This window comes from Chiroxiphia lanceolata, chromosome 10, assembly GCF_009829145.1.
Source record: "Chiroxiphia lanceolata isolate bChiLan1 chromosome 10, bChiLan1.pri, whole genome shotgun sequence".
In the NCBI taxonomy this organism is placed as follows: Eukaryota; Metazoa; Chordata; class Aves; order Passeriformes; family Pipridae; genus Chiroxiphia; species Chiroxiphia lanceolata.
In genome coordinates, this window is record NC_045646.1 from 2,469,056 (window position 1) to 2,757,413 (window position 288,358).

A 288,358-nucleotide genomic window follows, 5' to 3' on the forward strand; every position below is an offset into this window, starting at 1 on the left:
TCCTTTTCAGATGGGTTTGGGACAGACTTCTATTAAACAGCTTCAGTTTTTGAGCTGACATGGACCTTCCTGATTTTTTTCCCTCTCCACTAACCCAAGTCCTCTCCAAGTGCAGCTGCCTCAGCAGAGCCACCAGATCTCTAAAACTAAACTGTACTAACCCAAAACACAGAGATATTTTGTTCTGTCTCCTCTGAGTTAATTACAAGCTCTCACAGCTGCTTCTTTAATTTTTAAAGCTATTCTTTTCCCTCCCTGAGGTATTTGTTGCACTCAGGGAGGGTTTTTTAGAAACTACTTTTGTTTCTCGAGGCAAGCTGTGAATTATTAAGTGCTTTGCCCTTCCTGCACCAGTGGACCTTCCTTTGACGTGGTTAAGCACCTGAGAGGGGAGCCCTGGGGCTTTCCTCACTGTGGGCAAGAAAATGTGCTTTATTTCTTCAGGTAAAAAAAACAAAAAAAAAAGCCCAAAGCACTGCCTTTGAAATGTGTTCAGTGAGGGAAGTGTGTGAGGTTAGTGCAGCCCCGGGGCCACAGCGATGTTTGCTCCACCAGCTGCACGAGTTTGACATTGTGGGCTTTGGAAACAAAAAGCTGCTGCCAACAGAAGCCTGCAAAGCTCTGCTCAGTGGGCAGCTCCAGCAAGATCTCTGAGATACTGGGAACTTGAGGAATTAATGCAGCCCAATCACCACATCACCACAGAGTCTGAAGTGCTGGTGTTGTTCAGCAAAGAACAACTTGATTTTCAGCTAAGAAAGGGTTGGGAGAACATTTTTAAGGGATGGGATTTGCCCCTTCTGCTCAGATTTGCTGTGGGGACTCTTGCAGGTCCAGGGTGGGTTGTGCTTACTTTTGGTGGGATCCAGGAAGCCTTTGGAGAACAAAAGTGTGTGTGCAGGTAGTTGTGGAGCCAGTTGCTGTTGACAAAATTAAGTGCCAGGTCTTTAATCGTAATCTTTAATCCCAAATCCAACTTCAGGTTAATTATTTAGAGCTGCTGGAAGCTTGAAATGAGGTACATGTTCAGGAAAAGACTTGAATGAAACCCAGGATGTGTGTTTAAATTCCTTATTAAGTGTTTGCTCTTCAGGAATGTTCTGCACATTTGGGGTTGTGTTTTTACTGACTTGAAAGGAGAGAAACAAGAGGAAATTTAAGGCATTATTAAAGAGGAATTTTTTCCTCATCAAGTGGTAGTTGAACTAAACAGAACTTGGCCAAAATTTGCAAAGAAAAATGTTAAATACAGTTATTCTATGTATTTTTGAAAGCATTCCTTGGTGATGGGGTGGGTGGTTTGGCTTTTGGGGTTATTTGTGTGGGTTTGGTTTTGTTTGGGGTTTCTTTTGTACATTTGAATAAACAGTGGAGGGTTTTTAGGCATGAACTGTTTTAGGGTCATTTGAAAGAGTCGCCTGCCAGTCCCTGAAGCATTTCTCCCACAGCCAATAATACATGGAAACTGCAATCCAGAAACTTGATTTAAAACCTGTGACACTTGGTGATTTCCCCCCAAGAATGACCTGAAAAGCAAACAACTAAACCCCCACTGTAGATGGATGGTGGAGAGGTTGAAATACTCCTTCCACACCCATCAAACCCCAAAACTCTGCTCTGTGTGCTGTGAAAAATAATAAATTTAGGGTTGATTTCTTTTTATTTTTTTGAAGTGGTGCATCCTACAGCTACCAGGATACTTATGGTCATCTTGCATTTATTTTTTTACTCCACATTTATCCAGAACACTGTAAATAGAGTTGAGATTTCATCCCAAACTGACTGTGAGTGTAGTAGCATATTTTAACAAATGAAGTCTCTTCTAATTGTCTAGCAGAACTATGATTTTTTTTTTTTTTTTTTAATATTTGGTAACTTTTCTGTAGATTTCTCTCTTTTTATTTGCTGTTGCCACTGTGGAAAAAATCCCCAGGGAATTTATTAAACCGAGTTTGGCCAGGGATGTCACCTCTTGCAGGATGAGTTTTGTTGTGTCGTGTGAAAACAGGGTTAGTTTGACAGTGGAAAAATGGAGATAACCATGATTTAAAGAACTGGGAGAATTCATGGCAGGAGTGGGGATCTGTCCTTGCTGGGAGCACTTGATCATGGGTATTGATTCAGCCCATCAAAAGGGGTTGTAGGAGATGGAATTGATGCTCTGACCTTCAGACAGCTCTGAGCTGGAATGGAAAAACACGGCACAGGTACTTACAGATGGCTCCACTTATCACCTACTCCAAGGAAAAGCAGGATGGATGTAGGAATCCCAGCAGCCTGCAGGGTGAGGTGGAGGCAGCAGGGACCTTCCAGAGGCAAAAACAAGTGGAAATATCTGTTCTGTAGGCACTGCTGCAGATAAAGTATCAGTCATAAAACTCCTCGGGTAGAAGAATTGGAACTGCCAGAAAGCAAACAGCTCGTCCCTGCTTCCCTCTGCAGCTCCATTGTGGGTTTATTTTCATTATAAATGCAAGGTATTGTTAGTTTGATTTTCATTTAGGCAGATTCCAGGGCTGGGAATTGTATAGTCACTTGTAGGTGGGTGAGGTGCTTGGGAACGTGGTGTTGGGATGGGAGTTTCTACCTATTGCAAGGGTTGAGGATATAATTAAATATAATTAAAGGAGCAGAGCAATGGAAAACACAGCGGGGAGAGGGATAATAATCACTGTGAAGGCAAAAGAAGGAGCAGAGGACTCTTACTTCCTACTAGGAAATTTCTGTTGGTGAACATTTTAGCAGGATGACCCAAAGGAGGAGGAGGAGGAGAGGACTGTAAAAGGCCTTCATCTTTAGCTGAGTTATAACTGCAGCATGAAAATATACCATATAAACAAGCCAACAGGAATTGTAAATTCATATCATTGTGTCAGTTTTCTATGTGACACCCTGATATGTTGCATTTGATGAGAATTTAGGCTGGCCCTGTGTGTTTGAGGATGGCCAGGCTGGAAATGACTTGCACTGCACCACCTTTGTGTTTGATTAAAAACTCTTATTCTTTGCTGGCACTCTGGTCATGAAAACTGAACAAATCTTTCCAAAGAGGCTGTAGGAATTATGGGTTATTTCCAGAACTGTTTTTCTACCTTTAAACCAGACTCACTGTGTCATTAGTTCAGGTGCAGACTGGGGGAACTGTGTCTTCATAAAGTCACAGAGTGGTTTGGGTTGAAAGAGAACTTAAAACTCATCTAATTCCATCCTCCTGCCATGGGCAGGGACACTTTCCACAATTCCAGGTTGCTCCAAGCCCTGTCCAGCCCGGCCTTAGACACTTCCAGGGACCGAGGGGCAGCCGCAGCTTCTCTGGGCAACCTGTTTTTGTTAGTGTGGTATGGAAAAAAACCCCAAACTATATTTTGAGGTGGGAAAAGAGGCAACTGTGAGATTGGAGGTTTTGGTTCAAATGCCTGGGAGATTCCATGTGTTTTAGTAAAATTCAGTGACTCTGGGACACGAATCCATTCACACACAGAACTTTAAGTGGTGTAAAGAGCACGTGAAGTGCTGATCCATGGCTTGCACTGGTGAGATGGGAACACCCACGAGGGTGGTGTGAGATGTATCTGTGACACAAGAGCTACAAATCCTAAAACACACCCCAGGAATTGTGTTTGTTTGTCCTGTAGGAAGGAGTGCACAGACATGTGAAAACAGGGAGGGTGAGAATGTGGAATATTTTCTTGTAGCCTGCAAATCCTCTGTGTAACTACACAGAGGTATTTTGTGGTATTTTTCTGTAAGTATCTCAAAAAACCCAAATGCCCCCTTCCCTCCCAAAAGGCACTACCAAACAAGCCACCACCAAACCACTCACCTTCTTTGGGAGCAAAAATGCAAATCCAGTCTCCTGGCAAGTGGCACATCAATTATTTACCCTGACAAACTAATGGGAACAGAGAAAGGTACAACCTCATTACCAACTTTAATCTTCTGGCACTTTTTGGATGCACTACAAGTGATTCTATCAGTCTGGAAACAAAGGGATTATTTTGGGGCCAATTATTGAAGCTCAAATGCTCCAGACATATGAAGAAGGGTGATGTACAAACCCACAGGGTGGATGGGGTTGTGTTGGCAACGTGTAATTTGTTTCTTTAATGAGATTATTTGTCCTGTGAGCCCTCAGAGCCTTCTGCCAGCTGCATGTGTCTGTCTGTGCTGACTCATCTGGCACAAAAACCACTTTAGGTGACCGTTCCTGGGATTTTACTTTCATTATTGGGCTCCTTCCATCCCAGTGATGCTGTGGAAAACAGGGTGCAGTGGATTCCTCCACAGTTGTAATTTCCAACCAGCCTTAAAAAAAAATCCTGCTTGGGGCTTTTTCCCTGATGTTTCCCTGGAAGTCCTGGAGCAATGCAACTATGATTGATTAGAAGAGGCAACAGGCATTTCAAGAAGTGATATTGCTGCTTTCTTTGTGCATAAAACAGATTTAAAAATCAGCAAACACTCATGGGAAACCTATAAGTAAAGTGTCATTTATCCCAGCAATGGAATCATGTAAACTGTGGTGAATAGATGAGTGAATTTGAGGAATTTATCCTCTTTTGGGGGGTGTATTTTTAAAAAGCTAAACAGAACCCTGGGGCTTGGGGGTCTTCTGTCTCATCTGAGCTGGAGAGCAGCTCAAAGGGATGTTGTGCTGGCAAAATGCTCAGCTGTAGTGGGTCCAACTGATCAAATTAGATGAAAAGGCATCTTCAGTGCCCATACTCTGTCTCCTGATGCCACCCCCTTGTGGGACAGTGTTTTTTTGCCCCTCTGCCCACAGCCCTGCCCTTGCTGGGGGATACCTGGTGGCACAGGTTGGATATTTTATGTTCTTCAAGCACCATTTTATCCCACACGAGTCCTGTGATACCAAATGGCTGCAATTTTGACTCTCTTAAGAGGTAGTAGGAACAATTCCTGGTTTAATTATTTATTAATTGACTTTTAAACAGGATTTGGCCACATGCCTCTGAATTATTTGGGGAAAAATATTCAGCTCAAGGTGTTCCATTGTAGTGATTAGTCTATAAAGGCCTTGCCTCCTTGGTCTGGCATTTTTGTTTTCTTCTAATTACTGGATGTAATCATGCCAACAGAATTTAGCTAAATTCCTGGGGACTTGATAAAAAAGGAAAACATGGCCTTTCCCTACATGAAATGCTTGGCTGAGCTGAAAAGGGACCATTTGTGGTTTGGTCAGAGTGGTTTTGGTGTCTCCAGGAAAGGAGATGGGATGTTTTTGTGCAGCTGACTGGGGAGTCCAGCTGGTCAGTGGGATTGGATTTAGAGGGAACAGAAGAGTTGTACAAGAAAAAAACTGGTTAAAACATAGGAAATAAAGAAAGCAGTGTGACTATTTTCCCTGTCAGAGAACATCTTATAATATTTCTGAGCATCTTATAAATATTTTCTGCTCTGCACTCTTTCCCTAGCAGTTGAGTCAATAAGGGGAGTTGTTTGCATCAGTTACAGGAGATTTTTGGGGAGCATCTTTTCAGTTTGGGACATATTTATCCTTTCTCTTACCCTTATCTATTTTTCCTTGTGCATTGCTAAAATAAACAGTTCTTGTGTGTGTGTGTGTGTGTGTGTGTGTATTAAATTCTTCCAGTGAATGATCATTCTTGCTGAAGAAGGGGTGGCAGTGGCTGGGAGGACAGCTGGGGCATGTCAGATGTGGCAGTAATGAATAAGGAACATTCCACTACAAAGAAATAACTTCCTTCTTTTCCTTAACATCAAGAATATGTCCATGCTTAATTTTTTTTTCCCCTGGGTTGTTGAAACTGCTTTCAAACTAATTGGATGGGGTGTGAACGAACAGCCGGCCAATATACAGTCCTGAGGTAGAGCAATTTTTTTTTTTTTCTTGGCAAAGCAAATTTTACTGAATAAACATTAATTTTCTACTTGAAAAGGCTGGTCCTGAAGGTTTTGTGGGGTTTTAAGAAATCCTGAAACAGTCACTTCAGTGGTACCAGCATATTAATCACATAACATACCCAATTGTGCAACAGCATTGATGGGGAAATCCAGTATAAATGCAGGGATTTTATATTTGCTCAAGTTTTTTTTACCAGCAGGAGGTAGGGTTGTGATCTTGTCCATGCTGCTGTCCAAAACACGGGCATCTTGTGATTGGAAGGGTCTGGTTTTATTTACAATAGTTTTACTATTTATTATATATATTTATTTATTATATATATTAATATTATTTACAATTTTCACATCCCTGGAAGTGCCCAAGTCCAGCTTGGATGGGTCTTGGAACAACCTGGACTAGTGGAAGGTGGTTTGGAATGAGATGCTCTTTAAGGTCCCTTCCAACCCAAGCCATTCTGTGATTCCATGAATTCAGCCAAAAGGCAGAAATCTCCTTGCTGGGATGCTGTGTGGGGTGGAAGCCGTGGCAGCAGCACCAGCTGGTACCACTGCAGGGTGGGCAGAACTCCTCCAGCACAGCACTGAGGGGTGTTAAGGGTATAACAGAGCAGCTTGTGTTCCAACAACCTTCCTTGGCATGTCCAGAGCCCCCATGACAGACAACTAAACCTGAGCTGTGCCCTCCTTGCAAAGAGAGGCAGTTCAGGGAGGAGGAACTGGCTGTGACCATCTCACACTGCAGCTGCTCCTCAGGTTTTAGATTTCTCCCCTGTCTGGCCTTTGCTTTTCTACCCTCAGCGTTAAACTGAGCCAGATCTGCAAAGCCACTGTGAGCCCACAGAGACCCAGCACTGGCTGAGGGTGTTTGCTCTAGGACTGCTTCAAAGTGTCTGCTCTTAAAACCCTGAGCCAAGTTAAGATCCTTAAAGAGCTTGTTAAGACTTTGGTTCTCAGAGACTCTGCAGTGAAGAGTGACAGTCCCTCTGATGGCTGAGCAGTCAATAATGAGTGTGGCTCAGACCTGCCTGAGGGAGGTGAAGCAGCCCAGAGTGTTTTGGTCTTGCTGCAGTAGCAGAACCAAGCACAGGGAGTCCCATCCTACAGTCCCTCTGTGCCTTGGGAAGTTTGGGGGCTGCAGCATCCCAGGGGAAAGCAGGACATGGTTGTGCTTTATTTGGCACATGTCATGCCTGAACTGGTATCATAAAATGGTTTGGGTTGGAAGGAACCTTAAAAGATTACCTTGTTCCACCCTCTGCCTTGGGCAGGGACACCTTCCACTATCCCACGTTGCTCCAACTTGGTTTTGGACACTTCCAGGGATGGGGTAGCCACAGCTTCTCTGGGCAACCTGTGCCAGGGTCTCACCACCCTCACAGGCAGAAATTCCTTCCCAATATCCCATCTAAACCTGCCCTCTGGCAGCTTGAATCCGTTCCCCCTTTCCCTATCAGTACCAGAGTCCTGTGTCCAATTTTGATCATCCTCTATTCAAGAGAGTGGAAAAAGTTAATAGGGTTAAGCAGATAATTTGGGGATTTGATAACTTGACACATGAGGAAAGGTTTAAGGAGTTGGCTCAATAAATTTACTCTTCTAGTACCAAAAACCTGAGTGTGGGGAAAATGGAGTCAATTCCTTTGTAAGGATGGAGGATCAGAGGCAGCAAGTAAAGTTGTTTCAAAGAAAAATCTGTGTGGTTAGAAGAGGAATGAAAGAAAGGAAAAAGAGAAGGAAAGAAATATTAAACATTGGAATAAATTATCCAGAGAAGTGTAGGACTGTCCTTTGTTGGGAGTGTTCAAGACTTGGCTGGACATGGACCTGGATGGCAAAGTGATGTCCTTCAGTTCAGTGTCTCCTGCAGCCCCAAAATTCTTTACTCTGGGGCCACACAGAGGAATGAATATTTTGCAGCTTTTCTCTCCTGCTCCCCCTGTTCACAGTCAAAAGTTGTTACAAGCCTCAGGGTAAAAGCAGTTCAGGTTGGTTGCATTAAAATGTTTAAGAAATTTTAAAAGGGCTCAGTTTTCTCCAAACAGACACCCTCAGGCTTCTGCTTGAGAAGTTGGAGGCAAGAATCCTGTTTCAAAGCTGCTCCAGCTGCACCACAGTTGTACCATCACAAAATGATTCTGCTTGTGCAGGGCTGGTGCCTGGGGTGGATTGGAGCAGTTGAGAACCCCCAGCCTTTGTGTCTGTTTGATTTGGATCAGGCAAAGTAAAAAGAATTTTTTTGGAGGGTGTATGTGTGAGGCTGCCGTGTCTGGCAACACAAGATTTGGTGTTAATCGAGGTATTTTGCTTCCCCTGCTTTTGGTAGGAATAGAAATGCTGTTTTCAGTCTTGTTGGAGTTGAAATCCCCTTGTTGGTTATTTCTCCCCCCCCCCCCAAATGACATGGGTAATCAGTGCTGTGCCTTTGAATTACTCTGGAATTAAGTTTTGAGTGGAACAGCATGGGAGCTATTTCATTATCTCGGAATTTATTCCAGAATTAGGAAACAACGTTTTCAAATTTCATTTTCTTGTGTAGCTCCTTGAGACAGCACTTGTGTGTGACAGGCTGAGATACAGCAGGAGCTGTTTTAATATATTAATTGGAGGCAGCAGGCATTGAAAGGTTCTGCATTTGGCCGTGAACACACAGATATTTGCATACCTCAACCAGAACAAATGGATGTCAGTGCTCAGCCCTGGACTTTCAAAGGAGCTCAGGAAGTTGTTTTTCTCTTTGAACATCCTAAGCTTCAGAGGAAATATCCCCCCTTTTTTTCTTTTTTTTTTCTTTGCAGTGACTCTGTAGTTTCATAACCATCAAGAGGAAATATTGATGGTGTAGTAACTCAAGTTCAGTGGCTGTCTGTCCTTCTCCAGCCCAGCTCTGTGGAGTTATCTCAAAGTTACTCCCAGTGGAGTTATCTTCAGGATCCTTCTCTGCAGTTGCGCCCTAAATTTGTCAATTATTAAGTCATATTTCTGAAATTCTGTCCTCTCTAAACAAATGATCAACATCTTATCTGCAATCTTGGCTGTTGTGACTTCATTCAGTGGCCCATCCTTTATCTTCTGAACTTCCTTCCAGTCCTCTCTGAAGCTGCCGAGGTCATTGCTGTTGTCTCTGGCACTGACAGCCCCATCAATTTTGTATCCCTTCACTGGTTCCCTTTCTTCCTCCTGCAGAAAGATAAACCTTTATTTTTATTTCTGAAGGCTTTGTTTTCTCTCTGCTGTCAACTCTTGTCACGTTGTCCTCGTGCTGTTGGCTCCAAGTGCTTTAGTTTTCTCTTAGATTTTCTAATCCACAGCACAGGCTCTTGTGTTTATCACTCCCTAATTCCAAGCACAAGACTTCCTGTCATCACCTCTTCCCTGTTCTGCAGGGGCCAAAACTTGCTTACAGAATTAGGAAAATGCAGTGTTTGAGGCTGACCAGGTTGATTCAGTTCTCACCTTTCCAGCTGAGGAATTACAGATTCCACTCTTCCTCTTCTCTGGCACACTAAGGACATGCCATCCTCTGCAAGAGCATGGAAAATGCCAAAGAAAACTAGGGAGTCTTGCCCTTGTTTGTGAGAAAAAGTCCTGCTTTTTCCTACATCCTCCCTCCTTCCTTTGGCACTGCAGAAAGCTGGACAATCAAACCACTCTCTTCACTGAACTTGGATTATGTGAAGTTAAGTTTGATCTTCCTGTCACTAATTTTCTGCTGGCTTTGTTGTAGCATTTTTGTGCTGAATCCTTTGTTCCTGAGGAGTTTGCCGTTGTGCAATTAAGTTTCATCAACTTCTAATCTCCCTCATTCCAAAAAAGCCATTTATTCCAATCAGCCATCAGTTTTATCTGCTACTTGAGAATGATCCCAGCTCTTGTGACTGATACAGAGCTGGAAAACTTAAGCCTTGCACGGAGCTGAACCTTTTTTTGGGAGGTGAGAGCTGCTCTTTGTGACTCACTCCCTCTGGGCACAACATAAACCTCTCCATGGGGGACAATCCACCTCTTATTTTTACTGTTCACACTAAAGACACCTCTTGCTCTCTCCAGCACTTCTTGATAACCTGGGGAACATATTTAGTCAACGTGTGCTGGCTTTGAACCAAATCCCAATTTTTTAAAGCCCTTCCAAGGACAATCAGTTGTTTGCAGCAGGTGGGTAACATCTGAGGGCTTGTCCAAATAACCATCTGGCTTGTCCAAATAACCACCCAACTTTGGAAAACTAGCCTGGCATGAAATGAGATGGAGTCATTGCAAGATAATTAACATCCCTTGAATATTTGACTGTGTAAAGGTGCATTTGATCCCATTCCTACAAAGACCTGAGCATAATATGGTAATCAGAGCCTTCTGAGATGCATTGTTGTTATGGGCAAACTTCTTTTGAATTCAGCATGGTAATAATTCGCTTCCTTTGATCAGAAGAAATGTCAATTATATTCATATTTGAGCTTGGAGATCACATAAACAAGCCCAGTCCTCTGACTAGTGCATGGTTAATACAAAAAAGTAATTAAAGTACTTCAATAGCATTTATCAAAAAGCATATGTAGAGACTAACAACAAAGGACAGAATCCTACCCAGCTTCTCATTATTCTCTGGGTTAATAAAAGATATTTTTACATCAGCTTGAGGGTCCTGCACATACTCAAAACACTTTCTTCCCTGGCATTGTCAGATGTTCTTACTTTTCTACCTTCTCTAAGAGGAGAAAAGCACCTCTGTAGAATTTTAGTGGGAACAAAGCCAGTCAAATACCCAGGAATCTTTAGAGGGGCTCCATGTGATGATATCAGGGTGAATTATCTTCCTACTCAATAACTGGATTGTTGACCTTTACCTACTATAAAATTGAATATAAAATAGCAATTATGTGTCACTTATGTCCTGTAACTTCCCAAAAGAAGAGCCCAGTAGGAGGATGTAGGAATGTTCTTGGCCTATGTGCAGAAGGTGGGAATTCTGTGATGCTGTTTTAGGGAAACTGAGTTATGTGTGTCTCTAAAGATTGTTCTTTCATCAGCTAATTAAAAAAAACCAGCCTAATTCAGGGCAAAGATTTTATATCTGTCCAGAGTGGTATGAAATCAGAATCAAGAGCTTGTTGCAACCACCTACTGAAGGATGGAAAGCAGATAGTTTGGGATTGTTTTTTGGCTGGAATCTTGATCCCCAGCTCCATTTGGCCAATGCTCCCCAGCTCATGGTGGGATTCTTGGGGCTGTCCTGTGCAGAGCCAGGAGCTGGACTTGGATGATCCTTGGTGGTCCCTTCCAGCTCAGGATATTCCTGTGACTCCTTTAAATCAGTGTCCATGTCACAGTAGTGGAAATGAGCTTCTTGGCCACAGAAGCTGCTGCAGGAACAAGGGGGGCAGGAAATGATGCTGAGTTGGTGCTAAATATGTGTAAATCAATCATAATGTAGTGACTACACTGTGTAAATTCCTAAGGAAAGCCTTTCCTAAAAAGTAGTAATTTAAATACTGGTAGTCAACAACTTTTGGGACAAGTCTGCAATTCAGAAGATGGACAAACACTGATTAAAATCTTGTCTCTCATCAAAGCCGAATGGCAAGAAAACAGGGGAAATATTCACTCTTCTCCCTTGCAAAGCATCCAATGTGTGTTCCAGGTCAGTGATGCACTTTGCTAAACAACTTCTCAAGGCACAGCAACATGTAGAGTTTCTTTGAGATGCCTTATTAAGCATTGAATATTATTTATTTATGCAAGTACATGGACAAGAACTGGTTAACTGGCTCTGGTGGGAAGGATCCATGAGGAGAAAACAGGACTCTTGTTATTCCAAGGCAATTGTTTCAGTGCTGTGCAACACAGGGTTTGCACAGAGCAAATATCTCAGAGCAGACACTGCTTTGTGTCACTGGCCAAAATTTTCATGGTCTGCTTCAACAGACAGAGTTGCAGAATAAACAAGATTATTTTTTTTTATGTGTGACTGCAGCAAATACTTGTTGACAGCAACTGCTGTATTTCTGTCAGAAGTCCTGCCAGCTTTAATTAACTCAGGTTTACTTCGAAACACAACGAGTTTAGGAACTTGTTTGCAAATCTATTTGCATTGTAATGCACAAATCAGAACATGGTTGTCCTCATGTCTTCCTGACTGCAGAACCTGTTGTCTGGCTCTCCAGAGGTGGATTTGAACCTTGGCCATCTCTGCTCCATTTAACTCCTGCTTTTCCAGCCCAGGTTTGGGGACCCTCACTGCTTTTGGATAGCTGGGGAGAGGGGGGTGGCTGCCAGGCTGCCTGTGCCTGTCACACTGAACAGCCAGCAAGTCCTCAGATGTTTCTTTTCATGTGTTTTTGTATCATATTTGATAGTTTTTCCACTTCACCTTCTGTCTGTGAGCACTTGGTGTTTAATTCAAGGACTGGGCTTGAAGCTCCTTCAGGCAGAAGTTGCTCTGCCCGTGGCTGTGCAGGGCTCAGAGCAGGGAGATGTATCCTGGGGAGGGTGTTTTGGGTGTGTGAACTCTGCTGTAATCACACAAGAGTTGTATAAACACACATTGCAGGTCCTCCATGAAGCTCCAGAAAAAAATTCCCCCAGTATTTCACTATTTATCACTTTATCTGCAGACCTGGGAGGTCTGACTTCTCCAGGGATGCTGCTGCTGTACCTCCTTCTGCTTAAGCTTCTGCTCACTTAAAATTTCAGCAGCTTGCTGAGAGTTAAGTTCTGGGTTAATGAAACAGAGCAAAGCACGTTGGCACTGACAGCACAACTGGCCAAAATGACAGTTCCCACTCTGGCAGGGACAGAGATTGATGCTTTTGTGCTACAGATGAAAAAAGCTGTAGCAGTGCTGGAGAGAGAAGGGGAAACAGGGATAATGGAAATAGAGGATAAGTGCTGCTACGAAGTTCATTAGTTGATTGTGTTAAATTGGTTTGGACATGATTTGCTTTTGTTTCAGGGGAAGGGAAAAAGCAAAGTGCTTCACACCACTGCCACAAAATGCATTGTGTGGTTTATTGTAGTAAAATGGGTTTCTAACGTTGATATATTTTAACTCATCCCTTCAGCTTTCAGTACTGCATTTATTACTGAAAACTATAATTATTTTTATGAAAATGTTTTCATAACAACAGGCCAGCCTCTAATAAAGCAACAAAAAACCCATCCTGTGCTGCCAACCCCCTTCCATTGGCATAGAGTGCTGTGTTTGCTTGTCCTCACATCATGGAAAAAAGGAGGTTTTTACCTCGTACCCTTTTAATAAAGTCTTTATCCCTCTGCTGACCTGCTGGTGCCATCTTCCCACCCCTGGGGAGAGCAGGGCTGCCTGGTGCAGTGGGAGGTGTGCTGGGAGGAGGAGAATTGTGGCTGGAATAGCTCTGGAAAGGTGACCTTCAGCCTCAGGTTTGGTGCAGAGCTCTCCTTCATTTCTTCTGCTGCTCCAAGCTGGCTTGGGTCAAGTGAACCACTTAACCAGTGGAGACCCTCACTGCTGAGAGCCTCTGCAGCCCCAGGACTTGTCCTGCTGGGGTAAGAAAAGCTCTCAGAACATGGTTGCTCTGTGTGGAGGGAAATAGAGACCTCAGTGATTTTAAAAACAAACATATAGCAGAATAGCCACCTCCTCGTGCTCTTATTTCAAATATAACTCAGGTCTCCTCTCGTGTCACGAATGTTTTGAGTTCCTGCCAGCTATCAAATACTAATATTATTTGGTATAATGGGGCCCTCTGTGCTCCTCTGAAGGACCAAGAGAACTGTAATCAGTGCCTGAGGGGTTTGAAAATTTCAAGTGTTTTTGCTCCATAGTTCTGTGAGGTTTCCTTTGACAGCAGCCCTGCCCCAGGGGAGCCTCCCCTCCTCTCCATGAGCAGGCACAGCAACTCCTCCTGACACTGATGGGGGCTGTGCCTGCGTGAGGACCCCGTCACAGATCCCATACAACAAAGCTCAGCCTCAAAAATATGAAATGCAGTGGGGAAAAAAATGATAAAATCATAAAAGGCCTGACTCTGATTTTGCCCAACATCTGTTTTAAGGTGATGAATAATCCCAGTTTCCCACAGATTCACTCTGTGAATTGTTTCTTGGGTTTCTTGCTCTTCCCTGTGCTCAGTCTGCTCATTCTGAGCTCAAAGGCTGAGTGGGTCCTTCAGGTTCATCACCTAAACATGTACTGAGGGCAGGCTGCTGTCACCTCCAGAGCTTTGCTGTCCACTCCTGCTGGGGCTCCATCCATCAAGGGAACAGGTTGGAGCAAGACACAGGAGCTGTCTGAGCTGCCAACCCCGAATAAATCACAGCTCCGAACGGCACCAGCTTCTCACTCCCGTTTTTTCTGCCTCATCACTGTCTCAGAGCTTGCCATCCATTGCTGTGGCACTGGGAAAGCTTGGATTTAGTGCCAGAGAGGCTGGAAATGGCAGTGACTGCAGGATCTGGGAGGGAGTGTCTTGTGTCACTCAGCCATCCCTGGGCTGGGTGGTCTTGCAGGGTATCGTCAGGAATTCAGGGCTGGGAGATGCTGAGCCACAGGCACTTGGAAAAAAATGGTAGTGTTGATTTTATTTATTTTTATTAACTTCTTCCAAGGTAGAAAACAGCCTCTACTTCACTGTGTATGATCCCCACCTTCAGAAGTACATGGATGCTGTCCTTCTCCCTGAATGAGGAATGCCAGTGCATTATACACACAGATGTATAATCAAGGAACACTGATTAATGTGTTTATGAAAAGTACTAAAACCATGAATAAGATGAAAAACAAGCCAATTTTGTTGGCAACTCTTTTGCAGTTATTGGACATCAGAAAGTCAATGGTACAAGACTTCTAGAAAGCAAAAGCAAGGATGGAAGAGAAACCCTTCCCTTTCTTCTTTTTTTTTTTTTTTATTAGAAGGAACAGAAAAAAACTCCCCTTATCTGGGTTATGAAAATATGCTGTGTATGATGAACCATGACCAATCCCTCCTGAACAACATTAAGGAAAGGTACCAGTGCATTTCAGGTTTAATTTTTCTGGTTTGAAGAGTGTGTGGATCTTTCTTGAAGCTGTTTTGCTTCAGGGAACACTCAGTGACTCTGGACAGGATGGAATGAAATGATGAATAGTTGTGTAAACGTCCCTGATGGTGCTGCACAAACATACAAACACTCCTGGATTGCCTGGATTAGGGATAAACAAGAGCTCCTTGGAGCTGGAACTTGGGAAAGGCAGGATGTGGAAAGCCAAAGTTAATTGCTAATAATTTATTTTCAAAAACACTTTGAGTTTCTAGCCTTGACTTCTACACCTAACTTAGAAACAAACCTGCTTTGATCCTTTTTCATGTCTTGATTTGCTTTATAGGGGTTCATGTCTTTGCTTGCTTTATAGGGGCTCATGTCGCTCATTCACTTTTACACCACTAAAAGGCAAACTCATGTTTAATAGGATCCCTTTAATTTCCTTCTTTTTTATTTTTCCTTTTTAATAGCACACCTTGGGACACCTCTTTGCCACAAAACCTTAATTTTACTCACGTTCTGATGGCAGCCTTCATATTATTCAAGCCATCTTGGTGGAATAAAAAATGGAAATTGAGATTTGCCTGTAATGGAGAGCCATTACGTGGAGGCTGTTGGAGATATAAACATGCCAGGCTTTCACTCCCCAGTTTCTAAAGCAAGACTTCCAGGTGTGTCAGGATTACACATGGAGTATTAGGAGCTTTAATATCTTTCTGCTGTCAAGATGGGAAGCCACAGTAATGTAGAGGCATTTGATGCAATGCACTGTTCCTAATAGAGGTCGTTATAATGCATGTTTTGAAAGTGGTGTTATTGATGAGCTGCCTCTCCCCAGAACCCAGATTGCCTTTCCAGTGAGCTTTCTGCTCATAAGTTGTTTTCTCAGTGGGAAATAAATTGTTTTCACTGTGGGAAGTGTTGGTTGTTTACTAATAAGTTGTTTTCTCGGTGGGAATAGATTTTGGGATGTTAAGGCAGAAGATGGTGCTTTTCTTTGTGTTGGTGAAGGAAGTGCAATATGCCTGAAGTCCTTGAGTTATTGGGGCTATTTAAACAAGATTTATGATGTCCTGTGTCAGTCTTGCACCTCACATGCTTTTAAGAGGACACAGGGAACAGGGTCTTAACAGCCACTCTGACCTGAGTGCTGGTCAAGCAGGTCATGGTGTGGGAGGATGGATTTCACTTGAACTTGTGCTCACCTGCATCTTTTGCAGGGAAATAACTTATTTGTAGGTGACACATGTTCTTGAGCTGACATACACAGGGAGTGGAGTGAGTGGAATAAAAGATCTCATGGAAGCAATTTGGAAACTTGTTCCTCTCCAATGGGTGAAGGGAACAGGTGGTAGCAGCGATGAGGAAAAAAATAAAAGGAAAATATTGATATGAGTGATCTCAGTAAATTCATATAAGGGAGATGTGAGGAGATCATGAGTTGGGAGTGAGCAAGACAAAGCCTAGAAATAAAGAAGGTGAGGTCATAGGTAATTCATGAGCACAAAAAGGATGTGGGGGTTAAAAAACCAGTTTAAGGAGTGATAATAGTAATCAGGGAGAATTTCTTCATGGATGGGGTGGTCAGGCATTGGCAGGGGCTGCTCAGGGAGTGGTGGAGTCCCCATCCCTGGAGGTGTCCAAGGAATGACTGGACAGGGCACTCAGTGCTCTGGGCTGGGGGACAAGGTGGAGGTTGGACCAGAGTTGGACTCAGTCTTGGAGACTTTTTCCAGCCTTAATGATTCTGTGAATCTGTGATTCTAGGCCCGGCAATAACACTGAATACTTATGGGAGATACAGGTATTGGTTTATCAGGGAAACAAATCACTACTCTTATTTCAGTAATTATTTCATTTATTTAAGAAAAATTTGGTCTTTTCTAACCTCAATGGTTCTGTGATATTAATGAAGTCAAAAAGACACAGAAATCCTCATTGTAGAAGCAACAGCTTTTAAACTTTTCCTCTCTTCCTTTTGTTGAATAAATCAAGCTTGAAGGAATAAACCCATAATCCAAGCAGCAAATCAGTGGAGAAAATAACTCACAGCTTTGCAGATTGTCACCAAGAGCACTTGGTGGTGGCAGCCACAGGTCAGGGAAGGCTGAATACATCAAACCTCAGACAGTGTCTGCAGACACAGGAGTGTAGCACCTAAAAACAGAAATGCCATGCAGGTCATGCTGGCTCTCACCACTTTGGGGTTATAAATCATGGCTTTAGTGAAAAGGTGACAGACACCAGCAAATGAAATCCTGCTACAGTTAGAAATTGAAGAATCTAATTTCAGCTCTTATTAAAAAGGTGAAATTTATAGTTCTGGTGGAAAAAAACCCCACACTTTTGAACAGTTTATGAATCATATATTGGGCCTGCAAAGGGAGTTTTGAGAGATAACAGTGCTAGGGAGGGGCTGTGAAGGAGCTGGAAGGAGGAATTGCTGGGGCTGGGGGCAGTCTGGCTGGTTACTTCTACACATTCCTGAAGCTGGATCCAGAAAGATCACATTGCAGAGCTTTTATTAAATTTGGGCAGACTAATCACCTCCAAGAAAGCAGATTTTTTTGCCTAACAGAACCTTATAAAAATAATTCCCTTTAATGATGAACTAATGGTCATTCCAGGAGCTGGAGAAAAACAAACATGAAGTTCTGCCAGGGTTTCTCACAAACTCCAGCCACAGCTTTGCCTTGTGCAGTTCTGTGCAGAATAAACCAGGATAGGCATCTGCACTCCTTGCCTTCCACAAATTCCCCCTATTCCTCATTTCTCCTGGCCCAGGGGTGTGATCTTCCTATCATCTTCAGGTCCCACCTGGCTGAGTAGAAACCAGACCTCTCCCTGTTTGTCTGTGAAGAGGAGGTGGGGGTCATTTCAAGCTGATGAGCAGGTCAACTCCTTCATAAAATTTAATTTCAAAAACATCCCCCCTCTCTCTGGGCATTAACTCCTTGCAATTCTGTGTTGGGCAGGATGATGTGCAGCATCCTGGAGACACTTTGGGCTTGGAGAGAAGGTGGGAAGTGACTGTTTTGATGTCCTCTGGAGCAGCAGGTTGCTCTGATGTTCCTGCAAGCGATGCCCCAAATTTGGAGCCTTCTGCTTCCCTCAGGTTTGTCACTTAATGTCTTATTAAAGAAACCACAGGATTTTAGTCATACTGGTGTAAATCCAAGGTCATTCCCACTAAGTTTTTTGCCCTGATGTAATAAATGGAGACTGCAGGCCTCGTCCAAGATCCTATTCCATCCAGGGAATGCGTTTTTCTTACTTGGGCCGGGGTTGCATCATGTTATCTAAAACGAAAAAAATGAAGTTCTAACCCTATTTGGGGTGTTTTGGTAGTTGGAATGTGAATGTGATTCATCTGCAAATCCTGTAACCTCCCTCTTAGGACAGAACCACTACCTGGTGAAAATTCCTGCTTCTGGAGGATTATTGCTCTTATTCTTGACCACCTGCTACTTGCTAAACAAAACTCATCCCCATGGATTAGTTTGGAGAAAAGGAGTCTCAAGAGGGACCTTTTCCCTCTCTACAACTCCCACATGTCCTTTAAATCCTTCCAGAGATGTTGGGCAAGGAGGCACTTTAGAGGAAAAGAATATTTAAAAGCACTGAGCAGGAATGCAGATTGCTGTTCTTAAGAGGAAGAAAAGTTCATGATCTTCGTGTGGCAAAATGGAATTTAAACTTGGATAACTGTTTTCCAAATGGAGCCACAAAAAAAAAAGTCTCTCAGCCACAAAGGAGACATTTTAGTTCACCTTTTGTTTTTGCAAATATTGAGACAAACACCTTAAGATAGAAAATGGTCCTGAATGCTGTAGACTGGCTATGTGAAATATGTGTATTTAGAAAACACATTTCTAATAGATTAATATATAGGATTTATAGGTACTCAGCAGCTGAATTAAAATGGAATCGTATTTTATTTTTTAAAATAGACCTGCAGAAAAACTTACTGGGAGCTCAAAAAAGATTTAATCCTTTGAATTTCCTGTATAATGCCCCAGTTTCTCTGGATGTTGCTATCTTTAATAGAAACTTTAGAAACTTCTCCATTACCTTGAGATAAATTGTATGTATTGAAGTAAAAAGAATGTAAAAGCACAAAGTGGAATCTAAAAACAGGTAGATAACTCTTTTTACTGACTTTTTAGATTACTTTTGGCTTGTTTCTACCAAGTTTTTATCAAGTGTATTCCTTTTCTTAGGTCGTTTTCCTGTAGTAGAGCGCTGAAAATATATATATTCCCATTCCAATTATCAGTTTAGCTGGGAATATATGAAAGGCACAGCAGTGAGGGGTGTTTGGTGAAGAGCACAACTGGGTTTTTGGAGGAGGAAGGTGCCTGCAGGGGAACTGCAAGAGCATTTCTGCACAGCCAGGCTGAGCTCCCTGAGCATGGACACCCAGGACCTCATTCCACCCCTTGGCAAAGAGCTTTCCAAGTGTTCCAGCTCTATTTTACAGCAACTCAGTGTTCTGCTCTGTTTTCTTGATGTCCCAAATTGGTCCTACAGGGTCAGGGGGTTGTTCTCAGTTCTGGCTGGAAAGGGTGGTGCTGGTGGGACCTGCTTTCCAAGGATATTGGGGAAAAAAAGAAGGAAGAAGGGAATGAAGGAAGAAAGAGAAGTGAGGGAAGTGAGGAAGAGAGAAAGATAGGAAGGAAGGGAAGGAAGGAGAGTGTTTATCTGATATACAGGAATGTCCTATAATGGTGATTTCAGTATCCTTTTTTCTTGGCAGTCTTCTCCAATGTTAATAACTTTTCCTTTACTGCTTCTTTCTTTAAATGTCCATTGGTGAACTTGGAGATATCTATATAGATCTACACATCTTTATATATATATATATGTACATATATGTATGTGTATATACATATATATGTAGATATATAGATATATAAAATATAGTATCCTGTAAAAATATAAAATCCTGTAAAATGTAGTCCTGTGTGGAGAACAGTTTGTTCTCTCCATCCTTGCACTTCTTTGCCTGTTTGGGAACTGCTGTGTTTCCATTCAGTTCCCTGAAGCCAAGAACCATGGAATTATAGAATTGTTTAGGCTGGAAAAACCCTCTAAGATCAAGTCCAACCACTAACCCAGCAGTGCCAAGCCCACCCTAAACCATGTCCCCAAGTGCCACTGCTGGTTCCATCTCTCTGATTGGGTTTCTTATATTTGGGAGCTTTTCTCAGGACCTTCTCCATCCATTCCATGCCTTCAACAAAGTGTCCAAAAGGGATCACAACGTTCCAGGTGATGCCTCCTCAAGGACACAGAGAGGGAATATCTTCATTTCTCGTTCCATTTTACTCCTCCTTGTTTTGACATCAGTTTAGATTTGCGTGATAAAGACCTGCCACCACCTAAAGTTACCAAACTGGGGCAGGAGGGAGGAGTTCACGTTGGGATTTGTCTATCAGCAGAAAGGAAAAAAGCTAAAAATGGGAATTTTGTGGTGTTGGAACAGAGGAACAGATGCATGGCTGCCAAGGTTTCAATTAGGTCAAGTTCAAGGGAAACCTAATTAACATGAATTACAGCAGCTGAGACTGGTGGTGATGATGTATTAACAGAAATGATGATTTTTATATTAAAAAAGGTAATTATCTGTTACTGCAAACCAGTGGAGGAGACACATCAGAGCTGTCAGAGGGCATTTGGTGTGTTTTACCATGGAACTCATATTGTTAAATTGAATTATAATCACATTATCAGTGATGGGGAGACTGAGGACTCAGGAGGAGATCGCTCCAGAAACAAGGAGCAGGGTGTCACTCATGCTACTTTGGGCAGTGACTGCACAGGGAACGTGACAATTCCTATTTAGGAGCCTTCCAAAGAATTTATCAGGTTTTCTTGGGCTTTATTTTGTGGGTATAACTTGGAAAAATAATCCGAGTGGATTTTTTTTTTTTTTTCAAACTGTTTTTTTTAACTGCACACCGAATCGTGGGCAACCAGACACTCGGAATTGAAGTGGTCTTAAACAGCCTCAGAAATTAATTAAGCAAAACTGAAATAAGGCAGTGCTAATTCTGGATGTCTGAGAAGCCTCAGAGTCCTTAAGGCACTTTTAACTAATCCCCTTTCACTTTGTAATTGCAGTTAATTTGGATTATATCTCAGTGTCCCTCTGCTGACAAACCCTGATATCAAAGCCCATGTTCAAATGTGCTTTTTGAGAAGGATAAAGCAGAATATTTTTGTGTATTTCAATGCCACTTCAGAGCACTGAGGGGTTTGCTCTGCTTTCCCTATTTCTGGAATTGTGACCAGACAAATAACTTGGTTTTTTTGGACACGTAATTTTCTTTTAATTGCTATCAAAGTATTTCTAATGAATTGTTTCTGAGGAGCCGATCTGGAAAAATTGCTTTTTCCGTGGAACAAGCCTTACCTTTGGCAGGTGATATTCCAAATGTTATTTTATCTTTTGATTGTTTTGAGGAATTACTGTTTTCTTATAAATAATCTCCTCTATGGCAACAATTTCCTCGTGACTTTTTGAGCTTCCCAGCTTTGAAGCCCCACGTAGGGATCGTGGCCCTGCTGGGTTCTGTGACAAAACACGGTCTTATAGGTGTGATCTCCCCCCTTTATATTTCCAGTGAGATGGTCAAGGTGATGGAATTAGCTCAGGAATGTCTGTAATGGCTCATCAGGGATCTAAAGACCTTTGAGTTTAAAGATTTTTTTTCAGTTCATTAAGAAATCAAAGGAAGTAAAAGTTAACTACAGAGTAATCAGTGACTTCTGAAGACAATTTGCCATCAAATGAAGTCTGATATTGAGAGGGAAGGACTCTCACACTTGAACTCCCATAAAAGCACATTTGAGGGATGTTTTTCCTCCCACAGTGAACAGCACATGGTTGGGTTTAGTCTGAGATGTTTCCACCCCATAATATCAGCTGGGTGCCCTGGGTGACCTTTCCAGTCATATTCCCACTGGATCTGTGGGGATAAATCAGGGAACTGCTTTTTTCCCCGTGCTGAGTTTGATGTGGGAGGGAGACAAGGGAGTTCAAAGGTATCAAATGGCTCCCTTGGAAGTGAGTGGGTTGGGCTGGCTCTAATTCCTTTGAAATTCCAGCTTATTCTCTTCCAGGGAAGACTTTGGAGCAAGACAAAGGTGCTCTGTTTTCCGGCACGAGAAAAGAGACATTTTAGGGTCATATATTTTTGTAGCCCATGATAAATTTGGTCACAAGTTCTGGATGAAGTTTGACTTCACCATGGTTCTGTTTGTTCTTTTTAGGTGTGGGAATTCTGGCAATTTTCCTATGTTTCTTCTGGACTAACAGGACATCAGTGTCTTGGAGTAAATTTAACTTTTTAGATATTTACACTTGTATTTATCTCCTGAGTAGCTGAGTTGTCACTGCATGAACAAAATTAAATGTAAAATAAAATAAGTGCCACTGTTTAATGACATGAAATAAACTCAACTGTGGCTCAAGAATTTCTTTCTCTATTAATATAGAGATTTAATTTAGTTCTAATTTAATCAAGAGATTGAATTAAAATTCCCTCTTAATTCTGATTCCTGCTTTAATTTTCCAAGACATTTCCTGGTTAGAGTGAGACACGTGGAGGGAAATTAAATCAAGAAAAAACTATTGATATTTATAGGGTTTTAATGGGATTTTTGTCCCTTATTTTTGTCTGTTTCCTGAAGTTATCAAAAACATCTACAGTGGCATTGTGATAAGTTTGGCAATGACTGCTTTGAAGTAATTATTTATTTATAAGTTACATTTACATTTTTAATTCCCTAAAGTATTTGTATATACTTTGGTTTTACACCCTGTGAGGGGGGTGAGGCCCTAGCACAGGTTGCCCAGAGAAGCTGTGGATTCCCCATCCCTGGAAGTGCCCAAGGCCAAGTTGTCTCAAAGATATTCCACAGGGAAATAAGACCAAAAAAAAAGAACTTTGAGGAATAATGAGATAAGACAGACATACAAATATATATACATGTATAAAGCTACAGATGCATATTAGGTTTCTGCCCTCAGAAACCCAACCCAGGAGCAATCTGTATTTTAAACCTGGCAGTAAAACTCTAAAAAACACTAAGAAAATGTAAGATAATTAATCAGAAATTATTATTTAATCTCTCTGGTAAATCTATGGAGTAGAGTATCAAGATTACTGGAAAAGTTAATGTAATTCCAAGTTTTTTTACACCAATTTCTGTGCCCCTGGTTCCTCAAACTGCAGAGAAAACACCTCTCCTGAACTTGTCCCTTACCTCCAAAACATTAAGGAAGTTTGATCTGTATAAAGAAAACATTACAAAATTTGATTCAGGGATGTTATTACATTCTTAATTATTAGATGTAGTTTGTGGAGGAAATGTGGGGAGGAACCCACCGGGATTTAGTGGTTACCCCTCCATTAATTATTGCCATTTTTCCTGATATATTACTGGAATTTCCTTCTCAGCTCTATTTTCTCTTCTAGATATTTTTTCCACATAATAAACTTCATTAGTGAGCAGGATTTAGCCTGAGCTTTATGTAGCTCATCCAAACTGAAGCACATCATCCAACAGCCTCTAAAAATGCTGGAATGGGACATTTCCAGAGTCCCGAGGAACACTGAGCTCCTGATTGTAGAGATATTTTTATGAGTGAGCAGAAAATGTTCCTGGAGAGATCATTTACAGGGAGGCTGCTCTGATGGAGTTATTTGCTGCTTCTTTGTGGCTTTTTTTGGTTGTTTTCTCTGAGGGAAATCATAATAAAAGATGAGCCTGAAAATAGGCGCCGTGTCTGGGGGTTATGGATGTGTTACCATAAATAGTTGGGGCTTCTGGGGCTCTTGGATGTCACCAAGAAATTAATCTTGTGATAATTACTCTGAAGAAACTGGAACAACAGCTTTGTCGTTGTTTTTTTTTTTTTTTTTTTTTTATCTATAAGCAATTTGAATGATAATATAATAATTGGACATTATGAAAACTGTTCAGCGTCTTCCATAAGTGGATAAGTTTTATGAGTGGAACAGTGATGTAAGCTTAAAGTTGATGTGATCCCAACAGCTTTTCCCTGGGTGTGGGTTCTCCTGTGGCTCTGCCACCAGGAATGTCAGAAATTGCAGGGTTTTTATCATAATTCAAGCACCAGCCTCGTCTCCCTGAGACAAAAATATTTTGGGTTGCTTTTGGAGAGAAATGGAGAGAGCATGACTTTTTTCCTATATAAATAGATAAACTCTCTCTCTAGATTTATAAAATATATATAAATATATATAAACTCTCTATAAACTCTACCCCATTTTACCAATAGAACTGCACCCCAAGGCCCCAAGTTCTCCTATAAATATTTCCTTAGTAAATGGTTTTAGCAGGATACTCTTTTTCTCTGTAGTCTTGTGTATCTCATGTGGGGTTTTTTTACACCAAAATAATTATTAAAGGATGAAGAAATTTTTCTTAGTGAAAAAAACCCCAAACAAACCAATAACCCCAGATCCCATTTAGATCCATATTCTCACTAACTTTAATAATATTTTTGAACTTAAATTCCCTCTTTGACTTCCCCTGCGTGGTCCTCTCAAAAGCTCGACTTCAAATCGAGCTTTTTGCATTGGTGCTTTTTATCTGGCTCAATTATAATTAATCAAAATGATAACTTTTAAGAAACTGGACAACAGAACACCAAACAGAATGCCATTGTTATTTTAAACACATTTTTCATTTCCTCTGTCTTGTTTTCCATTTTGATCAAGTCACCTTGAGGGGAAAAAAAGCAATAAGGTCTGACCTGAATTTTCTAGGACTAAGGAAGGGTTTAAAATGCACACAAAAATTATTAATATTTGCTGTTAGAAGGAAGATAGTTCTGAACTCCAGGGAAGTTCCTCCACTAATAAAGTGGGAAGAAGTTGTTTTCCTGCTTAGCTTTGCTCTGGAGTGATGCTGAAAAGGAAGAAGAGGTGCCTTGTTAATATTCTGTAATTATTTTATAGTTCTTCAAGGATCTGGAGGGGTTTGGGGTCATCAGTGCCACAGGGATGTTGAACAGTTATAAAAAAATCTGGATAAGAATGGACTGGATGGAAACAAAACCATCTTGTAGATGCTTTGAACACCTTCCCACGTTTTGAATTCCAAAGGTCCCTCCAGAAGGTGCCCATTAAACATTTGGGGGCCTCCCAGGGTCAGCAGTCCCTGGTTTGACACCAGGGAAACTCTTAATCCATTTACCTGCCTTATGTACATATAGATTTTATGTGCATATAGATCCAAGTAGAGCAAAGGCTTCTGTATAAAGCTTAAAAATGACTTTTCTAACACCTTCATGGCTATTAAAATAAGAGTATTTGAGTCCAATCCTATCTATAGACAAGTTATTAATAGGTTCCAGCAAGAAAATGATTTGTCACTGGCAATTATTAAAAAACTTTCCTGTTAAATCCGAGTTCTAACCTTTTGCTTAAAACCAGAGAGGGGTGAATGATTATTTTATGTTTCATCTGGGTCATTTTCAGGCATGAATAAAACATTTGCCTTGCACAAATCCTTCATCTCCATGAAACCTTTATTGAAGGGTTGCAGAAATGACCAGCAAAGGTGAAAGATGTTCATGCAGATTTTCTTGGTGACGGAGAAGCTTTTTAGAAACGAGGGTGGAAAAGCAAAATAGGAGAAGAAATACAAGTGTAGGGGAACAAAATGGAGTGTTTGGCTCAAATGGCAAAAAATTAGTCAGGTTCTGAAGGCTTATTTTCAGCAAAATATGTTCTCTTGGATATTAAGAGTGTCCTCATGAGGGATTCCTGCTGTGTCCAACATCAGTCACGGGTCAATCTTCTTGTTGGATTGAATGGCTCTGGGAAAAGGTGATTTAGAGTCTACACTGATTGTTACTGTATCACGTATGAGGGTGCACAGAAATGGGTAAAGCTTTATTGTCCATAGCTCACTTGAAAATTGGTATTGTATTAAATCACATCCCTCAGTCATAAATCAGAGATGGAGATCCAGTGGCTTTATTTGTGGCTGTGCTCATCCCTCCTGCTTGGTTAGTGCTGCTTCAAATTCACCTGTGGGTGCTGGGAAAGGAAATCCCAAAAGCATCAGGATCATTAGGAGCTGATATGAGCAGTATTTTGGGGTAGCTGCTACAAAGAGTTGTGAGTGGGCTCTGGCTCGACAGAAATCACAGAGGAGTAATTTTTGCTCAGAAAATCTAAAGGTTATCTCTGGGCACTCGGTTTCCTTGTTCTGCTGGGCATTTGGGGGGGAGGAATAAATCAGACAGTTAAATTTGTAATGTGACATAAAACCCCCATCCTTGTATTTAATCCAACAGTATTAATGTTGTGAGGGATGGTTTCCGTTGGCTCAGATAAAAGTAGTGAGAATATGTCACCCAATTGCTGAGTTTTAAGGAGAAGTAAATCTGTCACAGACTGGTTTGGGTTTGAAGGGACCCTAAAATCCATCTAATTCCACCCCCTTGGGCAGGGACAGCTCCCAGTATCCCAGGTTGCTCCAAGCCCTGTCCAACCTGGCCTTGGACACTTCCAGGGCTGGGGCAGCCACAGCTAATCTGGGCAACCTGTGCCAGGGCCTCCCCACCCTCCCAGCCAAGAATTCCTTCCCAATATCCCATGTAACCCTGCTCTCTGGCAGTGGGAAGCCATTCCCCCTTGTCCTATCACTCCATGCCCTTTTAAAAAACCCCTTCCAGCCTTCTTGTAGATCCTCTATATGTTGTTCTGTCTAATTTTTAATGCTTTTAGGCAGAAACAAACTAAGAAAAATAACTCTATGAAAGAAAATTTCATTTGTTTTCCCTTCACAGTTTATATCCCTGAAATATCTGTTTTAAAATGAAGCGGTTTCCTTCTTAGATGTCCATGTACTACTTCTTGTGGTTTCCTTGTAGCACAGTTTTTGGTAGCACTAAAAGGAGGTACTGCATGTAAAAATGGGGTTCCACACTTCACTGCAACAGCTATTCTTAGGGTCCACAAAGAAACAGCCAAAAAACCAATCCTGCTATCATATTTGAGTTATATTTTTTCCATGTATTGTTGTTTCATTTGGGCTTTAGAGGATTAATTTATTGAGTCTGAGTCTCAACAGAAATGCTGATTTTTTTATTTATTTATTTATTTTTAAATTACCTTAAGTCAGTCAGGAATAATGAATTTGAGAGTCCAGCTCTTCCTTCTCCTTTTTTTATTTTTTTTTTTATTTTTTTTTTTGTGTGAAAGTTTTCCCTGCTTTTCAACGTGTTTTCTGTCCTTATAAGAATATTGGAGTTCTACATAATGTCTGGAGATTCAGAAAGTCTTAATCCAGTTTGATTGGGTTTGGCTTCACACATTTGGCTACGTTATGGTTTTAAAATAGGTATCTAAAGGTCTGTTTAATGAAAGTTTGGGGCTAGGTGGAACTATATATATATATATATATTTTTGGGGGAACATAGAAAAATATCTGAGGGATTTCTGGTATGAAAAGGGTTTTGGTGATGCTCAGGTTTTGCACAGGGTGACTCTTGGATCCCTGGAGGTCGCTGAGATCCCAAGGCAGGGCATTATTTGGGAACCAGATTGCCAGAGGAGGAGTGGGAATGAGCTGAATTGGGAACCAGCCATGGGCAGCAACCTCTGGTTTTGATTTTCCCTGGGGTTTTTTAGCCATTCCTTCAGTAACTTTAGCACTTAAAACAATCTGTGGTGGCTGTTTGCTTTCAACAGGTGAATTTCTGTTTGTATTTGTGAATTTTCATACAAATATGTGTTTGTAGTGTTGACAGATGTCTGGGATATTGGGATCTGCTGGCCATCCTTAGGTGTTCTGTGATGTGTTAGCATGGCTCAGCAGGCAAAATAAATCAGTTTTACAGCCACAGTCTCAAATCTAAATTCAAACCTCTCATTCCAACGCCGTGTTTTTGACACTCCCGTTATTTCTTATGTCACCCGGTACATTTTGGGTAATTGCTGTGCGTTTATATCCTGGCATTGCTCGGGAAAACCCGGGAAGCCGGAGTCCGCAGCAGCCAATTAACACCACTTAGCAGCTGTTAAAAGGGATAATTGCCTGATGTTAACATCACCTAACGTTATTTTTAATGCTAATTATGCCCAATTTACCCTCCCTAAACTCTCCCTGCTCCAGATACGTTTCTAAAGGCGCTCACAGCAATATTTGTATTCGTGCCGGCTGCCTCTGTGGAGGATTTTGTGACTGCGCTGGTAAATCAGAGCTGAATATTCCTTGCTGGGGGATCATCTCGGAGTGCACGACAGGGATCCTTTCTGAATGTAGATGTGGTGATGTCCCCTGTGGAGTTCACTGCAGGGTTGGAAAGGGAGAAGGAAACAATCCACAAAAAAAATCCACATCTTCAATGTGGAATTCTAAATCTTTTGTTAAGATGTTTTCCTAAAAAAAAAAAAAAAAAAAAAATGGTTGCAACAGAGTAATTCTCACCTCTTTTAATGGACTTTATCCTGCAAGCCCATAGTCCTGTTCACACAAACATTTTTGATTTCACTGTGAGTTCACAACGTGGAGAATTTATTAGATTACATCATTTTTTCTTTAAAATCCAGCCTCTTGATGATTTTTGTGAATTCCAAAAGGTGTTGTTCTAAAGAAACATTTTGGGTCTATTTCCTCCATGGCCTCCTGCTAACAGCAGTCTAAACTTTCCCAATTTATATAAATTCAGCTTCTCTGTAGCTTTATAAACCGAAGAAAGCGGTATAAATTACCCCGTTAGAAAAGGTCTTATTGAATGTTAACATTTTACATCCAGCACCAAATTGAAAGAATTGCCTGAAAGGCAAATGCCTGAAACAAATGATGGCCGTTGAAAAGAGAATTCAGAGTTTCCAATAAAAATAGACCATTCCTCAGAAGCTGGGGTGGATGAATGGCTGGGAAATGGGGATTTATGAGCTCGGGTAGGTGATGATGATGAAAGATATCTGTGAGAATAATTGGTCTCGTTTTGGGAAAATAAGGCAGTGCATTAAAACTGCTGCACACAATGATCACAGGAATACTAATTTAGCTGTTAAATTCTTCTGATTTTTCAGCATTCCCAAACCCAGTCTAAATTCCAGCCAAGAGGGGATAATTCAGGTCACCCAGAGTGTTTTGTTTGCACATTCATGGGAAGATACTCATGGATGGGAGATTCCAAGTGCAGGCAGGGAGAGATCAGCAGTTGGGGCGGAGTGTTTACTATTGATTTTTGGGGTGAAAACACATGGAAAAGGGAGTCTGCCTTCCCAAAAAAGTGCTTAACCAAAACCACAGCCCTTCAACAGCTCCATGGGCAGAATGAAGTGTGTTAATTGAGGCAGGAAAACAGCCCTGGAGTCACTAGTTAGGCCACAGGGAAATAAAACGTTTTCCTTTGTGCCTTTAGAGATGTAAAAACAACTCAGAGAGGTGCGAATAAAATATCAGTGCTTTGTTTTTAGGGTAGAAATAGGTAAAAACTAAGAATTGCTAACTAATGTGGAAAATAGAAGCTGAAGTGGAAATGCTTCCCTGGCACAAATGTATTTTCTGTGGGTTTGACAGAGACAGGAAAATACTTTTTGTCTCTTCAATCATGCCATTGCATGCTTAAATAAATCATCTAAATATGCAATTAGCCAGGTAGACAATTAATCAAAACATTGGGAGATGAATTGAGTATCATTATGTAATTGCATTAATAAGTTAGTGCCTCGACAATCTTTTATTGAAAGAAATATTATTTTTTTTCAATACCGGTTTCAAAATGAGAAATTATCTGATACCTGGAGTTGTTTCTGAAAATGTTTTAAGTATGGGAATGCTGAAGCCTTTTGGTGTTGCACCTCCTGCAGGAATAAAGGAATATAAACCTTATAGAACCAGACTCCCAGATCTTCTAGTACAGAAAAATGTATGTGGGGAAAGTCTGAGTGAGAACACAGTAGATGGAGGCCAAAATGTTGCACAATTTTCTACATATTTAATGTGATAAATTAATACAATAATTTAATACTTTAATAAAATATCTCAAAATAGATAATATTCCCCTCCCCAACCAGGTCAGGAAGTCTCAGGGCCCAGGACTTTTCATCCTGGAAATGCAGAGGTGCAAACCTCCCTGACACTGGTTTATGAATCTTTGTGCCTTTTTATTTTGCCCAAACAAAAGGGGGTTTTTTTGCCCTTCCACTTTTCAAACCCTGCTGTGGTTGGACGAGTGATCTTTGTCATCCTTGGTGCCAGGGAGAAAATCCACTGTGGGTAAAAGAAATATTAAGTGAAGTGTGGCTTTGCTAGATATAATTTTAACAAGCACAACATCTTGCAGTTTGGTGGCTTCTGAAGATTCTTTGTCATCCTCGAAGCATCACTTTCAATATATGGCAGCATTTCATTTTGATATTCATATTTTCAGAACCCAGTCTCAGTTTATACTTTCCCCTCTTCCCCTCCCCTTGCTAAAATTGAGTGCTGGGAGGATTTCCCAGGGCCTTCTGTTTATGAAATGCAGTGCAAATCTGAATCTTTCATCAAAAATAAGATTGAGTTTTGCCTTATCCTTCTTTCCCCTCCTGCTGGTGGATTTTGCAGGAGAGCCTATTTCTTTCCCAGGTAAAACCAGTACAGAAATTGGAACATTTTTATTTTTAGAGGGAATCCAGATTAACTCCCCTGTAATGCCTTCTCATATCTGTAATGTAAAAAGTGAACTAGGGTGGAATTGAATTTTAGTTTTGCAGTAAACAGCACCATAAAATATATATGAAATGGAGAGGGGTAGAGTGCCTGCATGAAAATACCCATATGTGTGTGTAATGGTCTGAGTAATGTATATATAAAGATACATAACTCTGACAAAATTTTCCCAAACTTGAACAAAAATCACTTCCAAGTAGAGCTGTGTGAGGGGCAATGTCTGCAGACCAAGAGGATTAACCAAAGGAAACTTTGGGATAATGTTGTTGCAGTTGTATAATATCCTTAGAAATGGTGGATTTGAAAATGACTCATGAAGGAATAAAAGTTTTTTAGGTAATGAGGCTTGTTATCCAAATGAAAACATCCCATAAGATCAAAATTTACCATCCTGCTTGTGGCAGCATCTGTTTTTCTTGTGTTACTTAATCAAAGGGTGACATCTCTGGCAGAAAACTGGAGGAGTTTGTTACCCAGCAAGAAAAACCCGACCTGAATTCAGCTCACATTCCGAAATGTAGTTGCTTGAAGGGCCCTGCTCTACTCCAAAGGCCCTCCCTGCTTCCCAAAAAGCCAGTGGCAACTCCATTTGTCATGGAAGCAAATGGGCAGAGTGTTGAACTCTCTGACAGGAGCAGAGGGAAGGAACAGGATGATGGATGGGGGTTGGTCCTCAACTCAGTGAGCAACAGGGTTCTGCCACGTGCTCAGGGCTTGGAACAGCAGTGCCTCCAGCTCCTTGGAGCCCCATTCCCAGAGAAAACCTGCAGATATTCCATCCTGAGGCCATCAGCTGAGTTAACTGAAGGCAAAGCTTTCCTGTAAGGAAATAAGTTCAATGTGGCAAATGCTGATGTTGTGTCTTTTCCTTATCTGATTTTCTTTGGGCTAAAAGAGGGATGTTGTAGGCACTGTTTTCAGATCTGAGCTGGTTGATGTAACTTCTCAGTATCTTCAGGCTGTGGAGTCCTATTCCCTCCCTGACAGTGGGGGAAGTCACCTGATGGACGCAGGGACACTTTTCAATCTCTCGCTTAAGAGTCTGGGTATATAAGCAAATATAACATCCCAAAGTCATTTAATAAGGTCACAATAACAAGTTATGTGGCAGGAAGATTTTTTTTTTCCAACACAAAAAGATGTTTAAAGCAAATACTGACTGGAATTTTTGTAGGATCATAGAATTTCCTGAGCTGCCAGGGACCCACCAGGATCATGGAGTCCAACTCCTGGCTCTGCATAGGATACCCCAAGAATGATACCTTGTGCCTGGAGCATTGTCCAAACCCATCTTAAGGTGTTTAAACCAGCCCCCAATGTTTTAATTTGTGTTTTTCCCCTCCAAAAGTGTTGGAGAGAGGGGTAGGCACTGCAGAAGAATGTGGGGGAACACTGTTCCCTCAGGCTCTTTTCCAAAACTGCACTTCCCACCATTAGTAGGAACACAGTTCCTTGCAGAACTGGGTGGGAAATAAATTGGTTTTTTGTCTGGCTTTCTCAAAATTACTTTCCCAAGCTGAGCTTAATGATCCAGTGCCCACTGGAGCTGGGAAAAGGCAGGAAACAGCGTGGAGGGACCACCTGGCAGCCGAGTGTGCCTGTGAGCCCTGCTCTGCTTCAGCCCAAGTTGGAGCCAAAGAATCAAAATTAATTTTATTACTATTAATATGAACTCAGAGCAACCAAACTGTGATAAAACCTGGTATAACAGATCTGAGCAGTGAGCTCCCCGAAATCTGGGCTGTAACAGCTCTCAGGAAGACATAAATCCAAGGGTGCCAAGCACAGACTGACACATGATGCTGCTCAGGACAGTTGCTGTGATTTTCCAACCTTGAAATTCCAAAGGATGGAGAGGGAAAGCCCAGTTCAATGCTACAAACTCCAGAGAGTTGGCCTTGTGTGTTCTGATGGCTGGCAGTGCTATGTTTTGTTGGAATTGCTTAAAATAGGGGAGCTGATGGAAGTGATTTCTTTGAGAGACTCGAAATGCTGTAAAGCCACAGCACTTTGATTCTTTGCCAAAGAGCAGCTGCAAGTTATGAGTGTTATTGGTAAAAATAACAGGAGAAAATGATGTTTTAGGTTGTGGCCTCATTTGTACCCTCATGTATCAAACAAGGTATTTTCCTTTGGGTAGAAAAACACTGGTTTCAGTGGAGAAAATCTTCAGAAGCTGTGCCTGACACAGCCTTCATTAAATGCTGTCTGTGGACTGATAACCTGGGGGATGCAACCTGTATTTTATATTTCTGATAATACTAGAATATGAATATTAAACATACTCTATACTCTGCCCTTTGCCTTGACAGCTGTCTTGCCCGGTATTAAATTAATTACTAAATGTCTTTCCCGTCTGACAGTTGGGAATTTTAGGCTTCAGAGGTAAATAAGGTTTGAAGCAATTCAGTAATAGGCTTACAAGGCTGAGAGGCAACAGAGCTGAAAAGTGAAAAATCAAGAGGCTGGGCCATTAATACCTCCTTGAAAAGTTAATCAGTTCATGACAACAACCTGGAATCTAAATAGAGGGGGGTTGTATTGGGTCCAAACTTTGCACCACACCATGGGGTATGCAAAATTTATAAATTTATATGGTGTGTGTGAAACATCTGGGGTTAAAGACCCTGGTAGTAAAGATATGATGTGATCTGAGCTGTTCCTAACTCAGAGGAGGTGGTGGAGTTACAGGTGTAGGTAAATAGGCATCTGGAATCATTTAGGTTGTCCAAAATAATCTAGGCTGGTGTGCCTAACAGCACTTCCAGGATTCCTGCTGCCTCCTGGAGTGGGACCTTGCACCCTGTTGAAATTAGGATAGAACCAGGCACCAAACAATGGAATAAATTTGTTCCTAAATCTCATTTTTACCTCTGGTACTGCCTAGGAACAAACTTGGCTTTTTAAGGTTTCGCTTCATGTTTTGCCACTTGTCTTGCACTGCCTTTAACATCCTTCAGCTGATCAAAGCAGCTTTTGGAAGAGGTGAGAAGCTTCAGTGAAACAGATCTCTTGGTGTGTTGTAGCACAGTCTGTGTGCTGGTCCTGCTCAGTTCCCACTGAACAAATATGAGGAGGAATTTTGTCACTGACCTCAGGAGAAATTGGTTTGTGGGTTCTTTACCACAGATCAACCCTTCCCTGCCTTGGTTACACACCCGAGTTCTTCCTACGGTTTCCTCTTCCTCAATATTTTTGTCACCTCCCTGATGTCTCCTTTTTGTATTTTTCCATCATTTTCATGCATTCCCCATCCCCACCAAGGATTATATCCTTCTGGAAAGAAATTTCCTGTCCTATATGTGATGTGCAATAAATACAATTTTTTGCTTGGACTGGAATTTCAAATGGATCTGGATGTGATTTGACAACCCTTTTGTGTTCAAAATTTTGACTTGAATGGGCAGATATTTCCTGGAAAACCTGAAGTGAATCATGTACTGTGGCAGGGACAGTCTTTTCCTGTCCTACCCTTTTCCTGATGGGACAAGTGGGACTGAACTGTAGCAGGTGGGACCTGTTTGTCAATCATGTGGTGACAGCTGGACATAAACAGAAACCTGTGTCTTGGTTCTTTGCCCAAACCTGAAAACTCCAATCTTTGTCTTAAGAAAAGCAGATAGACAGATGTAAAACCTTTATAGGTGTCTTTAAAGTGTCAGGAAACTTTTACAAGTGTTTGATGAAAAAGTAGCAACCAGCTGTTGTACTGATGCAGGTAAATCATGCAGATAAATGATAATTCCCCCATCCATAAATTAATAAGTGATGTTTCCCCCTCTGTGTCAAGCTTTGATTGGGTAGCTAAGGCTTAGAAATCAAAACTGGTTTATACTGTTGTCAATTATCGTAATAGACCTTTGTCTTTTGCCTCTTCACAGATCAGTAGCAATTTATCATCCGTTTAATTGCATAGAAATATTCTGTTCAGTGTTGAGTTAACCAGGGAAGTGGATTTTTCCCTTTGATCCTGAGGATATGAGCTGCAGTGGGGAATTTCCACTGCCTTCTCCATCCCCATCCCTAATGACTCAGTAGCTTTAAATGAGCGCTGCTTAAACAAAAGAGAAATTAAGTCAGAAAGAGCACGTAAGGATGATTCACGATTCAAATTCAAAACTGCCAACTCATTTTTTAGTGATATCAAACCAAAATGCATTCGTGTCTTTTTCGGCTTGAAACACTTGCCTTGTGAATAATTCCCTCCTTACAGCTTTGCAATTTCCAGGGCAGGTTTCCCTGGAGGGAAAGCTCCGTGTTCTGGGGTTTTTCTAATTAAAGGTTACCAAAAGCTCGTTAAAAAGTTCACAGGCGAGTGACAGAAGGGCAAGGAAGCAGCTTTTCTGGGAAGAAGAATAGGGAGTGAGAACTGGGCTGGGATTCTGTAGAGAAAATGGAGGCCAGGTCTTGGTGATACCAGTTTGAGATAATGTCTGGGAGCTGAAGGACTGAGGGAAGCAGTGGGAGACCTTGTTGTCTGTAGAAACATCTGGATGCTTTCTCCCACTCCCAAGGGTGCTGAGTGAGCTCTGGGAGTGCTTCCTCCATGGCTACAAACCCCCATCTGCCCTGGAGTAGCCACCTCCCTTCTCCCAGCCTCCTCAGACATATTTAGGGCAACTATTTGGTTTTTTTAGAGCTGTTTCTCCATATCTGAATTTATTGTAGGTTCATCGATAAATTATATTGTGTCAATGCAACCATTCCTGAAAATCCTGTTACTGTCCTTTCCAAATGCTGCAGTTGGAATTCCTGTGATGTGTCCCTGCTACAGGGTGTGGATGTGTTCTGAGCCTCCTCTCTTCAGATAATATTTTATAGATGATTGAATTCTGGTAGCATTTTCCATACTACATTTTTCCAAGGAAATCAAAGCCAACAGCAGCCTGTGTGGAAGCACGGCTGCAACTGCTGGAAAAGTTCTCTCGTTGAGCTGAAGCTGGAAGTGCAAAGGGTGGCCATCTGCCAGCTCATAAACACAAGAGGGGTCAGATAAATGAAAACCCTCCCTGAAGTAGCAGAGGATGTGGAACTACAGCTCCAGGCAGATCCAGGGGGCAAATCAGGGAATCTGCAGGGAAGATGGAGAGGAGCTGAGCACCTCCCACCACTGTGCTTTGCAGGTGTTGTGTAATGGAAGTGAACTTCTTCCCATCAGGCTGATCTGCTGGAATTTTAAGACAGGAAAAGACTCCTTGGAGAATGGGAAAGGAGTCACAGATGCAAAGTGCTTTAATGTGAGCAAATTAAAGTCAGTCCAGTACAACATTAACCTGCCAGCATGGCCTAATTCTACAGTTTATGTTACAGGAAATAGAAATGAGAGAAATTTGGTTTCCTACCTGGGTGTAATATTTTTAATGGTCAGTTTATTCAGTAGCAGACAGACAGGCAGGGTTTGCTTCTACCTCTAAGTTAGTGTAGGACTGCAGCCTCGGTTAACACCAAAAAGAGCTTTATTTATTTGGATGGTTAGAATGAGCTGGGAAGGGAACAGAGCTGGGGAAGGGGCTGGAGCAGCAGGAGCAGCTGAGGGAGCTGGGGAGGCTCAGCCTGGAGAAAAGGAGGCTCAGGGGGGACCTTCTGGCTCTGCAACCCCCTGACAGGAGGGGGGAGCCGGGGGGGGTCGGGCTCTGCTCCCAGGGAACAAGGGACAGGAGGAGAGGGAATGGCCTCCAACTGTGCCAGGGGAGGGTCAGGTTGGATATGAGGAGGAATTTCTTCACTGGAAGAGTGGTCAGGGTTGTAATGGGCTTCCCAGGGCAGTGGTGGAATCACCATTCCTGGAGGTGTTCATAAAACCAGTAGATGAGGCACTTCATGCTATGGTTTAGTGGGCAGGGTGGGATTTGGTCAAAGGTTGGACTTGATGACCTTGGAGGTCTTTCCCAACTTCAGTGGTTCTGTGATTCTGTGCTGTCTGGGGGTGAGGACCCTCCAGACAGACCATGGGCTTTGCTGCCTCATTACAATTCGCTCCAAGTTCTGTTCAAAGGGAATATTTACTTCAGGAAGAGACACTTCATCCTTTCCTTTCACAATGATAGAAACCATGTGCATATCTGATGAAATATGAAAGGTCCTATATCTTATTCATGGCTGCTGAAAGTTCCTCAGCAGCAGCCTTCAAATCCACCTCTGCAAGTCCCCAACTCTACAATTTATGTGACAAGTAATGACATGCAAACATCTTTTGAAAGTTAAGTATTTGTGTTAATTATTAAAGAGAGACATTTGAAGTGACAGACTGAATGAATACTCTCCAGAAAGCCACCAGACATCTGCTGATGAAAAAGAGATGTAGGGAAGCTCCTTGAAATACTTGTCTAGAGAAGTTAGAATTTAGTTCCTATGTGTTGCCTCTTTAAATATATTGGACTCTGATGTCTGATGAAAGCTGATGTTATTTTTTTAAACCGAATTTGTGGCTTCTTGCAGAAGATTCCATCTGTAATAGCAGCCTGTCTGTGGATATTTGTTTCTGTTTCATGTTTTTCCTGGTGTTTTTCCCCTGCTGGAATGGACTGACTGGGTTCTGCTGACAGAGGGTGTGTGGAAACGAAATTAGTAGAAAATCAACATCAAGACACAAACCATGCTTGTGGTTTGGGTTTACTTTGGGTTTAGGGTGAAGCAGCTGCTTGTCATTAGTGCTTTGGGGACAGGAGGCCTCTTGAGAGCCCTGGGTGCAAAGGGACCTTAAAGCCCATCTCATTCCGACCCCTGCCATGGGCAGGGACACCTTCCATCATCCCAGGTTGCTCCAACCTGGCCTTGGATGTTTCCAGGGATGGGTCAACCACAACTTCTCTGGGCAACTTGTGCCAGGGCTTCCCCACCCTCCCCAGGGAACAATTCCCTCCTAACATTTAACCCAGATCTCTCTTCATTTAGTTTAAGAATGTTCCCCTTTGTCCTGTCACAGTCTTCCAGTGGAGACACTGGGGTGGGGTTGGGAACAAGGATGGGGACACTGGGATTGGGTTGGGATAGGGTGTGGGGACACTTGGGAGGGGGTTGGAGACACTGGGAGGGGGTTAGGGACACCAGGATGGGGTTGAGGATAGGGTTGGGGACATGGGGGCAGAGGCTGGGGACACTGAGAGGGTTGAAGACACAGAGATGGGGATTGGGAACTGGGCTGGGGACACTGGAATTGGGTGGGAACAGGGTTGGGGACAAGGATTGGGGACACTGGGAGGAGGCTGGGGATAGGGTTAGTCCTTGTATTTAGTAGCTCCATTACTGAACAGTTCAAGTCTTTGACCTTCCATTAATTTTGTGTCTTAATCATTAATTGTTAAAACCTGCCCTTGTTTTGTGACCAGACGGTGACTAAAACTCACAAAATCATGGAATGTTTTGGGCTGGAAAGGACCTTAAAGATCACCTTGTTCCACCTGCCATGGACAGGGACACCTTCCACTAGCCCAGGTTGCTCCAAGCCCTGTCCCATCCAATTTTCACATCAATCTCAATTATTCCAAACCCACTGAGTTACTGAAATCCAACCAAGAGGATTTGTCTTTCCTTCACTCAAAGAAAACCTTTCCTACAGCTTTGTCTGACACTGTAAAAATGCTTCTCAGTGCTGTGTTGGGTTTCAATAAGGAATGAAGCTCCAATTGTCTGTGAGTAGCTGATATATCAATTTAAATATATTTGACCATTAATTAAGTCTCTTTCTTTTTTGCATGCAAATAGATTTCTCTCCAGGGAATTAATTACAGAACAAATCTCAGGCTAATCTATCTTTGCAGTCCAATATAACATTAAGCTATAAAAAACCACTTTCAAAATGTAGCTTTTTACCATTTAATGAATTGCTATCAAATTTTTCTAAACAATTTGGATAATGCAGTTAAACCAAAGAATCAGACTAGAACTGACTCAAACACACCAGTGACATTGGTCGATATCATTGCATGAACATTTGAAATAACCATCAATGGACTTGGTCTCATGGTGTTTTAACTGACATTCTGAAATTTGGATTTGATTTGGATTTTTTTTTTAATTATTGAACATAACAGTAATTTTTTTATGAAAACAAGTGAAGCCACAAGATCACGAGTATTTTGGTTTTTTTTCTACCTTATCCATCTTTTATAAAACTAAATTTCCCCATAATCCTCTTAATCAGACTGACTGAGATTATTTCTCCCAATGTGAGTATCCTTTCTCTTAGGAATATCTCATCTCCTGGAATGGAGACTGATATGTTCTGCATCTTTGATCCTGCAAAACCTTATCCATGGACTTATATTTAGTAATGTCAGTAACAGTCACTCCTGTTGAGACTTTACCACGGTGACTCATCCAGCTTCCTTTAAAGACATGGAAAAGTGTTTGGGTGTCCCAGACTGATACCAAAACCTCCTCATTTTTGGCAACAACCTCATTTATGCTTTGGAAAAAGAAATTAATTGAGGTAAGTGTGTATTTTTTAATTTATGTCGAAATACAATGGTGCTATTTAATAGTGATTAAAACTATTGGCCTGAAGAACTCAGTGGTGCCATTTCCATGTTCTCCTCCTCACAAATCCAAAGGACAAGGGGTAGTGTTGGAGTTCTTTTTCTGGAGAAGTGACAGAATGTAGCACTGAGTGTAACTACAGTCTCTTTAATATTTTGGATGTACCCAAGTTCATCTGAAAATCTCCATTTTTTTTCCCCCGTTTGATTTATTTTTGCTCCGAGCATTGACCTTTAGGCAACTTGATTAAGTGGAATCACTTTCCATTTGATCCTGCTCTTTAACAGCTTTTTGTTTCCCCTGCCTTTTCCTCCCCAGGAAAGGTTAAGCAGAGGTGACCTCAATCACATTTTCCTTATTCTCCACTTCACTGTCTTCTGGCATCTCTCTCCTCCAAGGGAGAATTTATCATTGCTCATCTCATTTAGTTTGTGTAATAACACAAAACCTGCTCTTACATTTTATTCTCTTTAACTTGCCAAACTCCAGTAAAGCCATGTCCTTGTTCACGATCATCATCCTGAAAAAATGGGTGGGGAAAAAAAAAAGGGTAACTATAGGATCTGTTTGTGAATGAAGGGTTAAAACAGTCTTGCAGCACATTTCATGGCAATTCAGGAGACATTTTTTTTTTTGTGACAAGCTCCTTTTATGTGGTGTTTTATGGAGTTACTTCCATTCATCTCCTTAGTTATTAATTTTTATTTATTATTTGCCTGGAGAAGAGAAAGTTGAGTGGAGAGCAGCCTTCCAGTATCTGAAGGGGCTACAGGGAAGCTGGAGGGGGACTGTTCATCAGGAACTATGATGACAGGAAAAAGGGGAACAGATCCCAGCTGAAAGAAGGGAAATTTAAGTTAGATCTGTGGATGGAATTGTTGAGGCCCTGGCACAGGTTACCCAGAGAAACTCTGGTTGTCCCATCCCTGGGAGTGTCCAAGGCCAGGTTGGAACAACCTGGAATTAGTGGAAAGGGTCTTTGCCCACGGCAGGATGGTGGAACTAAACAGATGATCTTTAAAGTCCCTTCCAACCCAAACCATTCAGTGATTCTGTGTTTCAAATAAATGAGTTAATAACCACAGCACAGCCATGGTCAGTTTGCTTTTAGCTGTGTTGGCTGTTGCTGTATTGAGGAAGCACAGAAAGGGATTGTTTCAACAGCTAAAAACTTTCAGAATTGTTACTTGTACCTTGAGGGTAGTTTTCTTTTTTGGAGCAGTTCAAAAGTAAAAGCCCAGTAAAGATCTTGCACTTATTTATACTGAGGGGCAAAACTACCCTGAGCCTCCTTCATGGTGAAACCAGAGGGGCCAGCACATGTTCTGCATTCACCTTGGGACAATGTACTTGAAGCACCTTGAGGTAGAAGGGAGAGAAAACAACAGAACTAAAAACCTACAGTTTTTTTAGCCTTGAAGACAGGCAGGCTCATAGAGCAGCAGGAATTGGAGAGCTGTAATAAAACTGGAACTTTTTATTAGTTATCAAGAGAAGTGAAAAAGGCCAAGAGAGGACAGAGCCCTGGTGAGAGAAAACCAGCTTTGCTGGGGGATGTTTGGGGTGTTGTAAGCCCAGGAAAATGTGGAGAGGCACCTAAAATGTGACACAATGTCGTGGTTGGGGTGGTAAACAGAAAATAGTAAAATTAAAAGTATGGGTGTGTATGGAAAAATATATAGAGACAAATGTATGCACGTGCAAAGATTTATTTGCCCAAAAGGGGTATGAGTGGAGATGAGACTGTTTTGGGTGTTGGTCAGCAAATATAAACAGAGTGAAAACTTGGGTTTGGGCTTTGCAGATGCAGGAGAAAAGTGTAAGAGCAGCTCAGGCTACAAGTTAACAGGCTGGTTTGCTCTCTGAGTTTTCAGCTCTCGAACCAGCTTGAAAATATTATTATATATAATGATATTAAAATATTATAGCTGTAGCTTCTGAGAAAACACATGAAAAGGCCTTTTTGCAAACATGAACCATGGACAATTATTGACAAACATAGAATCAGGGAGTTGTTCAGGTTGGAAAGGACCTCTGAGATCATCGAGTTCAACCACGAACTCAACACTGACCAGGCCACCATGAACCCACATCCCCAAGTGTCACATCCACATGTTTTTTTGAGCACTTCCAGGGATGGTGATTCCACTAGGATAGGTTATTCCAATGCCTGACCACCCTTTCAGTGAAGAAATATTCCTTAAAATCCAACCTAAACCTCTCCTGGCACAACTAGAGGCCATTTTTATTTTCCAATCCCTCGTTACCCAGGAGGAAAGACTGGTTTGTGACACTCAAACACACAATTTTTTTCAGTGGTTTGAAAAGTTCATTTTCTTTCCCCTTTTTCCCTCCTTCCAAGTAAATGTTGGCCTGGTGGTGTGTGGCCTGCTGGAGGAGGAAGGATTGAAGAGGACTCTTGCTGTTAAACAGAGCAGCCCAGCAGAGAGGAGAGGGATGGGCTGATATTCCAGGAGCAGCAGTAGGAAAATTATGTTCATCAGCTAATCAGGGCCCTGTATCCCATGGTTAGGAAAAAAAAATCGATTAGGGAAGTTTAAAAATGAAAAAAAACCCCACTAAATCTAAAGGATATTTCCTCCCTAGTACTGGAGGTGCAGAGCTGCCACTAAAGCCTGATTGGAAAAGAAATTATGTTTGTGTTTTTAAATAGAATAATGAATATTTACCCTTCTGAAAATGTGGAATTTGGGAGTCTAAATAAAACTAAGAATTGGTTGGGAAGTGCAACTTTAAGCAGGGCTTCTTGAAAATTGCATATTGTAGGAAAAATCTCACAGATATATATTGTGTAGGAGAATTTGGGCTGGTTTTGGTCTGTTTATGGTGAGTCTTAAGTGTAGATATTTTTTTTTTTGTCAAGGAGTTTCTCTTCTCTAGATAACACCTTTTAGAAGAAATTAGTTAGATTGGGTGCAGACCAGTCACTGCAGAGCATCATAAAAAGGGTTTGCACGTAGTAAAGATTTGCATTTGTATCCCTTTAATTCACAAATTCCACATGAAATGTAGATGTGCCATTCACAAGATTTGGTTTCTTAAGGCCTGTTTCCAGTTCAGCAGACTGTCAGAAATTGCACTGAATATCTAATTATGAAAAGGCTAAGAAAATGTGTATGCAGCTACCAATGATTCCAATTTATTCCAATTTATCAAGAAATTTATGAATTTTTAATTTCAATTACTGCAATTAATCAGAATAACCATATCTGAATTTTTCCTTGAATTCCAAGAACAATTCTGGCAAAAATAGGTAATATAGGTAGAATATCAGATATCGATAGAATGTGCTCTTCATGTGCTGCTTTGAAAGCAGCAAAGTAAAAATTCCGTGATTTCTTTCCAGAGAAACAATGAGACATCCCTAAAAAAAATAAAAAAGAGAATTTTAAATCAAAATAGCAACACAACTCCAACTTTTCCCCAAGGGACAAATTTTTGTGACTGCTCTGTACATATTTTTATTTCATCTAAAAGACATCCTTGGTTTTCCACCCTTTCCCATTGAAGGAACCATCAGTGATATCTCAGAAGTTGAAAAGTTCTCATCTTGTTTCTAAACTTGAAGATAATGGATGTCTCAGGAAACAATCCCAAAAGCTACTTGCAAGACAGAATTAAAAATAAATAGAAGAAAAAAAAAAGATGAGAGAGGGAACCTCCCTGGTGGATTTATGTCCTTTTGATTTATCTGGAAGAAAAACTGAGTTGTTGTGACAGGAGTGAAAAGGGCTTTAAATTCCTCCTGAGTAACATCAGGATATTCTGAATAACATCAGGATATTCTGAATTTTCAGTAGTGAACGCATGGGGTGGAACACAAAAACTTGGCTCCTCAAAATAATCTGATTTTTCTCTTGGTCTTCCCTGTGTTCTCTCTCTTTGTGGCTTTCATCCATACTTGCAAGAGGAAATTTCTCCTGGAGGGAAATTATACTGTAATAAATTGGGGGTTTGGTGACTTTTATTTGTGCAGTTAATGACTGAGCAAAGCATTTGTAGGATTTAGGATTTGTAGGATGGTGCCGATTAGATCTGTAACTGCTGTAGTGGAGTGTCCTCAGATCTACAGCTGATGAGAAATCCCATTTCCTCCAGCCCATCCCTAAACCCCCACACAGCTGATCCATTCCAAACTCTTTCTATAAGCATTTTCTTGCTTTATAACTTTAAATTTATGTTTTTACCCTCCTATGTGCTGAAACTTGGTGCTGCCTTGTGTGTTAATTACCATTGCTTGGCTCATTCAGGGTACACCAACGTGTCCATGGGGGATATTTTTTGGATACAAAGCCCACTCCTCCCCTCCCCTGTTAATTTTGGTGGCAGGTATCCAGGAGAAACATCCAGAGAACCCCCCTGCCTCTCTGCCCTTTACCAATACTTTTAATAAGGAATAATTTTATTATAATCAAGGAGCTGACATTTCCAGCAGCCCTTCCTAAGCAGGTTCCCCGCAGGGAACTTGAGGAGATTTGAGCCAGGCCTTGTCAATTTTTGCTCTCTTTTGCATCTTCTTTGACCACTTTCCCCTCATTTTGTTGGCCCCCAGTGGTGTCTTGGACCAAAAAAAGGTGTTTTTTGTGACAGCTGTGCTGCTGCTGTCCCTTGACTCGCTGTCCAAACATTTCACTGCACTTTTCCTTAAATAAAAGCCATAAAGGAGCTAATTTGTTTGCATTTTACATCCCTTATATAATTAATAATAATTTTTAATTCTTAAGTTGAGCCATGCTAATTAAAGCATAAGAAATATTGCCCTGCACCTTAGAAATGGTAAAAAAAAAAAAAATAAAATAAAAAAGCCCTTTTTCTGAATTCTGGAACTTGGGAAATTAAACCTGAAACCCCTCAAACTTCCAACAGAGACTCACTGATGCTTTGAAGTCTCTCTCTCCCTCCCATCCTGTCAACTTTACCAAACTTGCTAATCTAATCAGGGCAAAGGGTTTTCTTCTCTTTGACTGAATCTTCTCTCCAGTCCTTACAGCTAAAATTTACCTTTTACACTCGTTCACCCCTAGTTTTGCCCAAAGAATTGGAGAAGCCAGAATTTGTGTGATTTCAGATTAAAAGGCCTTTGCACATGTGATTTTTGGCTTCAGTTTGACTGTGAGAACCCCAGGGGGGAATATTTCTTGTTAAACATCCCCCTCCTCTCTGAAATAATGCCAATATTTTAGTCTCTGTGCTGATGTTATTGATTGCATTCTGAATTTCTTTCGAGTTATCAGACGAGTAGTTTCTCATCCTTTTCTAGTTTTGATTTATTTGAACTCTTCTTGCCTTTCTCCAGCCACATGTTGGATGCTTCTTGTTTCCTTCCAACCACTCAAATTATTCATGTGTGAGAGCTGAACACCATTATGGCTCAGCTACAAGAGTTTTACATTAGCCAAAATGCAACCCTCAGATTTATAGGAGTTCCTCTAAAGCCAGAGATTATAAATTGTATTGACTGGTTGTGTTGAGGGAAATCTTTCTTTACCACTCTCCATTTGCACAATGTAAACTGATCCTTTGCTCTCCCCTCATGAGACCGCGTTCCATTCAGGGAAATACATTAAAGCTTCAATTATTCAGCTCACTTTGCTTTTAATGTTGTGAAATCAAATGCAAACACAGCAAATAAATCCCTTCTTATGTATTAACAATGGAATAAATACGAGTGTTTTGCCAATAGAAGTTCCTCTTCCTCCAGATTTTTCTCTGTTTGTTTAGTTTTGACTTTTCAAAGTAACTAATTTTGGGTTTGGTTGTGACTCTTTAGCCTGGGATTAGAAAGATTTTTGTGCCACTGAAGAGCAGTAGGTTTGTCAAATAATATACAGGTTTTGTGACATATACTTTAACACAATAGGAAAAAAATGACTATTTGACTATTTCTTTGTTGCCTGAATAAGTCAGAATAACATATGGAAAAGACTTGTGCTGTATTCTTTGCATAGAAACTGTAGTTTAGACTACAACTTTAGTCTGTAGTCTAAAGCTGACCTTTCTTTGCTGATTAGGAGTAATTAAGGCTCCCTTTTTCCAGCACCCAGTTGGAATTTGAGTTCCCCACAATTATTGTGTTACTGTAAACTGAAGATTAAATGCCAAAAAAAAATAAATATAAAACACAACCAAAATATAAACCAATTTCTGACTTTCCTGAAAGTGTTTCTTCCTGATATGGTTTAGTGGGTGTGGTGGGACTTGGTTGAAGGTTGGACTTGATGATCTTGGAGATCTTTGCTAACCTGAAAAATTCTATGATTCTATAAGCAGCTTCTTCTCTAGAGACCTCAAATATTATAGAAATATTATAGAATATTTTAGAAATTCTATGAAATGAGGAGCATCCATGTGACTCTTATTTGTGATGGATTTCTCACTAAAAGTTTACTGGGTTTAGAGGAAAATGTGCTGCTGGTCCCACTTGGCAAGGAGAGGACAGTGTCCAAGGGGAAGGACAGAGTGAGGAGTGATCTCTCCTGAGTTCCTGGACCAGTCTGGGATGATCCCACTGTGCACCTCAGCCTTCAGCTGGAATTTAAAGAAATTCCCACTGGCAATTCTGGCCTTTATGGAAATAACTCAAGTTTTGAACAGATTGAGACAGAGAAGCTTTTTTGGGGTTTCTTTGCAGATCTCTGAGCAGGAGAAATTTGAGTCTTAGTCCCTGTGTTAGCAAAGCCTCAACAGAGACCTGTGACATGGGAACGGGGTTATTTATGTCCTGCTAAATTTAAATGGGGAATTCCAGGGAGATTTCACTGTAGATGTGTTTGTTCCATGGACAGAAATCCTGGGATTCCTGAGTTGATGGTGGTGGAGATGGGAATGCTCTGCACGTTGCTGCCATGTTGCAGAATCCACTGGAATGGCTGTCACTGCTTTTTTTTTTTTCCTTATTTTTCCTCTTTTCTCTGTTCTTTCATTTAAACTGGCTGCCCTTGGCTTTCAAAAATGGGTATTTTTTTTTGTGTAGAATTAACTTTCTCTGCAGAGAAGAGGCACCACCACTGACTCATGTGTTAAACACATTGTTTGATGTATTTACCTTCATTTGCTTGAGCTTCTTACTGTCAGTTTTTATCCTTCCCCGACCTTCTGAGAGTTTATGCCTGGTTTCAAAGCTAATAATATCTGCTAAAACAGGCACCTGCTAGAAATCATATGCTGGGCTACAAATCACTGCAGAACAGGTTTGAATTCAGCTGGAAAATTGAGGAAACTCTGTTTAACTTTATGCAACCTATTAACTGCCTTCCTGTAATAATAAAGAATATGTTGGTTTTATAAGAGTGGTTAATGATCACCTTGAAAGAACAGCTCAAGGGTAGGAAGACACTTAAAATATACAGTGAAGGCAACAGGCTTCTCTTTTCTTTATTTGATTCTTTTCTAAAACCTATAGAGAGTGTCACATAAAAATATTTAATGTAAGAATTTTCAGGGAGAGCCAGATATTTCCAATTAGAAGTGGAGTCTAAGAAATTTGGGCTTTGTAGAGCTGAAGTGCCTGGTGATCTGGACCTTGTTTTTCCAAGCCAGCTTCATATTTTCTTCAGCTTCAGAAACAGAGAGGATGAAAAGAAATATTATGACTCCTATAATAAGTGTTTATTACACTGATGAATATTTATGCAGTACAGGAGATCTGAGAGCTGTTAAAAAGACTTCAAGGTTGAACGTATTTAAGACAAACATTTGGAAGGTTTTGTTTGATAAATTTAGTTTCATTTGCCATTGATCGGAAGTTTAAACTGTTATGGTGATTAGTGTGTAAGTAATTAGTGTAGTTTTGGTTCCCTGTTGCTGTAAAATCCATGACAACAGACAAGTGAAGTGGTAGTGGCAGATTAAAAAAATCAGTGCTCCAATTCTGGTTATTAAATCTTGAGAAGAGCTTCTCAAACCACAGCTCGATTCCTACAGCTGCCTTTTCCTTCTTCTGCTTTAAAAACCCCCCTATATACTTGTTTTACTTTTCTTCTTTTTTTTTTTTTGTTTGTTTTGTTTAGTTTAGTTTTTAGATTGCAACCAGTAAAAAAATCAGAGAAATACTCACCTTTTTCTTCTTGCTTTATCTTAGCTATAATTATTTTAAGAAAAGCACTGCACAATGTTTCGTGTCCCTTCCAGGATCAGAGGAAGGAACTCATTTTACTTTGCAAAGAGATAATTCCAGAATAATCCATGTATTTTCCTTCAGTTAAACAAATCCAAGTTTAGAGTTGTGTGGAAAAGCCTGATGGTGTCTCAATATTGTGTCAGAGTCACTTGAGGAAAATGAGGGGAAGGAAGTTTGGAGTGTCTGAGGTTTGGTGTTGAACCAGCAGAGAACTGGGAAAGGTTTAATAACACTTGTTACTTTTTTCTGCAGAAGAAATGACTTGAGGTCAATGTGTTGCTTTGATTCCAAGTGTATATTTTGTATGGAAGGGATCTTATTCTCTTTACCACTGGTGGTGAATCTGCTCTGTGTGTCTGTATATATATATATTTAAAATATATAATACATATAATATATATAAAATTAAAATTATATATATAATAGATATTATATATAAAATTATATATATAAAATAGATATTATATATAAAATTATATATATAAAATAGATATTATATATAAAATTATATTTATAAAATAGATATTATATATAAAATTATCTATAAGATCATCATGGCTAGGCTTCGCAATATATCTAAGATATATATATAATATATTATATATTATATAAAGATGTATATAAGATATATATTATATATAATATATAACATATATATATAAAATATATATATATCTAGATATAAGACTTTTCACCTATTTTCATTGTCATGAAACTCCTACTTGTAAGTGTTTCTGGAGGAAAGGGAACCTTATGTGACTACAATTTCTCTTCTCCTAAATGTTCCTTTTCCTGGCTCCAGATTTAATGGTGTTTTTTTTCCTGTACTTTATTTATTTATTTATTGTGTGAAGCTCTCAGCTTCTTTCTCACTCAAATAGGTTTTCAAACGAGGTTTCTCTGAGCTGCTTTTCTCTCTGCGTTACTTTCCTGGCGAATTGTTATTTTTTTCACCCCTCTAAACCCAAACAAATTCTTTATTTCCCAGGGAAATTCCCTCTCAGAACAAACTGGGAGCTGAACCACAACTCCAGAGCTCTTCCTTTGGAAGAGTCAACAGCAGAGTTTATCCCCTGGCCTTTTGCAAAGATTTACATTTCTTTATTAGAGTGAGAAAATCTTGCAAATCTGAGCCCTGAGATACAAAATTCCTTAAGAAAACTGCATTGCACAAATATCCAAGTTTCTCACCTGTTCTCCAGGGAGACACTTCCTCATACACTTATATTTGACTAACCCCTAACAAATAATTCCTTTTGCTTATGATGAATGGATAAAATCACCTTCTCATTCGGAATAAACATTTTTTTCTTGCCCTACATATTTCCACAAACTTTCATTTTATAAAACCACAGAACTCTTTATTCTTTAATTCAACAGGGTTTGTTTTATACACTGGTGTTCATCCCTGAAAGATTTTTAACTTTTGTGATATCTCTCTGTGAGTTATCCATAATTTCATTCTTTTTTCTCCAAAGGAGGCTTGAGAAGCTTGGATAATTTAATCAGGAATGTTGCTGTCATATATTTTATAAGGTAGGATAACAACTTCCTGTAGTTGTATAAGGCCATTCAAGAATATCCACAGGATTGCTGTAATTTTCCATTGGTTACACTGGAATTTTTCTCAAGGGACAGATGGATTTCTTCTTCTTGCTGGCTTAATTTCTGATTTGATTAGAAATTTTAGGGAATTGTCACTTTGAGAATCTCTGCCTTACCGGTTATTTGCACGGGTTTTGAGTATATCCTATTATTTTATGTAACACCTTTGGTTTGTTGGGTAGAAAATAATAGAAAGATAAGGTAAAAACTGGTTTAAATTCGTGTAGTTTTACAATGTCAAGTTTTGTATTTGTCACCCTCTTGTCAGAAAAGGGACTTTGGAGGGTGGGTCAGGTTTCCCTTGTCTTCATTTTATCTCAAACTCAGCACTTGCTGTGGAGACCTTTAACAAGATTCACTGGTCAGGACTCCCTGGCACTGAAAAACCTTGGGAATCAAGTCTTCTGAAACACATTTTCTTAAGAAAAGCTTTTTAACAGGTAGTAGAGACGAGAGAACATTTCTAGACCACGAGAAACTTCAGAAATTTTAGTAATTTTTTCCAAACTTGGGGCGAGAATTTGAAAAGGAAGAAATATTAAGAACACTCATTGCTTTCCAAGTTTTTATTCATTTCTCTTGAATTGGATATTCTGTTACAGCGTTCCACCACAACCAAATATTTTGACACTCCGGCAGCAGAAATATTTTCTTTTATTCCTCTTACTCCCAATGTTTGATTGAGTGAAAGCTTTCACCAGCTTTGAGCTCTGTATTCAGGGAGAAACATCAACCCACTCAAGTTCTGGGGGGGACTTGGAGCACTGGGTGTCTCTGCTGGGTGTCTAAAAATACCCTTTTGCTACATGGGTGAGAACACATTTAATTCCTGGGTTTTCAGTGGAGGAATTGTGAGATTCTGTCTCAGGAGTGGAAACATCCAGGAGGTTGTAGGGGGACAGCGTTGCCAGAGAGCTCAAGTAGGAGACAGAGGTAGAGCTCAGATGGGAGACTGAGGTACATTAATCTGGTTTAAAAAGCAGTGCTGGCTTTACTCTGATAATCATAAAATCCTGGCGTGGTTTGGGTTGGAAGGGAACTTAAAGATCCTCTCATTCCACCCCCCTGCCATGGGCAGGGACACCTTCCACCAGCCCAGGTTGCTCCAAGCCCCATCCAACCTGGTCTTGGACACTTCCAGGGATCCAGGGGCAGCCACAGCTTCTCTGGGCAACCTGTGCCAGGGCCTCCCCACCCTCCCAGCCAAGAATTCCTTCCCAATATCCCATCTCACCCTGCCCTCTGGCAGTGGGAAGCCATTCCCCTTTGTCCTGTGCCTCCATCCCTTGTCAGAAGTCCCTCTCCAGCTCTCCTGTGCAAGTTTCATGCTCTCAAAACACACTGGCACTTCTTTCCTGTGCTCAGTCTCTGGCTTTCCGTGGAAACTGGATTGGGAAGATAATTGCTGTTGTGTGTCTGAGTGCCAGCAATGCTTCCTCCTGAATGCTCCTGTTCAAATCAGCTCCATTCTCTTTGTTCCACTCTGCTGGCAGTGGCTCTGTCAGCTGCATCCAACACTCCTGGTTCTTGGGATACATTTATGCTCTTTAATTTTATTGGGTTTTAGTGCTTTCTGGTTTTTTTTTTCTCCCCATTTTAGCAGCAAGTTTGTGTTGGCGGGGAGGTCAGGAGCAGAGTGCTAAACCATATAAAAGCAGAGTCCTTCCCAGAAGAGTGAGAAGAGACCTCCAGCATTATCATTTCCAGGCAGAGCAAAGCATCCCCTGAGCATTTTGGGGGAGGTGGTGATGGGAAAACACCACGAGAGTTGTTTAATGCAACAACAGCAAATGAGGGATGAGGAGGCACAGCTGGTAAATGGATGTAAATCATGAGAGATGGGGATGCCAGCGGGGTAGGAGAGCCCCTGACACTAATTTATCTGTGGTTGCCACTGGTGAGTATATCCCGTGTATTTATGGATGCTGTGTGGGAGATCTATTGTCCCCCAGCGCCGAGGAGAGGCAGCTCCACGGGGGTGAGAATTACAGCTTCCAGGGGGGAAACTGCCATCCAGAAGTGTGAAAAATTACTCAATGGGATTAAGGACAGCCCAGTAGCTTTTATCTGGCTTTAGTGTTATTGCTGAAGAGAGGCTTTCTCCTCCCTTTGTTTAATTCTTCCCAACACGTTGGATGCAGCAGTTGGGCTCTGGGTGTACTCGCCGTGCTGGGCTGTGATTGCAGTTTGGTTTTATCTTGATTACTGCATGTCCCTGGAGCCATTTTTCTATCTTGTTGCTTCCAGTCCTGCCTCTGTTGTGGGCTGGAAAGTTCCTTTTCATCTCCTTGCCGACGTTATTGCTCTTTATAAAATATTAGCAATGAGAGGAGTTTGATGAAGGGACAACACAGCTTCAACACCTTGATATCCTCCACTCCACCACTGGTGCCCTTTAGGGAAGGATTTGCCTTATTTTGGGATGGTTTGCTCAGTTAAGAGAAGGAAAGCCCTGGATTTAGCTTCAGTTCCCTGTTTTCTCACAGATTTCGTGTTTCAGCAGAACATCTGGGCCACATCAATGAAAGTAAGACACAAACTCCTCTGGGGAGCTGGGCCTTGGAACGACACTTCTCAGCTCTCTCTTCTTTCAAAAGAAATCCCAATATTGCCCCTTTTCAGAGGGTGTTGTGAGAACAGATGCATGGAGAGCTTGGAGCTGCAGCAATGGGAGCTGGGCAGGACAACATTTGGCTTTTAGATGTTTGTCTCAGCTTGTGTCTCGCACCAGACTCCGGATAATTAGATTGTTACCTGTCCATCATTCTTTTCTTTGTTAACAGCCAGTTTTTATCTTTTCCCATTGTCACTTATTAATTACCCATTTACACCATATCTTGTTGAACCTATTGAGGAATTTTTTGGCTTTTTCTTATTTGCTGACCAACAAATTCTTTATTGGGTGATTTGATCGATGTCCATTCTTTGATCAACATCAATTCTTTGATCATGCAGTTTCTCATTACATTCAAGGGCATTTAAATTACATTTAGCAAAATCAGCCTGCTAAGCTCCAGATTCCCATCACAATCTTTTTCTGATCCTATTAACCCCTTGGATACTCTTGCTGGAGTGTTCTGTTGTGACAATCATTTATTATCTGTTTCTTTTGCTCATTGTACCCTCTCTGAGTAAAATATTTTAAAAATACTTCAGCTATACTAAGATTTTTCCCATTTTTTCATGATTCTCTTGGTAGAGAGGAAGACACAACTTGATCATAGTGGAGAGAGGACAAGAGAGCTCAGGCTTGAGTAAACCTACAGCTTAAATCATCTCCTGAGTTTAATATTGGAAGAGTTGAGGAACAGATGAAACAGTAAAAATAGTAATAGTAAAATAGGAAATACAACAAATCCTTGGTTATAATTGCAACCCAACCTTAAGATTTCTGTTCTTTGCCATCCTTGGCAATGCTACTGTGTCCACTCCTTCAGCTCAATAACCTCAACTTCCAGCTTGTGTTCTCCTTCCAGAGCCCAGAACTCTCATTCTCAGGAGCAGGAAAGCAGAAGGTTGCTGCTCCAAAGACTGTACCTTCTCTTCCTGCACTACTTCAGCCCCTCAATAAATAAGAGAAACACCCTGTGAGTCCATCACAATCTCACTCTTTTGATGATTATTGATTTTGGAACTGCAGGCAACTTCCAAACGAGTTAGCAATTTTTAATTCAAAACGTTCATCTTCCGTTACCTTTTTCTCTTCAGTTTCTGCAGCTTTAAACCATCTCCATCTTGCTCTAAACTCATTTCTTTTTAAAACATATCATTTTAATTACTGTTGATAAGGAATCAATCCTCAGGCTTGGTACCAAACCTAATCCCTCCTTCCCTGGCAAACCTGATTATTTATTGCCAGCTCGAATCACCTGCAGATTTTTGGAGGCAGCTGAGCCCAACCAGCCCAGCCCAGGGGCCTCATTCCTGCCCCACCAGTGCCAGAGGAAAGGGAGATGGGTTTTCTTTTAAAACCCAGTGGAGGAGGTTTAGTCTAGACTGTCTCTGCATTTATTGTGTGCAGGAGGGGAGCCTGGCAGTGTCACAGCAAGCCCAGAGTCCTGTGGCTCTTCGATGACTCTCTCAGTGAATAATGGAACATCATTCCGGTGCCTTCACACACAGAACTGCACAAGAGCCTCTCTGAAAAGCTCTTGGGGGGATCTCCCACCAGCTATGCAGCCATGGAAAGATAAAAAAAGAACCTAGAAGCATATGTCATATTTACAGATGAATTTTATTTTGTTCACATATCTGACAACCCTCTCCAAATATTATCTTTAGGTTCCAGCTCAATATTGCCACATCTGTATTTCTTATATTTCCTTCGGGTTCATTTGCTGCTGTGGGCACTGAGATTGATGCATTTCCTGATTTTTTTTTTTTCTTTTTTTTTTTTAATATTAAGTCTGTAATATGTTACCCTTCTTCAGGTTCTCATTCTGCCAATATGATATTTGCCCTTTTGTTTCTGGAGTGTCCCAAATTGCTCATAGTCACAGCGATATCATTTGACTTTCTATTCCATCCTGTATTTATATCCTTCTTCAGGGTACTATTTGTTCATGCTCACAGGTTTTAGTGTCACATTTTTGCTGACAACTCCCAAACTTATTTTTCAGTACCCACTGACCCAGGGCTGGCTCTCCCTTTGCTGCCTGATTGTCTCCATGACATTCCAGTTTGGAATGGATGTCATCAAACTTTCTGGAGCTGAATGCAGACACAAATGAATTGTAGCTTGAAGAGCTGTCTCAGCACTGCCTTTACATCTGCATTTCCTATTTTCCATTGACTTTGATGGATGCATGCAAAGTCTCCCAGGATTTACTGTAAGATCTTTAGCTAATATGAATATATTATTACTCTTTCATCGTGAAAGTCTTAATAGCAAATAAGTGTTATAGTAGATGGTGCATAATCTTACAAAACAGAGTCTTATGGTACAATTCTGATCTTCAAATTAGTGAAATTACACAACTGGAATATATTCAGTGGATAAGGACGTTGACCAGGTTGTTAAAATGTTTCCCTTGTAAAAAAAACAGTTCAATATAAAAATTTGAATGTTAACATTTAGGAAATATTTATGGGCACATAAACTAAGCAGCTACATTTGAATGCCCAGCAGATTCTGTGAGTGCCCACCAGCTGTGAAGCAAAAGTGACACCTGCAGAGCCTCACAGAAGTACCTGCAAAAGCTGGAGCTCTGAAACATCTGAGCTGCCACCAGAGAACACCTCAGACTTCTTCGTGTAGAGACACGAGTCACTGGCATGTGACATTTTGGGAGAGACAAGGGTGACCTCATGCACAGAAAGGACTTCATTTAGAAAGACTGAGAAGTTTGAATGTTACTTTTTAAAGCATCTTTCTTTTAAAATCTCCACTGATTTGGTTTGTAATGTTGAGGTGATTAAAACTAAGTGCTATTTCAGGATTTCCTGCGTGGTTAAATAGACAATAGTTTCCTTTAAATTTTCAACTTTGCTTCAGTCTTTACCCTTATCTGCTCTTCCACTGATCTCTCTCCTGTCTCTCTGAAGCCTTCATTGTTTGTGGAGTAACATAATTCCTTATCACACTCTCACTGAGGGATCTCTCTGCTGACTTCTCTGAGAAGAAAAGGTTGATCTAACACTTACACCCTTTGCTTGCATAGTAATTTGCTCCATCTGGGGGTTCTCTTTTGGCCTCCCAGGTCTGGGTTTTACATCCAGCCCCTTGGAAAAGGAGCTGTTACGTTCAAACATTCACTTCTCTGTTCCTTAGACTTGCCTGTTGTGCTTCTGAACAACAGGATTCCTCCAGGCTTTAAAATATTTGAGCACAGTTTGCAGAGCAGCTGCAGATCAATCCACTGTTGGAACACCAACCTCCAGAAATTGTTATTATCCAAAGAATCATGCTGGAAATTAAGAACGTCTCTGCCAGTGGTCACAAGTTGAGTGGCAGAAAGAATTAGACTTGTGAGGCTTTAGAGTTCAAGGTGATTTTACCTGTTATTCTGAGGAGACCTGGAGGGCAGATGTTGTGCTTGCAAGAACTTGCCTCGTTATCCACCTGGAAACCTGGAGTGTTGACATGTGAGCAGATGGCTGGAAGGCAGAGGGAAAACAATACCTGGGAAAAAAACACTGAAGAGTTTTGGGGTTTTTTTCCTGGGAAAAAATATCATTTGCCTGGGAGATGTCCCTGCATGGCCAAAGGGTGCATTGGAAGGGGAGCAGATCACGGAGGGGTCACAATAGAAGAGTTTGCATTGAAAAAGTATCACTTTTATGGTACTTGCATCCTTCTCACATTTGTTGATTTTAATCTCTGGGTGTATTTTCATTCACATTTCATCTTTTGGCTTGTTTGTCTAGTTTTGAATCCTGAGTACTCTCTAATTGGATATTTTTGAGATTCTGTGGCTGCACGTTGTTTACAAGGAGGATGTGGGCCACTGAACAGTGAGTGCCTTTTGCCATCTTGACCTTCACTTCTTGTATGTTCAATGTATTTGTTATTTAATGAGCTACTTGAGCCACACAGGAGTTCAGATGAGTGTTTCCAGTACTTAAAGGGGGCTTACAAAAAGGAGGGAGAGTGACTTTTGACATGGGCAGGTAGTGATGGGATGAGGGGGAATGGTTTCAAACTAAAAGAGGTGAGATTTAGATTGGATATTGGGAAGAAATCCTTCTCTGGGAGAGTGGTGAGGCCCTGGCACAGGTTGCCCAGAGAAGCTGTGGCTACCCCATCCCTGGAAGTGTCCAAGGCCAAGTTGGAGTAATCTGGGCTAGTGGAAGGTGTCCCTGCCCATCACAGGGAGATGATCTTTTAGGTGCCTTCCAACCCAAACCATTCCATGATTCTATGGTTTTTATGATTTATCTTTCATCATTTAAGACTGAACATTTATCACCCCTGCAAAGGCACAATAATTAAGCCAGTTCTGGCTGGTTTGAGTAGCTGTAGGAGTGGAAATCTGCTAAAAAGGTAACAAAATACACTGTTCTCTTCAATCTGGTATAAATTAATTCACTAGTGTACTAAACAGTTTACCTTCTCTGGGATAAATCACAGCCCCTCCATCTTAACTTCTCATTAATTTACACTTCATGATCACCAAAAATGATAATAACCCACTGAACATTTGGCTGCTGAGCATCTTCTAAAGCGAGTGCACGCTAATTGTTTGTAAGTCCATGGAATTTAATTAAACTGTGCTTAAATGCCTTAGAAGCTGATGACTGAAAATCAGCTAAATAAAATGTTTACAAATGGGCACATAAATATGCATCCATGGGTAGGAATGGGGCTGTTTGCAATGCTGGGCTCGTCTGTTTGCAAAGGCAACATCGGGTACAGAATGTCTCTGATAATTACATCGGGTTTAATAAACACAAATGGCTAGGATGCTTATTTTTAATTATGTTAATGCTTTCTTTTTTGAGGCATCTCAGTAATACGGCTCATAGAGAGATGTTTGGGTTTTTTTGTGTTTCAGGGAGAAGCGAAACAGCTCAATATTCAGAATTGAAACACCTCAGTATTTAAGGATTTAAACACCTCAATATTCAGAATTGAAACACCTCAGTATTTAAGGATTTAAACACCTCAATATACAGAATTGAAACACCTCAAAATTCAAGAATTTAAACACCTCAATATTCAGAATTGAAACACCTCAAAATTCAAGAATTTAAACACCTCAATATTCAGAATTGAAACACCTCAAAATTCAAGAATTTAAACACCTCAATATTCAGAATTGAAACACCTCAAAATTCAAGAATTTAAACACCTCAATATTCAGAATTGAAACACCTCAAAATTCAAGAATTTAAACACCTCAATATTCAGAATTGAAACACCTCAAAATTCAAGAATTTAAACACCTCAATATTCAGAATTGAAACACCTCAATATTCAAGGATTTAAACACCTCAATATTCAGAATTGAAACACCTCAATATTCAAGGATTTAAACACCTCAATATTCAGAATTGAAACACCTCAATATTCAAGGATTTAAACACCTCAATATTCAGAATTGAAACACCTCAATATTCAAGGATTTAAACACCTCAATATTCAGAATTGAAACACCTCAATATTCAAGGATTTAAACACCTCAATATTCAGAATTGAAACACCTCAATATTCAAGGATTTAAACACCTCAATATTCAGAATTGAAACACCTCAATATTCAAGGATTTAAACACCTCAATATTCAGAATTGAAACACCTCAATATTCAGAATTGAACACCTCAATATTCAAGGATTTAAATGCCTCAATATTCAGGGATTGAACACCTCAATATTCAGAATTGAGCACCTCAATATTCAAGGATTTAAATGCCTCAATATTCAGAATTGAAACACTTCAATATTCAAAGATTGAGCACCTCAATATTCAGAACTGAGCACCTCAATATTCAGAATTGAAACACCTCGATATTCAAAGATTTAGACACCTCAGTATTCCAGGATTCAAACACCTCAATATTCAGAATTGAAACACCTCAACATACTTTACATTTATTCAGCAGTTTTCATTCCAGAAGATTTTGTCCCTATCAGATGCCTCCATTTGTATGTCACAGATGTGCATATGGAAATACATATTTGGGATATCAAAATGTGACAGGACAAGGGGAATGGCTTCCCATTGCCAGAGGTCAGGGTGAGATGGGATATTGGGAAGGAATTCTTGGCTGGGAGGGTGGGAGGTCCTGGCACAGGTTGCCCAGAGAAGCTGTGGCTGCCCCATCCCTGGAAGTGTCCAAGCCTAAGGAAGAGCCTGGATCTAGCCAAGAATCTCTCTCTTCCTGTCCATTTGTCTTTGTCTGACACATTTGTAAAAGCCAGGTGAGTTAAGGCTCTTTTAATAATTGAATTTTTGACAGTTTTTTCAGTGCTTTGCTAGGGAAAAAAAAAAATTAATTAAAAACCCCAGTAGAGCAGGACGTTGCCAGGGATTTATCCATGTAAATTGGCTTTCTGGGTTCAAATTAACTTTTCAGAAATGTCACAGAACAGTCACAAATGAAATGCAGTTCTGTTCCAATTAGGGAGAATTTGTTCCTTGGTTGTTATATTTGAGGTAAAAGAAAAACAGACTCAAATCACTTACTTTAAGACCCAAACAGTAGGAGTGAATTTTACAGTAACAAAAATCAGTCTTCCAAGAACAACCACAACAATTTCCAGCAAAAGAAAATGAAAGGGAGCTCAAGCTTCCTCATGGAGACTTTAGAAGCATCACTTTTTAACTTGATTTTTGTGATAATGGGAAATTGTATTGACTGGTTCAAGCTGAGTCCTTGGAATGAATGCTGGGATCTCCATCCTGGCCTATTTTTATGCCTACTGAGTTTATTTATAGCTGAAGTAGAATGTTACTGTTGTGCACCTGTAGCCTTTTATTCTTATTATTTCAAGGTGTGACAATCTGGAAGCTGTAGGGCAATGAAATCTATAAAACACTCTTGGTTTCCTCGTTTGTCATTTTTTCCTGTCCAGTGTTAAATGTAAAAATATTAAACCCAATTCTTCATATTCAACCATCAATTCTTTATTTTCTTGAGTCCTGTCCCACTGTGAGGATAGTCATAAGTCATGGATACTACTCTGTTTGCAATAAATGTTGTTAAATAATTTAAAAAATGTATTCACAGGGGAAAAAAAAAAAAAAAGAAGTGATTGATTAATGGGGCTATTTCCAAATTTTAATGAGATTCTTCAGAGGCCCAGCAATACATAGTGATATGTCTCATTATCTCATTAGGTGAGTTGGGCTTGTATCAGGAGAAATTTGGATTGAACCAACCTGCTGCCTGGATCCAGGGACCTGGTGCAGCAAATACTCAATTAAAAAAAAAAAAAAAGGTTTCTTGACATTTGTTATTTTTCCTGGGTTAGGTAAAAATTGCTTTCAATTAAGAAAATGAAGCTCATGCAGAACCAGAGATGCCTTGATGCTCCCAAAGCAATTTGGGGCTTTATATACCTTTACATTAATCTTAATTTGTGTAAATTCAGTGTAAATTAGCGTAAATTCAGGGGATTTCCTCTTTCAGGTGTTGACAAAAATGTGAGTTCATAAAAAAATCAAGTATTTTAAGTTCAGGGTTTGTTCCTTTAGCAAAATATTTGGAGAAGACAAGGAAGATGCAGGTCCTTAATCTTCCCTGGGAGTTGTAGTTGATACACTGGTCACTGTGAGGAGTCTCTGCTCTGGAATAAGCACCAAATTCACATCAACTACTGAGATTTTTAGTTTTAATCCATGCCTTCACCATCTTCCAATGTCTTTTTTTTGCTGCCAGTATCTGCTTCTGACCCCTGTGAATAGTAAGGAAAAGCCTTAAAATCCACTGTTATAACTTTACACTGCCAGTTTTGCTCTTTTTTTTTTTTCCTTTACCCTTAAAGATTTGCAGTACAAAGGTACGAAGATGTGACTCGATCAAAACACAGGTTTGGAAGGGTGGGTCTGGGGGGGTTGTTTCTGTGTGAAGGTCTCTTTAGGCTTTTTGGTCCAATAAAAAAAAACAACTTTCAGAACCATAGAGGGGAAGTTGCTGATTTTCAGGATCCAAGTCCACGTGATTCTCAGGGTTTAACTGCAGCATCTCTAATTCAGCAACTTCCCTGGCAAAAAGAAACCACTGAGTAATGCAAATGGTTAAATATATTTAAAATTCAGAGGTTTGGAGTCTTCTGAATTTCTGTCTGCAGTGGATACCTTATGGGACCATTATCAGAGCTACTGGGAACTCTCATTTCACAAGTAGGAGTCTGATATTTCCATTTTACACGAATTCTTTTTTTTTTTTTTTTTGCCTGCAGAGGCTCAGGATCAGGCTGTGGAGATGGGAGATAGAAGCCCTGTGATATGGGTTATTTTTGTCAATAGCAATCACGGGTAATGAGATGTATCTCTGGCTTTCATTTGAATTTTAAAAGGCGTTTCAAGTCACTTTTAAAAACTTTATCACCAGTGTCTGAAATAGGAGATAAGACAGGAAGTTTGGGACACTTTTGGAAACTCTCTGCTTTGGAGATCAATCAGATAAAGGGACTGTAAATGGAAGAATGATGTCAGGGTCACATTAGTAACTGAATTAGTAAATAGAAATATGCAGGTAATTAGACTTCTCAGTGCTATTAATTATATCAGCGTTTCTTGCTGCAATATGGGAAAAAAATATATATTATTATATATTTCAAATTCATTTTGTTTCTGCCAGTTGATGGCTTCCCTTGGACAAGAAAAAGGAGAGATAAGGGTTCATTGGTTGCTTTTCGTTAAGAGTTGCTCACTGGAATAGGGTTTTACTTTGTGAAAAGACAATTCTCCTGTAAATCATCAGTTGAAAATACTCACCGAGAGCTTCAAACTGAATTTTTCTCGGGGTGTTTTTTTTTAATGATGACAGATATTCCATTGCCATGGTTTGTGAAAACAGTTAATATCAGGGGGAATTTTCTTAAATTTCTGCTAAAAACCCCTTTTGTTTGAGTCAGTTGGAGCTGCCAGAGCCATTGGAGGCTCTTGGCCAGAGGCACAATGTGCAGCAGTAGTTGTAGAAAGTGTGGAGGGAGGGAGGTGGTTCTGTTGAGAGGTGACAGTGTTTGTGCATGAGAGTGGATGGACAGATTCCCAGCACCATAGTCTGTGGGAAATATGGAAATACAAATGTAGAAGGCTGTATATAATATATATATATATATATATACACACACATATATATATATAACCCACTTGGGCTGTATCACAATGGAAATATCTCCTTGTTCTCATGACTGCTTTTTCAGGGGAGGTTTAGGTTGGATCTCAGGGAAAGGTTCTTCCCCCAGAGGGTGGTTGGGCACTGCCCAGGCTCCCCAGGACACTGGGCACAGCCCCAAAGCTGCCAGAGCTCCAGGAGTGGGTTACTGGGACACAGTGAGATTGTTGGGGTGTCCTGTGCAAGGCCAGGTTTTGGACTGATGATCCCTGTGGTCCCTTCCACCCCACCACATTCTGTGCTTTTTCTAGAGAACAACAGAACTGATTTATTCCTGTATTAATCTGAGTCAAAGGTCAGTTTTCTTAAGGCAGGGGACAAAAAGATTTGTGTTACTACATCGATACTGCCCTGAACTCCTTCCTGCCTGTGAGCTGGACTGGGTTTCTTCAGCTGTTTTATGCAATGAGGGAATCCAGGTGGTTATTAATAAGCACAGACCTGTCAGACACTGAGCCCACACACAGCAATGAGCACACAGGCCCTGCCAGACTGGCTTGCACTTATTAAAAACCCCCATATATTAAATATACACTCGAGAAGCACGACCCAGCCAGAGCTCCAGTGCAGGCATATGCTGCTGAGAATACCCAGCAATTTAAGACTCAGTCATATGTTCTCCAAGGAAACCCACTGATACCTAATTACAGGAAGATTACAAACGATAATGACAACATAATGAATTACAGAACCTTTATGACTTATTAGCAGAATTTCCTGCTGTGTATCAAGACATCTCCATGAAATGTGAGGAGAGCCTGGAGTGGCATTTGCTGTGTCTTCAATGGTGAGCCCAAGGGGGGCTAAAAAATTGTGTGCTCTTGGTTTTATGAGGGTGGCAGGAGTTCTTGTGCCTGTTTTTATGAAGTTGGAGTCAAGAAAATGACAATTATGGTATTTCCTACCCTTTACCACCTCTGTGGGTAAGATGGTGTTTTACACTGTGTCTGATTTTTCAATTAGTGCTTTGCTGTGGCCCCACGTTTTCCTTTTAGCCCTTGTCAGAGTCCCCTAATTTGTTCAGTTGGCTTCGCTGCCCTGCCCTACAGATTAAGAACATGCAAATAAAATTGCAAAAGAAAGGAATTATGGACTTTGATGAAGCCAAGATTGCACTTCTTATCACTACTCTTCCTTCCTGTTACAACTTATTGGGTTCAGACAAGGTGCTGCACTAATGGATGAGACCATGACACAGCAAATGTAGCTGAAAATCTTAGTGCTCTCTGTTCAGCCCCAAAACTACTACTGATTTTAGTGAAGTCATATTTAACCCCTGATGTGCCCCCGTGGACCACATGGGTGACTCAGAACTCTGAGAATTATCCCTACACATGGTCCCAAACTCGTTGCTGACTGTAAAAGCTGGCTTTCAGTTTGATTTGCTTAACCAGGATTTCCTGAAGTCTTGCTAAGCTTTATTCACTCCTTGTATAACTCAACAGTTCAGCAAGATCTGGGCAGAATAAAATCCTGTGGTGCTCGAGGATGGAATTTTTTTTGACCAAAAAATAAGGACACAGATGAGGTTTGAAAGAAAAAGACCAAACAGTGTTAGAGGAACTAGCAAGGGATGTTTCCCTACAATGGTGTATTATATCTAATACTGAGCAGACAAGAAATGTAATGAACACACAGTAAATTAAAAGAAATCTTGTATTTGCTTGCCTTATTAAAAGTCAATATAAACCCAATGTGCTTTACCCACAGGAGAAGAAAAAATTGCTTCACACTGGTGTCAAATGCAAGACCTGGGGTCATCTTGAGAGATGTGAAATAAAAAATTTCATGAAACCAGTATACTGAGCTCAAGCATAAATCAAATATCGTCTGTTTGTGTTTCTGGAGAGTTGCTGACAATGTCCTGCACTTTACTCTCTGGGGAAGCTCACATTTTTTTATTTTTAGGGGGGTTTTTTTGGTAAAAACTGAACTCCGAGGTCTGCCTTTCAATGAAATGTTACTCTATTCTTGTGGAAATCAAATTCTTTTCAGAAAAACCATGTACTGTAAGCCCTCCCTGATTCCTCTTAGGGAGAGAGTAAAACCTTTTGTCCAATCCTGTTATTATGTCTAGTTTTATGGTGTCATTTGCTTCTTGGGAAGCACTTGACAGGTACTTTTTTGTCATTAGGCTTCCCTGTCTGATAACTGGGAACTTCCAAGGGGTTGGAGGGCTCATCTCTTTTTTCCCAAGTACAGCCAAGTCCTACTTGCAGAATTCCCACAGCTGGAAACCCTGGGGTTTCCAGGGTGGGATACCCTGTCCCTTGCATGTTGTGATAATTATTCAGTCCCATTTGGATTCTATTATGACTGAAGTGGGAATTAAGGAGCTGGCCCAGGATCTGGAGATAACCTAGAGTGGAACTAACTGTGGGGTTGGCATCAAAGAGAGCAAAGATAGATCTGATTTAGATAAATAGATTTTCAAAGGCTTATTCTGGGTACATTAAAAAAAAAAAAATCTCCAGAAATCTGTTCCAGATTCTTAATCACTCTTGAATTTCTGCTAAAAATGTGTCCTATGCAGGGCCAGGAGTTGGACTGGATGATCCTAGTGGGTCCCTCCAGCTCAGGATATTTGGTGATTCATTTAAGTTGTTTTCACTTGTAACTATCAAAGCTCAAATATTGTTCTTCTCTTGCCTTTTTGTTGCCCTGCTGACTGTTAATCAGAGAGGGAGGACAGCAAGAATAAACTCCAGGAAGTAAATAATTGTATTTTTCTAATATCAACTTTATTATGTTACGTTGAGACCCAGTTTTCCTTCACTTGGAGAGGAGGCTCCTGGTACTGTGATCACTATTGGAACAGCAAAAACTGCAATTAAAACACACACATTATGATTGAAACAAAACTCATTTCTGACTAGTTTCTATCATTCTAACACTGATCATCCTCTTTTTCTTTTTTAGCCCCAGATTCCTGTAGCCTTTATTAATCCATTCGAACATATACCACATGTTAATTTTGTGGAAAAATCTCATAACTTGGCTTTTTTCCGATGGTCATCTCTCTCTGTTCATCATATTTTTCTTCTCCTTTTATTCTTTTCATTTCTGAGGCCTGGCTACTTTTGTCAGAATCACCAGGTCAAAAAAGAGTCCTCTTATCTTCTCAGCTTTAGAAATTACTCTCTTAAATCACAAGACCTGGGCCAGTTTCTGTAAGGAAAAGTCATACTGAGTTAATAAGAAAATTATTATAATTTGAGGTTTTTTTTTTTTGGTGGGGGGAATTCTGTAGAAGACAGTAATTATGATTTTGGACTTGGTGAACTATGGAATTGTGTGGCTTCAAGGCACCCAAAGCCATCAAATTCACTTTTGAGCTGGAGTGCCACAGATTCACAGAGGAATATATTTGATTTCTTTTATGACTTACATGAGTTCTATTAAAAAAAAAAAAGAGTAAGATATTGTATTCTGCTTGCTGGAATAGAAATAACTGACAGACTGTTCTGATATTTCAGGCACTCGAAACCCAGGGAATCGAATGTAAACCATTGATTTCCCTTCCAGTAATTGTTCCAAAGAAAACTAGTTTATTCCTCAAAAGAGAACAGAAGAGCTGACTGTGGGCACGTCAGCCAAAATCTGGTTGAAATATGTGATGTCTTGTATTGATAAATAGATGGACAGAGAAATTCGGGAAACTTGAAGCCGGAGTCAGTAATTTACTTATGAAATAATGATTAGATTTACCAAAAGCACTCCCATAAAAGGATTTCAGGGCAGTGGCATAAGAAGTTCAGTCTAGAAGTCCATAGTCTGGCAGTGCAGGGTGGGAAGCCCAGCTGGAATTCCCCTGCAGCACCTCCCTGCAGCCAGGAAAAAACAGGGAACAAACCTCCAGGTATTTGTTCGGCGCGTTTTTTTTTTAATTTCATTTTTACGTCTGTTCTGCCTCCTTGTAGTTCTTGGAGTTAAGGCAACGATTCCAAATGGCTGCAGTGGAAAGCACATCCCCTCTGATTCCGAGCTGGAAAATTGAAGCAGCGGGTGAGCACAGGTAGGAAAAGTGCTTTATGGGAAGAGCAAATGGTTGTGTGATTGCTGAGGTAAAACTGCTGCTGGCAACCAGAAAATATGGAAGAAAAAATATCTAAGAAACCAATCATAAGCTTTAGCAACTCCGGGCTCGTAGTGCCTTTATATCAGAAAGAAGGAATTTTTTTTTAGGGTGTGTTGCAAGACTGGCTGTGGTTCAATTTCCAGGGTTTATTCAGCCTTTTCATTCGGTTTATTGTGCAAAAAAACCTCTGGAACAAATTGGGTGGTTTCTCCTTTTGCTTCCCAGTGATTCAGTTCCGTTTGCTCATCGTTTTGTTAAACACCCCAAATATTTAGAGCCTGAAAAGATGCTTATTTATGAGTGTGCAGCTGGCTGGAGTCCAGGGGAAGTTAAGATGATGTTTGAGAGACCTTCTGATGTTATTCTGAGCTTATTTTCCTGTCAGAGCCATAGTTAGGACAGAAATTCAATGCCATTTGCAAGTTTTCTCAAAGAATGTTTCACACCTATTGCTGGAGAAGAAAGAATTACTCAGCATATGTTTTTTGGAGCTGATATACATCCTAAAATCAATTTTAAACACATCTGTTGATACACTGAAGAACTAGAGAGGCTTTCCATGCATCTGAATGTTTTATTACTGCTTCAATTTGAAAGGTTAATTTGAAAAACATACCCTCATCCTAATAATTGAGATTTTTTTCCTTTTTTTTTTTTTTTTATTTACAAGGGTTCTTCAGTGGTTTGTTTATTAATTCAATGGCAAACAGATGGTAGAGAGTTGTAACTTTTTTCCTTGGCTGTATTCTCATTCAGAGGTTTCCCAGTCAGCCTGAATGGGGAACATTTGGTTTATGTTTGAGATTCCAGGCAGTTCTTTGAAAGAAGGTGTGAAGATGACACAGGAAGATAATGACTAATAAAAATAACACCTGGAATCTCCTTGTAGGTGTAGAATGGTTTGGCAACTGTAGAAAAAAGCCTGAGGAAGGGTTTTGTCAGTGTGAGGATAAAGTGAAAAATAAGTGACCAACAACATTTCATTGTCTTGCAACACAAACACTAATTTTTTGTGATCTGTTTTTTGGGATGTGACAGGAAATTCTGTCTGCTCTGTTTGCTTCACAACGCAGCTCAGCTATAGAAAATAAGGTTAAAACCCCAAGAAAGGCAAGATAACAATTTTTCCTTGGAAGATGATGTGGAAAAGGGGCTCTGAGAAGGCACTGCTGGCCTTTTCCAGGCTGTTTTGTCCCTGCATTCCCAGGATTCAGATCTCCAAAGTGGGCAGGGCAAGGCTGACCTGCCCAAATGGAGGCTGAGCACCCAAAATTGCAGTTTGAAATACAAATACCCCCCCAGAAAGGTTCTGCTGTGTTTCTGGGTCGTTATTGTAACCTCAGTCCACGATTTCCCCTGCATGTCCTTGACAACCCAATGGCAGCAGATGCATCTTCCTTGTCTCCTCCAAATATTTTCCTGATTGAACAAATCCAGAGCTTAAAATATTTAAGAAGAATTTATGTTGCATGAGCTGAAGTTGCTCCTGTAATAATTTTATTGCTGCTTTATTTTTACATTACAGTGAAGACAGATTGGGTCAGAAAAGCCAAATGAATCTGTGAGACCTGAGCAATTTGACTTTACAAATTCAAAGCTCAGAATTGCTGAAATTCATCACTTTTTTTCCCCTCTCATTAATACCAGAGGAAGTAAACAGTTGCCTCTGACGAAGTCCAATAATATTTTATGTAATGAAGAATACTTGTGCCTCATTTATTTCTGCAAAATTCCTCACCCTTTAAATACTTTGTTCATTTTATATTAATACTATTATTATTGTTGTTGTTCTTTTTCTTTTTTCTTCCTTCTTCTTTCTTTTCTTCTTTTTTTCTTCTCTTCCCTCTTTTTCTCTTGTTTCTTCTTGTTTCTTCTTGTTTCTTCTTGTTTCTTCTTGTTTCTTCTGTTTCTTCTTGTTTCTTTGTTTCTTCTTGTTCTTCTTGTTTCTTCTTGTTTCTTCTTGTTTCTTCTTGTTTCTTCTTGTTTCTTCTTGTTTCTTTTTCTTCTTGTTCTTCTTGTTTCTTCTTCTTCTTGTTTCTTCTTGTTTCTTCTGTTTCTTCTTCTTGTTTCTTCTTCTTCTTGTTCTTCTGTTTCTTCTTGTTTCTTTTGTTCTTCTTTCTTCTTTCTTCTTCTTTCTTCTTCTTGTTTCTTCTTGTTTCTTCTTGTTTCTTCTTGTTTCTTCTTGTTTCTTCTTGTTTCTTCTTGTTTCTTCTTGTTTCTTCTTGTTTCTTCTTCTAGTTCTTGAAATAATAAGAAGGACTTTCATTCTTGTCGTCTCTGAAACAAGACAACCTTAGTGATACACAATGTGTTTAATCAAGACAGGGAGAGAGCTGGAAATCTTGGATATTCAGTAATAGCTGTTTAGTATTTGAAGAAACTATGCTCGAGTTTCATAAATACATTATTTAACTCAAGGAAAAGCAGCTCTTGAGTGAAGAAGAGCAGAGGCTGTTGGACCTTGTGTTGCTGAAGAGTCAACTCGTGCTTTTAATGGGCTTTAATATATTATTGTGAATGTTGGCAGGGTGGTTTCTGGTTGGCCTGAGGAGGGGGGGAAATGACCACGTGCTGCTGCTCTTTCTCCATCTGAAGCTCAGATCAAACCCAATTTTCATGCCCATTGTGCCAGGGGTGGCTGTTGGGGTGAAGGGTTCAGCCTCTGCCTAAAGGGCCACCCATCCCGACAGCATCGTGTGGGTGGGGACGTTCAGCCAAGGGTTGGGAATGTATTTTGGGAATATCTCTTGGGAATATCTCTAGCCTTGCTTGCCTCAAGTAATTACCACCAGTTCTTTACCCCCAAAGCTGTTTTTTGGAAGGACAGAGGTGCCAGTCAAGGCTGGTGAAGTTTGGCTTTGGGGAATATCCTCTCTGGCCGTCGCTCTCAGCCGGGATTTGGGCTGAGGGACTTGCAGGTTGCTGCTGACAGTTATTGCTCTGAGATGCAGTGCTTTGGTTTGATTTTCCTGTCTTTTGCAATGCTGGACTGCCTGTGTGATATTTTATCTTCCCATAAATTTAATTTACCGCTCTCGCTCCCCACCTCCAGCAGATTTCCAAGCAGAAAACTAATGTGACCTCGCTGGGTTTGCATAGAGTGTGTCACCAGCCATTATGTGTGCTTTATGATTTAATCCATTTTAAACTCTTCCTGTAAGTACTTATATTTTTCACTTAATTGTATCCGTTTGATCCTCAGCAGTCCTTCAGGAGACAAAGTTATTGGAGCATTATCTAGTCATGAAGCATTGATTTGTGCTATATAAAGAATGTATGGATCTTGCTCTTTTAAAATGGGGAGACCTCTTTGCACTTGATCTTGTAAATGGGAGAATACTTTTCCCTTTGTGAACTTCAGGCTGAAATCTGCCCAGATCATGAGTTTGTTTCTCTTTAATAATATGCTCCTTAATACACCCTTGTAAATGGTATTTGGATTTTATTTTGTGACCTTTGAGTTATAGTCTAATGAAGAGATGTGCCTAAAACAAGAAGGGAAGAGCTATTTACAGGACATTAAGCTGGGCTTAAATACACTTTCAGATCACCCTGAAAAATTAATATGGATTTGTTTGCCAGTTGCTGTGTTCATCTGTGGATTTTTTCATCATGTTAATGTGAAGGCTCTCAAAACTATTTAGATACTGAACTGCTTATTGAATTAATGGATGAATTTAAAGACTGAGTTTGAGGAAGATCTTTACTTTTCTTACATGTCTGAGTAATGTCCCTTTTAAAGATGATTTGTGATCCACCACAGTAACAATGACAACTACTGAAAAATCACTGTAAAATCTGGCATAAAGTTGACATCTTTTAAACTAAAATCTGACATAAAGTTGGTGTCTTTTAAACTAAGACTTAGTGCAGCAGAGCTGGAAGGTTTGAGATTAACCATTAACCCTTTTCCTAAGAGGTAAACATTACCACCATAAAATCCTCAGTGCAGCTCATGAGGAAAATGGGAAACAAGGCCTTTTACTGAGTCATTGCAAGCCAATGGTCTGAACACATTTTTCCTCCACATCTAATATCTTTAAACATTCATTTACTGGAGGAGGTTCATCCATGGAGGTTAAAAATTAAATCTGCTCTGTGAATTCAGTAAAATGAAAGAAAAAGTGCTGCTGGAGTTGTTGCAGGTCTGATTTCTATAAAGATTTAAATGGGAACTGTTCAGCTGAGAAGTGGAATTGTTGAGAAACTATTTGGTTTCCAAAATGTTGAGTATGACAACTGTAGTCTGTCACCTGGTTTACATTTTCTTGGACTCTTTCAGCATCCATGAGGATGGGCAGGGTTTGACTCCTGGAGGTTGAGAGGGCTCTTTAAACTCTCATTAGTGCTTTCCAAGGGCTATCCTGATTAATTTAGGGACCTTCCTTTTGGTTTAAGCATAAACACTAACCTGAACTCCTGAGCTGGAACAGGTGATTAGAAGATATTTACAGAGCCCTGGTATAATTTTTTGTCTTAATTTTCAAGCTACTGAGAAGAGCTTCACTTCTGTTCCGTGTTCTGCCCGTTGTGTTTTGGGGTAAACATGAAGTGCATTAGGGGTCAATATACAGGCTGTAGGGACAACCTTTATGGCCTTAAAACTGCACAAAGTACAATCCCACTGCCTTGTCATGTTTCCTGAGTGTTTTGCCCAATTGATGGGTAAAGGGCACCGAGTCAGATGGATGAACAATCACTGATTCTTTGGTTGCATCTCTGCGTCGGTACCTCGGGATCCTTTATTTGCTGCCTGTTAAATCCTTGTGTCAGAAAGGAGAATTTAGCCAAGGAAAAAGGGAACATGGACTCAGTGCAGTTATGACCCTCCCAGGGGCTGGATTCAGGGTGGGTTTAGCTGGAAGTTGCTCCTGGGGAAGGACCTGTGGGCTGTGTGTGTAATCCATGGCAGTGTGTGCACCACGTGCACACAGCTCCCGGGCACTTAGGTAAAAATAGAGTGAAAAAGTGAATTTAGGCTGCTCTTCCCAGCAGGGCAACATGTTCTCCCCCTAATATGAGTGGAGCAGAGCAGGAATCACGTTGATCCTTGGTTTAGGTGAGAACTGGCTGCTTAGCACAAGCACAGAGGAGATGGCAGCTTCCCTGAGAATTGCACTTGGCTTCTCAATTCTTATGCCCTTTATGTATATAATACTTGGTGTATGGGATGAGATGCTATATTTTGTTGATGCCAGATTTTAGGAGTTCATGCAAGTTAAATTGATGGAGTTTTAACCATCTTTCCAAGCTTCTTCCTCACTTTCTACCTTGCCTCAGTGCAGCTTAGAAAATCTTGGTATACCATGGTTCACCCAGCACCAGCATGGTTTTAAAGTCATTTTGCATTTGATGTAGAGGGATCAAACCCTCTGCAGTTGCTCTGAAACCACAGAGCAATTGCATTTTTCCCAAATATAACAGTTTAAAGGGAAATGTAGGGTGCCTGTTACTGAGCTAGAAAGGGAATGAATTCTCAGGTTTTCAGTGGGGGATTTCCCCGTGGCTCAGAGGAATATTTTGCAGGCAGAAGGCAAATGCAGCAGTAGCAGATGGATCTGTGATTGGTAAAGGGTTTGATGTAAAACCTCTGTTCAAGTTTTATTTGTCTCAAGAAGTCACTGGTGTGTCATTATGGAATAATGCATATTACTCCTTCTGCTATGGGGAAATTTAAATGGATGTACATTATGCTTTAAGACTTGTTATTAAATCACCAAAGGTTGCAGAAAAAAATCTCGTTTGAGGGTTTTCCTGAATAAAGGTTAAATAAAAATTTAAAAATAAAAAACCATTAAGGAAGGATTTGAATCTATTAAAATTGATGATAGGAATATAGTGAAAATTTTGCTTACAGGTCCACTTAAGTCAAAACTGGATTCCAGTGACTCACCACCCTCACAGTGAAGGATTTCTTCCTTACATCCAACTTCACTCTGCCCTCTGGCAGTGGGAAGCCATTCCCTGTGTCCTGTCCCTCCATCCCTTGTCCCCAGTCCCTCTCCAGCTCTCCTGGAGCCCCTTTAGGCACTGGAAAGGGCTCTCAGCTCTCCCTGGATCCTTCTCTCCTCCAGGTGAACCCCCCCAGCTCTCCCAGCCTGGCTCCAGACTAGAGGGGCTCCAGCCCTGGGAGCATCTCCTTGGCCTCCTCTGGACTCAATTCAACAGGTTTATTATGTGGGTTATTACTCATAATTATGTCTAAATGAAAAAAAGAAACACTGTCTAAATGAAGGCTGAGAACACATGGTGGAAGAAGCAATCCCTGTCTGGAGTGTTGCAGTGGGCAGGATGGGAACACACCAGATTGGATGGCTAAATTTATGGACACAGGCTCAGCCTAACAAAGCAAAATGAGGAGCAGTACAAAATAGATACACTGGGCTGTAAGGGCATCTTCAGTACCATTGCCTGTGGAAAAGCATTCCTGTGAAGGGCAGGTTCAAGGAGGGCAGGAACAGGAAGGGAAGGGAAGGGCTCCCTGGGCCTCTGAGATTGATGGGAATGCTCATCTGCAGCTTGTTACTAATTAACATGTGTCACAAATCTTCTGGTTGTCTCCTACTGACTGGAGCCTCCCAACCCTTCCCAGCCAGTCACTCCTCTGCCTCTTGTCTGTGTTAATAGTCAGCAAAGCCATTTTTTGGTCTCTGGTGATTTCCCTGCCCATGGCACATCGGGTTGGGAGGTTTGTTGAAGACATTAGGAGTGATGTTCCTGCTAATATTTCTTCCCCTGAGGTGGCACAGACGCACCGAGGTCACGGGCTGAGATAATCCTGCCTGGCATCAAACATGGGCACAGCTTCCAGTAAGTGCAGCCTGCAAGGCTTGGGACATACATGGGACTGTGGTGGAATCCCTGGAAGTGTTCAGAGCCAGTGGACGTGGCACTTTGTGATATGGGTGGGTGGCAGGGTGGAAGGTTGGACCTGATGTTCTTGGAGGTCTTTTCCAACCTTAAGGATTGTGATTGTTTATTGGTTGTGTGTATCATTGGGGCATCACTCCCAGCACACATTCCAGGTAAGGACTGGAGTTAAAAAGGGAAATAATCAGTCCCTGTGATAACCTTGACCTGGTTCATGCACATCACTATTTGTACAACTCCCTCATTGTCCTCACCCCTCAGTTCAGTCCTTGTCCTATCCCATGAGAGACTCTATTTCCTGCCCTCTCCATACAACTCCCTGATTTCCAGATCTAACCTGCTGTCTCTCCTGCAGTCTGTGCTTTCTTTATCTATTTTTAAAAGAGGAAGATGAGCTCAGGTGTTCTGGTAGTGTGTGCAGAGGATAACTGGCAGTGTTTGTTCTCTTTTGCTTAAAACGCCTCACAGGAGAATTTAAAAATATTAACAGCATTTCTAGGCATGCCCATTCCTCCAAATACATCCTGATAAATTACTCATATTTAATGTATTTGTCATACCCATATACGGGCACATAACTAAAGTGAATCATATTTTATTAAAAGGAGTATTACTTTATTTTCTTCCCACTTTTTGCCCCTATCACTAATTTTGGGGAATGTTCATTTCACAGTTTAACTGGGTTTGGGAATTGACTGGGAACTGTCTTGGTATGCTTTTGTACTGAGCTGGTTTTACTCTACTGAAGAGTGTTTTTGTTTGGTTCTTCACTAGAACATGCACATAATAAGAAATATCACTGCTGATTTGATCCCACCTTTCCTGAAACTCGTAAAATTGTAGAATATCCTGAATTGGAAGGGACCTACAAGGATCATCAAAATCCAGCTCCTCTGTGCTTCAGAGCATCGTCCAATTGAAGTTTTCTGGCTAAAATCCATCTTTGATCTCATGAGCAACACCAGCCACCAACCCATATGTTCCTTTTCCAAGCTGTAACACACTATTTGCTGCATCCCAAATCCTTTATCCTTCTGAATTTGTAACGGATGTTGCCACTGTTTTTTCCCAGGTTGTTGTTTGCTGTCTGCTGTGCTTTAATTTGCTCCACAGTGCAATTGTGTCTGCAAACCAGAGCTGAACTCTGGCTGACAGCACTTCATGGTAATGTGGCAAATAATAAGATCGCTTTGTTATCAAGAAAATAATTTAAAGTACATAAAGAAGAATTCATAATAATCTGTTATAAAAGCAATGAGGAAAGGAAGACAGCATTTCATAAGGCCTGATGGAATTAACCGTCCAGCACAACCAAACTGTGAGTAAATGATGCCATAAAATAAGCCTTGCCATCCTTAATTGCTTAATTAGAACCGTATTTTAAACCAGGATTTTAATATAAGGTGTTGCTAAGCACCACAGAGATTCACCTGAGATAAAATGCAGGCAAGTGAAGTCTTTTTTGAGGTGTTTGCAGCAGAACTCATGTCAGCTTGGCTGCTGGTTCGGGACACAGTGGGGCAGGACAAGCCAAAATATGCTCCAGAGTGTCCTGGGCTGCAGAGCTGTCACCTCCCAGCTCATTTGTCTAGAAGAGTGATATTATCAGCATGAAGCTGTACAGGTATTTTTAGAGGATATTTATTTATTAACCCCCTGTTTCTCCATGGGATGGTGCCCACAGTGATCCAACAACAGACCCGTTCACACCTGAGCTGGGAGAAGGGGTACCTGCAGAAATTCAGGTGTGGAGTGGTGGGTTGTGGAGCTTAATTAATTAATGTTGTGTACTATGGGATCTTTTCACGAAGGGAGTTCTGTGTGTTGGTGCTGTTATTGGATTTGTAGCTGGATTCTGAGGAAACATCACTTGGTGTCTGAGACTCCCTCAAAGGAGGTTGTATCCAGGTGGGAGTTGGTCTTTTCTCCCAGGTAATAAGTGATAGGGCGAGAGGAAATGGCCTCAAGTTGCACCAGAGGAGGTTTAGTTTTGGTATTAGGGAATATTCCTTCCTCAAAAGGATGGATGGAACTGGCACTGGAACAGGCTGCCCAGGGAAGTGTGGGGTCACCACCCCTGAAAGTGGCTAAAAAACCTGTGGATGTGGTGTCTAGGAACATGGTTTAGGGCTGGACCTGGCAGTGCTGGGTTTATGTTTGATCTTGGAGGTCATTCCCAATCTGAATTATTCCACAATCGTGGCTTTGAAGGGCTTTGTGATACTGGGCAGAAACCAGTTGTACTTTCATTTTTCTCTTCTTTTGTTGTGTGTCTTTTCCTTTGATTTGGATTTGCTCTTGGGTTTGGGGTTTTTTGTTGTTGTTGTTGTTTTTTTTTTTTTGTTTGTTTTTGTTTTTTGTTTGAGTTTTTTGTTTGGGTTTTTTTGGGGGGTTTTAAGGGTTTTTTATGTGGGGGGGTTGTTTTGCATTTTTTGGGGGGGGTTGTGGTTTCTTTGTTTTCTTTTTTGTTTTTTGTTTTTTTGTGTGGTTTTTTTTTGTTTTGGGGTTTTTTTGTTTGGTTGGTTGTTTTGTTTTGTTTTTTCTTTAGTTTTTTGTTGGGTTTTTATTTGGTTGGCTGGCTTGGGCGTTGTTTTTTGGGGGTTTTGTTGGATTTTTTTTTTTTGGTTGGGCTTTGACCATGAGAAAGCATAAAGAGGCTGGGAAAAGCAGGATCAGTCTGTATCAAACCCACCACGTTTTATGATGTTCCTGTTCCACAGATCCAGTTCCTCAGTGACACAGAGTCATTCATCAACTTCATTAACTCGCTGGCAGTTCAGTTATAATCCATGGATTTACAGGTGACACTTCCCCAGACAGGGAGTGATGGAACATCCTTTTGACTGATGGTCAAATTAAGCAAATAAATTAGCTGGAAGTTTTGTGGGAGAGTGAAATGCAGCTGGAACAGGAGGCACCTGCCCAAAGAGAGGTGTGTAGGCTTTGCAAAAATTCAAAGTGGTCAATTTAACTGATTAAGGCCGAAATTATTATTCTTGCAGCTAGAAATGTATATTTCAAACACATTCCAAAGGGAAATGTTTGGATGGAAGGCTTGAAAAATAATTATTTGTTTTCCTGAAAGACACACTGTGCAATCGAAGCAAATAGAAATAGCAATCCTAAAATAGCAAGTATTGTTTCTGTTTGTGCTGCTTCATCAGCTAAACCACTTTATGATGCTGTTTCTTTATCAAAGAGACACTTAAATGGAGGAAATGATTTTTAATACTAGGGCAGAAATTAATTTCATGCATCTGCTGGCAAATGTCTACTATGAAGAACTGAGTAAACAAACATTTGCACATCTGTTCCTACTATATGGCAACAGGATCTCACATTATAAAGGAAGTTTGGGGTTTGCTTTTTTAATTTTTCATGATGTACTTTGCCATTTCAAATGTTGTGAAGCGCAGTAAAACCACAGAAAACAATTTTGTAGCCAGGATGAGGTAGAAAAATGTCCTTGCTGATGATAATGTGGAGCATTAGTAGGAGTTACTACTTTTTAATTTAGTGTATTAGCATTTTAGTTCAGTGTTTGAGCAAGTCCAAGTCCTGCCTGTGGGGTTTCTGATAGAAGTGTCTCCAAGGATGTTCCTCACTTTGCTTTTTAGCAACTGGGTGACAAAAGCTGAGGAAGAAAATCAGTGTTGGCCAGGCCAGTCTTAATATTTTAAAGATCCTATTGCCATCCTTTGATTCCATTTTGAAGCCACAAACCTGGTGAATTCCTGGGGCAGGAAGGCAGAGGAGCTCCTGCTGCTGGAGATGAGAGCAAGCCATAAGCAGCAGGTTTGTGCTCTTCCTCTTCTGAGTGTTTTAGGAACTTTCTAGGATTTTCTGTGACTGTTGCAACCATCTTTTGAGTGGAACAAAGATATTATGGGAGTAGGAGTGAATCAAAAAATACTAAGTGCAGTATAACACTAAGATGTGTAGTTATCTATAGCAGGTATTTATTCACTATTTCGTGCTCTTTATTCTCTTTCCTAACACTCAGCATTGCCCAAGAAGGTTGCTGGAAAATTCTACTTTGCTGATTTAAATAGGAAATGTTAATGGCAAGGGTCTCCATAGGAAATCCAAGCTTGTAAGTGGTGTGGTTGTTTAGGAACAAGTGGGGCAGCTCGTCACTGCAGCTGATGGTCTGTGTGTCCTGATCCACCAGCTCCCAGTCCTGCTGCCCCCCCTGAGCCCAACCGCCCTCTGGCAAAGGGGCAATCCAGAAGGAATGCTCCATGCTGAGAAGGGAAAGGAAGGAGATCAATTAAGAACAGCTGAGGACTTTTTGCATGGATAAAGGGGAATCACTGTTGGACTTTGTGTGGACACGTCACCTGTGTGGTACCTGAGACACGTGAGGCTGAGAGAACAGAGAACAACTGCTCAGCAGATGGAAAGGTTTTCATGTCAGTCTGGCTGAAGGAGGAAAGATCAGACAGATGAGTCTGGGGCTGGTGTTAGGCCTCAGACATTTAATTTTCTAGATATAAGTAATAATCTCATTAGACCGGACTGACGAAATGTGGTTGTTCATAGAATTATGGGATAGTTTGGGTGGGAGGGACCTTAAAGCCCACCTAGTTCCAACCTACTCACCATGGGCAGGGACACCTTCCACTAGCCCAGGTTGCTCCAAGCCCTGTCCAACCTGGCCTTGGACACTTCCAGGGATGGGGCAGCCACAGCTTCTCTGGGCAACCTGTGCCAGGGCCTCCCCACCCTCCCAGCCAAGAATTCCTTCCCAATATCCCATCTCATCCTACCCTCTGGCAGTTTGAAGCCATTCCCCCTTGTCTTCATTCACCTCCTGAGAGAACTGAGTGCTGTTGCCTAAAAGGACTCACGTTGGGAAGTTTTGCCTTTAGCCTGGCTCTGCCTTCCCAAATGCCAGGTGATTCCTGCTACACTTTAGACCATGTGACAGAGTGGGGAAGGGTCTCTGAAGAAGAGCACTTTCCCTATATATTTATTCAGTGTTTACTGAAGAGAAAATAAATGTCCTTTGGCTGTAAATTTACTGGTAGAGTGTATTTTGGGTGATGTTTATATTCCATGAATAGCCACAGAGGCTCCAGGAAATATGTGGATGTCTATATAGGAAGGATAGTGCTAGACATCTGTTTACACACTATAAATAGAGATTTAAATATGCTTTAAGTAGTCTGTGCAAGGCATCATTGAAATCAGTCATAGACACTCATAAGCAGTGCAAGCATAATAACATATTTTTTCTCTGACAGTGACTGGGAGTTAATTCTCAGGTTGGAGGTTTTTACATCTGACTCCTTGCAATGCATCCCAAAAAAAATCCTAGCAAAAAAAAACAACCTATCTTGTTCAACAAATTAAGCCGAAGAGCAAGTGAAGCCTTTGTAGCAGGAGTTGTACATAATTAGCTGGGATCTCCTGGCTGCAGTCCACCCTTTAATGGCACTGCTAAAACAAAAGCAGGAAAACCCCCTCCCCAGATCTAAGCACTGAAGGTAACACTGTTTTTATATCCTCAGAAACACAGAAAAGGGAATTTAGGGGATGTGATTTATTATTTTAAGGATGCAACTGGTGCTTTTAAGTCACGCTCACAAATTCTCCTCATTTTCCTGATTTTCTCTGATCTGTGTCCTTAATATAAATCATGCCAGGAGGCAAACAGTGAATCAGAGGTGTCATTCACCTGAACAGCTCCTAAACACACAAGTAAAGAGGAAACTAGAGCAGTTTTTACCCACTAACTGCAGTAGGAACAACTCCAGTTTCCTCGAGGCCAGTGAGACCTTTCCCATTATCCCTCAGTGGGGCCCAGGTTTCATAAATCACCGAGGTAAAGTTTAATGTAAAACCTATTGAAGTCGATGGAATTTCTTCCCCTGATTTTAATGGCCCTTGCCTGGGGCTCACAATGGACATGATGTTAATATTACATGCAGTGTTGACTCAAAATGCTGAGCTCTCATTTTGTTGCTACTAAACAGTAAAATGGAGTTTGTCAGCAACAAGAAGACAGACTTCTTCTGGGTTATTGTGAACTCTGACTCTGCCTTTGGAAGAATTGGAGGGTGCTTTGCATCTTTTTGAGTTTAACCCCAAAAACTCACAGGCAGGTGGTACCTTGCACAGAATAAACTTGAGTTTCAGCCGTTCCAATTTGGCACGAGACAAACAGAAAATCCCCAAAAAAAAAAAAAGAAAAAGTTTTTCTAAATTAAAGGCACTAAATCTTAATATAGAGAGAAAAAGCGTCGGACACAAATCTCTTGAATTAAAATAAGTGTCTCTTTGGATGGGCGAAGAGCAAATCTCCTCAAACGAAATGCCAGCACTCTGGAGGATTAGTTGCATGCTCTATTTCCCCCTCACAAGTGTGCCACGGGGTGATGGGCAATGCCCCTCCTCGTGCCCCGGTGAAGGTGTGTTATCTCCCTGATGCAGATACAGCCAGTCGTTGTCGACTTGTTGAACTCGGTGCTTTGAAATTGTGGCTGCTTATTAGAGGTGACAAAGTGATCACAGGCTGGGAAAGAATAGTGTTTTTCATTGAACCAAAGGCAAAGTGGGATGTGTTAATTAATTTGGAACCCCTCTTTCAAAGCAGCTGTGTAACTGAGGGGGTTACATCTTGTTTTATTTACTGATCTGGAGCTGGAATACTTGGAGAACTGGCTGTTGTTACAACAGCCAAGAAAGGGGCATTATTAACACTGCAGGGATATGCAGGATGTTTCTCCCTCTGTCCCTGCTCTGATGTATTGAGGTAAAACCATGTGCCTGATTTATTTCCTTCCATTCCTTCCTATCCCTCTTCCTTTCCCCCATCCAAAGCCTTTCCCTCTGCACCCAACATGATTCCAGCAGCTCTCTCACTTTTCCACCTGCAATGCAGAGAGGAGTGCAGAACAGGAGAGTGTATATTATTTTAGGCAGGGAAAATATGCATGCCCTGGGTGTTGCTTTTGATGGATGATTTGCTATAAAGTTGGCTCATAAAGACTTTTGTATCAGAGAGAAATACAGGGAAGGCAAAAACAACAACCCAAGGAAGGAAGGTGGTTTCAGTGGGTGGTCTGGTTTATAGGCACAAAAAAAGTCTCAGGTTTCTTTTTGTGACAGTGTTTTTACCAAAACTGAGCTGAGCAAAATTTACTGGCCCTCCTAGCAGAGATGTGCAGAAGGCTTAAGAGCAAAGCAGGAGTAACTTGCTCCCTGAGTAAGAATTGCCAACTGTTGCACGTCTGCTGTGAGAGCAGAAGGAAAAACAGGCTGCCCGTTGGATTTTTGGTTGGTGTGAATCTGCACGAGCCATGTGAACCTTAGAAAACAGTCTGTTATTTGTAGAAGATGCTCTGCAACAGTTTAAATTCCTCTTCCCCTCCCCTGAAGAGAATAGATAAATACCAAACCTTTCTGATATGCTAAAGGATGGGGGGAGCAGGGGCTTTAGCTCAGATACTCACACTGGGCAGAGTCAGGAGAAAAAGTTGGGCAAAACCCTCAGGGAACATGACAGGGCAGTGGGAGTGTGTTTGTGCTGCTCTAATGCCCATGGGCATTGTCCCTACAGCCTGAATATTGACCCCTAATGCACTTCATGTTTACCCCAAAGCACAACAGGCAGAATGTGGAATAAAAGTGAAGCTCTACTTAGTAACTTGAGAATTAAGACACTAAATTATGCCAGGGCCCTCTAAATATCTTCTAATCACCTATTCCAAGTCAGGAATTCGGGTTGGTGTTCATGCTTAAACCTATTTCAAATAAGGTTTTGGTAAGAACTGAAAATTCGGGTAAGACATGAAGAATTTACTGCCCTGTGTTGCAGAACATGCACAGATGTTCTTTACAGGTTATATCAGTGTGACTTGTGGTTTTTTATTTGCAGTTAAGAATTAGATGCCATTAAAAATGCTTCTGTCTTGCCCTTTATGGTGTCAGACTGAGGCTGGGGGTTGTTTTGTAAAAATACGAGCTGGATTTGGAGGCTGAGAGAAGGGTCGTAACTGGATATTTTTATTTCTGCACAGGCAAATGTACTTTAAAATAATTCAAATTAAATTCCAAACTACTAAAATTGCAAGTAAAAGACCGGTTTCCACTGGAAGAGTAGTTGTAGGTGGCCACATCAGCTGTGTATGGACTTGGCTCTGGAGTGGAATCCCCAGGTGAAGAAGAGGGATCCCTTGCAAGGAGGAGAAACATTGCAAGGGGAACATCAGTGGAGAGTAGCTAAGAGAGCATTTTCAGCTCCCCCTGCCTATTCCTGGATGAAAAGCAGCGACTGACACTAAAAACATGGCCATGGCCAAGCCCCACCATTGAATCCCCACAGCAGAGCAAGAGTTGGACAATTAACTTTAGTCCCTGCTGAGACCTTCCTGGACACTGAGAAGCCCTGGGGACTCTGCTCAGACAGGACACAGCTTTATCCAATGGATTTCCCAACTCCTAATCAAGGAATGAGGTGCCTGTCCACCATCACAAGGAGATGGACACAACCTGCACACCTCCAGCCATTTCTCTGCTGATGGAGTATCTTCTTCTTGTTAGTCCTCCTGGATCAGGAGATTTTTATAACTGAACAGGGGAATCTACAGCTGCTCTCACTGCTAAATGTCCCATTATTTTGTAGCTGATCTGTAGACTCATTCCACAGGAGTATAAGACCCAAATTCCTACAGAAAGGGGGAATCTACCACAGGATTCTAGCACGTCCAAGGTGTATTACATAAAAGTTGACCTTTCCCTGAAACTAAATCGGGAAAAATCAGCAAGAACAGGGCAGAGAAAACGTCATTTGTCACCAGGTAAACCCTTGCTGTGCCCACAGCTTGAGCAGGATGTGCTGTCTCCATCCCTGCACCTTGGGAAGGACATGGGAAGTTAGAGAAATTGCCAGGGAAGGTCAGGAAAATGAGGAGAAGGTGCAGGAGGGATGTGATGCTTCACTTTGCAGAGGAGAAGCCTGAGCGGTGTCACTGAGGGTCACAAACCACGAGGTGGGCATGAAGTATCCAACAGATTGCACCTTTTATTTCACTGTTTCTCCATGTATGGATTTTTAAAGCTGTTAATTTTCTCTATTTTCCTGTTTTTCACACTAGATCTGTATTAATTGTACATACAGTATTTTTTTTCTTTGAAGAAAACTTGCATGTTTACAGGCAGGGATAGTGAGTGGTTAAATTCAATGCTCTTTTGTGGTAAAATAAGGGCTTTGGAGAAGAGTGCTTAAAGAAAGAAACTGTAAAACATCAGTACATTATCTGCCTCTAAAATTTGACCTCACAGCAGGGCAGCTAAACCCATCCAGTTACTAAATGATTTTGCTCTATAAAAGTCTTTGGAAAGAGATTTTATCTTTTTTTTTTTTTTTCTTTTCAGGAACATATCAGCAGAGGAATTGATTTTTTGGAAAGAAAATAAGCTCTATAGTGCAAATTATGTTAATTGCTGAGTAAAATGCCAATATTACAGGTATTTAGGCCAATTTATGTTGAGATGCTTTGCTAAAACTCCTGCCCTCTTGTAGTTAAATACATCTGGGAACAGATTTGAGGAGTAGTTTAATGTGTGTGGAGGTTGTTTTTGTTTTGGGGTTTTTTGTTTGTTGATTTTGGGGGTTGTTTTTGTTTTGGGGAGTTTTTTGTTTCTTGTTTTGGGGGATTGTTTTTATTTTGGGATTTTTTTTGTTTGTTGTTTTGGGGGTTTTGTTGGTTTGGTTGTTTTTTTTGTTTGGTTTGTTGGTTTTTTTTCTGGAAAATAGGATTTGATTTTAGAAATGATTGCATATGGAATATTAGACTAGTTACTTGACCCATTTATAACCCACCCAGTATTATCCTTGAAATATTCTTTCAAATTCTATAGAGACCTCATCCTGCTTTCTCTAGGCAAGGAATACTCATGGAGAACTTCCATGAGGTGAGTGATGGTGAGATTTCCATGAGATTTCCTCCATGACCTGGAAGGAAAAGCAGGATGAGATTCCTCTTGGTCACTGCTGCTTCCTGGAAACACAAACGGAGAGGGAAGGTTGAACCACGAGAAAAAATGGCAAAAAAGGCATCAAGTGTGACCTACAAAGAGAAACCTTGCCAAAGAATTCAGTGCCCAGGTTGGAGCAGCTTTTAGGGGTTATAACTCGTGTAACTGAGATTTATGGAAGGTGTAATTCGAGCTGACACCACCTTTGCCAGCGCCGGGAGGGTCATTTTGAGCTGTTCCTGAGCAATCCTGGCCACGAACAAACCATCACTCACGGGATGGATTTAGTGTTCACAGCTGGCACTCTGCTGAAAGAACAGCTTTAATTTTGGGGGGGAATCATAAAAAAAAAGAAAAAAAAAGAGTACTTTGTTGCTGGTTGAAGTTGTCTTTGAGCCTCCTGGTGTTTTTTGAGGGCGGTATCTGAGTTCCGGGGTTTCGTTCCAAATTCCCGTTTGCATTTTGGATCCCCTTTGAAGAACAGGAGCCAAAACCCAACTGCTGGTGTTTAGTGCTGTCCTGCACCACTGGTTTTTGTCATTTGAGGATTGTAAAGGGTTTTCTTCCGGTTTTTGGCATCTGTACATGTGGCACGAGCTGCTCAAATCAAGGTCTGCGAGTGTACATGGCAAAATTAGCAGAGCTGAGTCCAAGCTAAAATATGAGAGAAAAAAAAATCAAATATTGATTCCTCATTCCTGAAGAGATTGAGATCTATTTGTCTGGATATTTGGATTCATATTTTACATATTTATATGTGTTTCAGGAAAGCTGGGAGTGCATTTTATTAGAAATATTTGGTAATATAGTATTTATTGAGAGAACTAAATCAGTTCTGAGGTTCTTGTCTCTAAATAATCAGAATTTTGATTTTTAGAAATTATTATACTTTTGAGGTAGAGCTTAATTTATTAGAATAACATAAGGAACTGTGCAGTTAATAATGCTGTTTATTAGAGGGATATAATCAAATTAATATTAATGTTAGAGCAGCATAATAAAAGTAATAAGGATGATGAGCATGTATTGACATGCCTGAGGAACATTGGCAGAAAAAATACATAAATCCAAGAAAAAACATTATGTAATTCTGCTACAGAGAGATGGATGAGCTTTTAAAAATCCCAGAACAAATGTATCTGTCTGATTATGGAGATTATTAGTGGTCAGGTGTAACTCTGAAGTTATTTTGAGTCATTACTTTGAGATTCCAGCTCCAAACTCTGCTTCACCTTACAAATCCCAGCTCGTGTTCGTGTTGCAGTCTCAACATCAGCAGTGTTTAAACCACAAAGCCATTGATTTAATTCTCTGTAGCACATAAGTAGGTCTGTAATTGCACAAAATGGAAATGAGCTCTTGGCAGCTCAAAAGAGGCCCAAGGTTGAGCTCAGGAGTTATTATGGAAGTTGCTTATCCTAATAATGACTTCTAAATGGTCAGTGTGCCCTCCAAGCAGCTTTTGGACGGGCAGAATAACAAGCTGCGCTGCTCTCAAATATTCTTTCGTGGTATTAATGTCACTGCAGCCACGTGATCAAGGACAGGGGAGGCTGCCCAGGTAGTTAATCACTGTGTTAATGGAAATATTCTCCTGGAGACATGGGAAAGGTGGGTTAGAGACCGAGGTGAGGCTGCAGCAGCTCCCCAGCCGACTCAAGCTGCTTTAATTTAACCCTCTTTTAGATTAGCTGGGATAAGTCTTCATTTAGGATAATGGGAAGATGGTATTAATTATGATTAGCATTAAATCCCCCCCTTTTAAAAACCGGTGTAGGATAAATTTTCACAGAGGTTTATTCTTTCTTAAAAAGCACTGGGAATATGTTGTTGAGTGAGAGGGGATTAGGCAGGTCGAGAGCATTAGGAATAAATTGTTGCTGTGACAGTGGTTCCACAAATAGAAATCATTGAATCATGGAATGGTTTGGGATGGAAGGGACCTTAAAGCCCATCCAGTTCTACCCCCTGCCATGGGCAAGGACAACTTTCACCATCCCAGGTTGCTCCAAGCCCCGTCCAACCTGACCTTGGACACTTCCAGGAATCCAGGGGCAGCCACAGCTTCTCTGGGCAACCTGTGTCAGGGCCTCCCCACCCTTCCAGGGAAGGATTCCTTCCCAATATCCAATCTAAATCTTTCCTCTTTTAGCTTAAAACCATTCCCCTTGTCCTGTCACTACATGTTCTGGTAAATAGTCTCTCTATGTTTTGCAGGCTGGGATGAATATCTCCCTCTGTGTCCAGAAAAAGAGAAAAGCACTTCATGGAAAAAGTATTCCTTAATCAGAAAACAAAAGCATAAACTATTTTCTTTCTACACTTTTTGTTTTTTAATGATACCCCTTTATATTCTTTTCTGCATTATTACCATTATCAAGTGCTGATCTAGTGGGCAGGAAAAAAGACCCAGAATGAGCAAAATAAAATCAAGTTTTCTATAAGTTATTTCACCTCCAAATTCAAGAATTTCTGGGTCTCCTAAGTCCTGATTTTACATTGCTTATAAGATTTTTGCTGTCTTAGATGGGAGTCCAGAAGCTTTGATCTATGTGTTTGTCCTGTCCAGAGCTGCTATTGCATCTTCAGGGCTGAAAATCAAGGGCATAGAGAAGCTAAAATTTGGCAGGATGCAGTATCTGGTCCAATGAGCTAAATTAATATAGAATATGTTCACACTTTAACTGCAGTTCCAGCAATTCTTTTGTGCAGGGCACAAAGAGGAAAAGCAATTACCCATTATTTGTTGTGGCTCTGTTCTGTTGTACACTGGGTTGGAAATGCACATCAATACTGAAATGTGAGCCTCCACCTGTCAGATTTTTGTCTGAAGAATTTATCAGCACTGACACTTTACTGTTTAGGTCAGTCCCAACAACAACCCTTCACCTTTTGGAGATTGTTTGATAATCAATCCCAGAGCTCTCTTAAACACAGTGTGAAGTTCATTGTCATCTGGCCAAACCCCAGGCTGCACATTTGGATTTGGCTTTCCTGGGACAGGAATAATCCTCTTTTCATCCACCAAACAAGCTCAAAACAACAAAACTTGCCAGCTTCCATAGCCAGCCAGAAATAGAATTAAAAATATTTGGTATTGTGCGTGAAATGGTTAAAAACCCCACAGTTTTTGATGTAAATTGGAAGTCAGACTGTTCACTTGAAACATTGCAGCCACCACATCAATAAGAAATAAGAGATATCTCAGTCCTTACCTCCAAAATTAGTCGATTGCACATTGATCTGACGGAGAACAGAGAAAATAGTTTTGTAGGTTTTTCTTGTCTTTTTTTTCTTTACCACGCAGCGATCTGTAGTTACATCAAATATATTATTCATGTGGTTCCTTGTCTTATTTGCAGCTAGGAGTGTGTTTTAAAATTTTTAAATGCTTGCAAACTGTTAGAAAATTGGCAGAATGGGTAAGTGAGCACCTTTGGGTTCTTTGGAGTGAGACCTCAAGAGCAGTGGGGGGCAGAGGGTGGTTGAATTACAGGGAATGTGAAGACTATGGAGATGCACAGAACTGGGATGGGAATAAAACTGGAATGAGTGAACTGGAAAGGGAGGAAGAAAAGAGTTAAGGCTGTAAGAGTGTGCTGGGATGGTGCTGATGGCTCCTGGGATGGAGAGATGAAGGTGTTGCTCAGAACCTTTAGACAGAGCTTAGAGCCAACCTGGTGACTTAATTTTTTCATGAATATTTGGGGTTGAACCTCCTCCTACTTTCTTCCTTTCCAGGCCCCCTGGTTAAAATTTTGGAGTTGGTTTCCCTGTGTTGCTCCATGTCTATTTTGGACTAAATATTGTCTCTCCTACAACTCCTGCTGCCACCAGCATTAATTCTCACCACAGCTCAGCCGGGGGAAGCCACAGGTGAGTGGAAATGTATTTCTGGTGCACACAGGTTTCTTCAGAACCTGGAATCTGAAATATGACCAGAAGCTTCCAAACCACTGACCAGAAGTGAAGACCTGTTGAAATCCAGGTGTTGGCAGAGAGCATCAATTTGAGCTCCAGCCCATCCAGGGTTTGGTTTCAGGTCGTATCCTCTCCCTGACTTGACCTGAAGAAAGCAACTAAATTCCTTTTAAACTATTTCAGGTATTCAGCAAGACCAAACAACCTACACTCTAGAAAATATCTGATCCTTACTGGTTAGAAATTATTTTTCATATGTGAATTATTTTTCTAAATTAATATTGTAACTTTGCCCTTGTTTTCTGTAAAGAAATGCAGTTTTTCTTGACATCTGGCTGAGTTCTCAGCCTTGGTGATACCCTTGTGGTGAGGATTTCAGCTTTCTAATTAAGTCTTGGATTGGATACAAACCTCATTCCTGGTTTATAACCTTTCAATTTCTCATGCTGCTCCTGCATTTTTACATCAGGAGACTAAAAAACAAGATTGCCCCATCCCTCTGCTGTTGGTAAATCTGTGTATTTTATTTATTTCTTCCTACATTTGCCTTCTCTCCAAGGTAAACAATGGTACTTTAACAAGTTTTCCATGTCAATAATGATTCTTATTCCTCTTTCCCAAAGCCACTTAGGCCGGTGGGAAGCTCTGGGAGTCGATGGTGCTTCTGAGCACTGTTTCAGACAGCAGGAGTGAATCAGGGATTTATTTAATGATATTATAATCTTTCCTGTATTATTCATCATCCTACTTACACATCCCAATGTTTTCTTGCTGTTCCAGCGAGAAGAGTTCTCCTTTCAGCTGCTGGAAACGATGCCCATCATTGTCCTGAGTTGCTACAATTAATGTTGAAGCTCATGAGGGACTTGGGTAGTTCAGACTTTACTGTATCCGTTACTTTATATTTCCCCACTCAGTTCCTTTTGCTCTCTTTGCATGTTAATTTAGGCTGGATGTTCCCAGAGAAGCTCAGGAATGGAGACCTGACAGCATTTGCATTTGGTAATAGTGTTTCCTCTCCATGCTCACTTAGAGTGTTTTCATGTGTCTATCACACAACTTATCCCAAATGCTCGTTTTAAGTAACTTTAACTGGCTAGAAGGATATTTTAAATTTATTTCTAAATGTTTCTGCTGGCACAGTGTAATTTGTGAGAGGCAGACAATTTTCTAAATCGAAGTGGAATTCCTATGCAGGTACATATTATATTTCCTGTAATACCTAGAGAGCATATGAAGTTATATCTCGTTATAACTGAGTACCAAAGGGAATATAACACTTTAAAACCTGTATAAATAGGGTATATTTCATGTCAAGCTTCATGAAATAAGATTTCAAGCTTTGATTTCTAATATTGTTACAATACCTTTAATTCATATATATTTTCAGCTGTTGTCCATTTAGAGTTTTGAAAGTTATATTTCAAAGCCTGATTGGACTCGATGATCTTACAGGTCTTTTCCAACTCTAATGATTCTATGGTTCTATGTACCAATAAATATAAGCAGCAAATATAAGGAGCATTGGATTCCAATGAAAAATGAGGTTTGGATCCCAATGAAAAATATATTGCAGGATTGTTATTGTCAGGACAAGGTCTGACTCGTGGGCAGGCAGGGCTATGGTAAAAGTATTTTGGATCCCTGTATGTCACTTGACAGCCTGTGGGAGGGTGATTTGTGGTCTACACAATTCCCAAAATTCAGTGGGATAGTTAACAACCCTGTTTATCTAGTTATCATTCCATATGCAAATACTCAGTGCTTTAGTCTTGATTGATGTCCAGCATTGAATCATGGAATGGTTTGGGTTGGAAGGGACCTTAAAAATCATTTAGTTCCAATCCCCTGCCATGGGCAGGGGCACCTCCCACTATCCCAGGTTGCTCCAACTTGGCCTTGGATACTTCCAGGGGTGGGGCAGCCACTGATTCTCTGGGCAACCTGTGCCAGGGCCTCTCCACCCTCACGGGGAAGGATTCCTTCCTAACATTTCATTGACATTCCCTGTGTTCTTCCAGGGTTCTCTGCTGATTCTCCACTGCACTGACTGATTGGAGCTGCATGAAGAGAAGATCCACGTTGTGTCCAAGAGGTGCAGTGATGATAGTGGATGCAGCTGAAAGGTAAAGGACAAATTAAAATTACTCATAAATGATAAACTAGAATCACTCACAAACGAGCTGAAGGGAGAGTCTTACACTCAGCCACACAACACTGGCCCAGGGACCCCAATGTCACCCCCATGCTCAGCTCCACCGGTGCCAGTGCCCTCAGCTTGGTGGCACCCAGGGCCACATCCTCCAGCTGGGTACCTGGAAAGGTCTCCTGAGACAGACACAGGTAAAGAATGTCTTGAATTCACCTTCTGCCTTCTAAAGATGTAGTGAATGGTGAATTACAAGTTTATTCCAGGTGTCTGAACGTTTCAGGCTCACGGTGAATATTAAAATACCACCTTGAAGGCTGTCAGGAGATATTGTTAATATTAAGATTTTACCTGAGTGCCTGGATGTGCCTAAGAAAGAGGAGAGAGCTGTGTGTCTGTGCTGTGAAAGAGAAGCAGACAAATTCAGGACAGCCCTCTAGTAAATGTAAAATGCCCCAGATCACCTCTGCTGTGCTGTCAGTGCTGTGCCTTCCATTCCTCCCACGAGTTCTTTGTGCCTCCTAAAAAGTTGAAAAAATGTTTCAGGAAGAAAGTTTCCCAAAATGTTTTATTAAACACATGCTCCTCCTGACACATTGATGAAGTTCTTCTCTGGTGGAAGCTCCAATGATTTCAATTTTACCAGGAAAACATATGAAAATTAAGCAAGAGAAAAACCATCAAACTCTAATAAATCTTTTAAAACAAATTAAAGTGAAGGCTGAGCTGACATATTCAATTTTCAATAAAAAAAGGATTTCCAGCAAGTCACGGGCATTACTCAAAGACTTAAATCTGCAAAACCAGAATCCTACTTGTTTGTTTGCACTTGAGTGCATTAAATCAACTGGGTGACTGGTCTGTAAAACAAGGCACTGCCCTCACTGTGGTTCCCAGTGCTGGAAGGTTCTTGCAAACGACAGATAAAGAGGGGAAAAATGACTTTTCAATGAACTTACTATGCACAAATGCTGTGAAGTTTCATGTTTGGCTCCTTTTCAGTTCAGATAATTAATGATAAAGTGTGGGATTCATGTAGCAAAATCATAATTAAAGAGCTTTATATGTTTATGTTGTTCATGCATTCCACCATGGAATAGTGTTGGATGTATCCCAGGGGACTTCCCTTTGTCACTTGCTCAACTGAACTTATAGACACTGGGAAAAAAAAATCCCAGTCCTAACTGGAAAATTTTCTTCCTCCAAGTGTCCTATTTAAGGATAACACACTAGAAAAATAATAATAACCATTAAATTACAAAGTATTGGTGCAAGTATTTCACTGCACACACAGCAGTGCTGTGTAAAGAGCACCTTATTGGGTCCTCTGAGAAGCTGAAAGGAAATGTAGGGATGAAAACTTTGATTTAGGACCAGGATTGTTGGTTCCTGTGTCACTTCTAATTCTCCAGCCAAAAGGCTCCTTCTCATTCCAACTGATAAATATAAACCCTGTGTCTGTCATGTCTCTTTATTTAATTTTCATCATTTCTTTCATTCTATATCGGCATTTTATTGTGAGCAAAGAGATATTTCTTCCTAATTTTCTGAATAAACTCCAGAAAATAATGTGTTGATTTGCTAATACCAGCAGCAATTATTCTCTCTGACTTAATTAGGAGTCTTAACTTGATGTGTTTCTGATTATTTAGGCAGCACTTTTTCAATCATGAAGCAATTTTAAGGTCTAACAAGTGATGTGCATTGGATGCCACAGTTTTTACAGTCTAGTTTATTCAGCTTTTGATGATTTGTGCCTCCTGCCCCACACTCCACCTTGGAATCTCTACCTCATTGCCTTCAAAAGCTTGGGCTGCTGTTTTTATATTGAAATAATTAATAGTGGGGACCAAAAAAATGCAAGGCGTGAATCCAGCAAAAAGGGGGTTCTGACCTCTAATTAAAAGCAGTGTGTGAGTACAAAAGAGATCCCTCTTTCATAATTATTCATCCATATTGTGCTTTTAATGAGTGTCTCGTGTGGAGCATCAGGAGCTGGGGCGTTGTTGGATTACTCAGGAGCTGAGCTCCTCGAGGCCCTTTGCAGGGAAACTTTGTTCAGTTTTGGTTTTTTTTGTGTGGGACATCAAATCTTTATTGGAGAAGGTCTGTTGGTAACAGCCCAGTAAAAAGGACTTGTTGAATATTCCTGGTAATTTGTGGTGCACTTCCAAGGTCAGCCTTTGGCTGGAGGGGAGGGGGAGCAGCACACGGTGTGGGTACTGATCCCTTTGGGAATTCCTGCCTGTTCAGGGGCTGTCAGGTGTGACAGCTGCACTTGCAGCAAGAGTTAATGCTGCAGGATTTGTCAGGGCTCTCTGACTTTCCTGCCCTCAGCTTTAATTCACTCCCATATTTCCATTTTCAGTGGGCACAGGCCTGATGTGTCACACGGATGGGTTGGTTCCTGTTTTTCATATTAATGGGTCTGTACCCTCATGGTGCTCATTTTGCTGTTGTTGGTGTCCACCCTATTAACCAGACAGGCCAGTAATGAAGGCATTAAAACCCTTCTAGAACAGGGGTAATAGAAAGTGCCTCAAGAATTACTATAAGCCTTCAGCAAATGTTCTATCTCTGCATTTCCAAAGCCCCACACCGTAATTAAAAGGAAAAAAAAGCACTCCCAATTAATATAATTCCACAAAAGACACTTTCACTTAGACTTTTTGTTTTAGCACACAGCATTCCTGCTATGTGATTTGTTGACATTTGAGGTTATCTTAAAAGTACACCAGTTCCTCCTTTATGAATATGCTGATTGTCTATTATAAATCCATCTTCCTCCAGGTTAAGAGAACTTGTTATTTATCAGAAGTTTTGTGCAGATTCTCATTTGTCACTGGCAAAGTGTTTTTTTTTTTCCTCTTTAGAAGAACAAGCACCTGGTAGGCAAGGGAATATTTTCTGGAAATAATTTAATTGGGAAGACAAAAGGCTCTTTCCCCCCTTTTTTACTCCAACAAAAATGATACCCCTAATTTAGCTTTGTGAATCATGGTGGGCTCAGTTCTATTTTATCCTGTCTAAAAGTTGCTGCTCTTTGGAGTTACATCTCAGAGCTCTCTCTTATTTTGTGGTTGGAGTTAAATTTGATTTGATGGCTCAGTGTTTTAAAATGAGAATTAAACCACGAGCTGGAAGAGCTTCCCTTCCCAAACTGGTCCTGAGCCTGAAAGTGCTGAAAGTTGATTAATCTCTTGTTGCTTTGAATTATCTCAGTTCCTGCTGAATTCATACCTCACATTTCATTTGTCTGTTATCAGGTACCTCCCAGTGTTGTGTAAATTGTATGTATTGGATTTAAGCAGGAGAGATGAGAATAGAAAGAAGAAAAAAATAAGTTTAAACAGCTTGAAACAGGTTGAGTGCTAATTGTGTTACTTGGTCTTTTTTGATGAGGCAATAAGTAAGTTTTAAAAGCTCACATTTGTAGATCTGTTGTGTAGATTTTAAAAGCCACAACAAAGCTCTAGGTGGAGCAGTTCTTTGCACAGAAAAAATATCCTGTGGCCACTTTATGTAAAACCTGTTAAAAAATTGCCAGTGAGCTTTTTCATGCTCTACTTCTAGAACCAAGCAGAGAAGTTAAAATTTACACTGAAGATTTAACAAAACAAAGCAAAGAACAACAACAAAAAAAAAATAGGCAAAGTAGAACTAGAAAAGAAAAATCTTTACAAAGCAAGAATTTTGGTGAGAGTCGATTGTTTTCAATATTTTTAATTTAGAGTTTGATTCATGCTGGTTTCACAGCCCCTGGGAACTCCCACGTGGAGGAGAGGACACCTTCCTGCCTTCTCATCTCCAGCGACTCCCTCACTCTGCCCAGGGGCAAAAGCTGCCTGTTCAGGTTAGTTTTTAACATCTAAACTTTTTCCAGGTTGCAGAACCTGAAACCCAGGAGCCCAGGAGAGTAGTTCTGCAATGAGTTATGGCTTTGTCACACCAAAGTGATGTGTTTTGACTGCTGTGATTATTCTGGAGTCATTATTTAGTGGTATTTTTAGCCTTTCCCTGTGCCATGCCAGTAAAACTTAAAGGAGACGGGGACATTTTTGGAAGGGTCACTGTCACATCGTGGCTCGGTGACAATATATCTGGGAGCAGATGTGGCTGTAATATTTTATTTATAGGTGCAAATAAATCCAGTGTGGGTCAAAAATAAATCAGGTAGGCTAGTCCAAACAGGTGTACATTCCCCCAAAACCAGCAAAAAGCTCAATTATTTCATAATAAGCTTTTCTAAAACAAAGTAAGTTACTCGTTATCAAAATCACATTTATTCTGCTCTAACATTTATCTATTGCACTTGTCCCTAAGACTTCTCAACTAAGCTTAAATGTTGGTATTTAAAATCTTTTCCAAATGCTAAATGTGTTGAAGGCATTTGCAAGTTTTATATTATGGCACCATAAAATCCATGAAGTGCTCAAAGCATTTAAACTGTACAGAAAAGCTCCTGCAACTCACTGGTTTGCCTCAAGTGTGATGATTTTTCATGTATCCAAAATGAAGAGCAGAAGAGGGAATTCCAGGTATTTATTCTTGGTCTCAGTGGGCCTTTTTCATATGTACATTTGGTTAGTTAATAGTATTTGAACTTTTATTCAATGTAAGTAGTCAGGGCTCTGCCTTGATAAGTATTTTTTTTTTTGGCCAATGTGACACAGGAAAAAATAATAATATCAAACCATTGCCTTTTTAAAGGAGTCATTATCTTTTTATTAATCTTCTGATGAGAGGAGCTTATTCATCTCACAGCAGCCATTTCTCACTCTCTTTTTCTGGTGAATGGATCTTTTGTGAGGCAGCAAAATCTTGCCTTGACCTGTAACCAAGTTCTGAACCTCTTCTCTCTATAACAGAATTGTTCAAATGCCTTCTTTTTAACATTCTGCATTTAACTGAATGCCAGGAGCTTCAGGGTTCAAAGAATGGCATTTCATTGCCTGTGTTCAAACCTAATTCCACCTGTTCAAAAAATGGCATTTCATTGCCTGTGTTCAAACCTAATTCCACCTGTACAAAAAAATCAGGATTTATTTTTCATCATGTACCGCTCAACTTCTGTGCATCTGGATGTGCAGCATTAGCAGAAGATTTAAAGTAGCTTTACAGCAAGTGGTTTAACACCTTTCTGAGAGCTGGTGGGAGATGGTTGGAGGGACTGTTGTCCAGAGAAACTGTGGCTGCCTGGAAGTGTCCAAGGCCAGGTTGGAGCAACCTGGCCTAGTGGAAGGTGTCCCTGCCCATGGCAGGGGGTGGGACTGGATGGGCTTTAAGCTCCCTTCCAACCCAAAGCATTCCATGATTCCATGACTGGCTGTGAAGATTTAGACTCCACTTTCAGTACAAGTCACTGCACCAAAATTTGCAGCACTAAATAGTCCATATGTTGTGTTTCTGAACTCTTGTAGTTAAAAAGGAGCAAATACTACAAGAATTCAATGATTAGTGAAGTTCACATCCCTGCTGTTTTCTCTCCAACTTCATGGACATTTTACTTTTGTATATACAGTTGTTTAAGTGTTAATTAATTTAGCTATTAAATTGTGGGGAATTTAATAACAAGCAGAATGGAAACGGTAAATTAAATTAGCTGCTCTGTAATAAAATCCTCCCAAACACATTCCTCCCATCTAGGTTTGATATAACCCAATTAAAACCAGGATAGAACTCATCCCTTTGTCTTAATAGGCATATTAAATTAGCTATTTCCTCCTAAGGAAAAAAAAGAAAACCACACACTTAGAAACAAACCCCACAATGTTTAGGAACGGGAAAAGAGTTGATTTCTTGTCCCCTGCTATTTGTAATCTGTGATTAAATGGTGTGAAATGGGGCTAAGCCTTCCTGGCAGTGCCTTAGAGCTCTTCCTCCTCCCCTGTGCACTCCAAATATGTCTGGGACAAAAGTGGAGCGTGGCAGGGCTAATCTTCATTTTCTCCACAGTGCTGGGAAATCTTCTGCAGTGATGTGAACTCTAAAACAAAGGCTGCCACAAGTTTAATCCCACGAAGCTGGAGCTCTCACAGAAGCATGGGTATAAAGAAAGAACTCCTGATGATGTGCAGTTCCTGCGTTACATGGTAAAAGTAAGTGGAGATGTTTTTCTGTCTCCACGCATTAAGTTAATTTCTTGGGTGTTTTGATGTTGGTTTTTTTGTGTGTGTGTGTGTGTATTTTGTATTTTCAAACTTTGAAATCCTACTGATTTAGAGGATCAGAAAAATATTTGGGTTGATACTCAGGTGTGTTGTCAAATATGCTACAGTGCTGCTGCCCTCTGCTGCAGTGTATTGTGATCGTGGCACATCACAGGGGCCTGTGGTGATAAGACAAAAGGAAATGGTTTTAAACTCAAAGAAATTAGGTTTAGAAGAGATTTTAGGAAGAAATTGTTCCCTGGGAGGGTGGGGAGGCCCTGGCACAGGTTGCCTGGAGAAGCTGTGGCTGCCCCATCCCTGGAAGTGTCCAAGGCCAGGTTGGAGCAACCTGGAATAGTGAGAGGTGTCCCTGCCCATGGCAGGGGGTGGCACTGGATGGGCTTTAAGGTCCTTCCAACCCAAACCATTCCATGATTCTACCATTCAAATCATGCAAGTTTATACCTGGTTTTGACCTGAACCACTTTCCAAAATATCTGGGCTTTTTCAACAGTTTATTTGTACAACACTTTAGTCAGCAATACCTCTATTTCCATATCACACATTGTATCTGACTCTTATTTTTTAATGGAATAAGAACATTTTAAATTGAAGTTAGTAATTACAATAATCACTATGGGTAGGGAAATTCAGTGATTATCAGTGTTTCAGTAAACAATTTGGCTCTGTGGTTCCTCAACACCCAGTGGATATTAACAATAGAGTTGTTCTACTGCAGGTACTAACTAATAATAGGAAGTATTTGCTTTCCATTAGGTAATTACACCTATTAATTAAACTCTATTTAATCACAGTATGTTTTATTTAAACCTTGGCACAGAAAATATTTCTTCATATATACATGAGTTGTTTGGGTGAATAATTCCTCTGAATATTGTGTATTAATAATTCACAGCCATGATGTTGCTGTAATTTCCCCAACAGAACTTTTAGCTGGTAAACTCTGATGATTTCATGGCATTTTCCTCCTAAAGAGGCTCTGGATCCTCTCGAGGAATTGGCAGAGCCCCCCCTGACTTCAGTGGAGCCTCAGGGATTCTCACCAACATTTATTTGCATCTTCAGAGGCATTTAAAAATCAGGTCTTGTAAAGAACAAATGATGTGGCATTAAAAGAAAGTCAAGATCATTGTGCCATGAACAATCCTTTGGAAGTCATCAAGGGAAGGGAAATTCCACTTTTCCTGCCTTTTCCTCTCTCTTCTGTCATGGGAGAGGTTGGGGGTTTGGTGACAGTGACTCAAAGTGCCCATGTGCTGTTGAGGGGTCCTGTCCTTCTCCTGATGGCTCCCAAAATCCAATCCCTGAATCCACCTGAGATCAGCTGGGAAGACTCTCTTTGCCCAGCAGGAAGTTTGCTCCAAAGCAATGAGTTCATACATTCATTGTCACCCTGTTAAAATTCATAAATCTGAATTTTGGGTTTATCTAAGTGCTTATTATTTTTAAGAACAAATTTATCCGTGTTGCTTTCCTGCTCATTAAAATAGGAAAGTGATAACCAAAACGGCTTTCCTATTGATTAAGTTGCTTCTAATTATTTATTTCATCTTTCAGTGCATCACTAATTAGGCTTGATGATCTCTGACAGTTTGCATGCAGTTATCTTATTTAGAGGCACAGCTGAAGTGACTAATTTAAGCTGCAGAAAATGCAATAGCAGCACTTTAATTTTTAATTATTTTGTAGTATGTGTTGAAAAACGAATCTACAGGATAATGCCAAGTGGACCAAAGAGGGTTTCTGAGCACTCAGTTTGGGCAAGAACCCCAAAAAACATGAAGCTAAAGAGTCAGCCAAGATGATGGTTTTTTTATTCATTTATTTAGTTGTTTTACTAATTGACTTGGTTCTCAGTGAGCAGTAAATTCAGTTTTGAGCACATATTAATATATATGACCACAATGTGTGTGTGCATATATATATATGTATATATATATATGTATGTATGTATATATATATCTGTATATATATATATGTGCTCTACTTTAAGATCATTCATTAGGCTTGAGCTGCATTTGATCTTACAAGAAATGGGCCAATTTGTGGTGCTGTAGCTGTAAAAGGAGAACAGTGGTTGCTAATAAAGGGTGAGAATCCCAAACCCTGATGTATTTTAGCACAGTTAGAGGTTTCCTCCAGGAGAGTTCATTTGCAGTGTGAGTTACTCCACTCCACCCCACCATAAATGTCAGCTCTGCTGCAGGGATCACAGTTCAGCCTCATGAGGTGGTAATGAGCCAGCATGGTACAAATATGGAAAAAAGTGTAAATAAATATCCAAAGTATTACGGTGGCATGACAGAAATGATGATTAGATCCATAATGTCCAGCTTCAGATGCACTCCTGGAAGAGAAAAGAGGTTTTGTTGTTTAAAATGGCATAAAAAGGTGAATTACTTCACTTGGGCATCATGCTTGTCTGATTTAAGAGCTGCTGAACTCACTCTCTAAAAGGCCAGTCCCATTTTTCCCCCTGTGATTCACCCAGAGTGAAGGAAGTTATGAGAGATAAAAAGCTTGTAGAGCTGTTAACACTGTTTTATGGTGGAATTGATGCCCAACTTTGCCAAGTAGCACAGATGCCTAATACACTGGATTTGTAAAGGAGATTTTAATCTTCACAAGTACAGATCTTTTCACTTCCAGTCCCTGGCTCTCCTGAGTAAGGAGGAGAAATAATCAGCCAAGCTGAGGGCACTAAACCAACATAAAGAAGGCTCCAGTCCCTGAGATGGGCACTGATGGGTTTGAAGGCTGCCTGTCAAAGTACCTGCAGTTCAAGTGTAGAACTTGCATGATTTTTTTCAGGAAATCACCTTTGGGTGTGAGGCAAAAAGCTTGACGAGGCTGCAAAACGTCAGGGGAAATGTGGACCTCTGGAATGGTCAGGATTGAAATGGAGCTTCCAAGAGGAGTCAGGGCTTGTCTTGTGGATGGGGGAGCTGGAGGGAAAAGGTGAGGGATGTTTTGCTCCTAATATCAGCCTCCACTGGTGTTTCTGTGTGTGTGTGTGTATATATATATACATATATATAAAAAATACATGTCTGTATACATATCTCTATATGCACAAGCTCACCCATGTTCATATCTCTGTCACAGGCCAATTACACATTTTTGTCTCTTGTAGTAACCTCTTTTAGGCCAACAGGTCCTACTCCACACAAAGCCAACAAGCATAAAACAACACCATGAAGGAGGAAGAAAATTGGTGGAGAGAGAAAAAAATGAAGGGGAGCACATTCTGTAAGTTCTGAGTTGAGATTTTAAAGGGTTTGGGGTTTTGCTTTTAAATATCAGTGAATTTAACTATAATCTGGTAGGAATTCTTTTTTTCTTGGCTGTAAGAGAAATAAGTTACTTTGGGACATTTCTAAAATAACATCATCATCCAGCATCATCCTCCTTTCCTAAGGGCTGCATTTCCATCCTCTGATAGTGTGGTTTCTGTATTTATGGGCCAGCTCATGGTATTTCATACATTTTATTCATTTTTAACCTTTGGTTTCTAAATTAGAGGTTTTAATCTGCTCAGATGCCCAAATGCCCCAAGAGAATTGGTACTTCTGGGAAAATGGCAATAAAATTTTGAGAAAATGGCAATCAAATTTTCATAGGACTGTTTGCCAGTGAAAGAGCTGCTGCAGCTGTTGGTAAAAATCCAAAAATCCAGTCAGGTCAATGGGCTGACTCTCATCAATCCAATGGTGATGTCATCATCATCATCAACATCATCATCATTGGGCAGCTCACCCAAAGTCCAGGCAGGCCAATGGGCTGTCAGTGACTTCAAAAGGATTTCTATTGAGCCCGTGGTGGTTTATCAGAGCCAAAATTACTAAATGATGACTCAGCCTCAAGGATCTTCCCATCTTCCCTCTTCCTCCCAGGCTAAATAATATCATTTGTTTGGCTGTCCACTGCCACTGAGGAAAGAATTGCTCAGATTATTCTGGATTTAATGAATGTCATGTCACTGAACCCGAAATCCCTCCTGAGAAAGCATTGCAAGCTGAAGGTGGAACTCCTAGAAACACAAGTGGTGGATGTTTAATCCCATTATATTGGACAAGCTTCTCTAGAGTGGGCGTGTTCAGAGTCAGAGCTCTCTTATTATAATTTTTTGCCTGATTTCTGACCAGGACCATATATTTAGATTGACATGAGCCATCAGCACCATTAAAAACTGCAATGAAGTGCTTGCTAAAAAGCAGGATACCTGTGCATGATTGCCAGTGAACAGCAGAGGAGCTGCTGTTAAGATGTCTCTTAACAGATAGAAAGCTCTGGGGATAAACTCAATTTAAATATCCACAGGTTAGGCAGGGCTTTGCATTCCTGTTTCCTGGTGCATGACGGGACCTCACCCGCTCCCCAGGTGCAAATAAATATAATCATCATTCCCATCATCCTGGATTTTCCGCTCAGCTTCCCCAGCCCTCGGCTCTGGAACGCTCTCAGACTCCAGTGACTCTCATAACACACGTGAGAAATGGCTCCAGGGCTGCAGGATGAATTCATTTGTAATATTTCTGTTTAAGCTGCTGCATCACACCAGGTTTTTTCATGGGTTTTTTTTGAAGGAACAAGTTGTCGTGGCTGCTGTTAGATGTAGAACTCCAATAGGCTTTGTGGAAATAATACAGATAAGCTGATGCTCCTCATAGAAAAAAAATGCTGGTTTTATAATAGCTGGGGAACGTTCCTATTTGTATTTCCCATTTTCCTGGCACACAGAGGATGGAATTGATTTCATGCAGGACTCGGTGCTTTCGCTATCTCTGCTCTCACAGGGAGAAAAGGCACCTGAATGGGAGCAGATCCTGCTCTCTTACAGGGGATTTGTTGCACTGGCTCCTACTTGAAATGAAAGGCAAGTGGAATGGGAAGGAACCTCTGGAACTGGGAGGAATCCCAGGGAAGGTGCTGCTGCAGGGAGGTGGAATCATTTAATTTGGAAATGACCCATAAGATTGTCGAGTCCAACCATCCCCCAGCACTGCCAAGGCCACCACTAACCCATGTCCCCAAGTGCCACATCCACGTGGCTTTAAACACCCCAAGGGATGGGGACTCCACCCTGGGCAGCTGTGCCAGGGTTGGACAAACCTTTAAGCAAAGAGATTTTTTAAATTATAAAATCTAAACCTCCCCTGATGCAACTTGGAACTGTTTCCTCTTGTTCTGTAGCTTGTTACCTGGGGGAAGAGACCAACCCCCCACTTCTCTCCAGGTAGAGAGCAAGAATCCCAGAATCACTGATGTTGGAAAAGCCCTCCAAGATCATCCAGTCCACCCTGTGCCCCATCCCCAACTTGTTCCCCAGCCCAGAGCACTGAGTGCCACAGCCAGGCCTTCCTTGGGCACCTCCAGGGATGGGGACTCCAAACCTCCCTGGGCAGCCCCATCCAATGCCTGACAGCCCTTTCCAGGAATAAATTCCTTTTGATGTCCAACTTGAACTTCTCCTGGTGCAGCTTGAGGCCATTTCCCCTTGTCCTGTCCCTTGTTCCCTGGGAGCAGAGCCCGACCCACCCCCCCCGGCTCCCCCTTCCTGTCAGGGGGTTGCAGAGCCAGAAGGTCCCCCCTGAGCCTAATTTTCTTCAGGCTGAGCCCCCCCCAGCTCCCTGAGCTTCTTCTCATCAAACAAGGCAAAGAACAGGGACCATCTTCTGCCCCTGGTGTCCACTGTCAGCCTGGTTGGTTCACTTGCACATCTCTGGAGCAGCTCCAGCCTGGTAGGAGAGAGGGGAAAGAAAGGGGCTGAACAATGTGAGCTGGCTCTCTCTGGGTGCTAAGAGTGCTCAAAGCTTGACCAAAATATCCAAATAAACCAGTTGCCAGCTGAAGTTCTTTGTGCACAATGTCACTGGCAAGAGAAGAAAGAGTAAACGTGTATCTGAGTTGTGAAAGGTACATCATGTCCCAGAGATGATTAAAAATACATAATAAAAACTTACCTGGAGGGGCTTGTGAGCACATCAAGGGTCTTTATGCCAAATGGTTTTATAATGGCTGAGGAAGAAATTATTTATTAGTTCATCAAACATAAAGGAATAGTTAATGATAGCATTCATTATAATCTTTGTTGTGGCACATAATTAGCAAGCTCTGCTTCTGTCTCGGTGCAATTGCTGAGCACTGACTGGTGGAGTAACATGCATGATTTATAATGATATTACAAGCCACAGTTTCTCCTCTCAAAATTAATGAATCCTACCAGAGAGAAACAGGGAGAGCTTTTAACCAGGATTTCGGAGTCTGGTCCTGAAAAACCAAATTGTGAACCAGCAGCTCTTGTCTTGGAAAGGCTCTTTGCCAAAGTGTGGGGCTGTTTCAGGCTGTTGGAAGTCACATTTCTAGCAACAATCATCATTACTGGAGGTTTTGGGTTATTCAGAGCATCCAACACATTTCTGCTCAACTTCCTTATCAGCAGGGAGTACTTTTAGTCCATCCTTTGTTTCTGTAAAGAAGAGGACAGGGAAGCTGTGACTTCATCACATTAAATATCCAAGCCCAAAGGAAACCTCTCTGAGCAGGAAATTGAACCTGACCTGGAGATCTGGGCTTTCACCATCCTCCCAAAGTGTAATTATTCCTCTGTGGTTCCTTCAGCCACTTCAAGTGCTGACCACTAAAAATTCCTAAATCATCATTCACCAACACTAATTTAAGAAAGGCTCTTGGTGTGTAGAGGTTCTTCATCTTCAGAGTCTGCAGCGTGGAATTTATGCTAAATAAACATCTGAGGTGGTTCTAATTTTATAATTCCAACAATGCAGCAGCCCAGGATGTCATCAGTGTATTCAAACAACATTCATGTCCGGATTTGTTTATTTACTTATTGCACACTTAAATTCTGCCAAGGTGGCTGTTTTTACTTCTTTTAACAGAGTCTAATATGGAATTCTGGCACCTGGATCAATAATTTGGGGGTTTTGGTATTTTTAAATTTTGAAAACACAGGAAAACAAATGGCCTCAAGTTGAGCCAGGAGAGGTTCAGGTTGGATTGGAGGAAACATTTCTTCACTGAAAGGGGGGTTAAGCTTTGGAAGGGGCTGCCCAGGGCAGTGGTGGAGTTTCCACCCATGAAAATGTTCAAAAAATGAGGAATTGTGGCATTCTGACATGGTTTAGTGGCCCTGGGGGTGTTTGATCAAAGATTGGACTTGAAGATCTTGGAGCTCTTATCCAACTTTGATGATGATAGTAGGGAAATGCTCAAGTACTTTCCTGGCCTGAATATTTGACTTGGCAAATATTCTAAATTGCTTCAAATGCCTCGACGTATTTAGGAGCATAAATACAGCATAAATAAATAATGTGGATTATTAGAAAGCATGGCACATGTTAATGTGCTTACCATCAGCAGGGAAAACAGTGCAAGGTAATTAAAATGCACAAAGGGTAGATACAATTAACATTATCTGCTTACAACTCACTAATGATTAGGTTTCAGACCCACTGCTCCTCATGGTACTTATCAGGGCTTTCATTCTTTTTTTTCAGCAAGTAATAATTGAGATAAATATTTAAAAAATGTAAGTAGGGCAATATTTACTTTTGGATTTCAGATTTAGGACTTGTGCTACTTTGAAGATTTTTTTCTGACGGCTCCCAACCTAAAAAAAAAAAAAAAAAAGCCTTGAGGTGTCTTCATTTCATCTTTTCAGTGGGGTTTCTTTGCATTCATCATTTTTTATACAAGGATGTCCTCCTGGTCCAGGTGTGGGGCTCAGTTAAACCAAACCAGATCAGAAACTCTGTGCTTGAAGAGAAACATCTTTCATCGTGAAGTCAACACAGCCTTTCCTTTCCTCAAAACACCAATGAAATTTAGCTTTGGGGACTGAGCAAAGCCAAAAAAAGCCAAAATAAAGGACAGATCTCGATGCGTTGAGCACCTTGTGCCACCTCCCTGAATTCTGCACCCAAGTCCCTCCAGTGTTGAGGGTTTGGCCATGATATTGAAACCTGTGTGCAGTAGTTTAATTAATTAATTAAATGCATTTTGGAAATTAATTGGATTTAGACTATTGGTTATGTTTACTGTCAATATTACAATCCCCCCCAAAAGATTAATAGGAAGGTAATTAATCTTATTTACTGGGAGTTTGGGGAACTCAAACTGAAGTACTTTACATAAAGATTAATCTGTATTTAGAATATATATAGTCTATAAAACCATCTATATTTTTACAACACAAGCCCTAGGTCCAATTTGTACTCCTTGGGAAAATTCTCAGTGATTTCAGAGTCTTTGGAGGAGAAGTTCAGTGGATTTAGGAAGATGTTAACTCCGTGTTAGAGATGGATGGGATTAAGAGGTCAAACTGAAAAGTAACAGAGCAGAATAGAGCTTGAACCTGACAGACCAATCACTTGTTTTCATAGATTTTTAAGCAAGAAAGTGCCATTATAAACATCCTTTCTGACCTCCTGTGTACTGCAAGCCAGGAAATTTAATCCTTGATCCCCTGCATTAGAAGCAAGTGCTCGGCTCTATTTCATAAAATGCTTGTCTTGTTTGTTTTGGTGGGTAATATTTTACTTTCTCAGGGTGTAGAATATCAGCCAATTTTGGCTCAGTTTGCTGTGGATTTGTTTTAAACGTTTAGACATAAATTGTATAAATAAAGCTTTCACAAAACAAACCCTACCAAAAGCAGAGCAGTCACTGCACAAATCTGTCCCATCACTGCACAATTCTTGCCTATTTTTTTTTTCCTCTCTTCAGGTTAAAAAGATCTCTTTGTTTGCTCAAGAGTCTTCTCCCACCTGGAGCCTTGTTAAGCCTGGCTTTACTATAAATCCAAGATTAAAATCCTCACTCTATCAACAAGTGGGACACAAAATGAAGGTAAGACTCACCTGTAAAAAAAAAAAAAAAAGATTTTTTTTCTTGGAGACCCACCTCCAGCTCAGGGAACTGGAGGGAGGAGGTTGGAGTCATGGCCAAAAGGTAAGTCAGAGGTAAAAGAAGCAGGAGAACTGATGAAGAAGGTTCTTTGTGGGGACTGTTACGTCTCACATTCATTATAAACACAGAAGTTTGCTCCCCACATTGAGAAAATCTGTTTCTGTGTGTCCTGGCACAATTTAAATGACTGTGTTTGTGTTCCCTCACTTGATTGGAACAAGAGAAGTGCAATCTCAGGGGAATTGAGGCACTTAGGCTGTTCTGTTCAATCACAATGGATATATTTACGTGTAAAGAGATCAGAATATTCCACAAAAATCTCAGTGTGAATTGTGCCCAATATAATCAGATATCTGAATGTGATAAGGTGGAGACAAACCAAAGTCAGAGAGTCCCTGAATTGAAATGCATTGCCCTGCAAACACTTGCTTCCTGAATAGGATAATTTAAGAGCTCGATGTTTTTGCTGGTGGTTTACATCAGTTTATCCACATATTTTGAAGGTGGCAGGAGCACAGGATGCAGAACCCTGAAGAGCATCAGCTATTGTCCCTCTGTAGATGACTCTTGTGCAGGACTGAGAACTTGGATGTGCACGTGGGTCAGTGGAGGCTTTGCTTGTTGGTGAGAAGAGTTTATTTTAACAGATTCTTAATGTTTTCACCCTGTAACAGGATTCTTCACATTATACCATAAAATCATGGAATGGTTTGGGTTGGAAGGGACCTTAAAAATCATCTTTTTCCACCCCCTGCCATGGGCAGGGACACCTTCCACTAGCCCAGGTTGCTCCAAGTCCTGTCCAACCTGGCCTTGGACACTTCCAGGGATGGGGCAGCCACAGCTTCTCTGGGCAACCTGTGCCAGGGCCTCCCCACCCTCCCAGGGGAGATGCTCAGGGGTGTTTTAAAGCTTTTGCAGTCTGGGAACAACATCATCTCATGTGGCACCAATGAAACCCCTCAACTGTTTTCTTGAAACATCCTGGTTCGTGTCATCTGCCCAAATTAATGTAAGCACTGTGTTCTCTGGCATGTTTGCAATCACTGCTTTATCTTAATTATAATAATAAGTAATTTGCAAGAAGTATTGAAGTGGAAAAACAAACAAAGTAAAAAGAAGAATTTCAGATAAATGCGTTACCAGGAAGATATAATTATATTATCGATTGCATTATCAAACATTAAATATTTGGGATTTTTAAATCAGCTTTGCAGCCAAAGCAATGCATCTAACTCATTAAATTATGAGTATCAAAATATAGAGTCAAATTATTAGTCTGATCCCGTGAGGAAAGAATGAAAATGCTGGAAAACACGAGTTTGTTTCCTTTGGAGTGGACCAGCTGTGGTTGCCCCATCCCTGGGAGTGTCCAAGGCCAGGTTGGAGGAACATGATCTGGTGGAAGGTGTCCCTGCCCATTGCAGAGGGAGGAATGGGATGAGTTTTAAGGTCCCTTCCAACCCAAATCATTCTGGAATTCTATTATAGGCTATGACGTCATACCTTTTATCCATAATAATTAATTAATTGCCTTGGGAACCCCCTAGACAGCTTTGTTTGCTTCACCACACCCGGGATAATGCACAAATTTGCCAGTTTTAAATTATGCACAGAGATGGCTCAAATCCTAAAGTTCTATAAAAAAATCCAAAATTAGATGACCGGTGCCAAGTGGGAAGACTGGGAAGGGAATCTCTCAGTATTCCCTGAGAGATTCCAGTAGCTCAGTGTTCTGTTTTCCATTTTTTATTAGACTTTTCTCTGGAAGGAATTTTTGCTTTGTGAAGTTGGGGAAAAAAAAACCATGAAATGATGTTTTAAGGTTTTTAAAGTCTGTTTCTAAGAGTTCTCATTGTTCTGAAAGAGGTGAGATATAAATAGACCAACTTGCCACAGAGGAGCTGTTGGTTTTGACATCAGAGGGAGCAAAGGGAGAGCAGAGAGTGCCACTCACTCTTGTGTTGCTGCCACCACCAATTAAAACTAACAGTGGGCCAAAGCCAGCAAGAAGAAGGAATAAATTTGTCCAGCTTCTCCAATCTAAATGTGTAAATTTAGCAAAACAATTATGCTGAGTTCTTGTCTGTATGAAACACTTGCAAAATGCAACCTCTGAAAAAAAAACCCCACCCTAAAGAAAGTCAGAAACGGGTCTACTTTTAAGTTTCAGCATCAAATGCAGCAAGTGGGAGTAAAAGTCATTATCCAAGGGGTACCTGAGGATAGTGGGTGGGTCAGGAACTCAAGTGCCATCTGTGCTCTGGTTTTGCCACGCTGGAATTTCCAATCAAAGCACACTGGAAGTTCGTGGATCTCCTACTTGTACTTTTGTTCTTGGTTTGTTGGGGTTTTCTTTCTGTGGAGGAACTAAACAAGAGGTAGCAGAGGGCAAAAAGAAGGATGGCAACTCTTCCACAGGCTCTGTCACTGCAGATAGCTGAGGGTTAGGAAGGTGGAGGATGAGTGTCTGTGTGTCTTTTAACATATTTGCTTCTGAAAACGTCTCCACATGAGGCTTCACATGGGGCAGGGGGATTTTTTGTGTGCTCCCACCTTCCCTGAGCTTTTGACATTGTCAGTGGTGTGTTTAATGTGCTGTTCCATCCCTGAGAGCACATCTGAAGTGGGCTAAAAAAAATCATCTACCCATGTATTTTAAAAAACAGTCATCTATTCTTTTTGGAGACCGTGAATGAGAGAGAAACAGGACTGTCCAAATGTAAGTGCTCCCTGACTTTGAAGGCTGTAGATCCATTCCTGAGGAATTGATTAAAATACAATCCTGTTTATTGCAAAAAAAGGACATGGATGCTGTCAGGCCCTCGAGGTTGAGAAAATGTAGCTAATTTAGTAACCTGGAGGTGATTAAATTTGTGTAAAACTGGGTGGTGGTACTGGGTGACACAGTGAGAGACCGAAGGAAGGATGAGCTCTGGATGATTTATTTCTGGTTTATGTTTCCAGGTGAGTTAATAAAAACTCATTTCAGTTCATCTGCATCTGCTGAGCATTGTCTGTGTGTCTTTGTGGCTGGAATGATGCTTTGGTCATGTCTTGGCACTGCTGGCAGAGCTTAAAGCTTCTGATGCCCATGAATTAAATGAATCAATCTCTTCCAACATGCTTTAAATTGATCTTTGATTGGCCCACATGGCTCTTGGATAAGGTACCCTGGTATTAGTCAATTTGACTTGGAGGGCTGATGATACAAATTAAAATGGAAAGATGATCTATATCGAGCAGCTGCGGTTCTGCAGTGATTTTTTTTCTTCTTCTTCTGTTTTTTTATTAGTATTCTGCTCTGTTTGGGAAGTCCTTGCTGTGAATACTAATGGCTGTGCCCAGGGCTGTGGCCAGAATTGCTAACTTGGGCATTTGCATTAACGATCTGTGGCTTGGATAACAGCTTTAATCCTGCCTTCAAATTACTCAGAATCTATAACACAAAATGCTTCTATATCCTCTGCTTGTAAGAGCTGATTTGTGTCTGACCTGGTCACCCAGAGCTGCCTGCTGGTTTGAAGGGTCTGACTTTACTGCATCATCCGTCTTCACAGTGGTTTGAATTTCATGTGAAGGCCTTGAAAACGTGTGGTTGAGACCAAGGTCCTGAATTCCCAAGGGAACAGGTTGTATTCAGGCACCTGGACTGCAGAGGTGGCTCCTCATGTGCAGCTGTAGGTGCCCAGGTGGAGTAAAATCTCTTCCTTGATCCCAGCAGGACTTGTGTGACCTTTGCACGAGTGACAATGCAAAGAAAAGGGTGTGAAGTGCTTTGTTTTGATCAACCACAAGCCAAATGTCAGTAATTTATAGGGGTGTGGATGAGGTGAAACCTCTCAAATATTCTTTTTGCTTGTCTTAACGTCACAAAGAAGGGGGTTATTTTATAATCCAGAGATTGCATGTTCAATGTCAACCAGCTTCTGGTTCCAGTCTTTAACTTGCAATTTTATGACCAAACTTATTTCTAAACCCAGTAGATTTTAGCCCGTAATTAAAATTTCCTGGCTAAATTCGAAGTAGCCATTTCCCATTATCCCCCTGCCAAGGAAGATTTCTAATGGGACAACTGACAAGTCAGGACTCTTCTAAATGTCTGTGTGGAAGCTCCTTTGTGTCAGCTCCTTCTGAGCCATCAGGATGTGATTGCCTTGTCAGCTGCATCAATATTAGAGGGGGAAGATCAATCAGTAATGAAGGGAGATGAGGTCATTTTTCTAAGTGTGTAATTGAGATCCTTCCCCAGTAACTGGAAGCTGCAATTGGTCAGGATGGATGTTGTTCTTCCTGTGTCTACAGTTTGGAATAGCCAATGATAAATAAAATTAAACCAGTGTGGGGCTTGTAAAGGTTTGAAGAAAAGCAGGAAGGAGACCAGAGCAATTTTCTGCACCCACAAATGGCACCTGAATCCTCCCCTGATATTTTCTGTATAAACCAATCTGTTGTAGTTAATTAACATGCAGCAATTCATTTATAGCCCATAATTAATACTCAAATCTTTTAATTATTTAATTAAATTGTTTATATCTAGCTAGTAACTAATATATATCCACAAAAATATTTATTGGGTTTATTTCTTCATTTTTCTTTTCCTCTCTTCTCTATTATTGTTATGGCTTGATAGAGCTTTGGATTTGTTTGGTTGGAGGTTTTTTGGAGGGTGGGTTGTTACTGAGCCTGGTCATTCCTCTGGGAAGAGCAGTCAGCTTACAGAGCAGGACACCAAAGACAAACAGCTCTTTAAACCCTTATTTAAAACAGCTGAGGATTCCCTTCTTAATTTATGTGAATATTGGAAGATTCTTTTCAGTTACTCACTAGGACTTAATAGCAGATCCAGCCCATTTCTCCTGAATCTCCTAAAACATTGTCTCAACTGAGATTTTTCTCCAGTGATTTCACAGAGTTCTGTGGCTTCTTGCAGGTTCCTCCATCTCTGAGTTCTCCTTTGGAAGTGCTGAGCAGCTCCACGAGGCAGAGGGCAGATTGCTCTGGGATTTAGATGAGCAGCCAAGTGCCAACAATAATGAACCATAACTCCAAATTGCTGAGACACTGGAGGTCATTTCCACAGGCAACTCAGTGTTTTCAAAATGGAATGAATTTGGGGAATTCAGCTGGTGGAAGTTTGTGAATGATTCTCAAAAGAAAACTGCAGCCAGCCATCCATTTTCCATGAAGGGTTTATCTGCTTGGACTGGGAAATAGAACTGAATTTGTCTTGGTTGGATAAATTAAAGTACAAGACCTTGGTTGGGCAGCAGTGAGGACGTTGCTGGAGGGACCATGTTCACCTCCATGCTCATTGAAATATCTTCAACTCCTTAATCTCCAACTCAACCTCACAACTTCAGTGTGCCCCTTGTTTTCCAGCAATGGAAACACCACATGGTGAGATTATTGAGGCTGTTTCATGCTGGGCCAGGAGCTGGATTTTGATCATCCTTGTGGGTCCCTTCCAGCTCAGGATATTCTGTGATTCTCTGAGATTTGTCCCAAACTCAGCTCCGATTTCCCTCCCCACAAAAAGTGATTTAAAAAGGCAATCCTTGGAAAACCATGATAGTAAAATATGGTACAGGGTGATTGCCTAAACCTCTGGTGAACCTTTATCCAGGACTGTCTGGTGAGTGCTCTTGTAGCAAACCTTTATTCCCAGGTGCTGCTTTGACTTTCCAATCACAGGATTGACTGGACACCCTCACACAGGCAGCAAGAGGGAAAACATCCATGGGATTCAGGAGTGATCAGCAATCCTGGCACGGTGGCTGAAGATGGGATTTAGATTAAATTGATTTCATAGAATCATAGAATGGTTTGGGCTGGAAGGGACCTCAAAGACCATCTCATTCCAACCCCCCTGTCATGGATAGGGACACCTTCTACTAGATGATGTTGCTCAGAACCATCCAGTCTTGCCTTGATTTTGGCCTTCATTCCCTATTGAACACAGGGAATATTACAAGCTATTGTTATTTAAACAGAATATTGCAGGCAGACACAACTTCAGTGGTGTGAAAGGTGTGATGAGAACAATCTTTGCTCTCCCTGTGCCTGCCCTGGGGAGAGCTCAGCGAGCTGGGGCACCTTGGAAAGCAATAAAAGCAGAGCAGTTGATGAAATTGTTCTCTGTAGCGTGTGGTACAGTTTTTCCTTCAATAGTTAGTATGTGTAAGGGAAGAAAGACTGAACACAAGGAGGTCAGGCCTCCAAGGGATCCCTCTGCTCAGTGGGTGGATGTGAAGGAAAAGCTGCTGCTCCCCCACCCTGCTCCTGCTGCTTTTCCCTTCGTGTCTGCTCCGTGTCACTGCAGTGTCTGGCACACAAAGGTTGGAGATGCTTGTGAAGGGATTACAGACTCAGCATTAAAAAGGTTAAAAGACTGATAAGGATCAGTGTTATCCTGCAGGAACTCTCATCCCAGCACCTCTCACACAGGGTTTCACGCTCCATTTGCCTTCTGCAACCTTGCCTGGGTTTAAGCTCACATCTCAGCAGGGTCAGCTCATCTTACAGCATTACAAGCAAGATCATTTTCCAGGTAATATCGGGAAGTTTGATGTCTGGGAGAAGTGCTGAGCTGGTGTAATGCAGCAAAGCACCGACAAGTGCAACAGGGTTATGTCTGGGGGAGCTGAGAGCTGAGCTTTGTTCCCATAAAAATCCCCAAGATCTGTGGCTACAACCTTTCCAGCAGCAGAGATTTATTAGAAGCTGTGACCTCTTCTTCTAATCCTTCTCTAAAATTAGCGGTCTGCAGGTGAGCAAGAGGTTAATAATTGAAAATTAACAATAATGCAGTGACAAAGGGCAAAAGTAAGTGTATAATCCTCACCTGTGTCCCTGCTGACACTGCCACGTGCTTTTGGCACAACACCCACGCTACAGAAACCCCTCCTTGCTCACTGTGTGGTTCCAGCTGCCTGTGGGTAAGGACAGTAAGGACAGGATGGGACAGGAAGGAGACTGGAAGAGCTCTGGCTCTTCTGGAACAATTCTTTTCCCTGCCAGAGGAAGGCTGACAGCTCCAGGACTGTGGGCAGCCAACCTGAGGGCACCTGGGGATTGACCCTGAGCTGCTGATCTCCCCTGGATCGGGGAGGCGATCAGAGAATGCCCCGTGGATCAGAGGTTAAGCCTCTCCAGCTGCACAAGTTCCTTCCAGTGCATCAGAGGGCCAAGTAGAGTGGTCTCTGGACTGTTTTTCTTCTATTCTTTCTGCAATAGGACTAAAAAATTGCTGCCCTTCAAGCATGTCTTGCTTTGGGGCTGATGGGGGAGGAACGAGTGAGACTTGCAGAACTTTTCATTTTCAGAATCATGGAATCATGGACCTCTGGAGATCTCTGAGTGCACCCCTGTGTTAGGGCTGGTTACACAGGGATACACCCAGGTGGGTTTGGAATTGTGGTTGAGGATGGATTGAAAGCTGAGCCTTGCTGGAACGTGATGCAGTATTTTAATTTCTGCCTTCTCGTTGTCCTGTGCTGGAATAGCTTCATTAATCCACATTTTCCTTTTATTGCCAAACAAGAATTTTATGGTTCTTGCTCTGGGTGTGCCTTTCCTGCAGCTTTATCCCTCACTTGTCCAGCGTCACTCCTCGTGGTGATTTCTTCTTTACTGAGTGACTCAGGTTAAATTGGCATTAATTTAATAAAACTAATATTCATTTAGTAGCTGTTTAGCCCTATTGAATGCAGAAAAAAAGCTGTTTCAAGCAACACAGATTTAAAGTGAGAGAAAAATGAGAGTTGACATCTTTAAAAAAAAAAAATCAATATAAAAGATAGCTCATTATTATTTATGTACTTTCAGTCTGGAGGTCCCTGAACATTCTGGTGTCATGTCAAAGAATTAAAACTCTGAATTAACTTAGTAATAAAATATGACTTTTCTAAATTCCTCCCCCCAAAACCTACTTTTTCTTTTAGTAAAAATTATAGGAATTGGAAACATTTTTAGAAGAAAAACCATAACTTTCAATGACTCCTCTAAAATACTTTTCTCCTAAGAAAATATACCTCCCTTAGCAGATCACTGGGAGAACTTTAAGTCTTAAAAATCAAACTTGAGCCGAAATGCACGTCAGGAAATTTCCTTTTTTTTTGACCTTACAGAAATGAGACCTCCTGCTTGCTGTGACATTCAGAGGAAAACCCATATGAAATCCAGCTCTGGGAGGGAAGGGAAGGAAAATGTTCCATCCCTGGCTCGGAGGGAAAATAAGGGAATGATGGAGAGTCATGGCCTGATGAGCTCCACTCCTGCAGCTGGCTGAGCACAGAGTGCAGTGCTGTAATCACTGATTTTCCCCTCCCTCTCTGGAATTTCTAGATGAATATAACTCTGAAATAATGCCTTACTTATCCATGATTTCGTGCTCAGAACTGAGCATCTCCTGCTTGGATGCTGATGGGAAAAATCACTTCCCTTTTTTTTCGAGAGAAGGGATAAATAGGCACATTTTAATATTCAAATGAGGCCATAATTGATTTTCTTCAGCAAATGAAATAGCCCAGATTTCAGGAAAATCACAATTTACCAAAAAAAATAAATTAGGGTGTGCTTTTAATTTAAAGAGAACACTTAGATACGACAGTAAATAAAAATATCTTCATGGTCTATTAAATAAGGAATAATTCTGCTGCCATGGAAATTGTGTGAGGAGTTACCACTTGGGATGTGAGCAAAATCTCTCTGTTTTGGGTCACTTCAACAAATCTGAAGAGTTTTCTCCTTTCATAAGTGATTTTGCTGTCAACATATTAGTGACAACATCACAGCTGGATTCACTCCTGCCCCAAAGGGTTGTGGGGAGCAGCTCTATTCCCTGCAACTCAGGGATCTTACAAGGTATTATTACCCACAGATATTCTCTCACAGCTCATATCTAACTCAGAAAGTATTATGTGATAATAATGTGACATTTTTAATCCAAAAAAGATATTTCGGTGATGTATTTTTGATTATTTTTCATTAGGTAAGATGATTCTTACATTACTCTTTCATGTGTCAAAAGTTGTTACATTCTACTTTTAAATTGTAGATTCAATAATATCTTCAATAAAAACTGGGTTTAATTTTTAACTCGCTGCAAAAAATCGAGATGGAGAATAAGAATGACTCAAGGCTTGTCTTTGATAATAATACATAAATTTTAGAGTTTTTATTATTTTAATATTTCTAATCATTGACAAATCTGTTCTTATGGTATTCTGGAGAAGCCAGATTAGGTAAACTAAGTCAGCAGTGTCATCTAAATACTCACACAAAACCAAATACAGTCTCTGACAGTAATTCAACAAACCTTTCCAGAAGACAGGAAAAAGAATGTTGTCCTCAAAAAATATGTTTTGGATATTACTTAAAATTGCATTGGTGGTTTTAAACAGAAGGAACGTGGAATTTGATGTGTTGTATGACAGAGGAAAGTTGTTCTGGGTTTGCTTTAAAAGTCCTTTGTGGCTTTTCTGGGCCGTTCCCATGGATGGGCCACAGCCATGGAACCTTCAGAAGTCCTGCAGGCACCAGGGTGGGAAACAGGGCAGCTCCAGCTGCCAAGAATCTGGTTTTACTTCTGTGTCTGTCTTGCTTCTCTTATAGGGAAGTCAAAATATGGAAATGGAATATGGAAAAACCAAAACAACAGCTGATATATTTAATTTCTTACTCCAGAAAGTTCAGCAGCTCTTGTTTCCCAGACCATGGCTCATCAGCTTGTACATCCTCCTGAGATGTGCTTTTCTTACCATCAGCAGGGGGAAAAAAAAAAGGTATTTTATGTTTATTTACATAATACGGAAACATGAATATTGACAATTATTCAACTCTTTAGTAATGAGTATTTTACTATTGGACTTATATGTTGGTTGAGGGTGGTTGGTGTGCTGGACAGTTCTGTGCCATGTCAAAAATGCAGGAAAATTTCTTTGAACATGAGGCTTTACAGACTTTTCACTTTACAGATATTTACAGATGCTGCCCTCACTAAAGCAGCTCCAGTTAAACCAGTAAGGCCAGTAATCAGGCTGGTTTATATATGTCCAGGCAGTCCTTCCATAAAATGGAATGAGAATTAGGATTAAGGATATTCCAAAAAGGATTAAACCCAAGAGATTGTGGCTTTCACATTCCTAGGATGGCTGAGGGTGTCACATACAGTCATTTACTTCCAAATACCTACCTTTATTTTCGTGGTGCAAAGGAATATTACTGAGTCCCAAGGAGAAGACTGGGTAAAAAGAGGTTCTTCTGGAGCAAGAGGGCTTGTCTCCTTTTTTATCTCTTTCATTCCAACCCGCAGATCACTGGAGATTGTTCTTGATTTGCTCTTGCCAGAGATTGTCCCTCTTTATTAATGTAATAATAGAGAGATTTAATTAGAGCACATTCTTTATTACACTTCCCACACCGTCAGCAACAAAAGGGGTGAGGAGAGCAGATCATAAACTGTGTCATCCTGTGGGGTCACTCCATCAGCTCTGCTCTGCAGGGCACAGAGCAAGGGTATGGAAAATGGGCAGCCCAGAGGAGGGGCAGGAGGAGAGAATAATAGACATTCTCATCACTAGCTTAGATCTGCTCCTCTTTAAGTCAAAGGCAGTTTTAATATAGTGAGATTAATTCTGGCCTCTTTTGCAAACACTGTGAGCAGAGCAGGATCCTAATAATGTGGATATAAGTCTGAAGGAAGGGCCTTAAGTGGCAGTGAAGTTTGATGGCGACGTCTGAGGTGACAGAAAGATGCCTTTTAAAGTTTTTTCCCTCTAGGTCACCACTCCAAATCCAGTCTAGGTCGTTACTGGCACAGAGTCATTATCATCTCATGAATGTCATCAAATGGCACTCAAAATGTTAAGTATCCTGTTCTCCAATTGATACATGGGAAATCTTGCTGTCAGTGTTCTGTAGGATCAGTGAGCAGCTCATTGTGTCACTCTTCACCCGCAGCCTCTCATTTTGTCACATCCAATATCACATCCCCTGCCAAGGAGATGTTGATAACCTGTGTCTAACCAGCCTCCTCATTTGAAAGCTCTTACTCTCTAATATAGGCCAAACAATTTATTTGTTTTGTCTCCAATATGATTTTCTTCCTGTCCTTGTCTTGCATTAACACCTCCCCTGACTTTCTCTGTTCTGCAGGTTATTTGGTGCAGTGGATATTCACTGCCAGGGGGCAAATAATTAAGCTCAATCACTGGTTTTCATCTCTTTTATTTCTCCTGTTGTTACTTGCAGAGGTGGTTGGAGGGAAGCAGTGTTGACTTTAGCAATTTATTATGTCCATCCAACGTTTCAAGACACAATTAATCAGGACTATTAATCCAGTTACAATGATGCTTAAAAATTAGTACAGGAAAGCCTTATCAATGAAACACTTTAAGTTGTTTTATATCAAAATTTTCTTACATTTCTTGAAATGTCAACAGTTTCAGCCTTTGTGAGGAGGGATGGGGAAGGTGGTTCAGGGATGTTCATGGTGGGGATTTCTTCCTTCTCTCTTTTGGGACCACTTGGGTTCATCTCTATAGATTAAAATTTACTGTAAGTCCTTGTCCCCTTTATTATTTGTTTTGGCATCTCAGCTGGAGTTTGAAGACTTCACAACAACTTCTCCAGTCTCATGGGTTGTGAAGGAGGGTGGTTTGTTGCCTGGTGACAACCCAAGTTTGTCAGTCAGTGACCACGTTCACAGAGCAAGGGCAGGTGAGATGTGTTTGCTGACCAGTGCTGAGGTTTTAACCACCACCATCACTGCTGGAAAAGGCTCTGCTGAAGCTGTGGCCCTTTGTGAAGATGTCTCTCCTTTGGGAAGGTGACCCTCCTTTGGGAATGTGACCCTTCTTTGGGCCAAGAAGTCTCTCTCCATTTCCTAGAGAAGAAATAGAGGGCACACAGTTGGAAAGAGTAACAAGGAAAGAGCCAAGGAACTGCAGAAATTTCTTTAAGACATGAAAAAATTATTATTTCTTTAAAACAGAACTGAGATGAAAACTAGCAAGACTTTTTTCAGATAAAGTAGAAAGAACCTGTGAAGATTTTTTTCTTTTTCTCCTTTTTTTTTTTTTCCTTCGTGACCCAGAGATTCTAAAGTCCTTTTCAAATAGGATTATACTCTCAAGCCTCACTTTTCCAATTTCGTTCCCTCTTAGTCCTCTTTCTCCAAAGACTCGTGCTGGTGTGAGTGGAACAGTTGCTTTTATAGCCAAGGTGCTTTTTTTCCCATCCCCAGTGCAGGCAGGACTGGAGAGCTATTAAAAGCCTTGCTCCCAATTCCTGTGGTGATTCCTGGGTCAGCTGTTGGAAAGGAAGGATGTTTGAGGTAAGTGGATGCTTCTCTTGTCGTAGAGAATAAACCAGTGTTTAAAATAGGGAGAAAGATCTCTGTGCAGAGATTTTTCTTGGGAAGAAAGAAATCACTTCTGAGTTCAATTTTGCATGGAAATTAAGGATAAAATCTGTGCATTTGGATAATAGTGACAATTGCCATGGAAGTGCAGTGGTGATTCTGTGGGACCCACATGTACACGGAATAATGAGCTCTCAGATCCCTTTTTCCATGGGTGTTTGTTTGCTCCAAGCCCAAAGGAGGTGGCTACACAGACTGGTAGAATTCCTCTGACTTTGGGAAAACAGAGGGAAAGGAGTGAAACAAATCTGGTTCTGTGCTCCGGAGCTACTGGGAATTAATTTCAAGTCTTTGGTGACTGATGGGTATTTTCATTTCAGTATGGAAAAGCAGTAAACCTGGAAAATTACAGATTTTGTGCCTGACAGTGACAAGGAATGCACAGCAGGTAAAGAGGAGTGAGTGATATTTGTCCCCCCTAAGTTTTCCTTTTGTAAAAGAAAATTAAACCAATCGTTGTGATTCAAAGACATCTTGATTTTCTTAATTATGTTGGTTTCTGCTTCCAGGTTGTCCAAAAATGTTAAAAATCAGTTTGATAGCCCTGCAGAGCAGGTGGCTTCCTTTATGTTCATTGTAATACCAGGAGGGAATCTGATGCCCCCATAACCTGTTGCCCTCACAAGGAGCCACTCTGAGCTCTGCTAACAGTTAAGTGTGAAAAGAAGCTCTGCTAGGTCAGAGAGATTGTTCTTTCTCAATTATTAAATTGGTTTTTTTTAATAGACCATCAGAGCCAATTTTCCAAACCAACTTCCTAAAGAGAAATAAATAAGATAAATAAAAAACTACTTGGGAAAATCTCGTGATAATCTGCGTCTTGTGGTGCAAAGATCCTCCAGTCTCTTGCAAATCTTTTCTGTTTTTTTTTAAGCACACCTCATTTTGTTTTATTTTGTTTTTACTGGTACAGGTTCTTCTGAAAGATTTTATACATACAAAGGATGGAAATAAAGGCAGAAGCTGAAGCAGATTCCAAGCGAAAGCAGGAGGAGGATGATTTACTGTGAGCTGTAATGCAAAATGGACTCCCAGTTCCATAAATTCAGGGTAAGTGCTGGTAAGTTGTGTCCCCTCTCCAAGTGCCACATGACTTGGAGTTCATCCTCCATGGAGACTCCATGGATTGCACTGGGTTACTCAATAGTATGGGCAGGCTGGCAGAGAGGAGGGAAAAATCCCTGCAAACAGAGAACTTCTCGCAGCTCAGGCCCAAGATCCCAAAAAATCTGGCAAAGTCCATCTCCACGATCCAGTTGGGAAGATCCTGAGGCAACACATGCAGTGCTATGGAATATATTGATGGGCAGAGCTGGATTTCAGGGTGAGAGCCTCTGAAGCAGAACTAGAAGGTTTATTTAACCCAGGAATTGCCACTGCCTGTTGGAATCTCCAGGAAAATCAGGTGGCTTTGAAGATGTTCCATTCTGCACCACAGATCAGAGCAAACGTGAGTTTGCCTGATAATTCTCTCCAGAATTATTTTTTTTCCACGTTATTGAGAAGCATTTTTGCCCAAGGCATGAATTTCAAATTGTATACTAACAATACTGGGACGTGGTGCTGGGTCTCAGGAAAAAAAGGGATGAAGAGGGAGAGAAATTCAGTAATGTAGATAAATAGAAGAAAATGAGATCTACATGAGAAGTTTTATTAAATTTGGAATTGGCTACTGGACCAGAAAGGCAGAGCTAAGTAAAAGCATGAAGTTAACTAAGGGAAAAATGAGTTTGGAGCACGAACAGAACTCAAATTCATCTTTGCCAGCGAGGGAGGAAGCTCAGTGTGACCTTGAGAGCTGCTGGAAGAGCCACTCACGTGCAGCCCTGCAGGAGCACGAGGGGAACCTGTGCAAAAAGCAGCTATGGTTTTTATTCTGCTGCATTTAACACCGAGCTGCCATGGACCATGTGTGGCAGTTCATTTAAACTCTACAGCCCAGTCTGCTGAGGAACCAAGTAAACTGTCTGGCACAGAAAGCCAGGCTCCTGAGGTCGGGGTGGTTTTGGTACCTGAAGTGCCCCGGTCTCCTCGTGCTGCAGGACAACTGGACACATCATCCAGGCTGGGGGTTACTGGGTGAGGGCCTTGCTTTAAATGTGCTTTTTACAGTGCCTACAAACAAAGAGGTTCTTCCTGGTCAGGAAGAGTTTCTTCCTGGGAAGGGTTGTTAAGTATCGGAACAGGGAGGTGGTGGAGTCCCCATCACTGGAGGTGTCCAAGGAAGGACTGGCCGTGGCACTCAGTGCCCTGGGCTGGGGGACAAGGTGGGGATGGGGCAGAGGGTGTACTGGATGATCTTGGAGGACTTTTCCAACCTCAGTGATTGTGTAATTCTATGATGGGGCCTGGGTCATTGCTGATAAAGCCAGCAGTGACAGCAGCAGGATGTCTGGGTGGGTAGATCAGGAGGTTCCTGCTGTGTTATGGCTGCTCCCTTCTCCACTGGTTGTCATAAAGCCCTTCTGCTTTTGGTGTTCAGCTAAAGAAGCCATCCTCCCTTCATGGGCAAGCCTGGTCACATCCCAGAGCAGAGGTGGCCTGTGTCCCATCTGCAGGGGTGGCTGAGCCCCTCTGAGCGGGTGTTCCCCCAGCTCTGCTCGGATCAACCCACTGGGAAAGGAGGAGGCACTGCTGGGATGTGCAGGATCCCAAAACAACTGAGGTGGGAAGGGACCTCAGGAGGTCACTGAGCACATGCTGTGCTCTCCATTGCTGTTGGCCAGGCTCTCCTCCCTCACTCTTATGGGCCAGGAGGGACCAATAAAACACCAAGTGAAAGCAGAATAACACAGAGACACCTAAAGACAAATCCCAGCCGTGTGACCCTCCCGTTCAGAAACATTCCCACTAATGACATACTCAGTAGTGCTTCCTGCAGGGATTTTCCATCATGCTCATCCTCTGTGGGCTCATTTTTCTCCTCCCATGACCTATTTTTGTCTTTCTGTCCAGTCACAGCCATTGTATCTCTTTTTTTTAACATCCTACTCTGTCCAGACTCTCCTTTTTTTTTGTCCTCTCCTAGTTAACTGTAATTATACAGCTTTTTAATGAGTTTTGATTCATTTACACGTGCTTTATGTGACTAACAGCAAACCCCCTGCTGCTCTAATTTTATATGGTATATTTAATTGAGACCCCTTTTGCAAGTACACAAAAGTGTGTGTGGTGAGCACGGTTCCTACCCATAAATTATGCTTGATTCCCACTCTTCTGCTTTGATTTTTATTTGCATTACATGAATTTTTTTCCCCCACTAAAATCCTGTCACGCACAGTTTAACCACTCCAGCAAATTAATTCTTGCTATATTTAATGCCACACACAGAAATGCCTTTATGGATCTTCTAATTGTTCATTTCAACCATTCTAAAATTAGTTCCCTTTTATTAATTGGGGAGCTGTTGCATTCTGGAGGAGACAGAAAGCTCTCTTGCAAACCACGTTAACTGGACAGATGTTCTCAAATATGTTAAATATTACCCAGTGAGCGCTGATACAGCTCATCAATCATGTCACTGCAACAATCACTCTCTCTGTAATCTAAAGTAGGATAAAGGGTGGGATGAGAGAGGCAGAGCCAGAAGTGATGAACTGACATTGCAGACAAGAGTTTTATGTTTGGAGTAAAGCATGAAAAAATTCATACCTTAAAATAACTGGAGAGATTTTCTCATCCATGATAGAGAAGCACAGAATGATTTGGGTTGGAAAGGACATGAAAGATCATCTAATTCAACCCCCCTGCCAAGGGCAGGGACACCTTCAGTATATGACAAAGACTTGGTTTGCATTTCACTGTGGATTTTGTATTTCCTGCCCTGGAACTCCAACACCTTACAAAGAGAATCAGGATCATGTCACAAGTGGCAAAAGGAAAACTCAAGCAAAAGAATCATCCTTCACATACTGAGTGTGTGGGGAGAAGGCAGATTAAGGCTTCAAGAGGTTGGGTCACCCAAAATAACCCACCTCCTGCAAACAGTTCATTAACTGGATCATCTCTATCCCCTTCTTCAAACAGATCTTATCAGCAACACATCTGATGGGATAAGAGTGTCTTGGGACATGTATTTACATACATAGAGATAAAAAGGCTTACATAACCCTAGGAGCAGAGAGGATGTATTTCTTAGACAATTGCCAATGTTCCCTTGCTAAACCCCTCATAATAATGTTTTTCTGCTGTTTCAGCAGCTACATGACAGTAAAGCAAATGGCTCAGGTATCCTGACAGCCAATTTCAATGACCAGAAGGCAAAAAATGCCAAGTTTCCTCCTTTTTACAGCTGAGATGGATGATGTTTGAGCAAAGAACAAAATCTATGCATTATGGCTCTTAAGTAACCCATCAAAAAATAACCTCAGGAAATATCTGCAGCTCGTTGTTTTATAGCAGGATGCTCAAGGCTGTTTAATCTTTTTCATATATGCAGCAATAAACTGGAGTTCTGAAACCTTCCAAGAAGAGCAATCATGGCACGTGCTGGCAAAATCCCAAGTGTTTAAAAGCAGGTGCACAAAAAGAGGACTTGAGAACTTAATTTTCAGCCTTTGCTTGCTGAGTCAGTATTTTTATTCTTTTAGCCTTCCCTGATTGAGGCTTTTGCATAAACCTTTACAGCTGATGGTGTGTGGCCAACACGAGCTGGGACAGACTGAAAGATGAAGCACTGAAATTTGGGACAGCCATTGGAATCCTGATCAGATGTTATATTTATTTCCTGAAATACTTGTTCCCAATCCGACCCCCTCTGCTCTGAGGGGAGCATCAGGATTGGATGGAATGGTGTGATCTGGGAAAACAGGACTGTGTCTCATTGCTGCTTCCTGAAGGATGATCCCAACTTCACTCCACAAAAGGATTTTGTGGGCTCCAGGAGTTCTCTGGAAGTATTTTATGGAACATGGAGCTTGAATCTCCTCAGTATTAGATGGTGGTAACATCTTACAGAGTGATGGGGGTGATATTTGGGCTTCCAGATGAGCAGTGCCATGGCAGAGCTCTGATGAGCCAGAGCTGAAGGAAACACTGAGGCTTCCAAAGCAGTAGGAAGGTAAAAAGTCATTGATTCCAATCACATTAAGGAGGGAAAACCAACCAACCAAATAAAAACAGCAACAAAGCCAAACAATTCTTGAAAAGTATCTATTACAGAAATTTCCTTTGGGTTTGTTGTTTGTTCGGTTTATTTTTGTCAGTCACTTTTTCACTTCCCAGCTGCTGTTAAGAAGTCACTGAGTGTAACAGGTGGGATCAAGAGGGACAGTTTGGTGACACCTTCAGACAGATGAGCTCTGGCAAACATTGCAATGAGTAACCCCTGAGAGCAATTAGCTCTAAGAAAAGTTATAGAATAGTTGGGGTTGGAAAGGATCTTAATGATCATCTCATTCCCACCCCCCTGCCAGGGGCAGGGCACCTTCCACTGGACCAGGTTGTTCATCCACCACTCAGGAAAGTCACATTATGCTATAAAATAAGTCACATTATGCTATAAAATACAGCACGCTGAGGGTGTATTTGGTGCTGTAAATGACAGTGATGACACAGTTACTGCCATTGCCTCCCTTTAGCAGCTACAGCAGTAAGGTCTTACACTTCTGACACTTAAACTCTTATTCAATAAGTAGTTCTACAGAGAAGTTCAGAAGCAGTTTTTCACACCTCAGGGTTTTCATAATCAGATGAATTTTGCCAGCCATGAGTGTTTGTAGAAGTTTCCCCGAGTGGGAAAAATAATCACGTTTATTTGACAGAAACAATGGTGCTGAAATTGGTCACAAAGAATGTCCCTACAACTGAGCACAACTCCTTTAGTATCAATGAGATTTCCTTTCCTTTTTTCTTCCTGTTTCTCCCTGAACAGCCAAGTCAGGAACTCTCCAGCCACTCAAATCAGACTCTCTTAATACGGAAAAATCTCTATAGGCTTTGACTACAAAAACCCTGAACAATAAATTAATTCAATCACATCATAGAAAATAAGAAGTTTCAGGTAGTAGGAGAACATTTTGATTTGCTGTATGATCAGCAAAGAAACAAGACCTCAACAGAATGATCACAAAACCTGTTGAGGTGTATTTATGCCACGAGCACTTCAATTTTCTATGAAAGTCCCAAGCAAACAGGACTTTTGAACCATTTCAATCTACTCTAAATCAGAAAGTGCAGTCTCTGTTGGCATCTCTGTATTTTATTAGTATGTCAAAAATTAGGTGAGAATTCTAGTAGAATGAGGAACCTGAAGTAACCAAAAACCTGTGTGTCTTCTGTGTTACAGTAATAATTTTTCCCTGGCTCTCAACAGGCAGTTCCAAAGCCCAGCAGGATTTCAGTGTTGGCTCAGGGAAGAGTCAATGTTTGCTCAGCTCCATCTTCAAACACTTCCAGTGTTTTGACCACTCCTTTGAAACCTTCTAGTGCTGCTTTGGAGTGTTCTGCCTTTATGATGAGTTGAAACAACTGTTAGACATCTTTGTGACTCTTTATGGACGGTTTTCCTGCAGTGCCATCCCAACTCTGTGGGATTCCTAAGAGGGAAAAAGGATTGAGGACCAGCTTGAGCATCGAGGTGTGACAACCTCCACAGCTGCAACAACTGGGTAATATATGTTGAGTTCCACAGCACATCCTCTATTTAAAGATCCCACAGGTCAGAAAATATCCTCCAAAAGCTCTGCTGCTGCTCTGGTACAAGAGGCCAAACCCCAGAGGAGACATTCAGAGGACAAGGAAGGGCACTGTGGCCGTGTCACGGTGCTGGAACAGCAGGGAATTTTTAGGTGTCCAAGTGATTGGAGGGAGGTCAGAGAGGCCAGAGAAATGCTTGTGCAGTATTTCCATTTTATGCTTTAAAAAATTATTTGAGATGTTGCATATTTTGTGTTGGAGTGGAGAGTCCTTTCTCAAAAATGGGAATGTTTTGGTCACGTTTGGAGCTAATTTAAGTGGTGTGCCCAGAGTATTTCCTGGTACAGCTTCCAGAAATCTTCTGCTTTGCACTTAAACCAAATTTTTGTGCTTATGACACCACTGCCTTCAAATGTATAGCAAGAATTTTAATCCAGCAGGATAAAATTCATAACATTTATAATGACATAATTATTAGTATTAAAGAAATGAATATAATTACTGTATTTCTTTAAACCAACCTTATTTTTAGCCTTAACCCTACAGTGACACGTTGGATGACAGTAACCTTGACATTATTTTAAAACTCAATTTAAAATCTAATTCATTATGGATGAATTGCCAGTCCTGACAGGTTACCTGCCATAATTTCCTTATTCAAATCACACTGCAACTTCCAAATTAGTTGCTTGACCTTCCCTATACTTGAAATGGAAATCAGAATTTAAATTTCAGGAATAGCTTTCTCGGTTTTTTTGGGGGGTTGCCCATTATACATCTTGTTATGTATTCTCCATGGGTATTAAACAGATTGTTGGGATGATGAGAAGTCCTGTGCACCCTACAGGAGGCGAGTTCTCCAAAACTGCAGGTTGTAGAGTTACTCATGGTGTAAATGACTGCTCAGTGTGAGTAACAGCCTGACTCCCAGGTTGGAATTAATCTGCAATCAAGAAAATCCTGCTGCTCTGCTTCACCTGGGGAAAAGGGGCTTGAGCACCACCAAAACCCTGGGAGGGAGTGACTTAGGAAGGTATAAAAAGGGCTCCTCTTAGCCTGGCCTTTATTTTTTTAAGTGGATAACTGTGTTAAGCCCTAGATTTTTTTATTTGCAGTGAATGAGTATTGGATGGTCCCTTTCCAGCTCTTTCAGGGCTTTAGAGAAAAGGATCCAGCTACAGTGGAAATAAATCAAATAAGCAGCACAAGGTGTCTCCTCTCGATGTTTTCCAGCTGAAACCCTACACTAGGTAAGGTCATTTGTTTACTAATCATGTCCTAAAACATGCTTGCAAGCTTTTATTTTTAATTGAATCTGTTCTAATGTTGCAAGGTAGCCAGTTTTCAAATCAGGTGCTTATTAAATCTGTTAAACATCCCCTGGTTGGGTGAGATGGTTGTGTGAGCAGGACGTGCTCAGCTGCTGCTTTTAGGGAGTGCAGGTGGAAATTTCTCTTGGAGTGTGATTTATACCTGGAGCAGTGGATGCAGAGGGAGAGCAGAGCTGGAGAGATGCTCTCAGGTTCCTGGGAGCTTCCTCCAGTTTCAGCTTCAGGTTTTTTTTCCTGGGGGGTTCCTGTGAGATTAATTGTGATGTTCCTGCATGGAAGCATTAAGGACATGCTGTAGGTGTTGCTCCAGCCCTGGGCAGGCTGTGTTTGCTGGGAAAAAAAAAAACAAACCCACCCAACAGAAAAAGAAATAAAGCAAAAAAAAAAATTCAGGATAATATTTGGGAAGGGGCTGTATTTCACAAATCAGCTGCATTCTAAACTGAAAAATTCCTGTTCATGTTTTATTAGCTGAAGTAATGAGGGTGGAAAGAGATTTAGATGTCGCTGCCTAAATGTCAAGGTGATTTATACAGTGGGTAACAATGTTCAGTGGAAGAAACCTTCAGTAAGGATGTAAATCAAAGCAGAGCTGAGAGAGAAAAGCTGCACATCTTCCATAATAAGATTGCTGAATGGGAGTTACAAATGTTTTAATATATGTACGAAATTACTGGGATGAGTGAGACATGGCTGAGTGAGAGAAGTGATTGGGGATTTAAAACATCAGGAGTTTATGGGAACGATGTACAAAATGAAAGAGGAGACCTGGGGGTGTTACTGGGGAGGGATTAGGGAGGCTTGCAGAGAAATGTGTGTATTTAAGTGATGTGGCAGAGACTCTTTGCATTGGGGTTAAGAGCAGTGAAAGAAGAGAGGTGGGTTTGGTGTTTTGTCTCCAGGGACTGAAAGTCAGGTAATTTTTTTTTAAATAAATATAATAAGCAAAATGGTTGGTACATCACTTACTGATTGACAATGTGTATATTATAAAGGGAAAAACTTGCAATAAGGATTTGCCCCTGGAATAGTCTGTTCAGTGGGAATAGCTGTGGAGTTGAACAATGCACAGCAAGTGAAATGGAGAAAAAAAACACCCCAGTTTTCAAATACTAATTCAATATTACCCATATCTGCCTGCTTTTGAAAATGTCCACACGTGGCATTAAAATACTTTGCTCCAAACCTGCAGCAAGGCATTGCCTGCAAGTGATAAACCTGGAGTAGGGAAGAGCAGCAGGAAAATTGCAAAGTTATGGGGCATTTCTGTTCATATCCACAGGAGCTGGGTAAGAGCTCTTGTAACACCTCTCTGTTTGCAAGTCTGGGAGACGCTTCCTGTCACTGGCATTAAAGGTGACTTAATTGCTCTCATTTTACTTAAATTAAGTTTACTTACTTTATCTCTGAAGTTTATCGTGCTATCACTTGCTGCAGAAAGGCCTGTCTTTAAGTCATCTCAGAAATTTAGGTGTATTTTTTTTTTTAAAAGGCCATTTCACAGTCCCAGATTTCAGTTGATACTAAAGGGGTCAAGTGATGGTGATTTGTATGACCTGTAACTGCATCTCTTGGAGTTTCCCACCTGGAATACAGGCTGCTATTAATTGGTTTGGTTTCTCCAAGAATAAAGTCTGTTGCTTCTTTTGCATCCCATTTTTCCGTCGGTTCCCCTCTCTCTGAATCAACCCTTCCACCATTTCTTCTTCCCTGAATCCTGTTTGCCTTTTAAATGGCTCACCCTGAGCAGGGGCATTGATCCCTCTCCTGAATCTTCCCAATTTCATTTCTCTTCCTGCCCGTTCGAACACGTCGCTCTCTGGTGAAACAACTGCCACCAAATTAATCCAAAAGTCAGCTGGTAACTCCCTGTCCCCAAACCTGCTGTTTTCAGACATAAAACATCTCCTTCCCTTTCTTCATTTCTGTTTTATCTTTGTAATAAACTGATTCCTATCAAATGATTGCCCAATCCATCTGTCCACCAGGCTCCTTTATAATCTCAGGGAGGTTTGACACCACTTTTAACTCTCTGTTCCAGCCACTTCATTGTCTTGCTTTGAGAATTAATCTCTCAAAGCACTTTGACTTCTCCTTTGCTTTATTGCTGTTTTCTCTGGCTTATTATTTTCTCTAACATGCATCAAGTTCAGAAATAAAACCTGACAGTGGCCTTTCAAGACCTATAAATATTGATGTTCTGTGTTTTCCTTTCCTTGGATGTTGACTTATGTGATGGCTCATATCAAAATTTCAGTGGTTCTGCCACCTAAAGTGTCTCTGTAGGTGGAGACAGAGGAACTGATTAAAAAAAGGAGGTGGCAACCCTGAGAAGAGGTGAAATTATTGATAATAGGAACTTATTAGGACAAAAATTTTCATGGAAAGGGTTGTCAAGACCTGGAAGGGGCTGCCCAGGCCAGTGTTGGAGGCCCCATCCCTGGAGGGATTTAAAAACATGTGGATGTGGCACTTGGGAACAGGGGTTAGTGGTGGGCTTGGCATGATGACTCCATGATCTTAAAGGTCTCTTCCAACCTAGATAATCCCACAATTCTGTAAGTTTTGAGTTCCTTTTGGAATTTCTGCACCACCTCTCTTTACTGGGTGGGATTAATTTGAACAATAAATATGAGATATAATAAATATAAATATAATATAAATATAAACAAATAAATATTTATATAAATATATAAATAATATATTTTTATATATTTATAATATATATAAATATATATTATATATATTTATATAAATATAAATAAAATATAAATATAAATAAATATAAATTTTGGTCTGGAATAAGAGCAAATGTTTGAATCTGGTGTGGTACAGGCAGTTTAGTCCATGATGGTTTGGAAAGAGAACAATTAAAAGCTCCCAGAAGCTCATTAACCTCCCTTCAGTGCCATGGCTCATCAATATTCTGGATGACCAAAAAGCACAATTGGCAGAGATATCACTCAAAAGAAGTGACACTTTTTGTTCAGCTTGAGAAACCATTCCATCAAAAAAGAAATAAGGTTTTTAAGGCTTTTTGGCAGATTAATCTGTATTTCTGTGTGCAGGTACTTTCCTTTGACACGTTTGTTGGTTTAACAGGTGTTTAAGGGAAAACTCAAGTTGTAATGTGGTAGAGCTATAGGGAGGTATTCCCTGGACACAACAAAAATCCCACAGACCACAAGTGGAGCAAAATTAATATGGGATGTGGGGGCTGTGCTTCAGCTGGAATGGGTTCTTGCCTGCACTGGAAAACTGAGGCAGAACCCTGAAAATCCATTTTTAGTTTTCAGTCATGTGTCTCTGTCCCACTATGTAAACCTTGGAATGTTTTTTCAGATCCCATCACCTAAATAAAACTCTTAAACTCTGTTTTCAGGTGAGTTGTGATTATTTTTCTCCTATCTTTTGTTAGACCAATACGTTCACTTAATTTATTGTAAATTGGGTAATTACCTGTTTCCACTTTGGTCAGCAGGAATGGGGGCGAGTTTTAGACTTGCTTTTTAGCTTTTCCCAGATGTTGCCATGTTAATTCAGTTTATCAGGGTGGTTTGTTATATATAAAAAAAAAAGGTTAAGAAATGTTTTCTACGTTCCCAGCTCTGGTGTGTTTCTAATGTGACGGGAAAATTGCTGTTTGTGAGTTTGTCAAGTCCTGAACAGTCACATCAGTTTTCCATAACTTTCCAGTGCCTCAGAACAAAAGCAGCTCATGACTCCTCCTGTTTCCAAATGACACAGCCATTCCATAATTCCCTGTGTCTGTTCTGTCTCTGTAAAGTCTCAGTACTGTCATTTTTAAAATCAAAAGTTAAATGGCCTAAATTCTGAGTGTGAGGCCAAATACTCTCTTGCCTGATATTTGTTGTGACAGTTTATTGCCTCAAACCAATAAAAAAATATCATCATTTATCCAGTTAATGGTTCCCACAACTGCAAAGACACTGGAGTGCAGTAACAAACTATCCAGTGTCATTTAATAGTAACCACAAGGCAAGTGCACCTATTTATTCTGATTATTTATCAGTTAGAGGTTGGTGTTTAATAGGCTCATAATCTCCTAATGAATGCAGTTTAACTGTCTATACATGAGGCTGTTTAATTGTTATTTAAAGCACAGAATAATTCCTGAAGTTGCAAAGCCTCAGACAGAACAGGCTGCCCACATTCTACCTTCCTAAAAAACAGCACTTCCAACAAAATTCCTTTATGTGGTGTATTAAACTCGACCCAGGGGTCAAACACACACAGTAAAACCCAGTTTTTATGGACTCTTTAGCTTTTGAAACATCCTTTTTCCCCCTTTTTTTTTTTCCCATTTGTACTGTGTATATGAGTGTTTCTTGATTTATAAGACCATCTTTTATTATAAACAATCCTCCTGGTAGTTTTTCACTTGCAGAATATTGAAACTTTGGGGGGGGGGGGGAAGATAATTCCTAAACACGCATTTAAAAGCCAAAAAGTAAACCCACTTTCACCTCCTGCTCTCCTTGGGAACAATAACTGTCTGTACATTTTAGGTAGACCACAACAGAATGTCATGAAATTATTATTTTATAGTGATTTCTACGAGGAAATATATTTTGTTGAGTTTGAATTGATATGTTTTAGCTATCACATTAAGTGCTAAAACTCCTTTAGAATATAAGTGAGTGCTTTTCATGGTTATTAAGTTAAGTTAGTGGCTTAAAAAAATATTTCAGAATGGTTTGTGGTTGGAGTTGATCTGCATCATTTGGAGGTTGGTCGGTGCCTACAGGGAGCATCATATAAAAATCAAAATTTAGCTTTTGGGGGCACTTCTGTAAAGATATTTAGGCCCTGTGACTTCTATACCAATGTCATGATACAAAAGCATCTAATTCATACAGTGTGTAAAGAATTAGACTTTGAAAATAACTTTTTCTTTGCTTCAGTGGCTTTAAAACTTAGTCCTTTCCATGTTTCCAGTGGCCCATTCAAAAGAAATATTGCAGTTAAACCTGTACATGGATCTTTGAATGGGAAGAAATAATCTTTATATGGAAAACATCATACCCAAATTAATTGTAGAAATGGGCATAACAAGCACTGCAGCCCTAAAAACTAATTAGAGAAGCGTAAAATTAAAAAAAAATAACATTGGAGCATAAAAATGCTTCAGCTTTGGAACTTGGGGAATGGCCCTGCCTGGCTTCTTGGCTTCCTTGTGCTCCAAACTTTCTTGCAGTTCTCTGTTCCCATTTAACTCTGGCACACAGTCATAGCAATAGATTTCATTTCTTCCCCCATTAAAGCAACCAGATTTAAAAATAAACATATGAAAAGCGTGGAGTGAGTAGGTGGAAACCCTTTGTTGTTCAGCCAAAAGGAGAGATGGACATTGTGTAATTTTGTGACACAGTGGGAGCTCTGCATGAGGGGGGGGAAAAAGAGCTCTGGAAGCCACATTTCCCTTTATCAGTTCATGTGCCTTGAGTGCACTTTCTGGTTTAAAACTTTTAAATGACTTTAATTACAGAAACTAAAAAGGGTTTCTGCTGCAGAAATCATCCCCACGCAAGTGAAAAAGGTCATTAAAAGTTGTGGCTCTCCAGCTAATTTGTGAACAATGCAGTGGGCGAGGAGGTGTTCTGGCAGCAATAATTATATCAATTATCCTGCAGGATCCACTTGGTGCCACAGAATTTCCCTGCACAGCCCCTGGTACAGGGGGCTCTTCAAACTGCTCTGCAAGAGAAATCACCAGTGGTTGGTATCACAGGTGAATAATTGTGAGCCTCCCCCAAACTCAAACACGTGTGGGGCTGAAATTAAACCCTGATGGGTCAGGCTGTGGTTGGGTTCACCTGAAATTTGGTGAGCTGAGTTTTGTGACACTTCACAAGGAAGGGGTTTGCTGTCTTTCCTGGAAGATTATATCAGGAAAAAAAACCAGGGAGGCTGAGCTTTGGCCAAGTAATATCCCAGAATATCATAATATCCCAGAATCGTTTGGGTTGGAAACTTTAAAGATCTCATTCCATTCCTTGCCATGGGCAGGGACACCTTCCACTAGCCCAGGTTGCTCCAAGCCCTGTCCAGCCCTCAACACTCACCTTTCTTACTTTAGTTCAGACTTGGTAAATAATCAATGTCTTGCTGAATCTTTTTCACTAAAGATGAGATAGAAAATTTTACATGGAAAATCCTGACCTGGAGTAGAATTGGTAGTTTATAAACATTGCAGAAACCTCAGGTTACCTTCTGGCAGTTCCACAGATGTGATTTCAAACTTCTGACTGTGACTTCTACTTGCCCCAGGGATTTGCAATAGAATCAGAGAATTGTTTAGAATGAGAAAGGTCTCTAAGGTCATGTCCAACCATCCCCAGCACTGCCAAGGCCACAACTAACCCTTGTCCTCAAGTGCTGCATCCACAGGGCTTTTAAATCCTGCAGGGATGGGGATCCACCCCTGCCCTGGGCAGCTGTGCTGGGGCTGGACAGCCCTTTCCAGGATGAAATTTTCCCCAGTATCCAACCTGACCCTCCCCTGGTGCAACTTGAGGCCCGTTCTTCTCATCTTGTCACTTGTTCTGTGGGAGAAGAGACTGATTCCCCCCCGGCTCCCCCCTCCTGTCAGGGGGTTGCAGAGCCAGAAGGTTCCCCCTGAGCCTCCTTTTCTCCAGGCTGAGCCCCCCCAGCTCCTTCAGCTTCTCCAGCCCCTTCCCAGCTCTGTTCCCTTCCCTGGACCCTCTCCAACCGCTCAATAGTGCATGTTACAAAATAAAACTCTTCTGCTCTAAGTCCAAGTGAACCAAACCATGATTTCCAGGTTCAGGAGCTCATTCCCTGCTTTTCAGCTCTGCCAAGCAACATCCCCCCTCCAAGTCTGGAGCAAGGAATGGGAAGCAGAGAGCTCTTCCCCTTCCTCCCCTCCCCTGCTGGAAGTTGAAGTTTGGTTTGCAGACAGGTTATTTCATCTTCCATTCAGGCCATGGAATTTTGTAACTTTATCTCCTTTCATGCACATTTAAATGCTGTCACTCACACGAGGGCTTGAAAACTAAAGGTGGGAGCTGAGAACACATTGAGTCCTTCTCCTGTCTCTGCTGGCTCAGAGGGAAGAGAAGCATCTCCGTGGGCATGTGAGGAGCAGCCTTGCAAAACAGGGCAAGATTTTGAAGAGGTGACATATTTTTGACGTGAAAAGAACAAAAAGGGGTGAAAAACTCGCTGGTGTAACGTGGGGAAACGAAGTGATGTCACTTAAGTGCAAAACCTCACTGGAATATCCGATTTCATCCCACTGAAGGGGTGGCTAAATGCTGGCAATAGTTAGTTTAGCTAAAATATCCCACTTTTTCCTTTGTGTATTTATAAAGATACTTGTGAGTATATACCATAAGTGCACTTTGCTTTGTACTTTTTTGCTACTTTGCTTTGAAACTCAGCTCCTTTACATACACTTTTCTCAGTCCTTTCAGTGACAAAGTAACAAAATTCAGTTTTCAGTGTGCAACTGTTGCCTTACCTCAGGTTTGGTGGCTTTTACTTTTATTCAGTATAGAAAAAAGGTATTTTATACAATAAGATATCTATCTATGATATAGATATGTATAGGATATATATAAACATTTTATTTTTATAGAAGATATTTCATATAATGAGATAGATATATATATATATACACACAGCATATATAAATATATGTATAAAGATATTTCTTTTTTAACTAGCTAGGTTACAGAGCTCCCATACATGTAGTGTTTTTTTTTTCCTCAAGGAATTTTGGCCTGTACATATTTTCTCATGTTATGACATCAACCTGCTTTTCCCAAACTTGGGAAGCCCTTTTCCCCATCCCATTTTTACTGACATATGTCCCACAGCAGTAAATTCCAGCTTGGTTGAACCCTTAATGTGATGTTGGCAGCAGGAGGTGATTTTCCTTAAGCTCTTGTGATAGTTATAACACCAGCACAGCCCTTAAGTGTGACAGGAGAAATCAAGCCTGAAAAGCTGATTTTTTTTTTTTTTTCCCAGTCTTGTAGATAATATTTTTTACCTTGAGAACAAGCTGTGAAATATTAAATTTGAAGCATAAATACATAAGTTTTCCAGTCATACTTTGCTGAGCAGGAGTTTTGGTGTTAATGAAGATGGTGCCACGATGGGATGGGACAGCTGGTGGTGATGTGGGATTAAAATAACCCAATAATTTGGGTACCTGAGAGTTGGTATCCTGTGAGAAAGTTGATATTACATCCTCTGGGGCAGAGTTAGTTTTTTCCATGCTTAATTCTGGCAGAAAATGTCCAATTTCAGGCATGTGAACAGCTCCCTGTGCCTCCAGCATGTCCCAAAGGCAGGACAGGAGCTGCCTGGTGACAAGGGCTAATAAAGAAGAGGAGATTATTTAGGAATATTTCATGGTTAAACGCTTTAAAACTGTCTCTCTTTAAAGAAATCAAATTTTTCCTGCCTGTGAAGTGCCATTAAATCCTGTTATCCCCCTTGGGATGGACAGTAGGATCCTGGGGGCTCTTTGGCACATTCCTCCAGCACATCAACATCACCAAAGCTGTGGCTTCCCCCAAGAAACCAGGAGAATAAATCCCACTTTTTATTCTTCTCTCTTGGAATTCAGGGCTTTTTTCCCCACAATCCCAATCTGTGATGCTCTGGTTCTTTCCAGCTTGAAAACTTTATTTATTTCCTCAGCTCTTTAAGCAAACAGACTTTGTTGCCAGACTCTACATATCCCTCTTTCTTTTTTAAATCTAATGCAGTAACCAGATTTTATTATTCCCTTATTTAGAGTCATAAAACACAGCCTTGGAATAATGGAGGAGGAATACAAAAAAATTACCAAAAAAAAAAAAGCACAATATAAATGTAAATCAGACACAGTTTTACTTTTCAGAGCAGTGTTAGGCTTTCATCAGCTGCCCCACTCTGGTAAACCTTCTCAAATTGGTTAATTTTCTTTCCTAAACCCATGGTTTCATTAAATTCACATTAAATTATACCGGTGATATGCAGCTATTAAAAAACAAAGCAACTTTGCCACTCAGTCTCAGTGCTCAGAGGCTTTTTACTGGAGGCATCAAGGTGTTGTCAGGTCACAATTCCAGAAAGTTCTGGAAAGAAAAGCTGAACCTTCTCATCTCACTCTCCCCAGTAAGCAGCCAGTCCAAAGAGCCTTAAATATGTAATAGGGGAGGTCAGAAAAAGCAAATTTAAAAAAAAAAAAGTTAACGATAAATCCACTTCTCTATATCATTTATTATTTGAACAAGTTCAGTAGAAAACAGTTCTGAAAACATTGAGCTGTTTTAATGAGATATTTTATTCTTTCTCTAGTAAAAAAAAAAGAAAAAAAAAAGAAATAAAGACCAGCTTCAGAAAGTAGTAAAAATTAAAATAATTTAGTTTTCCCTCAGTAAAATCTGCCTGGTCAGACCCTTCAGTGGAAAAAAAACTCTTCTGAAAAAGGCTGTAAAAAATAAACTTCCATGATATATTTTAAGGAGAATGAGGAGAAATGAAAGGAGTGAAGAAATCTGTTTCATGTCCAACTTTTTAATACATTTCTCATTCTGAAGTGCCTTTCAGGTGAATATTTCTGCTTTCTTAAGCCAATCCTGACCTTTCTTTTGTGTCTGGAGATTTTAATTAAAGCTGACCAGGGAAAGGACCATTATTTGAGAGAGAAGCAGCTGGTGAAGGTTTCCTGGAAACAAAATTTCTGCCTTTGTTCAGGATTCTTTATTCTGCTGCTGCTCCCTGAACAAGACCAAGCAAAATGGGAAGGCCAGTATCCGATTTTTCTATGGATTGCTCCCTAAGTTGCCTTGTAAAGCAATATTTTATTTCATTGAAGTACTATAGGTGTTAAAACATGACATGAAGTTGGTAAGATTTCTCTTTCCTGGTGTATCTACACAGTCACTGCTCTTAAAATTCTGCCATTATTAGTGCTAAACCCCCAAATAAGAGATTAATAATAAGAGTCATTAATAAGAATCATTAAGAGATCTGTAAGTTTGCATTTAAAGATCTTTTCTTCTGTGTAACATGGTTCACCCCTTCAGGGTAATTCATGTTCCTTCAATGCTGTGTCCCCGCTGTATATGAAATAAAAAGCTAAAAAAAGAAAAGGCAAATAAAAAACGGTTGGTAAAAGTGTCAGGAGTGGTAAAAAAATGCATATTCTGGCTGAAGTTTGGCATCATTCCAAAGGTAAAATTGAGGTGAACGTGTTGGACCACGTGGCTGTCAACAGGGAAAGGGTTTGTGGAGCATTGGGGAGCAGGAATTGCAGGGATCCAGCTGCAACAGGCCAAAATAATTCCTTGCACCTTAAAGATATTTTTATTTTAATTTGTAGGTACTGATTTAACTGGCTCCTACGTTTTCAATCTATTTTTAACACAAATATTGGATCAAATATAAGACTAATACTTTGTCAGACCTTGAACTACAGTGTGTTCAGTGTTTTGTGAGGAGTTAAGAGTTTTTGGGGGGGGATTGATAATATTTGAGAGAGTGCTGAATTAGCTTTTGGGTATTGAAAAGGTGTTATGGTGACAATCAAGATGGATCAGGTTCTCCAGAAAACGCAGGAAAATCTTCAAGGCATGAGAATTTTTTGGTGGAAACACGAGGAAAACGTGCAAGAAAGAAAAATGTTGTTGTTCAAAGAACAAACCTCTTTCTTTTGCTCTGTTTTGAGCGAGCACAGTGGGTTTTGGAGCTGCTCTGATGTTGGCTTCTCTTTGATGTGTGCTCAGGTGACAGGGTCACACGGCTGCAGGCAGGGCTGTTGGTGGGGAATAACAATTAAAGCCCCAAAATTTCCCCCAGGCACACAAACCCCGAGTCCTGGGTAGGACTGGCTTCAGGCTCTGCCAGCACGTGGTGCCCTTTCCCACCTTCTGCTGGGAAAGCAGGAGTGAGTCCTGTTGGAATCATTTAGGAACAAGCATTTAATCCAGCCAGTGTTTATCCCAACCCTGGGAATCTCAGCAGTTGCTGGGATCACAGATGTTGCCCACCAGCTCTACATGGACATCAGTGAGGATGAGGCCAGTCCTGGACAGCTCCAAAGTCATTCCCACTGCTGGAATCCCTGCCTGGCAGCTCAGCTCTTCAGCACTAATTATAGATGGGAAAACAGGTGGGAAGCTCTACTTTTAGGATATGGATAACACAGGGACCAGGAGAGATATTTTGTGGGGGAACTGGTGATGTTTTTATTTTGTATTTTTGTATTTTTTCCCCAATACTAACACTCATCTTGGGCCTCTGGACAGATGTTAGAGGGATCAAGACTTGGTTGTTGTCTTTCAAACCCTCCCTATAAGTACTTGTGATATCAAGCCAGGGAAAAGAGTCACCTTTTTTTAAATGGTGCTTTGTATAATTTTGGGTGAACCAACATTCTCAGGGCTTGTGCTGCTGATTTCTCAGTGAGAGAAGCAAAGTGGTGGTGCCTCTGTGTGGGACTGCATTTCTTCTCTGGTTTTATAGAAGGAATAAAACCAGTCTGAGCATTAAGAATTGCAGAGCAAGAGGAAGGAAACCTGCAGTAAATACTGACTGTGACACCACTCAAATATCATTATTGGTGTTGCAACTGCAAACACTGATCCAACCAGTGGTAAAATTAAAGAAATCCCTTTGTGCTGACAGTATTGAGGGTTTTTCCTACAGTGTCTCAGCCTCCAAACTCTGAAAATATCAGGCAAATCCAGGGCTTTTGGACTTCCATGTAACCAGCTCCAGACAAATCTGGGTGTATTAAATAGCAAGTTTCTAATTGCTTGCTGAGAAATGCGTGGGCAGTCACAGTCTGGCAGTGCTGCCTCGTCCTAAATCCTACTATTGTGACATAAAACAAGTGTGTAGCTTTAAATCTGACAATACTGGATAGAAACAGTGTCTGCTTTTGTCAGTTGTCTATGCAAGTCCTCCACTCCTCACAAATTAATTGGACTTTCAGCCCCTAGTAAGTGAAGAGTTTTCCCAAACACAAATAGCTCGATGCCTCCAGCTGGGAATTTCTTTGGGCTAAATATTGTTTTCCTGTGTTCCACGTGTTAAATGGCAAATCAAAGGCACTGTCTTATCATTAGATTTAAAGGTGCATCTCCCCTTTTCAGTGTTTTTATGCAAACTCTGCACATGGGCAGGGCTTGGAGCAGCCTGGGATAGTGGAAGGTGGGTGGGATGGGATGGGCTTTAAGGTCCCTTCCAACCCAAATCATTCCCTGATTTTCTGACTAAAACCTCAGACTGTGAAAACCATTCAGACCAAACGGAATCAAGGCTGAAGCCTGGCAGATGTAGCACTTCTGGGTCCAAATTCCAGGTAACATTTCACTCCTGAGTGCAACCTGCAGTCAAATATAATGTGTTGGTTTTGCCCTCTCTAGGCAAGCAACTGAAGGATATTAAAAATACACAGTGGGTTAATGCAGTGAGTTGAGTTTTTATACTCCCTAAATCCATGTCCCTCTTGCTGATTCACTTTCCAACTAAATATTGGAAGTGAAAGCAATAATGGCTGAGGAGAAACATTTTGCAATATGCAGAGGAAACATCAATAAGCTGTTGTGGAAGAGCAATAAAAATCACTTGCTCTCCAGAGACTTCTAAAAAAAGTTTAAACAATGATATCTTTAGTCAAGCCCTGAGAGCTGATGAGTGTTCACAAGTGAAATAAAACTCACTGCACGGTGCAGAGTGTTGGTCCACAAAGTAAAACCAAGGGAACACAACCTCAGAACTATAAATGGCAAATAAGAAGACTAAATCGGTCTTTTATTAGTGGTAATTTCTTAGAAAATATAATTTTTTAATAAACTTAAAGGGCTTTTTGTTTTGTCTTCTCTCTCTTCTAAATACTTATTTTCTTTCTTTGAGAAAGAAAGGGTCCCTTCTTGCCTTTAGAATGAAAATGTAATTATTAAATTCTATTAATTAATTAATTAAATTCTGCTAAATGCCAGTAAAAAGTGGTTTACCTCATCACAGAGCATGTGGGCTGCTATATAATGTATTTCCATTATTTTATGTCATCCAACCTTGCTGAACACTCAGTGATATAAAGAAGCACCACACCCTCTGTACATCCTAAATTAATCACTCTTCAAATTTTTAAGTCGAATTTTTCAAATATTTTTCAAATTTGAGATACTTATATTTCTTTGGGATAACAATATAAAGATAATAAAATATTGAGAAAGTTAATATTTGATTTTTAATCCCCCTGAAATGAAAGATATTGGTTTTTATAGATGCAAAGAGATTTATAGAAAGAAATAATTGCTGTTCATGTCATCTTGTATCATTGCTCTGACTCAGTATTGGGGGAAACCAGGGTGTCTTAATAGGAATTATATAATGAAACTAAAAAGACAATTCTTGGGAAGAATTTCCTGGGAAAAAAATGAATGCTTTCCTGCTGTTAAGTCTGAGGCTTTTTGGTGAAAATCACATTTTTAGTTTAGTGCAGAAATAAGTAACTAGAAATACGTAACCTAATAATTTCTAGGAAAATACCTGGAAGGAGCTTTGTGTGAATTCAACATTCACACCTCCAAGAGGGTCAAATGTAATTTTTTTTTCAGGACAATGTGGTTTTCATAGCCAAGGAACAAAGAGAGGCAGATAACAAGGAGCATTATCTGAAAGGTCAGGAATAAATTCAATAAAAGATTGGAGATGTCAGTGTTGTGGATTGTTGTCTGGAACAGACAGGGGTGTCTAATAATATATTGCATTGATGGAAGGACAATATTCAATGCTGGTAGTTATGATTTCCATGTTAATGGTGATTTTTATGGCTTTTATAGTGAGGAAATTATTTTGTCAATGAGTCCACTTAGCAAAATAAACCCCTTCTTATCTTTATTTTAACATATTTGACATCCCCATCCCTTCTTTCCTTGTAAAAATTTGATTTAGTCACTGTAGTTATCTGAATATAATGAAACACTTAAAAAACCCACAGAAAACAAGTGGATGAGCAAATGTGTTTAAACTGTTCAATGTGGGAGGTAAAAGTATTTTTTTCTTCCAATTATAAAAACTGAAGGGGAAAAAACAACAATCAAAGAAGCCACTTGTGGTTGCTGAATTTTCATTTTATAAAAAAAAAAAAACAAACACCAAAATTGAAACAAAAAAACTAACAAGTGAAAAAACCCCAAATAAACAAATAAGCGAAACAAACAAAACCAAAGCAAAAAATAAAACTAAACCAAAATCATTAAAAACCAGTCAATTGGAGGCCTGTTTTCATCTTGCACCAAACCTTTTCAAACAAATCCATAGGAATTTCCAACATCTGAGGCTTTCTGGGAAGACACTTTTCTTTAGACTTGATCACTGCAGAGTCTAAGGAGAAAAATGAGTTTGCCCCCGGGTCAGAAAAGATGCCTGAAACAAATGTCTGAGGAGAATGATACTTTTCTTTATGCTGTGTGATTCTTTTTTTAGGACTTAACATAAAATTTTCTCTGGTAAAGGGATATCTTGACTGCAAAGTCAGCCAAGTGAATCATTGAATTATTTCTGAAGGTGCTTGGAGTTTTTCCCACCTGGAAACCGTCAGTCAAAAGCCGTAAAAACATATGTACTTCATGTTATCACCCCAGTTTGATAATGTAAAACTAAATCTCACCCTCTTACTGTCAGCATATAATTCAATTTTCCATTTATGTTCCTCACTTTTATGCCTTTTTCTTTTTTCTTTGGCAATCAGGCTACAATAAAGTATCAGTTATAATTTGAGTTCATTTAATGAGGAACTACTGGAGAGGTGGTACTTTCTAATATTCAGTAAACACAAATCAAGAATCACAGGTAATGGTCCAAAGCTTGGTTTAGTCTGATTTTTTACATTTTTTTAATTAGTAGGGCATTTCTATAGTGTAATAGCTGGAATATAATATTTATAATAATAATCTATAATAATAATTTTTAATAATAATCTGGAAATAATTCTGTGGATCTCTGAATGAAGGGAGAAAGAAGGTGGGCAGGGACAGAAGGAAGGAAGAAGAGTGGGGAAGCCAATATTGCTGTCTTAGACAGGATTGGTAAGATTTGCTCTGTGGAACTGGGAAAATCCATTCTCTGCATTCCAAATCAATGACATTTTGTGTGAGAAATGTGTCTAGAAATGTGTGTACACATGTGATTATGGGAAGGCAAACTGAATTACAGCCTCACAAACTGTTAGACTGGAAGGAGCAAATAGCTGTGGTACCTCTTCAGAGAGGATTTGCTGTAATAAAATAGGAAAATCAATATGCAATAGGCAGCTTTTATGGGCACTCTTGTTCAATTGGTTTAGAGAGTTTTGGGTGATCTGGGTGACAGTGACTGGAGTGTCTGGTTTTGTGGTTTGAGCAAAGCTGTTTGCTGGGTTTTCTACACCCAGAGTTCTTTGTAACTTCAATATTTGTGTGTGAGCATCTCCCTGGACATGCCAGGATGGGCAGTGTGGGCACCCTGTGCTCTTTGCAGTGGTGCTCTGAGGCTGCCAGCTGTGACCACCAGCAGAAAGCTCTGCAAGATGAGTTTTGCTTCTTGGAGAGGCCAAATAACTCGTTTAGTCCAAGCCTTGGACTAATTTTTTGGACATACCCACTCTAACCACATCCTTTTTGCTTCCTTCCATCTCTGGTTACATCTACGCTCGTGAAGGTTGGGGAAGGGGCAAAGAGCATGTGAAAGATTATTATAGAAGAGCATTTGCAGTATTTAATGTATTCCAATGAGAGCTTTAATAACAGTATAGATGCCAGAACTGCGCTGAAGTACAAAGAGATGGGATGTAATGTGTGTATCCATAGTTGAACTATCACTGCTACTTAAAGTGCAGCACTTACACCCAGAGCGCTCCCTAATCCATTTTAAATTGAATATCATACTTCAGTGATAATGCCATCTTTTTTCATCAGTGTGTTGGCTTTTTTTAAACATCATCATTGATCCTATAAAAGCCCTGCATTTCTGCCTGAGCCTGTTCCCAGACGTGGGGTTGGATTTCCTGTGCCTGGATATTTGCTGACAATAGGGTTTGGGTTTAGTTACAGTCTCGATGTATTAAATAAAAGTTGCACAATGAGTGGCACAGAAAGGGATTCAGCCTTGTGAACCACATCTAAAATGTTATTCTTTAAAAAATTATATTTATATAATATATAAAAAAATTATATTTATAGAACATCCATACACTTATTAACCAGGCAATACGTGCTTGGATGTGTTGCCCAGTACTGTGAGCACTTTGCCTTCCTCTGGTTCCACAGGATTTGTTCCAGGGCTCAGTGAAGTCCCTATTTCTGTAACAAAGTTTTAGATCCTTTGGGAGGTGTGGGTTTTGTTTCTTGTCCAAGTTGTCACGTGAAAGGGTGTAAAGCCACATGGTCAGCACAGCTCATTGCTCAGAGGGTCTCAGATCAATGTGCTCTGAATATTACACTTTATTCTAGAGCTGTTCTCAATCTTTGGAAGTGGATTCAGTGTGAATCCACTTTAGGGTCCCTTTAGGATCCCTTTCGGGTCATTTTTAGGGTCCTTTTTCTATTTTTGCTGTTGGAGAATGCCCAAGCACATTAAAAGTGCAGCAGACATTGCTGAAGGTAGAGGACATTGTCTGGGGGTACAGGCACGCCTGGAGCTTCAGGGGACCAGAGCTGGTTGCTCAGGGCTTTATCCAACCCTAAATACCTCAAGTAAATAACTGAAATCTCTCCTCTGCCACCTCCTGTGTTTGGGTAGCTGTGCCCATGGGCTTCTCTGGGAAGCACCTTCTCCCAGGGCACTCCAGGGTTTTAGGAGGGTGTGGGTCTGGGAGAGGGAAGTCAGGATCTCACAAGGCTTTCACACATGAGCACTGTGGTCACCTGCCCCTGCTTCTTGTGTCCTTCTCTAAAAACACTCAATAAATCCCAGAATGTGCTGGATTGGAAGGGACAAACAAGGATCATGGAGTCCAACCTTCAGCCCTGCACAGGCCCATCCCCAAGAGCCAGTGGTTTATAAACATGATGTGCAGGTTAAGTGGGACAGGAATGGTTGAAATAGGTTAGACTTGTATTAAACAGCACTTCTGTGAACAGCTTAATAACATCCTGTTCTTGTCCATCCTTCCAGAATCACAGAATCTTCCCTGAACTGGAAGGGACCCACAAAGATCATCAAAGTCCAGCTCCTCACCCTGCTCAGGATAATGCCAAGAATCCCACCCTGAGCCTCACAGTATTGTCCAAATGCATGTTTTAGCAAGACATAGGTAAATATCAATTATTTTTATTCTATTTATTATAAATAATAGTTGTTGTTGTTGTTGTTAGCACAAAGTCTTCTCTGCCTAGAGATGGTTTTATTCCCACCAGCTTTGCTCATGGCCTGGATGCTGCCCGGGAACATCCCTGTTCTTCTGGCAGGAACCTGGAAATGCTCAGATTTCAAATCCAAATTGTTGTGAAGTAGCTGAACCAGGGAGTTTGAGTGGTCAAGGGGAGACACAGCTCTGTGGGGTGAAGGGCTTGGGACTGCAGTATTTAAGATTAAATACTCAAGAGAAAAGCTGGGTTTCCCCATCAATTTTGCCCTGGGTTTGGATACTGCAGGATTGTCTGGCTTGATGGATATTGCCCCCAGCACCTCAAGGGCTTTGGTGAGGAGCAAAATGTTTTGGTGTGAGCAAAAGCTGGAGCAGTGACAAGAGCTGCTTCTGTCCAGAGGAAAATAAATCCAGAGCTCCTCCAGCCCTTCATCACTCCTGTCCTGACAGGGTCTGGTGCTGCCACTTCATGGTTTCTATTGTGTTTTCTGTTGTGAAACTCCCTTTGAGACAGAAGCAGGCAGGGATGTAGTTTGAGGTAGAACCTCACCAGCCCTTCTGAGAGATGTTGCAGGAGCAGAATCCTTCTCTTCCTCCTTCTTGTCATCATTCAGGGGGTTTAGGGGGTGGATTTTGGGGGATGTCTGTCCACTCCCCACCTGCCCTGGGGTGTGCAATGTGCACTTCCCTTCCTTTTCCTCGTTCCCTCCTGGCTTATCCATGGACCAAATCCCCATTAAACAGGGGATTGCAGTGGGATCTCTGAAGTGTGTCCACCTTTATCTCACAGACCTCAAATGCCTCCAGCATTCCTGCCCTGCTAAGATGCAGCAGAGCCAACAGACACAACACCTGGCACAGCCCAGCATGGCATGAGGAGACCAAGAGCCTTCCCAGTGTCCCCGAAAGGTGCCCAGCAGGACACATCCAGCAGGGACCCAACCAGCACCAGGCTCCTGTCGTGCCTGGCACCTCACAAACACAAAATGAGAAACATCTCCTGCTCTGAAGGGGCCTAAAAACCCAAACAGGTCAGATAAGAAACAAGAGTGGGAAGGGGGGAAAGAGGTGAAGTGTTTTGATGAACTCAAACCAGGTGTTTGGCAAAGCTAAATACAGACCTTCAGGTTTTCAAGCTGTGGTCCAGAGACTCTGCTGTTCTCCCTGCTGATAACACTGCCCAACACTGAGGAAAATCAGGTTCATTATTTAAAATTAAACACTGATTTCTTTAGCTTTGCTGCCAAGATATGAAATGGAGGAAATACATGAAAACATACCAAAAAAAAAAAAAAAAAAGCTTGATGGGCTTTCAATTAGAATTTTCTTCTTGTTTTTTTGTTAGACTCAGCAGAAGAGACCCAGAGTGACCAGGACATTTTTAGGGATAAATGTGGTGCTACCCCAAACTGAGGTATGTTGGAGTGAAATTAATGTAACACAGAAATTTAAATGATTTCTGCCAGATCGGAATTGGAACTTGTTTGGGTTATGCTGCTCTTCTGTAATGGTCAGATTTGACAGTATTTATTTTTTGGGGGGGGAGTAACAACCTACCAAGGAGTCAGAGAGGGCAATAATAGAGTTTGTTATACTGTGGAAGTTTCCTCTAGGATTTTTTTCCCTGGTGATCCCTGTCCTCCAGGTGAGATGAGCCACATCCATCCCTCACACATCCCTCCCTTCCCTGTGGCACCACAAATCTCAGCTCCCCACGTGCAGCTTTGTCTCCAGTTCTTATTCTAAAATGTATTTACTCAGCTCCCTGTATTCCTGTGGATGTTGTATTTTCTTCCATTAAAATGAATGTCCTGGTTCTGTACATGGATATTCCTTGCTCCTGTGAAGGATGGCAGGCTGCAATGATTCATTAGGAAGGTTTTGCAACAGCGATTGCCCTGCGCTGACTTTTCCTTTAAAAATTCAATATAATTCTGGGGTTTTTTTAAAAAGGCTTGGGAACACAATTATTTTTTTTATATATTTATTATTGTTTCACCTTGAGATGGGAACAACATAATAAATGGGTTCAGAAGTTTGTGCAGCTTCAAAACTGCTTTTGGAAGTCTCTGGGGTTTGGTGTTTTGAGGCCCTGGCACAGGTTGCCCAGAGAAGCTGTGGCTGCCTCATCCCTGGAAGTGTCCAAGGCCAGGTTGGAGCAACCTGGGCTAGTGGAAGGTGTCCCTGCCCATGGCAGGGGGTGGAATGTGATGATCTTTAAGGTGCCTTCCAAACCATTCCATGATTCTGTGATTAGGAACAAAGTCATTCTCTTAACAGCTGTGATAGATCAGGTCTCAACCTTCTTACATCAGCACCATGTGCCCTGTACATTAATACATGTTTTCCTTCACCCTTTTGTCTGAGGGAAACTATTTCTACTCCTAAAGAAACATCACAATGTTTGTTTTTCTTTCCAAGACTTTATTTATCATGGAATACATACAGCAGCAATTGGCTGGACTGATATACAGACATTGATAAAAATAACATCCAGGAGTTGTTTGGGTTTTTTTATTAGTATTTCAGGCTTTCAACAGCTCTGAAATTAATTAGTCTTTTCTCTTTTTTTTTTTCTTTATTTGCTTTATTATTGTGGATTTGCTGTCTGCAATCGCAGAGCTGTGGTCAAGTTGCTTTGCCCTTGAATCGGGTCCTTCTCCATGACAACAGGTGGCACTTGTTTCCTGCAGTTATTAGTTGAACAAGTATTCCTTGAAACCATCTTAGCCTTGTGTTAATCAGCACAGTCATCATGGAATTAGCAGGAGGAGTTCACATGGGCAGAAGAAAGTGTCTCCACCTAATTACAGCCTGACAGATGCAGTAGATTCGTGGGGTTTTTTTAATCCTTTTTTTCTCCTCCTGTGGAAGGAGCAATGGAAGGCAATCTGCAACTGTGATGTGACTTCCCCCGGCCCCTGCTTGCAACAGGATTCTAATAAACTGCATTCAGAGAGTGATTTTTCATTTGGAACTAAACAATAAAATGACACCTCAGCAGCAGCAGCAGCTCCAGCGACCTCCAGATCGCCCGTCACGGGCCATCAGTCCCTGAGCACCTGTCACAGTTTGGGATTTTGTTAAAAAAATGTCACAGTGGCAACACATTTACCATCTGAAACTTTTCTCTCAGCGTCTCCTCTTGTTTTATGCCCCCATCACTCAACCCTAAAGCGTTAAAATTCCAGCAAAAGCTCTGGAAGTGGAGCAGGGACGGTTGGTAACGGAATGCTCATTTCCTTTAAGTACTTCCATCCAGCCCTGAAGAAGTAATCACTTTACAGCAGCTAATAAAGAATGGATTAAGCTGCAGTTTTGAAGAACTCATCTCAAAAGGGCCCTGAAACCACTGTCTAAAAGCAATATTATCAGTATTAGAAGCTGAAAAATTACACCAACAGATCTGGGTCAGTGCATTATAGGGGGAAACAATAGAACTGATGTCAGAAATATAACCAAAAATCTGCCTCTGGTAGTCTGGGGGGATTTAAGTCATCATCTTGGTTTCCCTCTGAAAGGTTTGTGGCATGACTGGATGTAAATTTGCATCCTCATGTTTGAGATTTGGCTCCCAAGGAACAGTTCTACTTTAGTGGTTTGTTTTAAAGGCCAACCACTGGAGGAGAGATTTTCCTGTGTGTTTATTAAGAAGTGTTGACTACTGAGAGTAAATATCTGTCTGTTAGTCAAGTTGTGCCAGGGGAGGTTTAGATTGGATATTAGGAAGAATTTCTTCATGGAACCAGATGTCAAGCATTGGAACAGAGTGCCCAGGGCAGTGGTGGGGTCACTGTTTCTGGAGAGATTTAAAAGCTGTCTGGATGAGACACTTTGGGACATGGGTTAGTGGTGGCCTTGGCAGTGCTGGGTTAAGCTCAATGATCTTAGAGCTCCTTTCCAACCTTAATGACCCTCTGACTCTGTAAATATTGTATAAATCCTGAGTTTCCTTCGGAATGGTTGTTTTTGGTTGCATGCCTGTGTTTCTGTGTTGTGCAGGGAGCCACAGCAGCACATCCTGACTCACTGGGACGGCCCCTGCTTGATCAGCCACGACACAACAAACCAGTGGGGACTTCTGTGAGAACAAATCCAGACTCTCACAACTTCCCAGCAGGAGCTGCTGGGAAAAAACCTCCCTGGAGAGGGAGAAGAAACAGCAGAGAGGAGGTAGGTATGGCCAGCTTTGTAGGACCACTTTCATACCCTTCTCAAAGCACCCTAAAAAAACAGGTTGTGTGTCTTCAAAGCTGTTTCTGTGCCTGCTCTTTTAAAGGGAAGAATTCTGGGAGCTGTTCTGTGCTGTGAATGTTATTTTCATTGATATCAGTTGTACATCAGAGCTGTAAAAGCCTGAAGATGTGGCCCCACTGCAGTGGTGTGGACAACAATTTAACGCCAGCATCGGCGTGAAGATTTGAAGGAAAGGCATAAAATTATGGGTTTGATTTCTGGAGGTTTTATCTCCTCACTCTGAAGCCTCCTGTGCTTCAGAGGAATATTATATATATTACAGCACTGAGGCCTGTGAAGTACCTAAACACAAAAGGCTGGTAATGCAGGCACAGTTTAAATCCTGAGCTCAATATTTTGCTGTTATGTAAAACTAAGGGTTTGCATTGTTTTAGCATCCTAATTGAAAGTAGAATTTTAATAATAAGATAACAGAGAAAAACAAAGATGACTGGAGTGTCTGTGACAAAATTATAAAAACATCCTTTTCTTTTTGAATGCTGATGAATACCAGGAAACTACCTACCTTGCTGCTGTGTAATTTGATTTTGTGTACTATTGCAAAAGATAATTAAGCATCTGAAAGGAGGGGGAAAAAAGGAACAAAAAGGAAAAAGTGCCAGAATAAAATGAGTTGTATAGCTACAGGAAAGCTATTTTAAAAAAATCAATTATTCTCTGAAACATGAGAAGCTTCATTTCAGAAATTACAACAGAAGGAACTGCTGGTAACCACCCCACTATATATCCATTTCTCAAAATAGTACAAGCACTTGCAGAGAGAAGCCAAGTCATTCATTATAGAGGGCCCCCAGGACATATATTTTTCTCCAAGTGAACTTCACATTCCTCTTTGGCCAAGGAAAGCAAACCTGAAATAAAGAGAAGTGCTTAGCAAGAAAACTATAGTGGCTTTTAAAGTTTATACAGAGAATAATATTTATGGGCAATGCAAGGATTTTTGTGTGTCAGGTCAGATTATTCATTATATATTTAGAAGTTTTAAAATCCTTGGGTTTGGATAAAAACTCTTTCTCTGTAGGAGTAATACATCATTCTTTTAAATGATTAACCTTCAGCACACTTAGCAAAGCACTCAGGTGAGTGGTGTTAAAAGCCCAGAGAGGAAGAGGTTATATCAGATTTGATCCACCACTGTGACTGTTGCTGCTGCAAAATGACAGTATTTTATGCAAGAGCCTGGATATAATTCATGGAAAAGCAGCCAATACATACAGTAGTATTTCCACAAGAAAATGGATTTCCCACAAGGGAAATTACAGTTTTGCAGAATTGGCGAGTCAGACACAGAAAAGAGCCCTCTCGAAATTGATTTTTTTTCCCTGCCATTACTTTTTGATAATAAGACAATAAATTACTGTGTTCTGCTAATTTATAATTTGGCTTCTAAAGGTTTCACTTTTGCAGAGGATTAGCAGAGCTGATGCAAAAGGTAAAGAGACTTTGCTTTTAACTGTTTTCAAAGGGATTTGGGGTTTGATGTCTCTGCAGAGCTTTACCCTGGAATGGTTGTCTCAGGGAGTTGGGAATCTGGCCCTTTGCAGGAGAGATTAACTCTGGACCTTTGCTTGCCAGATTAGCCCCATGTACCAGAGAACTTTGATCAGCTGATGGACAATGCAGAGGCCTCTAATGAGGTCGTTTTTAAGCACTTCTTCCACACAAAATGAAAATAATCTCAGTGTCTGCAGTGCTCTCTTCCCTGTGTTTTCCTCATGTAAAATGCTGCCCCTCACTGAGACTTATTTTATTCCAAAAGGTCAGCTCGTTGGGAACTGAGCCAACAAGCCTTTCAGCAGCGTCCTCCCTCTGAGCTTCTGTCTCTTTGAGACCTCAGATATTCCCTGCGACTCAGACACCAATATTCCCAGAGAGCAGGAGGGAGCAGTTCACTTGTAGTTACACCATGAGCAGTGCACCAAACCTGCAGCTTTTTGCTGTGGATCCTTTATGCAAAGCAGCTGATGAGATAAAAATACCTCGCTTTTGATCTTTAGGGGGTTCAGCAGCTCGGCAAACACCATGTTGGTCCCTGGGTTTTTTCCTTTCCACCCTTTGCTGTTTGTGGAAGAGGGATTGGTGCCTTTAGGATATCAAGGATGAGAGGTGGTGGTCAGGGTAGTCATTGTAAGGATCTTTTCTGTTTTTAAACAGAGTTTGCTGAGTGTGAGGGGGGGAAATGAGTTGCCTGACATCATGAACCATCCCCAAAATCTGTGTCTGTTTTTCAGCATCTCTGACCTGGGGCCTGTGAGACTTCTGGCAATGCATCCACACCTGTCTGGAGTGGATTTATAGGCTACATGAGCAGGAATCATCTGATGGAAGCTCAACCATTACAGAAGAAACCCATCTCCTTCCTAGGACAGAAGCAAAGGAGTATCATAGAATCATGGAATGGTTTGGGTTGGAAGGGACTTCAAAGACCATCTTGTTCCAACCCCCCTGCCATGGGCAGGAGCACCTTCCACTCTCCCAGGTTGCTCCAACCTGGCCTTGGACCCTTCCAGGGACGGGGCAGCCACAGCTTCTCTGGGCAACCTGTGCCAGGGCCTCCCCACCCTCACAGGGAAGAATTCATTCCTAACATCCAATATATCTTTTTCTTATTTCTGACCTGAGTTTGACCTGCAATCACCTCAAATATACCTGATCAATACCCAGAGTTGTTCATATTTTGCTGTGTAAAGTTGCATTTCAACTCAGAGGTGCAATATTGTATTAGGATTTAAAGCTCCCTGGATCTCCCAGACCCACAATCCACAACAACAGTCCAAACAAACGACCTTTGGTGGGTCAGCAAGAAAGAAAAGGAAAGTCAAGACAAGTGGAAGATATTTCCTACAGGAGGATAAATAATGCTGCTTAAAATGATGTACCATCCTTTTTGACAAAGTGACATGAAATTAAAACAATGAATCACTTCAAGTCCAACGTGAGTTCATTGTACTTTGGATTCAACAGCTACAAATAACCCAAAAGTCACTCACTGGTCACGGTAAGTAATGTCATGGAAATGCATCCTCAGCAGGAATTGGGGATTACTGTTTATTACAGGCTTTGAAGTGCCTATTTGGAAATATTTTGCAGCTGCCACTTGTGGGATTTACATATTCACACCTTCCCTTAATGCAATTGTACTTTACTTAAATGATTTTATTTTTTTTCTTACTGCATTTTTATCCGGTTCAACAGCTCAGGAAGGTTGAGGTCACCTTAAGCTGCCTCTTAGAATTCTGTCTAGTATATAATTGAACATTTTGAGTACATAATTGAACGTTTTGTTAAAAAAATTGACATTTAGAAAAGTGGCAACACTCATTTTCCTGTTGAAGCAGATGCAACATGAATTTATTTAGTTCTCAAGACTGTTCTTACCAATGCCTACCTAATTCATTTCCTCACAATGGGGAAAGATAAAGAAGAGCATTTTATTCTCAAGGTTCCAACTATCTAAATTCATTCCAGGTTTCTGACTTGAAACAGGTTCTGTTTGCACGTTCAGGGCTTGATCACAATTCGCTAGAACAAGATATAATTCCCAATTCATCCTTTGCTTTTGATTTATAAATGGGCTTTATGGCACCATCTGATCTGCACATGCTGTTCTCGCACTTCAAGAGAATTTAATACATTTATTTTGACTGCAACTTTTTGCTTAATAATAATATGCCAGTCTTAAACCCTGGCTGGCATAAATAATTCCTTCAAACAGCATGTTGCTCTCACATTAAAGTGTTCTTCAAATCAGCCTTTAGTAATTGTCTCTAAAAATTAATTTCACTCCAGATTGAAAGCTCATCATGTGTATGTTTTATGTTTGAATTGTCTGTTGGATGGTGAAGTCCCTGCTGGTGCTAATTTTGGGGCTCTTGACCTCTGCTTTTGGCCTTCCAAAGTTCAGGTCATCTTTACGTCACCTATTTTTGGCTTTTCTAAAACCAAATAATTGACTTTTCTTTCACCTGTTGTTCAAGTCAATAGATCAAGGGGTGTTGCAAAGGTGCCCACCTTTAATTAGGCAGGAAAGAGAATTTTAGACTATTTGGGAATATCATTTACCACTCCTGATCCCACGTTTTGACCAGACAAGGCCAGTAAGGCCATGAACTGGAACACATTTGGCATCTTCAGAAGAAAATTTCAGTAAATTCTGGTTTCAGCTCTTCTGGTTTTGAGGCCAATTAAGATAGATCTATTAATTCCAATATTTAATTACACAATTTTTATAACCTAAATCAGATCTCATTAATCTCCTGTTTTCTGTGTTTCTGCAGCAAGTCCATCTGAAGAGATTTAGGCAAGTCCACCCCATCTGTGACTGCAGGTGTGGAGAAGAGAGCGTAGAAGGAGCTGGTGGGAGTGAATTCTTATCAATATGATGAATTATGGTGTAACCACTGATCAGGAATTCAGAAAGTGGCAGCATCTCCCCCCTTCCAGCCCCAAATCACCTACAGCCCCCAGGAGTGGGGTCAGCACCACCCTGGACACAGGTGGGACCCTCCCCTGGGCTCACTGGGGTTGCATTTTCTCCCACAAATACCTGAGTCGTTTGATTTCCTAATTTATGGATTAAATTACCTCGTAGAAGAACAAGGGGAGGGGCTTTGAAAGCATTGCCAGGTTCCATTTAGGGGTTTTTTTTGATCAAGGCAAAGTTGACTTTTGGGGGCTGCCTGTGAGGTGATAACAGGGAGGAACAGCAGTGCCAAAACCCAACCTTCAGGGGTGTGAAAATGAGCACTTTTCTTGTGGCTGAACTATATATATATTTGTTAAAAACATGAATAATTGAATGTGTTCCTCTGAGGGGGGAAAAAAAAAAAAAAGGAAATTTTGTATTTAAAAATTTGCCTGGAATTATGGAATGTGACTTGTTAGAATTAAATATTTTCCAATATCGAAGCAGATTTTTGGAACTGGGTAAGTCCCTTCTGTAGCCCATCCAGACTAGGGTTTGTCATGACCTTCTCTTATTCTTCCTCAGGAAAAAGAGTTCATTTCACCTGTTTTTTTCTGAATCTCTCTCAGAGAAGCTGAAGGAGCTTTAGTTTTGCTTCTGCTTATACACTGGTATTCTCCAAGCTAAAGCCACACTCACTTGGCTCATATTTAGAATTCTGGGTCCTTTCATGTGTTTCAAGGATCAAGACAATGCCTCTGCAGCTGTTATTCAGGCCAGTTTTTCCTCACAGTCATAAAAAAGATAAAGTTTTTAAAGAAACAAAGATTCCAGTGATTTCCTGTGACTTCAGGAACTGGGAAAGGACATTTGAAGTATTCAAGTTTTGTTTCTCCTCGGTGAAGATGACATAATTTCTGTTTTTTCTTGCTGCTGATATTTCCCAGGATGTCTTAAAAAAGTGAAAAATTAGGGGAAAAAAAAAAAAAGCACATCCTTCTCTCCTCCCCAAAGCACATCACGGGAGATGTTTTTGTGCACTGCAATTTTCATAGCATGTGTTTAGGAAGGAGGTTTATTTTATACCTCAGTTTCCCCCTGGGTCAGACAGACCTAATACACGATGGAGATGTTCCCAAACACGGGAACAGCATCTTTACATGTGGCTTTTTTTTTTTTTTTTTTTTTTTTTTTTTTTTTTTTTTTAGGGAAGAACTCTCGGAAGGATTTCCATCCAAACCAGTGTCCCTGAGCACGAAAAGAAAACCCAGCTGAAAGATGTTTTTTCAGGCAGTGAAGTCACCAGCTGTAAACAGAGAGCAGAGTTGGGACCAGGAGGAAGCAAGTAAATCTTATGTTACACTTTGACAACTTTACTGTTTACAGGGTTTGTTATTAATGGTTTAGGGAGTATATTTATTAAATAAATTAAAATAGTTACAGAGTTTATACTTTTTATTTTAGTTTCCCTCCAGTGTGTTTTCTAAGCAAACACCTAAAAGTTAAAACTGTAGTATGACTATATCAGAAAGACCTTTTCTGTTTCCTAATGCCCTTTAATTTGATAACAATGAAATAATAATAATAACAATAAATCTCTCTTACTACCATCAGTCACACTTAAATCACTGTGAATATTTTATTAAAAAGAAAGATTGCAACAAAGTAATTTGAAGGCAGCAGAATTTAAGTCAGTTCTTGTGGGAATGAACTACTGTTCTTTCCTTCAGTCTGTGATTAATTTTTAAATAAATGGAACTACACAGGCATGAGACCTTAGAGGCTTCTGATTTTTCTCCTCTCTGAAATGTTGAGATTAAACAGCGAGACAGAAGGTTTCCAATGATCCAAATTTGAAAAGTGTTGTAAATATTGCAGGTTGTTTTCCACTAGAAACTTGGGATACGAAGGGTAGGTGCTGTGATGGATATTTTGTTGGGATTGGAGTTCTCCGGACCAGGAAGGGTCCTGTCAGTGTGAGCTGTGGGGTGAATTCAAGGTGCTGCAATGGCATCACTGACAAAATCATTTAGAAAAGGTTGGAATAGAATCATTGGAAAAGAGTTCCAAGGTTGAGTCCATCCATCCCCCCAGCCCTAAGGCCACCACCAACCCATGTCCCCAAGTGCCACATCCACACAGCTTTTAAATCCCTCTGGGGATGGGGACTCCACCACTGCCCTGTTCTGGGGCTGGACAACCCTTTTAGTGAAGAAATTTTTTCCAAATATCCAACCTAAACCTCCTTTGGTGCAACTTGAGGCCGTTTCCTCTCATCCCATCCCTTGTTCCTTGGGGAAAAAAGACTGGCCCCCACCTGGTTCCAGCCTCCTGTCAGGGACTCGTAGCTCCACAACCCCCCTCAGCCTCCTTTGCTCACACCTGAGGACACCTGAGCAGCAGGTTCAGCTCCAAATCCTCAGAAGAAACCTAATTTTTCTGCTCTTTGACACATGACAAGCAAATAAAATGCAATCCTGTGTCTGATATTGCCCCCCTGGTCAGCCCCTCGCTGCTGGGAGGTTTGGCAGGGGGTGTTTGCCATGCTCAGCTCTACAGTAACACCCCCAACATTCATTAGGGAGGCTTTTATTTTTGGGGACAGTTGGAGCTTTGATTTAAGCTCAAAGGCAAGTCTTGGTGACTCACACTGGTGTCTGAGAGTTATAAATTTAGCAAATACAGTCCATAATCCTCCAAACAGCAGATGTTTACTCCATCTGATGAGAGCCTTTGGTGCACTGGCTGGAACAGCACATCTAAAAAACACCTTAAGTGGCTTAATAATTGTGCCAAATGCTGTTTGATTAATGCAGTTCCTCTCACCGTTGCTCCACCTGCAGCTTTGGACCATTCTCAACAAAAAAAAAGCCTCAATAGAAACTAATTTTAGTGTGTATGCAACACCTCCTGACAGTGGGTTCATAACAGCCTATTAAAGCTTAATTTATTTTCCTGTTTCAGAACACTTACAAAATCTAAACCCCCAAAATTACCACAGAAGACTTTTTTTTTTTTTCCCCCCTAGAAAATAATTATTGTACCTGACTAATTCAATCCTGTTGGTCTTAAAGTTCTGGAGCAAACAGGTGAAGCAAAAATGGAGCAAAGCTTTTTTTTTTATTTACTGCAGTTGCCAACTGTCCATGAGATTTTGTCATCCTTAATCATCCCCGCACGAGATCAGGAAAAGCAGGGAACTGATCTGCTAAATGAGTCAAAGAGCTGCAGTGCTCCTGGACAGTAGATGAAAGGGGTGTTATGTGACAGAGCTGATCTATTTTAGCAGACTTTTTTGTGTGGATTATAGCCTATAAATCTGTTCTGTTTTGTTCTGTTCAATATGCTTTGCATCCAGGCTGTGTCATTTTATCCCAGATGGGATCTGCCTCGTTCAGCCTGACGTGGTTTGTAGCCATTTGGCTATCTGTTAAGTCTAGATTTAAAAAAAATAAATTATAATTTGTCTTTTTATGGAATTAATTAGATCAGACAATGTCTATTGAATTACGTGCTGGTTTTGTGTAACTGTGATAAGAACTGAGTTGGCTCAATATTAAGAAAATTTAAATATCTGCCCCTCAGGCAGTAGAAACAATACAAACTTCTGAGGGCTCCCTGCATGGATTTCGTGCTTTAGACATCTGCTCTGATAGCAGAAAAGCCTGGATAAGTGATTAATACTGTGTCAAGGATTTGGAAAGTTTCTGCTTAGAGTGGAGCACTTGTGACAATGAACCCACTAATCTTTTTGCTAAGCTGGAAATAGAACAATCTGGAAAAAAAAGGATAATTCGCATGACCCCCAACCTCAAACCCCAAAACTGCTGCTTGAGAAGTTACTTACAAAAACTGGTGAGTTTTTTTGCATCCCAGGAGCTTTGAAATGGCATAAAATATGAGATGTTGGCAGCTCCACCAGGCACAGGCTGTGATTTAAGAGTTTCTGGTGTCTCGAGCAGGAGTAATGGTTTCTGCATTTCTTATCTTATGATCTACAAAGTGTTTCTGATAAATCTCTCTGTGATTAACTTTGTTATTAACTGATCCTTTCAGCTGGTGATAGGTGGGCAGCTCTGCACTGGGAATGGGAGGCACTGCCCAGAGCTCGGGAGATCATAGAATCAGCTGGGTTGGAAGGGACCTCCAAGATCATCCAACCCTTGATCCACTGCAGTGGTTCCCAGCCCATGGCGCTGATGCCACATCCAGTCTCTTCTTAAAAACCTCCAGGGATGGAGAATCCACCACTTCCCTGGGCAGCCCATTCCAATGGCTGATCACCCTCTCTGGAAAGAAATTCTTCCTAATATCCAACCTAAACCTCCCCTGGCACAGCTGAAGCCCGAGCCCTCTTGTTTTGCTGATCATTGCCTGGGAAAAGAGACCAACCCCCCTGGCTCCCCCCTCCTGTCAGGGAGTTGCAGAGAGTGAGGAGGTCTCCCCTGAGCCTCCTCTTCTCCAGGCTGAACAGCCCCAGCTCCCTCAGCCTCTCCTCACAGCACTTGTGCTCCAGTCCCTTCTCCAGTCTCGTTGCTCTCCTCTGGACCTGCTCCAGCCCCTCCATGTCCTTCCTGAGCTGAGGGCCCAGAGCTGGACACAGCACTCCAGGGGTGGCCTCACCAGTGCTGAGTCCAGGGGCAGAATCACTTCCCTGGACCTGTTGGCCACACTGTTCCTGAGCCAGGCCAGGATCCATTGGACCTCTTGGCCACCTGGGCACACTCTGGCTCCTGTTCAGCTCCCTGTCCATCCCCACTCCCAGCTCCCTTCCTGCCTGGCTGCTCTCCAGCCCCTCTGGCCCAGCCTGGAGCTGCCGGGGGTTGTTGTGGCCAAATGTTCAAACACTCCCAGGGATGTTGTGGGATCGTTGGGGTGTCCTGTGCAGGGCCAGGAGTTGGACTGGATGATCTCAGAGGTCTTTTCCAACCTAATTGATTCTGTGATCCTTGTGGGTCCCTTCCAGCTCAGGATATTCTGTGATTCCACAACCCACACGTTGTGAGTGAACACAGCAGCAGGTTGTGAACCCACAATCTGTTGGTAACGTTGCAACAGAGATCTCATTGTGCAACAGGGACAACGGGAAGGGAAAACGGAATTAAGGAAGATGTTTTAAATTAGGAGTGTCCCACTGGAGATCCAGGTGTTAGTTTTTCAGGAAGTATCTAAGAGGAACACTCTGTTGGAGCATCATCTCTGTGGGATGTGGGTTTGTCTCCAAACCACCCCACTAATGTTCATTGTGCCATAAGAACAACAGGTATCACAAACACAACTCTGATTAAATGGTGGGAAAAGAGGAGAAAATTTGGGTTGTTGGGCTCGACAGGCATAATCCATAAGTGTGTATAATACATGTGGGGATGGGGGCAGCCAGGAGAAGGAGAAAACACACCTGGAATTGCCCAGTGATACTGCAGGCAGACAAGAGCTGTGCACCAAAATACGGCTTGGAGACAGCAAAGGTAAACTAGTGACATCACTGATGACTGCAGTGATATTTATAACCAAAAAAATCCCCAAAACCCAACTACTTCATGTAAGCTTTTATTATGCTTACCAGTAGCTATTTCTCAAATACCATCAGAGAACATACAAACTATGCAGGTTGTTCACCGGGGCTCAAAAGTGCTTTTTTGCCAGTGTTCAGTGAGTGACAAATGGAATCCAGGAATCTCCAGTCGAGACAATGACCTGCCATCTGCTCATCATTCACTTGTGAAGCCTTTTCATACTGAGGTGGGAGGGATAGGATTGAAATCACTGTGATGTTTTGGACAGAGAAGCACTTGTGTGTCTTTTCATCCTTTCAGGAACTCCCATGGAAAGCCTCATATTTTGAATTTTGTGCAGACGTAGATTTCAGGCTCTGAAATACAGTATTTCTGTTTAAGTGATGAATTTTATGGGGGGGAAAAAAGGCAATTTTTCTGCCTTGCAAAGTCTCCCAAGGTAATCAGTGGGATCCCTTTAATGGAACTTGGAGTGTTTGCCATTGACCAGCAGTGTGTTGGGATCGCCAGCAAAGGACTGATTGCCTGGAAGAGGAGCAAGTGGATGAGTCAAGGCAATTAATGCAAACTGTTAATGAAAGGGACAAGCATTTTCCTCCTTCCCATAGCTCTTCCTCAAAGCCTCTTTAGAAACAATTTCCAAAGCAGCAAAAACTGAACCAGCACAATGAAGAAGAGTGATTTTGTACCAATCCTTAACGTGCTACAAAATGTTTATTGTAAGGATATTGATTCTAAAGCAGCTCATCCCAGTTGTGGAGAAACAGATGCTTGCCTTTGCTCAGGCTTGGTGAAGCATCAGAAATAATTCCATAGTTGTTACATTGGAAATTTAGTTATAGTCCTGGTTTTGCTCCTTTATAAACCATATCCAAAGCCACAGCAGTTTTCAGCATAATTTTTGAAGGATTAAGTTTTATCCCAACCAGATTTGAAATAAAACAGGTAAAGAGTTTCTGAACTCCTGCTAAATCCCTCCATAATTAAAAAAAAAAAAAAAGGAAATTTCTTTAAAGCCTAGTTTAAAGGATTTCTATAGGATGAGACTGCTGTACTTTACCTCCCCTTTTATTAAAATTAATAATGTAATTACAACCAAAAGGCATCTGAGTGGGAACCCTGATAAATGGGGACTCTGAAAAGCACTTTGGCATGGCAAAATTTGTCAGCCTGTGACAAAATCAAAGACTTTTGTCTCTCACTTTTGACACTGTTTGATCAGATCTGCAATGCCAATGTTAAAATAAATGTCCTTATTTTATTTATAGAAAGTAACACGACCAAGTGACTCGTCAGGGCTAGCAACTCCAATGATGACCCAAGTTTAGAAGCTGCTGTTTGAAGAGTCCAGGAAATTCAATTTCAATGGTTTTCATGGATAAACATCCTTAAAACGAGGTATGTGTGTACGTTTTTATGATCCCTTTGCCCTGCCTTTCTTGTGTTCTCCAGAAATAGTCTTGTTTAAAGGAAAGTTTCTGCTCTGTGATTGCTACAAGCCCTTGACTCCAAAGAATACAAAATTGCAAGGCCCAAGTGTGTCTGTGGAAATCATGATTGATAGACAAGGGAACAAATTCCAGCCTCCAGCCTTGGTTAGAGATAACAGCTCAAGTCTTGAAATGTGAATTGTTTGCTTGCAGAGACAGGACGGGTCCAATATGTCAAGAGGAAGAGTTTGCTTGTTTTCCCTGATTTTTAGGACTTTTTTCCATGCTTGTGTTGGAATATTGTGGATTTCAGTCATTTAGTCAAAGGCTGGATTCAGCAGAAAAGACAATTTAGTAAGGAAGCACAAAATAAAATATATATATATATATATGTGACCAGGAAAGTCAACAGTGATGGAAAGCTGCTCCTTTAGATAAAAGAATTGGGTCAGGGGAGAGAGAGAGATGGAGGAAACAAAATCTTGAGCAAAAGAGCACCTTTATCAGTAAAAAGAGGAGCTGTATTCATGGTCAGACAGGCAGAGAACAAGATTAGAAAATCAAATGGCACTGCCTTTCCTGTTCCTCTTTGTCAAGGTTCAGTTGGGTATCTCTCTGAATTTATATTGGCATTAACTTTGGACAATTTTGAGTTACTGTAAAGTCCAGATGATATTTAATTCTTGGTAGCTTGGTAGCCCCAGCTCCCTCAGCCTCTCCTCACAGCACTTGTGCTCCAGTCCCTTCCCCAGCCTTGTTGCTCTTCTCTGGACCTGCTCCAGTCCCTCAACATCCCTCCTGAACTGAGGGGCCCAGAACTGGACACAGCACTCCAGGGGTGGCCTCACCACTGCTGAGTCCAGGGGAAGGAATGTTCCTGTTGATGTTCCTGTCAGTGCCAATTCCTTGGCAGGTTTGTCACCTGTGCTGCCCCCCAGGCACTCAGGGATGGCCCCAGAGAGCCCCCCAGCCCCAGCCCCCTGGGCTGGCTCCTGCTGCTCCCATTCCACCCGTGTGTGCCAGGGCCTGGGAGCTGCAGGACATCAAGTCCCCTATTTCTGGCTCTCCCCTCTCTCCGTGGACGTGATCAGAGGCCCAGGAGGTGCTCACAAGTCTCTCGATTCGATTTGATGGGATTTATTTTCTGAATGGTAATTTGTGTGAGAAGTCCTTTGCCTGTGCCAGAACAAAGCCTTGGCACCACACGCTCCTCCACCGCGTGTGCCCACAGAGATCAGGCTCAGAGTGGCTTCCTGGGGAAACCATGGAGACAACTGAGAGCTCCCAAATTTGTGTGAGAAGCGTTTTGCCCTCCAGTGCAATTCATTCATTATTAAAAATATGAACTGCAGAAGTTCTGCGTGCACGGAAATGTTCCTTTTAATATCACAAATCAAACAGGGCAGGAGGGGGGGACCGTGTTCTAATTCCCAAATATAATTGCTGTTAAGCTTCAGAATAATTTGAGATATAAACCAGTTTCTAAATAATCAAACCCACAAATTTGCCACATCTTCTGTCACAGGAAATACTATTACAGCTTTTTTAAGAGTCAGCAGAAGTCCTGATGTTCTAAATCTCCTTTTGCACATCTAGGTAAATTTAAAATAATAATAATAAAAATGCTTCCATTATGTAGCATCTCATACTTAATTTTAGTATAAAAATGAACTTTTGGGAAAGATCTGAAAATCTGGTGCAGTCACTTTTTTCTTATCTTCTCAACATGGAAAACAGATTCCATTCTATATTTGAAAGAAGTTATTTTAGGGACACCAGTAACTCAAAAAATGGACACTTTTCCCACTGTCTAGGTTGTACCACATTTAGGGCATTTTCTCCTTGCTGGTGAATGACTGTGAATGATTTGAAACTATAAATAGTGGCACAATAACTATAATAATATAAAAATTATAACAGCAGCCTGACATGGATCTTCCTGGCCATTGACAGTGTCTCATGTCTGTAATTGGGGAGGAAGATGTTTCAAAGGACTCACACCAAGTCCCTCTGGATTTAAACTCCATGGGCATGGAGAGCATTCCATGTAGTGAAAGGGCAGCTGGTTTTCAGCCCAGCTGAAAACATTTTTGCTTCACCTGAATTGTTGCTTCTTACTCTGAGATTTTGTTTAAATTCTACCCTGATTTTTTTTTTCTGCAAATACATTTGAAAATAACGTATTTTGACCGGAGGTGAAAAACCCATAGGGATTAGAAACCTCATAAAAGATATCAAAAATCTCTTTTTTACCTCTTGTAATCAATATCACCTGCCTGCAAATATTAGGTACAGCTTCTTGTTCAGGAATTCTCTGACCCAGAAATTGCTGGAGGCTGGAAGTTTATTCCATAGATGTTTAATGATGAAGCTGTTCCTCAGATTTTCCTCCTTGGAATCTGCATTTAGCCAATGGCTCCTTCAGTCCGACCCAAAGAATTCCTTTTCTTCTAATGGTATCCATTTTTATGATGTTTTCCAAATGTTTAGGGGTTTCATCTGCTCCTGGATAATTGTAGCACAATATCGTGTTTGAAAATAGAGAATTTAAGCCTGTAAGAAACAACTGGAGGAAATATATGAAATATGGACAAGCATATACTGGGTTTTCTATGAAAATAGGCTGAAAATAAACTGCCTGTGCCTTGCAATCTCTCTCCAGCACCCAGATGGCAGCAAGATGCTCTTTATAACACAGGGCAGTGCTTTGGTGAGGATGCTCAAGGTTCCCACGAATGTTTATTGTGATTATGCAAAGCACTCTAAAAAATCAACCACCACCTACAACCTAATAATTGTCAGGCAGCTTAATGATCTCGTAAAAGCTCAGTTAAATACAGCTGTAAATTCTCCTACCACAAAAATCTATACAAGAGTGGAATAGCTTTGTAAGTCCAATTTATTTATTTTTTTTTTTTTAAAGAGCAGGGAGTATCTGAATGTTGAAGGCTGTAATACATCCGTGTGGGATTTAGGGCCAATTATCTGCTTTTTCTTGGATTTCTTGTATCTCCTCAAGTAATTTAGCTCATACCCACACTGAGCTCCTGTCTGTTTAGTTATGGAGACCTTGATTTAATGAGTGGTGAGTTGCCCAGGCAAGGACAAAGGTATTGTTGAGGCTTAAGGGTTCTGAGTGTAAATTAAATACTGGTGGTGTCAGTGGGATCCTGGCATTTGGGAGGTGCTTAAACAGTTGCTGATGGAAATCTGAAGTTCTATGATTTAACTTGGAAGTTTAACAGCTGAGAGAAGAAAATTGTGCAGAAGTAAGCTAAAAAAAAAAAGGTAAATAAAAAGCAACAAAAAAGAGTAAGCTGGTGATGACAGAAATCAAGAACAGGCTGTATTTTGTCTCTTGCCCAGATTTTTCTGCTGAGCAGCAGCAGAGAAGGACGTGGCCTTCCCTTGTCCACAGGCAATGACTTCTCCCCCTGCTGAACCAAGATCTTGTGTCCACTGTCTGCAGCAAAACCTGGGACCAGGCAGAGCTCTGGTCCTGCACCAGAGCCAGCAGAATTTACACTGGGAAAATGCACCATTCCTGCTCAAACTGGGGCACAATTCCTTCCTGTTGGCTCCTCGGTAATGGGAAATTAGGAAATGTGCTGCTCAGTCCAAAAGCACGTGCAGGGGGGTGGGTGTTGGCTGTGAGATCAACTATTGATATTTCGTGCACACCAATTCTCTGGAGATAAAAAAGTCCTGAGTTGTCTTCTTTGGGAGGCAATTTGACTCTGAGCCCAGCAGCACGTTGCCCAGCCCTTTAAAATTCAGCTGTGTTTGGGTATTTTAATACCCAAATTAAGTGTAAAGAAATGGGTATTGGTCCCTGCTGGGGACTGTGATTTACAGTGGTCAGTTTAGGGAACCATAAATGTATTCTAAAGCTCCTCAAGAAACCTCTGTGCTCTGCCAGTACAGTTAGAATCTTTTAAAGTTGAATATAGGATCTTCTCTGTTATATGCTCATATAGTTTCCTTTAGGATATGGAGAGACAATGGGGCAATGAAATTCCTCCCTCCCTCCTTTCCTCCCACCATGGCATTGGACACAACTCTGCTTGAGGTTTGTGTGCAGGTAAAACATGACTTTGCTCAAGCACCAGAGACATCCAAAGCACTAAAGACAGAGGGATGCCCTGTATTTCTTCCCAGAATAATGACCCAAATATTAATATGAAGGTGAACTCTTTTCTATCTACTGTTATGGAAGGACATGGGGCAGTTGGAGCGAGTCCAGAGGAGGCACCAAGATGATGATCAGAGGGCTGGAGCAGCTCTGCTGGGAGGAAAGGCTGAGAGAGTTGGGATTGTTCAGCCTGGAGAGAAGAAGCTTCATGGTGACTTAATTGTGGCCTTCCAGGACCTGAAGGAGCTGCAAGAAAGAGGAAGAGAGACTGTTTACAAGGGCCTGGAGTGACAGGACAAGGGGGAATGGCTTCACACTGACAGAGAGAAGGGTTAGATTGGATATTGGGAAGAAATCCTTCCCTGTGAGGATGGGGAGGCCCTGGCACAGGTTGCCCAGAGAAGCTGTGGCTGCCCCATCCCTGGAAGTGTCCAAGGCCAGGTTGGACAGGGCTTGGAGCAACCTGGGATAGTGGGAGATGTCCCTGCCCATGGTACGGGGTGGATTTTGATCTCTATGTCCCTTTCCAACCCAAACCATTCTGTGACTCCACATTTATCTTGTGCTATAACTGTGTCTATTTTGCATTCGTATTTTATTTATGTTTCTACCCTTTTTTTCTCCTAAACTTGTCATTTCACTCTATAATTTTTGCAGGATTTAAAAAGTAGGAGTGACAAGAAGGTGGACAAGGGGCATAAGACACCTGGGGCTCAGTTTGCCCTGTTGTGTCTGAACTTTTGCAACAGGAACTGGTCTTCATGGGATGGCACCAGTGTGCTGTTGCAGACAGGGTGGGATAGATGGAAAGGGAGTGGAAGAGCAGCTCTAATTCCTTGGTCCTCTTATTCCAGGTCCTTACGACCTGGTTAGAAAAGAAGTCACTTCATGGTGATATCAGTTTATCTAACCTGCTAAAGGTTCACAAGTTTGAAGGCCACTCTTCCAAAAGCAGCAGCACGAGTAGCAAAGGCACATTTGGAGAGCAGCACTGAGATGATCAATCACTGCTGACAACTCCGAGTTTCCATGGTAGGATGTGCAGGAGTGCACAGCAAACATCTGCTCCATGTGCACCACCAGCAGCAGCTACTGATTTCCACAGCTCTTCCCAAATGAGGAATCTGCTGGAAATTCAGCAGAATTACATGGAATAGAGTCATTTTTGGATACAAAATGTGGGCAAGAATGGCTCTCTGAACAGATGAATTAATAAATGATGTATTTTTGAGCTGTAGATACATCACAGGAACCGTAAAATCAGACTCTTTTTAAGTTCTAGTGGACAGAACACTTTCAGACTTTACTGATGTGATTAAACCAACCTGTGCTCCAAAACTCCAACCTGCCATGCTTTTAACACCATTTAACTTCCAGCAGCCTTTCAGAATTCCATATATCCACCTGACCTGCTGCTGTGTCACTAAAGCATTTTACTGTTGAATTCTTTTATAAATCATCATTCCTGGTTAAGTCTCCTGTCTTCAGATACTTAAATTCAGTGTGTAATCAGTAGTCAGAATAGTTTTCTCTATGTAAGCTATATATAGTTTATTATATTTTTAATATATTTTTATATATATCCTTATATTCCCTAATTATATATTTATATCTAATTTACATAGATGTTGTCTCTTTATCTACACTATTTTTATCGATAGTTTAAATAGACATTTGCTCTTATATAAACTTCTTTATACAGTTTACATAGATATTCTCTCTTTATATAAAGTGCTTTTATGTATAATTTACACATGTTCTCTCTTTATGAAAACTATTTTATAGATATAGTTTGCATAATTATTCTCTCTATATTTTATATATAGTTTTTATATGTATTTATATATATAGTTTAAATAGAAATTTGCTCTTTATATGAACTATTTTAATATATATTTTACATAGATATTTTCTCTTTATATCAGCTATTTTTATAAGTAATTTAAGCATTTTCTTTTTACACAAACTATTTTTATATATGACTTACATTGATATTCTCTTGATACAAACTATTTTTACATATAGCTTACATAGATATTCTCTCTATAAACTTTTACATATGGTTTACATAGATATTATCTCCTTATATAAATTATTTTTACAGATAATTTACATCAATATTCTCCCTTATATAAACTATTTTTGCAGATAATTTACATAGATATTATCTCTCTATATAAACTATTTTTATAGCTGCTGTCTCTATGCATTTATATATGGATGTACGAATATATCCCATTTATCTAAGTGATATTTTTACACCCAGGTGGGACGGAAGATCAATTCAGTGGCTCTCAGGAAGGGTGGCCTTGGCTCCTGGCCAGGGTGTGTCACCTGTGCACGTGGATCCACCTGGATTTGTGTCCACACAACTCCAACTCCGGTCCTGGAGATGCTTTCAAGCAGTTCAGGGTTTTACACCGTTTTTATGAAGGTGTGAGAGTGGTGGGGATTTGATTTCCTCTCCCCAAACCATCTGCAGGACGGGAGGGAACAGCTGCTCCTGCAGCAGGTGCCAGCTCCCAAATTTCCTGGGAGAGAATCTAATGAGGTTTGAGGAGGTCTGGCTGGGAGATCTACCAAGATTGTCCTTGGATGTTGCTGGTTTTGCTCTATTAAGCAGCTCCTGCATTTATTAAAAATCAGTGGTTAAATACCTGGAACAAAATCTCTTCCTCCAAATAGTATCTGTGTAGAGGCTGGAAGTTGCCACAGAGAAGAACCTGCACTGAAAGGCTGTGTGATAAGGACAGTTTCTGATGATATTTTAATTTTAATCATAATTTCATCTAGGGAAGCAAGAGAAAAACTGGGTAGATGAAAATAGATAAATATGAGTAAGCAAGAATATGCACAACTGGTCTAAAAGGAATGGAAAATCAGCTCGGGTGAAAGAAAACTTGGGCAAGTTTCATCTGACATGACAGAGCCCAAAATAAGCATTAAAATACTGCCATTGTGCATTCAGGCAAATTCATATAATCCTGTGTATGTGAACAATTTAACTCATTCTGGAATCAAATTTCCAGGGCTGCCCCAGTGCTTTAGATTTGAGCAGCCTCATTGCACAAGTTGGGCTTGGCCCAACTTCTGCTGGTCTTCAGTGACAAAAGGTCTAAAGATCCCTGTCCAAAACATCCTGTTGATTCTTTTTAATGAACTTTCTGTCAAAGTTCTTTATTGATTCAGGACCTCAGTATTCTATTTTTGTCCTTTTTTTTTTTTTTTTTTTTTTTTTGGTAAAGGCAAACTTTTTTATGGCTTTCTCTAATCCAGGGATTATTCCAGTTGTCCTGCAGGTTCAAGTGATCTCCCTGACCAGTGTTTGAGATCTCAGCCAGGTAACTGAGGTTTTGATTTCCACCAAGTGCCATCCTCCAAACTACAGAGGTCAAAGACAAGGCTGCAAAATAGCAAATTTTATCTCCCACACTTATCCAGGCTCAAATGAACTAAAATGTTTTGCAAAGAGAATTTGTAGGCTGATGGTTTCCCACTCAATGCAGTGCCCACTTATAGAAATGTAATTAAACTGAAGGAAGTTCCAGTTTTCATTCCTACATGTAACAACAATAAATATATTAATTTGCCATCATAGTAATTGGCTGAATTGTCATATAATTTTATTAGGTAGAATCAAAGATACTGCACTGAAAAGAGCAAATATATTAAAATCTGGCATTTAAGTGTTGTTGATCTTATGAGATATGCATGTCTGGTAACCATTGATGAACATTCTGTCTATTTTAATCACCATTCTCAGCTTGCTTGGGCAAATATTTCAATGACTGACATGGCTGAAATGCAGATTCCAGAAAAAACCCTCCTAATCTCTCTGGGGGAGTTCCTAACCCAGTTTTTCAGGGCTTGGACCTTCCCATTGAGCTTTTTAGTTTCCCCAACAGAAATCACTCCAAGCTGAAGGTCTGTATCAAACAACTTATACTTGTGTTACGTGATATATGTTCTATTTTCATCATCCTTTTTAGGCTTTAGGCCTAATTTCTCTTGTAGTTCACTCATAAAATTATCTTAGAAATAGTTGTAACAACAGTGTATTTGATACTGAGAGTTGCCTGGAGGCTTGGAAATGATTCAGTGGAGGGAGGCAGTTTCCCAAAAGAAAAGAAGCCTTTTTTTTTTTTTTCCAATGGAATCTAAAGGTCAGACCATTTCAGAACTACTTTAGTTATTAGTAGAGATGCTTGAAAGCTTGAAGGAAAAAGCTGAACGTGTCATTCCCAGTTTAGAGCTGTCCTCCAGCTCATTTGATTTTAAGATGGTCTCACTTTGATAAACACTATATCATACAGAAGGCTTGAAGATGGAAATGTTGCAAGCAGAGAATTAATTATCTATGTCCTTAAATTTGAGCAGAATTCCATGTATTTTTGCATTCTGAGCATTATTTGAACATTTCTTTACCTGGTGAGAACATTTGAACCACTAAATATGACATCAAAATACAGCTTTTGGGAAAAGCAGCTTATATTCCTACAGAAGAACCTACTGCTGCAGTGTTGTCATGTATAAAGTCATTGTTTTATCAAAACTTGTAAGAAATTCAGCAGAGCACTAATTACACACGTGTGATGAGCCTGAATGTATATTTTTCCACAGCTGGTGTTCTGCAACTCCTTTTTCTCTGGAGACATTTGAAATTATGCTGTTCTGGAGGTTGAATTAGAAGCTCTCCAGGGAACACAGACACGTTGTCTGAGAGTTAAATGAAATTATGGCGAAAGTTTCCTCTCCAGGAACAATAGTCTCAGGTAGTGTCAGAAAGGCTCTTGAGCTCACTGGGCTGTGGTTAAGAAGAATTAAATTTCTTAAGAAATAATACCTGAAAAGTGATGCAAACAACCAACTTATTGAAAAAAATACTTTACCTGTAACCTGAATTATATCTGCTTCAGTGGACCTGAACAGGTTCTTTTGTTATTAATGCCTACTGACTAATTTAGTTGCTAATACCTGCTAATTCCATTTTTATCAACTCGGAAGAAAAACCAAAACCCATCACAAAAACACTGCCCGTAGCCGAACAAACTCTCTTGTGACACATTTAAAAGTGCTGGCAGAAAAACTTCCAGCTTGATGGATGTTAGAAAGAAAGGCTGGATATTAAAAAGAAACAGCAAACTGTGGGACAGTCACAAAGGGTTTCAGTGCTCACTCAGGGAAACAAAGTACTGGGGCTCTGAGAGATGTTTTGGAGATGAAGGCCGGTGAATGATGGGAATCTTTGATACTGAAACACTTCCAGGGATCCAGGGGCAGCCACAGCTTCTCTGGGCAACCTGTGCCAGGGCCTCAGCACCTTCCCAGGGAAGGATTTCTTCCCAATATCCCACCCAACCCTACTCTTTCAGTTTGAAACCATTCCCCCTTGTCCAGGCCCTCCAGGCCCTTGTAAAAAATTTCTCTCCATCTTCAAGGTCTTTTTCAACCTTAACAATTCTATGATTAAAGCACCATCTAATTAGGTCCTGGAGGTGAAAGAGAAATCTTTACCCACATGTACATCTGCTGCAACTGAAGAACTGTTTTTACTCCCTTTTCAGAGCCACTACAGAGCCAGGACTTTTAAATCAGCAGCTTCTGCTCTGATCTCTTGTTTCTCAAAGTGGAACACGCAAACGATGGAATTTAGTCTTGGAAAAGGGATGAACAGACCGTGGAGCTCTCACAAGTTTACTGGGTTTTTTTAAATTATTATTTTTTATTTCCAGAAAAACAGCAGCCTGTGTGTTGACACAGCCTGGACAAGCAGTTCTGGACAAGCTTCTGCTGGATTGCAGGTGGATGCTACAATATAATTTTCAGGTTTGTGTTTTCTCTCTTCACTTCACTGATTTGCTGTATCACGTTGCAGGGAAATTAAATTAACTGCTGAAAACACACATCTGGGAATGTTTGCAGGTGATCCAGTGCTGTCTCCTTTCTATTTTTTTTTCTGCTAATGGCAGGACCTGAACCCAAGGCTGGCTCTTTCCAGAAGCAGGGCTTGTATTGCCCTTAAAACCATTCATGCTTTTAAGATGACAAAGGAAGGGATAGTGTTACCACATCCCAGTTTTACTTGTCTCTGTGTAAATTCCTTTGGCATTTCCAGGGCTGGGCAAGCTCTGCTCTTCCCAAACTGAGCTGAAGAATGCCCTTGGTCAGGCTTGAGCTGCTCCTTGCAGCAAAACCCCCAATGTCTGTTTGCAAACACGACTTGGCAGGAAGAAGAACTTCCAAAGGACGGTGGGATTGCTCTGCAGGAAGGTTTGATACCAGCACAGGCACTGAGCTACCAAGGCTGTCAGGGCTGAGGGTACAAACCTCCCTGGTTTTGGCAGGAAGGAGACACTTCTGATTTCTGCTGAAATCACAGAATCACAACTTCTCCCCAGTGCAGATGATTCCTCTGTAGTGGATTCTGTGCTACATGTTGGCAAGAGGCAAAACTGGGAAGTGGGAAACCTTAGGAGAGTCTGCAAGAAAGATGGAGAGAGACTGTTCCCAAGGGAATGAAGTGACAGGACAAGGGGGAATGGCTTCCCACTGCCACAGGGCAGGGTGAGATGGGATATTGGGAAGGAATTCCTGGCTGGGAAGGTGGTGAGGCCCTGTGAGGTTGCCCAGAGAAGCTGTGGCTGCCCCATCCCTGGAAGTGTCCCAGGCCAGGTTGGATCAACCTGGGCTAGTGGAAGGTGTCCCTGCCCATGGTAGGGGGTGGCACTGGATGATCTTTAAGATCCCTTCCAACCCAAACCATTCTAGGATTCCATGATCAAAATAAAACGAAGTGGGGAAGATCTCAGGCCTTTCCTGAGTGTCCCACACGACGCTGTCACACCCACTGAGAGACACCACAGCTCACCTTCGAGAAAGTCAGTTTTCCACAAGTCCAATCAGGCAGCTCTGTTTGTTGCCTGCAATTACCTCAGGAGCCATAAATTTGAATGGAATTATGTGTTAATATTTACCTGTATGAGCAGCACAACAGTGTATCAACACTGAGTGTTATTATGTGAAGGGAATGATTTGACACAAGCCTTTAGCTGGATCTGAATGTATTTATTAATATTTCTTTTTACAATCATCACTCTTGCTCTCCAATTATAATTCTATTCCTTATTCAGCTGGCAGACTATAACCTGAGAAAAGATGCTTATAATAACAAACTTGTTACATTAGTTTTTTAAATATGGAATACATATTTTAAACTTATTAATCCTAGCATTCCTCAGGATCAATTTTTCTATGAAACAGAAGTAACTTCCTTCATCTGATAGCCCAGGAATAAGAAACGAAAAGAGGATTGAACATTTTTTTTGACAGCTCTGTCTCAGCAAATTATTATATTTCTTCATCTCACCTAATCAGAAATGAAAGTGTACAGAGGTTGTTAACAGCTAATTAGCAAAGGTTATAATAATTTCTTTGGAAGTTTGACTTGGAAAAAAAAAGTTCTTAGGGTCAGATAACATTTCTCTCCCCTGGACAAATAAAGCCTTTTTTTGCTTAATACCAGAGCTGAGGAAACAAAAATCACACAGTAAACTTCCCCTAGTCAATAAATAATAAGTGACTTGTCAAATGTGATTTAAAAGGGAAAAAATTAGGCAATGATGGCATCTCCAAACACCTACTGGAGCAGCAAGGCAGAAGAGTGAGATAATTAATGCCAACACCTCCTGTAGAAATCACCAGTCACTGCAGTTCAGGTTCTCACAGGTAAATGTCAGCTGAGCCAAGGCAGCAACACCTTTGGAGCTCCAAAATTGTAATTATTAGAAGGCAAATACCTCAAATATAAGAAGAAAAGCCCTAACTTTGAAATTATTACCTGTGAGCAAAGCATTAATGAGTAAGAGCAGAGAAGAGGCAAACTCTGAGCCAGGGAGTTCTTTGTGCTGCTGGGGGAGATTATCCTCATTTGGGGCAAATTCCTCACTGCTGGATCCACCTTGGATGGGACACAGATGGGAATCCACAGTAGGATCATCCAGCACAATGGACCTAGTTTGTGTTGACTCTCCTGTAACCAAGCTGGGGATTTGCTTTCCAGCATCACACACGGCAAGATTTAATTTTCATTAACTTCTGTATTGACAGAAAGAAATCCTCACCAGGAATCCTTTCAATTCCTATCTCGTTAAAGCAAACCAGGACCCTCAAAAAGCCTTTTTCATATTTCATCTGCTCCCTTATAAAGCCTCTATTATGCTTTAAAAATGCAGGTCAGGATTTTCATCTGGATCCTCAATCTTTTTTTTCCCCCAAAATTTTTTTTTTTTTCCTGGAAAATGCAGGATATGAATATTCACAAACCCTGGTAAGAGCTGTGCCAAAGACACGGTTGCAAACAATAAAGCTGTAGCCAGGAAACTGCACAGTGTGTGAACTGCTTGTTCACCATTTACAAGCCTCTCCTCCACCTCAGACCTACTCAAATGGCTCTATTTAATTGCTTCTTTTTTTTCCTTTTCCAGATTCTGTTCATTTTGCTGGATGGAACCAAAAGGGAAGGGGTCAAACAGCACCTTCTACACTCCCTCTGGTCTTTGCTTTCTGATGTGAGTACATGGGAAGGAGAAAGTGGGTGTTTTTCCATTGCCAGAAAAGGCTTGGGCTCAGTTTCCTCCACTTAAAGACTGATTTATGTAGGACCTGAGTGGTAGAAATGCCATTAAAATGATACTAAACAAATAATAAATGCATATTTTAGTCCCACATCTAGAGCAAGCTGAGCTGTAAGACCAAATTAATGTTAATTCCTGCAATGCTGGGTCTTTAATTATTGTGGGTCAGCAACATTCCCACTAAAATCAATCAAACCCATTGGAAATATGACACAAATTAATATTCTTCTGTGACTGCCACTTTTCACTTGTCTGTACAGAAGAGTTTATATAAGAGAATTCTCATAATACCTTAAAGAGGGGGGGGGGGGGAAATAGCAGACAAGAAATAGATGTGTTCATCTTTCATCTACATTTAAAGGGGAAAAAATAGTTGCAATGAAATTAGAGATGTGCTGAACTATCCATAGGAGATTCCAAGCCATTATTAGCCTACTCACTCTGCTACTTATCTTCAAATGCACACACCAGCAGCAGAAAGGATTTAGGTTACAGTTTAGTAATCCAAATCTTGTAGGTACAGGGGTTTAGTGAAACTGGAGCACTTGTTACTATAATTTAGCTACAAAACCCCCCAGCATTTAGCAAAGTAAGAGGTCTGACTTAAATGCACAAAAGCAAGGAGTTTGGGGGCTGTATCAGCGAGGTTGGAGTGTCAGTCTGGATTTTCAGCCTTAAATCTGAATTTCCTTGGGTTTGTGGATTTGTCAAACACGTAAGAGCGTTAAAATGTAAACTTTCTGCTCGGTGATATTCAAAGCTCTGTCACACAGAAGGAAAAAGAGCAGGAAGAAGCAGCAAAATCAGCAGCATTGGCGTGGCTGTGGTAAGGAACAGCTCCTTGTCTTGTGGTTGTGTGGCCAGAGTGAGAATCAGACACCCAAGGTCCTTCCTGGGACCTCTCAGGAAGGGTTTCCGTCTTTCTCTTCCCCAGTTTCCTGGACCAACAGCTGGAGATCACATCTGCAAGTCTCAGATGTCTTAATTAGTAACATGTATCATCTGTAAAGTGGTTTAACACACCCGGATGGAAAATGTTATGGACCATTTGAGACGGGATTTTAGTTGTCAGGGACCAGACAGGACCCCAATGCTGAGGATTTGTCAGCAGAGTTTGGCCCTTCTGAGCATCTCCCATCAAAACTGGCCAAGGAAACAGGCTCTGGGATCCTCGTTCCTGCCAGTGTGTTATGGAAAAGGTGGATGACACTTCTGAAAAATGGGGATTGGATTGGAGGGAGCACATCTTATTCTCTGCAAAATACCCGTGTGCATATTTTCTGTTATTCTGGGGTGCCTTGAAGTAGCTGTTGGGTTTTGGTTTTGCTTCATGTATAACCAAAATATAAGTGAAATTGCTGCCAGATTCGGGGTTCTTTGAATTTTTAACCTTGGGCATCATTATAGAAAAGAAAAAACATATAAGCCTATTTGTCTGATGGTAAAACTGCAATTTAACCAAAGTGAAGCTATTTGACTAATATAATATTAGCCCAGGTTGTCTGAATCTAATTGATCAAAACCAAAACTGTGATGGAAAATTTAACTGAAAAAATCATTATCAGAGATACAACCCCCTATATCCATTTCTCTATTTAATCTGAAGTCTCTATATCCCAAGTAATCCCATTTATTCTTGTTGCAATTTCCTCTGTTAATGGTGCTCTATGGAAGGAGGAAACATCACTCATGCATAACAAAAATGTGTTGTGAAAATCACGTTGTGTGGTGTGTGAAAATGTTCAGGTCTGGGTTTAGTTCAGTGAAAATCTTTAATTCAAAGTCTAAACAAGAGCAGAATTTCACATATCTGGCTTTCTGTGGGTGCAGCCTCCTCGTTTGCACGTGTCCTGTTGCCTGTGCTCTGAGCTGCTCGGGCTCTGATTAACAGAGGTCACCAGAAGGGTCTCCCAATTAATCAAAATAGGGATCCAGTGCTCCAGCTGTCAAACATGGAGCTGCATTTCTGATGGCAAATTCATGAGAGCACTGCCAGCTCCCCCTCTCTCTGTTATATCACACTTGCTTTGCTGGGTTAGACTGTGGAGACAAAGTTCACTCGGTGGTGGAATAAGTTACTCCAATTTGAATTTGAAATGGCTGACATCCCATTATTCTGCTTAATCGAAATTCAGAAGAATATGCAATTAAAAGTGCTGTGTTACCTGTGAAATAAATCCTGAGCTGCCTCTAAATACCTGGCTCTGCAGGGTAATGTTTGGAGCACATATGAGAGTGTGAGGGATAATCACCGAGGGCGGGGAGACAGGAATTGTTACAGAGGAGGGTAAAAAGCAGGAGAGAGACTTTTATTACATTTCCACCAGGATAAACAGAGTGGAGAGGCCCAATAAGAAATTATATGGAAATTATATCCCTAGAAGTCTCCAAGATCAGGTTGTAGCAACCTGGGATGGTGGAAGGTGTCCCTGCCCAACGAGATGATCCTTAAGGTCCCTTCCAACCCAAGCCAGTGGTTCTGTGGTTTAATGATATGTGATATATTTTGCACCAGAATTATGTAAATCCAGGTGGGGTTTTTTTCATGTATTTATCATTATTATTGAAAAAATCTGCAGAGAGGAAGTCCCAGACACTGCCAAGGTAAGGGTGGACACCATATTCATGTAAATCTAGGTGAGTTTTTTTCATATATTTATCATTATTTTTGAAAAAATCTGCAGAGAGGAAGTCCCAGACACTGCCAAGGTAAGGGTGGGCTGGGAATATGTGACCTCTGAATCATCTTTACATCCACTACAAGTCCTATCTAGAAATAAAGAAGATATCTGCACCCATCCCTGACTATTTGTGGGCAGGGGGAGAAATTATCCTACAAATACTCCTTTGGGAAGCTTTTTGCAGCTTTATACCTTACAGAACTATTCTTTCAGTTCAGGATCTTATTGCCTGCCCGAGACTCAAGATTTATATTGTTAATTCTCCAAAGTTAAGCACTTTGGGTTAATTTCAATCTGTACTTAATTGAAGTTTGAGTGACTAATGTCACAATAAACTTGTTTGTTATTCATAAAGGCAGGGGGTTTTTTCTCCTGAAATGAACACAGAGACTTACAGTGTTACATTTTTTCCAGTGAAAGCATAATTTAGAGTATCTTTGAGTATCTCTGGGCAGGTAGAAACTTGTGGAGAGTCACAACGCCACAGGGTAACATTCCCTTCGTGGACCTTTAAGACCTGTTGGTTGCTGCATATCTGGACATGCAAGAACTGGCTCAGTGGACTCTAATTTGAAATCATTACTCTCAATTTTCTAACAGTGAGCAGCCAGCTGATATCACCACCATCAGCCTGTGCAGGAATCTTCCACATATTTCCACACCAAGCCAAGAGTTTAATAAGCAATTAATTGCTGAAATGATGCATAGCTATCTGCAATAACCACTGAGAGGCATTGCAACAAATTCAATTCAGAAGAAGAATAAAGTTGAGCCGGTGAGTGTTTCTAAATGGACCTGTTTAGAAAAAAAAAAAAAAGATAAAAATAATAAAACTAAAAAGCCAGAGAGGGGGAGATTATTTGTAGAAGGACCAGAGGGATAGTGAAAAGGGCAAGCTGTCACTTTTTCAAGTTAACTTTTTGAAATCTCACTAAAGTTTCTGCAGCTGAACAGGCTGTAAATGAAGCATTTCTGGAGTCAGGTGGAGAATTTCATTGTGGGCAACCACAGCTCCACCTGCCCCTGAGGCTTTTCCAGCTCCTCCCCATGAAGGTCTTGATCAGCCCCTTGAAAATAAACTACCCAAAATAGGCAATTAATAAAGTATTTCTATGTAATGGTGCTCTCTGCATGAGATATTTGCTTTATGATATATATATTTATGTAACAGATTATGGATTAAACCTTTTGGGATCTGCTGCTGCTTAGAGTGCCAAGGAATTGGCATGGAGACAGTGATGTTAGAAATCACTTAAAAGCCAAAAATTAGGACATTTTTAGAATGAAATGGCACTTATCCCTTTGTTGGAAAGGGCAGGAACAGAACTTTTTCCATTCTATTTCCATGAAAAAGGATGCTGGGAGAAAACTGATGCTCAGCACTAGATGTAGCTGCCTTTGGAATATCCTCTCTGGATCCCAGCAAGAGGCAAATGACTGTCACCTTCCTCTTCTCCCTGCAATATTATGGGCATTTAGGGAAGTGATGAGTTCAGGAAGTTTGGAGTGAAGCTTTGCAGGCTCAGGAGTAGACGGGGGGAGGTTCTATTTGCTTCATTTTCAGTTTAACCTAAAGAAATAAAACTCCATTTTTCTCCCCCGCTGCTAAAAAAAAAGCTCAGTTCCAGCAAAGGTGTGCCCATGGAAGGAATTCACCACCTCATAAATCTTTCCTGATCTTGCTTGGAAAAATTTAATGGCTTTGAAATGCGTTTTCATGGCTTCGAATGTGGGAGTTTTCCTCTCCTTGCTCGGCCTTTGCTCCACGAGGTTGGGTCTTGTATAAACCTCTGGTTTATACACAACTTGTTAGAGAGCAGGAAAGCTTTGCTTTTTTCCAGTTTGCTAAGAAATAATGGAAATTCCCCACTGATAATTGCAAACTGGCCGTTAAAACCCAGCCATGCATGTATTGCTGCTCAAATCTAACTGCCCTCAATTAGGTTTATCAGCACTGAAAAAGGGTGTGAATTTGGAAAACAAAGCCAAAGGATTTAAAACAAACTGTCCAGAAAGGTTTGGAGTGTGTTTACCCACCCTGGGAATGTTAAAGAGCTCTTGTGGTGGATGCTTTAGAGCTGAAGGCAATATCTTCTAACAGACCCATTAGGTGCTTGTTGATGGAAATTGCTGAGCTCTTTAACACTACTTGTAGTTCTGGAAAGTTCATTAAAATTAAGGCCCTGGCTTTATCTAATTAAGCAACTAATATCCATCTCTTTCTTTCAGTTTGTCTCCTGTTATACTGGTTTTAAACCCAAGATTTTTTGCTTGAAAGTTGGTGGTGATATTTGAATATTTTTCCTCGTGTCTCTGACTGTATTTATCTGATCTTCTGGTAAATCCTTAAGGGCTGAATCTGGTGAATGCATTATCTCATCTGCACTCGTAGAATCCAATTCAATAATTCAATACTATCCAAAAAAAACCCCCATTTAAAGCTATTTTTAGACACTCAGCTCCTCATTCAGCTTTTTCTGTACAATCAACTGCAGCTGGGGATCGTTTTTCATATTTCCCTGTCAGTGTTTTATCAGCTATTTCAATTTGGGATTTTAATTGAACCAAATTAATTCTCACCAACACACTGTGAAGAAAATGAGCAGAATTACAGAGTTTTACAAATGGTACCTCTCTAACAAGTGCCATTTTTAATGGTCTAGATACAATGTTTGACCTCTAAACTGCAAAGTGGATCATTCAGGAGGGATTCACGTGGTACAAGGAAATATATTTTAGTGATACGGCAGGAAAACGAGACTGGTATTTTGTTAGAAAGTGTTTGCCCAGGAAATGTGCTCTGTAAGTTAATTTTATTACCAAATTGGTACACAAAACTGAAAGGCTGAATCCCCAAAAGGGAACTCAGCCGTCAATTTGTCAAGCACAATGTTACAACTAAAAATAAAAAAACTCAACGTTCACATGAAATTTCTTGGCTTCGAAACGTGCAGAGCAGATTGTGCAGCCCTTCCTGCTGCTGAATACTAATTTGATGTGTAAACATTTCCTTAATCTGGGTGGCATTGTTCTTTGTTTGACTCTCACCATCGCTTTTAAACTCGAAAATACAAAATTATACTTGCTCACAAAGTGAGTCTGAAAATGTAATAGGTAGGAAACTACAGATGAAAGAGTCTGAGAAGTAAATGGTGTGTTGAGTGATGACTCTCAGCATCCCTTGTATCCTTTTCCAGTGATTCCTGTTACCATGGCACTGCCTGTGCTTCCTATGATCACTCTAAAGTCCTGCAGTAAAGCTGATCTTGGGGGAATTGGGTCTGTGGGGTAAAACATTGTAAGTTCATCTGTGCAGTGCATCAATCCAAAAAAATAAAAATGCCCCTGCAATCAGTAAGAATCAAAAAGGAGATCACCAGGGGGCAAGTGGGAAGGTTTATTTTCCCATTTGCTCCAGGAAAGACCAGGCTTTAGCTAAGGCTGAGCTTTGCCATCAGCAGGTTACAAAAGGAAAATAAAGTGGTTGTGTGGGAGATTTGGGGCGGGGAAAAATAGAATTTGTATGGATTAAGTACACCTAGTGCAGTGTCCTTCCCATGGATAAGAGCTGCAGGTTTCTCTTGGCATCATGTGGGGCTGTAAGAAGGGTCCAAGGCCAGGCTGGAGCAACCTGGGATAGTGGAAGGTGTCTGTGATGGTTTCACTCCCATGGCAGGGAGGAGGAACTGGATCTATAAGGACCCTTCCAACCCAAACCAATCCAGGATTCTACAGTGAAGGCTTCCAGACACTACAGTATGTCACAGGTGGGTGCTGCTTTAAATTTTTGGGTCAAAAAGGAAAAAAAATAAGGTCTTGCCACTCTCTAAGATGGGACATTCATTCACCTTGCAAAGTTATCCTACACTTGGCACTTGGCACCTGCAAACAGTGTTTGCTTGAGTCTCTTGTTCCCTCTTTAGGTTCTCCTGCCCCAGTCATGCTGTATCACATGCCAGGGGGCCAGAGGTTGGCAAGAGATTTGTTTTCTTGCCACGGGAGCCCAGTGATTCCCAGCCAAGTGTATTTACTCACTGAATTATACACCCTTGCCTAAAAGAGGAGCCTTGAAAATCCCTGCAGCTCAGAGTTGCTTCAGGTGGGACACTTGAGTTAGATTGGCAGAGAAAGACTTTTTTTTTTTTATTGTTACCTTCTGCAAAAAGCATCTTCCTGCAGATATACCTGTGTTAAATCAGGTGGGTCCCCAGAGTCACCATCCATCAGGTGCACATGACTCTTCTGGCTTTCTTCCCATTAAAAAAAAAAAACAAACTACACTATTTTGAGTTCATGATTTGAGGTTGTATTTGCGTTAAAGAAACGGTGCATCAGCTGGTGGAGTAGTCAGGATATGAAATGTGTATTAAATCACATATCGTGGGAGCTGGTCTGTCTGCAAAGGAGCTGAATGTGGTGTACATTTTGAACTTGATGATCTTGGAGGCCTTTTCCAGCATTAATTGTCCTGTGACAGCCTCATCCAGCACCTGCCAGCTCCACTCCTCTGCCTTGTCCTTAAACACCGACCTGTTGTGTGCAAAATGGTGCTTCAGGTGAGATTTTGTGCCTGAAGGGTGCAGGAGGACTTGGCTGAGCACAGGGCCATAGCTTTAGATGAATTTAAGAGTCATTTCTCCAGCTTTTAAAAGACTAATTCAGCTCAATAATTGTTTTGGGTTTTCACATGACTCCAGAGTGGGGGGAAATGTTTCCTGTGGCAGCTGAAATCAGAAGCTGCACATCCAAACATCAGCACAGCACAAGGACAAGCAGCAGCTTGTTCTTGCCTGGCATTTGAAGCTCTGGAGAGCAAACTTCTTTGACAGCTGATCAGACAGCACGAGTTTAGCATTTGAGCATTTAAAGGGAGAATCTAACAGGAGAAACAGCACCTTCCCACAGTGTCATTAGGAGATGACATTTAGAAAAGAAAGTCAAAGGCTTATGAAAATTCGATGTGTGCTCCAGGATCCTCTTTGAAGTGAATCCCTCCCCCTTCCAGCGAGGCTGACTCCCAGGCTGGCACGAGTATCCCTGAACCCTCAAAGCTTCAGGAATTCACCCTTGCAGAACGTCAGGAATTCAAGGACCAGCTCGATTTGGAGGGGAACATTTAAAATTCCTGCCTGCCCATTGTTCTGGCCCAGCAGTGGGAGCAAACCTGCTGCTTGCTGGTAGAGTGGAAAGCAATTAGAGAAGCTGCTGCTGCTCGGAGCTCTTGCTGTAGCTGCACTCGGTTGTAGCAGGTTGCAGACATGCTGAGAACTGTTTATTTGGGAAGAGAGTCACTAAAGGGAGGGATATTCACACATTTGGGTCGCTGGCAATTTTGTGTAGAGCTGTGAAGTGCTGCTGGTTTTTGCTCTCCCTGGGAACATCGTCTGTAGCAGAAACAAATCGCTGCAAGCAGAAGAAGCTGCCAGAGAGGTCAAGGAGTAATTTCTGTGGCCAGATAGGATCAACTGGTGTTGAGAAAAAGGTGGATAAGGAAGGAAATTTTGCAGTCCCTTTGTTTCCAGAGGCAGGACTGATTAAGACATCAACTTGTTCTGCTTCCATCTTCATTTATTAAATTGTCAGCCTCTATCTGTCCCACGGGATCTCCTGTAGTGAATCTTCTCTACACAGAGAGATTCCTGGAGCTGGGTATGATATTTCAGGGTTAGCTTCCCACTGAAATCCCACTCATTTCAGGGGCTTCAAAATGGAGACAAATGACATATTTGGTCTCCTCTTTTGTCATTCATCACGTGTGATTTTTTTGGCCGAAGTTCAGAGTCCAGTCCTTTGATTTCACATCCCGCCTGTGCTCACAGTGTCGTGTGTAAGATGCAGCTCTCAACTTTCAGCTGGCTTTGGCTTCCCTCCAGGCAGTTCAGGCTGACCCAGAACCTGGGAGGAGAGAAAATTTGGATTACATTGGAGTCCTTCCTCCTCCTCCAGGCTGAGCTGGACTCACTCTTTATCCAGTGGTTTACCAGGGGTCACCCCACCCCACCCTAAATGAGCCTCACCACGTTCTCATGATGCATCCTGTGATTCCTGGCTCTGTGAAAGGGCTTTGCACAGATCAAAAATGTCTTATAATGATCAAATACCAAGTCATAAGGTCTTGCTGTACCACAGGTGTTAACAACAGCACCTGGCCTGAAGGAGAGTTTCCTTTGGCTCTCCTTTTAGCTGCTCTGCTTGCTCCTTTCACACTAAATGTTTATAAAGTCCAGTGAACAGAATCTCGACGTTTGAAAAGGGGCAAATCCTGATTTAGTTGATTGAAGAGTCCTCAGTGTGTAAACACCTTTATTGCATTCAGCACAAGCCACGTCCAAGCCCTCACTCAGGGAATTTAAGGCCCTAATTTGTGTTACCTGCCCATGTTTGGATCTGTGTGCTGAGGGAGGTTTCCCAGAGCTGCAGCAGACCTTTGCAGAGTGAGATCAGAGCCTGCTCAAAGTCACAGCATCCTTGAGCTTTCATTGTTATTATTGCTCCTGTTATTAGACTTTGTAATGCACTGAGCTCCCAAGTGCTCCCTGCTATTGCCAAGATTACACAATACTTCAAGGAATTTTAGAGACAGCTGTTCTGTGCACGCTCCAGAGAAACAGGGCAGGGGGAGAAGTTGCTTTTTTTCACTGATAATCAGCATTACTGTACAGAATTAAACTGGAGAAAAGACCTCTATGACCTCCAGTGTGCAACAGGAAAAGCTAAAGGGCAACTCTTCCCAGGAATAGTGTCCTTCAAGGCACAGCTGGCACTTGCATAGAGGTGGAATGACTTGTTGCTTCGGGTCAGAAACCAGGATGGAGAGTCCAGAAAGATCTCAAAAGGTCAAGTGGTCCATCCTGGTCCTTGTCCCCCAGCAGAAACACACTCACAGCATTTCACAGAATCATTAAGGTTGGAAAAGACCTCTGAGATCATTGAGTCAAATAATTTCTTGCTAAATGGACTTAATTAATCAGGGTTGGAAAGCAACGAAAGAGAAGATGGTGGAGAAGAGAAGAGGAATAAAGTGAGAAATTATTTCAGCCACGGGTTTTTGAGAGGAGGGAATGAAAGACCTTTATAGTTACAAAGCTCCTCTGCATTTTAAAACTGTGCTGTGCCTGCAGCCTCAAGTGTGCAGCAGGATATATCCCTGATATTACTGTTAACATTTTTAAATTCATTTGAATTCCTAGGGGCAGGTAGTTTATACCATCTGAATGCTTCCTTTCTGTTTTAAGCAGTACATCCCTAATTTCTTCCAGGAGTTTTGCTTGAGACTGAGCCTGGGCTTGGCCAGCCTGTAGCAACCTGGGATAATTTTCCTGTGTGTGCTTTTGGAAGAGACCTAACAGAGCAACACACAAAAATTCTGTGTATTCGTGAAGTCTAAAAGTTCAGCCTAATTTTCACAGCTGAGGTATTCCAAGAAGGGTTCATGTGAGCAGGAAAAACAAAAAAAAAAAACAAACCAAAAAATCTCTCCTCATAAAAATAGTCACCTAATGCAATATTAAAATAATTCTGTTAAATATTTAAGGCTGGAGAGCAACTCACTTCATTTTCTGCCTCTAATTGTGTGGTTAATACACACATGGGGTTACTCAAGACAGCAAAGGGCCGATGCCAGGAGCTCACTGTGGGCTCAAGGAGCCCAGGTGGGGCTTTCACCAGCCCACAGTGGGTTGACCACACCTTTAGGGTGGCCCTCAAAAGGTTCTCCAAAGCCCCAGTAGGAGGGTGCTGGAGGTGAAGTCACCAGAGCAGGGATGGCAGCTCAAAAATGCTGCACAAGACGGGAGATGAGAGAAATGTGAGCCACAGGTAGGAAAAAATATGTCTAAATCAAGTTGTGTTTGCTTGGGTTTCTGCTGGGAATGTTGCTGCTCCAGGGGGGAAATTGAGGAGCATATGCTGGGTTGGAGCCGTGCAGGGAGTGGAAGGAAGCAGAACGAGCACATCTGTTAAGTTATAGTCCATTTAGGAGGAAGAAGCTCTTTTTATGTTGCAGTGGGAAACATCAGGTAATTTAATCACCAGAAGTGACAATCAAGCCGAGCAGAGTGAAAGCCCAAGGCCACAAGGGCTGGTGTGGGTTTATCTCGAGTGAAGGGCTCCTGTTATCCCGTTTTAAGGGGATTTTGGCAGTGCTGCCTCTGCTGAGGTGGAGGGGCTCCAGGTGAAGAAGAGCTCAGGAGCCTGGGGATCCTCAGAAAATCTCTGCCTGAGGCAGTTCAGGGGAGGAGAGGATGCTGCAAAAACCAAGGATAACTCCAAGGGGTATCCAGCTGGTATCCAGACTTCCCTGAGACCTCAAGGAAAAGGGCAGGTGAAGTGAATTATAATGAGAATTATGGATCTTCCTAGCAGGCACCTCAATCTAAAACTTCCAGGAGTGTTTCTGCTTTGCTCTTGATGGATCTGGTCCTTAAAATCCAGTGATGACTGAGAGCCATCATTTTATAGGTGTGTTCTGCTCTGTGAGATATCAAGGAGGGAGAACAAACTAAAAGCCCTCCTTTTGTGGATGGAAAAACCAAAATGAGATATTAAAACTGCTACTTATAAGCTCATTTTTTTCCCCCCAAACAGCCTCAGGAAGCTGAATGGCAACCAGGGATCCTAAACCAGGGGTGACTGGGTGGTGGTGGTGGTGGCAGAGGCTGGGGAGACAGAGCAGCCTCTCAATAAATAATTAAATAAATGTAAAGAGTGTCAAGGAGACCAAAGCATTATTTACTGTGACACTCGGGGCATTATGAGAGGAAATAGTCTGAAAAAAAGTAGAGAAAAATGTCATCTTTGTAGCAGTGTGGGGGGAAATATCACCTTGACAGAAATTTATTGGGCTGAGGGACAGCTCTGAGGAGGAAGAAGGTTTGGGAAGCTAAAAACTATCCTGAGTAATATACTTTAGCAAATTATTATAGTAATTTACCAGCACTTAAAATGGTAGAATGCACAGCAGGGAATGACTTTTCCCAGACAGGAATTCTGTGGAGATGATGGATGTGCTTGGGGGTTTTTTGGCTGTTGTTTTTGTGTTTGGGGTTTTTTTCCTAAAGCTCCCGTGGGAAAAGGGGTTGGACTTTCTAAATGAGGATTTTTTCCAAGCTGAGCCTTGTCCTGTTTGGGATCAGCAGCAGATGCTGTGTGGGGGTGTTTGATGCAAGACTGTCCCTGAGCTGCTCTGGTTTCCCTGGGGGTGTTTGATGCAAGACTGTCCCTGAGCTGCTCTGATTTCCCTCCTGCTGCTCAGGCAGGAGCTGTTGGCTCCTTGTTTTCGGGGCTTTGGGCTGCCATTTGTCACTGTCACCTGTCACATCCCCTGAAGTCCAGCAGAGTGACTGCTGTTTGTGTGTCTGACACTGGTGTAGGTGTTGGTGTCATGTCAGGGATGATGTGCCAGGAGCAGCAGAGCAGATTTAACCTCGTGTCCACGGCAGTCAAGGCTCACCTATCCCTGCTTTTTGGCATGTCCCATATTCCTCTTTGTGCCCTAGAACTTGGAAAAGATGGTCAAATGCCATATAATCAAGTAAATCAGTGTATTTTGGTGTCTGTACAGTGTTTTCATAGATAATAATAATGATAATAATTCACCTTTCTTCACATAATTGTTCATATCATTATTATATAAGATTACATGTATTGGGACACTTTAAAGAAAATCTGATCAATGACAAGGCATTGATCATGAATAAAATTATAAATGAAATATAAATAACTATATGTTTAAATAATAGGGACAAAAAGACATTTTCAACATTTTGTACATTAGGGACTAACCTCCCCCCCCCAAAAAAAAATTTAAAAAAAAATTTAAAAAACCCCAAAACAAACACCCCCCCCCAAAAAATGAAAAAAACCCACCAAAATCTAAGGGATAAAATCGTCATGTTCAGCATAAATTTTGACTCTGCTAAACTGAGTTTAGTGTAGCACAACAGCAGGAGATTGACTAGTCTTGGTTTACATTTTAACAGGGTATATTTTTCTGAGACACAAACCAAAATAAGGTCAATGTCTTAGTTTGAAAGTCAATTAACTCAGGGAGCAGAATGAAAATTCATCCTAATCCACTAATGTGCATCTCAATGGTAATTAATTCAGGTCTTTGTAGTTGGCTTCAGGAAAGTAAATCACTGTTCTATAGGAAGGACCTACAAAATGTTTGCTTTGGTTCTGGGGCCTTCAATTATGATGAATAAATAATTGGTGTAGTTTTGTTTTACAAAACCATTATAAAGTCCTAGAAGACTGGGATTGATTTGTTGTGGGGGTTTTTTCAGTTGTGAATAGAGTTCTGCAGAGCAAGAGGCAAAGAAGGATCAGTTCAGTTTTTAAGCTGTGAGTTAGCATTTAATTTAGGTGTGATAATCACTCACCTACACCTCCCACCTCTCAAAGCAGGGGCAGTTGCTCATCTGACTGAAAACACAGTAAATATCTTAAATAACCTAAAATTCAGATGCTCCTTATCTAAAGAGACTATTGTTGATGACATACAGAATTTCATCATGAAAACAATGAAAACTTGGGCACAAAAATGCCTTTCAGTGTCTGATGTTTGTGGTGTTAGAAAGGACTGATCGGGGGTCAAATCCAAGGGCAGAGGGCGTTCACTTTCATTGTAAAGGACCAGGGAGATACAAGGTGGGATAAGGATTTTTCCTGCACTGGTATGAAATATCAACAAAACTGTAATGAAAAAATAGATCATTTACAGAAAAAAACGTTGAATGGGACATAAAATAAGGGCTGTGACTCAGTTACCCAAATCTACAAACTATATGTCACTTAATACTTATTTTTTATTAGTCACTCATGGTCTAGCAAGTTCAGGGCTGACTTAAGTTATTAAAAAGGTGCACAATGACATGAAATACCTGCAGAGAAATTAGATGTTTCTATTATGCGGTTTTGATTTGAAGTTGATACCTTATTTCACAAATATTAATCTACTTTCTTGTAAATCAGCTCGTTTTTCAGCAGCAATCAATTCTGAAATGCAATTATGTATTGTGTGAGAATGGAATGTGAGAGTTTCACTCTTTTCAGGGTTCAGGGAACGGGTGACTTCCAAGTTGCAGAGTTCTGAGCACACCAGGCTGCAGGGAAGTTATAGGGATTTATGGAATTAAGAGCAGGGTGTGCAGAGGATGGAATAAGTCTCTTCCTGAATGTGCCTAAGAGGTGATAGAGAAAATATAGAACATGTGAAATGTGATTTGAAGGATTTTTTTTTTTTAAGGATTTATTTTTATATTTTATGAGTGGGGTCGGATCTAAGCAGATGATGTTGTGGGACCCCCACCTTCCCAAGCAGCCAGGAATGTTCAGAGTGTGACTCTGCTGGAACAGACGTTTGTTTTCCAAAAGCTGAGACTGTTATACTGGGCCTGATGTCTGGAGGCAATCAAAGAGAGAAAGGAGCTAAACCCATCCCTCTGGCTCGCTGCCAAACAACCTGAATCCTGGCAGAGCGGGATAATAACACCAATTGGCTCATTGTCTTCTTTAAAAAGCCATTTCCATTCATTCTGTTCTCTAATTGCTACCCCAGCCAGCTCTTCATTTACGCGGGGCCGTGTTTGGGCTGCAGAGCTGAATTCTGGCGCTATCGCTTCCAACCCGTGGTTTGAATTCCAACCTGTGGGACCTGGAAGTCAGAGCCCAGCAGGGCATCAGCCCTGGGAAATCACACCAGCAGAAGGGTTGGTTTATGAGGAGTGTTTTGCCAACAGGGAAACCTGTGGTATGTTATAAAAGGCACGTCGTAAACTCGTGGTTGGAAGGGATCTCCTGTGCTGGTTTAAAGGTAAACCGGCAGGGGAAATGAACCCAACCCAAAAGAGAGGTTATAAATCAGAATAACAATTTAATAAAATAATACATTAAATACGATTGTACAGGCAAACAGTTGGTTTTAACCCACAAAACCCAAAGGTATAACCCAGCACCCTGGGGCATGAACAGAGTGGTGTTCGTTGGGCCCCCTGAGTCCAAAGTAAAAGGAGAGGGGAAAAAACTTGTTGGTGAGAGTGCTGGTGCAGTCTGGTTGAGAGTGGTGGTCACAGTCCTTCTCTGGATCCCATGACTGGTTAAAAAAGTCCCAAGACTCCAAGATTATATATATCCTCCAGTTCAGGCAGGAATGCCCAGAACCTTCCTCAGGGTATGAGGACAGGACCATCCTCCTGTCTCACAGGTCTCTTAACACTCAGTGTGCAGAGGGTGTAAATGGTCTATTGATAACAGTTTCTGGGAAATGGCATGGAAGGCTCTAGAATACCCAGTTTTGAGTTACATCCATCCAGTGATGAACTGGGCCCAGCTGTTCTAACTAGGACATCTCCAAACAGGGGTGGTCCAGGAAGCACCTTGGTGCACAACGTGGGGGGTGATGGATGGGGGATCTCTGTGCAAGACCCTGGTTTTCTCCTTTGAGAGCTGCCCTGCTGCTGTCTCAGAAGATGCTCAAACCCTCCTGTTGATGCCTCTTGCATGAATCACATCTAACAAGACCAGCAAAGTGTGTCATGAAGGCGGTTTGATTAAGTCACTCTCATCTTTTGAAGATTGAGTATTAATTTCCACAGTCTTTCTGACCTGAGGTTTGATTTTGCTTCTCTTGTGCTCTGTTAGACAAAGATATTTAGTAAAATTAGTATAATTGTAATTTAGTACTAATTATTTGTGTGGATGTTGTTTAAAATCACATATGAAGTGATCAGGAACGACTCCAGAATAGTCAGTTCAGGATAGTTTGAATCCCCTGCTGGAGAACTATGTGGGCTGCAGAGGTGAACAAAATATCTCTAATACTTAGAGTGAGGTGAAGACTAAACCATTGCTAATGTCTTGTCTTAACAAGTCTTGACACCAGAAAATTATAATTGGGTGTGAAATCAAGGTTCCATGGTTCCTTACCTCTTGTTTGCTCAGTATCATAAACCCACCAACACCACTATTAAATGTTCGTTCACTCTGGACCCAGAATGGATGTTTTGGTCAAATTTGGCTTCACAAATGGTAGGTGCAACTCATAATTCATGGATAAATTTTAATATGAATCTATGACTTGCCACAGAATATTGCAGTGCTTGGATGTTTCTGCGTCTGATTTCTGTGTTCTCCTCCAGTCTGCAAATAGACATTTATGAAATTGGGCTGTGAAATCTGGAATGACTCAGTTCATTATTAAACCTGAGAGACTGGAGATAATTACCTTTTGCATACTATTAAAATCGTTCATAAAAATTGACATTATTTTAAGGTTCAATGAGAGGTACATGACTAAAATAGCATTAAAATTTTATATTTTGCTTTCTACAAATACAATGACATTTAAAATATGACATTTAGGAGCCAGAACCTCTAATATCAAATAATGTCAGCGTACGTGGCACTATTTCTTCCCTGACTAGGGACAAATGGCTGTCAATGTCACCTTCAGCACCTGCCATCACTTATTATCAGCCCTGAAATTCTGGTGGGAGAAGTTTCATAGCATTTTATAGCCATCAGGAAAGTCAATTAATTAGTCTCCACTGATATACAAACAGTGCAATTACTTCACCATTCCCTTTGATTTTTGTTGACCAAAAAATGTTTGAGTCCAATTAAGATGATGTGGGATTGCAGCTCCTATTCCTGGGTGCTTCAGGCTCAAGATTTGCTGTGTGCAACTCTTATTATTTCATCTACTTTACTTTTGCCTTCATGTGCTGCCATCTGTGTTACTCTTTAAGGAAAGCCCTTCTTTGGAGTGCTCTTCCTTTCAAATCCGGAACACAAAGAGTTTGGAATACAAAGGGAAAGGATTCAGTGTCAAAGCTTGCTGAGTTCCTATTTAAAAATTATTTCACCTGAATATCCAGCTGTAAAAATGTGGATTTTACTGGGTTTAGGTTTGTTTTCCTCTTTTCATCAGATATCTGCAACCACGAAACAAATCAATGTAGCGCTTCCCAATGTGGTTTAGTGGGGAGAGTCATATTTGATTGAAGGTTGGACTTGATGATCTTGGAGGTCTTTTCCAGTCTTAGTGATTGTAAGATTCTCTAATCACATACCAGGCTGAACTCTGAAATTCTCGTGGGCATTTAGTCAATGAAATTGCATATAAAAAAAGTTGTTTGGGGAAATTTTTTGGTTGGTTGGTTGGTTGGTTTAGAGTTTTTTGGTTTTTTTTTTTTTGTTGAGTTCTGACCAGCATTCTGGTGACTTCTTGGAAAGCTCGGACAAATCTTTACTTGGTTTTCAAATCGATTTCTGAAGATGATGGCAGGACCCTCACTGAACTTGGTCATTGAGTTGATTCTTTCTCTCCTCATAGTTCCACTTTCAGTCAGTTTAATGGTATAGCTGCTATTTAGAGTTTTGTTTAAAAAAATTGCCATCAGATTTAGCAGCAGAAGGGATTTAGAGGGCAAAATCATCTTCTCATCATCAAAGCAGGACCCTGAGTTACTTTTTAAGAGGAAGGAAACTGTCCCCAGGAGAGCTGAGATGTTCACCATGGAAGAGTGCCCACAGTCAAAGCTGACATAGATGAGCAAAGAAAATCCCCCCCAAAAAAGGGAAAAAGAGGCAGAAAATAAACCATAATTCCCTTTGTTTTTATAGCACCCTGTGCAAACCAAACCAGCTCCTTACTGCACACAGCACTCTCAGATTTGTTTCCTGAGCTGAGCACGGGGGTTTGGTTGGAAGTTGGGTATCAATCACAACTCAAAACCTGCTTTGAAACCAGTTCAGCAAGAGGAGTAGAAAGACAGACATTAAAATGCTGCCACCCTTTGATATCTTTTGCACAACACCCCTCTGGCCACCAATTACCCAGACAAAAGAAAGATGCTGCTCACAACAACTTTGGGCATCAGGTACTCGATGTATTGAATCATCTTTTCATGGCTTTTATCCTTTGAAACTAAATCCTTTCAGTTTTCCTGATATTACAAGAAACAGCAGATATTATAAAAATATCCTGTTTATTTTATTTTCCAGGGGAAATCCTGTTTATTTCATTTATTTTTTAATTTTTCTTAATTGTGTTACTTAAGTTTTTTTCTGGTTTTGTTTTGCCTGTTTCTTTGAGTTTTTTGTTTTTCTTTGCTATTGTGTAGAAGAAGAAAGATGGGAACACATCCCTTCAGATCAGGGATAAGCTTAAAAAAGCCCTTTAGTTGTTACATTTTAAGTTGTTATATTTTGTTGGTTGATTGGAAGTGGCACATTCTGCTGCTTCCAATATTAAGGTGAGCGTTGAAAGGTGTTCTCAAGGGAATCTGCTCCTGTGGGATTTGTGGAGGAAATGTGGATTCTAATGCTTCAAAAATCACAGATTGAAAACTGGAGTTAATATTTATACCAGCTGTGGAAAACAAGAGACTTCCTGCCCAAGTTATGAGAGCGGGAGAATTTTAATAAAATGTCAGGAAAGCGGCTCCTCTTTCATTTTCTTGGGGTTGGGTGGGGGGTGGTTTGTTTGTTTGTTTTCTTCAGACCCATCTGAGTTTTATTCCCAGTGAGGGAACTCAGCTCCAGACTGATGTGACAGTGACTCATCGAGGGAGGGAGATGGATGTCAGGGTACTGAAAAGCATCCTTATGAAAACAATTAAAGCTTCAAGGGCTGATCATTAGTTTTAAAGCTGTGATAGACCCAGAAAATGGAAGGCACTTCGTTTTAAGATTGTCACCCTTCCCTGTTCTTTCACACAGAACAACAAGCTGAGTGCTCTGCATGGTGTTTTTAGAAGACAACAGAAACTCTTTCCTTTCTAATCTGCAGGTAGAAAACCTGATGCTGAGCCCCTGAAAATTATACAAATCCAGATGCAAACCCAGATCCAGCTTCAATTGTCTTTCCCCAAACACAGGTCAGGAAAAGTGTGCCTGGAAGTGTTCAAGGCCTAGTGGAAGGTGTGCCTGTCCATGGCAGGAACTTTGAAACAAGATGAGTTTTAAGGGCCCTTCCAACCTGCCCTTGAAACTAATGGAAAAGAGTTAAAATAATGAGCACCCGTTTCTCCAGAAAATCCAGCTAGTGGAAAGCAAAATGAAGAAAAAAATGGATCAGAAAAGGAAATTAAAAAAATCAAATATGTTGAGGGGATAATGAGGAAGAGTAATCGGAATGACTCATTTAAAAGCCTAAATTATACCCACTTCATGTTAGGGAGCCCTAGTGGGAAGGAGGGCATGGCTGGGGTGATAAAATCAGTAGTGAGAACCTATTTAAGGTGAATAAATCGGGTGAGGAAAAGGTTAGAAGAGTGGCAATTTATAATAAAATTAATATCAGTTGTTTTCTACCTCAGGAGTAAAAGATATTCTATGCTTATGGGTCAGTGGCCTCAAAGAGAAAGCCAGAATTGCTGTGTGTAACAAGTCCTGAGACCACACCTGAATATTCTCTTTATAGCAGAGGCAATCTTTTGATTTGACATATCCAAATATTGTTTATATTCAGGGAACACGCTTAAAAAATAAAAGCAGTGGATGCAACAGCACAAGACATTGAATAGTGAATGTGACCTTTCCCCAGGAAGCAGAATGTGATTCACATACACTCCAATTCATTCCCATGACACAGATTATTCAAACAGTCATTTTAACCTATTTTAAAAATGGAATTTGTAAAGAACACCCAAATAATAATGAATATCTTCTAATACCCAAAGCAAATATTGCTCTATGGAAGGAAACTGTTCCAACCTCTCCAAGTTTTTGTTTTCCCCAAGCTGTGACCACAGTTAAATGCATGAGGTTCAAAGAGTGAATTCTTGAGAGGGAAGTGAGAGAGATGTTTCTGGATTTCCACTGAATAGCAAATGAACTCAGGGCCTGGATAAGGCAGGGCAGGGAACTGGTCTCCCTGTGCACTGTCTGACCCAAATTAGATCAGAAATCAGTGGGCTGTCAGCAATGAATCACACTGAATGTACCTAATAATACAACTGGGTCCCTGACAGGAGGAGGAGGGAGAGGTTTGCACGTTTGAAATGCTAAAAGGACCCCGGGAAAGGAGGGGAGTCACACTGAGACTGTTCCTGTGGAGTTTGGCTGAAATCTGCCTGATGACAAGACTGGCGTTTCTGGCTAAGTGATGACACAGATTTTAGGTCTGGTATCTTGTATATGCTGCTTGCTTTTCATCTAATTTGAATTTGTGCTCATTTTTTAATACATGTTTTGGGGAAATTTTGGGAGGTGTCTGAGTTGTCTCCAGCTCAGTGGGGGAAGGAGCCACGGGCAGCAGTGGGACTCTGCAGGAATCCATCCAGGAGCACCAGGGATAAAGTCCCAGAGGAGAAACACAACTGTTCTTGTGACCAGATGACAATTTTCACTCCATCACTACATGGACTTACCACTGTCCCCCTCCTCCTCTGTGCCTGCTCCCTCCCTCTGGGTGCTGGGATCACACTCTGGTCCATGAACACCAGTCCTGCCTTGACAAGGTGTTTAATTACTCTTAGACCACCTCCCTAAGGGCTTGTTTTTAAAAACAAATCCCTCAAATAGCATCATATTCCTTAAATCCAGACATTGATGCTACTCACAATGCCTGTATCCCCTACAAATCCAAAAGGAACAGCCTGTTGTAAAGCTCCCAGGGAGGAATTTCATTTCAATAGGAGCAAACAGGATTATTTTAGGCAGTTCTGTTGTCAATAGGTGGCAATGATATCCTGCACTGCAGCTCCTTAATCTCTGTTTACAGTTTTCCACCGCCCCAGTTGGAAATTTTATAACAGACTCCCCAGTTATTTATATCTGCAAAGTTCTGCATTTCCCCCATTATAATTTTTCATGTCACTATAGGCCAGCTATGGGGGAGGCCTGGCATGGCATTACTTTATTAAAGTTGACACTTTGCCTTGGATTGAATGAGTTTTCATCTGCTGTGTCTGCAGCCAGAAGTCATTAGAATTCCAGTCTTATTTTGCTATCAACTAATGTGCCCCAAAATATTTGCAGGAAATCAAATTTATAAACCAGTCAGACACAGACAAGAAAGAGAATGTAACGATCCAGGGTCGTGGTGTTGGTGTTTAGGTATTTAGAGCGTGGAGGAGTTGCACTCAGCAGCATTGCTGGGGACAAACAGGGAATGTTTTCCAGGAGAGCTGTCACCGTTTCCCTCCCTGCTCCTGATTTATCCAGGATGAATCCCAAGCGTTTCAAAACACGTGTTTCCCTCCTGCCTCATCACAAAGGGGTGATGACATTAAGGCTTCTTGCAAATTGGTCATCTTTGAAGTTTTCACGGAGCGAAAAAGCATCTTTTTTATTTGCTGAATGGATTTAAACCCACTCACACAAAAACATTCAGACAGATACGAAAACCAGCCAGGGTGGACACTGGCAGGGGCTTTTTGCAGGGGTTAATCTGCTTTCTGACAGGCTGGTTATTTTAATCTCTTCAGAAGAAGAGAACACGATTCTCGCAGCAGTTTTGCCCCCTGGTTCACCTCCCCAGCTGTGGGTGTGCAATATTAGGGGCTGCTCATGACACACTTCCCCCACGCAGGGTTTTAGGGGTTCCAGTGTTAAAATTGTTCTTTTGGATCACAGCGCAAATGTTCAGCTTCTAAATTTGATAAACAGCATTCACTAGTGTTTTCCTGAAGTCCCTTTGATCAGAGAAACCGGGAGTTTGCCCACACTGTGCATGAATATATATATATATATTTATAAAATAGTGTGTCTGAGATATTTTATTCCCAATAGATATTTTAAAACCCCAAATATGTCTGGTTTTATACTGTGCAGTTCTTCATACACATTTCTTATTAAACTCACAGCTTGTAAAGCAAATTAAATTAATTCCAGGAGTTGTTTAAATACCACACACTTGTAAACTATCTGGAAACTTCTCCTCTTCCCAAAGGAGCAGCAACTTGGCTGTGGGGCTCCATGATGGGGTGGAAGGAGCCAACTCTGGTCCTTGATGCCCCAAAACCTCCTTCTTTTCCCATCAACTCATCCTTTGTCCCATTCCTGCCTCTGAGAACCAAAAATCTGAACTTATTTTCACACATCAGTACTTCCAAATAAAATTATTTCGTGGGCCAGTGGTTATGTATTTGAAAAAAAAAAAAAAAGAGTAGAGATTTAATAATTATTTTCATTTATCCTTAAGATCTGTAATAGCCATAATACATTTTAATAATTATTATTTGCATGAGGGAAATATTCTTTTTATTAGGAAAAATACCACAGATTCCTATAAAGTTTTTAAATCTACCATTATAAAACTTCTAATACCACACTCCTGCAGCCTCTGCCACGTGTGATAGAGTGAGATCTTTATCCATCAGTATTATCCACACTAACCTTGCCAGATGGAGTTTGGGAAAACTTTTTGCTATTGATCCCTTCTGGTTTCATCACATCTTGTCTGGCAGATTGCTTTTGGGCACCCAGGGAATGCTGATGAGGGAGGGCTGTTTATTGGACCACTGATGGAGAATGACAATGAAGCTCCTTTTGGAAAAGTCCTGCCTGGAGAATTCCGGCTGCGAGGGAAGCGAAGGTTAAATGCAGATAAAAGAATTGGCGAGTTGGAGCAATAAATGTGATTAAACTGCGAGATCTTTGAGTCCCGCTGTGGTTTGTGAGCTCCATTTCCCAGATCAGGGGTCTAAGGCTGGATATTCCAGGCTGGATCCAAAGGACTGGGGGACTCCTTGCTTTTCCCAAGGTGGGACACGAGGATTTGGGCATAGAAGGGAATTTTCCCCTGACACCCAATCCACACCGAAGAGGTGCAAGAAGCCCCTTTGCCACAAACTTTATGGACTCCAGAGAAATTCTCTTGTTTCCATGGTAGCAGCCGAGCCGAGATTTTCAGGCTTTGGCTGCAGATTTAGGTGTGTGAATTCTGCCTAAATCCATTGCAGTGTTCAAGGCTCTGACTATTTTTAAAAGCACCAATAGTCCCAACACCCTGGAAGTTGATCCTACTGATCCTCTGCTTCCTTTTGGAGTTTCCAGTGCAAGCTGTGACTGAGAGATTGTACTTGATTTATAGAATCACAGTATCACAGGACAGTTTTTCCTGGAAGGGACCTTTAAATGTCATTTATTTCAACCCCCTGCCATGGGCAGGGACACCTTCCACTGTCCCAGGTTGCTCCAACCTGGCCTTGGACACTTCCAGGGATGGGGCAGCCACAGCTTCTCTGGGCAACCTGTGCCAGGGCCTCAGCACCCTCCCAGGGAAGAATTTCTTCCCAATATCTAACTCAATTCAACCTAAATCTAAATAATTGATTCTTATTCCTCGTTTACCTCCCCTCTTGAAAAAAAGGACAGTTTAGAGCCAAGATTTTACTCCTCTCTGAAATAATCCTGTGGAAAAAATTGCTGTTTATCTACAACTGAGTAAAAAAAAAAAAATGAAACCACATGTATTTCCTCTTTTTTTTTAAACTTCAGATCTTTCCACATGGGCCTAAATCTCCCTGAAGGTGCCAGATTAACAAAGCTGTGGAAGAAGAACAGTTTTGCTGGTTTTCTACTCACAGTAAGCGATGGGTAGTGAAAGAGTTATGTACAAATGTGGAGGTAATTACCTGGAAAAATAGTAGCACAGGACAAATGGAATGACAAAGCCAGCAGCAATTAAGAATTGATAAAAGAGATGTGACACAGAGCTGAGTGTGTCAGTGCAACAGGGTTTGAGTTTTAGATAAACAGAAATGATTTCAGGAAGAGCACAGACAGCACAATACAGCAAAATGAGAATACAGTAAGAAAAGGGAAATACAGTGAAAGAATGAACAGTAATTACTAATTGTAGAGCAGCAGCACATAAAATCTGTACAGCATGTACATAGCTTAGAAAATAAATATAGATTAGCTCAGTACAAGGTGGTTTTTATAACCTTAGCACAGGATCAGGTCAATCACTGGTGCTGCTTTTTAACGCCAGTAAAGGAATGTCTTTGCACTTGTTAAAGTCATTGTGAGTGAAGGAAATGATGGAGGCCAGAAAGAACCACTTGATTTCTTAAAAGGGAGAAGAAATGATGCCAGTGGATGGGAGAAAGGGCAAAGTGAAAGGATGGGATGGGAAATGGGATAAGGAATGTGAATGGTCCTGTGTCACACAGGAGTGGATTTGGTCCCTTCAGTGCTCTGCAGTTCTCCCAGACCCAGCTGAGCTCACGTTCAATAAATGTTTAACCATTCACTGGATGAGCAGCACTGAAAATCAAAAGCACCAGAAGTCAGAAAATGTGATTTTTATGAGATCCATCCCCTCCTGCTTTTAGTATCACGAGACACTGGAGATCTCGTGTGTGCTATATGATGTGACAGATATTTAAACACTGCTCAGGAAGCTCCAAAACCTGCAGATATGGAATAAATCAAAACCAGTAAAACCAAACTGAGATTTATGATTTATTACCATTTATCTTGGAAGGAGCAGATCCCGCTCTGCATGTTCTCCCAACACACGTTCTCCCAACACGTCCTCCAGTCATCTCTAACTTCAACAAACCTTCACTGATCCTGCTGAAATAATACATTTGGGAACAAAACTCTGCCTTTTATTTTCCCCTCATTTTGAGGCTGAACACGGGAGTGGGGAGTCCTGGGGACTGTTGCCAAACTGGCTCCCAGCCCATGGTGTGGTGTAACAGGAGGTGCCAGCTCATCCCTTCGCTCCATTTGCAAACATCCCTCTTCTGCTGTGAAACCAGCCCAGGCCTGAGGACTTAAGGGGGAAATATGTTGTGCTGGCTGTGGCAAAATAAAAATTGGCTTTTCCAGGCTTTGGGCTGCAAAGGGCAGATGTTTGGTGCTTCTCATGTCAAAAACTGCACAAAAGGCGAAGCTGTCCATGGGTCACTGCTTCTCCTACTCAGATGGATGGATGGATGGATGGGTGGATGGATGGATGGATGGACGGATGGATGGATGGATGGAACACTGGCACTGCTGGCTCTGGGAAAAGCAGCTCTTTGCCAAGGATGGGAGGCTCCAGGACAGTCCTGTTTGGATGGTTTGGATATTTAGAAACACACCAGCTGGAGCCTGCAGTCATGGTTTCCATAGGAGAGGTTTGGGTTGGAAGGGACCTTAAAGATCACTCAGTGCCACCCCCTGCCACGGGCAGGGACACCTTCCACTAATGCAGGTTGCTCCAACCTGGCCTTGGACCCTTCCAGGGATCCAGGGGCAGCCACAGCTTCCCTGTGAGCCCCCAGCAGAGCCCTGAGTGCCACCACTGGCCGTGCTGGTGGGGACCCAGAGCAGATGTGAACAATCAACCCACAGGCTCATAATTAATACCTTAATGAATCAAAGGCAGGGACTCCATCCTTGGGCAGCTGGAAATGGTTAGAGGAGGGAAATCACTCCAGTGGAAAGAGCTGCTGGGTTTTACAAAAGCAGGAAGAGCAGCAGTACCAGGGATTTGTGTCGTGAGTTTTTTGTTGTTGCAGAGAGAAGAAAGTGCCTTCTGTTCTCCTCTTTTTCAGCCCATCCAACTGCAGGAATCAAAAAAAGGGAATCTTACTTCTGTCCATTCTCCTGTCATACAAGAGGTAAGACTTGTCTCAAGGATGCTTTTTGATTCAATACAGCTTATAGAAAACAAAAAAAAATTTTACTTCTTTTCCACTTCAGCTAAAGGGAGTGTAAATAACTCCCTAAAGTTGGTTTTGGATGGGGTTTTTTTTGTTGTTGTTGTTTAGTTGGCTTTTCAGCTATTGCAAAGCTTTGGCCTTTTAAAACTATTGCTTTTATGATGTATGTGTGTTGGAGAACTGATGTTAGAAATCTGATTTAACACATAAATCGTCTTCCAAGTTCTCTTTTTCTGAAGTTGGCTTTGAAAGATCTAATCCCCTTTCTTTATTATTTTTTTTAATACATATTCCATTTGTCCCCTTCCCTTGTCAGACCCACCAATATTTAATTCCTATGGTCTTAAATAATTTCATGGTGCAACTTTCTTCTGAGCAAACAAGATCACAACAACCCCAGTGAGGGAGGCACAGGCAGGGAGGAATTGCCAGACAAGGCAGATGCTGTATTTGATTCCTGGAGAACTTTCTCCAGCAATAAAATTCTCATTTCTTTCTTGTCAAGACACGAGGTCCCCAAAACTCTGCTGCTTTGAGGTTGCCCAGCTATAGAAGAAATGGATTCACCCTTTTCTCTTCTTCTTTTGACTGGGGCTGCAGGAGCAGCACAAAGATATTCCAATTATCGCATTCAGATCACACATCCTTAGGAAGGGACAAAGGAAAGAGAGTGGATAAAGTGTTCTGGAGGCAGGGCTGCTTCTTGAGAGCCTGAGAGAGGACAAAGCCCTTCTGATAGCAGGGAACTCACACTCTGCTTGGGGTCCATCAGCAGCTGGACCAGTGTAAGAAATCCCTGGGAAAATTGTGTTTATCCCGGTGCTTGTTTGAAAAATGCTTCATTCTGAAGCAAAAATTATGTTTATCAAAGCTGTATTATTGACATCCAGATGCTTTCTGATATTGGTCAGACCTATTTGTGTGTTGTGTTATGCTGAGTAGCAAGTAGGGTTAAGGAAGAAACATCACGTTGTAACTATGCTTAAGACAACCAAAAGCTTTATTTTTTTAAATTTATTTATTTTCTCCATGAGGGATTAATGTAGCTTTCTTTATACCTCTGTGTCAGGGAAAGAGAACTTTAAAAATACCCAATTTTACCAATGAATCAATAGTGTTGGGTTTGGTTTGCTTTGATCTGTTAAAAGGAAATATTGGCTAAACAAAATGCTGTCTCTCACCACACTGTTTACTTGGACTATATGGCCTTGAAAAGAATGTTATGTTAAATTAATACTTTTCAGTTGTGTTTTAAAGAGAATACATACTTTGATCAAAATTAGGGAGGGAATGGTAACTGCAGGCCTTATACTTACTATAAAATGTATGAAGTTCCTCAGCATTAATGGTGTATTTGCAACATGTCATTTACATTTAAATATTGATTATGAAGCTGTTGGAGCACCAACCAGTCAAAATAATAAATTAGATCTGGATACAAGGTGAGCACAATCAACCACTAGAGAGTAAGAAAAAAAGGTATTGAAATTCAAAGCTCTTGAAAAGAGAAATATTGAAATATTCTGGACTGATGAGTCCCAGACCTCTGCTGAAGTTGTTTATCAGAAAACTGTGATGCCACTGACTGGGGATGTTCTTGGTGTGTCTCTGACTTTATTTCCCATTTAAAAGTGTTTCCCAAGGAGCAAATCTGTGCTGTAGGACTCGGGGTCAGTGGAGCTGAAATGATGCACAACATGAGTAGTTGCAGTGAGAGAACTGGCGGGGGGAATAAAACCATCCCACCTTCCCTGGGGGTCTGGGATGTAATTTCTGACTCTTCTGGTTTGGAAAGAAAATGCTGCTGTGTGAAATCAGGAGGGGTCATCTCTGTTCTTCCAGGGCATCCATTGTTTTCGAGTAAATAATCCCCTGGGCAGTTCAAGTCCAGCTGTTTATCCCTTTGGGTTTACATCTTCTGGACAGTGAAGGATGGTAGAACTTTAATTTTCCTTAATTGGCTGGTTCAATTGAGGAGCGAGCAGGTGCCAGGTCTGAAGTGCTCAGCACAGACAGGTCTTGGTGTCTTCATCCTTTCATTTTATTTAATTTTCTTTACCTCGAATGAATCTGAAAAGATAATCCCAATTTCTTCAAAAAGTCTGGATCAAAATTTGCCAAGCCCAGCTGCAATCCTGAGGTCTTTGTTATTCCCCAGGCACATCTTGGTGGACAGGACAGACTCATCTGTACATGTTTCACTGGGTGTTTTACAAGGTGCAGCCAATTCTTCACTGCAGGAACCTCTGGGACTTACCCTGCAAGAGAAAGTGAAATATAGTGTTTTTAGCCAACCAGGTACATCCTGTCTCTTGTTCCTTGGATATATTTTCACTGGGAATACACAACTCTAATCACACTGAAGAGCATTTAGTTGGTTGTTTGGAACAAGGAATTAATCTCGAGAAGAAATCAATAAATAGGGATAGTAATATAATATATAAAAATATATATAAATATATAAATGCATATAAATATTAAAAATATTAAAAAGATAATATATAAAATATAAAAATATTAATATATAAATATAATATTATAAATATATATAAAATATATAAAAAATAAAAATATATAGACAATAAAAAATATAAAAATGTATAGAAAATATAAAAATGTATAGAAAATATAAAAATGTATAGAAAATATAAAAATGTATAGAAAATATAAAAATGTATAGAAAATATAAAACTGTATAGAAAATATAAAACTGTATAGAAAATCAAAATAAAACTGTATAGAAAATCAAAATAAAACTGTATAGAAAATAAAAAAATAAAACTGTATGGAAAATAAAAAATAAAACTGTATGGAAAATTAAAAAATAAAACTGTATGGAAAATCAAAATAAAACTGTATACAAAAATTAAAAAAAGTATAGAAAATTAAAAAAATAAAAATATATAGAAAAAAATAAAATTGTATAGAAAATTAAAAAATAAAAATGTGCAGAAAATTAAAAAATAAAAATGTGCAGAAAATTAAAAAAATAAAAATGTGCAGAAAATAAAAAAAATAAAAATGTGCAGAAAATAAAAAAATAAAAATGTGCAGAAAATAAAAAAATAAAAATGTGCAGAAAATAAAAAAAATAAAAATGTGCAGAAAATAAAAAATAAAAATGTGCAGAAAATAAAAAAAAATAAAAATGTGCAGAAAATAAAAAAAATAAAAATGTGCAGAAAATAAAAAAATAAAAATGTGCAGAAAATAAAAAAATAAAAATGTGCAGAAAATAAAAAAAAATAAAAATGTGCAGAAAATAAAAAAAAATAAAAATGTGCAGAAAATAAAAAAAAATAAAAATGTGCAGAAAATAAAAAAAATAAAAATGTGCAGAAAATAAAAAAAAATAAAAATGTGCAGAAAATAAAAAAAAATAAAAATGTGCAGAAAATAAAAAAAATAAAAATGTGCAGAAAATAAAAAAAATAAAAATGTGCAGAAAATAAAAAAAATAAAAATGTGCAGAAAATAAAAAAAAATAAAAATGTGCAGAAAATAAAAAAAATAAAAATGTGCAGAAAATAAAAAAAATAAAAATGTGCAGAAAATAAAAAAAATAAAAATGTGCAGAAAATAAAAAAAAATAAAAATGTGCAGAAAATAAAAAAAAATAAAAATGTGCAGAAAATAAAAAAAATAAAAATGTGCAGAAAATAAAAAAAAATAAAAATGTGCAGAAAATAAAAAAAAATAAAAATGTGCAGAAAATAAAAAAAAATAAAAATGTGCAGAAAATAAAAAAAAATAAAAATGTGCAGAAAATAAAAAAAAATAAAAATGTGCAGAAAATAAAAAAAATAAAAATGTGCAGAAAACATATAAACAAATATATAAAAATATATTAAAAAATTATATATCCCAGAGAGATGTGGTGGTTCTTCTGTGCCTGCTGTGGAGGTCAGAGGGTGGTGGTTTGAGACCTGCCAGTGTGAGATACCTCGGAGCAAGATCCTAAAGAGGCACATCCTGCAGGGCCCATCCCTATGGAGGATGGAAAATGGCCTGTTTGGGGCTGGACAGGCCTGGGTGCTCCTGTGACCTGGATCAGGCAGGTTCAACCCTCCAGGACCTTCACGTTGTCTGTCAGGTTCTGATAGTTTCATACACCCAGACATAAATAAGATTTTTCTCCCCATCCTTTACTTTGACCCTCTAATAATTTAAATTTTTGGAGAGTTTGAGATTAAATTGCTGCCTCTGTAACTGTTCCCAGGCTGCACAACCTCCTGTGACATGATCCCAGAATGTCTGGGGTTGGAAGAGACCTTAAAGATCATCCAGTTACAACTCCCTGCCATGGGTAGGGACAGCAATGTTCTCTCAGCAGGCACAATTCTACTGAAAATGTGGACAGGGCACCAACAAAACCTGAAACTACAGTGTGTGTGTATCTGTTAAAACATCTGAAGTGATTAATCTGACTTCCAGATTAATTAATTCCTTGTCCATTAGTAAGAATAAAGAATTCCTCCCATTAAAGGGTAAAAATTCCTTGAGAAATAAGAGCAGCAGGAGAACCTGTGCTAAGCCAGGAAAAAAAGAACTTGGGTAAAACAGTTTGGTTTTGCCTGATTTTTACCTTGCCAGGTTTCCATGACTCAGCAGCAAATAAATATTGGCTGTTAAATGTAATTTATTCCTTTATTTGCATATTATTTACATATAAATGTAAGTTATTCCTTTGCTAAAATGCTGTAGGTTCATTCTCTGCTTGCAGTGTTTTCTGGGATTTTTTTCCCAGTAGTACTTGATTAGAACAGCAGTGGCAGAGGATATATCTCCATAAAAATCCTACTGTCCCAAAGTAAAAGGAATGGAAGGATCAAGGCTTTCAGCCCACTCAAATGATGATATAAAATAATTCTTTATCCCTATAACATAGTAAAATAACTTTTTTTATTCCATTACTTAAAGGAAACAAGTGAACAGTCCTGTTCTAAATGTCATATGTATAATTTTCATATATACAGAATTTCATATATATAGAATTCATACATAAAGGCCCTTTCCATTTGGATTGCACAAACTGTAATAACAGAATTGCACAAATTATAAATCTTTTTATCCACTGTAAATTAATGCATTTCTTCTCTCAACTGCAGAGGGTTGTTCATTTAAAGCACCATAATTTTTTTTCTATTTAAACTTAAATTCTGTGTGCAAACAACCACTTGTTTGAGCACCCCTGGGGTGGGATGGTCTGGACAGGTCCCAAAAATCCATTTGCAACGTATAGAAGAGGAAAAGAGGGCAGTGGTTGGGGTTTGAAGCAAGATTGTGACTTGGTGAACACGATGATTGCTTTGCCTGTGTCTGCCTTCTAAAATATGCCATTAACTTTATAGAAATTGGAGATATTGTGGAAGTTATTGCATGTTTTTCATGGGCGATGCCTCGATTTACTTGGCTTTGAGAAAGATCTCCTGGCAAAAATGGCAATTAAGGAATTTTGGTGTAGGAAATGCCTGAGGAGAAAGCAGAGAATGGCATGGGTTGAGTAATTAAAGCAGAAAAAGGAATGGCAGAGTCCTGCAAAGTAATTAATAGTGCAAGGAAGGTTTATCAGCTGTTGATGCTTTCGGGTGGGAACACTTGGAATGAAGTGAAATTCTTGCCACACACAACGTGCAATTAACATTTTGGAGCTTTTTATCATTAGATAACTTTAAAACCAAGAGCTTAGAAAGCTAGAAAAGGGATTATATGTTATTCACTTTGATAATGAGAAGATCAAGATTTACTGCAGAAAAATCACAATGCATAGGAGAAATCCTCTTGTTTTTAGGATTTAAACTGGCAGGATCACTACATATGAACTGACAGGAGGAGGTGAGGACTTCCCTGAGGGCAGATTTTTCATCACTGGGATTTTTGCACCTTTTTTGCAAATCTTTCCTATTACACCTGTTCCCACCAGCTCAGACAGGGTTTAAGATTGAGCAGTCTGTGAGACTGAGATATAAACCAGGATTTTAAAACCCCTTTGCAGCTTTTAAGAGCCAAGAGTTGTGCTGGGCACAACTTGGAACTCTTTACAACACTGTGAAGGTTTCTTTGAAGTATTTTAAACGTGCAGTAAAATCGAGGGTCAACCTTTTGAAGATGGAAAACTGAGGCATTTTTGGGGAGGGGAGTGGATTTCTCTACAAAACTGGTTGCACTCACTCTCAGCACAGAGATGTGGGAATGGATCTGAGGACTTTGGACCCTGAACATCACCAGGAACTGCCACAGTTTTTAGTTTTTTCCGGGTATTTGGTCTCCAGCACTGTGGGAAGAGCCTGCAGCTCAGAAAGGCTTCAGGCCCTTGTGGATCATTGTCATCTAGACAGGGAAAAGGGGGAAAATAGGCCTGAAACAAAATATTTTATAGGAAACTGATATAGGCATGACCCTCCAACTCCATTTTTTTTTTTTTTACAGTTCTAATTCTAGTATTCTGAGACAAATTAATAACAATATTCCAAAAAAGATGCAGAATTAATTAATGTCACGAAGCAGGGAATATTTGGGTTTAGTAATATTCTTTTTTTGCCAATCAAAACACACACTCTTAAGTAATGAACAAATAATCTATTCAGTGGTTTAGCTCCGTTTGTTTCCTTCAATATTATATTGTCTTATGAGGCAATTTGGTGAGAAACTGTGCAGCTTAGTGTGAAATGATATTTGTAACCGTGCCTGGGACCCAATCACAGCTGATGGATTTCTGCTGGGCAGATCATAAATTCACTGTTCCCTTTAATACACTGCTTTTATTATTACCTGCATACTGGTTGTTGCTGTGCCACAGAAAACTAATTTAAGAGTACATAAGAAATTTTGCTGCTACAATGGGGAGATCAAGGTTTCGAGCAGTAAACACTGAATTATGATTATCACTCACTTGTTAAGCTTTTTCTGCTCTGATTTAGTTGGCAGTCGATTCCAACAGTTAAGAAGGACAATTCTTAAAACAAAAAATAAAATGATAAATTGTGAAAGGCTAAACTGAACACCAGTTTAGCTCAATAAAGCTCCTTAAATATAAATAACAGCAAAGAGCCACTGATTCTTGCTCAGGGCTATTATTGACTTGAGGAGAAGTCTCACATATATCAATCAATAGGTAGGTTTGGATGTGAAGTTTTCACTATGAAGTGAAATGAACTGAAAAAGTGACCTGAAAAAAAAAAAAGGACCTGAAGTTAACTCTCTTAACATGCTGTGTTTCATAAAATTGGGTTTCAATGAGAAAGTGCAGTTGCAATAAAGATGAAGGGGTTTTTTTGAGACTGCAAATAGTGGTACAAAAACTGGCAGGGATATATTTGTGTATTACTTGGATATTGCAACTAAGCAGAGCTGGTGTGTTGCTGCTTCTGTGGAGAGAAAATTAATAGAGATCCTATCTAAGCTGAAAGATATCCCTGGAAGTGTCCAAGGCTAGACTGGACAGGGCTTGGAGCAACCTGGGCTAGTGGAAGGTGTCCCTGCCCATGGTAAGGATTGGAATCAAATGATCTTTGAGGTCCCTTCCAACCCAAACCATTCCATGTATGGACAAAAGACTTCCCTAAGTTTCAAGAAAGTGGGTGAGAATGAAAACTTAAAGCAGGTAAATAACTCCAGAGTTAGAGAAGGAAAGGGAAGCAGAAGAAATGCTGGATGATATAAATGCCCTGACTAAGCCCTGTGTGGTTTTTAGGTATTTGTAACCCTTTATTATAGGGCATAAAGGTGGCTGTATTTACAGCAGATTCTTTGGCCTTGCTGGAAGTGCTGAGAGTGCCTGAATATCCATGAAATTATCCCCATACTTTTCTCTAACTCTTGTGGCACAGCTTGAATGTGATGACATTTACAGGGAGAATTGCTGGAGTGAGAAGGACTAAATCCCACTGGGCTGGTTTTGTGCCTGTGACCATGAGAGGGGGCAATTGTGGCTCTGCCAGGGTTGGCTCCGTGCTCCTGTGGGGAGCAGAGCTGTGCCTTCCACCAGGAACAAACACCCTCCTCTTCCCCTTTTATTAGCAAGAAGCTGCCTCCAATCTAGTTATTCCTGTGACCTGTTTCTTCTTGAACAAAAGGTTAATTCCGAGCACTTCAGTTCCTAAGAGAGGTTCTGATATCTGTTGATTTTTTTCACTTTAAGAGAGTGAAGTCTCCTCTGTAGCAGGGCTCTAAAGGGCCTGTTCAGAAAACACTCTTGATGTTAAACACCTTTAAATAAACAGAGCTAAAACAATTGGAAATGTCAGCTTAAAAGTGTTCCCAGTTAATGGCAGAGGGAGTAAATCAGTGTAGCAGCTGAGGTTGTTCCTGAAGAATATCAAGATCCAACTGCTGCTGGAGGGGCAGCTGCCACCTCTTGGAAAATATATTAGAATTCACTTTTTGAGTTCCTCTGATTCTTGGCAACTTCAGGTCATCCAGAAATTTCGGAAAGGAGTTTTTAAAGCTATACTCTCTGCATGGGACTATGTAAAAAATGAGCCTTGTATGTATTTTAAAGGGTTGAAGAGTGAGTAAAAATTGCCTTATACAAGGAGGTGTTAAATTCTGTTTGCTTTCATATCACTGCAGTTGGTTCAGTATTTCAATCCACGTATCAAAATATGGCCTATTTTATTGGTGGTAACTTTCAATACAGCATAAATTTTCTTTGCAAGTGGCCCTTCTGCACAGACAGAACAGAACAAACATCCAAAAATGCATCATCCTATTGACTCCTGTTTTTTATCATATTATTCCTTCCTATGACTGAGGTGTAGACATCCAGCTTTACATCAAATTAACTTCAAATCAATTTTATCACTTTGATCAGTCCCAAACCTTCTGTGTACTAATATTTTATGCACAAATGTCTTCTGATAATATGAATCTTTATATTTTTTTATGGGAGCTGTACAGAAACAATAGAAAATAACCAAATGTCCAACAAAAAATTATTCTATTAGTAGTCCTCCATCAGGCTACAATACTTCCTGCTTGATGGGGATTTTCTTTGTCAGTTTTGATTATGTTTTTTTTCTTGATACATAAACAGAATACATTTGGGTTTAGGCAAGAAGGTTTATTTATATTTATCCAATGCCTGGATAAATAGGATTGCAAGGAGCCAGACTATTTGCAGACGGAGCCTCAATTTGCATTCCCTGCCTGTGCTGCACTGTATTTACATATTTGTAAGCCACTTTTAACTAAACAATATCAGTGGAATCTCATCCCAGTAATTCCCATGTGCAGCAGCCCAGCTGGGGTGGTTTTTGCAGTGTCAGTGAGGTGGTGGGAGCACCCAAAGGCATAGGGATTGCTTGAGTGCTGGGTAAAGAAATCTTGGTGGTATTCCTTGGATAGACTGATTTCTGGAAGGAAATAACACCTTGGTTTGCTCCAAAAGTGTGAGACTAATTAGTGTCTGTTCATTGTGAATGAGAGCTGTGGGTGCTCACCTGGAGGAGAGAAGGCTCCAGGGAGACCTGAGAGCCCTTTCCAGGGGCTAAAGGGGCTCCAGGAGAGCTGGAGAGGGATTTGGGCAAAGGGTGGAGGGACAGGACACAGGGAATGGCTTCCCACTGCCAGAGGGCAGGGATGGATGGGATATTGGGAAGGAATTCCTGGCTGTGAGGGTGGGGAGGCCCTGGCACAGGTTGCCCAGAGAAGCTGTGGCTGCCCCTGGATCCCTGGAAGTGTCCAAGGCCAGGTTGGAGCAACTTGGGCTAGTGGAAGGTGTCCCTGCCCATGGCAGGGGGTGGGACTGGATGCTCTTTAAAGTCCCATCCTACCCAACCCACCTGGGGATTCCATGATCAGGGACCAGCCTGGAAGACAAGGGGTTTCCCAGGGTTTGTGTGGTATCATCTACATGATAACTGTGTTTAAGCTGTTGGGACACATCCTACAGCACCATGGCTGGGCCAGGTCACAAAAACAGGTGTAACAGTGACCAAAGGGGTGAGCAGCAATTGGAGATCTAGGTTGTCACATTCTTAGCCTGTCCCAAAATCAAGCTGCAAAGTAACAGCAGTAGGAGCACATGGACTTAATTACGTACCTGTCTTCAATTGTTGGGATAATTTAAATACTCGGCGTTATTTTAGGGTTTTCAATTATTATTTTTCTGTTGAGATGGATGGATATTGCCCTGGTTGTAGCAGTAAACTGCTGTGATGTTTGAGGCAGAACAGTTTAGTTGTGGTGACCTACCCAGTGGGGACAAAAGGCACAGAGCAGGTGAGACTTTTCAGAGCTCTTTAATTTTATTGTGATTCAGAGTTATAACAACATCAAGGGAAAATATCACTAGAAATGTGGTTATTGTGTAAAGAGCCTAAAAAATAGATCAGATCATCTAAAAGTGGCTGCTGCTTTACAGAAATAATATAGTTATTAATATATAATGTCATTATAGGCAACATGAGAATGTAATGCAAACCAACCATCACGTATTTCCTAGAAAGAACATTTTGGGTGAGCCCACCATGTCCTGTGGCTTGTTCCAAAAGGTATCCCTGGCCACTTATGGAGGAGAGGAGTTTTCCTGAGGGACAAATCACTCCTTACAGCTGGATTTGATTGGAGTTGTATCACATTGATCTTGCAGCAGCTTTGTTGGTTTCTTGTTTAACAATTCCGAGTTTGGTAGATAATTTAAGATAAAAGGAAGTTAAACCTCAAGCAATTGATAAGGGATTAAAATTATTATTAGTTCGTGTCCCTAATGGCCTCTCAAAGAGGTTGTTATTGTCTCTCTGCCTCGTCTCCTCTGTCACACACTGGTACAAGGATCTCTCTACTGGCTTTGGGAGCCAGCCCAGGTGAACAAGTTTGAGCCACGAACTTATGTATAAATCAAATGTAACGTTGCAATGTCAAAAGAACAGACCAGGAGCAAGAAAACTGTAGTTGTGGATTCACGTTTAATCTCTGAGGGTGCTGGTAGACATGGAAATGTCAGGAAAAGCGCACTCCAGCCCAGGCCTGCAGAAGGGCAAGGGGCCTTTCAGGGAGGTTTTTTTCCTGGCAATTGATCCCAGAGCTGGGAATCAGAGGAAAAATAATAAACACCTCATCTCACAATCCCTCTCGTGCCCTGATACAGGTCAAGCCATGCTTCAGTCCTAAACAGGCAACCAGAATATTTATGGCCACTCATGGAAAGAATGGATAATTATTTCGTAGTTATACTGCAGTATTTATTAACCCTATTCCAGGGAATGTGGGGAAAATGGAGAAAAATGTTGTGTAAAGCAACGGTGAAATCCCATTTGCAGCTGTAGCAGTTCAGAATTTTTCCTTGATGATTCTGTTCCAAGAGCAGCCTTTTCTGTACAGTGAATCGTGACCTTTCTCTCCAACATGAACTTTACAGTGTGCTCATTTCCCTGGGAAGATAATAAGGAAAGATAAAAAAAGCCACTTGTAAATTCCTACTACGTTCCTGTTTTATCCTCTGTCCTCAAAAATGACCTTTCATCACCCATGTCAGGGAAAGTATCTTAATGTTGTAACATGACTTTTGGCTGGAATTATGGTTTTGGCTGGAGAGGTCTGCAGCTCTGCTGAAACCCAGGAAATACAGAAAGTGCTGATCTGTGGTTGCCCACTAAGTTGGATTTTTCCATCTGATGGGCTCTGAAATATCCTCCTGACCTCTGCAATTTGCTGCCAACGAACCACCTAAGAAAGGTGGAATTTCCCACTCGGATTTTAATTGTTTAAAGCGCATTGGAACTTCAGGGGAGCAATTTTTGAATTGTGAAGGAGGCTTTTTATTTCCTCTAGCCTCTAAATTCCACTGGAATCCCAGACTCTCAGAAAATCCTTTCCTCACTGTTCCTGTAATCACTGCACAAGTGGGGAATCCTGCACAGGATGCCTCTGGTTGCTATGGGAGGTTGTGATGGCAGCTCCGCTCTCAAATTGATATTATCAATCACAATTTAGTCATTACAGCCTTCCAGGAACGTTCTTGGCCTGCAAATGTTTTGCTGCAGAGTTTGAAAGCGTTGAGTCTATTTTTTTAGGGATTGCAGGAATGTTTGGATTATTTGCCTCCACAGGGAATTTTTAATAGAAGTGTTTCCTCACCGAGTTCATATGAGGACACGTGTCCTTCACTTTACAAAGCCTTTTGCAATTAGAGAACTCTGCAACTGAGGCAGAAGGTGCATTTCAAGAGAGATTTGAAGTGTTCTGTCAACCTCAGAGCTATTTTCATTGCAAACTGCCAGTTGCTCCCACCGAAAAGAGGGCCAGAAGCTGTTCAGATATCACCAGACCTGTGCTGACACGGAACAACGAGGTGGAGGATGAGAGATCCATGCACAAGCTGTAAAATCCCTGCTTTATTCCTGGGTTGAGTTGGGAATTGCATCTTGGTGGATTCAGAAAGATGAGAAAATCATAATTCAGCTCAGACAAAGCTCCAGCCCCAAATCCTTCTCTGTCTTGGATCTCCACCCCAGTGTTACACAGGCACGAGAGCTGGAGGTGGGAGAAAAAGCCTTGCTTGTGAGCCTGGATACTAAGGATCTCTGTGATCCAGCAGCACTGGTCTTTATCAGGATTTTCTAGTAGGAATGTGAGAGGATTGTCTTTACATCTGGCCTTCTTGAGCCCTCTGATAATTCCACGTGTGTTTGTGTGCGTGTGGGTAAGGAAAGAGCTTCAGTGCTATGCAAATCCCACTTTAGGCATGGATTTCCAATTATAAATTACTGGGCACACAGGATGGGTACAGTAGAGACTTTAATAATGGCTAATTAATTGTATAAACACATTAACTGTTGATAAGGAGAGTGGCTGGCACGAATAACAATCAAAGGAAAATTATCAGACATAATTCTAAGCAAACCCAAATGGAGAAATGCTGATCTAACTAATTAGAAATACTAATCTAGGTTAAAAAATTAGAAATATTACTCTAACAAAGCTGAGATGCACCTGGTCACAGCCTGCCCTGCAAAACTTGTGGGGAAACCTCTGTACTCTCCAATGAAAAAACAGTTCCAAGTTGGCTTTAGTCCTGTTTTTCATATCACCAATTCCTCTAATTCTTATTTTAAAACTAGAACAAAACCCCACTCTCAGTTATCTTGCCAGAGAAAGATGCTCTGTGATTATGTATTGCACATCCCTCATGTTTATTTAGCTCAGTAAACAACACAAAGGCAGCTTGTAGGAAACGAATCCTCTCTGCATTATCTTGTTGTCTGTATTCCCTCTGGAGGAAAGAGTGCTGGAATTATTGTGTTTACATTTTGAATTGTAACATGAATCAACTCACAAGAGGAAAATAATTGGCTTCCCCACACCAGATTCCCACATTTCCAGGTTCAGTGTTTAGGCTGCACTATCACTGAATTTCCTTGCATACAGTGTTAAAAGATGCCTTTATGGCCAGATGGGATGAGTGCTAGCTCAGATAGTGGGGAATTTATCAGCTCTTTCAATAATAAAATCAGATTTTGAAGAATAGAGTGGTAAAAATGTTCATATGATGTTTCCCCTGCTGAAACAAGACGCTGCTATTCCACTTTTTTCATTTGGCTCGTTCCTGAGCACGACACCAAAGTCTTCTCCATAGGAAAGTCCTCGAGGGGCTGGCAGGGAGGACAGCAGTGGGGTAGATAAAACTTCAGATTACAGCAGAATGAACACTTTGTCCTTTTGAAAGTGCCTCAGTTTTCTCAACCTTGAATTTTTTTTGGAGAAGAAAGCGATGGGCAAATATTAAAATCATCCCGTCCCTGACTTGTGGCTGGGTTGCTTCAGAGTGTAAAGATAAAGTGATGCCTGGAGGCTTGGACATACTCAGTGGTAACTGGTGTGTTATTGGGTGGGTTTATTGGCTTTTCAGGGATTTGGGCTAAGATGAACATTTTCTTTAGGAAAATGCTCTGGGAAGTCATTTAAGTGATTTTATTTTAACAACAGAAGCACTTACTGGGGCTTTGAATGGTTTTTCAATGAAACACCAACTCAGTTCTTTTTATTACTGAACCTGAGGGGATGAAGAACTTTAGGTTCCTTCTTCTCAAGCCTTTGCCTTGGTAGGGAAGCTGGAAGCTTTGCCAGCTCACTCTGTGCTCTGGGGGGGGATCTGTGCAGCTGCTGAAGGGCACAGCGAGGCACCCTCTGCAAAATCCCTTTACATCAGAGAACCATGGAGTGGTTTGGGTTGGAGGGACCTTAAAGATCACTTTATTCCACTCCCTGCCATGGGCAGGGACACCTTCCTCTAGCCCAGGTTGCTCCAAGCCCTGTCCAACCTGGCCTTGGACACTTCCAGGGATCCAGGGGCAGCCACAGCTTCTCTGGGCAACCTCTGCCAGGGTCTCACCACCTTCCCAGCAAGAATTCCTTCCCAATATCCCACCTAACCCTGTCTCTGGCAGTGGGAAACCATTCCCCCTTGTCCTGTCCCTCCATCCCTTGTCCCCAGTCCCTCTTCAGCTCTCCTGGGGCCCCTTTAGGCCCTGGAAGGGGCTTTCAGCTCTCCCTGGAGCCTTCTCTTCTCCAGGTGAACCCCCCCAGCTTTCTCAGCCTGGCTCCAGAGCAGAAGTGGAATAAAAATAGAAGCAGTTTCTCAAGGCTCAGCACTTATTAATTAGAGGATGAAGTAAATAAGTGCTATACCATGAAGGGTTTTATGCAGATAAATGTGTAAAGGTGACAAGAATAAACTAATTGAAACAAAATTACATGAAACATTTGCCTCGTATCAAGTGGGCTCAGTGTTTGTTTTATGAGCCCTGGCAGAGGGAATGTTTAATATCTGAGCAACTGCTTACAGGGAAACACTGGGACTAATAAAGAGCCTAATCCTCCAAGTGCCTTAGCACTTCTAAATGTCATTAAAAGTCATTCTACAAGATAAGAGCTAAATATATATTCTTGCCATCGAACCCAGATTGCTGTGGGATGCACATGAAACTGTGCATGTGTAATGTCCTCCACCCAACATCAGAGGGGATGTTCTATTTAGCACCAGAGATACTTCTGGGGAGGGCTGATTATATAATTATAATGGAATATCCTGAGCTGGATGGGACCTACAAGCATCAGGTCCAACTCATGGCCCTGCACAGGACAGGCCCAAGAATCCCACCATGTGCCTGAAAGCATTGTCCAAATGCTTCTGTAGCTCTGGCAGGCTTGGGGCCTGCTTAATTTCTAATTTTAATTAATATTTTATGTTTCTTTTAGCTGTTTCCATGTGTAGGGAGCTGTTCTTGCCTCAGCCCAGCTGGTGTAGCCACTGTAACCTCTGTCTGCACGAGCTGGAGAGCACCTTGGGGTTGTCCTTTCTGGCCAGGTGTGGCTGAGAACCACCAAAGCTCAGATTTGCTGCTCACCTGAAACTCAGCTTTAGCCTTTTCAACTTTTGGCTGGAAAGTGAGGCACCAGATGACTAAAACTCCAGCTGTTTGTGGCGACAGCTCTGACATCTCACACGTAAAGAGAGATGTTAGATCAGGTTATCTTGGTGGATTAATGCTCCACATGTGTAATTTATGTGCCCTGGGGACAGTGCAGAGCTGGAAACAGAGAGCTGTGGTCAGTGGGTGAACTGGGAGGTGACATTTGGGGTGCAGTTGGGGCTCCTCTCCCCGTGGTCCTGGCTGGGATGTAGGACAGTGCAAGGAAAAATCCTCCATCCTTCCTTTTTCTCTCGAATCTTCCTGTTACCAGCAGGGATGATCTCACTCCATGGCTTATTTATTTATTAAGAGGCCCATCTGCATCTTATTTTAGTTTGAGGAAGAAGTAACGATTCTAAAATTATCCTGATGTAATTCTATATTTGATTGTCTTCCACGAAACCAGAAGTTTCTGCTTGGGATCCCATATCTGCTTGGGATAGCCATCATTACCGTATTTCACTTCTTCTCTGCAAATATTTTTATTGGGTTCCTGCTAGGAGGAGAGAGGATTCCATAGAATTCCTCAGGTTATTCTACTTGGCTGTGCAAAGAAAAATGCAGGAAGAGTTTGAAAGAGATGACTTTTCACCAGTACAAGCAGATCCCACCTAAGAATCACAACTACACTTAAACAGCTAAATGCTTTTTAAAATTTGGTTCTTAGTAACTCTGACAGAACATGTGCTTTGTTTCCCCAAAGTCAACAGGAGCTTTTACCTCTGTCTGCAAAAATCCTTATTGTGCTTAGAAAGGAACTAATATTAAAGGGCTTAAAGAAAATATTTCTATTCAGATACGTGAAACCATTTGAAGATTTTAAAATGCCATTAAATTCAGCGAGGAAAAAATGAAATTAAAGCATCAAGGAACTTTCTGTTAATGAACTGTGATGTTTGCCCAGGGTGCAGTGACAGCTCAGCACACCAGTGAGCACGATCACAGCAGTGACTAAGGCAGCTCTGAGCTCAGAGGAAGTTGCCAAATGAAATATTTGCTGTTTAATCCCTTCTCCAGTCAATTTTCAGGGCCTTTCTTGAAGTTTAACTCATATCCAGCGCAATTATCGCCTCCACAAGATCGTTTCTGTGAGAGCACAAATAACTAATTAGCCATTCTTCACTCCACGAAGGCCACACAAGCAATTTAATTCACTTACTCATCTCGAGACTACTAAGAAAATACTGCCATTAAGAGGCCCAGGAAGAGCAGCAGGCACAGCCCACCTTGGCTTTGCAGTTGTGAGGGTACCACACGAAGCTGCTCAGACGTGGGAAGAAAGGATGAACTGTTAAATTTCTAACCCATAAACCATGACACGTTTGATTTTTATTTGTTACATTTGCACCGTAATAAAATGGAGTGAAAAATTAGCAAAACAGACATATCTGCAAAGGAGAAAATCTGTGAGTCCAGAGTAATTCCATGGGAGCAGAATTTCTCTCATTCTGTTTCGTATTTTCATTTTTCAGCTTTGCAATTCCACGGCCCTTCTGTCAAGTCTGGCAGATCACAGGGATTGTCCACGAGGTTTAACTTTGACTTTCACTCAAAGTTACCAGGTTTTTATATTCCTTTAACCCTTCACCCAAATCTTGATCTCTCTGCTAATGAAGCAACCACAACGATGCCACCTTTAATTATCATTTTTTACTCTCTAACCCTCAGACTGAAGAAATAACCTTTTTGTTGGGTTGCTTTTCAAATAAACATATCCACTTCTGTGCCAGTAAACATATATTTTCCCAGCTATTTAATTCACTTACTCATCTTGAGACTATTAAGAAAATACTGCCATTAAGAGGCCCAGGAAGAGCAGCAGGCACAGCCCACCCGGGGTTTGCAGTTGTGATGGTTCCACACAAAGTTGCTCAGATGTGGGAAGAAAGGATGAACTGCAGCTGGAACATGGAATTGCATTAAACTCCGATTAAAAATTAATCCCAGTTCTAATTGGAAATACTCTGAAATTAATGGCTAAATCCTTGTAGCAATACGTGAAGCGGTTGCTCCTGTCAATTTTTAATGGATTGGTTTAATTATCACATAAAGATACGGAATCAACTGGTTTCACAGATGGGAATTTCCACCTTCCAGAGTCTGGCCACGACTTTTTCCATCTTGTTTATTCCTTGAGCTCTAATGTGGATTGGTCAACCTATATTTGCCTTTGCACAAGTCTTTGAAGATGCGTCTTCCCCTGTCCTTTTTCCAATCCCTCTCCTTGCTTGATTTCCCTTCTTTTTCTTCTTGCTCAATTTACTCCGTAAATTTTCAGTTCCTCAGAGGCCATTTTCTTAGATACTTATTCTGATTTTGCCAGGCCTTTATTTAAGTTGTTCAGAGTTCACCCACACACGTGACCGAAGCCCAATATTTTGGGGTTTATATGTTTTCACCTGACCAAATACCAAATCAAAATAATACTAAATACTATGATGTGTTTAAATGTAACCTTGTTTCATCTTGATGCACTGTTGACAAGATTAGGTGACAGATCTTCCAATTTGATAAATAATATAGCTTTAAATATACCAAAATATATTTTGATATATTTAAGATATATATTGGTATATTTGGGTTATTTTGGTATATTTTAAATATATTGGGTTTTAATATATATGAAGCAAAATGTGTGTGTATATTAAAAATATAAGGTATAAACCATGGGCAAATAACTTACTGTATATTTTTATTGCATTGTTCTCTCAACCCCTGTTATTCACAACAATCCTTGTAACATTAAAGAGTATTTTAAGGTTTATGCACCTCGGTTGTTTTCCTGAATAATTAATTGGCATTCAGGAATACAATAAGTAATTAAAAAAAATATATTGTCCTCAAACATATCTCAAAATTCTTCACTTAATGGAAGAAGACAAGTTAAAATTCCCAACAGCCACATAGTGCAAACTCTACTTATCCATCTTAACAATTCCAGAGCCACCACTGTCGGTGGTGATTCCAGTGCTCCAATTATATTTAGAATAATAGTGCAATTATATTTAAAGGAATTGTTTCCTCCCCTCTGAATGAAAACAATCCTTGATCTCTCAGTCCTTTATGTATGGTGAAAAATAGCAATTTTTACAGCAGTTGTTCCCAGGTCTAGAATATCATTTTGTGAGGAGGAATTCTTGAGGTTCTGTGCTCATGCAGACACAGAGTAATTTTTCTCTCCTTTTTTTTAGATCATGTATGTTTTTAAAACTATTCTATGGGATATTTATTAAACATTTAAGAAACATAAAGAGTAGCCCTCAAAATAAATAGCTGAGCCCAGCCACAATATTTTTTTATTGTTAATGAGATCCACAAGACATGAAGTTTTGCTGTGCTATGAATCCTGAAAAGGACTCATAATCATAGTATTTATTTCTCTAGATTTCTCCTGAATCAGTGTTTTATGGTAATTAACAGTGAGGAATGGTGACTTGCTGAGTTATCTTTCACATTTTGAATCACCTGAAACCAAATCTTAGCTCTTTGTGTTCTTTTCTCGTGAGCTTTTTGCATGTGCAATCCCACGAGGTCATCCCAAGAACCTGAGGGCACAGACAAACTGTGGGAGTTCTTGATGTAGGATCAAAGCAAGGGATTGACAGAAAGATGAAGAGTTCTCTGTAGAAGATGGCATGGGAAATCATGGAATGGTTTGGGTGGGAAGGGACCTTGAAGCTCATCTTGCTCCAACCCCCTTCCACCAGACCGTGCTCAGAGCTCCATCCAGCCTGGCCTTGACTGTAGCTGTTGTTTCAGAAATATCAATAATTAAAATAAGGGGCTTTGAATTGTTTCCCTCAGCCCCAGGAACTGAAGTTAGAAATTCAGATTTTAATGACCTGCTGTGTATTCACTGGGTTATCACCAGTCTTACAGGATGCAGGACATGCTAAAAATCTGCACGGGGTCAAAAAGTGAGTAGAAGATGATTGTGCTTCAGTTTTAGGAAATATTTAGACCACAAACAGCAAGGTGTTATGGGCAATGGAGTCTTCTTGGTCTTTCGGAATCCTTTAGGTTGGACAAGACCTCCAAGGTCGTAGAGTCCAACCCTTCAGTGATCACCCCCTTAAGCTCTGAGTGTTACATACAGTCCTTCCTTGGACACCTCTAGGGATGGAGACTCCTCCACCTCCCTGGGCAGCCCCTGCCAGTGCCTGACCACCCTTTCCAGGCAGAAATTCCTCCTGAAAGAATTTTCCCTTTGGTTCTGCTCCTCTCTCAGCACTGGCAGTGGGTGATGATGGAGGGATGTGGGTTTTAACACCCGTCATGAGTTTGAGCTGCTCTAGCTGTTCTAATGTTTCTATGTCATTTCCTCATGTGTGTTTTTGTAAAAATCTCTAAAAACCCTCTTCTTTTTATTCCAACTCAGTCACTGTTCTGCATCAAACTGGGAAGGGAGATGTTGGGACATCTTGGTTTTCCAAGTCACCCAGTTTCTGGCAGGTGAAGGAGGAGAGTCCACGTGTCCTGTGCTGGTGGAGTCTCCTCCAGATTGATGTAATCCAGTCACCTCCAGCTGGGAACAGCACAGAGATCGTTGGTGGGGTGGAAAATAGTGACCAGGATTGCTGTGAATCACATGGGATTAAAAAAAATATATTTAGGGTATGTTCAAAATTATACAGAAAAAAATCCCAAAAGACCAAAATAGAGAGAAGCTTCTCATGACCAATAACCTATTGGACAAATTTGGGTTTGCAGTGGGAACTACAAAGGGCTGGAGAAATCAATGTGACAAACAAAGGTGACCTGGGTACAACAGGTAGCAGCAGGTTTAGTTCCTGGACTTTGTGTTTATCTTCTCATGGTGGGGCTATCTGGGAAACACTCTTTTTTGGGAATGGAAGTTGCAGGAATGAGCTGCATTTCCCCCAGCAGATCAATTCTTACACTTGAAAACAATGAAAGAAGCAGTAGCATGTTATAAATTTAAATTATCCCACGTGGTCTAAACTTTAATGCAAAAGTCATTAAATAATGTCATTTTTAGCCATATGCCACAGGGAGCTCTCTATCATATATTATCCAGCATTCTGATGAAGTAAAAATGATTCATTTTTACTGTGTCTTGTATAATTTACTTATTAATGTTCCTTGTGGGACAATCTGGGCTTGATTATTTGGGTAATGCATAGTGAAAGGGAGCTCTGCATTTCTCATTGAAGAGAAACTGGTTCCAGCTAATGCATGAGACTAATTTATTTTGGATGTAAAACCTTGTTTTCAGGGGTTATTGTTTTCTGTGGAGTCTGTGTGTTCAATATGCCAAGAAATAAAATAACTTAGTGAGTAGAGAATTCAGTAGGAAAGACAGAAGGAAAAACTAGATGTTAGGGAGAGTCCTAACTGCTCAGGATACTGAGGAGGTGCCCAAATGTCCCATCTCAAGGAGGATGAGCTGTCCTTCACCAGAGTGAAGTGTGCAGCTGCTCCAAATGAAAACAAAACAAAAACCCCCATACCAAATAAAAAAAAAAACAAACCAACAACAAAACACAAAAAAACCACCAAAACAAACAACAACAACAAAAAAACCCCCACAAACAAAAAACCCACAAAACCCCAACCAAACAAAAAACCCCCAAATCCACTAAATCACAAATTCCAACAGGTTTAAAAAGTTATCTGAAGAATATCTTTATGCCCCTAATGGTTATTTTCAAAGAGATAATGAAAAAGCAAGACTACACCCATCACTATGTTTGAGAACTCTTGTGTTGTACAAAGTTGTATCTAAAACCCAGTGGAAGCTTGTGCTCCCAAACAACGTTTTTACAGTAAAAGAATAATCTCAGCTCAATTCCTTGTTCCCTGTTTCATCTTTCAGGCTGCTCTGGGTTGCCCTGGGGGAGTTCTGAGTTCATTGCCATCCCCTCCTGCCCTTTTTGGGGGGGCATTTCCTTGGGCAAGGCTCTTCCCTACTTCCATCTTCTGGGAGTTCAGAGCCAGGTTTTGCTGCCTGATGGATGGAGATGTCAGTCAGAGGTTCTCCTCGGATGTGTTACACTTATTTTTTTTTTAAAGCAATGTAACAACTCGATTCTGTTCTTCTTTTTTTGGCTTTTTTTTGGCAGTCAGGCCACTGTAGGGCTGGTTCAGCACCTCTGACAACAGAGACATTTTGTTCTGTTCCTTCACCTATCAGCCTATTTGCACCAAAGATCCCTTTCAGGGACACCTTTCAGCCTCTTCTTGTCTTTTTAGCCCTAAAAGTATCTCTGTGAAGAAGTTGATGCATCCAGGCCACATCCATCTCCATCCTGGAATGGACAGGGCAAAGGGAAAATCATTTATTTCCATGAAAATCACTCAGGTGCTTCCACAAAAGGCCATTCCTGCACATCCATTAAGTTTATGATTCCAGGATTAGGAGTGGTGGGTGCCCTCAGCAAGGTGGGAGTACAAAGAGATCAATTCTGCTGCAAGGAAATTGGGAATTTGTGGGTTTAATTCTGTTGCTGTTCTTTGCCAGAAAAGGGTTTCAGGCTGTGGTTTACTTTGCTGAGTTCTAAACTCTGCACATCTCTAAACACACACCCATTTCCATCAAAAAAGTGGTCATAAAAGCAAATGGGCAATAAAATGTTGCTAATGGGGAATTTGGAGCAGCAAAGGGATGTTACAGCAGGAATTTTTGCCCAGATCTGAAGGGAAGGCCCAGGACTAATGGCCTTAAATTCACCTTTTGGCACTGAATGTGGATGTCCATTGTTACCAGATAGGGCACTTTGATAGTATTATATTTTTTTTTTGGTATTCTGAGCTTGAATACTCAAAAATAGTGTGTGAAACAACCTGGGAATGCCTTGGAATTAGGGTATCTGGATGGTAAGAGATGTTCAGAGATGCAATTTTTTCCGCACTTCAAGTGGTTTGTAGCAAAAGGATCTTTATTAAAATTCTTTCTGGGAATTACCCTGTGGCATCAAAAGGCACGAGAAACTTTATTTCTTGTCAGAAACTAAATTAAAATAGAGACTAATGGACTTTTTGGTTATTACTATTTGTTTTAGTTGGAAAACCTGACTTTTTTTTACCCCCACTCTACCAGTTTGGAAATATCTCTGTTTTGGAGGTCTCATCTTACAACTCTTCTCCCACAATCTCCCTTTGAAAAACTTGGTTGACTTTTCTGTGGAATAAAAAACCAATTTTTTTAGGGATTATTATCCCTGCCCATGGCAGGGAGTGGAATAAGATGGTCTTTAAGGTCCCTTCCAACCTAAACCATTCTGTGATTCTCTTCTATTCCAAGTTCTACTGAAAAATATCACATTGCCAGAGTGGAAAACCCTCTTATCCTCACTGAAAAAATCAATAATACCAGAAAACACATTTTAAAATTATTTTTAATGACCTGTAAAGTCCTTCTCTTTATTAGTTATACACTATAAGTATTAAGAGGTACTAAGTAGTGTACCTGAATATTCATTATGATTTAACCAACAGTACATTCCCATGCTCTAGAAATATTATTTATCTCTCTTTTCTTATCTAAATGTATTAAAGGGGCCTAAGTTAAATCTTGTTTAGCATCTTTTCTTTGAAACCAAAAGAAATTGGTATTTTTCAATCGAAATCAAAAATCAGTGGGTGTGTTTGCTCATCAGTCAAAGGAGGTTGAGCTCCTTGATCAGAGGTGAAAGACCATTGTATTATAGACATGTAAATTAGATTTATTGGGTTTTATTTTGTATCATCTGAGGATGAATTTATTCAGCGCTGAATCTGAGCTCTTTATTGCTCCCATCAACACAGACTTTTCATCACTTTTGCAAAGGTCTTTGCCTTTCCTTTATGTATGTTCTTTTCAAGGTGAAAAATGCTTCATTTTCTGCTTCATTCTTAGGCATGATTTTGTCAGATTACATGAATTTGGCATCGAAATGAGCCCTCAGTCTTTTTTTTCCTCCTAAAGCCTGAAATGCAGCCCGGCTGACGGAAGGATTATATTGTTTGCTGAGGCATCTTCTCAGTTTTTGGCCTTCTCTGAGGTCTGATTTCATTCCAAGTTAAATGCTGCTCTTTGAAATTGTCATTTTAATGAGCACTGCGAGTTTCATATTGTTGCAGTTAGGGTCTATTTATAAAAAAACCATGAAACATCTTCAGTGTGGCCTCGCTCGTTGAACCATAGCTAAAATAATCATCGTGCAGCTTTCGGGGTCGTAGGGAAGGTTCTTTTGAGCTCTGAGCTAAATTTCTAACCCATAAACATTTGGTTTTTATTTGTTACATTTACACTGTAATAAAATAGAGTGAAAAATTAGCAAAACAGACATATCTGCAAAGGAGAAAATCTGTGAGTCCAGAGCAATTCCACGGGAGCAGAATTTCTCTCGTTCTGTTTCATATTTTCATTTTTCAGCTTTGCGATTCCGTGGCCCTTCTGTCAAGTCTGGCAGATCACAGGGATTGTCCACGAGGTTTAACTTTGACTTTCACTCAAAGTTACCAGGTTTTTATATTCCTTTAACCCTTCACCCAAATCTTGATCTCTCTGCTAATGAAGCAACCACAACGATGCCGCCCTTGTTTTAATTATCATTTTTTACTCTCTAACCCTCAGACTGAAGAAATAACCTTTTTGTTGGATTGTTTTTTACATATACATATCCACTTCTGTGCCAGTAAACATACATTTTCCCAGCTATGCTGGACAATCACCAGCTTGTTTGGAGAGGAGTCAAAATGTTCCTCCAAATAACACAAATCACCAGCACTTCAAACCCAGAACGTGTTGAATTTCTACCAAGTGGCTTCGTGTGTCTCTTGAAACACTCCCCCTTCTGTAAATCAAATATTAGCACAACACCAAGCCATGGCAGCCCCAACAACTCCCTGAGATGAAATAAAAAGCACAGTTATTTGCTGAACCTTCAGAATATGTGAAACAAATATTGTGGCTGGGATCCTTCAAAGGAGGCTGAAGAAAACAAGCACTCGAGTGGGAGCATATTACACATATTACAGTACTTTAATATTAATATCTCTTCTTCTTAAGGAGCTGACCAACCATGTGGAGCCCCAAACAAGTATTTTGTGTAATTATTCCTGTAAAATAGTTTGGATCCACTGTGGTAATTTGATTTTTTATCAATGTGCAAAGGATAGTTTGTGCTCTGAGTGGTGCTTATCTTAAAAAAATGCAGTGAATAAAAACACATTAGATGCCATCTTTTATTACCCTGTGCTAATAAAAGGAATCTTGAGTTCCTTAGTGTTGCTATAAATGTTTTCAAGTAAAACCACGTTTATCCTCAGTTTTTACTGGTGCCATAAACTGGGCACACAGAACCAATAACAGAATTCTGAAAATCATCGTGGATGTGAAAACTTTATTTCTTTGGCTCACTGAGTTGAGCATTGACCTCCTTTTGCTGTCACAGCCTTGTGTTTGCCATCCCAGCTCAGGAATAGTCCATCAGTCATCACTCCAGCAGGTCCACATTTACATCTTCTTCCTTCCCATTAATGTTTTCTCAATTATTTTTTTCCAAACATATGTTTATTTTGAGGTTCATTCTCATCCACATCTCCAACATCTCTACTTTTCTTCTTGCTGCATTTGATTTCTTCATTTCCTCTGGGTGACATTCACTCATTTTTTCTTTTTCCTATTTCATTAATGAATATATTAGAAATAATTTCTCTCTCTGGAGGACTATATTTCAGTCTGTGACTGAAGTTTTCTTCTCCTTTTTGGGGCCCAGGGAAGGTGAGGCTCTGGGAACAAAAAAACCCAGAGATTAATTTGTAACTTGTGGGCTGAAGAATGAAGATTTTAGTCACAGCTGACCACAAGTATTTAGAATCATAGAATCATTAAGGCTGGAAAATACTTTCAAGATCATTAAGTCCAACCTTTGTCTTTGCAGTTAGCAGGGTGAACACTGTCTGAAATAGCCAAGGTGTTACAAATCCATTAAAAATCCATTTTTTGTCACTGTTAAATGTTATTATATCCCTTCTTTACTGTATATAATTACTTTTTGGGTACATCTTCTGGAGAATATTTTTATTACCAATACAGAGAACCACCAGCAACCAGCAGCAGAACAGTGGGATGTGAAAGTCTCATACCCTGATCCTTAGTAGAAGGATAAAGGTTATATCTCTATATCCTTAAATATAGGTTGATAGAACATCAGAGAACAGTATTTTCACTAACAGACCACAAAGATTTATTTTAAAAGTTCCAAATTAATATTTATTTAATAAATGCTCATGGAGAAATCCATTCCCCTATAAAAGGAACTTCCCATTTCCCATTTCTCAGTTTTAAGCTCCTGTTTAGGCTTGGCAGGAGCCCACAGATTTATGTAGCAGAGCAACATCCCATCATTTCTGTTAATGATGGACCTGAGCAAACATTATTTTAATTACCATGTTGATAACACCGTTAATGGACAGGACCATGGACATCCCACAGGTCCTACAGAGTCAGGAAACATCTGCTGAGCACCTGGATGGCAAAGCAGATGCTCTTTCCTGAAAGAGGAAAACAGGTAGAGACTACATGTTATTTTTTTTTTTAGGTAACTGGTCAAAGTGCTGGAATTTGGAGCTTAAAATGAGAATTTAAATGGGCCACAGGAGAAAATTTGGCTGTAATGAGCACCCAGCTGCACTGCCTGGGTGCCTGGGAGGAGTCACAACTTTGGGAAGCACTGAAGCCATGGTTTAATCTTTTGCACAGAAATTTGTGACCATAGGGATAAATATCAATTGCTCTTTTACAGCTCTGTGTTTTCCACAGCAAGGATAAAACAGAGGAAAAGGGTGCTGCAATAAATATCTGTGTTTTGCTAAGAAAGGATGAAAAAAAATAGGAAAAGGGTGCTGCACTGGAGATTTGGACTGTACATGCAGTGCACTTAAGGAAGTTGCTAAATCCAGACATATTGGAAACTTATTCCATGTTATCCTTTAGAAGTCATGAATAGCAAAGATGCTTCTCTTCAGTTTATTACAGAGCTCTGAACAGCAGGTGCTTTGGGTTATGATTCTTGTCCTCTTTAGTTGTAAGGTAGATGTGTTTTATTTTTGCTCTTTACTTTCAAATCTTATTTTTTTTCCCACTTTCTCCCTCTGCCTTTCCTTTTTTTCCTCTCAAGAATTGCTGTTTTATCAGTATTCTCTCATCCTCAAATGTCATTGTAAATCAGCCCTCTAGCTGTCTCCACTCCTCTTTCTCTGGCTTCTCCCACAATATACTTATTGAATATAACAATAAATTATCTCCCTTTCTCTGTTTAAATCAGAAACACTTGTTTTGGTCAGGTTTTTTCCAGCAAACTTTGCAGCCTCTTCTATTCTGCTCTCCAAATTCCCTTCCCAAGAGGGGAATTGCTCTCCCCTCTCTCCCCTCGTCCACCACATCACATCCCTGCTTTACTTTCCTCCTTCTCCCACTGGTTTTACTTCTTTCCAATATCCAGCCCGTAGCATTTGAGGCTCTGTGCCATCTCTGTGCCAAAATTCCCTTAAAATTCACATATTATATTTAAAATTGTTCAGTTCTTGAAAACCTTCTGGTGATGTCAATCTGAGAAATGTTTGTACACATGTGGTTGCAGCCTGGAAGAAGAAAAAGTTGCTCTCTTGTTCATTGTGAGTTCTGCTGGGTAACTGTGATTAAATTTTTAAGAACAGTAAATTGGATCAGCTCCACCATTTTTGTTACTTCAACAAAGCAAAAACCTGAAGAAATGACAGCAAGCCAGGTTAACAAATAAAAACAATTGAATTAATTAGAATAATTTATTAGAAGAAGAAACCCAACTTGCATTTGGTATGAAAAAGGGAGCAAAGTCCAAAGTGATGCTATTTTCCTTCTGAGATAAATAAATGCCAAGAAAAAGTGGGGTATAAAATTTAAATCACAACATTCTTCCAGAGCTGCAGAAACACAAGTTCCTGCAGTGCTCTGTGTGTGTTACAAAGGATGGCTCATTACATCTCTCAGTTGGACTCAGGTATTTGTTAGACTGTTTTTCACTGCTGATGTTTAGGCTTTAATTTTAACTCAGGCTGTTCTGGAAGGACCACTCTGAGTCTCTCTGTGGGTTCTTCAGAAGGAACTGTGGCTCCAGCACCAGTAGGCATTGGCTTAAATCTGACTGAGAAAATCATCTGTGTTTTTTTTCTGATTTTACCAGGCTTATTTTGACTTATTTTTACCTTCTGGGTTGATAAAAAACCCCCAGAAACCATCAAACCCCCAGTTTTTATTCTGTTTGCCTCTTGTCTTTCACGTCTGGGCACGGCCCTTCCCTCTGATCAGCATTTGTGAGTGGGTGAGGGATGGAAGAGGCAGAGGGAAGTGACAGCCTGGATCTTTGTGTCCTACATATCCTTTCCCTATCCTCATCTCACCAGGATCAGTGGGAAGGTCCCACCCCCCAGATGAGCTCCATGGATAAATCTGCTTCATCCCATGCATGGCAACCTGCCCAGTCTCCACCAGAGCCCAGCTGATGGCTGGTGCTGGAATTTCCTTGCAAGGTTTGGGGCCATCAGTGTCCCCTTTTCACCTGTCCCTGGGCACTGCCCAGAAGAGTCTCACCAGTTAATGGCCAAAATGTGGGCACTGGTCCTTGGGCTTCCAAACAAGGGGCTGGAGCGTGTCCAGAGAAGGGAACGGAGCTGGGGAAGGGTCTGAAGCACCAGGAGCAGCTGGAGGGGCTCAGCCTGGACAAAAGGAGGCTCAGGGGGGATCTTGTCATTCCCTAAAACTCCCTGACAGGAGGTTGAAGCCAGAGGGGGTTCGGGCTCTGCTCCCAGGGAACAAAGGACAGGACAGGAGGAAACGGCCTCAAGTTGTGCCCTGGGAAGTTTAGATCAGATATTAGGGAAAATTTCTTCACTTAAAAAGTGATCAGGCACTTGAATAGGTTGCCAAGGGATGGAATCACCATCCCTGGGAGTGCTCAGGAGGTGTGTGTGGATGTGGCCCTTGGGGACGTGGTTCAGTGGTGAACCCAGGGGTGCTGGGTTAATGCTTGGGCTTCATCTTAAACATCTTTTCCAACCTTAATGATTCCATGCTGTGAGGAGCAAGATCCCCGGGCTGGCCATGGATAACAGGCCCCCTGGGATTCAGAGGTATCCAGTGTTGGTGGCAGTGACCAGGTCTGGGTGTGCCCCTGATTTTTTCCCTATTTCCCAGCAAAGATTCACCTGACACATCTTTGCCTCTAATTAATGCACTTCTGCTGCTGCTTCATTGAGTTGAATCGGTTGATGAACAGGCCAAGGCAATACTGGGTTATCAGAGCAGATTAACCACTCCAAAAACCAGGTGGGAATTCCAGTGTGCATGGTCTGGAAGTTTAAGAGCTCCCTCAGAACAGCCTGTGCTGTTTGGTGCTCACAGTGAATGCAGCACAGACACGCTATTAGGTATTTACCTCACAGGTTTTAAAGCTAAAAGCAGTGGATTTAAGAAGAAAATGGCCTTTTGGAGTGCTAGGAATTAAGCACTTGTGTTGAATTACTTAAAAGCAAAGGATCTTTTTCCCTGTTGCTTTGCATCTGTGTGGTTTTTTTAGCCCAACACTATCTCAGAGTAAACCACGGATAAAATGCTGGAGAATTAAGATACTAATGGTCCTGTCCTTCTCGTGCTGATATGAATTAGCCTTCAGAGCTAGAGGTAATGGAGTAGCAACCTATGAATTATAAATAGGAGGGGAATGGAGCCCTGTTTTCAGAGTGTGTATTTATCCAGGCCACGTTGCTGTGTCTGAGACTCTCCTGAGCTCTGTTTGGATCCTCACAGTCTCTTGGAGGCAGGTCGTGTTTTTTCCCACCATACAGATGGGACCTGAGATTCCATGAGGTTAAAAGACTTCCCTGATGTGACACAAGCAAACCCAAAAGCTGAACTGAACTTGCTTGCCCCTCATTATTTTATTGCCTCAATCACAAAATGACCCTGTAAAATACCATTGCCAGGGATCCATGAAAATTTGTAGAAATACCAAATGCTTTTTTTTGTTGTTGTTGAATTTATCAGATTTTTGGGAACTAGAAGGAGGAATCAGCTAGACCAATGTGTGACTGTGTGTTTTCACCTGCTGCTTTGCAGCTGCATCTTTCCCAGGACTTCTGGATGCATAAAATTCCATGCTCACGTAGTCAGGTAATTGAAAGTGCAAGCAGGTAATTAAGCTCAGACTTATCCCATTAGTAAGTGCTTCTCCAGGATCAAATCTCTATTCCTGCATGCCCCAGGCTAAGAGGTTGGACTGTAGGAACATCTGACTGGATCACACATGAATGCTGCCACAGCTTTGGCCAAATACTAAATCAAAATAATACTAAAAATAATACTAAATCCTATGATGTGTTTAAATGTAACCTCTTGTTTCATCTTGATGCACTGTTGAGATTATGTGACAGATCTTCCAATTTGATAAATAATACAGCTTTAAATATACCTATATTTGGGTTTTAATATATATGAAGCACAATGTCAGGTGTGTGTACATTAAAAATATAAGGCATAAAACACTGGCAAATAACTTACTGTATATTTTTATTGCATTGTCCAACTTTACAATATTTGAACTAAAATCTGCTATGGTAGCAAAAATGTTGTGCATTAAAAGCTGGCACGGAAATCCATGCCAAAATCCTTGATCTATTATACACGTAAATATATGCATTTAAATGCATATATTTAAATAGAACAATATCACTTTAAAGAAATCACGTTTAAAATGCTCCCAAATGGAGATATTAATATTTCTCTCCTCCTTGTGCTGCTGATTTACCCTTCAGTGCTGAAGTTAATGAAATATTAACCCATGAAGTGGGAGTAGGATGGAAATAGGAAATTCATTTTCACTGCTGGTATTTACACCACTTGTATTTTTGCTATTTCGAAGTTAAAATTTTGGATAAAAATAAAAATGACAGATCTATCTTTTTTTTTTTTTTTTTTTTGGTTGAAGGAAGGAGCTGTGGCCAAAAGTAAAAATGCTTTAAGTTCATAATTTATTGGAACAGGCTCAATCAATTATTTTAATGTATGAGGCAATAGGACATTTAAAGTGCCTTAAAGTTTAAAGTTTCTTTAAAATTTAAGAACTGTCATTGTATATTTTACATAACTTTGCATATTCTCTTGAGGGTTTATTGGGCTATTATAAAGCCACATTAAGTTTAAAAATACTGCTCCAATATATCACACAGTAAGCAGTTAAAATTTGAAAACTCAACCTTTATTGTCCAGATGAAATGAGGACCAGGCAGAGAAGAGAAGCTTATTCTTGAGACACTGAAAAAAGGACTAAACATTTCAGTTGCTTGATCTTTCAGTGATCTGGGCAAACCTAAAATGATTTAGAGTCCTCATTTTAACATCTTTTCCACAAAGCTCAGACTTCGGTTTGGCAAAGTTGGTGCTTTCAAAGGCATTAATCACTTCTTTCAATGAGAAAGAAAAGACTTGCACTTTGAGAAGTTTGACCATACATATATAATTTACACAAGGTCTTTGGACCTTGTAAGAGAGGGCTCTTATCCCATCTAAACTTTTATTACTGTAATACTCTACAATTAGTACATGTTTGGAATTCAGAATAATTTCGAATTAAATAAAATCTAACTTATAATTGAAACTTACCGCACGGCTTCCAATAATGTGAAAATTAAGAGTGAAAAATAGCAGTGTGCTGAGTCAATAAAGTAGTTTTTTAATGCAATTTTTTTCAGGTAAAACATTGAAATGTTAATGAGTGATCTTCATTATTAATGCAAATCTGCGTGTGGTTTCAAAAATGTTATTAATTCTGGAGAGGAGTTTATGCAACTGTAAGCTCACATGTAACATTTCTTCCTGTGACATTTGAAAAAATCAGGGATTGAATCCTACTAACAGCTGTCTCCTCTAAAATAAACAGCTGCCTGGCATGAATTTAGGATACAGAACCATATATTATGTATAATAAATATACACATTTGTGCCCAACAGTCTGATCCTTGCAATTAGGCACTCAGGTGGATAATCATATTGTCCTCACTGGGATTGTAACGGGGCTACCAGATGAATATCCAGCTGCTCCCAGGCTTTTTAAGGAAAGAAACACAAGCCTCGAGCCCCAGCTCCCACTCCTGCACTTGTGGCCAGGTTTCCAGAAGGGGTTTAGTATCCAAAGTGAGAAATATTATTTATCTATTCATTTAACCTGGTGCTCCAAGGGATGCTGAACAGCTTTGCTGACAGTGAACCCAAATCTACAGTTCCTGGAAAACTTCCCAAAAACTTCCAGTTCCTGGAAAACTTCTCAAAAACTTCCCAAAAAGCTACCCAAGGTGCTGCCTGAGAATCTGGCTCTTCTCCCTGAGGAGATGAACCGTGTCCTGGTTTAAGTCTACGGGGTGAAAACTTGTGAGAAATGAGTCATTAAGCTCCACATCTGCATGTGGATTGGACAGGAGGAAACATTTCTTCACTCAGAGGGTGGTCAGGCACTGGAACAGCATTCCCAGGGCAGTGGTGGAATCACAACCCCTGGAAATGTTCAAAAAACATGTAGATGTGGTGCTTGGAGACGTGGTTTAGTGCTGGGTTAATGACTGGACTTGTTGATCTCAGAGGGCTTTCCCAACCTTAATGATTCCACGATTCCATGGGACAGGGCTGTTTTATGTGTGGAATCCCAAGTGGCAGGAGGGATGTGGTGAAAAAAGGAGGTGATTGTGCCATCTTCCCTCCCAGAGAGCCAAAGAAACTAAAAGGTAAGACCTCTGTTGTCTCTTCCCTCATTTTTATTCAAATAATTGGCATATTGGCTCAGTTCTAGTTCTAAACTAATACAATTCTCAGAATAGCTTTGAATAAAAGAAAAAGTGAAGGTACTAAGGTGAAAAAGGGTGAAATTTAAGTTATGAGGATATTATGTTTATATCTTGCTGCCATTCTTATGTAGTGGCATCAGAGAGATTCTGTGTCCTGCTAAACAACATAAAAATCAGGAGCCTCGTTTAGTCCTTATTACTGTTAAGATTTAATTAAGGAAACTAAGTTCAGAAAAAGATTCCTGATTTTTTTTTTCCCCCAACTATTCTTTCAAGACAAGAGATTTATCACATACAAGAGAATCCAGTTGTGTCAGGATGGACAGAAAATTCCTTTAAAATAAGAGATGACCCCAGAAGGAGGACTACAACAAAGGTGAGTAGGTTTAGATTGAATATTTGGAAGAAATCTCCAGTACCATCCTCACACACATGATTTAAGGCAACAAAGGACAATTTTAGGCATTTTGTCTCTTTCTGTTGTTTAGAAAGTCAAAAAGGAAATTTATATATGTCTTCATTTCAGACCAAGCTTCCCTTTAATTGGCTCCTTGTTACATTTATGATGGAGTGGCTTTTTTTTCCTTTAGAAAATGAATTTTTAAGAGCCTTTATTCAGGCTCCCTTTTGCTTGCAGAGCAATGAATATTAGGCTTGTTTTTCATCCTCATCCGTAGCTTGTGGTATCCACGAAAAGAGCATTTCCCTTCTTAGTGTATTCAAGGTTCACTAATTTCCATTAATTCATTATTTTCCACTATTTCCATTATTTCAAACCCTGTTTCTAGACCTGAGTCTATAATTCCTGACTGAAAAATAAGTGCAGGTAATACTAAGAAAATCAGGATAATATTGTTTTGATACGTTGTTTTGATAATATTATTTTATAATATTTATTTTGAGGCCATGTCATATCATTTATGCAAAGTGGTTTCAGAAGGAACAGAAATAATAAACAGCCAGGTCTTTTAAGAATTTTCTTTTTAACTGAAAAAAAATAAAAATCACACAGAGAGCTGTGGGAATTCCCACTGGAATTAAGCTAATTCCACAAGCAAAGCAACACTGGTTTTCTTAAATGCAAGTACAATGGATGTGAGTGATATGCCTGGAATTGAGTGCTTGTTCTGCATTCCTGCGAGGTGGAGAGGCAGACTGGCAAGGTGACACAACTATTTGCAAGTCTCCATGCTGGCTGATGTTACCAAGGTAACTAAATTGCACAGCAATCTGCCTCAAGTCCCTCTGAAGATAAAGTGGTCAGTGCTGCTGCACTCGGAAAATGCCAGGGACTGACCCTTTCCCATATTACTTGGGATCTAACGAGAAGCAGAAATCATTTGGTCCCAACATTACACAGAGCTTGCAGAAAAAAAGGAAAATATTTTGTTATTTCTTCCTCTCTGCCCAGCCCTGCTTTTTACAGGATGTTCCTGACCAGCTGAAATGTTACACAAGCAAAATTCAGTGTTCACTTGCACTTCATTGGGAGCTGCTGAAGGAAAGAGGCAGAGGAAGGTGGCTCGAAACCACTCCTGCAGCTTCTCAGTCTCAGAGGCAAAACAACTCCCTGGGATTTAGGATTTGGGCATTGTGGTGTGAGAAAGTCTGGCCCAGCAGCCCCTCATCCTGAGTTGGGCACTGGAAGAGGAAAGAAAGATGCCAGGGTGATGATCATGTCTGCAGCTGGCACAGTTGGAGCTGGGAGAAGGCTTTGAACCGGTCTCGTGCAACGGGAAAAAATGTCAGGAAAAGTGAACTGAAGCTTTTCTCTTTCAGCTGAGTTTTATCCTGAGCTCCCTGCAGTGAACATCAGTCCCTGAGGCCTCCTGGGTGATGTATTGAGTTGGAGATCAAGGCTGCTTTAGCAGAATAAAGTCTTGGGTTTGGCATCAAGGAGATGTTCCCTACATCATGTGTGACGTCTTCTGGCTTGCACTGGGAGAGCCTTCTCTGTTCTCCATGTACTGCTGGTTTGGGGTTCTCAGCCATAAATAATTTCAATGTTTGATGCTTTCAGCAAACAGGAAGCCAGTTCACAACTTCTCCCTTGCTTTTGGAATGACTGGAATGGCTGTGGTGGCAGCTGAGCAGCTCCAGCCATGGTGACACCAAGTGCTCTGAGTGCACTTCCCCTGGCACTTGTGGTGTCCAATATTCATAGAATCATGGAATGGTTTGATTTGGAAGGGATTTGAAAGACCATCTTGTTCCAACCCCCCTGCCATGGGCAGCGACACCTCCCACTAGCCCAGGTTGCTCCAAGCCCCATCCAACCTGGCCTTGGACACTTCCAGGGGTGGGTCAGCCACAACTTCTCTGGGCAACTTGTGCCAGGGCCTCACCACCCTCCCAGGGAGGAATTTCTTCCAAATACCCCATCTAACCCCACCCTCTGTCAATGTGAAGCCATTCCCTCTTGTTCTGTCACTCCAGGCCCTTGTCCAAAGTCCCTCTCCAGCTCTCCTGGAGCCTCTTTAGGCACTGGAAGGGGCTCCAAAGTCTCCCTGGAACCTTTTCTTCATCAGGATGGAACCCTCGAATTTCTCAGCCTGTTTTCAGCCCTCTGATCATATTCATGGCCTTCTCTGGACTGGGTCCAGCAGGTCCATGTCCTTCCTATGCCAGGGGCCCCAGAGCTGAACACATTTTGACTCTTCCCTGTTCTCAGGAGCTGTTACACCACTGATCTGCCACCCAGGAACCCCGTGGGAAGGGCTGTGTCAGACCCAGCTGAATTAGCAGAAGGTGTTTTAAAACCACATCTAACAGAGCTGGGTGGACTAAAACATTCTGGAGGGCCCTGGCAGAAGATTCTTGGCTGTTCAAGCTGGGGAGGGAGGGAGGTCGTGCCAACAGCCCAGCGCTGCCACGGCGGCGTTTCTGTGGCACAAAGGAGCTGTGAGAAGGAGCATAAGCAAGAACAAAAGGTCAGTGCAGATCATTCCTTCTTCCTTTTTAAAGCATGTCCCGTATTGATTCCATGCTGCTCCAGAGCTTCCCTCCCAGGCTGCCTGTGATGTTTGTGCAGGGTCGGTGTCACTTCAGCTGTCCCTGAGATCTGCCCTCATTAACGGGTGGCTGTTCCCGGGATCACAGACCCCTTCCAGGAACACAGCAGGAGGCTGAGGAGTCGTGAAACACCAGATCCTAAATGCTTATGGAATGGCCGAGATGCAAATTTTGGCTGCTGATGTATTTAAATGGAATATTGTCTGGAAATTAGGCTGGCAAAGAACAGGATGACTTTATCCCAATAACAGGAGAAAAGGAAAAGGGGAGGGGCCAGTTCACACCCATGGGGGGCTGAGAGCCCTTAATGAGCTCGTTGAGGGTCATTCCCTCCCCAGGCATTTAAATCATCACCAAGGTCGTTAGGTTTGGAGCAAGTCACAGAGCTAATGGGATGTACTCCGGGCACACCGCACGTCCCAAGAGTTCGGCTTTAGGGATCTCTCGGTGCAACAACTGTTCCTCCCCACAGAATCCCTCCTCCTGGCACGTTTTATGGATAATGGTATAAAAAGGTCCCGTGATATTAATTACACTGGTTGGTTACCCACAACAAACTCCAAATGGGAGTGGGAAAACCAGCAAGTGCCCGCATGGATTTGCTGATTTTTCTCTCGGAACAAATATTGGGGGAAATAGGAATTTCTAAGGAAGCGCAAAATATTTTGGTGGAAGAGCTGTGATGCAAAATAGATCTTGAAGGGATTTGGGGTGATATTAAACTTTTGTTTTATTGTCTCTGACCATGCAAATCACCTGTAAAGCTCTGTGTCCCTTGATTAGCCACTTCTGTGTCCTACAAGTGACTCTCCTCCCAGCTGTGGTGGTTCAGGGAAATACAGGTTTGGATCGGGATTGATGGTTCCCCTGACTCCAAGAGGCCACAAAGTTCTCTCCAAACATGTCTTGCCCTCTTGTTCTTCCTTTGCTATTTTTGACAAGTGTATAAAACCCAGCAGATGTGCAAGGGGGCACAGCCAAAACAGCACAGCTGATGTGATAATCATGGAATCATGGAATGGGTTGGAAGGGACCTTAAAAATCATCTCATTCCAACCCCTCCACCATGGGCAGGGACACCTTCCACTAGCCCAAGTTGCTCCAAGCCCTGTCCAACCTGGCCTTGGACACTTCCAGGGATCCAGGGGCAGCCACAGCTTCTCTGGGCAACCTGTGCCAGGGCCTCATCACCCTCACAGGGAGGAATTTCTTCCCAATATTCCATCTAACCCCGCCCTCTGGCAGTGGGAAGCGTATCCCCCCTTGTCCTGTCACTCCAGGCCCTTGTCCAAGGTCCTTCTCCAGCTCCTTTGTAGAGGGACTTTTTACAGTAGCAAAAGGGGGACAATCTCAAAGGAGTTGTTAATTTTGGCTCCTGATGTATTTAAATGGAATATTGTCTGGAAAACAGGCTGGCAGAGAACAGGATGCCTGTATCCCAATAGCAGAAGGAGAAAGGAAAAGGGGAGGGGCCGGTTCACACCCATGGGGGGCTGAGAGCCCTTAATGAGCTCGTTAAGGGTCATTCCCTTTCCCAGGTGCCCCCCATTCCGGGAGCAGTGGAGTGATGGTCCCTGAGGGAGAGGAGCACTTGAGGAACAGCAGAGCTTCGGTGGGGAGATGCTGCACATTCCAAGGGAACCCGTGGCAGAAGGTGCACCCAGGAACACAGGTAGGCTGGGGTGGCTGTTGAGGTGGGGTTACTGGGTTAGTCACCCCCTCTTTTGGGGTTTGCTGTGTTCAGTTTTGAATCCCAGTAGGATTAGTACAACAAAATGGGGGGGGGGGAAGTAAATGCTGAAGTGGGAGAAGTGGGACCAGCGCTGCTCCCATGTGAGCCTGCTGCACGTTCCCGCTCCGGCATCAGGTGTCTCGCCTTCAGACTGGAAAATAAAAAGAACAACACACTCGTCTGAAAAGGACAAATGAAGGGAAAACGTCTCTGAGGAGGCCTGAGTAGGAAGATGTTGGGAGGCGTTATCTGGAGTGTCTGGGCTCCCTCCCACGCGTGTCGGGGAAGTGGAGCACAACAAGTCCATAAACCCCCCCCCCCGAGCAGGAGGCGCTGGAGCTGCCACGCTGTGCCTCTTCTAGAAACCCTAAACCACCCTGGAAGCCGAAATAAGTCACCACTGCTGTAGGAAAACAAGTCGGGATCATTATTCACGTGGATTGCTCCTGTAGGATATGCTGATTTAAATTAGCTCTCGCTTACTAAATGAGCTAGGAAGAACAACCTCGTGTTAATGCTGAGCTGCCCAAGAGAGGCGAGCAGTGGGAGGATAAAGTCATCATTAGTGTTCTGCCTGGTATTTTAAATTACATAGCACAGGACTATGTGGAGAGGTAGATGCTCCTCACCGTGGTGCATTTTATCTGGCTGGACTTGGAGCAGTCGGGGCTGAGGCTTCTCCTTTTCTCAGAAACTCCCCAAAATTGATATTTGACCCTCCTCTCGCATTTGTTTGTTTATTTGGTTGGTTTTGTGTTGTTTTCTTTTTTTTTTTTTTTTTTTTTTGGTCAGTTCTTCGCATTTGCATGAAAATAAGGCTCCGTGTAGCCTTGCAGGCAGGTCGGGAAAGTGAATCCCTCAGGGTGGGATTTCCTTTCCTTCTCCTGTGGTTTTGTTGTTGGTTTGTTTTTTTGTTTTTTTTTTTTTGAGAAATCTGAACAGTCTAAGGGAATGCTCTGTCCGTCTGGTGAGGTGGCAGACGTAGCTCGAGAGGACAGCTTTTACCTTGGGTGTTGTGTTTGCATCTCCTCCCTCTCAACTTCTGCGTGTTTTCTGCAATCTTACGAAAGAGGTGGAATTCGGGAGTGTCTCAAATTGGAAAGGACCCTTCAGAGTTGCTCTTGTTCTTCTCTGAACAACATTTTGAGCTCTTTATTCCTTTCTTATTTGTCGCTCTTTAAAAAGCAAGTTTCCAGACCCTTGGGATTTGCCCCCCGCCCCCTTGCTCTCAGCAGATGATTTTCTGCTTAGACTTTCTTTTTGAGCAACTCCCTTTCCTGGGGATTTCCAGCTTTATAAAGATGTTGGGATCTCTGCTACTGCCGAATTTCTCAGCTCATTGACTGGTACTCAGGTGCGAATGTCCCTGACCCTTTAAAAGCTCGGCTTTGCCACAGGACGGAGCAGGAAAAACGGGGAAGAAAAATCCTCTGCACTTAGAGCGGGTTTAGCAGCCTAATGCGGATGTTCAGAGTATTTCTGATGTCCCCCAAATCCTCTTAAAGTTCCGCAGAGATGTCTTTTGCAATGCTGATTTGAACAACAGCAAAGCGTGGGAAATAGGATGAAAGGCCACCCTAGGAATAAAACTCTGTATTTCAGAGGCTGGGAAGGTTTGGAGGTTACCTTTAATCTTAACCACTGCTGCTAAAACTTTGTCAGAGGTGTTGGATTTCGCTTTGTCTTTATTTTTTTTTCTTTATTTCTCCCGGATGGAGGCAGACTAATGAGTAAGCTGATGACTTTTCTGCTGACAACTGTCTGCTGGCTCTATAAATCTGTCTGGCTTCTACAGCTCCTTTCTTAGACTTAGACATTTTTGCCTGCTCTTCTGCCAGAGGCAGCCTATGAACCACGGCTTGAGTGAGAAGTTGGGAGGCAGTTCTGGTGATTTACAACTGTTACATGCAAGTCCTGGTATTTCTCTCTTGCATCCCAGGCCAAGAGAAATGCTGAGATTTGTCCTTTATGGTGTTTGAGCCCAACCCGTCCATTTATTGATTAAACCTCTGTAAGCAGCTCGGCAGGTTTGCACGACAAACACCCAGTTGGGTTTTACACTAAAGGTTTAGTGTATCTTGAAGGGTTCAGCGTCTGCTCAAATGGTTTGGAGCTGTTTAACTGATGGGGGGTCAGGAGGGTTGTTGCTGGGAGATGGTGGTAAAACATATTCTGGTCTCATCTCTTGACATTGAATTATTGGTTGAATTATTTACCCTGCTGGATAATAATTGTTATGTGATTATATGTCATAGGTGTCTTTAGGATGCTGAGGTATTTCTTACTTCAGCTGTAGTTCTGTACTTCTCTACCTTTCCTGTGTCCTTTGAAAAGTAGGGAGGGAATTACTAAGAGCTCTTCAGAAAGTCACCGAGTGCTTTTCAGTAAAACACAGTTGGAATGTTCAGTAGTTAACAGTTGAAAGAATAGGAATGTTGTTGTTTATTTTGAGTGGAAGAACAGTTTGGTCTTTCCATATGTCAACTGTGGAATTTGCTTCCTACAGAGGAATGTAATTATGAAATGCTTTGAGCTCCCGTTGTCTCAAGGTTATGTTTAGGACATATTAAACAGCCATCAGTGTCTCATAACAAATCATAAATGATACAAATTGGAGCAGCGGCCACTGAAATGCACTGGCTTATAACTGTCGAATAATTCAAGTGCAAGTCTCATTTACTTCAAAATGATTGTAAAAATCAACTGGAAATTAAAACTCGCTTTTTCCTCAGTACTGTGAGAGGTCAAAATGTTCCAGTGCAGTTGTGGACAGCCAGAGAGCTGCATTTGTAGCACAGGGCAGGTTTGAGCTTGGGTGCAATCGTGATCCTCTTCAGGGGGAGCAGAGGTGAGCTGCTATCTCACAGATATGTCAGAGTTTTAGTGAATTAAAAAAAAAACCCAAACCAAAATAAAACCCCAAAACACACCCATGAATCTGATCTTGGTTTAAAAAGTTTGGGTTTTTTATGCCCTGTTCTCGAACATAGCTCTGAGCAGGAAAACTACCTTTAGAGAATCCCAGAATCATTAAGGTTGGAAAAGTCCTCCAAGATCATCCAGTCCCCCCTGTGCCCGATGCCCACCTTGTCCCCCAGCCCAGGGCACTGAGTGCCACAGCCAACCCTTCCTTGGGCACCTCCAGGGATGGGGACTCCAAACCTCCTTGGGCAGCCCTTTCCACTGCTCAACCACCCTTTCCATGAGGAAATCCTCCTGATGTCCAACCTGAACCTCTCCTGGCACAGCTTGAGGCCGTTTCCTTTTGTCCTTTCTCTCCAAAAATAAAGCCCTAATTTGTTTCACTGATTGATTACTGATTGGAATTGCTGATATTTTTTTTACTTTCCCTGCCAGCCCTTGTTCAGGGGACATCCCTCTGCTCAAACAGCTTCCCTTCTGCAGAGCACTGATTTTTCAGCATTGAAGTCTCCTCAACCTCTTCCCTGCTGTCACAGCCTGTGCCAGCAGCAATAAAAAGCTCCTGATGTCGAGTTAGGAAGGAATATTTCAGCCCCTGACCAGCCATCGAGTGCATAAGTAGCCATTTGGCATATTTACACCAACAGGCAGTTTCCTTCATGGGGCTCACTTAAGCTTGAGAGTCTTTGCCCAAGAGCAGCAGCGTTTGGGGAATAAAGGTGTCAGCCAGTCCATTACTCCATTGCCTCTTTTTGACAGCAGTAAAATGTGGGTTTTATTTGCCACCCTGCTATTCAGAGGCTATAATAATAAAAAAAAAAGTGGTTCTAAATCAATATCGAGGGGAAAGAAATGCACTTTGTACAAAAACTTAAAGTTCTGGATGCAGAGGAGACGGTTTGAAAACACAGAAAGAGCAAAAAGATGGGAGGGCTGGAGTTCCTCCTGCAGACTTCTGTGCTGCCTGTCATGTTCCTGCAGGGGAAAATCACCCCAGAAACGCTGCTGAAACTTGTATTTCAGGTCTTTTTTCTGATTATCCACCGCTCCACAAAGTGGAACAGAAGAATGGGAAAGGCTCGAGCGCTCACAGTGGGTTCTGCTGACAGGTAGAGCCTTTCTGCTGCCTCCAAAGGTCTCCCAAGTTCAGCCCAGTTCCTGCAGTAGTGACTTGAAATAGAGTCAAGTTTGGGAAATAGGATGAAAGAGCACTTTAAAAATAAGGAGTACCTGTCTTCACACATGATTTTTTTGCTCCTGGAGAAATGACTTGAAATGCAGTTTACTTTTTCTCCCCTCCTCATTGCTCCAGTGTCTGAGTTTTGACTGGTTTTGCTGCTTAAAATGAAGTCACTGAGTGGTCCAGGGGGCAGCTGTGCTTCAGAAATGTTATATATATATATATGTATTTTTTTATAGATTTTGATGTCACTGTAGCAAAATAAAACCCTGTAGAAGTGAGAGATGAGGGCTGAGAGGCAGAGAGCTGTCTGAAGTGTACCTCTTTCTTCCCTGTTAACATATGGAAGGTAGAAGTAAATATATAGATTTTAGAAGTCATCAGAGTTTCTCTACAGATAGTTTATGTCCATGCAACTGCCACATTATCCTCTGAGAAAAAATCTAAATATCTTCTATGTGTGTGTGTTAAATTTAGACAGGTAGAAAACTTGCCCGAGGAATGTGTGTGTTTGGGGGTTTTGTTGGTTTTTTTCCTCGCTGTAAATTGTTCTCTTTACTGGGAAAGGAAAGTTTTCATCTGTTTTTGAAACACTAATTATTAACAAAAGTGAAAGGAGATGTTAGATTAACAGGATAACGCAGTAATAAAGGATTTCCAGCCTTTATTCCAGTTGTTATGAATTTCCTCAGCTCAGATGAGCTGCCACGAAGCTGTGCCTCAAAGCAGAAAAATACTGCAATATTGGATTGCTTAAACTCACCTTCAATATAAAAACAATATTGGAAATATATTGTCTTCTTTGATTTTATTTTTTTTTTTGGCTTTTTGATATCCAGCAGTCAGTGCTGTATCTGTGAGCTCTTAAAGTTCAATCAGAGCTGTAAAGAAAATACTTTTATTTCAAAATACCTTTTTGAAGACAGATGTGGTACCGCAGCTGCTTCTTGGCTGCTCTGTAGGAGCTCTTCCTGCTACCTGGGGGTTCCTGGGAGTTTGTCAGACTTGGCTGTCTCTGTTATCCAGCTATTCCTGTGCTGGGATGTGTCTCAGTGCACATAAACACCCACTCTGGGAACTGCACAGGCAGCATTGCTGAGTTAGGAAGGAGATCGTTTATCTTGGTGAAAATATCTTGCAAAGTCTTTGTTTTCTTCAATATTTAAAGACTGACTGTGTTCATCCTCATTAAATACCACAAGTCTCTGAGGTCCTGCATGACCTGGTGAGATATTCAGACTTGTAGGTGCACCTGAATCACTCAAGAACGACTCAAAATGAAGATTTCCTCTCCATCACGATCAAGGAAGAAGGAAAACTGAAATCTGTGTGGCAGCAGAAAGCAGATCTCTGTACCAGGCAGCTCCCACTTTACCCAGTAACAGAGGAGAGGGGGAAAAGCAAGACCTCCAGAAGAAAATTTGCCTCTTTTTTTGTTATTATTTATTTGTTCTGAACTCCTGATATGAATTTTGTAAGGGGAAAAAATCTGGCAAAGTTAGAACTCCCTCTAGAGTCTGTCCATGTTTTATCCAGCTCTGCACAGGAGTTTCACCTCCTTGTAGCTGCATTTCAGTGGCAGAGTCTTGAGTTCTGACCTGTGTGTAAGAAACCACAACCTGCAGCTTGCAAATCTTGCAGTTATGCAAACGAGATCTTTAATTCTATATTTAAAATTCCTTCCTGTTTCTCTGTAAATAGTTAAATATAATAGTTTAAATTGTTGGCAGCCTAATTCATCTTCCTGAAATATTTGAAGGTGTTTAGTATCCCATGTAGTGAAGAGGGGAATATGTTTCTCTGGTTTTTTCTGTATATTTTTTTTTCTTGATTTCATGGGTGTTAAAAGAGTTCCTGCTGCTTTCAGTGCCACTGCTCAAATGTGATACAGTTTTCCATGTGATATCATGGCAATTAATTAAAAGGTTTTGAATCAGTTCAAGTTGTAAAGAAATAGTCCTATTAACCTCTAATTATTCGGTACTAATGATTTTTTTTTTTTAACTTTCTGCTTTTAGTATCTCTTTTCTGTTCTTTTATAGTATCTTTGTTAAAAGGTCAAGCTGCTTTATGGCAGCCTAAACTGACTTGGGAAAAGAAGAAGGTCATGAAGTTAAAACAGCAACATAGTAGGGGAATAAAGGTGGATTATTGGTGCAAAGCCATGAATAGATTTTTCCAAGTCTCCTCTTGCCCTTGTGAACTCAGTTTACACAGGAAAAGTTCATTTCTCTCTGGAAAAGGACCAGGGTAGACAAAAGCAAATCATGATGCCTAAGCTTTGGCAGCTTAGTTGAAGTGTAGGTTAGTCCTGCATCCAGCAGAAATTAAAACCCCTGGAAAGAATTTGAGACCCAAACTCTCCAGTTCACTTTGTTCCATCTTGATATATTCACAAAAGAACTGCAACTTTTTATGGCTGTGTGAGTTTGTTTGTAAGAAGTTCCTTTTCCATGATTCCCCCCCCCCCCCCTTAAAATATGATTGGGCAGGTACACATGATTTTTCTTCCTGTCTTTGGCACTTTTATGACCAAAGAGGTGTCTGTGAGTGTACAAAAACACAAAAACGTCTCGTTACGTGTATCAAATCCAGCATCCCAAACTCTGATGACAAAAAACTTAGGCAGAACTGGCTTCTAAAAGCTCTAAAAATCACAGAGTGGGTGAGGGTGGAAGAGACCACAGTGGGTCATCTCAAGCATCAGAGTTAAAAAAAAAAAAGTTAAATATGTTAAATCCATTAATATTTTTGAAAAAGAAAATTAGAATAAACAATACAGTTTTTCAGTTTTGAATCATTTCATAAATCTGACCATCTGAACTGGACAATCTGTATTTGCCCTGTAAGGTGTGTTTGTGGCTTGAAATATTCCCATGGATTCACCCAGTTTTCCACATCACTTGGGCCCCTTGCCTTCCCCCCCCCTTCTTCTGCTTTCTAAGTTATTCACCTGTTCAGGTAAAGTAAGGAAGGGATGTTGTTGTTGCTGTGAAATTGCTTCTGTCTCTTACTGCAATAATATGATTTTTTTTTCCATTTTGGAAATACATCCTAGAGATATATATGGAAGTTAGTGTTGAACTTGGCAATGAGGTGGTTTTGGGGCACTGGGAGGTTTTTCCATCCCCTCATAATCTCTCTTGGTGGTGGGTTATGGACTGAGATCTGGGATGAAAGCAGAGCAGGATATGTGGAATCTGTAACATATTAAGGCATAACTTACTCCAACTGATCAAACTTGGAGTGTGAGAAGCATTATTTGTATTTTCATTTTTGTATTTCTTTATCAGAAAACAGATCCTTTCAGTCCAGGCAGGGGACCACAGACACAATTTCCTTTTGTTAGTACATAATACTCATGGATAAAATGACTCCCCCTTTCCTGCCATCATCTCAGGAGCACACAGAGCTATTATTCTCTTTCCTCTTGATTTTCTTCCTCACCATTTCCTTTTTGAAGCATTTACTACGTTGTGTACCTCAAATGTGCTGCAATTAGAATTAAATAACCAGTAGAAGTGCAGAGGAGCATTGGGGGGTTGTTGAGAAGCAGGAAAGGTTCCAGGAGAGATGGAGGGGAGAGATGTTGCAGTTGTATTAAATCAGAACAACTGAGCAGAGGAGCCTGTCAACCTCAGCCTGCAGTGAGGGTCTGAAGGAGCAGAGAGATTTGTAGTAGGCAAGGAGAAGGAGTAAAGAGAGAACTGAATTATGAGTATTTATCTTGCTGTTCTGCTCCCAAAATTCACACAAGTCCATAAAATACAACCTGACTAGGGAGCAGATGCTCAATGTTTTCAGCAAACCCTTTCTGCCCTCATTTTATGCAACTTTGCTAAAATGCAGTGGTCAGTGAGGGAGGAAGAGAAAATCTGGAATATCTTCTGAATTAAGAGAAGGGATGTGTGAGTGCCTGTTACTTTTGGTTTATGTTTCCTGACCAACGTGTTCCTGTGTGAAAACAAACTTCTGTTCCTTTATTTTCCTGGCACTTCATCAGATGAATTGCAGAATATTGATGGACATGAATGACTCTGTAATGGCCACCAGAGCCAGGAAATCATCATCTCCAGAGCAGTCACCTTTCTCTTTGGTCAGGTTTTAGGTTGGTCCTTGCTGGTACGTCCTGGGAAGAACAGTGAGGGTTTTGTAATCAAGTCTCTCTTTCTGACTCATTGTTTGTGTTCCTGGGTCGTCTCTCTCAGTTGCTGTGCTCTGCTGTGCGTATTTTCACGTCTTCCAGCTGAATCATAGTTAAATTAAAATGGCTGTGGCATTCTGGAAGCTTTTATTTTTGTTTGTTTGGTTGTTTCTTTTTTTTTTTAATCTTAGTGATTCTGCAGCATTCAGAAATCAGAGCTGGGATGACTTAGAAGCACAAATCTCATCAATATTTTGGCCTCAAGCTGCAGAAAGGGAGGTTCAGGTTGGATATATTAGGAAAAATTTCTTCACTGAAAGAGTGGTGAAGCATTGGGACAGGTTGCTCAGGGCAGTGGTGGAGCCACCACCCCTGGAAGTGTTCAAAAAACAAGATGTGGCACTTTGTGATGTGTTTTAATGGATACGAGGTGGAAGCTTGGACTCGATGATCTTGGAGGTCTTTCCCAACCTTAATGATTCCATAATTTGCTGCACCAATTTCCTGTAGTTCTGTTAAATCCTGTTCTGTATGTTTTTAGCATTGGCTATTATTCTTTCTCTTGTATGTTTTTGCACACAAATACACATAAGTTACACCTGCTTCTTCAGCAACTTTTTTTTCTATGGCTGTTTATAACTTCAGACTTCCCTTAGAAATAAATTTAGAAGCCTCATACATTGTCTTTTATGAGTTTAATGAAAAACTTTCTTTTTTTTTTTGAGAACACTGCAAAAAAACTTGAGATATTTAATCTGTGGCTTAGAAGTGCAGCTCCACAGGTACATCCCCTACTACTGCTGTGTTGGTAAATAACCCTAATCAAGATTGATGCTCATGAACCTCTTGCAAAGCTTCTGCTTTGTAAACATTTTGATCAAAGTACACTCTGAAGAGCTCTTTGAAAGTTGTGTTTTGAAGACCTGTGTGATCATGGTGTTTTATCATCATGCTTTACAGATGACAAATCACCTCAGCTGCCGAGAACAGAAAGGAATCAGATGCTTTTTTTTTTTTTTGAGTGTTGTGGTGAGAGATTTCTAAACACAAGAGGTTTATTTTAATCACCCATCTGGGAAAGAGCTGTATGAAAAACTTAATTTGAAACCAAACACAAATTTTTTTTTATTAATATAATAGATGTGCATTCATAAAAAATCTTTGTGGAGAAAGAGACTGAGGGTATTCCTGGAGGGGATCCCAGTCCAACGTGCTCCTGGTCACACCTGACCTGTGCTGTTTGATCAAGGAACTCATTCCAAGCTGCCTCAAAATTCATCTTGTGGTTTCTTGGCACTGTAAGGACACCACAAAAATTATTCAGTTAATGTTTGTTTGGTTGCCTTTCCCATCTGTTTTCAGATAATCTGCAGAAAGGAGGAGGGATTTATCCTAAATTATTGTTGGTTTGCTCAGCTGCAGTGCTGAGCACTGCCTGGCTCAAGTTGCTGGATGGATTTTAATGGACTTCACAGAATCATTTAGGTTGGAAAACACCTCCAAGATCATCAAGTCCATCCTTTGACCCGTCCCCACCTTGTCCCCCAGCCCAGTGCCACATCCAGTCCTTCCTTGGACACCTCTAGGGATGGGGACTCCAAACCTCCCTGGGCAGGCCCTTCCCATGTTTAACAACCCTTTCCATGCACAAATTATTCCTTAATTTTTTGCAGAAAAGTTGTTTTGACTGCTTTGGTGAGATTTCTAAACACTAGAGTTTTCCTTTTGTTGGATTAATATCCTTAAAATGCTGAAAATCTTGGAAGAAGTGGTTTACCATTGAGTTTTTCAGTCAAGAATTAAAATAAAACTAAAATATTAGAGTATAAAATATAAATACTAAAATACTAAATAAAGTAAAACTAAATACTGAAGATTTTTTTTTTCTAATTATATAAGTAGAGACATGAGATCCATGTTCCCTGTAGGAATCAAGAATATCTGTTCATACTGAATATGAGGTGGAAAGGGTGCTGGGGATGTAGAGCAGTTGTGCAGGGAGACAAAATAAGAGGCAGGGAGACAAAATAAGAGGAAAATATTCCTAAATTCCTCTTCCTATTCCTAAAATTACTGTAGTCTGATCTTAAAAATATCCTTGTTCACTGAAATGATGTCAAGGGTTGAGTGTTATGGTTGTGTTATGTAGTTATTGGAATTTATTTCTGGCCTCGAATCTGTTCCAAATCAATCTCCTCATCACAAAATACCTTATTCCCTGGTTGTTGCTTTTATTGAAAATCAGAATCTTCATCCAAACTGATCTCTTGGCACATTCAGGAGGAATTTCTCCATGGAAAGGGCAGTCAGGCTTTGGAAGGTGGTGGAGTCACCGTCTTTTATTATCTTCTTCCACTGCCTCTCAACCGTGGAATATGTTCCAAAACCTTCTCCAAACTTGGCCTCTGGCATTAATTAATCCTTTTTTTAAACATCCCTTCCTTGTCCATAGATTTCCAGGAGTCGGAATCTTGAGCCAAGAATCCCTTTCAAGGGAGGAAATACCATTACTGCAAAGCAAAAGAAGCAGGAATTTCCCCATTTTTTATTAATAATGAAGGTTAAACCAATTATTTCTCCCACTGTACCGTGTGACTGTTAATCTTAATTTCAGAAGATGGTTGATCTGCCTGCAGGGAAATAAAGGTGCATCTTCTTTTGAAATGCCAGTGACATCCTCCCCCATTCCCGTGGAATTCCAAGTTACAAAATGCGACAAGGAAACTCTTTCAAATGTGAATAAATAATGGAGGAAAGATTAATGCACTAATTGGACTATAAAATGCAGAAGATGTTTCCCTGCAAAGGTGCCTCAGTGGGGGATACAGCTTTAAAAAATGAAAAGCACAGCACTTCACTTCTTGCTTGTTTTGATCTTGCCTTAATTTTGAAAAGCTCAATTAGTTGGTTTGTTTTTTTTTTTTTTAGTTTAATATTTTCTTCCCATTGAGCCTCAGCCTAATTATTTTTTCTCCTCACTTTTCTAACCTTCCAATGGAGTGTTATTTTGCTGTTCTGGTTTCTGTTACCTGGCACTTGCATTCTGTAAGAGGAAAACACATTTAAGTCCTTTTTTCTCCCCAGCCCAGCCCCCAAACCCTTCTGGAAGTTGGAGGAAACTTTTCTCTGTGCCTTTGATTACTCTCAAAGATTTTGTGGCATCTACAGATGAAGAGTCAGCCCCTGATCTTGTTTAATTAGCTGTGGTAAAGCAGAGACCTGGATGTTTACAAAAAGTACCCCCCAGTCTCTCTCCTTTTCTCTTCAGAAGCATTTCAGTGAATTTAGAGAGACTTTCTAATTAACTTAATAAAAATTAACTCTTCTCTCTTATTTTCCTTGTTCTTGCTTATTGGACTGCCATAGGGTTGTTGGTTATCTTTCAAATCCTAAGTTATTTTTAATATGTTAGTTTTTGGAGTGTATTTTAGAGTTTCTCCTTAGTTTCATGGTTGAGAGCTGGAGGAAGGGGGGGACAAACTTCTTCTTGTCAGAACTTCCTGAAGGAAAACAGTTCTATGAATTAAGGAAATTTAATTCTGATGCAGGATTAGTGATATCAAAGGAGCTTTATTAACATTGCCACTAATTAAATATTCTAGACCTTTATTTGCAGTTGGGCAGGTGTGATGTAGTTTTATTAAATCAGAAATTCGTGGTGTCTTCAGCCAAAGAATTCACCTCATTTCGTGGTGAGTTCCTCAGGAGTGGTAACATTTTTCTTCACACTTGTTAGGTTGATTCAGTCCTGTAACTGAGCTTTTCCATTGATGCCCAGTCAGCAGGTAAATGATAATTTTCCAACCCTTTAAAGAGAAATGTAAGATAAATGAACACAGCATTAGTTTTTGTGTTATGTTGCTTTTGTGAATATTGAATGTGAAAAGCTTAGTTTATCCAGTGTATTGAGACCAAAGGGTTTGGGGTGAATTGAAGCAGAAAGGAGAATTAATTCCAAGAAAATGGGATCATCATAAATCCTGTTGTCCTTTTTTGGGGGGGTTTAAATCAGGTCAGGTTCACCCAGATTGGTTCAGGCAAATGTAATTGTTCTTTTTGGACTTCCTGAGGCTTGCCTAATTATAGAACAAGGAGCTAATAGTAAGTCAGGGCTGGCTCTGAACTCTTCAGCTATTGTGTTGTTTCAGATTTAATTCTCTTTTCTTCCCTTAAAATATGCACTTCTCCTGTGTTATCACCACAGCTATTGAAAGGAGTATCAAATATTGAGACTTTGGGATTACTGCTTTTCATATTCTCTTCTAGGATATAATAAAATCCCACAGAACTTAGAACAATTCCTTTCTGGGTGCTGTGTCTCTGTGACTGCTGCAAACTTGGGTTGATTTTCTAATGGTTGAATACACTGTGATTCCTGGGAGTGAGCAGGAATGGCTCTGGAATGGAATAATTGTTCCTCCACTCGCTGTACCAGTAATGTCTTGGTGTCTGCCAGTGAAAATGTGTTCAGAGGAGCAGTGATAGAATCCCAGAGTCCCTGAGGTTGGAAAAGCCCTCCCAGCCCATGGATCCACCCTGTGCCCATCCCTACCGTGTCCCCCAGCCCAGAGCACTGAGTGCCACCTCCAGTCCTTCCTTGGGCACCTTCAGGGATGGGGACTCCAGACCTCCCTGGGCAGCCCCTTGCAATGTTTAACAACCCTTTCCATGGAGAAATTCCTCCTGATGTCCAACCTGAGCCTGCCCTGGCACAGCCTGAGGCCGTTCCCTCTCCTCCTGTCCCTGGTTCCCTGGGAGCAGAGCCCGACCCCCCACAGCTCCCCCCTCCTGTCAGGGAGTTTTAGGGAATGAGAAGGTCCCCCCTGAGCCTCCTTTTCTCCAGGCTGAAAGGAGCAGTTCTGGCATTTTCAGGTACAGTTCATTAAGTTACATTTTTCTGTGGTGGTGCCTCATGAGTGACCCTTGTTGATGTTTCTTTATATGAACCTCATTCCCAAACTTCTGAAGTTTTCATCATCTTTAGGCCTTTTGTTCCCCCAGCAGTTAGAAAATTAACTTTGAGGCTACTGAACTATCAAGTTGCATGTCTCTAAAAGGAAGAATTGTGGGGTTTTTTTCCCAGTTGTCACTGTTTTGCAGGGGGATGTGGTACCTGAGATCAGCTCAGTTGGTCAGAGCCTGATGCTCAGAACACCAAGGGTGTGGGTTTGGTCCCTCCAGGGGCCATTCACTCAAGAATTGGACTCAATGATCCTCGTGGGTCCCTTCCAACTCAGAATATTCAGGAATTCTGTGATTTTGGTGTCATGTGGAACTTTGATTTTAGCAGATTTTTGAATTTATATTTTTTCTGCCCCATCTGCCTGTGCCATGTGTTGCAGTGCAGGAAGCTACTCGAGCTTATAAAGAGCTAGAAGGGGGTTTTGGGGGGCCTTTTGGAAATGTGCTCCGTGTGCTGCTGGTGGAAATGATGAAACTTCAGCTACTGACAGTAAAGGTGGCCCAGTGACTGAAAAATGGGAGCACAGTTCTTCATTAAGTTGACTTTTGAGCTTTTTATGTATATATACATCTCTAGAAGTGTTCAGAGTCAGGTTGAACAGGGCTTGGAGCAACCTGGGCTAGTGAAGGTGTCCCTGCCCATGGCAGGGGGTGGAACAAGTTGGTCTTTAAGGTCCCTTCCAACCCAAACCATTCTGGGATTCTATTTTTATAATATCTGTCTTATAAAGAAGTGAAAGGTAACATTGCAGAAACAAAAAAACCTCTTCCCTGCCCCTCCTAAAACTCCAGGCAGGTTGTTATAGGGGCAATTTTGGGGAAAACCAAAAAACACCGCACAGATAACGTAAAAAATAATATCTAAATAGAAATGTCACGTAGGAATGATAGCTAAAGACAATTCCAAAACGATTTTTAAGTTATTTTTAGAGCAGAGTGAGGATTAAAGGGTGTTTTTTGATAGATGTCAACCAGCCATTGCTTTTACAGATTCATTATTCTTTGTTGCGATAACAATTAACATGTATATAATGGGCCTGGAACAAGTTCACCACTCATAAGAACAAAGCTAATTAGAAGAGTGTGTGAGCCTGTTTGATATTGCCTCAAGCAGCAGGGAGTGATCAGGAATTCCTGGTGAACTGATATTACATTAAAAAAAAAAAAAAAAGGCAACCCATGTGAGGCAGCCAAGACAAACTGCTGTTTCCAAGGAAAAGGCAGGAAAAAATTGAGCGGAGCAAATTTGGTTTCTAATATTTGGTCCTGTTTGTTTATTAAGCAACAGGGGTTTAAGTGGGATGTTTAAATCTTAAGTCGAGCTCATGGGTGTCTAAAAAAAAAAAATCTTCCATATCCCTGGCAAGGTAAATGTATCATTTATTCCAGGAGCAGTGAATGGATGGAGCTGTTCTTGGAGGATGAGCTGTTCCTCTCTGATCTGTGTGTAAATAGAATTAGGCCTAAAGAAACAAGGTAATCAAAATCAATGTTTTCTATCTATAGAGTCACACGCTGCAAACACAGGGCTCCTGCTGTAAGAACACTTCAGAAAACAGCATTAGATGTCTTTTAGAGAAAGAAAATCTGATCAAATAATAAAAAATTCTCAAGACATTTCGATGAAGCATCAGTATTTACTGGGAAGAAGGAAGATGGTACCATGACAAAATGTGAATAAAGGCTGCACACTAGGAAGTTTCCTGATTATTCTGTTCCTATGTTAAAGGATTGGTTACTTGGATTGTCATGTCTTTGAAAATTCCAGGAATTCAGGCAATAGTGTGAACAATAATAAGAGGATAAGATGATGGTGTTAAAAATAAGATTTAAAAAAAAAATCCTTTGATCTGGGTGAGGAGATATTCAAAGCAGTGTTTGGTTTTCCACATTTGCCTCCTGGTTGCTGTTAACTTTAAAGTTTTCACTTTTTAGAGCTTGAGGTGACATGTGGGATGGGGGGAGGCAGGAGGCTCTTAATCAAAGGCTGGAGAAAGACACTGATTAAAACAGAATAAATATGACTTTATCTTAGACACGAGATAGGATTCTCATGTTAGACATGATATGGAATTGCTGTGCAATATTATGGATATTGCACAGCTTTCTGGGTTGTAAGTTGTTTGTCCTTCCATTTTCTGGGCACAGTTATGAGGATTTATTTCTTGGGAATCAGTTAAATTCCATGAAAGGGGCTCTGCCTGGACTGGTCCCAGTGCAGTTCTCTGCAATGCTGCCCTGGCCCAGCAACTCAATAACTGAAAGTTTTTATGAGTGAATACCTGGTTCAAATTCAATAAGAGTTTTCTCTTTGTGCATTCAGAGTGAGCACTTTGGCTGAAGTAAAGCAGAGGAATTTTAATACACTCCTAATCCATTTAAACTGGTGGATGGACCACGTACAGGCTCCATATAATTTCTTTTTTTAAATATATCTGTGCTTCAGTCAAGCATTACAATTTGCTGACAGATTTTCTTGCTGCATATTGACTTCAATTATTTTTGTGCCAAATAGTCCCTTACGCTTCACAATAGACACATTTCTTCATCTGAACCTACATCTGTTTCTTTTCCTTTATGTCGAGCTCACAGACTGCATATATTGAAATATAGATTGGTTTCTGTATTACAGCATTGAACCTGCTTTTAAAATATAATCTCCACAGGGTGGAAGGCACTGGAAATGAACCAATGTTTGAACTAAAAAAAAAAAACAAAAACAAAAACCACCCACAACTTTATATATAAAATCAGTTTTCTCGTCTGCAGTTTTTGTATATCAAACACAATATTTAATAGCAATCCTCACACCTCCAACCTTGTAAACACCATATGGGAAATCAAATTAAATATTTCATTTAAAAAAAAAAAGTCTCAGTGAAATACTATTCTAAAGAAAGTTTATTACACTAAAACAGGAGCAAATCTTGATTTATGCAGTTTAGCACAGTTTTGCCTGTGCTCCCAACTTTTGATACTGAAGTATTGAATCTAAATCCCCTTGATGCAATATAATATAGAAACCATCTTCTGAGCATATTCCAGCTGAACAAAGAAATTATTTGCTCTAATTCACTTTATGGAGACGTTGTAGCAGCATCTTGTGTTACACAAATTGCAGGAGCTGAGGAGCCTGATCTCAGTGTTAAAATGCTTAAATTGATTTTTCAAGTCTTTAATAATTTCTCACTGTTCTACAGCTCAGTAATAAATGAAGCTGACATTAAGAAATCTGGTTTGGGGCTGGAAATGGGAGCATTAACCAGTTTAATGTGGCACAGTGTGGTTAAATTATTATTTTAAAGTTGTTCTTTTAATGCAGATTGGGTGGGAGATGCTGTCTGGATCTCATGGAAGCCCTTGGGGAGGGCTCCAGCACTGGGGGGGTTTGGAGAGGTCATGTACTATGAGGAACATGTACTATGGGATAGAGGAGAATTACTTGATGTGAATTTTAATTTTCTGGACCTGTTAATACATCCTGGACTCTGCATGGCTGCCAAATCACCCCCCTTATTTAGTGTGTCTCAGTTATAAATTTAACTACCTTGATTCAGTGAGGCACTTAATCGTGCAGGGAATGGCAGTGGAAGAGCTCATTCCACAGAAATTCCCAAAGTTTGGCTTTCACCAAGTCCCTCTGCTCTTCCAGATCTCAGTGCTCAGAGAATTCACCTGCTCCTCAGCCTAGTCCTGTGTCCCCCAGGTTGTAAAACTGGTCACAAAATGATCCTGACCTCCCTTGTGTGCTTGTGAGTCCAGAATGGACTTTTCCCACCTGGAGCTTGCAGGCTCTAGGATGGAGACCTGGGAAGAGGGAATTCTTCAGAGAAGCTTTAGTTAAAATAGTAAAATAAAAATCCTCAGTGTGTAGTTTTTAGAGAATGTTGGTGAAATAATTACACACAGAACAACTTGGAGCTGATACTGGTCAGTGTGTCAATTATTCCATCATAAAGTCACTGATATTTCACATCCATATTTTGATTTGAAGAATCCAGGTCTCCTTTTCCACGGGAGTTAATGAAAACTTCACGGCACGAGAAAGATAACGTAACAACGCAAAGGAAAAAAAATAGCTATGAAAAATTTGTCTAAATTAAGGCTGGAATTGATCTCCTCAGCTGTCCTGTCTTGAGGAGCTGGCCAGATTTTATTGTGCTTTATTGCTGAATGACTGATCACCACGTGGATGGAACGGAGCAAGCACCATATGTTTTGTTCACCTAAAAGCTCATCAATTCAGCGTCTGTTGGGTCCCTCGAACATGATGTGTTAGCAGATTCCTTCCAGGAAAACAAAACCCAACTACAAAGTCATCAGGTTGAGGTATTATCCTTTCAGATGCTTTTTTCAACCCAATTCGTTCCTTGGCTGGAAATACAAGCCAGATGCAGCCCTGAGTTCTGATTAATTGTTTGTCAAAAGCCGTGTAGCATGCTGAGTATGGAGGGATCTTGGGTTGCTGATGAAAAAACCCAACAGTCTCCACAAAACCTCTATGTGGAAACACTCAGAGAAAAGCAAATCTGGGATAAAATCATCTTTAATGATTAGCAATGAACACCACAGGGGTGGCAGCATTTTATAGAATATGGATTAAATTGAATATTTATTTTAAGCCTGGCAAAGGTTCGGAGAGCGGGGTTATTGTGCAGGTTATTGTGTGTTGTATTATTAGAGCAGGCCCTGGAACATGAGAGTGAAGAAATTGTGGTTGTAAAACGTCAGTGCAGCCTTGTGAGGCAGACAAAGAGCTCCTCAGGTAGAGAATTTGGAGCAGATAGGATGACTCAAGGCTGTGTGTCACATCTCTAGCAGAGGGCAATGAATCACTTGCCCAGGCAGTCCCTGTGCTTGGCCCAGCAAAGCCTGTTTAATGTCCTTATTCCGGGTGTAACCTGCCTGTAATTCCTCTGTCCACAGCAGGTTCCTCTTCCTTCTCATCTTGGTTGGTGAGTTCTGATACAACCAAAATGGGATGTCATATCTGTGGCATTATGTACTGCCCATCATCCCACTTGCCCTGCTGTCCTGTGGGATCTTCCTGCAGAGCTGGCAGCAGCTCTTTGGGACATTTATATCCCAGAGAAACAGGGAATGATCCAAATGAACAAATGACATCTTCCTGGTTTTGTGATCTTGGAAGTGGAGGGTGTTAAGGCCATCCTGATGACACAATATGGGGATTTTTCCATGTGCCAGCTGAAAATCAGAGGAAATCTAAACTCCTGGAGTATTGCAGGATAAACCAATATGATTCAAACCCATCATATATTAAAGAGAAGTTTCTATCTTTGCACTTACTTTCAGTCCTGTTTTATTTGCATTACATTCAAGAGGGAGGAGAATATTGCTGCTTTTTTTCTTGTTGCAGTTAGTAAGTTGGAAAAATTATTCCCTCCCACTCCCTTCTGTGTGGGCCCAAGGATTAGCCACTGCCCCAAACTTCACTATAGATCCACCCTGCTTTTAAAAACTGCAGCATTTCCAGGCACAGTTGTCCAGATCTGATGATCTTACAGACTTCATCACCTGATAGACTCCTGTAATCATTCTTCTGACCACAGGATATGGAAGAGGGAAGGAAATTCCAAATATCCAACTTGCTACCCTGTTTGTTTAACAAACTCACTTGTGGCAAAGTGAGATTTCTGAAAGGTTTCAAATGTCCTGCAGAGAGGGCTGGCTCTGTCTGTGCTTTACTGAAACTTTTGCAGAAATCACTCCCATTTATCCCTCCTGCTGTTAGAGAGGTGAACGAGGTGAAATATCTCTTCCTCTCCGCTCTTTGAAGCTTTTTTTAGTGACAACGTTGTATTCCTTCTGAATGAATAACTCACTGCCAGGTCAAGCAGAGTGTGGGGTGTTGTGTGTGTGTGTGCACAGATAAATCCTGGGCTTGGATCCCTGCTTGCAAATAAACCCAGTGATGTTAAACCCTCGGTGAGGCTGATTCAGTTCTTCCCCAGCTCACTGGGAGTTCTGCCTGGGGGGAAAAACTGAGAACCTTCACAGTGACTTTGATTTCATTCAAGCTCATTTTTGGAAAACAAAAACAAAAACCACCCAAAAAACAGCTGATCCACCAGAATCCTGTGAATGCCACATCTGTGAATGTTGAGGGCTGTTTCTGCTGTGTGTGATTACCACAGAACAGCTCGGAAAGATCTTAACAGAGGAGAGTGTGAGCCTTTGATTCCTCCCTCTGGAATTAGTGCAGTTTTTTAGAGCACACACAGAACAACTGACTATTAATTGCAGCTGTTGCTGACATCCTGAGCTCTCTCCTGGCACTGCTGGGCTGTGAAGGGGAAGTATTTGGGCTGCAAAGCCTGGAAATCAGGAATTCAAACCAACTCCTTACAAGTTGCTGTGTCAGTGAGGTGAGAGGAAGGAATGGCTTCTTTGGGATTCATAACCAGAAGTTCCATTTGGACATGGCAAAGTTACCTTGGGCCTGTCCTGTAGAACAGCCCTTGCCACCAGCGTGGAGCAGTGAAGGAAGCTCAGTCCTCATCTCCTGGCTTGGGTGGACGTTCAGAAAGGAGCTGAATGGGATTGTCCAAAACTTGTTCTGGAAATAAATTACTCTGCAGTGAACAGCAGCATTTTCACTCCTTCTGCTCCTTTGGTACCTTGGACTGTGCCTCCTGGAGGAGAGAGGAGGGAGCCAGGCTGGAAGGGGGGGTCTCTGCAGGCTCCAGACAGGGGTGGAGAAAGGAGCATGAAAGTGCAGCTCAGCTCAGGCGTCTAATTCAGATGTTCTGAAAAATCCTCTGAAAGGAACCTTTTCTTTTTTTTTCTCAGGGATTACATAAGAAGTGGGAGTTGGGTGATGTGAGTCCTCCTCAGGATATTAGTCATAACACAGACACTGTCTTGAAACATCTTCACTTGATACATCTGTGCTTTTAGCTTTAAAAAAGGAATCATTTGGCTGTGGTGGGACTTGGGAGCCTGTAGGTCCTCACTGCCTTGAATTTTTCCTGTGTGAGACGTTTTGCAGTCCTGTGTTAGGTATTTCTTCTAATTTCTCAGCACTGGAAAACCTGGTCAGTGGGGACTCATTTTTTATCTCTCAGAAAATGACAAATACAAACTTAATTGAAAGGGAAATGATTTTTCCAGATTTATAGATTTCTGAGGCTCGGAGCCTGCATGAGTAACTTTAATTAAATTCGTTTTCCTGCGGAGCTGCTCGTTGTTTCAGTTACTCAAATCTCTACACATGTTGCTCCTCCTTGCTTTTCAATTTGCTCATGAGACGTTATTTAAATGCTTGTCAGCTGCCTGAGAGAACCTGGAGGAGCAGGGATAACTTCCCATGTCGCACAGGAAAGGGGAAAAACGTTAAATTCTGTCCTTTTCCTAGTTCTATGATACTTCATATGGGCAAAACTAAGTCAACACCCATGTCTGTGCTGGGTGAGAAACCTAAACCATGAAGCAATCCTGTTATTTTTCTTCAATTGTCTTCTCTTTGGCCTTTGTTTTGGTAACCAGGAGAACACATGGTGGTGATGAGACTTTGAATGCTGTTAATTAGGTAATTAAGAGTGCCTTGAGAGGATTATTCCTATATGAAAGGTTAATGGGAGGCTTTAATTTATGGAGAGCAGCATGGCTAAAACCAACAGAGGGGAAATGTTGTTTGGTGGCTGAAAAAGAGTTTAGCTGGAGAGAGAAAGGTGGGTGATGGGGAGAGGGTTGTGTTTTCTACCAGGGCTGCAAAGTGCTTTCATCAAGTGGAGAAAAAGATGGTTCAGAACTGGTGTGGACTGAGGGTGTTCTGAGGAGAGGAGATGTGACACGAGGAGTCTGTGTGACGTTAGTGCAAGAGGAAACAGTCAGACACGAAGAAAGAATTGTTTTATCAAAGCAGCAGCACGATGCCCACAGAGATGAAAGAAGGAATCGTGGTCTCTGAGCTACTGGAGATTAAGAGGCAGATGTGTGAGACTTGTGTGAAGAGAGAAAAGCAGTTTTGTTCTTGCACAAAAGGTGTGCTTTCGTTTCAGTCAGCGGCGGCTGCTTTTTGATCCAGGAAAAAAATGCGAGAGTGAGGGAAATTAAAGTTCTTAATGTGTTTTCTTGTTTCCTTGTTGAGTCATTCTGAAACAACTCGTAATTAAAGGATGGTAACTAAGTGTCTAAAGGAACAGTCTGTCTCACAGAGAGATGGAGATCAAACCAAATGAAGGGAAATGATTTCCTGAAGCTGAGCCACGGACAAGGTCAGCAGGTTTGGTGAGAACAGCTGAAAAAGATGCTGACGCTCCACTCTTTAATTATGGAGGGTGTTTGGACTCTCAGGCTTTTAATTCTGTGCCCTCAACTTCAAAAGCTGCGACTCAGTGCAATTTTGAGGGAGATTTACCCCACAGGAGAGCACACACAGGTTGTCCCAGTGACCAGTGGACAGGTTGCCAGAGGAGAGCGTGGTGCATGGGGTCTAAAAAGTGTCAGCAGGTCAAAGCTGTGGGTTAAAGTCTGTAAGAATCATGGAAAGGATGGTTCGTTTTGGGGTATTTTTAAATATTTTGCTTTGAAATGAAGGAAAGCTCTTTCTTGGTTTGTTCTCTTTCTGGTTCAATGCCTCTAAAATTTCTGCTCCATCTGGTATGGAAATTTGAGGAGAGACCAACAATAAAACGCTGTGTGGGGACGATTTTATTTAAAAAAGGTCAAGTTAGTTAAGTTCCAGAATAAGTCAAAGGACAGTTCTCACGGATGTGATACTCAGACTATTTACCTAAGAAAGGACAAAGACATCAAGCAGTGAAGATAAGCTCTGAATTATCATAAACTCCATTTCACATGAGAAACTGGCATTTTAATTCAAAAGGAAATATTCATAAGCCATCTAAGTTTGTAATTTGAATATAATGTGATGAAACCTGGTAATAGGAGACTGGTGGGGTTTCTTTCTCTTGCTATCACAACAGGTGGCTGTGGAACACAGTCTGAACAGCACAGCCTTTCCAAATTAATCACCTAGGGAATGTTAAGAGGAAATTCAAATACACACCGAGGACACAGAAACAGATCTCACCTTGCAGGGGGAAGAAGTGAGAGTTCTTTCCAAAGTCCTGGGGGTTTTGTGAGGAAACTCGTGTTGATTTTGGTCAATGGGTTAGTTTGGTATCGAGGAAAGCTGCAAAATCCGTGTGTTGTTCGTATCTTGGTCAGTGAAAATGAAGATTTATTGTGAGAAGAAAATTCGCAGCTGGTAGGAAAATTCAGTGTTTATTGGTGAGATGGTAGGAATTGCAGTGAGTGCTAAGGAATATCATGAAACTGTGTTTCAATTGCAAGAATTTACCACCTGCTTTTTACCTAAGCTTTATCATACAAAGCCAAAGTGAAGGAGTAAAAACCTCACAGCACAACGAGCAGAAATTTGGATGAGAAGTAGATATTTTAATTCAATTGTGCATTTTACAAACATCCCCACCTGAGTTAGGACGTTCAGATTGCATTTTATTTTAGTGAGGTGCTTTCAAAACTCATGGCTGGTGAAAGAAACTCTGGGCAATTGATCTTTAATTCCTGGTGCATTTTGCTTCATCTAATGAGGTGATTCATCCACAAGGTTGTCCTTGTTGAGCTGCCCATTAAACACATGGCACAGCCTCTCCTTTCCGTGCTTTTGGAAATAATGATCTGTTCAGATGTGGGGCATCAGATGGGCAAGGTTTATGTAATGTGTTTTTAAGTGACATATCCAGGTTGGAGCAATCCAAGGGAAAAGAGCACGTCTCCAAACAAAATTATTTTTTTTTGCCAATCTGTGCTTTTGACTGTTGGGGGAAGAAACAGTGAGTTTTGGAGAGGCTTGATGGCTTTGGAGGTGGTTAGGGAATTGTCAATGTGTTGGACCAAAGCAATGAGGAGGGAAAATCAGCAAAGTCATAGAGCAAACTCTGATTTGGGTAAATAAATGGTAGGAGGAAGCATCTGCCTTCATCTCTGTTGGGTTCTTGTTGGAGTCCAAGCCCTGCAGAGCTCATTCCTGTGTGGGTTTTACCCAGCACCCACCAAAATCAGTTGGGAAGTTCTCCAGCCTTCTTCAGACTGTGTCCAAGGGGGTTTTCCATGGTTTCCTTATGGCTCAGCTGCCACTTCTGACCAGCACATTCCCAGTTGCACATCACCCACTAAAACCATGACAATATATCCCAGCTTTGAGAGCTGCCAGTTATTTTGAAATGTCCTAACCAATGTGTTAGAATTTTCCAGATCCTTTTTCTTCTTAATTTCGGTGTTGTATCCGTGATTTTTGCTCTGTTGTGCAGTGTAATGGCCTTGCTAATGTGTTCCCCTGCCTCAGTGGTGAGCTACTTAATGTATCTTGAAATAGTGTAATTTTGTTGGCAGTACAGAGGACATGGAATTATATACATTATTCAGCACGTCCCCTGTTATTCCCCCGAGAGTATAAAAATAGAAATGAATAAAAAGTGCTTTAAGTGGATACATGGTTATGAAGGAGATTAAGTCTATGTGTACACACAGGTTTGTCTTCTTCCCATGGTGACTTTGCCCTCTCTGATGTGAGGGAATGAGATGACCTTCCCCTTGCAGAAGAAAGACAAAGTGGATTAGGAAATGTGTATCATTTATAAGCCATTCTCTATAGATAAGAGTGAATATCCTGTATAAATCACAGCCTTGCAGAACTCAGGAAGGTTTGTCAGTGCTGTGACACGATGCAAGCCACACACTGTCAGTTTTGTATCTTCTCACAAGGTGTGTGTTGGATGAAAAATAAATCTGCCACAAAATGGAGATATTGCAACATATTGTGTTGGGTTTGGGGCCAAAGTCTGTGTATGGGAAAGGGAATCAGCTCGACAGGAAGCACAGAAATCCATAACTTTGCTTTCCCCTTGAATTGTCTCTAAAGCCTCTTTGTATCTCAGTCAATTTGATATTTAAGTGCTGATCAAGTCACCAAAGTATATAATATTTGATTTTTAAGGCTCACAGTTGGCATCAAACCCCACAGATTTGCAGGTTAGGCTGGAGATGTCCTGGTTCTTGAGAAGTTGTGGGTTCTAAGCTGTGCTGTAGGTTGGGAATAGGGAGTGGGGTGCAATTTCAGGAAAACCCACCTGAAAACTTGAATAGATTTGTGGAATTGTTAAGGTTGGAAAAGATCTTTAAGATCAAGTCCAACCATCAACTCAGCAATATTCACCATTTAACCATGTCCTCAAGTGCCATATCCACATGTTTTTTGAACACTTCCAGGGATGGTGACTCTACCACTTCCATGGGCAAGCCTGTTCCTGGGCTTCACAACCTTTTCTGTGAAGAAATGTTTCCAAATGTCCAATCTAAACCTCATCTGGTGCAATTGAGGCCATTTCCTTTCATCCTTTTAACGACCTGCTCGGGGTGTCTTGCAGGAAAATAAACGCGAAGCTGAAGGCAGGTTTATAAACGCAAGCGATGCTGGGCTGTCTCCTGCAGCTTCCAGAGGTGCAAACTGTTTTATTGGTATTAGCAGGGAGCCCCTTGGCTGTAATTAGGCAGCCACAGAGTACAGAATATTTCTCCAAGATGCCACAGCACTTGCTGGTTTGATCTAACCCACTGGTGCCTTTTTCTTCCTTATTCCGACAGAAAACGCCGGTGGCTGTTTCTTGCTCCGTGGAAGGAAGCTAAAGGAGTTAATTGAATTAAATCAAATCCTGAATCTGGGTAGCCAGGAGTAAGGCAGACTGAAAACTGAAGCCTGAACTCTGTTTGAGCTTGAAGAGAGACGCTAAGAACGTCTTGGAGAGCAAATCTACTGCTTGGAGAGCAAATCTACTGCTTGGAGAGCAGCAGGGCTGGTGAAAGGTAAGACTTCAGAGCAGTGTGGTGTGGAGGCCACCAAAATGTGACCAGAACACTTCAGAGCTGATGCAGGGGTTTGCAAACGTTCTCATTGCTGATGACTTAGAACAATCTTACTCCCCGTGGTGGGATATGAATTAATTGTGTTCCAGCAAAAACCTTTACAATTCCCATGTCCGTGTTTTGCCATTGGATGGTTTGTTTTGCAGGAAAGGTTTATTAACAAATGTCGAGCAAGAAGAATCTTTGTGGAGGAAGTCAGTGTATAAAACTGAGTGTGAAAATCTGCTGCTCGTAATGAATTGGCTTAATTAGGATCCAATTAACTAAATGGTCAAAAGAGAGGGACTTGGACTTTGCAGTTCCTTTGGAAAGCACTGAATGTTGAGGGTTTTTTTGTGCTCTGCCACAGTTTGAAGCTATAAAAATGTTCTTATAAGAGGCATAAGAAAACAAAAGCCTGGCAAGTCAAGTCAGCTACGAACTTCTAAATCATGACCACTGGATAGAGTGAAATGCATTAATAGAGCAGGAAATGAGAGAATGGCAATAAAAATTGTACAAATCACAGCAGAGGCAAGAATTAGGTCATGGACAAATGGCGTTTATTGGCAGAGCAAGCAAGGTACAGATTATCTCCTAGAAAATAAGAAATTAATGCCTCGTTATTGGTGGTTCTGCCTGTTTTCAGTATCTGAATATAGACCTTTATTTTTTCACAAATAATATTTTATACGTGGTTTTTACACGCTCTTATTTCTCTTGATTATCCACAGCAGGGCAAAAATTCAGATTAAAAAAGCGATGAGAATAAAAACAGAGTCTTATCCCTAAATTTCTCTTCAGTTGCTAGAGAGAAACCTGTCAATAATATGAGTGAGGACTTAATCTGTAGGATGATGTTTGTGCTGTGCTGGTAACATGGTTTCAGTGTTTCCTCACTTAAACATTCAAGTTCAATTAAAACTTAAATAAACAGATTAAACTTTGCCTTGCTGGCTGTGGAGAAGGCAGTCTGTGCATGGGTCTTTATCACAAGAGCTAAAAGGCTGAAGAATTTGCTCCTCTGTGTGCAAATTACTTGATATTTCTTATGGTTCCTTCCCAAATCTGACACTTAAATAGAGTGTCTCGGTTTTATGAGGGCTCTGACCTGAACTCAGATCTCGTTGTCACTTTGGAAACAACATCTTTCTTTCCAAGGCCTGCAGTTCTGTGCTGGATGTTGTACAAAAAACCACGGTATGTGTCAGCTCTGCTTTAAAGGTTGTGGGTTTAGTTTGGGGAGGCACTAACTAGATAATTGCTACCTGCTGGCACAGAGAATAGGTTGTTATTTAATGTATGCAGATTTTTAACAAAAAAAAAAATGTTAAGCCTGCTGAATAACTTCATTTTCAGCATCAAAATGCGCCTTAATTTGAGACTGAGATTTTAAAAATATACATTATTCCTCCCCTGTGTATTAGTGTTGTGAAGCTCTGGTTTATCACTCTTACTAACATGGAGCAAGAAGGAGGCTGGATTGTGGTTGCAGGAAATGTTGCGGTTTGTTGTTTTGTTTTTTTTTTCTTAAATCAGTTGAGCAACAAGGTTGCCTTTCTCCTGAAGTTTTGCCCTCTAACTTCACAAGGGCTTCAGGAGCATTCCTGATATGCTCTCACACTCCTTGTTTTCATGTGCCCTTCCTTTCTCCTTCTCTCCCGGTGGGTGTTGCACTTTTTCTCTCTTGCTCTGCACAAAGTTGGCAGCTGAATGTGTAAGGCCCGTGGATATCTGTCTGATTGTAACTCCTCCTTATCACTTTATCCCTCTTTGGAAAGCATCCTCTCATTATGTAATCTGTTCTTCCAAGCTCAGGAAGATGCATTTCCCAGGTAGGATGGTTCAGGGTGTGCTTTATTTACATGCTGTCACTGGGAAGAGTTTGAGATGCTGGATAAGGAACAAGGTGCATCCTCTTGCTTCCCATTTGTCCATGGGTGCAGTTCTGCTCCAGATTTTGTCTGAAAGAAAAATTACAGTAACTTCTGATACTGGTATCACCTTGTACCTCTTGGGGGTTTTAAAGTTCTGTGTCCCTTTACTCTTGTTTCCCCATCTCTGACAACTTTTCCTGAGAGCAGCAAATCTAAAAGTTACTTTTATCTAGTGCTGATTTCTGTGTGTAGATTAAACACTCCAGATGTTTGAGATCACTATATTCTGCAGAGGTTATTTTTTTCTGGACACTAGAAATGGGGAATACAAAGGATAACGACAGACTGGGTTTAGCAGAACGGGAGGAGGTTTTAATCTTCATGCTGGGAAGTATCATCCCAAAGAGTTCCTGGCACAGCCTGTTGAATAATTTCAAATACCATTTTCTTGTGGCATCATAGCAGTGGTTTACTGTGTAATTTGGCAACTGAAATGCTGTGGCAAAAGAAAAGTGTGGCTCTTGGTTATCGTTGTCTTCTGCAAAGCAGAAAGTTTCCTCCTATGCGGGCTGATGCCAGGCAGAATTACAGTCCTGATCCTAACAGCCCCAAAAGCAAGTAGGGCAGAAACAGCTCCTATAAATCACTGTTCTCAGCAGAGGTTTGTGCCAGGTGAGGAGCTGGGCTTTGCACCTGCTTCATCCTTAACTAAATAGGTGCTGATGCAAGTTTTTAAACTCCAACCTCTATTTCCAGCTGTCACCGTCGAGCTGTGGCTTGGCTCGTTCTTCCTCTCACTTGACAATGTGATGGGGAATCTGAGAAACTATTTTCAGGGACTCTAGAGTTTCCCTGACCTACTCTTGAGGAAAAAAAATTGGCTCCTGCAGTGAGGAAAGCTTATTTACACCTAGGAATTGCCCCTGTGGCAGTGTGGAGACAAGAGCTGTGTCTGAGCTGTGGCTCTGCCTCTGTCCCGTCGGGTTTGTGGCAGTATCCTGGCACCACAATGCCATCAATATTTGTGGAAGAGCTTGTGGAGCTGCCTGGGGAGCCCAGGATGTGCCCAAGACGGTGCCCCAGGCTGTTCTGGGGAGGGATGGTGGTACCACAGAACAAGAAGTGCCTCTGGGTCAGGTTCCATCACACCTCCATCACAAACCCCGCACTGGGTGTCACCTCCTTGTGTGTCCCCACCTGTTCTGACCTTTCCAGATAAAACAGGAGTATTGCCTATGAACAGGTGAATATTGCAAGCTGCTGTTTGGGTTGATTAATTGGTGGAGCTTGTAAATCATTTTCTGTAATAATTACACAGGTTGAAAACGATTAAAATTCATCATCGGCTGCTTCTTACAGTCAAGCTTGTGCTACTTTATGTGGTAGGTGGAATAATTTATTGTGAGAGCCCGTTTAAAAGCTTTTTTTCTGGAAGAGATTAGCAACTTTCATCTTTATTTCTACTATTCTGCTTTTCTAATATTTGTGTTTCTACTCCCACTTCGACGTATTTGAGGAATGATACCTTGCTGGGAGGGAAATGGGATATAAAGGCTGAACACAACTGGATTGTTCCAGGAACTCCAGGCTACTGCCTGACCTTGCAAATGCAGCCTCCTTGAAGTAATTCAAGTAGCTGTAGCTCATTATTACACCTGAGATTTGGACACCCTTTAAATCATCTTGTGTGGTTGAGGTTTTAAACCCTGGGTTTCTTAAATAAAGGGCCACGAGCAAATTCAGAATTGTTTTGCCCCAAAACAAGAATTAGGTTGATGGTATCAGTCAGCAGCCTGAAAATAAACACAAAGGAGTTCTCTTATTCCAAATTTTGTGAAGGAGTTCTCTTATTCCAAATTTTGTGAAGGAGTTCTCTTATTAGAGATTTTGTGAGGGAGTTCTCTTATTACAAATTTTGTGAAGCTACTTGTTGTAGGATGACGTAGAGGTTCTTCACAGGGACTTGTGGACTGACCCTCAGCTGGCAGTTCTTGTGTTGGGAATTCAAATTTTTGACTTAAGCAGATCAGCACCAGCTTGGAAAATAGGAAGATATCCCCAACTTCCTTGTTCATGTGTTTCCAGCTTCAAAACATGAAAAGAAATAAAAGCTGGGACTCAGAGAGGACTCGCGTTTTTGTTCTTAATTTCCTGAAATATAATTAGGGGTGTTGAAATGGAGGATTTGTGCTTCTCTCCATCTATTCTTTGGATGCTGTGCTGAACAGTGCTTTCCTTTTCCAGCCCATCACCTCTGTACCTGGAATAAATCGTCCTTCTGACTGGAGGGATCTGTTGGAATGTGGGGGAAGGAGACTGGCACAGTTGAGCTGATCTCTGTGACAGCTGTGCTGTCTCTGACAGAGTCAGGAGCTGGGACTCTCATTTGGCTCATGATTGCAGCTCTCACTCTTTAAGAACCACAGATCTGCTCCCTCTTGCTGCTGTTGATGGTGCATTTTCTGCACAGCCCAGGTGTGTTCACTTTTTATTTCCTGGCAGGTGGGTGAGACACCAATTCCCAATCCAGGCAGATCCTCGCTGTGAGGTGTCTGAGGATGTGAGAACTCACCCCCTGACCCATTAAAATAATTTAACAGTCTGTTTGCTGGGAACTGTGGCTTCAGACTTAACTTGGAGCAAATTTAACTACTCACCAGAGCACACAACATCTATTATTACCAGAGAAGCTTCGCTCTCCTGAGCTTTAATTAGAAAGCCCCTAGTGCAGGTTGTCACCAGGGTGCCAAAATAGCCCTGATGGGAGTTGCTGCCATTCATCACTGCTCTCCCCTCTCTGAGCAGGAGCAGGAGTGCAGCACAAAATTATAGGTAGCCAAGCAATGAGAAATGGCAAGATGATTCACAAGTACCATCATCCCCAAGCTTGGAGATTAATTGAGTGAAAGATACTCTCTGTGCAGCTTGAGTTAATGAATATAACCAATCATTCTGGGAAAACACACGTCTTGATTGCTTTCCAGGGAGGAAGGGAATCTCAGACAGCTTTTGTTATGCCACAGTTAGTTCCCCACTGCTAGTTAGGGCTCAGGGGCAGGCAGATTACACAGACTCTAGGAATTTGGGCTTTTTATAACTAAGAGCAGCATTACTTGAATAACTCCATATCAGATTGTTATTCTGTTAAGTGATTTTCAGATCAAATGGGAAAGTTTGTGAGTAAAGTGACTTTCCTCACCCCACTGATCACACTCAAACCCCAAAATTCATGGTAACATTCTTTAGCAACAGCAGAGAAGTAAACTTGACATATTGAGGCTTCTTGAGAGACTTGTGCTGCTTTGCAATTCTGTTGTGGCCAGAGGTTTCATTAGAACAGCTGTTCACCTCGAGTCTGGTTGTTAATCCTTTCTTTATTATTATTTTATTTTTAATAAGGAGGAACTGAAGAGTGCAACAGAAGTGTTGAGGATGTTCAGCAACACAGCACAGGCTTAGCTGGCTCCAAGCATGGATGAATGGGCACGTAGGATTCTGTTTCATCCAGCTTTGTTTGCATTTGTAGGGGTATTTTCAGCTCCTAAAAAAATTAAACTTTATCCAGTGTTTTAAATCTCTCCTCTGAGCTTCAAGGGAATATTGTCTCTGTGGATTTTCTTTTTTTAAATGAAAAAATGTTTTTCGTCTCCATAGAACCATTAAGGTTGGAAGAGAACTCTTTAAGATCATCAAGTCCAACCCAGCACCACCACCATGCTTTCTATTAAACCATGTCCTCAAGTACCACATCCACATGTTTTTTGAACACTTCCAGGGATGGTGATTCCCTGAGCCTGTAAGACCTGAGGCTTCCTTGCTGAAAACCACCCCTTTTTTGAATGTCTTCCATGGCCTTTAAAATCATAGGCAAAAGGCATTTTCTTTGGTGTGACATTCTGGACCTTGTTATTCCATCTGCTCAACTCTTTTTGCCTTTTTTTGTTTGTTGTTGCTGTTGAACAACATGTTGGGTAGATTTGGGAAATTCTTGGTAATTTGGGAAATTCTTGGTAATAATTACGTCAGAAAACAATGAAGCAGTGCAGGATTTGGAGGATATACCCCAGGTTTTATTGATTAGCTGATAATGAAGGGCTGAGGAGATGCTGTTGCTATAAAATGAGTCATTGCTAGTGCTGGCAGCTCCTGGGGACAAGGACTCAGTGTGGGGCAGGGACAGGGGGACACACTCTTAATTTTGGCTTTCTTTTTATGGGCAGGTATAGAATAAAGGAGTAAAATCACTCTAAGATTGAACTGTGAAACTGCACCTTTTAAATGCAGATTTGCTGCTTCCTGACAGTTTGTTTTTTCTTTGAAAGGGGGTGGTTTGTGTCCCGGTGTTTGGCTTTGATCTCCTCAGGGTTTGTGGATGTGGCACAGTGAGATCATGCTGTGATCCCGTGTGATCCTTCTCTGACTGCGACCACCAGGACCACCCTCAGTTACTCATCTTTTCTCCTTCAAACAGCTTGGATTTTTTTAGGGGGGATGGGAATTTTCGGGCTGCTCTGTTATTAGAGCATCCATCACTATCTTTGGTAGCCATTAAAATCATGTTTGATATTTAAAAACCAGCCCTCAAAATACACAGGTGATGTTTATTGACACTCCTGTCACTGCCAGAGGTGTGCACAACCTTAACCTTTTGAAGTTAAGGATTACACTGGGTGATAAACTTGAGTCTTTTTATGACTTTTTTTTTTTCCCCAGAGCTGGGCTTTTTTCCCCCCTGTTTGTATGAAAGGCTGTAATTTTTCTTAGTACTCTTGGTAAAAGAACTTTCTTCAAAGGCTCATACAAAAAAAAAAAAAAAGCCATTTTTTACAATGCTGGGAGGAGTGAAAGAATCTACAGAAAACCCCCAAGCCAAGCAAACAGGAAAAACCCAGATACTTCTTTAATATGTTGGTTCCATGCCACAGATGAAGTTTACACTAATTAGAAATCATCTGGAGGCACGGCAGCAGATTGAGTCTTCGGCTGGAAGTGCTTCCTGACAGGTGGTTTCCCACAAAGCAGCATTACAATTACCTAACACACTGTTTGATTTGTGTAAACCCTCATTACTACTCACATTATTTAATGAACTATGTGCATTCTCTGGCCTCCCTGCAGAATGCAGTGCTCCCTTCCAAACCTTGCCGAGCTCGTGCTCCGGGTTTAACTCTTCTCTTCCGAGGGGAAGAAGAAACAGCACGGTAAACGAGGAGGTAAAAATTGGAATTTAAATGCTGAAATTTCTCATGTTAAGAAGAGCATAGAATCCCAGAATGGTTTGGGTTGGAAGGGACATTAAAGCTCAGCCAGTGCCACCCCCTGCCATGGGCAGGGACACCTTCCGCTATGCCAGGTTGCTCCAAGCCCTGTCCAACCTGGCCTTGGACACTTCCAGGGATGGGGAAGATTTGTGATGCTTTGAAATTTTAGCTGGGTGGGGGTTCATTTTAGTGAACCATCTTGACTGGTGAGATTTTATTTAGCTCAGTTATATTTCATTGCAAACTTATTTTGTGGACTGTAAGGAGTAACTTCCCGCTCGAATGTCTGGTACAAAAATCAATATGAACACTTAGAGATCTTCTCCTTCTGTTTTTAAGAAGTCCAGCAGAGATTCCATGGTTACTTTAACCATCCACAGTCAGAAAGATGAGGGTTCTGCTGGTCACTAAGGATTTCCTGAGCTTATCAGAAGTTCATGTATCTCTGCAGGCTTTGTATAAAACGCCCTCAGGGTTGTGGACTCTTTGTTATTTGCAGTCCTGGTCAGAGTGTTGCTGTTTCAGCCCCACGGGAGGTGTTTCACAGACTGAATTTCTGTGCAGTAACACAGCAGCAGAATGGGCTGTGACCCAGAGAAATATTCTCTTTCATGTAGTTCAGGCTCTGATGTGATTACACTCTTCAGCAAACACATATATTGAAATTCTCCTTCCAAGTGAACTTGGCTGTTTGCTGTTTATTATGAGAAAACCTCTTAGTGGAGCAAATGAAGTAAAAATTTGAATCCACAGGCACAGGGAGAGATCTATTTTGTGCTGTTTGCTTTCCTCACAGACTTATTTTAATCAGTCATTATTTCTATTTGGTTCCTTTTGCAAATAACTCGAATCTTAAAACTTTTTCGAAAAAAATCAGAATAACTTCAACAATTCCAGAATTATGACTCGTGACTACAAATGGTGAACTATACAAAATAGCACAGAAAGGTGTTTGTTTAAAAGCAGTTATCACTGGGTGGGTCAACAGAATGTGCAGGGGTTTACTTGTCTGGTGTTAAAAGAACTCAGCAGTTGAAGGGGTTTTTATGGAATCCATTTGCTACATCAGCTCCTTGTGAAGAAGGAGGTTTTAACAGATGAAGTAATAATGTTAATTAAGGTTATATTCTTATGCTCTGTGTCATGGATGATATCAGCAGGTGTCCAGGGCACACTTAGAATCCCAGGATGGTTTGAGTTGGAAGGGACTTAAAGCCCATTCAGTACCACCCCTGCCATGGGCAGGGACACCTTCCACTAGCCCAGGTTGCTCCAAACCCTGTCCAACCTGGCCTTGGACACTTCCAGGGATGGGGCAGCCACAGCTTCTCTGGGCAACCTCTGCCAGGGCCTCCCCACCCTCACAGCCAAGAATTTCTTCCTAATATCTAATCCAAACCATCCCTCCTTCAGCTTAAGTCCATCAGGACTCAGAACTGAACACTGGTGTGGGCTAAGCTGGAAATGTTTATTGTAAGGGGACAATAAATGTAAATGAGCAGGAGAGGCTGAACATCAACTGCAACAGGGAAGGAAATAAGAGGCAGTCCTGGGGTCAGAGCCAAAGGTAGGAAATTATGGCAGCACTATGACACAACTCTGCTTGTCCCAGTGCAAACGCAGTCCCTGAGTCAGGGCACTGGTGAGGTGGAACCCTGGAGTCGTGGAAAGAGTGACAATTCCTTACAGGGAGCCCAAATGCTTGCAACAAGAACATTCCTGCCAACAGGATTCAAGGGGAAGCCATTTGTTTTCCACAGACCATCAATTCTTGACATGGAACATCACCATCAATGTCATTTGGGCTCCCTATAAGGAATTGTCTTCAGGGAGAGGTTTTAGAGGCTCTGACCCCAGGAGGAGACTGGGGAAGGCAGAGCACGGCACTGTACTTGGAGCAAAGTCCTGGAGCTGAGCTGCAGCTGGGACAGCCCAGGGCTTGGGAGGAGCACAGAACTGATCCCTTTGGGGTAACAAAGCCAGTGAGGAGGGAGAATGTTGGTTATCTTGGATTTTACCAAATCCTGGTGCTCTTAATCAGGGGAGGGGTGTGACAGAGCACTTCTGCCAGCAGGAAGGGACATGATGGTCCCCCAGGCTGGCTCTGCCCAGGTAGTGTTGGCCTTCCAGGTGTGTGCCCTCGCACCCCCTGCCCAGCCTCAGAGACGTGTTTTCCTCCTGCATTCCAGTGATGTTGGCAAAGCTGCCACTGCCTCTTTTCAGGCCAGCTCTGAACCACTCAAGCTTTGAAATATGAGCAGGCTTGGAGTGTCTCTGAGCTGTCAGAGGGACATGTGTATTTTGAGGCCCCAAATCTGGGCATCTGTTTGGCAATATTGTCTGAGCCACCCCTGTGAGTCAGTCAGTGGAATTACTCATAGTGCACACAAGTCCATTTATAGACCTCTGCCAGATTGGAGCCTGACAGTGTGGTGGGATGAGCAGCTTCTCAGATGCTGGCTGGAACATTTATTGTTAAAAAAGCCTGTGGCATCTAAAATTATTTTCCAAATCTAAGACACATTCCTAAAGTAAAAAGGTATTTTACAGCATTACGTTAATGAAATTACGTTTCATGTCTTCCAACCAGAGATGCACATCTTCATATTTCCCGTGAAGCATAAGTTTTTTTTAGGGCAACAGATGTTCCAAGGTGTGTTGATACAGAGCTTATCTTCTCAATCAGCCTTTCCTGTGCCTGTTGCAGTGGAGACTGAATGAACTCGGGCAAGGCTGATCTCTTCCAGGATTTTTTTTTTTTCTGATGAGTTGCATTGTGGAGGAAATTGCTCTTTGATTTTTGCCCTCTTCAGCAGCTGCTCTTCTCACTGAAGAACTACTGCACCAGCTCAAGATCAGGTTCAAGTGCAGCACTGCTGTTAATCAGGCTCAGTTAATTTGCATCTCACACGGAGCTTAATCCACTGCCTATTGAAGTCACTGGAAAAATTCTCTTTGACCCGTGCAGGCTTCATAAAAACTCAAGTCTGGGTTTCATAACTAAAGCAACTTAAAAAATCCACAGTGGACATGAAAACTCAGTGGAATTACACAGCTGGTAAATCTGCTTGCATTTGCTTCCCCACGACTAAGGGATGATTTTTAAGAATAATGAGGTTTAAATGCAGGCAGTGTTTGCTGTCCCTTGGAAATTTTCACTGTCAGCTACTTAGAGCGGGTTTTGTTTTAAAAATCATAAAAAGGTGAGGCTTTCCTATGACAAAAGGAATAGGATATATCTTGTCTGATCAGGAAAAAAAAAACAACGCTGGAAAAATGAGAGGCATTTTTATCCTGCACAAATGGCTCAGCATAAGGTGGGGATTTTTTTTTGGTCACGCTTTGCTGCTTATTCCTGCTGATGGGAGCTTTGTGTTGGGAGGCAGGTGAGCAGCTGAAGGGGGTGGGAAGGCACCTGTGGGCTGGAAATGCTGTGCACAGGTGGGAATCTCCTGACCACAGGATGCTCAGCAGCTGGGCCGGGGCAGTTCCCTGCAGGAAGGGCAGCAGAGGCAGGTGCTCAGGGCTCCTGCTGAATCCACACAACACAGGGGAGAAGTGCCAGAACAAAATGTTAACTGTGCTCAGCAGGTTTCACACGGTACAAGATTAACTGTTTATATCATAATGGGGGAAAAAAGCCCCAAAAGCAGCCTGAGATGTGCCAGGAAGGCATAAAAATCAGGTAAAAATAGTCTAGAAGGTTGTTGTTCTCCATAAAAGTGTTGATATTTTTTCAGTTTGCTGCTGGTCTGTTACACAAAGAGAGGAAGATACTGAGAAGTACCTGAAGGGAGCCTCCAAGAAAGATGGACAAGTAACTTTACAAGGGAATGACAAGGGGGAATGGCTTTAGAGTAGGTTTAGGTTGGATATTAAGAAGGAATTCTTGGCTGTGAGGGTGGGGAGGCCCTGGCACAGGTTGCCCAGAGAAGCTGTGGCTGCCCCATCCCTGGAAGTGTCCAAGGTCAGGTTGGACAGGGCTTGGAGCAACCTGGGATAGTGGAAGGTGTCCCTGCAGGGGGTGGAATGAGATGGGCTTTAAGGTCCTTTCCAATGCAAACAATTCCATGATTCCATGAAATGCCCAACATACATTGTCATGTGGGCTTTCACTGACCCCTGACACTCAGAGCAGGGAGTTGGCATCAGCAAATCTCCACACAGAGCACTTTTGAATCCCCAGTTATCTGCTCAATCTGGTGCCAGTCCTTAAGTGGCACCTTAAATCCCTGTGGATTCAGTGAATCCTCAGCTGCAGCAGCAAAGTGAAGGCTGTGAACAGGACACCAGACAGAACAACCTCCTCTGGAATTTCTGATCATTACTCACTGAAGGAGATTCACTTTGGGGGCTGTGTGGCTGCACATGCAATGCCAGTCATTTCTAAAGCTCCCTTTTCCGAGAATAATTATGTCTCACTCTGTTTCCCAAGGAATGTCTCCAATTTAAAGTTTCCCTCACAGCTTTTTTTTTCATTTCTGGAAGGAAATACGTGAATATGTTTGTACCTTTATTGTTAGGTCAGTGGTTTGACTGGTCTGTAGAGTTGTGAGACCTGAGCAGCTCTGGTGGTCTTCACCCAGAATGATTTAACTAGGAAGGAAATTTTGAATTAAAGCCTCTGTTCTGCTGCTCTTCATCCTTTGACAATTTAAATGGAGAAAAAAAACCCCAAACAACCAAAAACCACAAACTTTTCCAGTGTGGGTAATTTATCAAGAAATACTTGAAAGAAAATATTAGTGAAAAGCAGTGCCTTTCATGTTCTTCAGTGTTTCTACAATACAATTTTTGGGGTTTGTACCTTCTTTGAGGTTGTGGTTTGGTGAAAACATGTTTCTCTACCAGATTTTATGATTCTGAATTAGAAAATGCTGCAAAGTGTGGACGATTTAGGAAAATCTTGATTTAGCTGCCCTGCCAGTATAGAATGCTATTTCAGAAGAAGTCCTTAAGAGGAAAAAATACCAGTCATGTGTTACTAAGTCCTTGCAAAAATAACTTTGGTAGAGTTTTCATGCAGATGCCAAAAGCACCAAGCCAGTGACTGCAAGAATAACGTGTTTCATTCACTTTGTCTTCATGTGCCATCTGAGACACTGAGGAAGGAAGTCCAGGTTGGGATTTTGAGCTTTGGTTGAGAGGTTGCCATTATCAGAAATCACACTTTTAGCCCCAAGTGGTCACAATCTGCATGGAAAGGTGGTGCTGCTGCAGAGGTTGTGGTGGCACCACTGACCCTGGCCAGGCTCCAGCACCAGGGAAACCTGTGACAAGCCAAGCTCTGTGGTAGTAAAAACCTTTGCTCCGGGCTGAGGGTAAAAAAATCAGGATTTCAGACCCTGGAAGGAAGATTGTTGGACTCTTAAAATATAGTCATCAGAAATTTAGTAGTGAAGGCTTCTGCATTAAGTTCTAAACAAGGTATCTCAAGGTGGTTTTTGGGAAAATAACTGATTGGTTGAGGGTGAAAGAGAGGGAAGGAGCCAAGACCTGTGGAAAGAGCAGTTTGCAGAGTGTGGATCCCTGTAGAGATCCTGGGATACAGCACTTGGTGGAGAAGAGTGGCAGCCCCACAGTGTGTCCCTTCCAGCTGAATGATGGGGAGTCAGTGACTCAGTGACCCCTTCACGTGACGGGATCTGAGAAACCAGCTCTGGGAAAATCCCCTTGGACTGTTCAGTTGCTGGATGTGGTAAAAATGCAGGATATGCCTGGTGCTGGGTAACGTGGGAAGTCCTGTTTGGTATTTAATAGAGGGCATTGCACTGTTTTCATACAAATTGATAAAATATTCCATGAAGGCTTTTCCTGGTTGAAGTAGAATAAGAGGCACGAAGCGGAACTGTAACTATGGGCTGGTTATTGTTTTGGTTGGGTGGGTTTTCTAGTGTTTGTTTGTTTGTTTGTTTTTAGTTTGGTTTTTGGGGGTCAACTTTTTGTTGTTGTTGTTTTGTTGGGTTTTTTTTGTCTTTTATATCTTTGTGACTTACTTCCAAATAGGTTCCATAGAATCACAGAATGGTTTGGGTGGGAAAGGACCTCAAAGTCCATGTAATTCCACTGCCATGGGCAGGGACACCTTCCAGTAGATCAGGTTTCTCAGAGCCCCATCCAACCTGGCCTTGGACACTTCCAGGGGTGAGAAAACACCTCTTTGATAATCTGGCCCATATAAAAAGTGATATTTGATTCCCCAGCTCCTGGATAGGGATGTGTTCTGCTGAATCAGCAAGTGATCTCACAGGACCATGTTTACCTGCCATACAAAGGCAGTGTGCCCTCAGGAATAACAGAAAATACATCTTACAGGCTGTATTTTCCTGACAGTCAAAAGGGTTATCTTTCATTCCCACCCTCTCCAATGCTGAACTTTGCTGGTTTTGTGGGTAAATGATACAATAAGTGTGGATGTGCTAGTTTTGACTTAGTGCAGGGGTTAAAACACTCACAGATCTAGTCCTTTCCCAGTGAAGGCATCAGATAAACGTGATGTGATCCCAGATGTCAGTGCAATTTTCAGGTTCAGCAGCTGTGCCAGCACAAGCCACATGTCAGGGACAACTCACACTTTACTCTGCAAGGAGTAAAGCTGGTGTAGTTAAGCTGCTTTTTTTAGCTGGGGAAGTTTTGTGCCCCCCCCGAACTGTAACTCACTGGTTAAATTGCTGTGATTCCATGGGAATCCCCCAGGCAGGTGGAGGAGAGGGATGGGCTTCCTCCTTAAAAATCCTTGGCAAAATAGGAACTTCAATTGGGAACTCTCTGGAGCAAATGTATTAACAGGTTTTTGGGATGCATTAAACACTTCTAATAGTTTTAAGAGATTATTTCTAAGAACTTCGGCATTTGATGCTTTGATTCTTCAGTCACATTGTAGGTTTTTTTATACTAAACTTTTATGTATTTGCAGTTGATGGATTATTTTTTTTTCTGTAATATTTTTAAAAATTTTATATAGTCTGTAACATTTCCACAACTTGCATCTCAAGGCTGATAATGAGCTTGATAATATAATCCCTCATCAGTTGGAACTGTTCCTTGATGTACCAGATGAGCAAATGAGTAAATCTTGCACGTCTCACACCTTGAAAACACGAATATTTACCAAGATTAGCTTCTTAACCCTGAATGTCACACTTTTACACTTACATCTAAGTGTAGATCCTAAGTGTGGACTTAAAGGCTGGCGTTGCTTTTTGTTCTCACTGAAATGCTGTTTGATAGGTGAGCTCGGGCCCCTTCCCAAGGTTATGTGTTTAAATTGCTTCATGTTTGAGTTAAAACCAAGCTCAGAGATATCTGTGCTTTGTGAACATCATGGTAAGATGTTTAAGGTGCTGTAGCACCAGCTGCTCAACTTTTAATTTTGGTTTCTTTTTCAGTTGACCTCATAGGGGTTCTCAGGAGAGAATGATGCACGTGCACAGAGATAATATCCCACTATTTATGTAAGTGATCTCTGACAGGAATTAACATTTGTCAGTGGAAGATAAATTTGGAGAGTTCACTGTCTTTATCCCTGGCACAGATCAGGGTGAGCAGAGTTTTGCCTGGTTGAGTTGTTCTGAAATCGTGTGAGATCTGTAAATTCGGCCTTATAATCTCACTGGAGGGAAATGGTGCTCTTAATATCCAAAGCCTATTAAAAAGGGATTTCACATCTTTGGAATTTATTATCAAACCTCAAAGATATGAGACTCCTTTTTTAATAGGTTTTGAATTTTATGGGCTCTCTGTCAGTGAGTAATATTGTTGATGTGGTTTAAAGCTTGTAAAATACTTTTTTTTCCCCCTTTCATGGCAGTTGTTTTAAAGTAGTGATTTACCAGTTGTTGGAGGAGGTTTGTTGTGTTGTCCCTCCCCCCCTTTTTTTTCCCTAGTGAACAGATTTTTATGTAACAAAAATTTCATAAGCACTTGGGATCATGGAAATCACCTAATTCATTGGAGAAATCTGCTATTTCCATAAGAATAACCTTTTTTTTTTTTTCCCTCCCTCTGCCAGTCCCATGAGTATTCAATGGCATTGGAACATTGTTTTCCTTACTGTGTCTTCATAATAAATTCTGTAATACCACTAATGTACTTAGAAATACACTAAATATACTTATTATGGCAACTGCAACTATGCTTCATACAGTTTCAGTAATTAGCTGTGCTAATTACAGTTGGGATGTGGGATGGGAGATGCTACATTAAAACCAGAGAAATTAAAACAGAGCCATTTTATGGAACTATTATGTTCTTTTGGGGACTGCAGATCTTAGTGAAGCATTAGCTAATTAAAAACACCAGGATAGTTCCTGAATAAACTATTAAAGCTAAAGGTTACTTTCACACTTGAGTGGGATATGTCAAAACGTTTTTTTTCCCTTATTTGTAGCCTTTGTAGAAGAAAGATTTGAAAACACTGTGAACAAAAATTCCTTGGTATTATGATGGTACATATCCCTGCTGGTTGAGGGATCTTGAAAAGACTTTTCCTCTGTTGTCAGTTTTTAACTTCTGTCACCCAAAGGGGCTCCAAGAAAATGGGAGAGGGACAAGGTCTGGAGTTCCAGGACAAGGGGGAATGGCTTCCCACTGCCACAGGGCAGGGTTAGATGGGATATTGGGAAGGAATTGTTGGCTGTGAGGGTGGGGAGGCCCTGGCACAGGTTGCCCAGAGAAGCTGTGGCTGCCCCATCCCTGGAAGTGTCCAAGGCCAGGTTGGAGCAACCTGGGCTAGTGGAAAGTGTCCCTGCCCAGGGCAGGTGTGGAACTGGATGAGCTTTAAGGTCCCTTCCAACCCAAACCTCTCCATGATTCCAAGGCATTGGCCTTGCAATTCTGTCCCCTTTCTGCTCCCTTCCTGCTCTCCAGCGGGGCTGAGGGCTGGATCCCTCCCTGTGGGAAGAGCTGCCATCCCTAAATGTCTCCGAGACACTTTCTAGAGCTGTGCTGCTCCACAGAGCTCTCTGCTTAGCCTTCCTCAATCCTGGATACACAGTCACTTAGCCTCTATTACTGGAGAAATCCTTTTTTCAGCAACAGGAGGCAAGCAAAGAAATCCAGGTTTTTGCAGAGGATTTTTAAAGCCACAGTGACATTGACTCTGAGGAGAGGGCGGGATGTGAAAATCATAGAGTTTGACAGCTCATTGTAGGACAGAATTCTTTCCCTTTGCAAGGCAGTACATCGGTCCTGGGACTGTCTCTGTAATATTCATAGTTAGAAAGCATCAGGTTTGGTAGACAAGTTGTGCATTTAGAAACATCAGGTTTAGGAAACAAAATGTGCACACAACAGATTTTCGCTGTCGTAATTTGTTTAAAAAAACCCAAACAAACAAAAACAAACAAGCAAACAAAAAAAAGCCACAACAAAAAACTGAGATCTGCTGCTTCTTGGAAATCCACTGCACTGGAAGAGATTCCCAGAGAGGTTTCACATCCCTGGGAATGTTCAAGGCCAGGCTGGATGGGGCTCTGAGCAAGCTGGTCCAGTGGAAGGTGTCCCTACCCATGGCAGGGGGTGGAATGAGATGAACTCTAAGATCCTTCCAGCCCAAACCATTCTGGGATTCCTGCTTATGGCCTGAGGGATCATAGGCCTTTTTTCCCTACACAAGCAGCAGGCAGTAATGAAATCCCACCTTTAAAAGCTTTGAGTTTGCTTGTTTTGGAGTAAAACAACTCCTCATCTGCCCAAAGGTTTGGGGAATCTCGTTGCTCTGCCACTCGGGAATGTTTTAGGCCTCTTTCAGATGAACATCACTCTCGTGCTGATTTATCTGCAGAAGTTGCATGACTTCATTGTTCATGTTGTGGAGAAATCTGTTCCCCCAATCTGGATACTCAAATCCTCCTGCCTATTTCCAATGCTAATTCTTCAGTTCTTGCTTTCAGTTTCTCCTGGGGAATAAATTTCCAGGGGAGCACAATGAGGCTGAGGGAGTAGGAGGGGCAGAGTGAAGGCTCTGCAGGTGGGGGGAGTTATTTAGTTGCCAAACTGTCTTTCATGTCTTTAGGATTTCTCCACCTTTTTTTCAAAAGGACAAGGATATCTTTAAGCAAAGTAGAAGGGACCCTGCCTTTGGAAGGGAAAGGTAACAATTAAAAGTATTAAGTAAAGATGTTCTGCAGCGCAAGGGATCAGAGCAGAAGTGTCTGGAGATACATCTCAGACTGTGTGTTACCAGAACTTCCTCTTGCATCTTTCCGGCGAATATTCTCTTTAGAAAATATCTGCTACAGATTATTTATATTCAAACTCAGTATAATTAACTGTCAGGGAGATGCTACATCCACATAGGCAAAAAATATTTAGTTTAATTAGCCTTAATATTTCCTAATGTCCTTCCCAGCAATGTTAATGCTGTTAGAGGTCATGTCTTTAATTCCTTCAGCCTCAGAACAAGTCACCTCACATGCAGAAGTTGTAGCTCATGATTAATCAGCTTTGCAAGTTTTCAGGGTTTCACCGTGGACGGTTTAATTTTCTCTGACAATTATTTTCTGATAGAATTGGAAGACTGGCAAGAGATCAAACTGGTTCTTTTAATGTTTTCCAGGGAAGTTGGAAAGTGAGTAGAGGTAGTCAAAGCAGCTTTAGCCTTCTCATAAGGTACTTGCCTGCTCAGCCGTGGACCAGAGCAGGGCACAACTTTCCATCCTTCCAAAAAATACATGGTTTTGCAAGCCTTGTCTGCTACTGATAACTTATTCAGGAAGCTGACAATTTATGCCTGAACAAAAAAAGCATTTCTATTATAACACACAAAGAGCATGAATTTCAGTAGTTTTAATTATGATTTCTGTGTTTAGATGTTCAGTATTTGTCAAATCGTGTTTCCAGAAGGAAACATCCTAAAGATATGAAAGGAAGAGTATTATTGATTGATCAGATTAATACACCAATCCTGTTAAAGCAATGGGTGAGATTTCTATGGAAAATAGTCTGAAGGGTTTGAATGGAGTGCTGTGGTTTGGAAAACTTGGGTTTAGTCAGAAGGAATTGCTGGAGAAGCACAGACTTGTTATTTTTTGGGGTGGTTTTTTGATTGTTCCAGTCAAATCTGGAACACAAAAATAAACCATCAGTGTGGCTGTGACCTTCCTGTCCATGGGGGATTTCAGAAAGAGAGAAAGAGGTCGAGCTGAGAGATAAATAAGAATGTTTCTTTAAAAAAAAAAATACCACAGAATAAGAGAAAAGAATTGTAATAAATCTATAATAGAGCTGATTAAAGAGGTCAGTTATTTCTGAGCTGCAATCTGGTTGCTTTATTTTCCTTTCCCTCTTTTTTTTTTTGTTGTTTGTTTGTTTGTTTGTTTGAGGAGATAAGAAAGCAAAGGCTGTTTGAGGAGGAGAAGCATTTGCTTGTTTGAAAAAGAGAAGTCGTGTAAAAATACAGATCTCAAGTGCAGTTCTCCTCCCACTCTGAATAGGAGTTTTGTAGTGGGTTTCTACAAGAAACTACATCAGTATTTGTTAGTAAATCCCTGTTATTGTCATTCTTGTGCTGAACAAATGAATATTAAGAAAAGTAAAATGCTCAAATAATCAATAAACTTCAATTTAGGCTTTGAGCCACAAAACTTCCCTCAGCCTGCGATTCTTTGAGGAAACTCATGGTCTTGTTTTCAAGTTGGTCTCCATAAAGAAACACCTTAAAATTAGCAACAAATGTAGAATATATTGGTGGTTGACTCAGCATTATGAAGAAGAAAGTTCTTTACTGCCATGTGGTATTTTTTTAAGACAAATCACTTCAGTGAATTGTGAATTAACTTTGGTCCAGACCCTGTTACTACCCATCCTTCAGAGGCCCAGAGGGGAGATTGGATGGCACATGCAGAGCACTGGAAGGTGGTGGATAAGACTGTGCTTCTCTTAAAAGCTTAAAAGCAAAATTTCAACAAACCTCCTCCCAAAATATCCCATCCCACAACGCAGGGTTTTGTTAGAGGTGTGTGAGTGAATGTTTAATGCTCGTCTGCCATTTCGGAAAGGGCTCAAAGTCAATTTGTAGCAAAGTGCAGGTGATGATTTAGGAAAAATTTAGAAAACAAATGAACAAAACCATCCAAAAAAGCCTTCCAGGGTTTTTCTCTGTTTGTTTTTGTGCAGCTGACAGATTTTATGGCAGCTTTAATTCAAACCCATCGTCCAGGTAGAGAGAGAAGAGGAGTAGAAATCTGGCATGGGTGGAGAATATACTAGTGGGCCAGATGGTAGGAAACATAAAGCTCCAGAATACAAGCAAAGGGAGAGCTTAAAGGAGATTATATTTTATGTCCATAAACAAATTGGCAAAGGAAAGAGTCAGACCTTTAAAAATAGAGTGACATTTCTTCAGAGAAGGTGGGCACTGCTTGAAAAAATAATTTTGTATGGCTTTCTAAAGGCAAACATCCAAAGGCACGACTGAGTCTTGAGTTTCTAAAGGTGAATTAATAGCAATATTTGAAACAGAAATAAGATCACCATGGGAGAGGGGATCCAAACTAAAAATGACACAGAATTATGGGGATATCTGCACCTGGCCAAATTGGATCATATTTTGGTAGAGGCAGCAGGTTTAAGGAAAGGTCAGGGGTCTGTATTCAGCAGGGGAGAGAGGAACCCGTTAAGGATGAGCAAGGAACACTAAACATTGCATCTGGGAAGGCTCCAGCACTAAGAGGCTCAGGAAGAGGATTATCTTCAAAGCTGGGAATACCTAAACATCCAGTAATGTCTTCAGAAATGGGCATTTCCAGTGGAGCCAAAGCTTTTCAAAATTAACCCTTGGGCAGGGCCAAATGGAAAGTCCTTTACAGAGTTTACCTGCATGGAATAACCACATGGCTGATCATTATGGAAAGGAGTGGAACTTCTTGGTAGATAAATCATTAGTTTTAGGATAAAAGACTCAGATTTCTCAAGTGAAAGCAGATCATGAGGGGAAAAAATAAGTAGGTGGCCAAATGTAGTTCTAGAAGTAATTACCTAATTCTGTAAAGTAGTGGCTGGAATTTGGGAAGGAAGTTCATTGCTTTTGAGACACTCAGTGTTGGACTGAGCACAAAAGAGGAGGAAGTGGACAGGAGACTCAATTGCAAATGTCAGGGAACCACGAGGTGGAATCAAGAGAATGAAATGAGCTGTAGTTTCACTTTTTGCATGGTGTGAAATGTTTGAGAGACATCTGGGGCTCTGGGGACTCGAGTGAAAATAAGATCCTTGGAAAAATGTTCAACTGGGGAGCAGGGGGAGAGCAGAGAATAAAAAAAATGCTCTTTATTAGCCAGGTAGCTGTGGGCTGTAGTTGATGTGGTTTTGAGATCACTGTGCAAAGGTCTGTTATTCCAGGTGTGCACCATGATGGGCAGTGTTCAGCTTATCTCACCATGTTATATCAGAATACCTTGGATCTCTGGGCAGTGATGAGGGGCTCTGGAGGGGAATCAGCCCTTTACACTCTGGAGGTTATTTCTACACTCTGGAGGTTATTTCTTCTAAAAAACCAAAGTTTCCTTGTGCCAGTGGCATTGTCCTCATGCAAAGACATTTCCTGGTGCTCAGCCCTGTTCTCAGCTCGAGAATTTGCCAAAGGAAATGGATCTTGGAGGAAAACGAGCCAGAAATGGGCCACTGGCTTGGCTCTGTGGTTTTCTTTATTGATTGAAGGGGATGAGTTGGAGAAAGCTGGGGAAAGGAGGAAGGAATTGGCGTGAGAGCAGGTTTGGAGTTCAGAACACAAAGTCCCTGTAGCAGCTGACCTTGCTCTTTTTCTTGTTCCTGATTTTTCTCATGTATTCCTCCAAGAGGAGGAGAAGGATGCAGGAAGAGTTCCCAGGGGATTTGTTCTGCTAATGCAGGTGTCTGTGCTGAGGGATGCACAGGAGATGTTGCATCAGGAGGCACCAAACCCCAGTGTAATCTCTGCACTGAAAGCCCAGGGATTTGTTCAGAGGTGGGAATTTGTCAGGGGGAGGAAAGATGAGGAACTATTAAGCTGAGAGCAAGCCAGAGAACGAGGGAAAATGATGCTGCTTTAAAAGCCAAACCAACCACCCAGGTGAAATTTGTTCTTGGGATTTTGCAGCCAGGTGGAATTCAATGGATCTGCCAGGAAAGGGATGGAAAGAAAACCAACCCAACCTACTGATATGGAAAAATCAGTCCCAGTAAAACATTCAGGGAAAAGCAGAAATGCCTCAGTGATCGGTTAAAATGGGAATGTTCCTCTACAGTTAAATACATTAAATAATACTGATATTAAATAGAAATGTGAGCCTGATCATTAACTGCAGAATATAAAACTGACTTTTGTAGGTAGAGCATAAAACACCTACTTTGATTTACTCATCAGAATTGTGATCTGACAGTAAAATGGAGTGATAAAAAGATTACTCTTTTTCCGAGGTAACATCTCTACTTCCTATAAAAAGCTTGAAACCAACTTTATTTGTCAAATGTAATTCCTGGTATGAAATGTGGGGGTCGACAGTGGAGCATGAACGAGCTGCTTGATTTAATATTGCAAATATTAAGGAGGATTTAAAAATAATGGAGGCATAATAGAATCTGGTAACATTAAATTAAACTTCTTGGAGAGGGATCAGAACCCAGGGGGTTAAATCCTGATGAGTCTAAGAAGTCAAAGTGTCAAAACCCTGGGGACTTGAGTGAAAATAAGTCCTTTGGAATTATGTTCAGCTGGAATTATGTTCAACTCCTTCAGTTTGGAGTACAAACATTCAGTTTGGAGTTTATATTGGTGTTATTAGTGGAACGAGGAAAGTTTCATATGTACATGAACTGACTTGCTGAAGGCCCACAGAATATAATTTTTGGGGAGGCAATTGACCATAAAATTGGGAAATTGGTATTGCAGCTTCATTCAAAGAACATGAACTTCTGCAAGGAAATTCAGTGTTTCTGTGGGGCTTGTTTTGTAAAGGGAACTTAATGACCTGCACTGATTTTATTGGGATGGAGCAGGAAGAGCATCTTGAGCCAGATCAGTGAGGAGGCTGTGCTTGTCCTTGCTGTGCTCACAGTTTTTGGGGGAATAACCTGGGTGTCAACTTCTAGGTAAATCAGAAGTGGAACTCCTCAAAGTGTGACTAAAAGGCAGGTGTGTCAATATTTAGATTTCCTTAAATTTCCAGGAGACCTTCTGCGATTGGAGAGATTCTCTGGATAAATGAAATAATAAATTGTTTCTTAATAAGAAACAATTATTATATTAGGAATATAATTCGGGATGTTAGGAAACGGTTGTTCCCTGTGAGGGTGGGGAGGCCCTGGCACAGGTTGCCCAGAGAAGCTGTGGCTGCCCCTGGATCCCTGGAAGTGTCCAAGGCCACGTTGGAGCGACCTGGGATAGGGGAAGGTGTCCCTGCCCATGGCAGGGGGTGGAACTGGATAATCCTTAATGTCCCCTATAACCCAGACCATTCCATGATTCTGTGAATTAAGGAGAACTTCAATATGACCTTAAATACGTGGATCTTTGTTCCTTTGATGCTGCTTCTGTGAGGTTTGCTGCATTTTGAATTCCTCTCTGTCCAGTGTCTTCCAAAGCAGAGGGGAGGGAATGTCAGTGCATTCCTGGCTGGAAAAGTAGGGCAGTTTCTCTCAATGAGTAAAAAATGACGTAGATATGAGACCCTCCAGGGAAGGAATTGAGTACAGGTATTCCAGAGCTTTAACTATTAGATTAATAGTAGAAAACATCCACAGCACTTTGGAAATAAAAATGTTTTAAGTTATTTTGGGATCTAACTCGAGTGCTCAGCTGGGTTCCTGCTGCACTTCAGTGGTGGGATTTGGCTGTGCCTGCATCACTTCTCAGATTTGATTGTCTTCTGTGCTCAAATGGGGCTCAACTCAACAAAGCAATTGCCTTTTACAGAAAATCCATGGAATTTCATTGCCTGGCACAGGATATTCGGGATTTAGTGGACTAGTTATTCAAGCTTGTGATGCACACACAAGGAAAAAATTGAGAGTAAAAAAAGAATCCCCAAGTTGGATCATGTTTTGTTACACTTATGCTTTATTAGTGACACTGTTTAGGAAATTCATTTGTTTAAAACGCAGCTATCAAGTTTGACTCTATGTCATAAAAAATAGATTAATAGCTCTGCCTTAGAGCAGCTTGAAAAAAAAAAGTATTAATCTTGTCACTTCCTCCTCCCACTCACATTGTAATGTTTTAATGTGCCTGCCATGAGTATTTTCATAGTGTTTATTTGCTGTGATACAGCAGCCAGCTACTGTTTCTGTATTTTCAAGCTTCCTTTTAATTTCTGAGGGACATACCTGGCTTTGCTCTCTCTCTCCAATTTAACAGTCTAATGGTCCCTGGGAAATGTCTGTGCCGGTTGTAACTCGTAGGGAGGGAACTTTGTCGTGAAAAATGTGATTTAATTCTCACAATGAACCAGTGGAGGCTTCTGAGGGACAGCACAACCTGCTTTTCCCTTCAGAGTGGTCTCCAAGGGGTATATTTATTTAACCCTGTTCCATGTGACAATTCTTGGGAGCACTGACCTGAAAAAAGGGGTGGGGGGGAAAGACAATATTTTAATGCCAAGTTCCCTGTGGTGGAATATGAGGGGTCTGGTAACACTTTGCTGTCCTTAACGTGCTTCTGCAAGTTGCCAGCAGCCCCTGACGTGATGGATGAACAGAGCACATCAAAGCAGGCAGGTGGAGATGTTTTATTTCCACGGGTTTTTCCTCCCCGGGAAGTACAACCCCACGAGTGACAGATGGGTGGAAGATGTCAGTAAATCATGCAAGGCCCTGCATTAGCACATTTGTAAAACTCTGCTTTGTATTTGGATGTTTCCATGAGCGTTTTCTTCCCCTTAATTGTCAGGCTGTGCCCATCTGGAACTAATTGGAAAATCGGAGGGTTAACAGTCACAAAAGATGACTTGGGCCAATTAACTGGGATATTTATATAAGTTCTGTCTCTGTGTGAGTTTCTGTTATGAATATTATTTTCACTTATCTGGCACTGGCAATAATAATAATGTTCTAGCCATTAAATTATGAACGTAATTTCCATAACAGATACACACACAATCCAAATTTTTGAAGATTGCTGTTTGTCAAAGGATGCCTTATTCTCTAAAGCACATTCTTTTAAACTTGTGAGGAGAAATACAGATGATTTGAGGAACATCAAAGCTGTTGTAATCTCTGTGTATGGGGATTTACTCTCCTTTAAAGTTCCTGCAGTGGAACTCCCTGACTTTGTGAGAGACTCTTGACTATTTGGATGTTTGTAACAACAAAACCCTGAATCGTTCTCCTTCCATTTGCATTTGAATTTTCAAGTTTCATTTGCAAGATCTAAGATAGCAAATTAATTGGATGTAGGGATTGATTTAAAAGTCAATGTCATGGTGACAACTGGCTATTTGCAAAACTTTCCCCCGTGCCCTGTTGCTGAAAGTTTTGAATAAATGGGTTATTATGACAGTTTGGAGGGAACTTTTAAGCCCAGGAAAAAATCCTTCAAGTGGGTGCTGATATTTTCACATCATCTTGTTGGTAAAATGATGCAGAAATCTTTTATCTATTTCTACTGTAACGTAACATTATGTTGAAGGAGAAAAATATCCTATATATGTGTTGCTTTTTATTCTCTTAAAATATAAACAAGATGCATTGAACTGGAAGGTTGTTTATCTTCGTGTTTAAGCCAAATCTTTGGGATCTGAGGACGTTGTGAAATGTTTTGGGAACTGCAAGAGGAGTATTTTAGTCCAGAGGAGTCAAATTATCCCGGTTTGAGGTACTTCTGATGTGTTTTGTTTGCACTGTTGACTGCCAAGATGCATTAACATCATTATTAGAGATTCAGAGGTTCATTTAGGCTGGAAAAGACCCTTAAGATCGAGTCCAACCACAAAGCAAATCCACCACTGAACCACATCCCCAAGTGCCACATCTGCTCTAAGTGTGGCCATTAGTAATGTGAATATTTTCATAACTTCTGATACAGAATTGCAACATTTTTGCATTTATAACCAAGTTAGGAATATCTCAGCTTTGTTTATTCGTTTGTTGTAATATCGACTTTTATAAAGGATTTTTAGGCACGATTTTAATGTTACAAAGACTTATCAAAATTGACCTCAGTGGGTTGGAAACGTCCATGTACTTAAAATGCACAAAGCAGCCAACAGAGCAAGTCTGACCACCAACAAGGACAAGCTTAAAATACTGTGTAAGACAAAAGGACCATTAATATGATGGATTTTTACTCTCATTCTCATGCAAATATCTGTATAAAGCACAGACTGGGTCGCTCCTGAAAAACTTCCCTCGACCTTCATGGGAGACATGATTATGGATGAAGGATTCCAAACCTCCTCGTTTAATTTCTAAATAGTCTAAATATTCTAAATAGTTTAAATATTCTAAATATTTTAAATATCTATGTGCTTTCTTATTTTTTTTCTTTTCGCTTTCCCAGGCTCATTGCAACTTGTAGGAATTACTTGGTGTGATTCTTTGGTTTTGGTTCTTGATCCTCTAAAGATGAGTCTTGTCGTTCAGAGCCATGAGCATTTGAAAGGCCTGATTGCACATTCTTTTTGACAGGAATTTAGTGCAGCAGCATCATGTCTTTGTGCAGGTGGAGCATAATAGATGCTCCTTGAAGGTACTGTGACGGTGCAAGTAGAAAATCATAAATTACAGGAAGGGAACTGAGATGTTTTTGAAAGTTCAAAGCACATCATTTGTCCGTCAGTGTCTCCTCCCGTCTCCGACTTTGTCACCCTGGTGACAAAAGCAAGGAAAGCTTGGGATGATTCTTTTGTTGCAGTAATTGTGACTCGTGGCATTTGACACCGTTGGTGAGGTAGTGACTTCTAATTCTGTCAGTTAGAAAATAAAAACAGAGCAGAATTTCTTGATTTTCAGTGCGCTGTCGTTTCTCCTTAGGGGAATGAATCTTCTTTTAATTGCTAAAATATTCAGCTTTAAAGATGTGGGGTTTATTCCTGATCCTTCATTTCACCCGTGCACACTTGTTAGTTGTGCCCATGGATAGCATTTACAAATTCCTTGGGAACATCAATGTGGAACTTTTGCTGTTCCTCATATTTACACACTTTTCTACACAAATGCAGTGGAACTGGTTTTCAAGTGCAAGTGTTGAGCTTGATTGGAAGCATTAAATCAAGTTTTTCTTTAACTTCTCCCTAATCAAACACAGGATTTGGAGAGGAATCAGCGTCTGTATCCCTATTTCTGTTCCCCTCACTGAGAGAAGAGCAAATATGCAACCTGGAAAGCACCAGGATGCTGTAAATTAGGATATAAACAGTGAGTTCAGTGTCAACAACCAGCAGGGGTTCTGCCCTTCAGTTTTGCTGTACAGATTATTAAATATAAAGCAGATTAGATTAGTAAATATTCTAATTTTAATTATAATCCAGATTTTTGTACCAGTTGCTTCATATTGCAAAGAAAACCACAGGATGGTAAATTTTGAACCTGCAGAAGAAACAGTCCAGATGAATATCAGAGAGGAAATATATTAATGTGCATTTCTTCTGTTGTTTTTCATGGTGTCTGATGCACTTCAGTCAATACCAAGTAGTGTTTTGAATACCATCCAGGATGATGTGTCTTGGTTTTTGACCTCAGCTCCTATTTCCAAAGCTGATCTCATGAGCACAGAATAAATTGTGCAGTGGTCTGGCATTAACAACCTCATCCTGGGAGTTAAATAAACCAAAAACATTTTATTGGTTATTCAGTTTAGACCTTTTCCATCTGAGTTCCAGCAAGCTGCAAATATGTGCCTTTGCCTGCTCAACTGTATATTTTAGGAAGTTCTCTGGTTGATACAATCCTTGGATCTGTATTTTAATTTAGTGTAATCGAATAGGGCTAATGCAAATTTAAAAATAAATGTAAAAAATCATTTAAAAGGGAGAGAATTTTCCTTGGTGCAGCATTTCAGGGAAAGTTTGGCAGTGATGGAGACACGATCATAGGACCTGAAAGTGTCTCATAGAATCATGGAATGGTCTGGCTTGGAGGGGACATTAAGGATTATCCAGTCCCACCCCCTGCCATGGGCAGGGAACACCTTCCCCTATCCCAGGTTGCTCCAAGCCCCGTCCAACCTGGCCTTGGACACTTCCAGGGATCCAGGGGCAGCCACAGCTTCTCTGGACAACCTGTGCCAGGGCCTCCCCAGCCTCCCAGGGAAGGAAACTACAGAAACCGTGGAGGCACATCCCTGATTTTAAGAGTGCTCCAAGTGGAGCTGGTAAATCTACTCTGGCTTAGCAAATCCTGGAGTTAGAGAAAAAAAAAAAAAACAACAACAAACCCAGAACCCCAAAAATGCAACTTCTGCAACAAGAGGGAGGGAAAAAAGCATTAAATAGCAGGGAATCACTGAATCATAGCATTGTCAAGGTTGGAAAAGACCTTTAAGATCAGGTCCAACCACCATGATCACCATTAAACCATGTCCCCAAGTGCCCCATCCACGTGATTTTTGAACAGTATTTTGGTACCCTACTGGTTACTAGAGGAACTTTGCATTTCGTTAAGAAACAGTTGATGTAGATATTTCTTATTTTATTTTCAAGACCGTTTATTTTTTTTCTTTGATCTAAAAGAAAGAAGATGCTGAGCCAGGGAGTAGAGTTCTGACATGGCATTTGCTTTGCTCTCCTCCTCTTCCTTTTCCCCCTGATGAAGCAGCAGTTGGGAAGAGCAGCAGGGAAGAAGAGGGTGGGTGGTGCAGGAGCAGAAGGAAAGGGGCCCCACGCAGAGCTTTTAGCTGTGTGTGCTGCACTGGAGCATTGAAGCTATTTTTAACTCAGAAGTATCACAGTGAAATACATTTAATTCATCAAAAAAAAAAAAAAAAAGAAAAGGCAACAAACCCTTTTCTCAAGCTCCACGTCCCAGGTAGGATTCAGACGAGCTCTAGGGACGGAGGTATTTTGCCGTTGGAAATGGCAGCTGGGATGCAGTGACCTAAAGAAACCTTCTCTCTTCCTGTAAAAACCATTTGCAGCAAAGAAAAAGAACTAGCTCAGCAGTTTTCCTTTATCTGAATGGTTATATCATCCCCACTAGGAGTAATTTTTTTTTTTTAATTCCATGCAGCTGCTGTGATATTACAAGGAAATATCCGTGGAACAAACCATTAGCATTTGTGTAAGAGTGGCCATTGACTCAGAAAGAGTTATAAACTGAGCTCTGGGTGGTTTATGCAGGTAATCATGAGGCTGTTTGAGGACAGAAACATGTGCAGAAATGCAAAGAATATTTGAGTTTATGGTTGTGGGAGCAGATAGGTATTGAAGAATTATTTTCTTCAGAAGTGGCAAAATCGAAGAGGTCTGGCAGGATGGCATTGTTCTGGGTATTTTGAGAGAAATGGGGGGTTTAAAATGGAAAATTGATTTGTCTTTAAAAAGATTTTTGGCTGAGTGGTCAGTTTGTACAGGGAGTGGTACCCTGTGGATATGGTTTATTTTCCTGGTGGAACTCGCAGCTATATTTTGGGAGCCTGTTCTTGCTTTATAGCTGAATTCCACAAACTGCTTGTGGCCTGTGAGGCTGAGAAGTTTGATACTTTTTGGGGTTTGTCAGACCTGGTGTTATCATTAATCTCCCTGCCCAAGATCAGCTGTCACCACCACCCTGTGGTGGGCACAGCCCTGCAGGGGAGCAAACCTCAGCCTGATGAGGCAGTGGGATGGATTCATTCTTCTTCTGTGTGCAGAGCAATCCTCCAACAGATGGCACAGATGAATGGGATTAGTCACTTTAAACAAAAAGCACTAATGAGTAAAGTGGTTTTTTTCCACCACCAGTTGTGAATTCAGAGTGTTGTCAGCTCAGGAAGAACAAACTGAGGGTGTGATTTTGCTGGAGAGACCAGTGACAGGAAACATGGATTGGAATGAGATTGTGGGTTCTTGCTGCAGGTCAGAGAGAGAGGCTCGTGAGCCAACATCCTGGAATCACAGAGGGGTTTGGGTTGGGAGGGACCTTAAAGCTCATCTCATTCCACCCCCTGCCAGGGACACCTTCCACTAACCCAGGTTGCTTCAAGCCCCGTCCATCCTGGCCTTGGACACTTCCAGGGATGGAGCAGCCACAGCTTCTCTGGGCAACCTGTGCCAGGGCCTCCCCACCCTCACAGGGAGAATTTCTTCCCAATATCTAAGCTAAGCCTTCCTTCTCTCTGTTTGAAGCCATTGCCCCTTGTCCTGCCACCCCATGTCCTTGTCATGATGTCACATCATCCCTTGACAAAGTGCCAGGCTGAACCAGAGCTGTGCAACAGCATCCCCATCCTGTTCCTCTTTCCAGCTGACAGACATTCCAGTCCTTTGGAACATGACCATCCAACAGCCAAGCCCTGTTTACCCTCCCTGAATCTCCCCCCCACCTTCCCTTTGTGCACTGGGACTCTTCTCCACTCTAATGGTGTTCCAAGAGCATTGCAGAGTTGTTTTAAGGAGAGGATTTGTCTGCCTGGTATTGATTTTTGTTGCTGCTTTTAATCTTTGGGAGCTGGTTTGGTCCTGAGTGTTTTGTATTTTTGGTTCCATGGATGATGTTGGCATTTTCTCAGTGATGGGAGGGCGTTTTCCCAAGCCTAGTGAAATCCAGTTAAAAATAGGGGAAAAAGTATCCAGAATAGGACTTAATCCACCAGTGTCTCATGTCTCAAAGCTCTAAAAACAGTTGTGCCTTTGCCTCTTGTAGTTTTTCTGTTACAGTGGATAAAAAGTGAATCTTAGTATGAGGCTCAGAGAAGCTGTGGCTGCCCCATCCCTGGAAGTGTCCAAGGCCAGGTTGGACAGGGCTTGGAGCAACCTGGGCTGGTGGAAGGTTTTCCTTCCTATGGCGGGGGGGGAATGAGATGATTTTTAAGGTCCCTTCCAACTCAACCCATTCTGTGAGATCAAACTTCCAGAACAATGTCCTCCTGCAGGAGTAACATTTCAAACAAAATATTAATTTAGTGAGATTCCCACCAGAAAAAAAAAAACCATAAAATTTCATACTCTCTGTGAGTGTCTGGACTTGTGCCCTGAGTTCTGCAGAGTGCCCAGGAGAATTCTGAAGCAAAATGTCCAGCTAAGTGTGGTTTTGCAGTCTTGACCTCCTTGTGAGGTAGAAAAGCCCCAAACTGGACAAGTCTGAGCTCAGCTGTCATTAAAACTGTTAAATTTAGGGTTAAAAAGTGTCAGCTAGGGAGTGACACAGAGTATTGGTGTTTATCTGCATTTCCCAAAGATCACATCAAGAATTGTGCTTCCCACAGCCAGCAGGTACAGGGAGCAACTGCATCCACCTGTTGGATCCTGCCTAATCCATAATAATAATCATAATAATACTTTGGAATAGAGACTCTGCTGTGTGCAGTCTATGTAGGGCTTTCTGCAACAGGCCCTAATCAATTGGGAAGATTTATAAACACTGTTAGAATTCAGGTCCGTGAATAAGGAAATTCAAGGCCAGCTTGGACAGGACCTGGAGCAACCTGGTCTAGTGGGAGGTGTCCTTGCCCATGGAGTTGGAACTAAATAATCTTCAAGGTCCTTTCCAACTCAAATTATTCTCTGATTTTATTATTCTTCTGAATAAAATGCCTCAATGGGAAGTCTAGGCTAAATTCCTGACAGATAATTTCAAAATCGTCCTGATCTTTTTCCTTTTTTTTTTCTATTTTCTTTTTTTTTTTTTTTTAATTCTCAGAATGAAAATCCATAATATCAATGGGCCCTCCTCCCCCTTGTCTCTGTATAACCTACACCTCTGTGTGCTCTCAGCTGCCTTCTGCTGTTTGGCCTCTAATTAGGCAGCTACACTAATGAAGACAGTGAACACGACAGAGGGTTTGGTGCAACTTTTGAAGTGCCAATCAATGAATATACTGACAAATTATGGCATTTTTTCAAGGCTGGAGACAGATGAACTGAGAAGGCGGTTGCACAATGATTTTTCCCTCCTCCTACCCTGGAAAACTAAAGTCCAGACATTTTTTAATTAGGCTGCAGCTGCCTCTCTCTGATGGGAAGTGGCAGGGAGTTTTTTTCCATGTTACCCCACGTGCTTTTCGAGGTGTTTATATATCCATTGTTTTTATAGAATCATAGAATATCCTCAAGGATGATCCAGTCCAGGTCCTGGCCCAGCACAGACACCTCAAAAATCCCACCATGTCCCTGAGAGTGTCCAAACCCTTCTGGAACTCTGGCAGCCTTGGGGTCATGACCACTGCCCTGGAAAGCCTGTTCCCTTCCCTGGGGAGTGTGTTTTAGAAGATATATTATAATCTTTAAGTTACCTTTCGTGAGATGGCTTTGCTTTCACAGTCAGGGGTGAGGGCATTTTGCATCAATAGTAAAGCATTAATCCACAGTGTCCCTCATGCTTTGGTAAACCAGTGTGTTTATACTTGACAAAAATCATGATTTATATATGTCACAGAGGAAACAGGCTTTTGCCTCATGTTGCTTCTCTGATTAGATCATGAATTACACCAAGCTGGCACAGGTTTTGGACAGGATGCTTAGGAAGTAAAGCAGAAGATCGTTATTGAGGAAATAAGAGATATTACTTCTTGTTTTCTTCAGTGCAGGAGATCCTTTAATTTAAAGCTTCAAGCACAGGCCACAGAGCTGTAAGTGTGGAAGGGTGATTCAGACACAGCAGAAATCATCAAAACACTGGAGAAAAGGTCCCTGTCCATCACTAAAACCTAAGGAGTGACTGTGCTCCACTGGGAATTTGCTCCCTTTTCCTTCAACACTGTTCCTTTGGCCCTGGAAAGGCACTTAGGATTAATCTGCTGGTAATGCTTTCTAAACAAGGGGATTAATTCAACAACTAAAAGAATTAGAATGAAAGGCTTCTTTCTATTGCAGACCCAAATGAAACAAAAGGAAAAGAAAATCCTTGAATATTAGTGATATGTTCTATTTGATTGTATTTTAAACTCCTTTTAGTCAGTTAAGGGCTCATTCAGAATATTTTTATAAATAACAGTTTTGAAATACAAGCA